Source organism: Macaca mulatta, chromosome 15 (genome assembly GCF_049350105.2).
Source record: "Macaca mulatta isolate MMU2019108-1 chromosome 15, T2T-MMU8v2.0, whole genome shotgun sequence".
Classification (NCBI taxonomy): Eukaryota; Metazoa; Chordata; class Mammalia; order Primates; family Cercopithecidae; genus Macaca; species Macaca mulatta.
Genome location: NC_133420.1, coordinates 126811447 through 127058854, shown reverse-complemented (window position 1 = coordinate 127058854; position 247408 = coordinate 126811447). Strand labels below are relative to the sequence as shown.

At 44.6% G+C, this 247408-nt stretch overlaps 3 protein-coding genes and 2 long non-coding RNA genes across 39 annotated transcripts; 3 read left to right on the top strand and 2 right to left on the bottom strand.

The window, feature by feature from the left end:
• Positions 1–26307: 26307 nt before the first annotated feature.
• Positions 26308–67438, top strand: HABP4 (hyaluronan binding protein 4). The gene is made up of 8 exons (XM_015118113.3): positions 26308–26782; positions 32841–33003; positions 40833–40994; positions 41206–41274; positions 46756–46839; positions 60414–60585; positions 64029–64214; positions 65932–67438. The coding sequence occupies exons 1-8, from the start codon at positions 26431–26433 to the stop codon at positions 65986–65988; spliced, it is 1245 nt and encodes a 414-aa protein (XP_014973599.3). The 5' UTR covers positions 26308–26430; the 3' UTR covers positions 65989–67438.
• CDC14B (cell division cycle 14B) lies at positions 56134–198109 on the bottom strand. Of its 31 annotated transcripts, XR_013404994.1 has the most exons (16): positions 197749–198109; positions 154311–154432; positions 141901–141991; positions 141281–141356; positions 139180–139272; positions 128575–128651; positions 119083–119149; positions 116336–116398; positions 111716–111803; positions 111189–111419; positions 100005–100143; positions 99679–99838; positions 98933–99030; positions 93020–93163; positions 86733–86849; positions 77183–80791 (listed from the first exon to the last, which is right to left on the bottom strand). XR_013404994.1 is itself a non-coding variant. In XM_077966510.1 (15 exons), exons 4-14 carry the CDS (start codon positions 141320–141322, stop codon positions 93049–93051), a joined length of 1173 nt encoding a protein of 390 aa, XP_077822636.1. In that variant the 5' UTR covers positions 141323–141356; positions 141901–141991; positions 154311–154432; positions 197749–198109; the 3' UTR covers positions 77183–80791; positions 93020–93048. The 31 variants fall into 31 exon arrangements, 22 of the variants coding, with proteins under 22 accessions (XP_028691219.1, XP_077822628.1, XP_014973606.1 ...); XR_001440211.3 differs by lacking the exon at positions 154311–154432 and having other exon boundaries at positions 197749–198060; XR_013404990.1 differs by lacking the exons at positions 154311–154432; positions 197749–198109 and adding an exon at positions 143271–143801 and having other exon boundaries at positions 141901–142020.
• Positions 198110–223263: 25154 nt separating this feature from the next.
• On the bottom strand, positions 223264–237877 carry PRXL2C (peroxiredoxin like 2C). 4 transcript variants are annotated; one of them, XM_015118123.3, is made up of 7 exons: positions 237650–237877; positions 237272–237340; positions 234482–234535; positions 234215–234320; positions 227954–228085; positions 224022–224103; positions 223264–223614 (listed from the first exon to the last, which is right to left on the bottom strand). In XM_015118123.3, exons 1-7 carry the CDS (start codon positions 237839–237841, stop codon positions 223611–223613), a joined length of 639 nt encoding a protein of 212 aa, XP_014973609.1. In that variant the 5' UTR covers positions 237842–237877; the 3' UTR covers positions 223264–223610. The 4 variants fall into 4 exon arrangements, with proteins under 4 accessions (XP_014973609.1, XP_001106503.1, XP_014973610.1 ...); XM_001106503.5 differs by lacking the exon at positions 224022–224103; XM_015118124.3 differs by lacking the exons at positions 224022–224103; positions 227954–228085.
• Positions 237878–238073: 196 nt separating this feature from the next.
• On the top strand, positions 238074–240554 carry LOC106993846 (uncharacterized). 2 transcript variants are annotated; one of them, XR_013404987.1, is made up of 2 exons: positions 238074–238213; positions 240373–240554. It is a non-coding gene; the product is annotated as an uncharacterized LOC106993846 (long non-coding RNA). The 2 variants fall into 2 exon arrangements; XR_001440212.3 differs by having other exon boundaries at positions 238082–238213; positions 240347–240554.
• Positions 240555–245164: 4610 nt separating this feature from the next.
• On the top strand, positions 245165–246978 carry LOC144334796 (uncharacterized). The gene is made up of 2 exons (XR_013404986.1): positions 245165–246146; positions 246241–246978. It is a non-coding gene; the product is annotated as an uncharacterized LOC144334796 (long non-coding RNA).
• Positions 246979–247408: the final 430 nt, after the last annotated feature.

Genomic DNA, 247408 nt, shown 5'->3' with positions numbered 1-247408 from the left:
CACCGTGTTACCCAGGATGGTCTTGATCTCCTGACCTTGTGATCCGCCCATCTTGGCCTCCCAAAGTGCTGGGATTACAGGCGTGAGCCACCGCGCTCGGCCCATTTTTCTTTTTTATTTTTTTGAGAGGGAGTCTAGCTGTGTCGCCCAGGTTGGAGTGCCGTGGCTGGATGTCAGCTCACTGCTGCCTCTGCCTCCTGAGGTGAAACTACTCTCCAGCCTTAGCCTCCCAAATAGCTGGGACTACAGGCATGTGCCACCACACCCAGCTAAGTTTTGTATTTTTAGTACAGATGAGGTTTCACCATGTTGGCCAGGATGGTTTCCAACTCCTGGGCTCAAGTGATCCTTCCGCCTTGGCCTCCCAAAGTGCTGGCATTACAGGCGTGAGCCACGGTGCCCGGCCCCAGCATTTGGTTTTATTGATGAGAGATACAATGCAATCTCAAGTGAGGACCAAGTGATCTTCCCACCTCAGCCTCCTGAGCAGCTAGAACTATAGCCATGCATGACCACACCTGGCTCATTTTTTATAGAGATGGGTCCCACTATGTTACCCAGGCTGGTCTCCACCTCTTGGCCTCAAGCAATCCTCCTCCCTCAGCCTCCCAAAGCACTGGATTATAGGCAGTCCTCAACCTAATTTTTATCTCTCCCCCACTCAACTAGGACTAAACGATACCTTCCTAGCAGCTTGCTTTACATCAGCTAACATCCCATTGGCCAAACAAGCCACGTGGCTCAGCCCAAGACTGGAGAATTATGCCCTGATGTTATGTGGAAGGACACTGCAAAGTTATTTGGCTGAGGGTGTGCATACAAGGGAGGGTGAATAATTGGGCCATGAACACCCTCACAGTGTGGGTGTGTGGATGCCCTCCTGTGGTGCCAGGCTGTTAACTCCAGTACCACATGTTGAAGAGATGCTGAAAGACATGTTCTCCAGGGCACAGGTTTGCAACCCCTGTTGGGAACCGGCCACACAGCAGGTGAGCAGCGGTAAAGAAAAGAAGCGTAACTGCCTGAGCTCTGCCTCCTGTGAGACCAGCGGTGGCTTTAGATTCTCATGGGAGCACAAACCCTGCTGTGAACTGCGCAGGTGAGGGATCTGGGATCTGGGTTGCACGCTGCTTTTGAGAATCTAAGCCTGGTGATTTGAAATGGGACAGTTTCACCCCGAAACCATTCCCTTTGCCCTCTCCATCTGTGGAAAAATTGTCTTCCACAATTCGAGTCCCTGGCGCCAAAAAGGTTGAGGACCGCTGTTCCAAGGCACAGTTGCAAGTTTGCACAGGCCCTGCTATGTGACTGAGTCCCACAAAAGTCATATTGTAACCAGAGGACTACAACATCACACCAACTTTAAACATGGGGCCCACATGAACCTCACGGGAAAGATAATCTCCCCTCATGGGAGCACAGAAAATGCTTCTTGGCTGACAGATGACTGACTATAGACAAATCATTTTTAGCTGCTTAACCGCATCAGGGAGAACCTACCAAACCTTCAATCTGAGATCACCACATTCCTAGTAATATAGGGACTATGGGCCTCCAGAATTGTCAGTGAGACAGCTTGGGAATGACAGTCCGATTCAGAAGGCCATCCCAAGGACTTGCCTTGAAACTATCTTTCCATAGCAAGTGTATATATATAATTTTTTTAATTTAAGAGATGAGGACTCACTATGTTACCCAGGCTTGAGTGCAGTGGCTATTCACAGGCACATCATAGCTCACTGCAGCTTCAAACTTCTGGCCTTAAGCGATCCTCCTGCCTCGATCCTCCTGCCTCAGCCTCCTAAGTTGCTGGGACTCCATGGAGCGTAACCACAAGCACAATGTTTTTACTTAAAGCATAAGTTACACATCAATACAAAATAGTAAATAGTAAATAGTTTTGCAAACCTTACACAAGATTGAGAAAGTTTCTGTCACTCCTACAAATGAATTCTACTGTTACTGCCCACTTCTGGAATTGCTTCTGGTGACACAGGTGGTGATTTGGAGGACTGACCCATCCTCTAAACTCTCCTTGACACCCCCACTGTCATCAAGGATCTGGAGGTTTGACAGTTTGACGCTTCTGTAGTCTTGAAAGTGACTGAGTGGGCCAGACGCAGTGGCTCTTGCCTGTAATACCAGCACTTTGGGACACCAAGGCAGGCTGATCACTTGAGGTCAGGAGTTCAAGACCAGCCTGACCAAGATGGAGAAACCCCATCTCTACTAAAAATACAAAAATCAGCCAGGCGTGGTGGCGCACACCTGTAGTTTCAGCTATGTGGGAGGCTGAAGGAGAAGAATCTCTTGAACCCAGGAGGCAGAGGTTGCAGTGAGTGGAGATTGCACCACTGCACTCCAGCCTGGGCAACAGAGTGAGACTCTGTTTCAAAAAGAAAGAAAAGAAAAGAGAAAAAAGTAACTGAGTGACTGTGAGGTACTAATGTTGGTTCTCTTATGCTCCACAAAAACATCAGTTTCATTATCTTAGACCCACAATGATCCGTTGTCAGCCGAATATGGAATCAACTTTAAAATGATCTGTGGCTCTACCGGGTAAATTACACGAATTTGACTTGTTAGAATAAAACCCAAAGTAGATTTAAATGAAGCAGTTTAATCAGGGCAGCTGATTCCTAATACTTCCAAGAAGCACCTATATCTCGTAGGAGGTCGTTGAACTGACTCTTGGGACAGTTTCCCGTTTTATCACACTTAGGATCCATGGGTGTCTCGAGCGGCCTCGTTGTGAGCTTGTACCAAAGGTAGACAGTACGTTTTGATCCCAGGGAGACTTTCCGTTGTGGTGTTTCATCATGTTTATTGCCATTTAATTAAGGTAAGTAAGGACGTATACATATTTAGTTTAAATTCTACTCCTCCTCACTTCTATGTGTCAGAGTTCAACTTTGGAGAGTGGGCTGTCAGTACAATTATTGTTGTTTTTCTGATATTCTGTCTTTCACTTTTTACTCTGAATTTATTTGGGGCTTACAGAAAAGTAGCAAAAATAGTAAAATTTTCACGTATACCTCACTCAACTTCCCCTAAGGCTAACATCTTATATTACCACAACCATGTATCAAAACCAGGAAATTAGCATGTGTACAATACTATTTATTAAACTACACTCCTTGTTCTATTTTGATCTTTTTTTTTTTTTTTCCCCACTAATGTCTTTTTTTCTGTTCCAAGATCCTGTCTGGATCTTACATAGCATTTAGGGATTATTTGTCCTTAGTCCCCTGCAGTGAGTAACATTTCTTCAGTGGCTCAGTGGCTCCTTGTTTTTCCTTTTTTTTGAGTCAAAGTCTCGCTCTGTCACCCAGGCTGGGGTGCAATGGCGCGATCTCGGCTCACTGCAACCTCTGCCTCCCGGGTTCAAGCGATTCTCCTGCCTCAGCCTCCTGAGTAGCTGGGATTACAGGCGCCCATCACCACGCTCAGCTAATTTTTTGTATTTTTAGTAGAGACGCGGTTTCACTATATTGGCCAGGCTGGTCTCGAACTGCTGACCTTGTGATCTGCCTCAGCCTCCCAAAGTGCTGGGATTACAGGCGTGAGCCACCACACCCGGCCCCTTGTTTTTCATAATTCTGAATTGCTCAGAATTATGAAATTGGCCAGGCGCGGTGGCTCACACCTGTAATCCCAGCACTTTGGGAGGCCGAGGTGGGCGGATCACGAGGTCAGGAGATCGAGACCATCCTGGCTAATACGGCGAAACCCCGTCTCTACTAAAAATACAAAAAATTAGCCAGGTGTGGTGGCGGGTGCCTATAGTACCAGCTACTCGGGAGGCTGAGGCAGGAGAATGGCGTGAACCCGGGAGGCAGAGCTTGCAGTGAGCCAAGATCGCGCCACTGCACTCCAGCCTGGGTGACAGAGCGAGACTCCATCTCAAAAAAAAAAAAAAAAGAAAAGAAATTGGTGAGAACTGATCTGAATTGATTAGAATTGATCAATTGAGGAGAATTGATCAGCTACTTTGTTGAACATTCCTCAGCTTAGATTTGTGATAGGCTTCTTTTACTTAGCATGTTTTCAAAGTTTTTCCATGTTGTATTGTAAATCATTCTTCATTCCATTCTACGGAGAAATAATATTTCATTGTATCGCTATACTATATTTTGCTTGTCTATTCATCAGTTGATGGATATTTAAGTTGCTCCCACTCTTTGGCTATTATGAAGAGTGGTGCTGTGAATGTTCGTGTGTCCGTTTTTATGTCGATTTTTTTTTTTAATTTTTATTTTTGGTTATACCTAGGTGTGGAATTGCTGGGTCATAGGGCAGCCGTGGGTTTAACATTTTGGGGATCCGACTAACTTTTCCAAAGCAGCGGCACCACGTTACGTTCCTGCCAGCACTGTATGAGGCTTCCAGTTTCTTCCCATCCTTGCCAGTACTTGCTGTGTGTCTGATGATAGCCATCGTAACGGGTGTGATGCCCCTTTTTTGAGACAGGGTCTCACTCTGTTGCCCAGGCTGGAGTGCAGTGGTGCAATGATGGCTCACTGCAGCCTCAACCTCCCGGGCACAAGCGATGCTATCACCTTCACCTTCCAAATAGCTGGGACTACAAGTGCACAACACTACGCCCGGCTAAGTTTTGCATCTTTTTTGATACAGACATGGTCTCGCCTTGTGGCTCAGGCTGGTCTCAAACTCCTCGGCTCAAGCAATCCACCCACCTCAGCCTCCCAAACTGCTGGGATTATAGGCATGATCCACCGTGCCAAGCTGTCTCTTAATTTTTTTTTTAAGAATTCTATATATTTGAGAATATTGCCCTTTTGTCTGTAGTATATGTTGTGAATATTTTCTCCCAAGCTGTCGTCAGTTGTCTTTTAACTTCATTCATAACATTTTTATCACACGACTTTATTTAAAAATTTATCAGACCAGGCGCGGTGGCTCACGCCTGTAATCCCAGCACTTCGGGAGGCCGAGAGGCCGATCATGAGGTCAGGAGATGGAAACCATCCTGGCTAACATGGTGAAACCCCGTCTCTACTAAAAATAGAAAAAAAAATTAGCCGGGCATGGTGGTGGCACCTGTAGTCCCAGCTAGTCAGGAGGCTGAGGCAGGAGAATGGCGTGAACCCTGGAGGCAGAGCTTGCAGTGAGCCCAGATTGCGCCACTGCACTCCAGCCTGGGTGACAGAGCGAGACTCCGTCTCAAAAAAAAAAAAAAATCTGCAGTAAGCCTGCTGAATATTCACAGTTCCCTTCAATTTTCAGTTCATTGTGATATATCTTTGTTTATCTCATGATAAGCAGGCCATTAAGTGGCATATGCTCACTGCAGTGCTAATGGATCCACTCTTTCAATACATGATCAAGATCTTCATTTTCAGCTTTGCAGTATTTTTCTATTTTCCATGAACTTCTGTTCATCACTTTTAGCACAGAAGTTCAACAGTTTATCCATCCATGTCTTCAAGTCGCATATGGTGGTCATTCCCACACCACACTGTTCTGTAAGGCATTTCACACTTCCACCACCATCCAGTTTTTCCAACAGCATGACTTTCTGTGCTATAGATAAACTTAAGTGCTTCTTTTTTTTCTTATCACTGTTACCCATAGGGGTATCTTTTTGGCATTTCCAACAATGTCTTTAAACACAGAGCACAGAATAAGAAAAAAAAAAAGAAAACCACAGTGAGTAATGCACATAGGTCTTGGCCCCATATGGGGCATTGTGGGGAACCTACCATTGGTTGGTTCCCCTGCATATGTGCCATTTTATTACCCTTTACAGGCACGCTTGTTGGGGGGGTAATCTGGGCATGCACAGAAAAGATATACCACAGTTGAAAGGGGCTGGGAGGGTCTTTTTTCTGTTGGGGATGCTGAATAAACCAGGTTGTGCACCTGCATTTTGACTGCAACCCATCACATGAGGTCAGGTGTGGAATGTTCCATTTACTACGTCATGCCAGCACTCAAGAAGTTTCAGATTTTGGAGCATTTTCAAGTTGGATTTTCAGGTTAGGGATGCTCAACCTGTAATTGATTTCTGTCATCTAATCATATTAGTTAATACCTCCAATACAATGTTGAAAAGTAGTGGATAGTGAACATCCTTGCCTTATTTCCAATGCTAGAATTCCCTATAGTGTATTCCCATTAAATAAGAAACTAATTTTAGGAATAAGGCATATACATTCAATTATGTTAAGAATGTATTTTTTGGCCGGGCGCGGTGGCTCAAGCCTGTAATCCCAGCACTTTGGGAGGCCGAGACGGGCGGATCACGAGGTCAGGAGATCGAGACCATCCTGGCTAACACGGTGAAACCCCGTCTCTACTAAAAAATACAAAAAAATAGCCGGGCGAGGTGGCGGGTGCCTGTAGTCCCAGCTACTTGGGAGGCTGAGGCAGGAGAATGGTGTGAACCCGGGAGGCGGAGCTTGCAGTGAGCTGAGATCCGGCCACTGCACTCCAGCCTGGGCGACAGAGCGAGACTCCGTCTCAAAAAAAAAAAAAAAAAAAAAAAAGAATGTATTTTTTAATTCCTGTCTTCCTGAGTGCTTTGTGATGAATATATGTGATATATGTGGATTTTTGACAGAGTCTTGCCCTGTTGCTGAGGCTGGAGTGCAGTGGCGCAATCTCGGCTCACTGAAAGCTCCACCTCATGGATTCATGCCATTCTCCCGCCTCAGCCTCCTGGGTAGCTGGGACTACAGGCAGGCCACCACGCTCGGCTAAATTTTTGTATTTTTAGTAGAAATGGGGTTTTGTATTTTTAGTAGAGACGGGGTTTCACCTTGTTAGCCAGGATGGTCTCAATCTCCTGACCTTGTGATGTGCCCCCCTCGGCCTGCCAAAGTGCTGAGATTACAGGTGTGAGCCACCGTACCCAGCCTATATAATTTTTAAAAAGCAATATGGGCAAAAGAATAAGGCCTAGAGGGGACACACACACGTACTCACACAAAAGGGTAGTCTCTAATTGGTAGGTGTCTACTACATAGGGTCTATGGTTCAATCTGTCCCCTTTGATATAAATTAGCATGCCAAGATACAGTTTGAGTCAGCCAGTTCTCAAGAATTACATTTTTGGCCGGGCGCGGTGGCTCACGCCTGTAATCCCAGCACTTTGGGAGGCCGAGGCGGGCGGATCACAAGGTCAGGAGATCGAGACCACGGTGAAACCCCGTCTCTACTAAAAATACAAAAAATTAGCCGGGCGCGGTTGTGGGCGCCTGTAGTCCCAGCTACTCGGGAGGCTGAGGCAGGAGAATGGCGTGAACCCGGGAGGCGGAGCTTGCAGTGAGCCGAGATCGCGCCACTGCACTCCAGCCTGGGCGACAGAGCGAGACTCCGTCTCAAAAAAAAAAAAAAAAAAAGAATTACATTTTTATCTGAGGTACATTTTAGAAATGATGCATCATTAGATACAAATGCAAATTTTTTTTTTTTTTTTTGATGGACTCTTGCTCTGTCACCCAAGCTGAAATGCAAGGTATGACCTTGGCTCACTGCCTCCTGAATTGAAGCCATTCTTCTGCCTCAGCCTCCCGAGTAGCCGGGATTACAGGTGTGCACCACCACATCCAGCTAATATTTTGTGTTTTTAGTAGAGATAGGGCTTCACCATGTTGGCCAGGCTGGTCTTGAACTCCTGACCTTAAGAGATCTTCCCCCCTTGGCCTCCAAAAATGCTGGGATTACAGGAGTGAGCCACTGTGCCAGGCCAAGATGAGCACGTATTTTATGTGCATACTATTCACCATCCCCCCACCTCCATGGAAAGCTTGTCTGGGAGTTTAGATAAAGATGGTTCCAGAGCTCTTGCTGAATTCCTGGCTCTACCAGGTGCTCAAAAGTTAATGACTGACTATTATTTTGATATAATCATAACCCTTCATGATGGTTTTCAGGTGTTCAAAGCACTTCTCTGTATTTTCTTATTCGACCCTCACAACATCGCTTATCAGGCTGACTTAGCAGAGTATCTGCATTTTATAGCTAAAGAGAAAAATACCAAAGAGATTAACTGGCTTTGCTAAGGCCATATGGCTCACATGGGGTAGGGCTAAGACTGGCACAAGTCCACTCTTCTTTGCTTTATGCCATAGTGCTTATCAGAGCCTGAATTTTCCTTAAGATGTGTTTTAATGATATGTCCCGTCACAGTGTTTGATAAATGGTAACATCAATAGCAGAGATATTATGTAGGCAAAAACAATTTTGGAATTGCATTTTTAAGTGCTCACTCAGCCTTAAGAGGGTAATTATATAATGAATTTAGAAAAGCCAGCCACTTTTGAAGACTTCCTATGATGGCAGAAATGATCTTGGATGCTAAGCAAAATAATCAAGTATACTGTATTGCTCAGCATTTCTGTTTAGTTGGAAGCAAGAGTTTTCACATATTTCACCCCCTATTCATTCAACAAATATTTATTAAGTGGCAGTTGCATGTCAGTCTCTGTTCTCTGCACTGGAAATACAGCAGTGAGCAAGAGTCCCTGCCCCCAGGAAGCTCAAACTCTTGTAGAGGGGACCAGAAAACAAACAAATGGACACACACAGTGGACAATGTTATGGAGGAAGAAAAGGTGGAAAATGGGGCAGAGAGGCTGGTCCGAAGCTGGGTGTGGTGGGGTGCGCCTATGGTCCCAGCTACTAGGGAGGCTGAGGCAGGAAGATTCTTTGAGCCCTGGAGTTTGGGGCTGCAGATTGTGCCACTGCACTCCAGGCTGGGCAACAGAGCAAGAACCCATCTTTTTTTTTTTTTTTTTTTTTTTTTTTTTTTTGAGACGGAGTCTCGCTCTGTCGCCCAGGCTGGAGTGCAGTGGCCGGATCTCAGCTCACTGCAAGCTCCGCCTCCCGGGTTCCCGCCATTCTCCTGCCTCAGCCTCCCGAGTAACTGGGACTACAGGCGCCTGCCACCTCGCCCGGCTAGTTTTTTTTTTTGTATTTTTTAGTAGAGACGGGGTTTCACCGTGTTAGCCAGAATGGTCTCGATCTCCTGACCTCGTGATCCACCCATCTTGGCCTCCCAAAGTGCTGGGATTACAGGCTTGAGCCACCGCGCCCGGCCTTTTTTTTTTTTTTGAGATGGAGTCTCGCTCTGTTGCCCAGGCTGGAGTGCAGTGGCGTGATCTTGGCTCACTGCAACCTCCGTCTCCTGGGTTTAAGCAGTTCTCTGCCTCAGCCTCCCAAGTAGCTGGGATTATAGGCAAGTGCCACCACACCCGGCTAATTTTTATATTTTTAGTAGAGACGGGGTTTCAACCACCTTGACCAGGCTGGTCTTGAACTCCTGACTTCGTGATCCACCCGCCTCAGCCTCCCTAAGTTCTGGGATTACAGGAGTGAGCCACTATGCCCAACCAAACCCATGTCTGAAAGAAAGAAAGAAAGAAAGAAAGAAAGAAAGAAAGAAAGAGAGAGAGAGAGAGAGAGAGAGAGAGAGAGAGAGGGAGGGAGGGAGGGAGGGAGGGAGGGAGGGAGGGAGGGCAAAGCAAAGCAAAGCTGGTCAGGGAAGTTCTCTTTGATTAGGAGACATCTGAGCAGGGACTTAAAAGAATTTAGGGAGTGAGCCATATTAGGGAAACTTGGCTCCAAGCAGAGCAGACAGCAAGTAGAAACATCCTTTAATAGTAGAAAGGCCCTGGGACAGGAGAAAAAATTCTCTCATTGTCTCTCTCTCTTTCTCTCTTTTTTTAAAGAGGCAGGGTTTTGCTCTGTCACCCAGGCTAGAAAGGAGGGGCATGATCACAGCTCACTGTAAATTTGAATTAGGCTCAGGCAATCCTCCCATCTCAGCCTCCGAAGTACCTAGAACTACAGGCATGCCTCACCACACCTGGCTAATTTTTAAATTTTTTGTAGAGATAGGGTCTCACTGTGTTGCCCAGGCTGGTCTCGAACTCCTGGCCTGAAGCAATCCACCCACCTCAGCCTTCCAAAGTACTGGGATTATAGGTGTGGGTTTCATTCTTAGAAGTGTAGAAAGTAGCCGGGCATGGTGGCAGGTGCCTGTAACCCCAGCTACTCAGGAGGCTGAGACAGGAGAACCACCTGAACCGGGAGGCGGAGGTTGCAGTGAGCGGAGATCGTGCCATTGCACTCCAGCCTGGGCATCAACAGCAAAACTCCACCTCAAAAAAAAAAAAAAATGTAGAAGACAAATTCTCTCATTCCCCAGTGATCCAGAGGAGGGCCAATAACTCTCAACTTTCCCCCCAATATTAGAGTTAGTGAGAAGAATGTCTTGTATTTACGTGATTACTTTTATTTAAAATAATATCTCTACGTGGCTCACGCCTGTAATCCCAGCACTTTGGGAGGCCGAGGCGAACGGATCACGAGGTCAGGAGATCGAGACCATCCTGGCTAACACGGTGAAACCCCATCTCTACTAAAAATACAAAAAATTACCCAGGTGTGGTGGCGGGCGCCTGTAGTCCCTGCTACCCGGGAGGCTGAGGCAGGAGAATGGCGTGAACCCGGGAGGCGGAGCTTGCAGTGAGCCGAGATTGCGCCACTGCCCTCCAGCCTGGGTGACAGAGTGAGACTCTGTCTCAAAAAATAATAATAATAAAATAAAATCATATTTCTAATAGATAGTAAAAGCTAATATGCCTCTGTTACCTAAAGTATGTCAAATATTTTTGAGAATGAAATATTGATCTTTTTATTTATTTATTTATTTATTTATTCTACTTACCATTGTGTCTTCACCATGCAGACAATTTTGTCTTTCTTCAATAAATTGAATTTTTACCTAAAGGGCTTACTTAAGCTACACATCATGAAGCGCTTGAAAAATTTATTTGGCCAGGGAAGAACAACCAGAAGAGATGCCTTTCTAGCTGGACATTTGTTGAACTGAACTGCCTTCTGTGTCACAGAAAGCACACTTCTTGCTCAGGATGCTCATCTCCCATCCTCTTGGATTTTTCCCTATACTACGGAAATATCCAGAATATTGGGTATCTTCGTGTTACTGACTTCCCAGCTTAAGGATTTCTAAGGCCGAAACTCAGTGACTTAAAACAACCACCATTTCATTTTCTTATGATTCTGTGGGTTGACTGAACTCAACTAGGCAATTCTGCTGGTCTTGTTTTGTATGTCTCTCGCAGTTGCAGTCAGATGGCCAACGGGGCTAAAGTGATCTGGGAGTTTGCCAGTAATAAAGGAATGGCTAAGTCTTTCTCCTTCCCCATGTAGTTTTAGGGTTTCTCCTCTCCAAGTGGCCTTTCCACGTGGCTGCTTGGACTTCCTTACAGAATGGCAGCTGGGTCCAAGGAGAATCCCAAGAAAAAGAAAGCAGAGGCTGCCATTTCTTTTAAATGCTAGGTCCGGAACTGGCACAGCGTCATTCCCACTACATTCTATTAGGTAGCACAGGTCACAGCCAGTCCAGATTCAGTGAAGGAGGTGACTGCACAAACACACGAGAACTGGGAGGCACACCTCGTTGTGAGCCATCTCTGCAGAACAGTCCTAACACCTCATTTGCATTATCTTTATGTATGTTTACTTTTGTTGGATAATCACACGGAAAGGCCACAGGACATGCCGGTACGAAGTATTAGGCAGAGTAAAAGGAAGGACTAACACTTTCTGGTGGGGGAACGAACCACCTTGAAGTAAAAGTGGCTTCCAAGCTTCCTCTTGAATGGCGAATAGTCTCCCTGAGGAGCTCAGGGAGGGTAAATCAAGCAGAGGAAACGGATCAAGCAGAGGAAACGGCATACGTGAGGTCACTGAGGCATGAAAGAGCCAGGGATGTTTGCAGAACACAGTCCTTTAAGGATCATGTGAGAGGGTGGAGAAGGTGGTGGAAAAAACTGGAGAGGAAAGCTGTCATATGATTACGAAAGTATAGCTAGGCATGGGGATACATGCCCGTGGTCCCAGCTACTCGAGAAGCTGAGATTGCTTGAGCCTAGGAGTTTAAGGCCAGCCTGGGCAACATAGCAAGACTCTGTATGGAAAAAAAAAAAAGAGAGAGAAGAGAGAAAAAGAGAGAGAGAGAGAGAATGCATGCATGAATGAAAACACGGAAAAAAACAAAAGAGAAAAAAGATAAAGGTTCTATATCTGAAAATGAGTTAGCCAAGCTCGAGGTGAAGGGCACAGTCCTTCAGACTGCCAAGTCTGCCTAAGACTGCAGACAACAGCCACGGTGAGTCAGAGCAGATAGATGCCACAAGGCTGTCCTCAAGTCAGACACCAGCTGCAAGTTCGGGGGCTCCCTGGGCCACCCTCATTCAGACCAGCTAGCTGCAAATTAGGGTTCCCATGACCACCCTCAGGTTTGATAATTCACTAGAATGACTCACAGAACTCAGGAAAGTGTTATACTTATGGTTATAGCTTTATTATAGTGGAAGGCTACAACTCAGAAGCAGCCAAAGGAAGAGACAAGTGAAAACCGTAGTGGATCCCCATGTGCAGCGCTCCTGTCCTCAGGAATGGCCACCGGCCTGGTGTCCACGTGTGGCAATGCACCGAGGACTGCCAGCCCAGGAAGCTGAGCCTCTGGTGTCCTCGTGCTTACGGGGACTTGATCACACTGTTTGCGTGGCTGACCTTTTTAGTCTCCGTCCCCCTGGAGGTCGCGACTGTTAGGGCATGTCCCAAAGCCCCCACCAGAAATCACATGATTAGGGTTGTCTGATTGCAAAAGCTCTCCACACAAATAAATAAATAGAAGGCGGGACATTCCAGGGACCCCAAAGTCACCTCCCAGTAGCCACACACACAAAGACTAGGCCTCTCTTCGTGGGAAGTGAACTGTGCGCCGCACAGCACCCTGCTGCATTGTGAATACAGGTTAGGAGTGCGGGCTTTGGAGTGTGTCTGGGTTTGCCTGCCCTGTGTGTTCGCTAGTCGCTGTGAGGCCTGGTTCTCCTCTTCTTCAGGACACTTGGTGGGACTGTGTTTTGCACACCCTTTGAAGACAGGTGTGGTCTCGTGACATGCCTCCGCTGAGCAGCAGAGCTTCGGGACTCAATGCTAGATTCACCACAGGCCCTTTCCTCTACCTCAGGGAGCGGAGAGGGTGTTGAGATGAAGGCTCCACCAGCCTAGACCCCTGAGTCACCGCAGGGAACATGTGCCCACCCCAACCCTTGCCAGACTTGCTGCCTGCGTGAGAAATAAACTTTGTTGTGTGAAACTGCTGAGATGTCGGATGTTCTTTGCCACAGAATATCTCTTTTTTTTTTTTTTCCAGACAGAGTCTTGCTCTCTTGCCAGGCTGGAGTGCAGTGGCGTGATCTTGGCTCACTGCAACCTCCATCTCCTGGGTTCAAACCACTCTCCTGCCTCAGCCTCCTGAGTAGCTGGGACTACAGGTGCATGCCACCACGTCAGGCTAATTTTTGTATTTTTAGTAGAGACAGGGTTTCACCATGTTGGCCGGGATGGTCTTGATCTCTTGACTTTGTGATTCGCCTGCCTTGGCCTCCCCTTGGCTGGGATAACAGGCGTGAGCCACCGCGCCCGCCCGGCCCATCGAATATCTTAGTCTAGCCTGATGTTACATCACAGGTGACCTGGGGCAAGTTCTTCAGCTCCCCTGCGCCTCAGTTTTCTCACCTGTACAATGGGGACAATAGTGCCGACCTCTCAAGACTCTGGTGAGAAGAACTGAGTTACGCACTGTGTCAGTTTGCTTGGGCTGCCATAACAAAGGCCCATAGGCTGGGGGGCTTAACCGTGGGAAATTTACTTCCTCACAGTTCTGGAGGCTGGAAGTCCCAGATCAAGGTGTTGGCAGGGCTGGATTCTTCTGAGGCCTCTCTCCTGGGCTTGCTGCTGGCTGTCGTCTCCCTCTGTCTTCACAGAACCTTCGCTTTATGCATGTCTGGGCCCTACTCTCCGTTTATAAGGACAACAGCCATATAGGATTAGGGTTCATCCTGATGACCTCATTTTAACTTAATTTCCTCGAAAGACCCCATCTCCACATATAGTCACATTTCAAGGTACTGGGGGTCAGGATTTCAACATACGAATTTTAGGGGGGTCGAATTCAGCCCATAACACACATAGAAAACATTTACAGTGGAACAGCACGTGGTGCATCATGAATATTCAATCAGATTAGTTATTATTATTACTATCATTATACTTTATATACACTGACAAGAAAATATAGCCAAGATAGTGTTACCTGAAGAAGGGTGCTGAACAATATATTTGCCATTATCTCTTTTTAATTATTAATAAGCAAATAAAGAATCATGTATACTTAAGGACAAAAAATTATTTAAAATATGCCAATCTGGGCTGGGCGTGATGGCTCATGCCTGTAATCCCAGCACTTTGGGAGGCCAAGGCTGGTGGATCACCTGAGGTCAGGAGTTCAAGACCAGCCTGGCCAACATGGTGAAACCCCGTCTCTACTAAAAATTAGCTGGCTCCTGTGTAACTGGGATTTCAGGTGCATGCCACCATACCCAGCTAATTTTTGTATTTTAGTAGAGCCTGATGTTGTCTAGCCTGATGTCACATCATGGGTGACCTTGGGCAAGTTCTTCTGCTCCCCAGTCTGAAAAGGCTACATATTGTACCAGCCAACTCCATGACATTCTGGAAGGATATGTCCAGATGTAAAACTAAGGAGACAGTAAAAAGATCAGTGGTTGCCAGAGGCTGATGGAGAGGGTGGGATGAAGAGGTGGAGCCCAGAGGATACTTAGGGCAGCGGCCCTGCTCTGTGTGATAGTGTAATGGTGAATACATGTCATTATACATTTGTCCAAACACACAGAATGTGCATCCCCACGAGTGAGCCCTAGTGCCAACTACGGACTCTGGGTGAGAACAATGCATGGATGTGGGCTCAGTGATGGTAACACGTACACCATTCTGGTGGGGGACGTTGGCAGTGGGGAGGCTGTGAATGGAAGCAGGGGGCCTGTGGGGCTCTGTACTTTCTGTTCAATGTTGCTGTGCATATGAAATCACTCTAAAAGTAGTCTATTACAGTTTTTTAAAATGCAGAACAAGTAATATGCTAAACCGTTAATAATGATGGGGGTGGGTATATTACAAGGATATTTGGTTACACATTTTGATAACATTTGAATTTCTTTTTACGTGTGTGTGTGCCTATGTAAATTTGTAATCAGAAAAAAAAATGTGTAAGAAAACAAAAGGGTGGTCAGCTCCTGGGGATCAATAATCAAACACAAGGGCGGTTGGTCCGCATCCTGTACTTCTGCCCATGAAAGGCCTAACTCTCAGCTGATGCTCCATAAAAGTCGGCAACATCCTCACTGCTTGCTAATCTCTCAGCTGGGTCATGGCTCCGAAAGATGCTGGGAGGCAAGGGCTCATCCCCTCAGAGGCAACCTCTGCCCGCTCATTAGCAAGACCTGGCTGGTATTGAGAACTCCAAAGGACAGAGGGGCAAAGACTTGGGAGGGGGCTCTGTATGTGTGAAGAAGTGTTCAGATGTTTGTGGGAAGGGACCCTGAAGGAAGGACCACCAGGACTAGAACAGACAGGGAGGGGCTTTCATAGGGGACTTCAGGGACCACAGCACATGGTGAGGCCTTTTAAGCCAATGTAGAAGATAGCAAGTCTACTGGGTCTTTCCCCCATAGACTATATATGGTGGATTTGTTTGTTTGTTTGTTTGTTTTGTTTTGAGACAAGAGTCTCACTCTGTTGCCCAGGCTGGAGTGCAGTGGTGCAATTTCAGCTCACTGCAACCTCCACCTCCCGGGTTCAAGTGATTCTTGTGCCTCAGCCTCCCGAGTAGCTGGGATTACAGGCACATGCCACCACGCCCAGCTAATTTTTTGTATTTTTAGTAGAGACCGGGGTTTCACTATGTTGGCCAAGATGGTCTTGAACTCCTGACCTCAGGCAATCCACCCACCTCGGCCTCCCAAAGTGCTGGGATTATAGGCGCGAGCCACCGTGCCTGGCCTATATATGTTTTAAAACATGGCAGTGGCTTTGACTTGGACTTGGAAAATCTGAGGTCAATTTCCAGCTTTACTAATTGCTACTTCTGTGACCTCAGACAAATCATGTAGGTGTCTGACCATACGTTTCCTTGTGTATAAAATGGTGATCATGACACTAGTCTTCCAGGATCTTTGTAAGGATTTCCTGGCATAATGTGAGTGCTCACTTGATTAATGGATTAAGATATGTCTTCAAGAAGTGAACACCAATAGGCTGAACTGAGGAATTTGTAGGTAGGAACTGGGGTGGGGGTGAGCAGGAAAAAGAAGCCTTATACAGAGAAGGGGCCTTCTACACATATTTTGTGTGTGTGTGTGTGAAATGGAGTTGTTGCCCAGGTTGGAGTGTAATGGCGTGATCTCAGCTCACTGCAACCTCTGCCTCCTGGGTTCAAGCAACTGTCCTGCCTCAGCCTCCCGAGTAGCTGGGATTATAGATGCCTGGACCACGCCTGAGTAATTTTTGTATTTTTAGTAGAGACGGGGTGTCACCATGTTGCCCAGGCTGGTCTTGAACTCCTGATCTCAGGTGATCCGCCCACCTCAGCCTCCCAAAGTGCTGAGTTTATAGGCATGAGCCACCACTGCACCTGGCCAACAGCTTTTAGTTCCGTTTACAAACATCTATAAATATTATGTCTAATACGATAATATAATTTTTAAAATATTCCTGAGGGGAATAAACTAATCTAAGAGTAAAAATTCAGCTCCTCAGGTATTAAATAAACCTGAAGGAGTTGAAAGAGCTCTGATGGTCCTGGGTGTGGCTGGGTAGGGGTGTGTTACACTGGGAGAGGCTCAATTGGTTAAGAGCCTGGGCTTCGATGACCATTCAGAGATAGGAAGTGAATCCTTGAGCCTATAATGACTTCTTTTTATTTTGTTTTGAGACAAAGTCTCACTCTGTCACCCAGGCTGGAGTGCAGTGGTACAATCATGGCTCACTGCAGCCTCAATCTCCTGGACTCAAGCAATCCTCCCACCTCAGCCTCCTGAGTAGCTGGGACTACAGGTATGTCCCACAATGCCCTGCTAATTTTTTTTTGTTTGTTTTTTGAGACAGAGTTTTGCTCTTGTTGCCCAGGCTGCAGTGCAATGGCACAATCTCGGCTCACCACAACCTCCACCTCCTGGGTTCAAGCGATTCTCCTGCCTCAGCCTCCCAAGTAGCTGTGATTACAGGCATGCGCCACCACACCCAGATAATTTTGTATTTTTAGTAGAGATGGAGTCTCTCCATGTTGGTCAGGCTGGTCTTGAACTCCTGACCTCAGGTGATCTACCCACCTCAGCCTCCCACAGTGTTGGGATTACAGGCGTGAGCCACCGCGGCCGGCCTCCCTGCTAATTTTTTTTTTTTTTTTGTAGACACAAAGTCTCCCAATGTTGCCCAGGCGGGTCTCAAACTCATAGGCTCAAGTGATCCTCCTGCCTTAGTCTCCCAAAGTGTTGGGATTACAGGCATGAGCCACTGTGCCTGGCCTAAAGACTTCTTTTTTTTTTTGAGACAGAGTCTCGCTCTGCCGCCCAGGCTGGAGTGCAGTGGCCGGATCTCAGCTCACTGCAAGCTCCGCCTCCCGGGTTCACGCCATTCTCCTGCCTCAGCCTCCCGAGTAGTTGGGACTACAGGCGCCCGCCACCTCGCCCGGCTAGTTTTTTGTATTTTTTAGTAGAGACGGGGTTTCACTGTGTTAGCCAGGATGGTCTCGATCTCCTGACCTCGTGATCCGCCCGTCTCGGCCTCCCAAAGTGTTGGGATTACAGGCATGAGCCACTGTGCCTGGCCTAAAGACTTCTTAAACAGACATTTTTTCCTAGTAGCTACAGTGATTCTTAAGAAAGCAACTGTGGTCAACTCTAAACAAAGCCCTTGGATATCTCTAACTAATCCAGGCCACTGCTGATTTCCACATTTTCTCCAGTCAAATTTATCCCAGGACTTACTCTGATTGATTAACCCAAGAATGGGATGCAAATCTCTTCATGTCCCTCTCCTCAATTTAAAATTTTTGTATAATAATCATTCAAGTGTGAGAATACATACGCCTACAGTCACTCATAGCAACATTGTTGAGAATGGTGAAAAATGGGAAACACCAACATGTCCACTACTAGGAAACTAGTTAAGTACATTAGAGTATGCAAGTTATTAAGGTATTGCCTGGCAGCTCCAAACTCACCCTTTATTGCCTGCACTGTGAAAAATGTATCTGGCTGGGCCTTTCGAATTGTTTTCCTTTGCCAGAAGCTGGATGTTAAGCCCCGTCAGTAGAGGGAGCTAGAGGGACGGTGGAAGAGAAAGAATACTTCTTTTCTGAGATCTGGGGTAGCTTGCTTGCCAGGCTCCTGCAGAGCACAGTTTTTTTCTCACTACCTGGCCCCAGGTGGTTTTTTCTCTACGGTATGCTAGGCTTCTACTTTTCCCAGTTTTCAATTTAAGCAGTAGTGGCAGGATAACCAGGAGCCCCAGAACACACGGGGCCTGTGCACCAGCCAAGGGACCTCCGTCCCTATATGGTAGTCAGGCTATCTTTTTCAATTATATGCCTGGGTCCTGGGCTGAACACATTAAATGGACCAGCTGCTGGATAAGGCCAAATGGCCTCAGTCACAAAGGACAATTGGGTGTCTATCCAGATGATACTGACAGAACTAATTTCTGACCGTGTATCTTTACTTTAGCTCCATGCTTCTAAAATTTTACCGTATACAGGAATCTCCTACACATGTTGTAAAGTGTAGATTCTAATTCAGTAGCTTTGGGATAGGCCTGAAATTGTGCATTTCTAAAAAATTCTCAGATGTGGAAGCCGCTGGTCCACAGACCATCCTTAAAGAAGTGAGGTGTTAGCTTATTTTTGAACACACTTCTGAAGTGTAGTCTAAATAGGAGAACAGCCCTGTTTCAACATCTTAGCCCAATGTTAGCACAGACACAGTATAACTTTCACTCTGCAAAATGACGTTTTGTGTCTGTGTATACCAGTTGCCCCCACTAGGGCCTCAGTAAGCATATCCTCAAATCATTTCTTTTTCTTTTTCTTTTTCTTTTTTTTTTTTTAATTAAGACGGGGTCTCACTCTGTCACCCAGGCTGGAATGCAGTGATGTGAACATGGTTCACTGAAGCCTCTGCCTCCTGAGTCCAGGTGATCCTCTCATCTCTCAGTCTCCCAAGTAGCTGGGACCACAGGAGCATGCCACCATGCCTGGCTAACTCTTAAATTTTTGGTAGAGACAGGGTCCCACTATGTTGCTCAGGCTGGTCTTGAAATCATTTCTATTAGTGATCTAGCTGTGGATTTACACGCAATTCCCCTTTAGAGAGATTTTTTTTTTTAGATGGAGTTTGACTCTTGTCACCCAGGCTGTAGTGCAAAGGTGAAATCTTGGCTCACTGCAACCTCTGCCTCTTGGGTTCAAGCAATTCTCCTGTCTCAGCCTCTCAAGTAGCTGGGATTACAGGAGTGCACCACCACACCTGGCTAATTTTTGTATTTTTAGTAGAGATGGGGTTTCACCATGTTGGCCAGGCTGGTCTTGAACTTCTGACCTCAAATGACCCACCCGCCTTGCCCTCCCAAAGTGCTGAGATTACAGGCTTAGCCACTGTGCCTGGTTCCCTTTAGAGTGATTCTAAGAACTAGTGCTTTATATACACAGTGATGTCTGCCTCCTGCTTGCATAGGTCTTTTTATTTTTTTTGAGACGGAGTCTTGCTCTGTCGCCCAGGCTGGAGTGCAGTGGCACGATCTCGGCTCACTGCAAGCTCCGCCTCCCGGGTTCACGCCATTCTCCTGCCTCAGCCTCCCGAGTAGCTGGGACTACAGGCCCTGCCACCTCGCCCGGCTAATTTTTTTTGTATTTTTAGTAGAGACGGGGTTTCACCGTGTTAGCCAGGGTGGTCTCGATCTCCCGATCTCGCGATCCACCCGGCTCGGCCTCCCAAAGTGCTGGGATGACAGGTGTGAGACACCGCGCCCGGCGGCTTGCATAGGTCTTTAAGGAGAGAGACTAGTCCTACTAACACCCCATGTTTTAGCTCGATGCTTAGCAGTAGAGCATGATGGTTAGACGTGTTCATGAGCTCAACTCTTCCACTTGCTGAGGCATTCATCTCAGTGTACCGTGGGACTGCAAAAACATCCACCTCATCAGGTTGTTGTAAGAATTAAATGAGGCCGGGCGCGGTGGCTCACATCTGCAAATGTGTCATATAATGAATCTTTCAGAAAAAAACAGTATCACATCTATTTGTCTTGTAATATGCATTTATCAGCTTCTCATCTATTAATTAATTTGCTGCATTTTTACTTTTTTTTTTTTTTTTGAGACAGAGTCTCACTGTGTTGCCCAGGCTAGAGTATAGTGGTATGATCATGGCTCACTGCAGTCTCAACCTCCCTGACTCGAGCGATCCTCTGATCTCAGCCTCCCGAGTAGCTGGGACCGCAGGTGTACACCACCACAGCTGGCTAATTTTTAAATTTTTTGTGGAGATGGGGTCTCATCGTGTTGCCCCGCTGGTCTTTAAACTCCTGGGCTCACGTGATCCTCACGCCTTGGCTTCCAAGAGTGCTGAGATTAAAGTAAAAATGTGGCCACCACACCCAGCCACATTTTTTTTTTTTTTTTTTTTTTGAGACGGAGTCTCGCTCTGTCGCCCAGGCTGGAGTGCAGTGGCCGGATCTCAGCTCACTGCAAGCTCCGCCTCCCGGGTTTACGCCATTCTCCTGCCTCAGCCTCCCAAGTAGCTGGGACTACAGGCGCCGCCACCTCGCCCGGCTAGTTTTTTGTATTTTTTAGTAGAGACGGGGTTTCACCGTGTTAGCCAGGATGGTCTCGATCTCCTTACCTCGTGATCCGCCCGTCTCGGCCTCCCAAAGTGCTGGGATTACAGGCTTGAGCCACCGCGCCCGGCCCCAGCCACATTTTTACTTTATTTTTAACACATGTAAAATTACTTGTCATAAGTACCTGTGTATAAACAAGAAATTCATTCACCAAACAACAAATATTTCCTGCATAAAAGGTGTCTTTCTAGGCACTGAAGATGAAACCAGAGAGAAGGGAAGGAAGGGATTCAGAAATGAATTAGACACTATTTCTAACCTTAGGGAGGAGAAATAAGGACAAAGAACTATAACACAGGCCAATGATCCAGTACGACAAGAGGCACAGCAATACCACGTTCACACTCATCATCACATGCGAGGAATTCTGTTTGCTACCTGCCAAGCATCTATTCCTATCTGCTGGTTTAGAAACCTTATTTTCCTCAGGGAACCACCCCCTCAACTCTCAGTTCCAGTGGTTCAGGGGTTGCTGACTTCAATCAGAATCTAGCTTGGGCTGGTAATCAAGCCTGGATGATCAGAGAATTAAATGCCCTTCAGTACAACAACTGGGTTCAGTGGTGTATGCATGACCCAAGACATAGGCCTATGATTCAATTCTGGGACTTCTGTGCATGCACTAAAGTCAAGTCCGCTGGGCACAGTGGCTCACGCCTGTAATCCCAGCAATTTGGGAGGCTGAGGCAGGTGGATCATCTGAGGTCAGGAGTTTGAGACCAGCCTGATCAACATGGTGAAACCCTGTCTCTAGTGAAAATACAAAAATTAGCTGGGTGTGGTGGTGCACACCTGTGATCCCAGCTACTGGGGAGAATGAGGCAGGATAATCACTTGAACCTGGGAGGTGGAGGTTAAAGTGAGCCAAGATTGCGCCACTGCACTCCAGCCATGGCAATAGAGCAAGACTCCATCTCAATAAATGAATAAAGTCAAGTTGGCTGGGCACGGTGGATCATGGCTGTAATCCCAACTCTTTGAGAAGCCAAGGCAGGCAAATTGCCTGAGCTCAGGAGTTCCAGGCTGGTCGGGAATTTCTGGAGTGAGCCACCGTTCCTGGTGGATTTTTTTTTTTTTAATTGAACCAACAAAGTCCTTGGTTTCACTTATTCCAGATGGGTTTTCACTTATTCCAGATGGGTTTTCTGTTGCTCACAACTTGAATGATCTAGAATAAATGAGGAAATAAAACGTTCTAAATCCCCAATTATTTATTTGGCCTTGATTAAAGTTACAACTAGAGCTCAAACTTTTAATAGTAGGAACTTGAGAGAATAACATTTTCTATTGGCACAATTGCTTTGAGGATACAAAGCACTAAGCTATCCAGTAACATCTTGTCATAAGAAAGCAAGTTGGAAAGACATTCAATGACACCGAGAATACAAATAATATTAGCAGATGGGGGAAATTATTTCCTGATTTAAACATTGTGTATCTGATCATTGTGAATGGATTTCCGCTTGCTAGAAGTTCTCCTGGTGCATCCTGATTGTTAACTAATGGTTTATGGTTCTACAACTCCTGACTTGGAGCCTATGTACTTGCTACTTGCTTTATTCATTTGTTGCGGGAAACTGAATTTGAACTCACTTATCACTCTTGGAATAGTGAAACCAGAAACTATTATGTAACTTCATTGATCCTGTCATAATTGACTCAACTGGCATAAAAGATCAGATCCTCTTAGAGTTAGGAAAACCACTTTTGTTCTTGCATACATTATGCAAGTAGAAACAATTATAAAATAGTGAGATTTATTTTCACCTTTTTCAATTGACTTCTTTGGTCTTGTCTTCCATTTAACTATATGACGAATGCAAGACGGGTTATGATCATCCTAACTTGAGAGACAAGAAAAAGGTAAGGAGAGAGAGAGACAGCAGGAATCCAGTGGCAAAACAGAGCAGATGGAATGCAGTGCTTTGGTAATTAACAAGAACTCACATCCTCGCCAGCCTGACCTGGCCTCTCCGCCTTGGCTCTCACCCAGGTGTTGCTCCCTGCATGTAATTGAAAGTAATGAAGCTACATGTGTCTAAACTCTCAATTAATTGTTCTGTGAATTCCAAGTCAATCTGGAAGATGTTAGTGTATTTTATTATTCCTAATGGGACTCCTCTATTAAGTAATTCAAGGTAATTTACATCTTGTATACAGTTAAGTGTCACTGCATTTCCATTGGTGGTAATAAATAACCACTGGAATATATATAATAACCATGAAGGGCTGGTAGTATTATTCAGCATCCACACTTCACTGCTTTTTTGATGTGCTTTGTTTTTCTATGCTATACGGATGTGTGTTTTTGTTTGGTATTATGATTACTAAAGGCTGTTTTCGTATATCAGATTATGAGAAAGATCAGTCTATTAGACTGACCACATTAAACACAATGTGTGAACAACTTATGCTAATGTGGTAGAGTTGTATTTTAGGAATGCATTTAAGGATGCAATCTCCCAGAAGAAAATAATGGTCAGTAAAAAATATGAGGCTGCTTAATGTTACTCTCAGTAAATTGTGCAGTAGTCAATAGCCCCATAAGAAACTCATGGCCATGGCCGGGGCACGGTGGCTCACACCTGTAATCCCAGCACTCTGGGAGGCCAAGGTGGATGGATCACGTGAGTTTGAGACCAGCCTGACCAACATGGTGAAACCCTGTCTCTACTAAACACACACACACACACACACACACGCAAAAGAAAGAAACTTATGGCCAGCTAATACCAGGTAGAGATTACTCATCTTTATTTCAGTGGTTCTGAAGATGTTCTGAATCCTGAAGCAACATGAGTTGGCTGTCTTACAACTGTTTGGGGCATTTGTGACTTGGAAATGAGGCGGCAGTGCTCACAGGGCATGCTTTAAGAACTTACAGTGGCTGGTTATGCTGGAAGGAAGATAAGAAGAAAACGGGGGAGCAGGCTAACTCCAGATGCCCAGTGGGAAGACGACAGGCCCTTCTCTCACATGGCCATGATTCCTTGGTTTTGTGGTTTGGTGAGCAGTTTAAAGATACCAAAGATAACTTTAGCTTGAAGCAGGGCTTCTCAAAGTGTGGTCTCTGGTGCGTGGAGTGATTCTGGTTCATTGAGATAAATTTACTATTTTTACAAAAAAAATTTACTATTTTTACTAAATTTTACACGAAATGTACTATTTTTACAATTTTAAAGTGTATAACTCAGTGACATTTACTAAATTTACAATTTTGTGCAACCACCTCCACTATCTTGTCCCAGAACACTTCATCGCCCCACAGGAAACTCCCAGGCCCATTAAGCAGTTACTTTCCAACACTCCCGACCCCCACGCCTGGCAACCACCAATCTGCTTTCTGTCTCTATAGATTCTGGACATTTCACATAAATGGAATCATACAACGTGTGGCCCTTATTGTCCGTCTTTCACTTAGCACTACGTTTTCAAGGTTCATCCATGTTGTAACAAGTATCAATACCTTTTTATGACCAAATAATACTTTTTTGTACCACATTTTATTTATCCATTCATCGGGTGACATATATTTTAGTTGTTTCTGCCTTTTGGCTATTGTGAGTAGTGCTGCTGTGAATATGTATATACAAGTTTTAGTTTGAACACTTGCTTTTAATTCTTTTGGGTAGAAAGTATAGGCATTAATCTTTGCTCACTCAAAAGGAGGTGACCAAATATCTTAAATTCTTCAATCATTCAACAAATATTTACTGAAAACCTACTCTATAGCCGTCTAGAACTCCAAGCACTGGGAATAATACATACTGCAATGAATAAGACAGGCATCATCCCTGTCCTCCTTGGGAATAACACAGAATTCAGTAAGTGAGTAAAACACAGACTTTGCCGCGTTTAGGATTAGGAATTCCTTTTCTATTTGCTATTAAAGGAAAGTAAAAGCTGGTCACAGAGCACCTGGCAAGATGCTCTAACTGGATGCTTTCAGATGAAACAAACACAACTAAGCGCAATCAATCTGTTATCTTACATCATAAGCCTCAAGCGGGGAGGTTCCCAAGTGGGTCCAGTTGGCAGCTTAACATCATCAAGGATCTAGGCTTTCTCCATCCTGCTCTGCCATCCTCATGGCCACACTAAGGAACAGCCAACCTCAGGCATCATATCTTCTTATGGAACAAGGACCAGGGAACGGAAGTGGGGCAGATCCCTTCTCAATCCCTTCTTAGGTGCAAGAAAAACTTCCCCAGAATACTTCTCCTCAGATCTGTTCTGGCTGATTTGCCCCACAGCCTATTCCTAAGCCAATTATTGGCAAGGAATTGGAATCAGGTGCAGTGAATTATAATCAAGTTGGAGGCTGGAAGGGGCCTGCTTCCCCTGGGGAATATGATGCCGGAACATAATACAGGCTCTGGAAAAATGTAAGAGGGAAAGAATGGCTGTAGGATAGGCAGCCAAGCGTAGCTCCACTGGTGCCTATGCAAGATTTCCTGGAGGAAGTCCAGTCCAGCGTTCTCTAAGCTCCAGGCCTCAACTGAACATCTCAAAAGAAAACAAATATCCAAACCTCAACGTGTCCAAAACTGAATTCATGATTCTCGTTAAAGTAGTGTCTTCCAGTGGTGACTAATACTACCATTCAGATGCTGGAGCCAGGAAAATAAGAGTCACCATATCTTCTTCTTCATCACCACATCTAGCACATCACCAAGTCTTTGAACCCATCTACTCTCTTCACCGCCACCGCCACCATCCTAATCCCAGTCATTATCAGCTCTTCCCTCGAGCTTCGCAACAGTCACGTTTGGCTTCCCAGCATGCATTTGTATTTCCCTCCAAACTATTAGTTCACAGTGCAGGTAGGGTGGCCTTTTCAAACCCAAATCCGCTCATGCTCAAAACTTGCTTCCCACGGCTCTTAGAGACCACTTTGAGCTTGAACAGACTGTGCACATCCCACCTCAAGACTGCTGCACTTGCTGTTCCTCCTCCGACCCCTTGTCACCCCCCTCCCTCGGCTTAACTGTCACTTCCCAATTAGGTCAGGTCCCTTTGCTGCAGCCCGTGGAGAGCTCTGCGCCTGTCCTTCAGGGCACTTTTTCTCCATCCACAGACTCAGATCTGTGACAACACGGAGCTAGTATTTCCTACAACATCACGCCTGGCACACGGTAAGTGCGCAATATGCAGCTGTTGCACGGCTAAATGTATACATAAGCTTCAAAGCAGAGTGGCCGAGAGCAAATACAGACGCAGTCACGGGAGAAGGCACACACCGCCGAGACACCACCGCCACTCCGCGCCGCCTGGACCAGCCAGTAGCTCCGCCCCTGGGCCCCGCCCCTCCCTGCTGAGCGGAGGGGGCGGGGCTCAGAGGTCGCGTGACGTGACAGCAGCCGGTCGGTGATTGGGTCTCCAGGCGCGCCGTCTCGGGAAGGGGGCGTGCCCGCGCGCGCTGATTGGCTGCCTGGCGCGGTGGGGCGGACGGCGGCGGCGGCGCCGCGGGGGCGGGCGGCGGGAGGGGCCGGACCGGGTAGGGCCCGGAGGGCGGCGGCGGCGGCGGAGCGGGCGGCATGGGTCCTCGCCGCCGGCTTCGCTGAGACGCGCTCGCGTGGGCTGCCCTCCCGGGCCCGCAGTGGTCGCGGCGGCATGAAGGGCGCCCTGGGGAGCCCCGTGGCCGCCGCCGGCGCCGCGATGCAGGAGAGTTTCGGCTGCGTGGTGGCCAACCGCTTCCATCAGCTGCTGGACGACGAGTCGGACCCGTTCGACATCCTGCGCGAGGCCGAGCGCCGGCGCCAGCAGCAGCTGCAGCGCAAGAGGCGCGACGAGGCGGCGGCGGCGGCGGCCCGGGCCGGTCCCCGCGGCGGCAGGAGCCCGGCCGGGGCCTCGGGCCCCAGAGCCGGCGCGGGCGGCCGGAGGGAGTCGCAGAAGGAGCGCAAGAGCCTCCCGGCGCCCGTCGCTCAGCGGCCCGACAGCCCCGGGGGCGGCCTGCAGGCGCCGGGTACGCGGGGACGGCGGGGGTAGCGGGCCACGGCTCGCCCTGCGGAGAGACTGGGGTCCCGGGGGCCGGCTCCAGGAGGGGGGACCCGGGAGGAGCCGGGAGAGTTGAGGGTCCCGGTGGCCGCCGAAGGTAGGAGGAGCGGGGCGGGGGTCACACCCCTTCCAACCCTCGCCGGCCGCGTGCGGGGCCCCGGGGGAAACGCTGGCTTGGGGGCCCCCGAACCCTGGCTCGGAGCCGCTACGGCAAGTTGGACGAAGTTGAGGGAGGTTGCCGGGGTGGCGTGTGGGGGCGAACGCTGAGGTCGCTACTCCGGGACTCCCGCATCCAGACCTGGCGGGGACCTTCTCCAGCCTCCAGCCCCGCCTCTGCGGGAGTGAGGTCGGAGCCACCCGAGAGCGCGGTGGGGAGGAGGAGGGCGCCCGGTCCCGGTCCCGGAGGCCTCTGTGATGCGGGCGGCCTGGGCGACCGCGGGGCGGCCTGTGACGTCGGGGCCCGGGCGCGGGTCCTCGGCGCTGTCCGGCCTGGCGCCTTCGCCCCTTCCCCGTCCGGTAGCTTCCAGCAGGCAGCGGGCATCGTATTTCAGTACTTCTTGTGGTGCTGATGGGATGTGCAACTTATAAATAGCTCCAGGCTGCTTTAAGAAAAGCGTTTTTAACCTTTCCAGCCAGAATATCCGGAGTTCCCCACTCCCTGTTTAGCAAGAAAAGCCAGTGCGCAGCGTGGTGTCCTGCTGCCTGCGGACGGGGAGGGAGTTCGTGCTCTCACCTGAACTGCGTCAGTGGCGGAGCCAGCAACGCTCCACCTGTGCTTCCTCTGTTTTCTTGAAATGAGGCAGCGGTCCCAAGGTTTGCAGAGCGTTAGGAGTGAGATGTGTAGATTGACCATTCCTGCCAACGCTTGGCGGAGTGTGCAGCGTGGCTTGCTGGTTTGTTCCTTGCTTGATAAAAATTGTGCATCGCAGCCCTGAGGAAACGTCTCAGGTTTCAGTATTGGGGCTTTGATGCGCAGCTGGGTAATGTTTACCTTTGTTTGTGAAAAGTTAAATCCAGAGTCATCACTTGTGAGAATCAAGTCACTACAATAAAGATGTTGAAAATGATTTAAAAAAAAAAAAAAGTTATTGACTATCTCACGAGCCTTTGATAGGCCAGTAAATTTCTGAGCAGATTATCTAAACAGACTGGAGATACATTGTGCATTTTATATCCTGTTTTTTATGTTTTTCTCTTAAATTTATTTACATGAATATAATAAAAGAATTGAGGAAGGCTAAGCTTTTCTTCACCCTTTATTTTTTCACAAATGAAAATGCTGGGCGCGGTGGCTCACGCCTGTAATCCCAGCACTTTGGGAGGCCAAGATGGGCGGACCGCGAGGTCAGGAGATCGAGACTATCCTGGCTAACACGGTGAAACCCCGTCTCTACTAAAAATACAAAAAGTTAGCCGGGCGCGGTGGCAGGCACCTGTAGTACCAGCTACTCGGGAGGCTAAGGCAGGAGAATGGCATGAACCCGGGAGGCAGAGCTTGCAGTGAGTCGAAATCGCACCTCTGCACTCCAGCCTGGCGATAGAGCGAGACTCCGTCTCAAAAAAAAAAAAAAAAAAAAAAAGAAAATACGTATTCTGTTCTTCAGAAAAACGTGAGACGAGTTAGTGCTGTTAATACATTGATTTTTAGCCTTTTAAAAATTGTCATGCATTTTTGTATTAAAAATTTTAAGCAATTCCAAAATGTATGAGGTTAAGTGAAAATCCTCTTATTTTTCCTACTGTTAACACTTTGCATTTATATACATAAATGCACAGAGCTATTTCTTTTCTTTCTAAACTTAAGTGATATAAACTGGGTTGCAACCTGTTTCCTGCACTTAATGTTGTCACGTAGTACACTTATAACTTTTTTTTCTGTCAGTTGTTCAGTCTAAGTGATCTGGCTTTTGAAATCAAAGGTATTTAGTTGATTTTGTAGTTAGAATGGAAATTTTATCATTCAAGTTCTTTTTCAAGTATGTGTTATTTCAGGAGCAAACAGCTCATTAATTTCCATTTATGTAGTTACTGTACTAAATTTATCTATAATGGGTGTCAAAGAGCTATTCTCTCAAGGTTTTATAGCCCTAGTTGATATGAAGCACTGTACTTTTCTAACATTCAAAATTTTTGATTTAGTTAGAATGTTGTAAGTGAATGCTTAGCATAGACAAAAATAAAACATGTTTGACATATCATAGAAATGTTAATCCTGAAAGAATGTGGAAGTCACAAGCTTTTCCTATGGAAAAGGGTTGTTTTTTTGTTTGTTTTGTTTTTTTTTCTTGAGACAGAGTCTTGCTCTGTCGCCCAGGCTGGAGTGCAGTGGCATGATCTTGACTCACTGCAACCACCTCTTGGGTTCAAGCGATTCTCCTGCCTCAGCCTCCTGAGCAGCTGGGACTGCAGGCGCGCGCCACCATGCCCAGCTAATTTTTGTATATTTTTTACTAGAGGCAGGGGTTCACCATGTTGGCCAGGATGGTCTCGATCTCTTGACCTCATGATCTGCCTGCCTTGGCCTCCCAAAGTGCTGGGATGTGAGCCACCGTGCCTGGCCTAATTTTTTGTATTTTTAGTAGAGATGGGGTTTCACCATGTTGTCCAGGCTGGTCTTAAACTCCTGACTTCAGGTGATCCGCCTGTCTAAGCCTCCCAACGTGCAGGTGTGAGCCACGATGCCCGACCAAAAATGTAGATTTTTTAATGTCTATCTGTCTAGCAATATATATAAACCCTTGGGTGAGCCTTGCTCAATAAGTTCATTCTTTTTTTTTTTTTTTTTTTTTTTTTAAGACGGAGTCTGGCTCTGTTGCCCAGGCTGGAGTACAGTGGCCGGATCTCAGCTCACTGCAAGCTCTGCCTCCCGGGTTTATGCCATTCTCCTACCTCAGCCTCCCGAGTAGCTGGGATTACAGACACCCGCCACCTCGCCTGGCTAGTTTTTTGTATTTTTTAGTAGAGACGGGGTTTCACCATGTTAGACAGGATGGTCTCGATCTCCTGACCTCGTGATCCGCCCGTCTCGGCCTCCCAAAGTGCTGGGATTACAGGCGTGAGCCACCACACCTGGCCTAATAAGTTCATTCTTAAAGTCATGAGAGGCTGTTTCAGTCATGAGAGGCTGTTTCAGTTTTGGTTTTTCTAGCCTTTCAGAATTATGTGCTTTGAAACAGCTCAACTTTATTTTGTGGGAAATCTTACTGTAAATTTTATTGTATTCTGTTTCTTTACCTGGGCTTGGTTTAGATGGTGATGAATGCATGTGCCAGCCTTTTCTTGGCGAGGTTAGTGAAATGCAGTGCTTGCATTCTCCACTTGGAGCTGCTGATCCAGCACCGAAAAGCCCGATTCGTGGCAGTGTTGATCTTTTAGTACTAAATTGTGGGGAAAAAATTGGATGCTGATTATCTTTGTTTTGGGAGGGTTGGGAGGGAGAATGGAGATGTTTGCCCAAAACTGATAATTATTCTAATTATCTTTGTTTTGGGGGGCTTGAGAGGGAAAATGAAATGTTTGCTTGATATTGATAATTATTCTAATAAGTAGCCCATTGTACTTAACAGTTTTCAGTTTATACTGTTCGAAAAGGCTTTAATATGGTGTACAGTAAATGTCCTATTTTAAGTTTGATGAATTGCAAATTTAATTGACACAATTAAAAAGTAACTTGGAGGAAGCAGAAAGGTGGGATAAGCACCTATAAGTAGTTCTGTAGTCGAGTGGAGATAGTAAAAGATGTTTTTAAAACTATGGGTTGGAAATAGGAAATCTGAAACTATGTTAACTCTTTTTACACTGACGTAAAAGTATGGAAAAGTTTTGTTACTGCTGACAAATTTTCTGATGACTGTTATGTCATGATCTATTATAATTTTCAGCTTGTTGGATAATTAACTTTCATAGTGGCTTTTTCTACCTTACGTTGTGAACGCCTTTTCCCGTTCTGAACTCTTTTTTATTTTTGTTTTTTTGAGACAGGGTCTCCCTCTGTCCCCCAGGCTGGAGTGCAGTGGCACGATCTGGGCTTACTGCAGGCTCCACCTCCGGAGTTCAGCCATTCTTCTGCCTCAGCCTCCTGAGTAGCTGGGACTACAGGCACCTGCCACCATGCCCAGCTAATTTTTTGTATTTTTAATAGAGACAGGGTTTCACCACATTAGCCAGGATGGTCTCAATCTCCTGACCTGTAATCCCAGCTCTTTGGGAGGCTGAGGCGGGCGGATCACAAGGTCAGGAGATCGAGACCATCCTGGCTAACCCAGTGAAACCCCATCTCTACTAAAAATACAAAAAATTAGCTGGGCGTGGTGGCGGGCACCTGTAGTCCTAGCTACTTGGGAGGTTGCGCCACTGCACTCTAGACTGGGAGACAGAGCGAGACTCCGTCTCAAAAAAAAAAAAAAAATATATATATATATATACACACACACACACACATATATATATCCATTAATTTGAATAAATGTCATATTTTATAGCCATACAACTAATGTGGAGAGTAATTTGTTCCAAGAAAAATTGAAGCTACTTTAGTAAAAGTTGCACATAGTGAGAGGAGATCTTTTAAATGTATACAAAAAAAGATAGACTGTTTTTGAAGAGTAAAGACGTGACAAAGATCCACAATGTATTTACCAAGTATTAGATGGCTTCAAACATAGACTTTGCCTAAGATGTTTAAAGCGTTAAAATTAAAGAGGAGTAAAGCAAGGTGACAGTATAGAGGAAAAGACCAGAGTCTCGGCCGGGCGCGGTGGCTCTTGCCTGTAATCCTGGCACTTTGGGAAGCCGAAGAGGACGGATCACCTGAGGTCGGGAGTTAGAGACCAGCCTGACTAACATGGAGAAACCTTGTTTCTACTAAAAATACATTAGCTGGGCATGGTGGCGCATGCCTGTGATCCCAGCTAATCTCTACCCGGGAGGTGGAGGTTGCGGTGGGCCAAGATTGGGCCATTGCGCTCCAACCTGGGCAACAAGAGTGAAACTCAGTCTCAAAAAAAAAAAAACCCCAAGAATAAAACCAGAGTCTCTGGTCCCAGCCCAGTGTCCAAGTGCTGGACTCTGAGTGGACAAAGAGATGCCCTCAGGTACTGACTGACTCTTGGGCAAGTTGCCAACCAGCAGTGTTTGGTTCATATTCAGTAAGTTATCATTGCAAGTCTATATATCTCATAGAATAGCAGGAAAATCTGTTTTCAAAGTAAAAATATAAGCACTATAAACTTTAAAAGCAAAAACCTTGGCCGGGTGTGGTGGCTCACGCCTGTAATCCCAGAGCTTCAGGAGGCTGAGGTGGGTGAACTGCTTGAAGCTAGGAGTTCGAGACCAACCTGGCCAACATGGTGAAACCCTGTCCCTACTAAAAATGCAAAAATTAGCTGGGCATGGTGGCGCATGCCTGTAATCCCAGCATCTTGGGAGGCTGAGACACGAGAATTGCCTGAGCCCAGGAGGCGGAGGTTGCAGTGAGCCGAGATTGCACACTGCACTGCACTCCGGGCTGGGTGACAGAGCGAGACTTATTTTAAGTATGTTAATAAATAAATAAATAAAATAGAAAATAAAAACCTTAGTAGCCAGTGATAAGCCATAGTTGCCATGTAATGTGCAGTTGGGATTCTGAAAGCATAGTCTGAAATACAGGGTATTCTTTCATTTTCTCGATAGGGCTTACACACTGTGTTTTTGTAAGACTGCTTTTGTCAACTGTAGCTTTTTTAGTAAAATATACCCATGGCTGTCACAGTTATTGGGAGGCCTGTAATTATAGGTGAGCTTAGTTTGTCATATGCTTTCTAGGATATAGGGAAAGCGTGCTTTAATAGTAACATTCTATTAAAAAGTCGTAGACTGTGGGCAGTTGTAGCATCAGCAACTTTTTTCTTTGAGGTTTTCTAAACTTCCTGAATTTTCCTATGACGTTGATTTCTAGAAAAATGAAATTTACAAGTACTGTAAAGTTGAATACTGTGCTGTTGCAGATGCTGTGTTCCAACTCTGCTTTGATTTTCTGTTGGTAGGTCAGAAGCGGACTCCTAGAAGAGGGGAGCAGCAAGGATGGAATGACAGCCGTGGGCCAGAGGGGATGCTTGAAAGAGCTGAGCGGAGACCCTACAGGGAGTACCGACCCTATGAGACCGAGAGGCAGGCGGACTTCACAGCTGAGAAGTTTCCAGATGAAAAGTACGTGCTGCAGTCCTTGGCAGGGCGGGTGGGGAACCAGAAAGGTGTTTAGAAAATGCTACTTTCTTTTTTTTTTTTTTTTTCTGAGACAGAGTTTCACCCTTGTCGCCTAGGCTGAAGTGCAATGGCGCAATCTCTGCTCACTGCAACGTCTGCTCCCAGGTTCAAGCGATTCTCCTGCCTCAGCCTCCTGAGTAGCTGGGATTACAGGCGCCCACCACCACGCCTGGCTAATTTTGTATTTTTAGTAGAGATGGGGTTTCTCCATATTGGTCAGGCTGGTCTTGAACTCCTAACCTCAGGTTCCGCCCGCCTTGGCCTTCCAAAGTGCTGGGATTACAGGAGTGGGCCACCATGCCTGGTCCAGAAAATGCTAGTTTCTACTGGCTACTGCTTTTTGTGTTATCAGTCCTGGGAATGTTTTACTAATTTATGTGCAATTCATATTACCTTAGATGATGAGAAGGATCTTCCTTTTTCCTTTACGCCTTGGTTCAGGAAATGATTTTACAATTAACAATGAATTGCTTATTGGTAACTGAAGAGCACTCTTAAAAAGAAATTACACAGGAGGGTGTTGAACTGGTAAAGTTTTGTTTTGAAGTTGTAGATTAGAGACACAATTTTGGGCTAGGGATATAATTATGGTTTTTGATTTCGCATTACCAATTTCGACTGCTCAATGGATTGAAGTCAGTTCCTAGCTCCACGGTCAGGTCAGTAGGCTGCCACGGTGAAATTTGAAGAAGACTCTGTTGTGATGTGTAATACCAGTTTCTGGCGGGCATGGCTGCTCTCGGAAGTCCCCTAACACGGACGGAAGTCGTGGGCTGGTGGAGTGTTGCGTGGCTGCTGAGTGATGCGGCAGTGTGGTGGCCGCCGCACTCCACCTGAACACGGGGAGGAGTTGTGTCTTATGCTTGGCACTAGCAGGGTGGGTACTTGCTGCTTAAAGCCTTTGTTTAATCATTTAACCTGTTTATGTTAAACAGAAACAACTAGTGAATCACATTTCAAGGAAAATTAAACAGGCTAAGGAAGGCTAGAATAGTGAACAGTGAAATGTCAAGGGAGCCATTTTTCCAAACTCTTTCTGCTTCTTGACTGCTAATTCCATTCCATTTAGGATTGTGGCTACAAGTTTTAACCAAAACATGTGGCTTTGTAAAACTATACTACAGGGCCTATTACAAACAAAACAAAACAACAGTCCAGCAGAGAGTAACTTAGCCTGGGTGGGCTGAGCAGGTGATGACTCACGCAGAACTGTTCACCTAGAAGTTACACATTCAAGACATTGAGATGGTCTGCAACCATGTTGGAGGGAGAAACTTACAGAAGGGCTTAATTTTGCCCCTTTTTTGGTGATTACTTCAGATCTGCTGTGTAGTAAGCACAGTCTACTTGCTTCTGCAAAGCTTCCGGGAGCAGAGCTGCTGATTTTCGGAAGCAGTTGGGTATTTATTTTCCCCTACTTCAGGGATTCTGTGGAAACGAAGAAATTATAGTTGACTTGCACAAACCCATGTTTCCCCCCTTTTTTCGTAGCAAGACTATGTAGTCTTTAAAAAGGATAAAATAGATCTTTATATGTGACATGAAAAGATAGCTATTAAGTGAAATAATACGTATATGGAAGAGTAAGGTGGGATATGGAATTATGGAGGGTTTTTTTTTTATTTAAATAAATTCAGAATTACAGAAGAGTTTTAAGAATTATACAAAGAATTTCCATCTGCCCTTCAAGACTCCCCACACACTATTTACCACATTTGCTTTATCATCCATGCCCCACCGCACCACACAGCCTTTTGAGAATACGGTGTAGGAATGTCTCCTTACTCCTAAATACTTTAAACGCATTTTCTTTTTTTTTTTTTTTGAGACGGAGTCTCGCTCTGTCGCCCAGCCCAGGCTGGAGTGCAGTGGTGCGATCTCGGCTCACTGCAAGCTCCGCCTCCCGGGTTCACGCCATTCTCCTGCCTCAGCCTCCCGAGTAGCTGGGACTACAGGCGCCCACAACCGCGCCCGGCTAATTTTTTGTAATTTTTAGTAGAGACGGGGTTTCACCGTGGTCTCGATCTCCTGACCTTGTGATCCGCCCGCCTCGGCCTCCCAAAGTGCTGGGATTACAGGCGTGAGCCACCGCGCCCGGCCTTTAAACGCATTTTCTAACAACATGATACAATTTTCAAACTCATTAAAATGAATACAATACTGTTATCTAATTGTCTAAATTACTAGTCTACAGACTTTACTCAGATTTTACCAATTGTCCCAGTGATGTAGAGAAAACATTTCTGGTTCAGGATCCACTCCAGGTAAATGCATCGTATTTAGTCATCTTTAATTACGAACAGCTCCTTAGCCTTCCTTGGTCTTTATGAATTTGGCATTTTGAAGAGCATGGGCCAGTTATTTTATAACATGTTTCAGATTTTGAGTTTTTCTGATGTCTCCTCATGGAACGAGATTGCGCACTTTTGGCAGGAATGCCACAGAAGTAACGTGTTCTCAGTGCGTCACAGTACAGATATGTAGGGAATTTTCATTTTCGAGGAAATTTGAATCTTGATATCAGAAAACATTTTCTTAGTTTCTTAAATAATACTCTTAATAAATAAAACATAGAAAGTTTTATGTCTGACAAACTCACAAGCAAAAGAAGGAAAATAACATTCGAGCCAAGCATCCTGCTTTATACAAAAACCCTGTGATTCACTGTCTTACAACAATCCTAGCAAGTAGACATGACACTTGTTTCACATGTGGGAAGCCTGGAGCCTGTGGAGTTACGGATGAGGAGTTCAGTTTGGATACCAAGTTTCATTTTGAAAACATAAAAAGTTCTGGAGAAGGATGGTGATGATAGTTGCACAACAATGTGAATGTACTTAATGCCACAGAACTGAACACTTAAAAATGATTAAAATGGTAAATGTTATGGTATGTATATTTTACCACAATTTGTTTAAAGCTTGTTAATAATGGGGGGAGGGTCAACATCTGAGGGATTTTTTTTTTCAGAACAGGAATTGATTTTAAATGACCAGTAAACTACAGACAGGAAGAGCCAGAATTCATCTAGACAGAGGCAGACTAATCTCCTAACAGTCTGTGTTCTAAGAGTTCAGTTAAGTTCATTTGGAGCCTAAGGAAAAATTCCTACTGCTATTAAAAAGAGTAGTTTACTGCCGGAATATGTGCTCCACATGATATAGCAGATCTCGGGGGCGGAGACATGCCCGTTAATCCCAGCACCGCTTATGACGTTGCTTCCTTGGGAAGAAAACACGCGCTCTGCCTAGGCAGAACAGAAGTCCATGTCAGCTGGCTGTGACAAGACTACTGCACACATTGCTGAAACTCTGGGTCTGTTTCCTCACTGAAAAATGGAGAGGGCTGATTTTAGATAATCTTTCGAGATTATGAAGATTCTATAATTCTGTCCAATAAACGTGTAGGTATCAAACTCAAGGTGACACCCTTTTTCACTCTCAGATAAGCAAATATCAAATTGTAATTCAGCATATTCAAGCTTGGGGAAAGTGCTCTAAGAGACGCTGTCGGTGATGCGGTGGCTCACGCCTGTAATCCTAGCACTTTGGGTAGGCTGAGGCAGGGAGAACACCTGAGGTCAGGAGTTCAAGACCAGCCTGGCCAACATAGTGAAACCCTGCCTCTATTAAAAATTCAAAAATTAAGGCCGGGCGCGGTGGCTCAAGCCTGTAATCCCAGCACTTTGGGAGGCCGAGGCGGGTGGATCACGAGGTCAGGAGATCGAGACTATCCTGGCTAACACGGTGAAACCCCGTCTCTACTAAAAATACAAAAAACTAGCCGGGCGTGGTGGCGGGCGCCTGTAGTCTCAGCTACTTGGGAGGCTGAGGCGGGAGAATGGCGTGAACCCGGGAGGCGGAGCTTGCAGTGAGCGGAGATCACGCCACTGCACTCCAGCCTGGGAGACACAGCGAGACTCCGTCTCAAAAAAAAAAAAAAAAAAATTCAAAAATTAGTGGGGTGCGCCTGTAATCCCAGTTACTCGGGAGGCTGAGGCAGGAGAATCGCTTGAACCCAGGAGGCAGAGGTTGCAGTGAACTGAGATCACACCACTGCACTCTAGCCTGTGTGACATAGCGAGATTCTGTCTCAAAAAAAAAAAAAAGAATTTATAGGTTGCGCACAGTGGCTTACACCTGAAATCCCAGCACTTTGGGAGACAGAGGCAGGCAGATCACCTGTGCTCAGGAATTCGATTCCAGCCTGGCCAACATGGTGAAACCATGTCTCTACTAAAAATACAAAATTAACTGGGTGTGGTAGCACACGCCTATAATCCCAGCTAGTCTGGAGGCTGAGGCAGGAGAATTGCTTAAACCCAGGAAGTGGAGGTTGCAGTGAGCCAAGATTACGCCATGTCACTCCAACCTGTGTGACAGGCGAGACTCTGTCTCTAAAAAAAAAAAAAAAAAAAAGTTTACTGTTGGCTGGGCACAGTGGCTCATACCCATAATCCTAGCACTTGGGAGGCCTAAGCAGGCGGATCTCTTGAACCCAGTAATTTTAGACCAGCCTGGGTGACATGGTGAAACCTGCATCTCTACAAAACGTACAAAAATTAGCTGAGTGTGGTGGCACACGCCTGTAGTCTCAGCTGCTTGGGGACTGACCTGGGAAGATTGAGCCCTGGAGGTCAAGGCTGCAGTGAGCAGTGATTGGGCCACTGTACTCCAGCTTGGACAACAGGGTGAGATACTGTCTTTAAAAAAAAAAAAAGAAAAAAAATTACTGTTACTTTTCTCTTGTTTGTTTTAGAGCCATACTTCAGATTTCTTTTTTTGAGGCAGGGTGTTGCTCTGTTTCCCAGGCTGGAGTGCAGTGGCAGGATCTCAGCTCACTGCACTCCTGGGCTCAAGTAATACTCCCACCTCAGCCTCCTGAGTAGCTGAGATTACAGGCATGCACCACCATGGCTGGCTAATTTTTACATTTTTTAGCAGAGATGGGGTTTTGCCGTGTTGCCCAAGGTGGTCTGGAACTCCTGGGCCCAAGTGATCCAACTGCGTTGGCCTCCCGAAGTGCTGGGATTACAGTCGTGAGCCACCACTCCCAGCCTGCTTTAGATTTTCTTTTTTTTCTGTTTTTTTTTTTTTTTTTTTTTAAGACAAGGTCTCGCTTTGTCGCCCGGGCTGGAGTGCAGTGGCGCCATCTCAGCTCACTGCAACCTCCGCCTCCCGGGTTCAAGCGATTCTCCTGCTGCAGCCCCCCAACTAGCTGGGATTACAGGTGTCCGCCACCAAGTCTGGCTAATTTTTGTATTTTTAGTAGAGTTGGGGTCTCACCATATTGGCCAGGCTGGTCTCAAACTCCTGACCTCAAGTGATCTGCCCGTCTTTGGCCTCCCAAAGTGCTGGGATTATAGGCGTGAGCCAACAGGCGTGAACCACCAAGACCAGCCTGCTTTAAATATTTGCTATAGTTTAGAATCAAGAGTCAGGTTTTGCAAAGATTTCTATTTTTGGTTAGAGGAGGTGGGAGACAGAAAAGCCAACTTGGAGAATGTGTTGAGGTTGGTGTTTCTTATAAGAGACTGGTATAACATTAATGATCAGTACTTCTGTATTTCTTTATTTTTTGAGTGAGGAAGATTGTGAGTTTTGTATTTTTTTTACCCACTATTGTGTAGCGGCTTTTTCCCCCCCCCCCCCAGATGGAGTCTTGCTCTGTCGCCCAGCCTGGAGTGCAGTGGTGCGATCTCGGCTCACTGCAAGCTCCGCCTCCCAGGTTCACGCCATTCTGCCTCAGCCTCCCAAGGAGCTGGGACTACAGGCGCCCGCCACCACGTGCGGCTAATTTTTTGTATTTTTAGTAGAAACGGGGTTTCACCGTGTTGGCCAGGATGGTCTCAATCTGCTGACCTCATGATCCACCTGCCTCGGCCTTCCAAAGTGCTGGGATTACAGGCGTGAGCCACTGCGCCTGGCCTAGCGGCTTCTTAATGTAACACTTTAGCCATAAAAGTAGGTTGTAACATACCTCTAGTGCTGGTGTTCGAGCCACTAATGCCACTAGGTTTCTTGATGCCAGGACGTCTATTAAATAAGTAATTTCTTGTGATTTTAAATGTTTTTAAAAGCCTTGCCAAATTAGAAAACATTTCTCTTATTAAACCAGTGTTACAATGGTGAAAAAGAGCTTAGAGCTTAGTGAAGGAGAGACGAGTCCTCAGAAAGAGTGATGGTGACCAGCAACGGTGCAGGGAGGAGTGGGTGAGCAATCAGGTCCTGGCTCCAGGCTCTGATGTGGCAGAGGAAGAAGAGGGAGGGGTGGCTTGGACTCTTGCTCATGTTGTGAGTTGGGGGTCACAGGAGGAATAAGGGCTCCATGTTGGGCATGTGTGTGCCTGACATGGGGATGTCCAGGTGGAGATGTCTAGGAAGTAACTGGCTTCATGTCCTGCAATCAGATGAGAGACACAGGGCCAGTTAGCATTAGCATGGAGGCCAGGTGATGTGGCGTGAGCCGAGATCCTGCCTCAAAGAAAGAAATGTAAAGTAGGGTTCTCATAAAACAGACAAAAGGAAAGTGGGAGGCCAACAAGGATGAGGACAGATGGGTATCCGTGTAGAGCACCAAGACAAATGGTTAGGCACGAGAGGCAGGCGGAGAGCTTTTCTGTTCTCTGCATCTTGAATTGGCTGCCTCTGAGAAGGGGGATTGCGTGGCTGAGGAACAGTGTGGGTTTTGTACCATGTTTGGGTATTACCTATTCTAAAAATAATTTTCTAAGGGCAGGCAGAAAACAGAAGCCAGAAAAGTCAGGAAGATTGGTGGCCAGCAGCGTCACATGACACTGGGGTCAAATCACACGAAGACAAAAGTTGCTCTTGGGCTTAACAAAGTGGTCTTCAGCTGCCCTTCGCCGTTTTTCCGGAGTGAGGAGGTGGGAGGCAGGTTGAGGCTTTCACAGTTCCAGTACCGGCTGGTTGTGTGTTTAGGAGGGAGATTTGGGAAGGGGCATAATTTGAAGTTTAACCATTTTTCTTATACAAAACATTCCAAATTTAACTTAAAGATTTAGTATTAGGACAGGAATGGACTTTAGAGTTTATTTGTCTAACATCCTTATTTTTTTTTGTTTTTTGTTTTTTTTTTTTTTTTGAGACGGAGTCTCGCTCTGCCGCCCAGGCTGGAGTGCAGTGGCCGCATCTCAGCTCACTGCAAGCTCCGCCTCCCGGGTCTATGCCATTCTCCTGCCTCAGCCTCCCAAGTAGCTGGGACTACAGGCGCCCGCCACCGCGCCCGGCTAGTTTTTTGTATTTTTTAGTAGAGACGGGGTTTCACCGTATTTAGCCAGGCTGGTCTCGATCTCCTGACCTTGTGATCCGCCCGTCTCGGCCTCCCAAAGTGCTGGGATTACAGGCTTGAGCCACCGCGCCCGGCCTAACATCCTTATTTTTTGAGTAAGGAAACTAGATCCAGAGAAAGGAATGCCCCACTCGGATTAGTACTGGGGCCTGTCTAGCACCTGCCTCTCATGGGCTGGCCTAACCACTTAGCCTACTCTGTGCTTCCGTTTCCTCCTCTGTAGGCAATAATTGTATATGAAAGATTTGTCTGCGAGCATCCGGTTACTATATGTAAAGTGCTCAGAACAATGCCGGTATATAGTCTACAGTGTGTGCTCACTAAAGGTTCCCTATCAATTTATGATTCGAGCCACCATTCTTTCCAGTCTATTATAACCGTGATTTTCTTTTAGAATTTTCTTTCCGGAGGAGACTTAGACCTTTAATTTACCAGTTTTTATTATATCCATTTCTTCCTAGACCAGGTGATAGGTTTGATCGAGACAGACCGCTGAGAGGACGTGGAGGCCCGAGAGGGGGCATGCGCGGCAGAGGCAGAGGTGGCCCCGGCAACAGAGTTTTTGACGCTTTTGACCAGAGAGGAAAGCGAGAATTTGAAAGATACAGTGGGAATGACAAAATGTAAGTGACTTTGTAAATGCTGTTTTCACTTGAAGATGTTGGCAGCACATGGTATGAATCTATTCTGCGTTAATATTCAGTTAACTTTCTCGTACTGTGCTGTTATTCCTGTGAGAAGCTGATCCTGGGATTTTCATGAACCACTCTTTCTGATGTGGAGATCGACCGGAGACCAGCTTCTGGTTTACGGGACTTTTCTTTCTTTCCGTAGAGCAGTCAGAACTGAAGACAACATGGGTGGATGTGGAGTTCGAACCTGGGGATCAGGCAAAGATACCAGGTATGGTGTAAGTGTGTGCCCTCTGAGAACCCGCAGTTCAGTGGAAATCTCTGCATCTTTGCTTTTCTTGAAAATGATGTCTTCCGTGTTGTGCTTTATTCCTCTGTGCCCCTAACTAGAGACTGACTTTAGGCTTTTGTTTAGTGAGGTAACTTTTTAAAACAGGTTTGCTATGTTGCAGTTAGATTTAAACTGCTTTTAAAATTCTGTAGCCAAACATATTTGTGACAGATGACCATGTATTTGCTGATGCCTCAAACATACGGCACTGTACATTTGCACATGCCTCAAAATACTTTTTGTTGGCTGCACACGGTGGCTCACGCCTGTAATCCCAGTTCTTTGGGAGGCAAAGGCGGGTGGATCACTTGAGGTTGGGCGTTTGAGACCAGCCTGGAGAACGTGGTGAAACCCCATTTCTACTAAAAATACAAAAACTAGCTGAGCATGGTGGTGGGTGCCTGTAGTCCCAGCTACCCAGGAGGCTGAGGTGGGAGAGTTGCTTCTGGGAGGCGGAGGTTGCAGTGCGCCGAGATGGCACCACTGCTTTCCAGCCCCGATGACGGAGCGAGACTCAGCATCTCAAAAAAACAAAAAAAAGGTTTTTTGTTTTGTTTAATTTTATTATTTTTTTAAATAGAGACAGGATCTCACTATGTTGCCCACGCTGGTCTGGAACTCCTGGGCTCAGTCCTCCTGCCTCAGCCTCCCAAAGTGCTAGGATTACAGGCATGAGCCACCACATCCGGCCTGAAATGCTTTTTAAATTCCTGGATATTCTATATGTTTTTACCTTTCAAAGTTCATGTGGATCCTTGACACATCTTCATTTTATAAAATCATTTGTAGATTGAAGCTTAGTGACAGGTTTCACCTGAGGCTCAAGTTGGACATTTCTCTGAGGCTTCATGGTGCCTTCGATGTGTGCCAGTCCTGCTAGTTCGAGTGGATACATGGTTCTGCTCTGTTTTATTTCACAGCTGGAGGGATGATGCCTTCCTGGTATCTGCAGAAGAAGAGGTAGGGCACGCGGCAGGCAGGGCAGTGTGAGCAGTGCTACAGGGCAGGCTGCCCGCTAGCGCAAAGGCTTGAGGGGATCCAGGCTTCCACTTTTCAGGCTTCCACTTGGAAGAATATAATCTTTTTTTTGAGACGGAGTCTTGCTCTGTCACCCAGGCTGGAGTGCAATGGCGTGATCTCGGCTCACTGCAACCTCCACCGCCCAGGTTCAAGCAATTCTCCTGCCTCAGCCTCCCAGGGAGCTGGGACTACAGGTGCATGCCACCATGCCCGGCTAATTTTTGTGTTTTTAGTAAAGAGTGGGTTTCACAACATTGGTCAGGCTGGTCTCGAACTCCTGACCTCAGGTAATCCGCCCGCCTTGGCCTCCCAGAGTGCTGGGATTACAGGCGTGAACCACCATGCCTGGCCAGAATATAAGCTTTTTACATGAACTTATTTTTCTTAAATTGTTGTCCTTAAAGACAAATGTATAAACTAATACCAAATGTAACAATGTTAGATTTACTACCATTGCTCATTTGTGTTCTCCTTGAAAAGAAGAGAAACTTGTTGAGTGTTTCTCTATCTGGGGTTCTGCAGGATCTTGATGACAGATCTTTTCATTTTGTTTTATTTTACTTTGATAATATATTTTAAAAAGTAATATAGGCACCACCTTCTTTCTTTTTCTTTTTCTTTTTTTTTTTTTTTTGAGATGGAGTCTCGCTCTGTCGCCCAGGCTGGAGTGCAGTGGCCGGATCTCCGCTCACTGCAAGCTCCGCCTCCTGGGTTTACGCCATTCTCCTGCCTCGGCCTCCCAAATAGCTGGGACTACAGGCGCCCGCCACCTCACCTGGCCAACTTTTTGTATATTTTAGTAGAGACGGGGTTTCACCGGGTTGGCCAGGATGGTCTCGATCTCCTGACCTCGTGATCCGCCCGTCTCGGCCTCCCAAAGTGCTGGGATTACAGGCTTGAGCCACCGCGCCCGGCTTTTTTTTTTTTTTTTGAGACAGAGTCTCATTCTGTCACCCAGGCTGGAGTGCAGTGGTGTGATCTCGGCTCACTGCAACTTCCACCTCCCAGGTTCAAGCAATTCTCCTGCCTTAGCTTCCCGAATAGCTGGGATTATAGGTGCCCGCCACTACGCCTGGTTACTTTTTGTATTTTTAGTAGAGATGCAGTTTCACCATGTTGGCCAGGCTGGTCTCAAACTCCTGACCTCAGGTGATCCACCTGCCTCGGCCTTCCAAAGTGCTGGGATTATAGGCATGAGCTACCATGCCTGGCTTGGGCACCTTCTTTCTTAATCATCAGATTTACCACCTTATCCAATACCACCACTTCATTTCCGTTTGCCTTTGAACTTAAAATCATTTTGGCTCTAAGTGGTTACTTATCCTGGAGCGCCAGCCTTGGCCTTGTAATGTTAAGAGGTGACCACTTGTGCCCCTGGCAGGCTGGCATGTCTCATTGTTAAAATGACATGTGCCCCATGGCACTCATTTTGGATTGGTTTGTGAGTTAGAAAGTCAAAGCTCTTTTTTTTTCCCCCCCTCTCTCTCAGACAGGGTCTGACTCTGTTGCCTATGCTGGAGGATGGTGGCTCAGTCTTGGCTTACCATAACCTTGAAACCCCAGGCTCAGTTGATTTCTTCCACCTCAGCTTCCCGAGTAGCTGGGACTACAGGCGCTTTTTTTTTTTTTTTGAGACAGAGTCTCACTCTGTTGCCCAGGATGGAGTGCAGTGGCATGATCTCGGCTCACTGCAACCTCTCCCTCCCGGGTTCAAGTGATTCTCCTGCCTCAGCTTCCCTAGTAGCTGGGACTACAGGTGCATGCAAATATACCCGGCTAATTTTTTTTTTTTTTTTGTATTTTTGGTAGAGATGGGCTTTCACCGTGTTAGCCAGGATGGTCTTAATCTCCTGACCTCATGATCCGCCTGCCTCAGCCTCCCAAAGTGCTGGGATTACAGACATGAGCCACCGCGCCCGGCCTTTTTTGTATTTTTAGTAGAGATGCAGGTCTGCCATGTTTCCCAGGCTGGTGTCAAACTTCTGGGCTCAAGCAGTTCACCTGCCTTGGCTCCCAAAGAGCTAAGACTACAGGCGTAAGCCACCACACCCAGCTAGTCAAAGCTCTTAGGTGGTTAGAATTTGTAATGGAAAGCTTTTCTTAGGATAAAACTAATTTCTTAATAAATAGAGATAAATTTTATTTATTTATACATTTACTTCGTACATTTCTTAATAAATGGAGTAAGAAATTTATTTCTTAATAAATCAGCTTGAGGTCATGAAAATGATGCAGTGCGAAGGAGTTATGTGCTACTTTAGATTAGTGAGAAGAAAGTGGAGGTGAGCCTGACACAGTAAGTAATGGTTTGTGGCTGGCAAAGCCCAAGTGCTTCGCCGTGTATTAAAGGTGTAAGGGCTTTGCGGTAGTTTAGTATTCCTATTTGAAGACACTGACAGCAATAACTGGGTTTAAGGACAAAATGCCTTCAAACTGGTATGACTGCGCCATTTCAGTAATAATGCTTTTCTTCAACAGTTTGACAGCGCTAAAATAGAATTTTTTCTATTTATCTGTGCTGGAATAGAATTTTTCCATCTGCAATAATTTAAAAAGTGTATCAGATATTATTGTTAAAATGGGAATAGACACCCATGAATGCAGTTTTCAGTAATGCTGCCTTTCAACTTTTATTGTGAAGAGCAAGACAGTTTTATTTGTTCTCAAAGCAACATTTGATGAAAATCTGTTTGTTGTCAGAGATTTGATTAAGTGTGAGGTCTGATTAAATTTGAACTAGGTAACAAAGCCTTGAAATGTGTAACATCATTTTATGGAACATACGTGCACAACTAGGGATTTTCTGCACCAGCACAACTGAAGTCAAAATATAGACATGGGCCTTGGGGTTATATCTTTCTTCTGATAAATCCAACATTGGTGATTTACCTTTTTTTTTTTTTGAGACAGAGTCTCACTCTGTTGCCAGGCTGGAGTGCAGTGGCACGATCTCAGCTCCCTGCAACCTCCGCCTCCCGGGTTCAAACGATTTTCCTGCCTCAGCCTCCCAAGTAGCTGGGACTACAGGCACGTGTTACCACGCCCAGCTAATTTTTGTATTTTTAGTAGAGATGGAGTTTCATCATGTTGGCCAGGATGGTCTCAATCCCCTGACCTCGTGATCTGCCCGCCTCGGCCTCCCAAAGTGCTGAGATTACAGGTATGAGCCACCGTGCCTGGCTGATTTACTTTCAACAAAATAGCAGAACCTGCCAAATTGAATTGTGGCTAATTTTGAAACTTAATTGTCTTTCAGTTTTGATCATAGGGTTCTATAAGAGCTGTAGGCACAATATTTTATATTCATTTATAAAATAATTTAGGTCATCATCGGGGGGGACATCTGTGATTTTTCTTTTCTGTAAAATCAGCTAATTGCTGAAGTTTAAGAAATACTCAGTTTTTTTGTGGTTCATGCCTGTAATCCTAGCACTTAGGGAGGCTGAGGCGGGTGGATCACTGGAGTCCAGGAGTTCAAAACCAGCCTGAGGAACAAAGTGAAATCCCATCTCTACAAAAAATACAAAAAATTAGCCAGACATGGTGGTGTGTGCCTGTAGTCCCAGCTACTCCAGAGGCTGAGGTGGGAAGTTCCCTTGAGCCCGGGAGGTCGAGAGCACAGTGAGCTGTGATGGTGCCACTGCACTCCTGCTACCATGCCTGGCTACTTTTTGTATTTTTAGTAGAGATGGGGTTTCACCATGTTGGCCAGGCTGGTGTCAAACTCCTGGCCTTAAGTGACCCACCCTCCTTGGCCTCCCAATGTGCTAGGATCCCAGGCGAGAGCCACCCTGCCGGCCTGGAACCTTCATTTTAAAAAATAAAAGTTAATTATTCAAGTTTTGTTTTAAAGAGTGAGTTTTTAAAAAATTGATTACAGAAGCTTGGAGTTGAGAATTTAATAATTATTTAAATTGTAAAAGTCTTTTCTGTTATTGTAGTTCAATTTATGGTTACTTTTTTTTTTTTTTAAAAACTTACTTTTAAAGCCCTCAATAGGCCAGGCACGGCGGCTCACACCTGTAATCCCAGCACTTTGGGAGGTCGAGGTGGGTGGATCACTTGAGGTCAGGAGTTTGAAACCAGCCTGGCCAACATGGCGAAACCCTGTCTCTACCAAAAACACACAAAAAAATTAGCTGGGCGTGGTGGTGGACACCTGTAATCCCAGCTACTCAGGAGACTGAGGGAGGAGAATCTCTTGAACCTGGGAGGGCGGTTGCAGTGAGCTGAGATTGTACCACTGCACTCCAGCCTAGGTGACAGAATGAGACTCAGTCTCAAACAAACAAACAAACAAACCAAACCAAAACAGAAAACAATGTTTTCTCCATCTTAAACATGCAGACGCATTGGTGTGAACGTATTTGTGTGACTAGAGAGGGTCTTTCTGTTTTTCAGTGACGTGGAGCCGACTGCACTGATGGAGGAACCCACAGTGGTGGAGGAGGCCCAGGGCGCCCCGGAAGAGGAGTCTCCAGCCAAGTAGGGCGTTTCATTCATTCCCTATTGTGGTGTTGGTTCTCTTCTTAATGATTTCCTTATTTTTTTTTGAGATGGAATCTCGCTCTGTCGCCCAGGCTGGAGTGCAATGGCACGATCTTGGCTCACTGCAACCTCCACTTCCTGGGTTCAAGCGATTCTCCTGTCTCAGCCTCCTGAGTAGTTGGGACTATAGGCGTGTGCCACCACACCCGGCTAATTTTTGCATTTTTAGTAGAAATGGGGTTTTACCATGTTGGCCAGGCTGGTCTCGAACTCCTGACCTCAAGTGATCCACCCTCTTCAACCTCCCAAAGTGCTGGGATTACAGGTGAGCCATCACACCTGGCCTTTCTTGATGATTTCTAAGAGCTCTTCACAGACTAGGAATCTCAACCCCTTATCCTATCACGGAGGGCTGACCTTAATGTATTAATGACTGGTGATCAAACTAATTAATAATTAGTTCAAATAACCTAATGAATATCAGTGATAATTGGTGAAAGTTAGGCGTTCTGTCCTCTGCCTACAAACTCTTTTCCAGCAGCTTGTTAAACTCCTTGACTTGGAGTAGCCTGACTCTCAGATGGACCTCTAGTGCCTTGTCCCCTCTGCGCTCTCCCAGTCCACCCTCCCTCTCTCTTCATTATGTAGCTTAGATCCTGGCTCACTGCAACCTCCGCCTCCCAGGTTCAAGCAATTCTTCTCCTCAGCCTCCTGAGTAGCTGGGATTACAGGCATGTGCCACCACGCCCAGCTAACTTTGTATTTTTAATAGAGATGGGGTTTCTCCATGTTGACCAGGCTGGTCTCGAACTCCCAACCTCTGGTGATCCGCCCATCTCAGCCTCCCAAAGTGCTGGGATTACAGGCATGAGCCACTGCGCCTGGCCTCCAAGTTCTTAAATACCCATGCACCTTCAACTCTTTGGCCCTTTGGACTTTCTGCTGTAACTTGCTAGCAAAGCCCCTCCTGGGTGACTCCACTATCTGCCTTCTCTCTGCGCGTTCCACAAGCTAAGCAATACAAGTCACATCGCGGGCCCGGTTAGAACCCCGTAAATTCCCGGTCACTGAGATTCTGAAGCCAGGCCTGGGCGATCCCGGTTCTTGGGTTCACTCTCCCACCTTCTCTAATGACTGTTTTAATTTCTCCTCAAAACCCTGGCACTGCCTCCCACTGTACCCTTCCCCCATCGTCCTCTTTCATTTTTTGGATGCAACGTTTCCTTCTATGTCACAGAGTGATTAGGAGCCATCAGGTGGGAACTTCCTCATCCTCCCACTCCCAAAGATACAAGACTGCTACACCTGCACACCTCCTGGGCTCCTTCCCTCATGGTAACCATCGGGGTGCCATCCCCCCCGACCTCTTCACGCTTCGGATCCTCTCTCCTACTGACTTCATGAAAACTTCACACTGTCAGTTAGCTCCTTCCTTTTTTGGTATATTCATCTCCTTCCTGACTAGTCTTCCAGTCAGCATCTAAACATGCTCAGTTTCTCCTGTGTAAGTGTCCTCTGGACCCCACATTCTCCGTCAGCCGCCTCTTTCAGAGTTGTGTGTGGCCTTCTTCACTTCCTCCCCTCCACTTCTTCCTCACTTTAGCCCAGGCCTGGCTTCTGTCCTCATTGCCCTTCTGAAACAGTCACCATGTCTCCGGATCTAATGGATGCTGCGGTCTGCGTCTTTCTTGACCTCTCAGAAGCATTTGACTTTATTGATTTCTTCGTAAACGTGCTCTCCTGTTGGTTTCTGTGATCACTCTGCTCTTCTGGTTTTCCTTCTGCCTCTCAGCATCTCCTTTGCAGGCTCATCCTTGTCTTTCTGGTTTTTTAAAACGTTAAGTCCTTCAGGGCCCTGCCTTAGGCCTTCTCTTTCTATAGAGTTTCTTTATAGGATCTTATGCACTTCTGTGGCTTAAATTGTCATTTACATGCTAACTCTGGAATATGTGTCTCTGGCTCCAACCTTCAACGTGGGCTCCAGGCCTGTGGGTCCATCTGCCTGCTGGACGCTTCCCCTGGGACATTCCAGATGCTGCTGTGCCCAGCCTGACCGAGACTGAGCTGACCGCCCCCCCATACCTCTGGTCCTCACTTGGTGTTTCCATCCAGCTGTACAAACCAGAAACCTACGAGTCATCCTTGGAACTTCTGTCTTCTTGACCCTCCTCTTTCCAAAACCCAGTCCTTCCCTCTGCTCTGGCGATTGTACCCCTAGAAACTGAGCATCACCGCTCACCAGCATCGTCTAAGCCATTGTTATCTGGACCACCGCTGGAGCCCCTCACAGGGCTCTCTGTATCCTCACCTTCTACGCCAAAGTGGTGTTCACACTGCATTCAGATTGTCATGCCCCCACCCCTTGCGTAAGACCCCCCGATGTCTTCCTGTCCTTTTTCTGTCCCCTGTCCTGACCTGCCGAGTCCTGTGTGGTCTGGCCCCTGCAAAACCCTCAAGTTCAGATATTCCTGTGCCTTCTCTAGGTTCACCATGAGGCCTTTATTTCATGTTCTCAAACATACTTTTATCCTGCCCCTGCCCTCACACTTGCCGTACAGCTTTCACAACTGTTGTTGCTTTGTTTTCCCAAACCCCCTTTACTCTTTACCTGTCTATCTCTTACTCATCCTTCAGCTGCCAAAAGGCAGGGTGTCTAGTGGTTAAAGGCACAGACATTGAACCGGTGTGATGAGTTGAAATCCCAGCTCTGCCCCTTACTAGTTGGGCAAGTTATTTAATTTCTCTTTTTCCGTGGCTCAGTTTTCTTCATCTGTAAAATGGGAATAATAACATCCCTACATTATAGGGTTCTTGTAAAGATTGTGTGTGCGTGTGTATGTGTGTGTGTGTGTCTCCGCGTCCTAGAGTGATGCCTGGCATGTAGCTAGTGCTTTATTAATATCATCTGCTGTTTTTATTGTTACTTATTGCAAGAGCGAAAGGCCACAGTGATTGATGATTGTGAAAGCTGTTAATTTATGATTCAAAACAATTTCAATGTATTATTCAAAACGAGAAATGTGTTTCATTAAAGAAATAGGATTGGCCGGGCGCGGTGGCTCAAGCCTGTAATCCCAGCACTTTGGGAGGCCGAGACGGGTGGATCACGAGGTCAGGAGATCGAGACCATCCTGGCTAACACGGTGAAACCCCGTCTCTACTAAAAATACAAAAAAACTAGCCGGGCGAGGTGGCGGGCGCCTGTAGTCCCAGCTACTCGGGAGGCTGAGGCAGGAGAATGGCGTAAACCCGGGAGGCGGAGCTTGCAGTGAGCTGAGATCCGGCCACTGCACTCCAGCCCGGTCTACAGAGCAAGACTCCGTCTCAAAAAAAAAAAAAAAAAAAGAAATAGGATTAACAGTTAATATGAATATTTAGACAGTGAGCTAACTAAGGAACTCGTTTAACAGTTCATATGAATGTTGAGAAAGTTAACTGGATACCTTCAGGAGAACATTATATCCTTTTTGAGCCAATAAACATTTATACAAATTCAGGTAATATAAGGCAGAATAATAGAGAGTAAATTATAGTATTGTTCTAATCTACAGAATTGATTGAGATACTCTAGCATTCATAATATTAGACAAAAATATTTAGTCACTCTGAAAGAAAATAAAGCTTGTTGACTTTCTGTCTGCAATATCCCAGGAGAGCCAGCTGGAAAATCTTTCTCTGTCTTTTCTGCTGACTGGGGGGAAAGTGAGCCTCTATTTGGGATTGCAAGTGCAGTGCAGGTGTTGGGTGACTGTGCGGAGACATTCTTTTTTCTGCATTGCCTTGTCAAATTTTAACATTATTACTAAAATTTCTAATAATACAGTTATAATTTTTTGAGACTCTAAAAGTTGGGCTGGTATCCGAGGAACACATTGAGTGACAGCGATGTTCTCTGGTCTCAGCCCTGTTTGAGTGTTGGTTTTGCACTCTGGCTTCTGGCATTTAGCCTGAATGTACGTTCAGTGTACCTCTCAGTTCTAGAACGTCTTGGTAGATGAATCTGATGGACTCTCACTTATGTTCAAACACACAACCTAAAGTGTACTTCCATTTTCCTCAAATAGGATGTATGTTACTGATAATTATATGTGCAGTGCCCTTCCATCCTTCCGTCTTCTTCCTTTCATTACAGAAGTACTAACTGTTCCTTGTCGCATGGTGTTCTAGTGTCCGACGATACCTGTGATGACTCCTTGTATTTTAAGAATAACTCTAACATTGACCAGGTGCGGTGGCTCACACCTGTAATCCCAGCACTTTGGGAGGCCGAGGCGGGCGGATCATGAGGTCAGGAGATTGAGACCATCCTGGCTAACACGGTGAAACCCCGTCTGTACTAAAAATAGAAAAAATTAGCTGGGCGTGGTGGCGGGCACCTGTAGTCCCAGCTACTTGGGAGGCTGAGGCAGTAGAATGGCATGAACTCAGAAGGTGGAGCTTGCAGTGAGCCAAGATGGTGCCACTGCACTCCAGCCTGGGCTACAGAGTGAGACTCCGTCTCAAAAAAAAAAAAAAAAAAGAAAAAGAATAACTCTAACATTTTTAGAGCATTTGCTGTGTGCCAAGAACTGCTGTAAATGCTTCCATGTCTTAATGCGTTCAGTTCTTTGCCACTCCATGAAGGAGGAGCTACTGTTATTCTGACACTGGGACAGAGGCTCAATACCTGTCACCTGGCTCACGTGCAGAGCCGGAATGTGAACCGGGCAGATGCATAGGCATTCGTGCTCCTCTAGCGAGTGGTAGGAACAGCAAAAAGTGCTGTTCAGAATACCTGCTGGGAACTCGGGAGAGGGGAAGGGAAGAGCTGCCGGGATCTCTGAGCGTTTCCCGACTCAGGAATATGGAGCATCACCTCCCATCCTTCCTGAAAAATACTTTGTTCAAAGAAACTGTGAGGAAGCAGTAATACAAACTATCTGCAACAAATTTTTTATTGTAATCAGTTTCCTAGCGTATTTGCTTAAACAATGAAGATTTTCTTACTTTTTAGGTTAAATTCACTTGTCCCAGTTAAATATCCAACTAGTAAAGCTTTATTTCTGGAACCTGCTTTCTGTGATTCACTGCACTCTTTCAGATATTCAGGTGAAAAGGTATTGCATGGATGGAAACGTGGACATTTGAATCGATGTTTTGTATCTTTCCTCTGTGCCTATCATGACTGTTTTCCATCTAGGTATATTTCTCTGCTCCCTTATTCCCTGCATCTCGGTGGAGCACAGAGGTTGAGTGTGGGCTTTGGAAACGCAATGACAGGATTGGAACTTGCCTCTTCTGTTTGTGTGCTTGCTATGTGGCCTCTCTCTGCCTCGGTATTCTTATCTGTAAAATGGGATATTAATTATATCTAACTATTGATGTCATGAAATAATTAATATAAAGCATTTTGAATAGCATCGGCACATGGTGAGTGTACAGTGTCAGCTAGTCTCATTCATTTCTAAATAAAGGGAACTGTGGTTAAAGCAGTGTGATTTCTATAGTTTCACATGTTGAGAAACAAATATATAACTATCAAATTTGTATATAGCATTATTCACATTACCATAGATTTGACCACCTTATATCCATAAGTCACTTTCATAGAAAATTCCCTCCCAAAAGTTTTGTATAATAAACCAAGGATTGTGAAGGTCTTCGAATTACTCAAAAATGGGGGTGTTAAAACAATAGCAGTTATGAGGCTCTTAGTTGTTAGAAATATACCCGCATGAGCCCTTCCTAGAATCGAAGGATACATCTCTTCCTGTTGAATATTTAGTCATTGCTAAAACTGCCAGTAAAACTGTACTCAGAACCAATCAAATGGGAAATGGGGTATGTGTCACAGGATTGTCACCATGTGTGTTTGCTCATAACTTTTAGTGGGTAGGAAATCAGGTTAAGGAGCCTGTCCTTGGTGATATTATGCTGCTTTCGATGTGGCTTGTTGAAACTGCAGCTGATAAGCAGGGAGGGATATGGGGCATCCATGCCTGTATTCTTGAATGAGGTGCATTCCAGTCAAGAGCTTCAGGCTGATACTGCTGAAGGAGGCTGTAACTTGTAACTAATCTGAATTTCACTATATGCTTTATGTGTCTACACACAATTTCAAGCTTGCATTTAATATATAACTTGTACTAGTTCTTTGTTTAGATATGATGTCCTTTAAAATAAGCGAAGTGTGTTAATAACAAGTACTTCTGTGGCCTTAATGTAAAATCTATTCTTTCTAGAATTGAATTTTCTGGAATTTATGAAGTTTTATTAGGTCATCTTAAGTATGAAAGAATTACCAAATTTATAGCATTCAGTTCTGTTGATTTTTAAAATTTTGTCAAACGTAGGTTAAAGAAGATTATGATTCCTTAATATTTATTTTTAGCTCTGTATTAAAAATTTATATTATGGAAAATTATACAAATTTAGTAGTATAAAGAACTTGTAAGTAAGTTGTTCAGCTTAAACTGTTACCAAACCACGGCCATCCCTGTTTCATGCATATTTCTGCTAACTTCTGCCTCCCCCAGGGTATCATCTGCCACTCATAAATGTTTCGCAGTGTTATACCTACTACTCTTTTTAAATAACATAACTGGAATACTATTACTCCATTAAAATTTTTTTAATATCCTTGATATCATTAATACCAAGACACTTCTTCAGTTTCCGATTGTCTCAAAACTTTTTTTAGAAAGATAATTCGTTTGAAACAATATTGAAATATACATGTCAATTGGTTAGTCTCTTGTCTGTTTTTAAAACAGCTTTGAGATATAGTTCACATCCAATAAATGGCACATATTTAGCATGTACAGTTTTACAAGCTCTGATATATGTGTACACTTGTGAAAGTATCACCATGGGCAAAATCATGAGCACAGCCATCGCCCCACAACATTTCCTAGCGTTCTTTTGTAGGCCCTCTCTCTCGCCCCATTTCCCCTCGGCAACCAGTGATCTACTTTCTGTCACTACAGATTTCTTTGCAGTTGCTATAATTTTATATGAATGGAATCATGCAGCTTGTGTTCTTTTTTGGTCTGTGTTCTTTTTCTGAGCATACTTACTGTGTGATTTGTATCAGTTCATTCCTTTTCATTGCGGAGTAGTAGTCTGGTAGTCTGTTACACAGGTAGACCACCATTTATCTGTTTACCTGGTGGTGATCATTGGGTGGTCTCCAGTTTTTGCTATAAAGCTGCTATGAACTTTTTTTCTTTGAGACAGAGTCTCACTCTGACCCCTGGCTGGAGTGCAGTGGTGCGATCTCGGCTCGCTGCAAGCTCTGCCTCCCAGGTTCAAGTGATTCTCCTGCCTCAGCCTCCCGAGTAGCTGGGATTACAGGCGCCCACCACTACACCCAGCTAATTTTTTGTATTTTTAGTAGAGACGGGGTTTCACCACGTTGGCCAGGCTGGTCTCGAACTCCTGACCTTGTGATTCGCCCTCCTCGCCCTCCCAAAGTGCTGGGATTACAGGCGTGAGCCACCGTGCCCGGCCTGAACATTTTAATATACAAGTGTTTATATGAATATACATTTCCATTTCTCCTGGGTAAATACCTAGGAGTGGAATGGTTGGACCAAATGGTATGCGTATATTTCACTTTGTAAGAAGCTGCTGAACTCTTTTCCAAAAGGGTTGTACTGTTGTTACTTTCTCACCAACAATAAGTGAGAGTTTACTTCTACATCCTTGCCAGTATGTGGTATGGTCAGTTTTTACAACTTCCAGTCATTTTAATAGGTACATAGCTCATTATGGGTTTTTGTTTTCATCATTTGTTTTTTTCTTTTTTTTTAGAGACAAGGTCTTGCTCTGTCACCCAGGCTAGAGTACAGTGGTGTGATCACAGCTCACTGTAACCTCGAATTCCTGGGCTCAAATGATCCTCCCATCTCAGCCTCCTGAGTAGCAAGCGCCACCATGCCCAGCTAATTTTTTACTTTTTTGTAGAGATGGGGTCTCGCTTTGGTACCCAGGCTAGTCTCCAACTCCTGGCCTCAAGTGCCGCCTCGGCCTCCTGGAGTGCTGAAATTACAGATGTGGGCCACTGTGTCTAGCCTCATTGTGGTTTTAATTTGCATTTCCCTAATGACTAACAATGTTGAACATTTTTTGCGTGGTATTTCCCGTCTGTATTTCTTCTTTAGTAAAGCTACTTTGATAAAGAACCACTGCCACCAGGTACTTGTTTCCAGGGCATTTGGGTGGACAGAGCTGGGAAACACACACACACACACATTAGAAGATAAAATATGAGTTCATTCAATATTTCCAATTCAAAGTTGCAATACGAGATTTTTACCTAGACTACTTGTTTCTCCTTTTCTTACATACTGAAAATTCTAGTTCTGAGTAACATTGTGCTTTTAATCATTCGTTGCACATAAAACAGTCACAGCATTACCAACACTACCTTCAGTAACACAGTTACTGAAAAGCTATGTCGAGGAGGGAGATGAGTAACCAAATTTGTATTTCAAAATCATTTGAAATAGTTTCTCTTGATGGTTATATCACCAGTTTCATAAACATTTAGGTTACTTTGATTCATTTTACTTTCAAATTTTAGAGATTGAATTTTAATTTAAATCTGTTTTATAATTATGTAAAATATTTACATGTTTCCAAAGTTCAGTCTGAAAAACATGATTTTTTTTTTTTTTCTTTTTGAAATGGAGTTTCACTCTTGCTCGGGCTGGAGTGCAATGGTGCAATCTCAGTTCACTGCAACCTCTGCCTCCCGGGTTCAAGCGATTCTCCTGCCTCAGCTTCCTGAGTAGCTGGGATTACAGGTGTCTGCCACCATGCCCAGCTAATTTTTGCATTTTTAGGAGAGACAGGATTTCACCATGTTGGCCAGGCCTGTGTCGAATTCCTCACCTCAAGTGATCAACTGGCCTCGGCCTCCCAAAGTGCTGGGATTACAGACATGAGCCACCATGCCCAACCAAAACATGATATTTTCAAATAGCTTTTATCCCTGTTCTTTTCCTGGCTTACATTCCAATTTAAAAAAAATGGCCCAGTGTGGTGGCTCATGCCTGTAATCCCAGCACTGTGGGAGGCCAAGGTGGGTGAATTGCTTGAGCTTAGTTTGAAACCAGCCTAGGCAACCGGTGAGACCCTCCCCCACCCCATCTCTACAAAAAATACAAAAATTAGCTGGGTATGGTGGTGCATGCCTGTAGTAGTCCCAGCTACTCTGAGGGCTGAAGTGAGAGGATCCCTTGAGCCCAGGAGGTGGAGGTTGCAGTGAGCAGAGATCACGCCACCGCACTCCAGCCTGGGTGACAGAGTGAGACCCTGTCTCAAAAACAAACAACAAAAAAACCCTCTCTATCTCCGTCTGTGCTATCCGTATGTATTTGTGTGGTCTCCAAGGTACCGCACACCCCTCCTTGCTTTTCTCATTCACTCTGGAAGGCGCTCCATGGCAGTGTATGGAGGTAGTCCTCATTCCTTTCTTAGCTGCTATACTAGAATTTTTCACCAAGTTCTTCTGGATCGGTTTGGGTGGCTCCATTGATTTGCTGTTCCGGCGTCTTAGTATCTTTCAATATTTTTGCCAATATCTATTTGAGATCTCTGTTTTGATATTGGTATTTTTCCAGTATTTTATTCTGAAAATTTCAAAACACAGCAAAGTTTAAAGAATTTTATAGCGAACATCTATACTTACCACTACCTAAATACTACCATTTATATCTTATATATTCATTTTATGTAAGTATTCATCATTAATCCACCATGTTTTTTGACACATTTCATAATAAATTGTAGACATCTATATACTTCCCCCTAAATAGTTCAACATGCATATCACTAAATAGAACTTAATATTTGTTTACAGTTTCTTCTTCTGATATAAAATGTATATACTGTGAAATGTATAAATCTTAAGTGTAATTCACTGTTTTGATAAATGCATGTACTTGTGGAATCCAAACTCCTGTCAATATACAGAACATTATCAATCACGCCAGAAAGTTCCTTCATATTCCTTCATGTTACTTTTTCTTTGATGTTTTTTCTGCCATCGGCCTGGTATTGTAAAGTCACTGCAAATTTGTCTCTTTGGATGCTCTGTGGTTAGGCTTCTCTACTGATTTTGCTTATATTTTTCATAACATTGATCTGTGTATTTCTATAACAGAACCTTAAATTACATCAGCTCTTCAGTGAAGATACAGATTTCATTCTCTCCCCACTCTCCACCTACTGTTTTTTTTTGTTTGGTTTTGGAGACAGAGTCTCGTTCTGTCACCCAGGCTGGAGTACAGTGGCGCCATCTCGGCTCACTGCAACCTCCGCCTCCCGGGTTCAAGTGATTCTCCTGCCTCAGCCTCCTGAGTAGCTGGGATTACAGGCATGCACCACCATGCCCAGCTAATTTTGTATTTTTAGTAGAGATGGGGTTTCTACATGTTAGGCTGGTCTCGAACACCTGACCTTGTGATCCACCCGCCTTGGCCTCCCAAAGTGTTGGGATTACAGGCGTAAGCCACCGCGCCTGGCCTGTTTTTTTCCTTTAAACACCTTCGAGATATAATTACCATATTATAGCACTCAAATCTCTAAGTATATAGGCCAGGTGCGGTTGTTCAGACCTGTAATCCCAACACTTCAGGAGGCAGAGGCAGGAGGATCACTTGAGGCCAGGAATTCAAGACCAGCCTGGACTACATGGCGAGACCCTGTCTCTACAAAATTGTAAAAATTAGCTGGGCCTGATGGCTTATGCCTGTGGTCCCATCTGCTCTCAGGAAGCTGAGGTGGGAGGATCCTTGGACTCAGGAGGTTGAAAGTACGGTGAGCCATCATCATGCCACTGCACTCCAGCCTGGCCAACAGAGTGAAACCCCGTCTCAGACAAATAAATGAATAAACGAATGAATGCATGGGTGAATGGTTTGGGGTATGTTACATTATTAATTTTTTTAAATTGCAGTAAAAATAAATAACATAAAAATTGCCATTTTTACTATTTTAACATATACAATTTAGTGGAAAATATACAGTTTAGTGGCCTCAGTAACATTCACATTGTGTGTAACCATCACCACCATCCATCTCTGGAACTTTTTTTTTTTTTGAGACAGAGTCTTGCTCTGTTGCCCAGGCTGGAGAGCAGTGGTTCGATCTAGGATCACTGCAGCCTCCACCTCCCAGGTTCAAGCGATTCTCCTGCCTCAGCCTCCTGAGTAGCTGAGACTACAGGCACCCACCACCACGCCCGGCTAATTTTTTTGGTATTTTTTAGTAGAGACAGGGTTTCATCATATTGGCCAGGCTGGTCTCAAACTCCTGACCTTGTGATCCGCCCGCCTCGGCCTCCCAAGTGCTGGGATTACAGGCGTGAGCCACCACGCCCGGCCTTGTAGAACTTTTTCATCACAAACAGAAACTCTATATCCATTCAGCACTAACTCCCCATTTCCCCTCAGCATGTAGTAACCTCTATTTTACTTGTACTTATGAATGTGCCTATTCTAGGTGCCTCATCTAAGTGGAATCGTTCAATGTTCCTTTTGTGCCTGGCTTATTTTAACTGTTAGCATCAGGTTTTCAGTTTCATCCGTGTTGTAGCATGTGCCAGTCTTCATTTCCTTTTTTTTTTTTTTTTTTTTTTGCGTATTTTTTGGTGATTTTCAAATCTACAATTTAATCCTTTTGAAGTGTACAATTCAGTGGCATTTAGTACATTCAGAGTGTTATGCAACCATCACCATGATCTGGCTCCAGAACGCTGTCATCATCCCAAAAGGAAACCTCGTGCCCATTCAGCATCACGCCCTATCCTCCCTCCCTGCAGCCCTGGCCGCCGCTCATCTGCTTCCTGTCTGTGAACCTGGCTCCTCTGAATAGTTCATGTAAATGGAATCATACACAGAAGTCTTTTCTGCCTGGCTTATTTCACTTGCATCATTTTTTCAAGGTTTGTTCAGGTTGTAATGTGTATTAATACTTTGTTTCTTTTTATTGCCAGATAATATTCCAAAAAGTCTGCCATATTTGGTTTATCCACTCATTAGTTAATAGACATTTAGGTTGTGTCCACTTTTTGGCTATTATGAATAGCGCTGCAGTGAACACTTGGGTTTAAGTTTGCATGTGGATGTATGTTTTCATTTCTCTTGGGTATAAACCTAGGAGTGAAATTTCTGGGTCAGAGGCTAACTCAGCTTAGATTTTTGAAGAACCACCAGACTGCTTTCCGAAGTGGCTACACCATTTCACATTCCCACTGGCAGTGTATGTGGGTTCCAGTTTCTCCATGTCCTCCCCAACGCTTGTCAAATGTCTTTTTGATTCTAACCATCCCACTGGGTGTGGAATGGTGCAGCTCTGTGGTTTTGACTTGTCTTTCTCTAATAGCTAATGATGTGCAACATCTTACTGCCTATTTGTATATCTTCTCTGGAAAAATGTTTATTCGGATCCTTGCCTTTTTTGAGGGGAGGGTGTTCATTTGTCTTAATTAAAGACAACTTGTATCTAGAATTCCTAAAGCATTCTTTTTTTTTTTTTTTTTAAAAGAGACAGTGTCTCACTGTGTTGCCTGGGCTGGAACACAGCGGCCATTCACACATGTGATCACAGCTCACTGCGCCTGGAACATCTGGCCTCAAGCAATCCTCCTACCTCAGCCCCCTGAGTAGCTAGGACTATGGGCATGAGCCACCACGCCTGGCTCTTCATAAAGGATTCTTTATGTATTCCAGATACAAGTCCCTTATGAGATATATCATTTGTAAATATTTTCTCCCATTTTGTGGACTGTCTTTTTACTTTCTCGATGGTGTCCTTTGTCGTATAAAAGTGTCTGCTGATGTTCGACGTATGTACTCTTGTTGCTTGTGCTTTTGGTGTCGTGGAAGAAACCATTGCAGAATCCAGGGTTAAGAAGGTTTCTGCCTAGGTTTTCTGCTAAGAGTTTTCTATTTTAGCTCTTGTATTTATGGTGTGAAGGAGGTCTAGCTTCTTTCTTTTGGTGTGGATATCCAGTTGTCCCAGCATCATTTGTTGAAAATACTTTTCATTCCCCATTGAATTGTCTTTGGCACCACGGTTGGAAAAAAAAATCAATGGACCATAAATGTGAGGGTTTATTTCTGGACTCTGAATTATTTTCTCTCGATCTATATTTCTGTCTTTTGTTTTCTTTTTAAAATTCATTAAAGAGGATATTTACAAAAGTATGCATTTATGAGCCACTGCTTTAAAACTTCTGTTTATGGTTTCCTGTATTTTATTTCAGCTCGTTTTCCATAATTACCTCGTTTTGTCTGTCATGGAGTGGTGAAGTGTAACGTTAATGTCATCAGGATGGTGATGTTCCCATTTTTCAAAGATTGCTTTGAACACAGATAGGAAGTATTTTCTGTTGGCAGTGATAACATAAAATGTTGAAAATGAAATATGGAAGTTTGTGAGTCAAAGATTTTCTTACCTTACTTGCATTTGAAATGCAGTACCACAAAAATATGCAGAATAAATGGTTATAACTTTTTCTTTAATAACGTAGACATTTTTATACCATCAAAAATTATTCTTTACGATTATACATCTCTTTATAGAATTCCTGAGTTGGAGGTAGAAGAAGAAACCCAAGTTCAAGAGATGACTTTAGATGAATGGAAAAATCTTCAAGAACAGACCAGACCAAAGCCTGAGTTTAACATCCGGAAACCAGAATCCACTGTTCCTTCCAAAGCAGTGGTGATTCACAAGTCAAAATATAGAGATGATGTAAGCATTACATTTCGTATGTAGAGGTAATATTTACTTTTACCTTATTGGAAGTGAAATGGACCTTTCCACTTCTATCTTGAAAATGAAACGTTAGTAATTGGCGCTTTTGTTTCTAATCAGAGATGATCTATGCCTAATTTTACTGTATCTTTATTGTTCATTAAGAAAAGGAATTGAAACTTGATGTATTGAGAGCAGCTCAGAGCAGTTAGAGGAACAGTGTGTCTTCTACTCCCCCTAGGGCTGTGCTGGGACTGTACACATACTGTGTGTTCCTTGTATTTCATTTTTCTCAAGCGAGAGTTACAGATTGTGTCTTGTACAGTTCAAAGTTATTCAAAGGATAACTACACTCTGTTTTCCCTGATCAGTTTACTTGACTTTCAACTCTGATTTTTGATGAGAGCGTTTCACTATGAGTAGTTGATGACGTTTTAAACTGTGGTTGAGGTTCCATGCTCTTCTGACGCCTTTCCCGTGTTGGCTCAGCAGCGATGCGCCCCTTGCCTAACTGCAGAGGTGGCGGGAAATGAGGCCCCGAACTGCCTGGCTGCTTGGTCAGGCGACAGCGGCCAGTGTGCTGCGGGGGTTGCAGGGAGCTCCTCCGTGTTGTGAGGCCTCATTGCTCACGGCTTCCATCCGGCTCTTCTCAGAAGCTTCAGTTTTGCAGGGAGAGGTGTCGGGGAAACATCCAGCAGCATGTGTTGATAGGGATGCCACTGGGTCATTGAGTCTCCTACTTAAGTTATTGAACTTAAGGCAAGGTCCACTGAAGCGTTCTCATTATGGGATTTGAATCTGGATCGTTCCGTTACAGCTTGATACCAGTCGCTGTGTCGAGGTGGGAGTGAGCGGGTTCTTCCTCTGTGGGGTATTAGTCATTGATTTTCATGTGGAATCTCAGGAATGTGATCCTGTTGTAGAGTTGTCATTTACACTTTGGTTAGTTTCATTTTCTGAGTGAATACTTTGATTAGGGGATCATTTAAGTTACAGGGTTCTTGGGAAGCCAAGGCAGGTGGATCACCTGAGGTTAGGAGTTTGAGACCCTCCTGGCCAACATGGTGAAACCCTGTCTCTACTTAAAATACAAAAAATAGCCGGGCGTGGTGGCGGGCGCCTGTAGTCCCAGCTACTCAGGAACGGTGTGAACCCGGGAGGCAGAGCTTGCAGTGAGCCCAGATCACGCCACTGCACTCCAGCCTGGGCGACAGAGTGAGACTCCATCTCAAAAAAAAAAAAAAAAAAAGATACAGGATTCTCTCCCATCCTCTTGTTTTGGTCAGTCCAAGCTGTAGGAGGCCTTACTAGTAAGTTTTGAGCTGTTCCACAAGAAATGGCTTTTTGTAGACATAGGTGGCCAGAGCTTTATTTCCTTGGCAATCTCCGGGAGGTGTTTTCTAATTCCATTAGCTAGCTGGGTTGGTTCTTTACCTGTCCACTTCCTTTGTTCTTTTTTGTTCTAGGCATTGTAAGTAAAATTTTCTCAAAAACAAATGTGCTGTCAGGATTGAAATGTGCAGCTGACATGTTAGGTAAAAATAGAAGCTGCTCTTTCTTAATCCACACCAGATTCGTCCTCCCTGGCTCCAGAGGTCTCCCAGAATATTTGAAGCAAGTGGGTTAGCTGAGTCATCGAGCTTGGTCTCAGTGAAGCACACATCTTGGTCCTTGTTAATCTTAAAGGATTGAAGCTTTTAGCTAGGAATTGTTCTTAAAGCAACACAAGCCTGATCTTGGGTTCATCAGTTTACTTTGTTCTGGACACGCGAAGAGACAAAAGCACTAGAATACCTAGCAAAGTTCGGACCTAGTCACAACCCGGTGTAAGGCACTGGGCAGTTAAAGCACTTTGGCCAGGGCCAGCTGGAGCTGCGAGTGGAGCCCAAGCCTTCGTATGTCCTTAGACTGTGTGTCCACTCCCTGCTCCACTCTCCCGAGGCCCTTCCTGCCCCTTCCTGCAGTGGGAGGCGGCTCAAAGCAGAGCCCCCAGGAGACCTTCCCAGGGCTTCCCTGCTGAGTGCCAAACGAGGCAAGAGTTGATGATTCTGCCTGTCACTATTTTTTGTGTGTTTCTTTTTACAGAGTGCCAGTGCTCCTGGATTGTTTTTCTTCACCTTTTTAGCACTAAGCATCCAACTACCTAAAGCCTCTGCTTTATTTTAACCTGAGACCTTAAAGGGGACACAAATGTTAAGCGTGAAGGCTGCCATGAGCCTATGGCCTAAAGGTGTGGATGTGCTTGTGGAAACTTGGTTCCATTTCCTGGTTGTAGTAATGTTTAATGTTGTGGCACTTTGGAGATTCTCATCTGAGATCACTGACATATTTTCTTTTCTGTAGGTTTTTATTTTACTTAAAGTGGGTTTTTTTGTGTGTGTGTGTTTGTGTGTGTGTTATCCATTATTATGAGTTGAAGCCAAATCAAATTTGGATCAGATTTAATTAATTAATATAGTTGTCACAAGATAGAGAATTTTAATGAAAGCAGTTCTTAAAAAGCAGCTTGACTTTGTGCAGTGTTGGTAGAACACTCAGGTAACCATCCTCTGTTGTTTTTATAAAATTTCTCTATTTTGAGTGAGAATTGTTTATTATAAATCATGTGATTTCTAGCACATGGTATTTAGAGCCAGCACCCATGCTGAAAGGGATTTCTCTATTAAATTCTGGGACGGAGATATTTCCTTATTTATCAAAGCATTTGTGAACAGATAAGACAGAAAATAAGCAAAAATGAAAACTTTTTTATCTCAGCAAAATAGATATAAAACATGTATATTGTTTGCTATTATTAGTCATGCCGAATCTTACATCTTAACCTGCTCAGGTGACAGAAATTTGATCCCACTTGAGGCCGGGCGCGGTGGCTCACGCCTGTAACCCCAGCACTTTGGGAGGCCGAGACGGGCGGATCACGAGGTCAGGAGATCGAGACCATCCTGGCTAACGCGGTGAAACCCCGTCTCTACTAAAAAATACAAAAAACTAGCCGGGCGCGGTGGCGGCGCCTGAAGTCCCAGCTACTCGGGAGGCTGAGGCAGGAGAATGGCGTGAACCCGGGAGGCGGAGCTTGCAGTGAGCTGAGATCCGGCCACTGCACTCCAGCCTGGGCGACAGAGCGAGACTCTGTCTCAAAAAAAAAAAAGAAATTTTGTCCCACTTGAAATCCTAAGTTCTAAGATGTTTGGATTAAGATTGTAATTGCAAGAATGTGGGACTGCAAACACACGGAACTCACTGTCTTGGAACTGGAACAGCAGGTGCCGTCCTCCTGTGTCCAGCTCTGCAGCCCAGGGCCAGAGACGCTTCCGGAGCGTGGCCCTGTCTAGCCCCTGACGGTGCTTTAGCTCCTGTGCAGCACATGGCAGCCACTAAGCCAGATGAGTGTGGGGATGGCTATGGACTTGTGCATGTTGGATGCTGTAACTGTGTTTCAGATGGTAAAAGATGACTATGAGGACGATTCCCATGTTTTCCGGAAACCCGCCAATGACATCACATCCCAGCTGGAGATTAATTTTGGCAACCTCCCTCGTCCCGGGCGCGGAGCCAGAGGAGGCACCCGGGGAGGCCGGGGAAGGATCAGGAGGGCAGAGAACTACGGACCCAGAGCAGAAGTGGTGGTAGGTGTCTGCATTATCAATCCCGAATGGTTTGCTGAAGGAAGTGAATCAGGACAGTGTCCCGGCCCAGGATGGTCTAGTTCAGAGGGTCATCGGCTTCTGCAGTGACTTTTCCTGTAGCTAGCGTGGGCCTGAGGTTGGGGATTTGGACGGTGTTGCAGCATCATGGACATCTTGGCTAGAGACCATTCTGGAGCCCTGGCTTCCAGGGTCTGCTGTGAGGGCACTCCCGGGATCCGAGAAAAACTCCCTCTCATCTGCATTAGACAAGATCCCCAGGCTTGGGACTGAACTGGAGCACCTGACATCTTGCTTACTGTGGCCTGATTGTATACCTTGGGCTCAAGTGATGCTGTCAGAGTGAACAGAATCCTTCCTAAGATCTCAAGCCCTTTGTGAGGGGACCTTCCTCAACCCCTCCCCAGCTCACTGGCCTCACACCGTCCTCAGCCAAGGCTGCCTGCTTCTAGCTCTCGACACAGCATGCCCCTTACCCCTGGCCTCTGCCTGCGGCCTCCGTTCATCCTTCCAACCTCACTTCCTCACAGGTTTCTTTGATCACATCTCCTAGACCGGTCAAGGTCTCGGAGCAAAGGAGTTTCTTTTCATTGAAGCCTGATCTCCGTGTGTGACTGTATTCCCACTGGTGTGGCTATTAGTCAGCGGCTGCTTTTGCTCATTATCAGTTTATGCAGTGCCATGCAGTGCCTGGCATGCAGTAGGTGCTTCCTAATGTGCTAGTGACACTTGTTCATCGGAAGTCAGCCCTGAGGCCCTGTGGCACAGACCCCTTGTCTGTGGCTGGTCTTGGCAGTGCTCCTCTGGCTGCCCAGTTCCCTCGCTCTAGGGAGCAGCCCCTGGAAGCGGTATCTGTGGTTTGGTTTTGCTTAAGCAGGAGCAAAAACACAATTTTTGGGGGGTGGGGGTGGGGGTGTATTTGGGGCCAGGCTGGAAACAGGGTCTATTCTGAGATAGGAAGCACATCCTCACGCCTCTCCTGTCGCGGACTCTGGCCCCTGCAGCACTCCGGGGCGTGTGCTGGGAACCGCTCTGAGACCCAGCGCCACCCGCCTCTTCACTGGCATCTGTCCCCACCTCCACAAGCTGTGTACCCCCCACCTCAGAAGAGCCCTCAGGGCCACCCCTGCCCCCATCAGGCCACACTGTTTCCCAGTCCGGGTCCTTGTTCCCTTTGCTTATCCATTGAGGTTCATCCCAGGGAGAACCTTCTCTTCCCACAAAACCTTGCCTGACCTTGGCGTCCACTTCGCCATCAAATTGCACTGGACGGCCCTCCTGTGGCCCCTCCCTCCCAGGACGTGTTAGTGAAGCTCCTGACTCGATGGTCCGTTTCTCCAGAGCCATGAGCTCCCCGAGGACAGGCACTGTCTGTGCCCCTCCTCCTCCCTCCAGTGCCTGGCACGCAGTAACCGTTCCATTTACTCGATGCAGGACGTGCCCGTGCAGAGCCCCCCAGTAAGAGCTTGCAGGACATAGGAAGGGAGGCAGCTCCTTTTTCGAGGAGACCAGAGGCCTGTGTGGGAGGGGAGCTGTGCTTTCCTGGGTTAGCAGTGACCTGTGTCTCTCCCCTTCCCACTGTGGATCCTGCCTCTAATGCAGGCCCCTCAGCGTTGGTGCCAGGCCCTTGTTATCCCACTGGGACCCTGGGAATGGATGAAGGGGCAGTGGATTTCAAAGCATGTCTTTTCTTCTTTAGATGCAAGATGTCGCCCCCAACCCGGATGACCCTGAAGACTTCCCTGCGTTGTCTTGAAAGCGCCCGTATCGCGGCACCGCGGAGCTGCACCCGTGGAGACTTTTCCAGCTGGGCCGAGAGAGTCAGAGTCTGAGAACAATAGATGTTGCTTTTCCCATGTTGTGTGAATTTGTCGCACTTTTTCGGGCTGGGCTGTTAGAGGGGCTTCTCCAGAGGCTTGAGAGCAGGCCCTTTCCCCAGCAGGTGAAGAATGGTGACTGTGTTTACTGAAGGAATTTCAGATGAAGTCCAGGAATAATGTTTACACTGTGCACATAAGAGATAGTATAGACCCCTCGGCGCGAGCGCGGAGGCAAAGGAGGTCGGCAGACAGACTCTGTGCAGACTCTTAGGAAGCCGTAGATTCCCGGAGGCTGTGCCTTTAGCGTTAGAGGAAACACATAGGACCGGAACTGTTCATGGAAAGCAGTCACAGCTGAGATTTCAGAGACCAAGAAATTAAACTACAATTGTACTTACTGTTTACTGGTAAATGTTATCTACTCTCCTGGGATATTTTCCTTTCTGGTTTTCACTTAACCAGTCATTTAAAAATCGCTATCGTGTAGCCACTGGCCACCACTCTGTGACACAGAATCCGAGAACGTGTTGATTTTTCATTGTGATTTAAACTACCTCCTGGTTTCTGTGTGTGCGCACACACAGCTAGTGTTTGGGTGGTTTCTAGGAAGAAGATTAAGTCTATGACTTTAAAAACCATGTTATTCAACCTGCCAGTCAAATGGAAAGGGATCGTGGCAAAAGCAAATATCGCATCCTTTTCTTCCGCAGAAGCAGAGTCAGGTCGGCAGCTGTGTGCAAAGGCCTCCGCCTTCGGCTCGGGCACTGTTGTAGATAACTGGTATTTATTAAGCACTGTGAGCAGTTTTCCTCAGTCCTGGCCCCAGTCCTAGAGCTCCTCTTTATGACTTTTGGTGAAAGTTTGGGGTTGGGGGTACACCTCAGAGGTTCAGTAGTTCACCCACCTGAAGTCCCACGCTGAACAGAGCTGGACCCAGAGCCACACGCCCAAAAGCACACACTGTGCTGGGGAGGAAGGAGGCCTAGGAGGGCCTGCAGGTCCAGGCAGCTGTAGAGCTGCTAGAAGCTGGGGTGTTGCTCTCCCTGCTTTCTCATAGACACCACAGGTACTGTCTGCCTGTTGTCACACAGTTCATATGCTTGCTTGAGATGGAATCTGAACCTCGGTCCCAGGATCTGTGCTTTTTCTCACTTTGCGACACTATCTAAGGTGGCTTTGAACTGGAAGCCAAGTGCAAATAAAGGTTGGTATTCACTCCTGACTTTGTGTAGAGAAAACAGTCCTTTGGTTACTCTCAGGCCACAGCAGTCAGTCAGGATTTTGTTGAGTAATCAAAGCTGAATCCGTACACGGTAGGGTCAGTTAAGGATGTTTGCTTTGGGTGACAGCCTACTTTTGGTCTCTTATTAAATTATTATCTGAGTACTAAGGTTTATCAACTGTTTTCTTCCTTTTCCTGGAAAAGGCAATGGATGCAAGCGCCCTGATTTCCAAAATCTGAACCTAGCTGGTACAACATCAGGGCTGGGTCATGACTCAGTGGCTTTGAAGCTGTCACACTGTCATTTTGCCTAACCGTGGCTTTGAAGATTAGCCAGAGCTCGCTTTGAAGAAACTTTCCGTCAGTGTTGTGAATACTACTTGAAAAGCCCATAGCATTTGGTTTAATGTTGCAGTTGCAAAAACACTGACAGTTCCTATCGAATAGAGCTGTTGAGTCATGTGACTGAAGACGGTTTTGGGGAACCCGGTGCATGTTCTGAACCTGTAATGGGCAGTGTTTGCTCACCAGGGCTAGCTCTTGCTGACTTGGTCCTGTGCCCGGATGTAGGGGTTTTGTTTGCGCTCTTTCTGGATTGTGCCAGGTTGTACATAGCCCCAGGTGCCCCAGAGAAGCCAGGGCAGACAGAAGCGAAGGGCAGGGGGTGTAACCGGCATGCCGTAGGCACAGTCAGATGGGCAGGGGGTGTCACCAGCATGCCGTAGGCACAGTCAGATGGGCAGGGGGTGTCAGCAGCATGCCGTAGGCACAGTCAGATGGGCAGGGGGTGTCAGCAGCATGCCGTAGGCACAGTCAGATGGGCAGGGGGTGTCAGCAGCATGCCGTAGGCACAGTCAGATGGGCAGGGGGTGTCAGCAGCATGCCGTAGGCACAGTCAGATGGGCAGGGGGTGTCACCAGCATGCCGTAGGCACAGTCAGATGGGCAGGGGGTGTCACCAGCATGCCGTAGGCACAGTCAGATGGGCAGGGGGTGTCACCAGCATGCCGTAGGCACAGTCAGATGCAGAGGTGGCAGGACCTTTTGGACCACAGTGCCGCGGCAGACCCCTCCGTCAGAGGAGCTTGTGACGTGGGCGTGGACATGTCCTGGGGCAGCGCACCCTGGGCACCACGTTTCTGGCGACTTAGACTCAAGCAGATTAACCCCATGAAGGACGCCCATGAGGGTTGTCGTCCCCAAGTCTTCTGAAAAGTGGAGGTCAAGCAAGTTTGAGTTGGTTAGCCAGGCCCAGGCCGGACTGGATCATGTCTGAACCAGGAGTTGACTGCTGGGCCTCAGGGGTGTCTGAGTTGTGCCGCCAGGGCAGCTCCTGAAGACTTAGCTCAGGGGGAGGTCCTGGAGCTGCTGCGCACAGCCTGGCACCAGGCCGGGAAAGCCGCCCCGCAGTAACTGGGCTGAGGAACCAGATCCTCTAGAGATGGGGGTGCTTGGCTGGGCGGGTAGGTCACGCCTGTAATCCCAGCACTTTGGGAGGCCAAGGCAGGCAGATCACTTGAGGTCAGGAGTTCAAGACCAGGCTGGCCAACATGGTGAAACCCCGTCTCTACTAAAAATACAGAAATTAGCCGGGCGTGGTGGCGGGTGCCTGTAATCCCAGCTCCTCAGGAGGCTGAGGCAGGAGAATTGCTTGAACCCGGGAGATGGAGGTTGCAGTGAGCCGAGATCGTGCCACTGCACTCCAGTGTGGGCAACAAGAGTGAGACTCTGTCTTTGGAAGAAAAAAAAAAATAAAAAGGGAGGTGCTGCCCGAGAGGGAGGGGATCAGTACTCGACTTGGGATGAAAGCCTAAGCTGCCTGTCTGACAAGTCTGGGAAGAGGCAGCTGGACACACTGCTGCCAGTTGGGAATGCCTCCGAAGTCAGATTTGGATGCTTTGAACAAGAGCCCGCTAGCCTAATGTTGCTCATGAGCCTTTGGCATTTTCATTCCACGCAAGGCGGGCCCCTCTGAGCCAGCCACCCTCCTTCCCTGTGCTGGTCAGACCAGACCATCTCCTTCCGTTATCAGCAAGTCCACGCCATCCCAGTGCACGCGAGCTTCATGGGAAAGACGTTGCCATCCTCTGAAACTGCACTGCACGGTGCTGGCAGGTGCTTTGGAGCAGCTGGGCCTGTGTCTCCGAAGCTGGGAAAGGCAGCACGGGAGCTGCCTGTGCCCGCCCTGTTCTCAGCAGCACTGGGCCTGTCTGCCCTCCACGCTGCGGCCTCTGCTGTAGATGCGGAACATAGATTTGCTCGTTTCCTTTGGCTGCTGCTGTCTCCTCTCCGCCTTCTGCAAGGATCATGGCCCATGTGAACAGCTTCCCTGAACCCCCCGGACACTCATGGGTGCTTCAGACAACCTGGGGTGGGCTGAGGGCATGGGAGGCTTTGGCCTGGCTGTGTCCCACAGGGGCCTGTGTTGTGGAGGATGAGGAGGTGTGGAGAAGGGAACGAGGAAGGAAAAACACAGGAATATTTTAAAACCTTGTTATTATCAAATAGGATACAGATAAAAGTCCAAAACTAGATTGGGCATGGTGGCCCACGCCTGGAATACTTTGGGAGGCTGAGGTGGAAGGATTGCTTGAGGCCAGGAGTTCAAGACCAGCCTGAGCAACACAGTAAGACCGTGTCTCTACCATAAATTTTAAAATTAGGTGGGTGGCACACACCTGTAGTCATAGCTACTCTGGGAAGGGGCCGAGAAGGTGAGGCAGGAGGATGGCTTGAGCCCAGGAGTTTGAGGCTACAGTGAGCTACGATCATGCCACTGCACTCCAGCCTGGGAGACAGAGAAAAACCTCATCTCTTAAAGTGCAGAACTGCCTTGTAACCATGTTTTCCTCCAAAGCCTGGTCACGTGGGCCATGCTGATCACCACTTCATCCCACCACCTCATCGCTGTCCCCAGTCACTTCCCCCCCACGACCCCAGGTGCTCCCCTCCACGCCAGTGCTGCCTTTTGAAAGAAAAGTCTTCTGAAGGATGCTCCTCCACCCACCCGCTTTCCCCCGGCACCTACAGCAAAGCCTGGTGACCGAACCCACCCGCTTTCTCCCGGCACCTACGACAAAGCCTGGTGACCGAACCCACCCGCTTTCCCCCGGCACCTACAGCAAAGCCTGGTGACCGAACCCACCCGCTTTCCCGCGGCACCTACGGCAAAGCCTGGTTACCAAACCCACCCGCTTTCCCCCGGCACCTACCGCAAAGCCTGGTTACCAAACCCACCCGCTCCCCCCCAGCACCTACGGCAAAGCCTGGTGACCGAACCCACCCGCTTTCCCGCGGCACCTACAGCAAAGCCTGGTTACCAAACCCACCCGCTCCCCCCCAGCACCTACGGCAAAGCCTGGTGACCGAACCCACCCGCTCCCCCCCAGCACCTACCGCAAAGCCTGGTGACCGAACCCACCCGCTTTCCCCCGGCACCTACAGCAAAGCCTGGTGACCGAACCCACCCGCTTTCCCCCGGCACCTACAGCAAAGCCTGGTGACCGAACCCACCCGCTTTCCCGCGGCACCTACCGCAAAGCCTGGTGACCGAACCCACCCGCTTTCCCGCGGCACCTACGACAAAGCCTGGTGACCGAACCCACCCGCTCCCCCCCAGCACCTACCGCAAAGCCTGGTGACCGAACCCACCCGCTTTCCCCCGGCACCTACAGCAAAGCCTGGTTACCAAACCCACCCGCTTTCTCCCGGCACCTATGGCAAAGCCTGGTTACCAAACCCACCCGCTTTCCCCCAGCACCTACGGCAAAGCCTGGTTACCAAACCCACCCGCTTTCCCCCGGCACCTACAGCAAAGCCTGGTTACCAAACCCACCCGCTTTCTCCCGGCACCTATGGCAAAGCCTGGTTACCGAAGGGGCAGAGCATTTGCTTGACAGCCTGGGAGTTCTGTCTTGTCATGCCTTGTCATTTTATAGTCAGGCAAGGACGCTGTCTTCCTTGCTGCCTGGCTACTATTTAGGGCAGGTAGAAGCTGAAACGAGATTCAGTCCCTGAGCCCCACGTCCTTTCTACACACTCCTGAAATTTCCAGTGAAAGGACCAGTCCCTTGGGCAAAGCTGTTAGGAGAGGGGACAGGAAAAGGGACGCCTGTACCTCAGCAGGGGATGAAAGGAGATGTGGAGTGTTTGCCGTGTGCCTCTGTGCTCAGTCACTTTCCGAGCCATGTGGAGATGGCCATGGTGCCTAGCAGGGTACTGCACACCACAGCAGTGCAGAGGGGCCCCCCTCAGGTATTCTCCATGCAAACGGGATGGGACTAAAACTTGGCTCCTTAGGCCTAAGGGCCTAGCGGCTCCTGCCTGCTTTGCCCAGTCCAGCTTTTCTGCACATCTCCTGTTGCTCCTGGAAAGCCTCTGCCTGGGCCACAAAGTTTCCTTGGACTCCAGATGACAAGAATTTCTCTAACCAGATTGCAAAAGGTTCTCGCACCCCTCACAGCTACACCTGGGCCAATCAGGCCTCTGTGGGGAGCAGCAGGGAACCACTGCCGTCTGAGCACTGTTTCTTTCTTCCTTTCCTTCCCTTCCTTTTCTTTTTTCTTTTTTTTTTTTTTGAGACGGAGTCTTGCTGTGTCGCCCAGGCTAGAGTGCAGTGGCCGGATCTCAGCTTACTGCAAGCTCTGCCTCCCAGGTTCATGCCATTCTCCTGCCTCAGTCTCCCAAGTAGCTGGGACTACAGGTGCCCACCACCTCGCCCGGCTAGTTTTTTTTGTATTTTTTTTTAGTAGAGACGGGGTTTCACCGTGTTAGCCAGGATGGTCTCGATCTCCTGACCTTGTGATCCGCCCGTCTCGGCCTCCCAAAGTGCTGGGATTACAGGCTTGAGCCACTGCGCCCGGCCCCTTCCTTCCTTCCTTTTCTTTCTTTCTCTTTCCCTTCCTCCCTCCCAGGTTCACGTCACTGTCCTGCCTCAGCCTCCCAAGTAGCTGGGACTACAGGCGCCTGCCACCTCGCCCGGCTAATTGTTTGTATTTTTAGTAGAGACGGGGTTTCACTGTGTTAGCCAGAATGGTCTCAATCTCCTGACCTCATGTTCCACCTGCCTCAGCCTCCCAAAGTGCTGGGATTATAGGCGTGAGCCACCGCACCCGGCCTGAGCAGTGTTTCTTTACAAACCTGTGCCCAATCCCAGAGGGCGGAATTAGATAACTCTGGGAGCTCAAAGCCATTTGTAAGGTAAGGAGTGCCTGTCGTGTGGCATCAACTTGTACGTAAACCCCACAGGGCTTCTGAGAGTCTCAAATGTTCTCAGACACTGAGGTAGGGTAAGACGTTTCTCCTCAAGAACCACCACCGTGCAAAGGGACTGACGGCACCTCCAGCAAGGCTGCCCTATCTGGGCACCCGTGTTGTGTGCTGCCCACCCCCCAGGAGCTGACTCACATTGACTTCAGTGTGCCTGGCACTCAAGTTGTGCGATGAACAACCTGCACAACTGTCCTGGCGGCCCACATGGATACCGGCCACTGGTCTTGCGGCAGAGCAACAGTGAGGAAAACAAAAGTATCCGAGGCAAGTTCTAAGTGAACTGACCACAACTTGCATGTTTTGCTGGTGAGAGGATGGAGGTGGAGCCAGCGGTGATGCTGGGGAAGTTTTCAGGAAGAGGGAAGGTGGATAGAAAGAAAGCAGGAGACATGGGAACGCCATGTGGCCTTTGAGGGACATGCTTGGGGAAGCGGGTCACTGTGACCAAGGTAGAAAGATGCCCCGGGAATTTTTACGGAGGCTCCCTGGCAGGGTGAGGCTGCGGGGGTGCTGCTGATTGATGAATAGACCCTGCCTTCACTGCACACCTCCAGGGGCGCCCTCCACACAGCATCTGTACACACAGCACACCTGGGGTGTGTGGCCACAGCCAGCAAGCCAGTAAGTTGACCTGTCCATGCAGCCTTCAAACATTTGGTGCGAACTTTTCTGGGGAGATGGAGGGGCCTCAGCGTCCATCAGACCATCTCACAGGGGCTCCCAGCCTAAGAACGTGTCAGCAGCACGGCCCTCTGCGCCTGGAATGGGCCTGCTACCAAACCAGGGCGGGTGTCAGCCTGGCCATTCCCAACTCATTCACGCCCGGGCCCACCTACAGGAAGGCCCTGGGCTGATGGCTCAACACCCAGCGGAAGAACGAGGCAGACACACCTGCTGCGAGGCCTCAATTGCACCGGAGAGAACTTGCGGTGGGCCACGGGCGTGTCCAGGAGAGCCCTTCCCCGCAGGTCTAGTCCCTGTGGATCCCCAGCCAGATGAGAAGCCGGTCTAGAAAGGTGACAGCCTGGGACAGCCAACCATCGCTGGAAAAGGGAGGAGACGGACGGGGCTGTACTCACCACCGCCACAGGGCCTGCCTCCGGGCTTGAGTTTGTGTGGACGGCAAGGGCTTGTTTCGCTGGCCTCTAACTCTCAACCGCAAGGCGAACTTGGGTTGGGGCCCAGAACGGCCGCGAGCCGTCACCCTCCAGCCTGGCCAGTGAGTGCTGAGCGGACACAGCGGCGGCTCGAGGACGTGCCACCCGCGGGGCTGCCAGGGCGCTCCGTGCGTCTCGCTCCCGCTGGGTCCCGGCTGACCCCGCACTGCAGGCGCAGGCACCGGGGACCCCGCAGGCTCCACGGCCCCGGCCACCCTGAAGTCCCCGCTGGAGGAGGCGCGGCGGACCCGCTCCGGGGACCCCGTCTCTCCGAGAAGCCCCTTCCTCTGCCCTCCGGCCCCAGAGACAGCAGCGTGGCGGCTTCTCTGTCCCGTGTGCTGCGCAGGACAAGCGGCCCGGGAGGAGGGAGCCGTTCCCGGCGGGGGGCAGCAGCAGCCCGGGCCGGGGACACGCGTGGGGCCCGGACCGTCCGCTGGCACCGAGTCGGCGGGTGCGGGGACCCCAGACACGCCGCGTTCCCCGGAGTCCCGCGCCCGGGAGAGCGGCCCCGCCTGAAAAGACATCTTGGTTAATACAGAGACACGCCCAGGGCCAGGAGAAGCCACTGTCCTCCCAGTCCCACCGCTACAAAGCCCGCGGCCGCCCTCCCGCGCCAAGTCCTTCCCCCTTTAGAAACAGACGTGGCCCCGCAGAGCCCCCGCGGCCGGCCGGGGCCCCTCACCCGGGATTTCGGTGTGGACAGAGCACGCTCGTCCCGAAGGCGGCAAAGCCAGGCAGACCGGCTGCCAGAGTCAGGCGGGGTTAGAGGCGGGAGGCCCCCCACTCCCACGCGGGCCAGGGACCCCCGAGGTGCTGGGAAGGAACCCAGGAGGCTTTGCTCGGGGGGACCCATTTCTCCCCCAGTAAACGGATAGGGACCGTGAGGCGCGGACGGAAGGGCAGGCTGTGCCAACCGCTTGGAAGATAAAAATGCCCCAAATCAATGTGGAAAAGCTGAAGCCAGGACGACACGCAGGACAGTGAGCGCGACCCACGGCGCTGAGGCCCGCGTCCTGCTCTTAACTAACAGCTCACCGGCGTCACAACAGCGGCTAACGGGAGAGGAGCGGGCAGCGGCGACTGTGCATTTTCACTTCTCCTGGACAACATTTTTGTTATCAGGCACAACATATATGGCTCTTAGCGTGTGCCAGACACTTGTTCTCAGCTATGAAAAATATTAACTACTCATTTCATCCTCACACAACCCTGTAAGATGGATATTGCCATCCCCACTTCAGAGAAGGAACGGGTTTAGGGAGCCGAAATCACTCCGCCCAAATCGAAGTGGCAGCGCTCAGGTTTGCCAACAGCCTGGGCCCAGAATGCACGCTCTCAACAGTTCTACCGACGCTGCTTTTTCACAGTGTGCAGCAAGAGCTTTAACATCTTACAAATTTTTGACCCAGAAATCCCCTCTGTAAGAATTTATCCTAAGGAAATAGCCAGCACCGCCCAGGAAGAATTTCTGTAGAACAGGGATGCGGTGCGTGGCCGACAGCCGGGAATGCGTGACAGCTAGTCAGGGCACACTGCAGAGGAGCTAAAGGTCGTGTTCTTGGAGAATTCCTCCCTAGCTGCTCCTTTCCAATGCGCCCACAGCTGCATTAGACACACGGAGGAGGGAGACAGCAGAGTGGGTGTCACACTCCCCCAGCTAAGGCACAGCCATGTACTTCTGTTAAATCAAATGCTAGGCGCTCACTAGTCCAACTGAAACACTGAACCAAGTGAGGCTCGGCCAGTAGATCAAGGGTCCCCAAGGCCGCAGAAGTGGCGGAGCTGGGGCAAGACACGCCCAGTGGGACTTTCTCTTTCCACAGCAACTTGCATTTCAGTCCATTGAGAGGCCGCAGACAGGGGCCCTTGAATCTCCTCTCCCATGACCCAGGTTTGCCTTTGAACAACGATTCTCGAGACTTACCTTCAATGCGTGGGTCCCCGCTTCAAGGCAAAACAGTTTACGTGACCTCTTTTTAAATGTTTACACCATTACCCATGCATAAAATTATGCTGCAGGTACCAAAAATATCAGAAACTGAGGGACCGTAATCTGCTATCATTCTTTCCCCAATTCTCTAGAGAAAATGACCTAAAATATATGACAAAGTAGTGAATTTAAAGACATGCCCCGACACTGTTTTAAGCAATTTCCAATTGTTATTTTAACTCCCATACTAACTGCAAAGGTAGGAATTCTTTTCATTTCCATTTCACTTACGCAATGGAAGCAGAGGGGATCGGCACATCCCACACATGATGGCTGGGCTCCGGTCAGATTGGCTGTAGATGACAGGGAAGGAGATAAGTCTCTTAAGGACCTGGGGTCCCCGCAGCCTGCTGCTTCCCCCCGACAGGCCTGGAAGACAAAGCCCCCCAGGAGGAACAGGCATGCCTCGTGGCTTCCTCTCAAGCACTGCCTCCAAGCCAGCCCCTTGGCAGCACTCAGGGACTTCCCGGAGCAGTGTGGTGGCGCCAGCTGCCTGAGCTCTAGTGGCCTCAGGGGAAGCCGTGGAGGGGCAGGGAGAGGCCACAGCTCCCACAGAGCCAGCGTCTGCAAATGCACAGTCTGGAGGGTCATGTGTGGTGGGGAGTCGGGAGAGGGGTGAGAAGGCCAGTCTCTGGTTTTTTACTTTGGACACTTGTATCCCAGTGTGAATTCAAGCACAGCTCCTTGGGAGAACTGGATAGAACTCAACAGAACACAGGGTCTTGAGTCTCAGCAGTGAGTTGTGTGTGAGGTATGGACAATGGGCCCTTGGGGTCCTGCCCGGCACCAGAGGCAGGGCAAGTAGAGAGCGGGGGGCTGGCATCTGGGGTTGGACCGCAAGCTGGGGAGGGTGCTGGGGCCGGTGCTGCCTGACCTTGGCAGGCAAAATGCCCTGCAGGATCCCAAGGGCCTGACTTGAGTCTTATCCTCAGAGGTCTCCAGAAAGTCAAAGCTTTGTGTCCTGTGAGCTGGTGCCAGGGTGTGAGGAATGGCCTGGCAGCAGGAGCGCCTCCAGTTCACCACCTTACCTACAGAAGGGGGCTGGACTAACTTCCAGATTCAAACGCTAAAGCTCTAACCCCAGCCCCTTGAGATGTGGCTCTATGTGGACACGGGGCCTTTAACAAGGTGGTCAAGTTACAATGAGGCCATCAGTGGGCCCCAATCCAATCTGACTGGTGTCCTCTTGAGAGGGGAGTGGAGGGGAAGAGGCACCAGGGCCCCGCAGGCACTGAAGAGAGGCCCTGCAAGGAGGCAGTGCCTGCAAGCCCAGGAGAGAGGCCGCTGGAGAAACCAAGCCCACCCACAGCTTGATCGTGGACATGCAGCCTCCAGAACTGTGAGGAAACGAACTTCTATGTCAGCCATCCAGTCTGGGCGGCCGTCCTAGAAGACTTACACAGATGCCGGGTTACCTCTGCTTTATGTTCTAACCCACTGCCTACCAGAATTCAAAATGCCTGGTAAGTAACACAGTGAACAAAAAGGCTGTTGGGTTAATACTTTTAATTACATGATTGTAATTATACAATTTCCACTATTCGATATTTTGTATAAAACCAGTTACAACTCACAAGATTTTCCAATGTGACAATATGTATCAAACTACACACATATGCAAAGTTTACAGGCCATTAGGAAGCTTTATCTTAAAAATACCTTCAGGAAAATAAACATTCATTCAACCAGTTCTCTTGGCTTTAAAAAATATGATTAGAAATATACACTGTAAAAAAAAATCAAGACAATGATTGATCACTACTGATCAGTTACATTTTAAAACTTTTAATAATCTGTACATGAGTGCAGGTTAGATAAAAGTCTGCAAATTATTAATAGAAAACTGCAGTACTATCATTGGATGAACATGTCTGCTGACAATTCTACCAGGTAATTAAGGAGGTAATTTCCTACACAGTATAGGTGAATTGTCCAGTCTTTAAGCACATCTGGGGTCATCTCCGCTCAATGACGTGGAGAATACCCTGATGTCGGGAAACGGAAGGGCAGCAGCCTCTCCAGGGCAGTTTCAGCGGGAGAGAACATTTCAAGGAACAATAAAATAGGTTTTAAAAGTTGCTTTTGATGAGCACTGCTTTCCAGAATGCAATAATGATTCTTTTTTTTAATGTAGAAACAGAAGCCATGTTAAGAACAGACATCCAATGAGTGCACTGCCTCTGTGGCTCGGACGGTGACGGGGAAAGGGAATGCCTCAGGACAGTGGGCACACTGGCCGCATGACAATGCTTGGGAACTCCTCTAAAACTTGCCTAGGCCCAAGAGAGAGGTAGCAATCACCCTGTGAGAGGGCTGGAGGGGAGGGGAGGAAGGAGGTAGGGGGCAGGCTAGGGGCATCAAGCTCAGAACGGGGGAGTTCTGGAGGCCGGCAGGGCTCTGCTGGGAAGCACTGGCCACGCCAGGCCATTCTGCTCTCGCGAGGCGCCGCTCCCCACCAAGTTCTATAAAAAGCCAAGTCCGTCCGTACTTCTAGGAACCCAGTTTTGCAGATGCTCTTCCTCCGGACCATCCCTGACTCTTGATAATTTTGAGTCCCCAGAAAGCTTCAAGGGCACCTAAAAATATGCACTTCTAATTTTAATTCCATTGCAAACTGTCCCGGTGTACTTTCAGGGCTATTTAAGGCTCTTAAGTTAAGGGAATCTCTCCATCAGACAGACACAGTTTCATGTTCCATAGCAACAAGGTCTTCTGTAACAAGGACTCTAAGTCAGAACCCCAGAAGATTCTGGGTGTTTGTGGTTTCATTTGGGGAAGAGGGGAAGCATCCACTCTCATTCATAGCAGGAAGAACTTTCCATCCCTCAGACCGACACTTCCTGGATTCTAGAGACGGTCCCCATAAGTGTAACACTGTTGCTATGCACAGCTTCCCAAGTCATTTGGTTATTACAAGGAATGCTTCTTCACCAAATCACAAGTTTTCTATGACTAATTTCAGTGAACCAGTTAAATAGAAGGATTTTTAGAAAGAGCCACAGTGATAGCAATTATAGGTGGAAACCTGAGCAGGCAACATGAAGAGGCAGTTTATAAAATGAAGAAGGAATGCGGTTCCGCGGACACCCTTCCTTTTCTTGGACGAAACACCAGGAGGCGTGTCCGCCGTGAGGGAGGCAGTACTCACAAGAGCTGCGGCGCCTACATTTACTTGTTCTGACGGGACGAAAAGCCAAACTAAGAAGGGATCAGATGGAAGCGCGATTTTCACAACTACCTGGATTATTATTTATGGAACGGATGGCCTTAAAAAGGGTAAGGGGAAGAAGAGGTGCCCTGAGAATTCAATGCTTTATGCATGGCACAGTTTGAATATTTATATTGTCTCAGCTCAAAACAGCAAAAGGAATGTACCTCCTCCCACCCACATCTTACTGAAGAGTGGTCTTCCCACAGCCAAGTGGGTCTTTGTGCCTATTCATTTCCAGGGACAGAAAGCCACTGTTTTTCTGTGATCCAGTCCCCAGTGTTTAAAAGCTGGCGTGACCCCACCCCATAGTGCCTGGCAGGGAGAGTCGCTTGTTTGGCTGAGAACACGGCATCTTCCGTCTCTCCTGATGCCGGTTGTTTTCACACTTTCTTCCAAGAAAGTGCACCAAAATGGAGGCACTGCCTTTCAATTCCTTTCTGCATTAAAGACTTTAACTTGTTTCTTCCAACTGCTTTAATTTCTTGAAGTTTTGTGAAAAAGGCAGCTTCGTAAAATGGAGTTGCCTACTAGACCTGGCGCACGCCTTGTGGCTTAGGAGAGCGTTTGCTTCTTACCGCTGTCAACATCTCGGCCCTCCATGCTCCCAGCACAGGCAAAAATGGGTTAACAATCATTAAACCACCCACTGCTTGTGGAAGGAACTGAGGTGAGTACTAAATATTCTTTTATTTTGCCCCCCTGCTTTTTTTTTTTTAAGCAGCAAATCAATTCTGTTTCTGTGACTGCTTCATGGCGCTGACTCTGCTGTGTTCCAGTAGGGTGGGGGAGAAGGCGCTCTGCAGAGTTACTGGTTGTGTTCCCTAACCAAAGGCAACAGTGAGATCCAGAAGCAGATCATCGTCACTGAGATCGCAGGCCGCGTCAATGGCCTTAGGCTGATCTCATAAGGAAAAAAAAAAAAAAAAAAAATCCAATGTTACAGAGAAGGACTCTAAAAAAGCGGTAACTTTTTAAGCCGACATTATTTGGGATTGCTGTTTCCAAGGGGAATAACTGACAGTGTGTTTCCTCCATGCAAGGAAGGAAATATGATTTTAATTTGTATGACTGACAACCAAACAATGGGCAACGTCCCAGTTCTTCAGTCCCTAAAGGACAGAAAAAGCAATGACTTGCAACATCTTCCAACTCTGAAGTCAGTTTCTCCTCCTGAGTCTTCTAAAACTACCATTAATATTCTCTTGCAAGTTTTAGGTTACCAAGGTACCACCTGGTCTTACAACATGCAACAGTATTTAAATGTGGTTTTCACAGATTCTTGTTAATAAAGCACTCTTTGGTGGAAGACAAGCAGCTTGGGTACTTAACAGAGTTAACATTACAACAGTATTACAAATAGGTGAAGATGATTAAGCCAAATAGTATCAAATTACAGAAAGTACCATCTCAGTAATGCCTTTTGTATCTTTATAAATTTTGACACAGGGTCACAAGGTGAACAGAAAATAAATACATAAAAAACCTCCATCAGATCCTCAACTCTTCTGAAGGCCAGCAACTACAATGATTGCCATCACAGAGACACACGTGCACCACAGAGCAACCCGCTCCCTGGGAACCAGAGGGCTTGGGTATTTACACCTGAGACTAAATTTACAACAGCATTTTTGTCATTCAGCCTGAGAGCTGGGCCCTTCTCTGAGTCATTCACTTGCACCCAAACTCAAAGTTCATTATTGAAACTCCAGCGGACACTTTCTCCATTGATCAACTTCTTAGGTGGAAAGCAACTAAGGCTTTTGCAATTTTGTTTTGTTTTCAAATTGTGCTAATTTCTGTTGCAGTTTTCAGTTCCTAGAGTCTTCCTTCAGCTCTGGTCACAGGTTTTTACTTAACGCAAGACTGTTTTAGTCCTTGAAATGGAGAGACTACGGGGAAAAAAAAAGGATTTTTACCATGAAGTTTACACAGCGTCCAGAGGCAGTTATCAAAGACAAGGAGGGCAACATAATAAAAGTGCTGACATGCTAAAAAGTATACGCTTGCTGTGAGTTTCTAATGACAAATACTTTGGAGAAGACAACACAATATCAACCACAAAGGAAAGACAAATAGGAGAAAGGCAGGGCAGAAAAAGGTTCAGTTCTGCAAAAAATAGAAATTTAAAAAAACCAATACAAGTAAATAAAAATCATAAAAGACGGACGGGCAGAGAGGCAGCAGGGCCAGGAAAGTACCATGATGCCGCCAGGGGCACGTGCTGCAAAGCACTCGTTCTCCTTCCTTCCCTCTGAGGAACCAGGCTGTGGGAGGAGCAGGCAGAATGAAAAGACAGAGAACTGTTACTGGGTTATTTCAAAAGCCAGAATTTGGTCACAGAAAAAGCTCTGGCACCTAAGCGGTTTCCAGCGCCGCCAAGCACAGGAGACACCCCACGGGCTACCTGCCTCCGCACTCCATGATTCTCCTCCTGCCTCTCTTCTCTCCTTCCCCAGTTTATGACGCTACACTTTCAGGTCCATAACAACTTTCAGAAAACGAAACCAAAAGAAGAGTCAGAAAAACCACTTCCAATCTGGAGGGGCCCCTCGCCCGATGCTGCTGCTGCGCTCTTCAAGGAGGAGCGTTTGAATCGATTGTTTCATTTTCAGAGATCCCAACAGAGCACTGAGCCAAAAGATCCAGGTCAGCTGGTGAGACAAGTGGGAAGATATCTGGAATTTCAAAGGATCACTAATATTTTAAAAGACTGGAGAGAAACAGCATTTTACCAAGAAACATTTAGAGACAACCTTCTGGGACTCCTCTCCTGATGGACTTTGGAGACAACGGCAGTAGCCAAAAGTTAACGCCCAGAAGCAATGGAACAGGCACCCAGATCTGAGGCTCTGAGGGTCAAGAGGCAGTGGCAAGTGTGACACGGGCCAAGACACCCGAGAACACTGAAGAAGTCAGAGGTCCTAGATGCAGCTGCTCCCAACTGAAGGGCTCCTGAAAACATTCGTGGTTTTAGAGGCTAAGGAAAGAGGCCGGGCGCGATGCCTCACACCTGTAATCCCAGGACTTTGAGAGGCCGAGGCAGGTGGATCGCCTGAGGTTAGGAGTTCAAGACCAGCCTGGCCAACATGGTGAAACCTCATCTCTACTAAAAATACAGAAAGAAAATTTTTAGCCAGGCGTGGTAGTGCACGCCTGTATTCCCTCCTCAGCTATGCAGGAGGCTGAGGCAGGAGAATCGCTTGAACCTGCGAGGTGGAGGTTGTAGTGAGCTGAGATCGCACCATGGCACTCCAGCCTGGGTGACAGAGAGAGACTCTGTCTCATTTAAAAAAAAAAAAAAAAAAAAAAAAAAAAAGAGGCTAAGGAAAGAAGCTGAGCATTTCTCTCCCCACCCCCCGCAACATGAAGAATTAGGTACAGAGCACCCCAAAGTCCGGACCTTAGGTTTGGTTTGGCAGCTGCAGCAGAAAGTGATGGCTCCCAGTGATGCAACTCAAGAGTTAAAGTAACTTGTACATGACGGTTTCTTAGAAAATGAATGAGGTTATCATTTTAAAAAAAGAGCCTGCCCAAAAGAAACTGCATAAGCTAACAAACACGCACCGGCGGAAGGGCTGCGTGAAGACATGAGTGAATTCGAGCAAATGAGGTGGCTGCAGGCTCTCACTCGGAGCACGATGAAATTTCCAAGACTGTTCTAAGACAGCTCTTCACAGAGGTCACATGAGAACACTGAAAACAGGCCAATTCAATGGAGCCAATTATTCACTGGATTTATTAATTCTTAAAAGAGAAAGGTTAGCATGGATTTGTAGCTCTACCAGGAAGTGGGAAGTGGAGAAGCTCACTCGCTCCCTCTCCAGACTCGGGGAAGGGAATGAGAAGGTGCCACAGAGAGCCCTGGCAGGACCGAGGGCCACACAGGCTGTCTGGCGGCCGTCCCAGACCTGTGGCCACATGAAATTTAGGTTTCGATGGGGCACAGCCTCAAGTGGATACACGAGGGGATAGTCACCTTCTGTGAGAAACTGCGGCACCTTTTCCCAAAGACAAATAGTGAAGACATCACTCCTATTTTTTCAGCTGCTGCAAGTAATTGCTCTTTTGAGGTTTTTGAAAAAGTTCCCCAAAGCTGAAGAGCCTCTCAGTAAACCCAAAAATCAAAAGCGCCAATTAAGTGCAAAGCGAGTTTGGGTGGAGTCTTCATCCTGGATGCCAAGGAACATGAAAAGGGGAGGTCAAGTTCCTATGAGCCACAGAGATGATGACAAGCCAGCAGGAACTGGCAACCCTGGTGCCTTGCAGCTTGTAGGGATGAAAGGACCCCAAAAGGGTGCTCTATTTTTTTTTCTACTGCTGTTTAAAGATTTCACTCAAAAATTTATTCAAATTTAGCTCATACTATTGTGCCCAGAATCAGACCATGCACCAACATACTAACTCCCTCATTACCCTCCAACCAGAAATGAATACGATTCAGTAGGATATTATGAACAATATTCAGTAGGATAAAAGCTCCAGGCTACAGCTTGGCTGACTCCAATTCTTAAAAACTATACATAATTTATTTGCTTTTCTTTTGTAAGCTGCAGGTGGATAACAGGTAAGGTGATGTGCACACAGGCCGAAGCCCCAAAAGAGGCACAAAGAAAGAACCCGCTTAGAGGAAGGTGAGCCCCAGTTAATCCTCACTGTTAGGCTCCTTTTGCTCTCCACATCATCTCTGAAAGTCCATCCTGGAATTTAAAGGAAGTCTTTTTGGTTTTCAGAACTATCCAAAATTCCTGGAAACTGCTTTGGGCCATTTCAACATTCAGTCCAGATCACTGGCTCTGAAATCTCCCTTAGGACCCTCATATCATCCCTGCCAGGGGCCTCAGGCAGATGCTTGCTGCAACCAGGAACCACTTCTCCAGAGAGGCAGGAGTTCCGGTCACCAGACTGACATGGAAACGCAACAAGACCTAGATAGAAAAACAGAGGCAAGGCCAGCCCTTCCTCCTCAAAGGAAGACGGTATGACCTGGCAAGCACCGGCCAGGCTCCCGGACTCTACTCCTCTGTAACCTAAAAAGCATAATCTAAAAAAGCAAACAGCAGAATTAAATGTGCAAGACACACCAGGCTGTAATAAAAACCTGAGCGGCCAGGCGCGGTGGCTCATGCCTGTAATCCCAGTGCTTTGGGAGGCTGAGGCAGGTGGATCATTTGAGATCAGGAGTTTGAGATCAGCCTGGCCAAAATGGTGAAACCCCATCTCTACTAAAAATACAAAAATTAGCCAGGTGTGGTGGTACATGCCACCCACAAGTAGTAATCCTAGCTACTTGGGAGGATGAGGCAGGAGAATGGTTTGAACCCGGAAGGCGAAGGTTGTAGTGAGCCGAGATAACACTATTGCACTCCGGCCTGGGCAATTCCATGTCAAAGAGAGAAAAACAAAAAGCCTGAGTACTCATGCACTCATACCTAAAAAGGATACACCCCTTCAAGACATGTCAAAATTAACTAATTAACTGTCATCAACAATAGGCTTTTTATTTGATTTTTTTTTTTGAGACGGAGTCTTGCTCTGTCACCCAGGCTGGGGTTCAATGGCGTAATCTCGGCTCATGTAAGCTCTGCCTCCGAAGTTCAAGTGATTCTCCAGCCTCAGCCTCCTGAGTAGCTGGGATTACAGGCACCCGCCACTGCACCCAGCTAATTTTTGTATTTTTAGTAGAGACGAGGTTTCACCATCTTGGCCAGGCTGGTCTTGAACTCCTGACCTCATGATCTACCTGCCTTGGCCTCCCGAAGTGCTGGGATTACAGGCATGAGCCACTGCACCTGGCCTGAATTAACAGTTTGGCTCACCTAAAAGTATCAGTTGAAACACTCCCATTTCCCTTCATTTATTGTAAAAAAATTGGAAAATAAGATGATAAAAAAGAAAAAAAAATCCCAACTGTCCCACCAACCAGAACTTTTATTAGTATCATAGCATATTTTCCTTTGTCTTATTTCTATACATATATAGACACTTATTCATCTATAAATACAGATGTATTGTAGGTATATAAATATTTACACATCTCTGTATTTCTATACTACATAGTATACTTACACTTACAAAATTACAGTCATACTTCAGATTTTTTTTTTTTTTTTTGAGACAGAGTCTCGCTCTTTCACCCAGGCTGGAGTGCAGTGGCGCGATCTCGGCTCACTGCAACCTCCGCCTCCCATGTTTAAGCAATTCTCCTGCCTCAGCCTCCCGAGTAGCTGGGACCACACGTGCCCGCCACCACGCCCGGCTAATTTTTGTATTTTTAGTAGAGATGAGGTTTCACCATGTTGGCCAGGCTGGTCTCAAACTCCTGACCTCAAGTGATCCACCCACCTCGGCTTCCCAAAGTGCTGGGATTACAGGCGTGAGGCACTGCGCCCGGCCCATACTTCAGAATTGTTATGCATGGCTCTTTTCACTCATTGCTTCGTGCACTAAACTGTATGACTCCCAATTCATTTGGCATAATGTAACAATCTTGAGCCCACTTCCTGTTTCTCACTGTTAGAGATAACACTCCGCCGCTGTTCCAATGTACCTAAATCTTTGACCTTTGGTCAGCATTTCTCTAATATTCTTCTCAAGTAGAATCAAAGAGTAAAGAAATAGGAATATTTGGTACATTTCTAATGAAAAATTTTAAATCCTAGAATCATAAGTCAGTGCCTGACAGTCCTCAAATCCTCATGCCGGGGCACTGCTGCGTCCTCATGTGAGTGTAAGTGTGCAGTAAGGTTGTGCAAAACAGACAGTGACGAGGAAACACGGCAGAGCTGAACGAGTCCTCCAAATGCGAAGCACACAGAGCTCCCAGCTCTGCCAAGGGTCCCTCGGGAGACTGGCTGCTTTGCACTGGGGACTAATTTTACACTGATAAGGCCCTGAGGCCCAAAGCCTCAGATACACAGGGCAGGGAAGCCGAAGAGAAGCGGGGCACATGTGCAGGACATTTTAAAGTCTGGTTCTGATTATCTTCAGGTCACTCACGTCTGTTAGAAGAGATCGTTTTTACCAGGAGAACAGAAACAGGACTGCATGGGCGGCCAACACCAGGCAAAGATGAAAAGATGCCCTCTTCTACTCCTGAGCCCTCTATCCCCACTTCCACTCCTGGGCTATCTATTCTCTCTTCAGATGGGATCTGTTATCAGAATACTTTAAAAATGGCATGTCTACTTCATGAGAAATACCCAAAGACAACAGAGTCACCGACGTGGTCACAGAACACGTTGGTTTTGCGAAATTTTGCCTCCACTTACTGAAGACAGTGCTGACAGTGAAAGAACTAGTGCCTCCCGTGTGGGCTGTGGCCAAGAGGACAAAGAGTCACTAGGCAGAGAAGGATCCTCAGACTCTCTAGAGTTACCTCATGTAACTCACTCACACTCATTTCAGCTAATCGTCCAGCAGTGATGCTGTGTCATGTCCACCATCACACTCATTTCAGCTAATCGTCCAGCAACGATGCTGTGTCATGTCCACCATCACACTCATTTCAGCTAATCGTCCAGCAATGATGCTGTGTCTGATATGCACTAGAATGATGTCCTCCAAGTCCTGACAGCCAGCTCTGGAAATTCTTAATTTAAAAACTTTCCCATATCACGACCCAGACACCATATTTCCAGTGTCGAGAATTACTTCTGAAATACAAAACGAAAGCCTACATTAAAATGGTCCAGATTTTCTTAGATAATGAACAAGTAACACACAGACTCTACTTTCTCCTAATTTCATGTCAATCTTCAGAGGTAGGGCCCAAATATTAAACTGGAAAGCCAATGCTTGCAACTTTTCAGAAGAGTAGGATTCTTTTCTCACCTTTTAACACTGCTTTTCCTTGAAGCAGATCTGGTGGTTCTTTTAGTAATGCCTGCACTGCCAGAAATGTTAGGTTCAGATGTTTTACAGCTCTGAACACTGGATTGAAGAATTACTCTGAAAATAGTTGGAAAAAAATAAGATTACATTCACTGAAACCATTTGCAAATACTTGACAGAGGAAAGTATTTTTGCACTTTAGTGCAAATTATCTTGAGAATTGAGAGGATTTTCCATCAACACATTTACCAAAAAAAGGTGAACACATTTTTACATCAAGGCCTTTTAAAATGAAGCGTCTCATTTCTCTTTGAAGGCTACACAAAGATAACCGGAGGGCTTTGCTTCTGGAAGGTGAATGACTTGGCATTTTAAGCAATTCCCACACCAAAGAAATTCACCAGCCAAACAAATCTTTCTGCCCAACAAAAGCAAAAGTAGCTTCTCAGACTTTCAGTCATGAAACAAGACACCATTAAGAAGCCCAAATTCTAAAGAATAGGAACATAAAGTCAGGAAATAACTATACAATATTTACTCTTCAAAGCTGTAAGTATGGGTAATAATCCACTAAATCAATACTAATTTTATGTAACATTTCAAAATTTTAGAAAGTGTTTAAGCAAAATATGAGTTTCGTCTGGATTATAACACTTACTAAATCTCCAAGTGCCACTATAATGAAAGTGAAAACACTTAAATTTTGAAAAGCTTGCCTTAATTAAACTCTAAAAAGCTTGAGAAACTGGTGCCTATGAGAGTAGACTGCCCAGGAGGAAGTACACGATGAATCAGAAAAGAACACCCTGAGATAAAGGCCACATGGAATGTCCTTTTAGAGGCAGATGGTCCTCTGACTTTTTTTTCTTTAAATTGTCATAGGGAAAATAGCAGAAGACATCAAAAGATTTTATATGCAATTCTTTTCTTTTCTTTTTTTTTTTTTTGAGACAGAGTCTTGCTCTGTTGTCCAGGCTGGAGTGCAGTGGTGTAATCTCGGCTCACTGCAACCTCCACCTCCCAGGTTCAAACGATCCTCCTGCCTCAGCCTCCTGAGTAGCTGGGACCATGGGCGCCCACAACCTCACCTGGCTAATTTTTGTATTTTTAGTAAAGATGAGGTTTTGCCATGTTGGCCAAGCTGGTCTCGAACTCCTGACCTCAGGTGATCTGCCCACCTCAGCCTCCCAAAGTGCTGGGATTACAGGTGTGAGCCACCACGCCAGGCCTATATGCAACTTTTTTCTTCAAGAGATAATCAATGACAAACTAAACACATACACACACATTTATAGATACCAACTTTTAATTTTCTGAAAGAGAAAACACTGACTTAAGCTTTATTCTCTCCTATTCAAAACATAAAGGTGAGAAAGCCAGTAACAACTTATGAGAACCCAGCTCAAAAGAGTAAAAAGGAACCATTACCAATCAGTGGGCATCCCACCTCATAGGCCTCAGCTACCACCATGCTGGCTAATATACCAAAGACAGGGCCTTAAAATATGCTAAGATTAATACATTTCTACAACCTTAGCATCACCCAAACCAAAGCATATCCAACACTTAGTGAAATGCTAAACGTCTCATCACTGAAAAAGCAACAAGAGGCTGGGCATGGTGGCTCACGCCTGTAATCCTAGCACTTTGAGAGGCCAAGGCGGGTGGATCACAAGGTCAGGAGTTCAAGACCAGCCTGGCCAAGATGGTGAAACCCTGTCTCTACTAAAAATACAAAAATCAGCCGGGTGTGGTGGCAGGTGCCTATAATCCCAGCTACTCAGGTGGCTGAGGCAGGAGAACTGCTTGAACGCGGGCGGCACAGGTGGCAGTGAGCCAAGATTGCACCACTGTACTCCAGCCTGGGCCAAAGAGCGAGACTCCATCTCAAAAAAGAAAAAAAGCAACCAGAGCAGAACCTGGAGCTTGTCTGGGCCAGCGGTCCAAGCCTTCTGGGGAGAAGGCGGGGCAGTTTTCCCCACTGTTTCACTTTACTCATGCCGGATTTCTGACGGACCCTTGAAACTAGCTTTCTGTCTCACAGAGGGATGTGAATCCTGGATAAATCAGCCAATGTTTGGTTCAGAAATTCTCCTAGAGTGTGATCATCTGATACGTTGCATGTTCTAACACAACAGACAAAGGCGCTGGGTGTGGTGGCTTATGCCTATAATTCCAGCACTTTGGGAGACCAAGGCAGGAGGATCACTTGAGGCCAAAAGTTCGAGACCAGCCTGGTCATTTTAAGCAATTCCTACACCAAAGAAATCCTCCAGCCAAACAAATCTTTGTGTTCAAAAGTAAAAGTAGCTTCTCAGATTTTCAGCCATGAAACAAGACACCATTAAGAAGCCCAAATTCTTAAACATAGTGAGACGTCCTCTCTACAAAATAATAATAATAATAATTAGCTGGGCGTGGTGGGGCGTGCCTATGGTTCCAGCTACTTGGGAGGTTGAGGTAGGAGGATCACCTTGACCTTGACCTCTCAGGGTCAAGACTGTAGTGAGCCATGTTTGTGTCACCGATCTCCAGCCCGGGTGATTGAGACTCTGTATTTAAAAAAAAAAAAAAAAAAAAGAGTGTATGTGAAGACTTAATTGTAGGATTAAAGGCAACTATTACCCTGGCTTGTGAATTCTACTTCTAAAAACAAAGGATTATTTTTAAATTCTTTTTTTTCTTTTTTTTTTTAAGAGACAGGGTCTCACTCTGTTGCCCAGGCTGGAGTGCAGTGACGCAATCATAGCTCACTGCAGCCTCAAATCCTGGACTCAACTGATCCTCCCACCTCAGCCTCCAGAGTAGCTGGGACTACAGGTACATGTCGCCACACCCAGCTAACTTTTTTAGTTTTCATTTTATAGAGATGGAGGTCTCGCTATGTGACCCATGCTGGTCTCAAAATCCTGGCCTCCGTGATTCTCTTGCCTCGACCTTCCAAAGTGTTGAGATTTGTAGGTATGAATCAGCCTGCCCATCCCTAAAAATTATTTGTTTATATAAAGTGAAGGGAAAATATTTATTCATCTCTGCTAAAAATCTGAATATAGAATTTTGCATGAAACAAAACAAACCGCTGCTGCTTCACTGCTACTTCCCAAGCCCAGGCCAGCACTGGCACTGCCACAGCTCTCACGCTCCCCTGGGCCGCTGCCTCATGCACGGGGAAAACGAGACTCCTGTTGGCTCTTTTTTGAAATACAACACCTACTTCTCAAATTATTTGAGGCCATGGTTGGCCAAAAGTACAGACAACAATCACACTGCAAAATAATTAATCTGAGGAAAACACAAGAGCTGATACACTGCCTGCTTAGGAAATCTGAATCCTGATTTCTCAAATTAACTAAGACTGAAGTGTTGAAATGGCATTCAAAACAAGACACTACGGCTCAATCGTGCAGCCATTCTTAGGCTGCTGGAAAACATCTTTTAAAAAGTATTTATTTCTCTATAAAATTAGTGTAAAGTGAACTAATATAATAACAATATTAAACAGCTAGTAATTTCTGTGGAACTTTAAAACCAAGAGAATGATAGAACTTGAGTGTGCTAATCATACCAGGGAAGATTCCAGTTATTTGCACTGACAACACAGTATTTATCCTAACTGCAGGTTACGCACTGATGAAGTCGGGGTGGGGGTAGAACTCCACTGAGCTATCACCAGTGACAGTGCACACCACCTGACAGGCACCAGAGGGTGACGCGTTGCCTCTGCCACAGAGAACCCGGGCACTCGCTGCCTTCTGCCTCCCAACCCAGGCCAGGCATGGCTTTGCAGAGCAGCATGCAGCAGATGCAATTTCTTCCTTCCCATCTCCCCTGACAAAATCCTCTGTCCTACCTACCTCTTGCCTGTACTGCAGTTCACCACCTTCTCTGCAGCATCCTTGGAGCCTCGGTACTCTGAGACTTCAGATACAGTGAAATCTGCAACCCGAGGAACACAGCCAAGCCAAAAACTAAAAAGCCAGGTCTGGAACATAAATGTCCAATTCCAAGAAAACAATCCATCAGGACAACTATGCACTATGTACTGGCTGTCCACTCCGGACACTACAAGAGCATGCACAAAGGTGACCCTGAGGCCCTGCTGCCTTCAGACAAGCCTTTCCCACTATCTCCGGGTCTGACTCAGGAGCCTGAAGTGTTGTTATGGCCTAATTCTCCAGGCATGCCGCATAACGGGAGCTTTTCACTGGAAACAACTGATCAAACGATGCCATGCCACCTGCGTCCGCTGCCAGCAGAGGTGGGTGGTGCTGATGGTGGATGGTGGCACTCAGGAGTCACCAACTTACAAATGAAACCCTTTGGAAAGAAAGTCATGGGGTGCTACAAAGATGATACTGATTAACACCACTGTAACTGTCACAAGTTTTTTTTTTTTTTTTTTTTTTTTGAGACACAGTCTTGCTCTGCCGCCCAGGCTGGAGTGCAGTGGCGTGATCTTGGCTCACTGCAAGCTCTGCCTCCCGGGTTCACGCCATTCTCCTGCCTCAGCCTCCCGAGTAGCTGGGACTACAGGCGCCCGCCACCTCGCCCGGCTAGTTTTTTTGTATTTTTTAGTAGAGACGGGGTTTCACTGTGTCAGCCAGGATGGTCTCGATCTCCTGACCTCGTGATCCGCCCGTCTCGGCCTCCCAAAGTGCTGGGATTACAGGCTTGAGCCACCGCGCCCGGCCTGTCACAAGTTTTTTGCTTCTGAAAATTCCAAATAATTAGTCAGGCTAAACTGAATACTCTGCTTGGGTCTAGAAATACCACGGCAAACGTCATTAACAACAATAACAGGAGGTATAGTTTACATGGAATACTGAAAGCAAAGAGCCTGATAGAGACCGTTTTTAAACTTACCCTGGGAATGATCATTCAACCACAAAGTGCCTAAGTATTATTAGCAACTGTTCCACCCATTCGGAACATCTCTGCCACTTGCAACAGTTTGAGAAGAATAAATCTAAGTAGTGCATGATGCTTTTGAGTCAGAATATGTGGCAATCAAAGCTGACTAAGAGAAGTAAAGGAGAAAACACCCAAAAGGTTGATCTATCTCAGAAATACAGCAGGTCTGAATGCGCGACAATAAGCTTTTATTTGTAAGATATTCAAGAAAATGCCATCAATAGGAGCAAGTTAAGCAGGTTTTGCCTAATTCTGAAGAGTGAAATCAGCTTGATTTTTAAATCTTTCTCAGCTATGTGAAAATACTCAATGAAACCACAAAGTACCAGAGTTGGTTGCAATGGAATTTTTCTTTGGAAGAGATCTTGCAAGGAACTTTTGCATTCTTTCATAACTTCCAAGTCCAAGAGGAGAAAAGAGAAGAAATTCTTAAAATATGAGTTAAGGGGAAAGCTTGAGAGAAGGAAGAATGCAGCTCAGACACAGGAGGGTGGCGGTGGACCCCGTGACGCAGGACATACCCGCCTTCTGGGGGTCTTCAACAGGTTGCTCCCCAAGTGGGCCTCTTGCACATTCTTCTGCAGAAATAAAGCCTCTTCGCTGTTAAGGTCTTCATTTCAAAGATAAAAGATCTCAAGAGAATACAAATTTGCTGCTATCAGCCTAATAAAGGCATTCTGGCTATGTTTGGGCAAGGAGAAAAGCGGGAGCAATGACCGTCATATGGGAATGCACCAACTTCAACAGGCGGCCTCAGCTCCGACCTCCTACCTTCATTTAGTATCAAGTGCTACACACTGTACTTACTGTATTCCCTAAAGGGGAGGAGGAAAATGAGACAGAGCAGGACATTCTGCACACTAGAGAGAAGACTTATGAGAGAGCTGCTGTACAACGGCAGATTTCGAGGCTACAAAATCACATATTTAATGAAAGTAGATCAGTGGGGAAAATGCTTCCTTGCTAGATTGGGAAGGACATACTCAAGACACAGAAACAACTAGAGGAAAACTGTATAGCCAACCAACAAAAATAAAACCACCCCAATTATCCCAAGCTAACTAACTACTTTTGATAGGGAAGAAAACCTGTTTCAGTGTCTTCATTTATCAACTGCTATTTTGAAATATCTGTTAAGGATAAGCATAACTTTAAAACAAGATATGTTACTTTTAATATCCTTTCTATAGAGGAACAGTGAAGCCCACCTTCCCTCCCCACCACCATCCCATTAATTGAAAAGATTCAGAAAAAGAACCTTTGAAAATAGGCAAACCAACAAAGCTAGGAGCTGACAAGGAGAAAAACATGCATTGTGGGAACCACACTAGGCACCAGAAGTAAGCAACGGCAGAGAAACAGAACGGGACACTTACAGCAGCTATCTGTCAGGGGGTCCTGATGGCTACTGTGTTCTGAAACCATCGAGACAGAATAGCAGGATGGGAAGAATGTAGTCACAAACAATCCACCAGATGACAACACTACACAGTGCAGAGGTCAGCACAGCTAGGGGACATCTGGAAAGGGGTGAAGGGGAAAGAACAGATGTTCAAATTGGGAAGCCAAAATAAATTACGCAATCATCAATCAATCAATCAATCAATCAAGCCATATGTAATTTTAGACACCCTAAAAGCCCAAGACAGCAACAGGGATACAAAGGGGCGGTCCACAAGGATGGAGTTTTGCCATTTTATGTTGGAGAACAAAATGCTGTGTTTAAACAGGTTTGATACTTGGGGACTCAGTCACTAGTTACATAACTACCCCATGGTAATTTAACTTTATGATACTGAAATCAGTCATAGATAAATGATTGAGGTTCTTCAAAAAGCACAAGATGTGCACACACAGAAAACTAAACCAAACCATAATGGGCAAAGGAGGCAAAACCAGATAACCAAAACCGAACAAACAAAAAACACAAAACCCCAGACCAGTTAACAAAATCACAGGAGGCACAACTAAAAATGAACGTAACACAGCAGAACTGATCTCATTTCAATGGAATCACTAACTCCTGAGTCATCCAGGAAGCTAAGGGAATGGCACATTTTTATAATACGGTTCACATTTAACCAAGGGCAGCACAAAATGAGCAAAATTTCACTGAAGTATGCATACTATAGATTTTTCTTAGTTGTTTTCTGCACTCACTTTCTTCATACTAGTTGGCTTTCAGCTTGGGGTTTTTTATTTTTTAATTATTATAATTTTTTGAGATGGAATCTTGCTCTGTCACCCAGCCTGGAGTACAATAGTGTGATTTTGGCTTACTGCAAACTCCGCCTCCCAGGTTCAAGCAAATTCTCCCACTGCAGCCTCCTGAGTAGCTGGGATTAGAGGTGTGCACCACCACGCCCAGCTAAGTATTGTATTTTTAGTATGGGGTTTCAACACGTTGGCCAGCTGGTCTCAAACTCCTGACCTCAGGTGATCCACCTGCCTCGGCATCCCAAAATGCTGGGATTACAGGCATGAGCCACTGCACCTGGCCTCTTTTTCATTTTTAAGAAATGGGTCGGCCGGGCGCGGTGGCTCATGCCTCTAAGCCCAGCACTTTGGGAGGCCAAGGCAGGCGGATTACCCGAGGTCAGGAGTTCGAGACCAGCCTGTCCAACATGGTGAAACGCCTTCTCTACTAAAAAAAATTACAAAAATTAGCCAGGTGTAGTGGCATACGCCTGTAATCCCAGCTACTTGGGAGGCTAGGGCAGGAGAACTGCTTGAGCTCGGGAGGCGAAGATTGCAGTGAGCCGAGATCATGCCACTGCACTCCAGCCTGGCCGACAGAGCAAGACTCTGTCTCAAAAAAAAAAAAAAAAAAAAAGAAAGAAACAGAAGGTACTGCTCTGCTGCCCAGGCTGGAGTGCAGTGGCGTTATCATAGTTCACTGTAATCTCCAACTCCTAGGTGCAAACAATCCTCCGACATCAGCCTCCTGAGTAGCAGCTGAGACTACCTGTTCATGCCACCATGCCCAGTTAGTTTTTTGTTGTTGTTGTTGTTGTTTAATTTTTTTGTAGAAACAGAGTCTCACTATGTTGGCCAGGCTGGTCTCCAACTCCTGGGCTCAAGTGATCCTCCTGCCCTTGAACTCTCAAAGTGCTGGGATTACAGGCATGAGCCACTGTGTCCAGCCTCAGCTTGGTGTTTCTCAATCCATTGACCTGGGTTCTAGCAGCAAGGAAGGAAACCTCCTCCCGTTTAGAAGGGCAGAAGCTCCTTCCAGTGACTGCACTTCCACATGGTTACCTGGATACATCTGTGACCAAATACTAGAGCCGCTACTGAGCATGTGCCACGTGCGTGGTACTGCTGATCAATTTGGAAGCGACTGATTTGGCTTATCATGTCATTTTTATTGTTGACCTCATCACTGTCATCATTAAAAATTCCATGTCAGGCCAGGTGCAGTGGCTCACGCCTATAATCCCAACACTTTGGGAAGCTGAGGCGGAGCAGATCACGAGGTCAGGAGTTCGAGACCAGCCTGGCCAACATGGTGAAACCCCATCTCTACTAAAAATACAAAAATTAGCGATACGTGATGGTGGGCGCCTGTAATCCCAGCTACTCAGGAGGCTGAGGCAAGATAATCACTTGAACCCGGAAGGCGGAGGCTACACTGAGCCAAGATTACGCCATTGCACTTCAGCCTGGGTGACAAAGCAAGACTCTGTCTCGGAAAAAAAAAAAAAACGTACATGCCAGGCATCTTATATTGTAGAAAGGGATTAGACTAAAGGGTGAACTCGAAATACAAGCTAACCTCACCCCACAAGTTATACCTACACCATCTTATTTAATCTTCCCACACAAAAAAAACAAGCCTACTAATATATATATTAAGATCACAGGGGTGAACATTTAAACGGAATGAATAAATGGCCTGAGAGCACTAGAAAACTCTCTACCCATCCCAGGCTTCACTTTCAGTTCCTTAAAGGCAGAACAGCCTGAATGTCCAGGTGTCAGCATTATAGATGGTTATTTGTTCCTCTAGTAAACCTCATGGCTAAAGAATTACTTTCCATTGCTAACACACACACCCATCTCCAAACCTGCCAAAACCATCAGTATGCAGAACGACAGGCCTCATGGCTCAAGTTATGAAATCTACCAAATCCATTTTAGCACAGACAATATACTTGTCATCACGTCCTGAAGATCAGCTCAATGTCAATGGTGCCACGTGGTTTACTGTCATCACTGTAGTCAGGATTAGACAGGCTGAGCAAATGGCCATTTTACAATTGATAAAAAACTTAAACTCTCCCCCAAAACTGACCATTTATAAAAGAGAAACCGGCCAGGCGCTGGTGGCTCATGCCTGTAATCCTAGCACTTTGGGAGGCTGAGGCGGGTGGATCACTTGAGGTCAGGATTTCGAGACAAGCCTGGCCAACATGGTGAAACCTTGCCTCTACTAAAAATACAAAAAATTAGCTGGGTGTGGTGGTGCACACCTGTAATCCCAGATACTCGGGAGGCTGAGGCAGGAGGATCATTGGAACCCGGGAGGCGGAGTTTGCAGTGAGTCGAGGGCATACCACTGCACTCCAGCCTGGCCAACAGAGCAAGACTCCGTCTTAAAAAAAAAAAAGAGAGAGAGAAACCAATCATTGGAATAATATTTTATGTACTACAACTTTCTCCTAAGAGTGACTAGTACTTGTGTATTTCTCACTAACTTTCTTTCTTGCACGTACTGTATTTTCATAAGGCTAAGTGCCAATGTTAAAGCAAAATAACTTGCTCACAGAAATCAATGAGTCAAAATTGGGATGAAGAAATTGATTTTGTATTTTTCAACCCAAGCCATTGTTGAACACAGTCCCTCAGGGACTTCTATTCCTAAAATAACTACAAAGACACAAGAGGGAAAGAAAGAAACCTTCGACTCATCTTTTCTAGGGCCAAAAAGCTGCAAATAATAGCAGAGAGGGTTTGAAAAAGCAGAGAAGGGATACGCAAAATGTTGTAACGGAGGAGGAAGGAGATTTGCTGAGACTCATCAAAAATCCCCCGGGGTTTATACACATAACTCAGAGCTTAGAAAAACTAGCATTTTGCTTTCTTCTTTGAAAGTGTGGCCTAAAACTTTGTTATTTGTGTTATGTGGGGCTATTTTTATATATTGTTTTTAGGATATTAACAAAAGGAATCCTGAGCTCACTGCAGCCTCAGACTCCTGGGCTAAGTGGTCCTCTCGCCTCAGCCTCCCGCATAGCCTGGTCTACAGGTGCACACCGCCATGCCCAGCTAGATTTGAACTCATGTTAATCAGGGTAGCAGATTTAGAGGGTGACTAAAGGAAACTGCCTATTTAACAAAAACTTTTGACTAAGCAGGATTTGTATCCCCTGACTCTCAACTTGACTTTTGAACAGCAGGCAACAAAATATTAAAAAATAAACGATGATGCTGATTCTGAAAAACAAAACAAAAAAACCTGGACACAGCTAAAATCAACCCACAAAAGCATCAGTTTCCTAGGGCTTGCAATTCAATGTGTGGTCCCTGGACCAGCAGCCTCTGCTAGAAATGTGAAATCTTGGGCCTTGCCCCCACCCCACTAATCATAACCCATATTTCAACAAGTGCCGGGTGCCTCATGCACACTTAAGTCAGAGGAGCACTGCTCGAGGGCACTGCCTGCCTCCGCCACATCCAGAGTTAGTATCTGGATGATTACCTGGAGCCACCACAATACTGCCAAAGAAAAACCATGAAGGCCTTAGATGAAGACTTTTAATAAGGAAATTAAAAACAAAATGACATTCAGAGTTAAATAAATTATACAAAAGGCAACATTTTCTTTGTTTGTTTTTCGGTTTGTTCTCACTCTGTCGCCCAGGCTGGACTGCAATGGCGCAATCTCAGCTCACTGCAATCTCCGCCTCCCAGATTCAAGCGATCCTCCTGCCTCAGCCTCCCGAGTAGCTGGGATTATAGGCACCCACCATCATGCCCGGCTAATTTTTGTATTTTTGTAGAGACAGGCTATCACCATGTTGCCCAGGCTGGTCTTGACCTCCTGATCTCAGGTGACTCGCCCACCTTGGTCTCCCATAGTGCTGGGATTACAGGTGTGAACCACCATGCCTGGCCAAAGGCACCATTTTTAAAGCAGTCTAATTGACTACAGTACCACTAAGCTGCAAAAGAAATCTTCATAAATGCCTGTCATCACAATGGATGCCCTACATGCATTCACGTCACACTGCATACTGCAAGGGCATCACAATGGATGCCCTACATCACATAACACTGCATACTGCAAAACTCAACTCTTTGCATTGGGTCTTTGAAGAACCTCCCAGAGGAGCAGCCCACAATGACACATGCCTTACATGTGATTCTACTTCAGGATTTTTATGACGAGATACTAGTGAGGAATTACCTTCAGTTAAAAAGAAAACCTGTTCTCTGCCAATACAAATGGTTTATTATATCATACTTCCTTACCATATTACAAGATGCTTACTGAATAAATGATCTATGTCCATCACACTCCCTTCCCCCAAAAAAGAAGGTTGGAAATCTGGTGCCCCACACTGAAAAAGGAAGTAACTAGAAGGAAGAAATCCAGTGGCAAACAGGTGGGACCATCTACTGAAGAGCAGCCTATAAAAAAGACCACGCTCATGCAGTTTGCTTCTGCGTATTCTTCTAATAATCTTGGACGCTCCATCAGGTTCCATCCCAACTAACACACGTTCACGAGAATGTACACACGGACACACATACACTCAGTAACTGCAACACTTACTATTCTCAGGCTAAATCTTCCTCTATAATTAGAAAATCATTCCCCAAAGAAACAAACAAAAAACCCAAAATATAGTTTAGACCAGTTCACTGTTGCCCCAAAAACAACGTAATGTCATTAAGCCGTCATGTCACGCTGATCAAAACAAATGATCTGCTACGTGGCGAATGTAAAGAAATAGACTAGTTTATAACTATGGACAGGTCTGGCATCCTGGGCTTTCCATCTGCTGTTGAGCTCTGGAGGGTGCCCCGTGCTGATTATTCATGGAGAAAAAGTATCCCTGATGTCGCCTTCCCACCCATAAAGGCTCATGAGGACCAAGGTAAACAAGGGCCAGCTGAGAGATTCCAAGGCCAGCACCCCTAGGTTTTAAATAACATAGGCAAACATTTCAAAGTGGCATCATGGGCTTGCAACTATGGAGAAAAATGTACAGGAAAAACCCTCACCAAGGACCCCACACACAAAATAAAGAAACATCAACCACAACAAAGGAACCCAGACTCACGTGAGAGGAATAGCGTTTGTTTTTGATTGTCTTCTGCTTTTCAGGGCCCGAAGTCTATCACCTTGTGTCACTCCATTGATTTCGTCGTCGTCACTGTACTGTGTAAGTAAAAAAAGCACTGAGCTAATGGTTTAAATTGCACTTATTAATGCAGTAAAGCAGAGCAGCAATTTATCCACATAAACACAGACAGTCCACGTTTCTGCAAACTCTAAAATATTTTTCCCTTTCACAATCAAGCTACAGATCACATTTTAAGACAGCCAAAGTCGACTTTCAGAGACAGCCCAGCACTCATTATAGAACGTATCAACAGTGAAGACGGTTAATGGGCTTTCACGTTTGAAAACATTCTTTTTAAAATCTCACAGTGTACTTACTACCACTTAATGTGGTACTGCTGCCCCCTAAGCCCTTGATTTGCTAAAAGCTCTCCATTTGAGACTGATTGCCTTTCTAAATCGGCTGTTGTGAAATGGCAAAAAGGGGTGAGGGGCAGGGGTAGATCTGGCTAAAGAGCTCACTTCACAACCTTTTACGCACCTGCCGAGTTACAGTTTTATGGACGCACAACCTCGTTTCCACTATTTTGGGTAAAAAGTGCCTAGAGAGGGTTATAAATATAAAAAACTGACAATCATCCAAGAACTGCTTTATTATTTTACCTACAGATTTCTCCATGCCCTGACAAGGTTTCAACAGCAGTTAAAGCAGTAACAACATCTCAACAGAAACAGCTTCATTACCGGTTCGGGTTCTTGCTGGTCTTGATTCTCGACCCCATTTATGGAAATGTCATCAACGCCAGAGAGAAGTTTGGAGAAGGCTGCTCTGTGTTGTCCATTCTCCTGCCCCTTTAACTTCCGACGAAAATAGTCCCCTTCCAGCCACAGGCTTGTTTGCTTCCTAGAGCATTTAAATATCATCAAAATAGAGCTTTCCAGAAAGACACATGAACAACTTCTTCCTACCAGACTATCCGTTGTTACTGGAAACTAAGGGAAATTCCAGTCCCCATCAGATTCCAACCCCACTTGTTCCCTTGGAACTATAGACGTACGCTATTACTTACATCACCAAAAACTGCTGCTGAGGCCCAATCACCGAGCCAGGTCTGCAGATCCTGACCCACGCAATGGTCTCGGCTGCTGTCATCCTGTAATGCTTCATGATGTAGCATGCTATCAGAGTGCCCGTGCGACCAAGGCCAGCTAGGAAAAGAAAGCAGCACAGAAATGAAACTTGGGCTCATGTGCTCCAGGATTTTGTCGGGCAGGTAGAATTTTTGTAAAAGGCTTCTCATGACTCTGCTTCTCTCAACAGCAGTTCTCAAGGCTGGCTACACTCTGGAATCACCTAGGGAGGTTTTTAAATACTGATGCCTGGTCTCATGCCCAGAATGTATTTATTATTTGTTTCATTTAATTATTTATTTTTGAGATGGAGTCTCGCTCTGTCGCCCAGCAGGCTGGAGAGAAATGACGTGATCTCGGCTCACTGCAACCTTCACCTCCCAGGCTCAAGCAATTCCTCTACCTCAACCTCCCAAGTAGCTAGGATTACAGGTGTGTGCCACCACACCTGGCTAATGTCTGTATTTTCAGTAGAGACAGGGTTTCACCATGTTGGCCAGGCTGGTCTCAAACTCACCTCACCTCGGGTGATCCGCCCACCTCGGCCTCCTAAAATGCTGGGATTATAGGCTTGAGCCACCACGCCTGGCTTTACGCCCAGAATTTAGATTTAACTGGTGTGCAGCATAGCTTGGACAAAGAGATTCCTAAAATCTTCCAGATGATTCTATGTGTAGCCGAGGTGGAGAATCACTTTCTAAGCAATCATTCTAGTAAGTGCAGTGTCTTCTGCCCTGGGCATTTTAGAAAAATGGTACCACCATCTTTGAAAAAACAAAGGCTTGCAATTTTGCACTTACTCCCACATCCAATTATATTTTCTAGTTTGTTATATTTTCACTCAGATTTTTTTAAACCTCTATTGGTGCTGGCCTGTCTTATCTACACTATTATTACCTCCAGTGATGGTTAATTTTATGTGTCAATCCGGAATGAATCTTTGGAGATTAACATTTAAGTTGGTGAGCTTTCAGTAAGCACAGTTCCCTCCATAATGTGGATGGGCCCCATCCAATCACCTGAAAACCTGGGCAGAACAAAAACACTGACTTTCCTGAGCAAGAGACTGCCTTTGGCTTTCATCTGTCCCATCAGCTCTCCTGTGTTTCCAGGCTGCTGGCCCACACTGCATATTTTGGACTCACCAGAATCTATACTTGCATAAGCCAATTCCTTTTAATAAATCTCCTACATATAAAAAAAAATCCTACTGGCTTTGTTTTTCTGGAGAACTCTAAATAAAACAGATTTGGATTATGAGGTGGGTGTCACTGTAACAACTAAATAGAAATGGAGAAGTGGCTTTGTGGGTGACAACCTTGGATATTTAGCAGAGGAGATTTATAAGGAAAGTGTTGAAGATACAACCTGATTTCTCCTTAACTGGTTACAGTAAAATGCAAAAGGAAAAAGACAAATTAAAGAAGAAATTGTTAAGCAACAGGGAATCAGGAACTAGAGTCAGAAAATTCTCAGGCTATCCATATTGCAAAAAATAAGAGTGTTACAGAGAGAAAAATCAAGGGTGTGGATGAACATTCCCCTCTAAAGAGATTCCCAGGACTTAATCAGCCCTCTCAGCAGAAGCCAGGAAGAGAGATGGGATTATACCAGTAGAGACACTGGCAACTTGCAGTAAAGGGGATGGACATGGAATAAAACAAAGTAAGGCTTTTGGACTTCTGAAAGCAGAGCTACCTGGATGCAAACATTCTTTGTTCTTCAAGAAAAGGAAGGATGATCCCAAGCGCAATTTAGAGACCCCCAGTGCTGCCACTGCCACCAAGACACAGAGTATATAAGCTCAGGGCAAGCCTGTCTACTCCTTGATTTCACAGGGTAGGGCCACCTCTGATAGTTACAGCGAACCCAGCTGCCTCTGACCACAGCCCTCAGGGGCAAAGCCACCACCCTAGAGGGTGAAGAGGGCGTGGAGGGCACAGCGTGGAGCCAAAGAGGATGATCCTCTAGGCTTAAGATATAATGGGATTTGCCTGGCTAGATTTTGGACTTGTCTAGAAGCACTTTCTTCTGGTTTCTCCCTTTTGGAATGGGAATATCTATCCAGTGCCTATACCATCACAGCTGGGAGGAATTACCATCACAGCTGGGAGGAATTACGTCTCAGGATGGATCATACCTCAAGTCTCCCCTATACTTGAGTTGAATGCTATTTAGATGAGACTCTGAACTTGGAGTTGATGCCAGAATGAGTTGAGATGTTCAGAGCTGTTGAGATGGGGGTGAATGTATTTTTGAAGTGAAGGGACATAAATTTGAGGGGGGTCAGAGGGCAGAATATAATGAAGCGAATTGTGTCTCCCCTAATCTTAATCCGTATGTTGTTCTAACTCCCAGTACAACTATTTGGAGATAAGGCCTTTATGGAAGTAAATAAGGTCACAGAGTGGGGCCCTAATCCAATAGGACTGGGGTACTCCTAAGAAAAGAAAGAGATGAGCCAGGCCCGGTGGCTCGAGCCTGTAATCCCAGCACTTTGGGAGGCCAAGGAGGGCGGATCATGAGGTCCGGAGATTGAGACCATCCTGGCTAACACAGTGAAACCCCGTCTCTACTAAAATTAGCCGGGTGTGGTGGTGGGAGCCTCTAGTCCCAGTTACTCGGGAGGCTGAGGCAGGAGAAAGGCATGAACCCAGGAGGCAGAGCTTGCCGTGAGCCGAGATTGCACCACTGCACTCCAGCCTGGGCAACAGAGTGAGACTCTGTCTCAAAAAAAAAAAAAAAAAAAAAAAAGAAAGAAAAAGAAACAGACGGCAGGAGTTAAGTGCAAACAGAGGACAAACCATGAGAAGACTCAGAGACAACAGCCATCCGCAAGCCGAGGAGAGAGGCCTTCCCAGAAAACATCCCTGCCAGTGCCTTGACCTTGGACTTCCAGCCCCCAGAACTGTGAGAGAATTAACTTCTGGTGTTTAAGCCACCCAGCCGGTGATATGCCCCAGCAGACTAATACACCTCTTAATGACTCTCAATTTTCACCGTACAGCCCAATTTTCATACTGTCATCATTTTTCCTCCCTAAACAAAGATGCAATCATACAAGAGCCTCTCTAGGCTTTTAGTTGGTCATCATTCTATTTCAGGGTATCTCAACCTCAGCAGTACTGACATTTGAGGCTGGACAATTATTTATAGTGAGGGGCTGTCCTGTACACTGTAGGATGTTTAGCAGCATCCCTGATCTCTACCTACCGGATGCCAGTAGTACCCAACCCTCAAAAAAGGTCTCCGCATATTGTCAAACATCGGGTGTGTGATGGGGTTGGGATGCAAAAGGACCCTGGTGAAGAATAACTTCAACTGCTTTTTATAATTAAAAAATGAAATAAGTAATGCTGAATTTTGTTTTAATTATGTTTAAAAATTGGAGTAAAATATACATAACATAAAATTTACCATTTTTCTTCATGTATCATTTTCCTGATTTCATTTAGTTGTCTGAATTCTCTTTTCACTCACTGAACATGTTTAAGACAGTTATTTTAAATTCTGTATCAGTTAATTCAGAAACTTACATTTCCTTACTGTCAGTTTCTGACTATCAATTTAACCACTTTTTATGTGTCCAGTTCAGTAGCATTAAGTGCATTCACATTGTTGTACAAACATTACCACCATCCATCTTCAGAACATATTTCATCTTGCAAAACGGAAACTCTGGACCCATTAAACAATAACTACCAATCCCTGCCTCCCCTCAGGCCCTGGCAACCACCATTCTACTTTCTCTTACCCCGAGTATCACATACAAGTGGATTCATACAGTATCTGCCCTCTTCTGACTAGCAGACCTAAGTTGGCCTATTATCTTTAAGGTTCGGCCATGTTGCAGTACATGTGTCAGAATTTTCTTCATTTCTAAGGATGCAAAATATTCTGCTGTATGATATAGAACATTTTCTCTTTTTTTTTGAGACGGAGTCTCGCTCTGTCGCCCAGGCTGGAGTGCAGTGGCCGGATCTCAGCTCACTGCAAGCTCCGCCTCCCGGGTTTATGCCATTCTCCTGCCTCAGCCTCCCCAGTAGTTGGGACTACAGGCGCCCGCCACCACGCCCGGCTAGTTTTTTGTATTTTTTTTTAGTAGAGACAGGGTTTCACTGCGTTAGTCAGGATGGTCTTGAACTCCTGACCTAGTGATCCGCCCGTCTTGGCCTCGCAAAGTGCTGGGATTACAGGCTTGAGCCACCGCGCCCGGCCGATATAGCACATTTTCTTTAGCCATTTCTTTAGCCTTCCTCTGATGGAAACCTGGATTGCTTCCACCTTTTGGCTATTAAGAGTAATGCTGCTGGCTGGGTGCGGTGGCTCACACCTGTAATCCCAGAACTGTGGGAGGCTGAGTTGGGTGGACTGCTTGAGGTCAGGAGTTTGAGACCAGACTGGCCAACATGGTGAGACCCTGTCTCTACTAAAAATACAAAAACTAGTTGGATGTGGTGGTGCGTGCCTGTCATCCCAGCTACTGTGGAGGCTGAGGCAGGAGAATCACTTGAACCCAGGAGGCGGAGGCTGCAGTGAGCCGAGATTGCACTATTGCACTCTAGCCTGGGAAATAAGAGTGAAAATCCATCTCAAAAAAAAAAAGGAAGAAGAAGGAAAGAAGAGGAAGAGGAAGAGGAGGAGGAGAAGAGGAGGAAGAGGAAGAGGAAGGAAGAAGGAGGAAGAAGAAGGAAGAAGGAAGAAGGAAGAAGGAAGGAGGAGGAGGAAGGAGGAAGGAGGAGGAGGAAGGAGGAGAAGGAGAAGAAGGAGAAGAAGGAGAAGAAGGAGAAGAAGGAGGAGAAGGAGGAGGAGAAGGAGAAGAAGGAGGAGAAGGAGGAGAAGGAGGAGAAGGAGGAGAAGAAGGAGGAGGAGGAGAAGGAGGAGAAGGAGGAGGAGGAGAAGAAGAAGAAGAAGAAGAAGAAGAAGGAAGAAGGAAGAAGGAGAAGAAGGAAGAAGGAAGAAGGAAGAAGGAGAAGAAGGAAGAAGGAGAAGAAGAAGGAAGAAGGAGAAGAAGAAGGAAGAAGGAGAAGAAGGAAGAAGGAGAAGAAGGAAGAAGGAGAAGAAGAAGGAAGAAGGAGAAGAAGAAGGAAGAAGGAGAAGAAGGAAGAAGGAGAAGAAGGAAGAAGGAGAAGAAGGAAGAAGGAGAAGAAGAAGGAGAAGAAGAAGGAGAAGAAGGAGGAAGAAGGAGAAGAAGGAGGAAGAAGGAGAAGAAGGAGAAGAAGGAGAAGAAGGAGAAGAAGGAAGAAGGAAGAAGGAAGAAGGAAGAAGGAAGAAGAAGAAGAAGAAGAAGAAGAGGAAGAATGCTGTTATAAACATGGGTGTAAAAATATCTGTTCATATCCCTGCTGTCAATTGTTTCTGGGCATATAACCACCTATGCTGAATGACATTAATTTTTTCAGGAACTGCCACACCATTTTCCATAGCAGCTGTATTGTTTTATATTCCCACTAGCAGTACACAAGGCTTCTAATTTCTTCATATCCTCACTAACACTTGTAATTTTCTGGTGGTGATATTTTTGTTCTTTTAGATCATAGCCATCCCAATGGGTGTAAAGTGGTATCTCATTGTGGTTGTGATTTGACTTTCCCTACAAGTCAAAAATGCTAAGAATTTTGCATGTGCTTACTGGTCTTTTATATCTTTGGAGAAATGTGTATTCAAGTCCTTTTCCCATTTATGAACTGGGTTTTGTTGCAGTTTTTAAGAGTTTTCTCTGTATCTTCTGGATGTTAATCCCTCATCAGATGTGATCTGCAAATATTTTCTCCCAATCCATGGGCTACCTTGTTACTCTGCTGATAGTACACTTTGGTGCACAAAAGTTTTAAATTTTATATAGTCCAATTTGGCTGTTCTTTTATTGTCAGTGCCTTTGGTGTCATATTACTGCCAAATCTAATATCATGAAGTTTTCACCCTCTTTTTCTTCTAAGACTTTTATAGTTTTAGGTCCTATATTTAGGTCCTTGATCCACTTTGAGTTAATTTTTGTACATGGTATTATTTTTTACATGTGGATATCAGCTTTTCCCGGCACCATTTGTTGAAAAGACTGTCCTTTCTCCATTGAGTGGTGTCTGTATCCTTCTTGAATGTCATTTGACCATATACACAAGGATTTATTTCTGAGCTCTCTATTCTATCTCACTGGTCTTTATATCTGTCTTTATGCCGGTACCACACAATCTTGATTGATGTAGCTTTGCACCAAGCTTTTTTTTTTTTTTTTTTTTTGAGACAGGGTCTCACTATGTCGCCCAGGCTGGAGTGCAATCGCGCAATCATGGCTCACTGCAGCCTCAACCTCCCAGGTTCAAGGGATCCTCCCATCTCAGCTTCCCAAGTAGCTGGGACTACGGGGTACACACCACCATGCCCAGTTAATTTTTGTATTTTTTAGTAGAGATGGGGTTTTGCCATGTTGTCCAGGGTGGTCTTAAACTCCTGGGCTCAAGTAATCCTTCTGCCTCAGCCTCCCCAAGTACTGGGATTACAGGTGTTAAGCTACCATGCCCAACCTGTATGATGAAGTTTTGAAACCAGAAAGTGAGTCCTCCAACCTTTTTATTCCTTTTCAAGATTGTTTTGGCCATTTGGCATCCCTTGAGATTCCCAAATGAATTTCAGAATCATTTTTCCATTTTTGCAAGCAATGTTGGAATTTTGACAGGCTTGCATTGAATCTGTCTATCTCTTTGGGCAATACTGACATGTTAACAATATTAAGTCACCCAGTGGACAAATGTGATGTTATTACATTTAATTATATCTTCTTTAATTTTTCTCAAAAATGTTTTAAACAAATCCTTGGTTTAATTCCCCAATATTTGATTCTTCTTGATGCTATTACAAATGAAACTGTACTCTTAGTTTCTTTTTTAGATTTTTATTGTCAGGGCTTAGAAACAAGGGATTTTTGCTTGTTGATTTTATATGCTGCCACTTCTTTGCTGCACTCATTTATTAGTTCTAGCAGAGGCTTGGTGGGGTGTGTGTGTAATCTTGAGGGTTTTTCCTTTTTTTTTTTTGGAGACAAGAGTCTTGCTCTGTCCCCCAGGCTGGAGTGCAGTTGCACAATCTTGGCTCACTGCAACCTCCATCTCCCAGATTCAAGCAATTCCCCTGCCTTAGCCTCCAAAGTAGCTGGGACTACAGGCACATGCACCTCGCCCAGCTTTTTTTTTTTTTTTTGTATTTTAGTGGAGGTGGGGTTTCACCGTGTTGTCCAGGCTGGTCTCGAACTCCTGAGCTCAGGCAATCCACCAGCCTTGGCCTCCCAAAGTGCTAGGATTACAGCCATGAGCCACTGCACCTGGCCCAGGGTTTTCTATAATACATACAAGTCATCTCATCTGCAAACAGATAATTTTACTTCCCTCTGTTCAATTTCAATGTTGTTTTTTTTTTTTTTTTCTTACTTGCTTTGGCTAGAACTTCCATTACCGTATTAAACAGATGCCACAAAACCAAGCATCCTTGTCGTCTTCATGGGCTCAGAGGAAAAGCTTTCAGTCTTTCACCACTGAGTATGATGTTAGCTGTGGGCTTTTCACATATGGTTCTTATGTTGAAGTAATCTCCTTCTATACCTAGTTTGCACTGTGTTTTTTATCACAAAAGGGTATTGACTTTTGTCAGATGCTTTTGTGCATTGAGATGATCGTGTGGTTTTTGTCCTTAATGTGGTATATTACACTGATTGATTTTCATATGTTGAACCACTCTTGTAATCATGGGATAAATCCTACTTGGTCATGGTACACAACCCTTTTAAATATGCTGCTGAATTCCATTGGCTAGTATTTTGTTCAAGGTTTTTGCATCGACGTTCGTAAGGGATACTGGCCTATAGTTATCTTGCAGTGTCTTTCTGTTTTGGGTATCAGGGTAATGCTGGCCTTATTGAGTTAGAAAGTGTTCTTTTTCCCCCACATTTTTGGAAGAGTTTGAGAAGGACTGGTTTTAGTCTTTTAAGTGTTTGGTAGAATTTACTGGTGATGCTATCATGTCCAGGGCTTTGCTTTCTCAGGAGGTTTTGGAATACTTAATCTCCTTACTAGTTAGGGGTCTGTTCAGATTTTATGATTTAGTTCTGGTATTTTGTTTTTCTAGAAATTTGTCCATTTCATGTAGATTATCCAATTTGTTGTCCTATAATACTGAACATTTTTACACTACTGATCAGTTTTATTTCCACAGTATCAGTAGTAACGCCATTTTCATTTCTAATTTTAGCAATTTGAATCTTCTTCCTTTTATACTTCATCATTCTAGCTAAAGGTTTATCATTTTTGTTATTCTTCTTAAAGAACCAACCCTTGGTTTTGTTGATTTTCTCTACTGGTTTTCTACTCTCTGTTTTACAAATTACAGTAATATAGTACTTGCAATTTTTGTATACAATAATACTATTTTGTATACAATGATACTACTTGCAAACTACAAATTATTTTACAAATTACAATAATTTACATATTATAATATTTGCAAGTTACAATAATTACAAGTTACAGTAATAATATTTTACAAATTATCGGCCGGGCGCGGTGGCTCAAGCCTGTAATCCCAGCACTTTGGGAGGCCGAGACGGGCGGATCACGAGGTCAGGAGAACGAGACCATCCTGGCTAACATGGTGAAACGCCGTCTCTACTAAAACATACAAAAAACTAGCCGGGCGAGGTGGCGGGCGCCTGTAGTCCCAGCTACGCGGGAGGCTGAGCCAGGAGAATGGCGTGAACCTGGGAGGCGGAGCTTGCAGTGAGCTGAGATCCGGCCACTGCACTCTAGCCTGGGTGACAAAGCAAGACTCCGTCTCAAAAAAAAACAAAAAAACAAAAAAAACAAAAAAAAACAAATTATCTTGTTACAATAATATTAGCTTTTATAGTGGTCCCTGTATTTGCCTTTATCAGAAATCTTTATTTCCTTTTCTCCAATGGCTGTGCGTTACTGTCTAGTGTGCTTTCATCTCAACCTATAAGACTCCCTTTAGTATTTCTTGCAGGTCAGATCTAGGGATGAAAAACTCTCGCTTAAGTGTTTGGTAGAATTTACTGGTGATGTTACTATGTCCAAGGTTTTGCTTTCTCAGGAGGTTTTTGATTACTTAATCTCCTTACTAGTTAGGGGTTTATTCAGATTTTCTATTTGTTTTTTGCGAGTTACAATAATTACAAGTCACAGTAATAATATTTTACAAATTACCTTGCTACGATAATACTAGCTTTTATAATGGTCCATGTATTTGCCTTTATCAGAAAGGCAAATTGATTGCCTGGGCACTGTCTTAATTTCTCCACTATTTTTGAAGGAGTTTTGCCAGATGTAGAATTCTTAACAGGTTTTCCCCCCACTTATGCATTTTGAATATATCAACCCACTGCCTTCTAGCCTCCAATGTTCCTGATGAGAGATCTGCTGACAATTTCAGTGGATGTATCCCCTGTATGTGGCAGGTCACTTCTCTCCTGCTGCTTTCAAGAGTGTCTCTGTCGTTACAGCGCGATTATAATGCATGTTCACATGGGCCTCTGAGTTTATCCTGCTTGGAGTGTGTTGAGTTTCTTGGATATTCTTGCATATATCACATTTGGGGAGTTTTCAGTCAAATCATCTGTCTGCTCCTTTATTTCTCTTCTCCTTCTGGAACTCCCACAATCTGTATCTTGGTCTACTTGGGTATGTCTCAGAGGTCCCTTAGATTCTGTTTAGTTTCCATAAAGACAGGCTCTTACAGTTTATGCTAGTCATTGATGTATCCTAGAACTTAACTATATAGTATGCACCCAATAAATATTTGATGAATAAATAAATGCATTTCAATGTGATGTCTTTATCTTATGCTCTTTATTCCTCCTGTTCCTCAGACTTGCTAGTTTTTTTAATGGTTCTAGCTTCACACTCACTGATTCTTCTGCCTGCTCAAATATGCTTCTGAATCCCTCCAGTGAATTTTTCATCTCAGTTATAGTACATTTCATTTCCAGAATTTCTTTTTGGTGTTCTTTTTATAACTGGTTATTAACATTTTGTTAATAGATTGTTTCCTTGACTTTTCCCACATTTTCTTTTAACTCTTGGGTATCTTTAAGATGGTTATTTAAAAATTTTTGCCTACCAAGTCCACAATCTGATCTTTCTCAGGGACAGCTTCTGTGAATTTATTTCTTCTTCTTTTTTTTGTTCTATCGCCCAGGCTAGAGTGCAGTAGCACAATCTCGGCTCACTGCAACCTCTGCCTTCCGGGTTGAAGTGATTTTTGTGCCTCATCCTCCCAATTAGCTGGGCTTACAGGTATCCGTCACCACATCCAGCTAATTTCTTTGTATTTTTAGTAGAGATGGGGTTTCACCATGTTGGTCAGGCTGGTCTCAAACTCCTGACCTCAGGCGATCCACCCAACTTGGCCTCCCAAAGTGTTGGGATTATAGGAGTGAGCCACCGTGCCCGGCCTGGATGTATTTCTTCCCTTTGTGTAGGCTATACTTCCCTGTTTCTTTGTATACCTTATGATTTTTCAATAAAAACGGAAATGTGATGTTTTGTCATTATATTTTAAACTACAAATACAGCAGTAACTCTGGAGATCAGTCTCCCCCTTTCCCCAAGGCTTGCTGAGCTTTTTATCCAATATTGGATTTTTTTAAACAAAACTATACTCCTTGTTTCTTAATTAACTAACAAAGAGAGTTAAATAAATCCCACTACCTTCATACCATGTATTATTGTATAGTCATTCATTTCTTCGAAAAATATCTATTAAGTGCCAGGCACTGTTATAATTGCTGAAAACAGAGCAACTTGTTAAGAATAGTTTCCATAAAGACAGGCTCTTACAGTTTACGCTAGTCATTGATGTATCCTAGAACTTAACTATATAGTATGCACCCAATAAATATTTGATGAATAAATAAATGCATTTCAATGTGATGTCTTTGTAGAATTACTTATGAAAATAAGTTACTATACTTTTCATATTAAATCAAAGGTTTAATGGCACTCTAAAAATAAAGGCAGTTTCGTGTTCTGACACATAAACTAAATGAATATGGTCTGTTTCTACACATTCATATACTCATACCGTATACTATTATTTAACCACCCCTGGAAACGTACCTTTACAATGTACTGCAATGGCACCCTCAGCATTTTCACAGATATCCAGGAATTCTTTGACAATGGCATCAGTAGGAGTGCTGCCATCCGCAAAGAAAAGATCATGGTGATCGAAGCCAGCATCCGTAAAGCGTTTGGCATCATACATCCTTTTATTCAGACGAATAATGGTAGTAACACTGTGATTCTTAAAATATTGAATATAAGTCTCGGGAGAATGTTGGTGGTAACCTACATAAAGAAATGCACCAGATCTTGTAAAACACATAAAGAAAATAATGGCTAATAGTTTCACCTGTAATTGAGCGGACACAGTATCTGGACTGGGAATTAAATACCAAATTGATTATAACTGTAAAAAAACAAAACAAAAAGAAAGTTAAAATCCAGTCAGAATGATGTACTGAAATGACCAAGTATGCTTAAATAATTAACCCTTGGTCAAGCTTGGTGTAACTCTTTCAAAAGAAAATACAGGACAGATACTTTCAATAACAAAATGAGATTGATGCCATAATTTCACATACCACTTTCAAGTCTGGCTCTTGAATGAGGTCCACAGAAGGCAATAAATCGGTCTGGTATTATCCAATTTAAATCTCCATTTTCTGCTTTCTGTAAGGGGAAGACCAGCACAATTCATTTTTAAACGTAATCTCCCCACAACCTCTCTACTCAAGCCCAAGTCTCTGAAGTACTTCAACTCATCTGCTTTAGCGGAAAAGCTGTTTACAAATTGCCATGAGACACGAATCTCAATTTGCCCTGCTACTGGACATATATCCTGGTCCTAATCACCTTCTTTTAACAGTGTTTCATTGCTAGGGTATCAGCCCTTGGAATACAGAGCTGACTGCTGTCATACAAATACACTATTTGGCTATTTTATCTGAATCGATTCTCATTTCATTGCTGCTAATTAATAAGCAAGCAAGCAAACTTTTCCAGTATAAGGAATCTGGGAACTTCCCTGTTTTCCTGAATGACTAACTGGTTTCCAACATGAGTAATCTTGACTCCACAAACAAAGGATTTTTGAAAGACTACTTAGGTTTCTGGCTTCCCAATATTTACTTACTTACCTACTTACAGAGACTGTCTTTCCACTATTTTCCTAGCTATTTAATAAGGTAACCAATTTAAAAAGTTCATTTGTTCGTGATCAGTCTGACCAACTGGAGAAATCCTGTCTCTACTAAAACTACAATATCAGCTGGGCATGGTGGCGCATGCCTGTAATCCCAGTTACTTGGGAGGCTAAGGCAGGAGACTTGCTTGAACCCAGGAGGCAGAAGTTGTGGTGAGCCGAGATGGTGCCATTGCACTCCAGCCTGGGCAACAAGAGCGAAACTCCGTCTCAAAAAATAAAAATAATAAAAATAATAAATAAATTCACTAAACCCACCAGGAAACTCAAAATTACAACTACACCGAGATCACAGTATGTCCCTACAAAAAAACAAATATAAACTGATATATAAGACATGTTACTTCCTGTTATTAGGTCCTTTGGATTGAGTTACCATTACTATTATAACACAGATATAGTTCAAATTGAACAATAATAGAAACTTCTCTCTGAATGAAACGGACAAGAGATACTTAAGCAGGAAGTAGAAGACGCTTTATGGTGGAGAAGGAGACAACTCGTGATTAAAAACAACAGATAAATTAGCTTTGCAATTGGGGTGTTTCTACATGTACCTAAAAATGAGTTAAGTAATAGAGTTTCTTGAATATCTTCAGGGACCAGGCAGGTAACCCCACACCAGCTTACTGGACTTAATGATCAACATGGGGAATCAGTCAGCCCATGTTCCATAATACAAAGGTCTAAGCAGCCGGGTGCAGTGGCGTGCACCTGTAGTCCTAGCTACTTGGGAGGCTGAGGCAGAAGGATCACTTAAGCCTAGGAATTTGAGTCCAGCCTGGGCAACATAGTGAGACCCTATCTCTTAAAAAAAAAAAGAAAAGAAAAGGTCAAAGCAGGAATGAGGGCAGCTGTTGCCAGATATTCCAATTTTAAAGTGAAATCAGAAATCCGGACTTTTAAATAAGAAACTCGTGATCAGTTGTTGGCAACAACTAGATTTCACTGAATTGCTGATGCCATTAATTAAGATACATCCTGAATTCGGAGGAGCTGAAACAGGAAAAAATGGGCATTGTAGAATCAATGAAAGACACTATCCCCAATTTCTAAATACACTATAATAACTGAACAAAACTGGTGTATGGGAACCTGAACAGTTCCCTGTGTTACCACACAGCTTCATGGAGGTGAAGACATCTGTGGCGTGTCCCTGCTACCCCCCAGCCCGGACCCTCCAATCTCTACAGTAGTGACAGGGGAGTTACTTAGTGCCTATATTATTCATTAACAGCATACAAAGGCATCACTGCAAAAGGAACAAATACCAACTAGTGTTTTTAGCAGTTTTGCTTACCTAGACAAAGTAACTTGTTTCAAATTTTAAAGGACAACCACAAAAAAGGTGTTACTAATTTAGCTACATTCTGTAAGTTTCAGGTGCTAGTTAAACATACATTGCACTTTAGAAATGGACTGCTATCAGAAGTAAAGACAGGGTTGGCCCTAATGAATCCTACAATGTATTCTTACATCTTTGGTACATCACAGTAACAACTGAGTGTCACTATTACCTGAAACTGAAAAAATAGTTCAGTTATACATAAGAGTTTGAAATCATATTTACTTCAGACATTGTGAAAAAGAGTTCTCTGAGGATTCAAGATGCTGCTACATGAAGTGCTGCTGTTTGAGGAATCGCCTCCCCATTGCTGGGGAGCAAGTCTGCTCAGGGTAACTACAGCAGGCTAAGACGACAGGAGGCTACAACTGCTCTGGGCTGAACAGGCCTTTAGCACAGTATCTTACTCATTCCCTATTTGGAGGATGAAGCTGTAGAATCAAATTACTTATTCTTTTAAAAATACATATATATGTTAAAAAACATAGAACACACCTGTGGTTTTGCCTGGCTTATCTCTCCCTGGCCCTGTCCTATCTTTTTAAGAAATTTTGTGTGGTTGGGTACGGTGGCTCACATTTGTAATCCCAGCACTTTGGGAGACCGAGGCAAGTAGATCCCTCGAGCGCAGGAGTTTGTGACCAGCCTGGGAAACGTGGCGAAATCCCATCTCTACGAAAAATTTAAAAATTAGCTGGGCATGGTGGCGTGTGCCTGTAGTCCCCGCTACTGGGAGGCTGAGGTGAGAGGATCACTTGACCCCAGAAGGTTGAGACTGCAGTGAGCCAAGATTGCACCACTGCACTCTAGCCTGGGCAGCAGAGTGAGACCCTGTCTCTGAAAAAGAAAGAAAGAAAAATAAAATAAAATAAAAATAAAATAAATCTTTTAGAAAACAAATTTTTTTTGGTCCGGCTGGTTTGATGGCGCTGACCCCGTGTCCCAGGCTCCTGGGATGGCCAGAGAACTAAGGCTGGCCGGAGTATTCCTTAGCCCTGCCCTGCCAAAGAACACAGGCTGCTGCAGAGATGGGCACACGCTGGAAGTCAGGTCAGTGAGAGGCATTCCTGGGCCTTCTAATGGAGCTAAGATTACACTTTTCTGATCATTTTGCCAAACTGGCAGATCAAAGGTGCTGGTGGCCATCTGTCCACTGCTGGAGAGGCTGGCCTGAGAATAAAACTAGCTTCAAGTCCAATTTCTGATCAAGTGTCTGAGCACCTGAAGGGGTATGCTAGAAGCCAAACCTGTTTCTGGACTTTTAATTATGTAATCCAGTAAATTTTTCCCCGTTTTTTGAGACAGAATCTCGTTCTGTCACCCAGGCTAGAGTGCAGTGAGATAATCTCGGCTCACAGCAACCTCTGCCTCCAGGGTTCAAGTGATTCTCTTGCCTCAGCCTCCTGAGTAGCTGGGACCACAGGCACACACCACCACGCCTGGCTAACTTTTTGTATTTTAGAGATGGGGGTTTCACCATGTTGCCCAGGCTGGTCTCGAACTCCTGAGCTCAGGCAATCCGCCCACCTAGGCCTCCCAAAATGCTAGGATTACAGGCATGAGCCACTGTGCCTGGCAAATTTTTCCTTTTTAATTTAAGTTATTTGTGTTTACTTTCTGTAACTTGCAACCAGAAGCATCCTGACAAAAAGAAGGTATGGTAAAGACAAAGATATTTTCCAGAGATAATTAGGTGTATAATGACTATTCATCTCATCATATTCTACGCTAAGGGTTTTAAAAGCATCTCAGTCACTGTGCGACAGTCATCAATACTAAAATACATTTAAACTGAACAGTATAAAGAACATACAGCGGCACACTCATTCACTCTGGAATTGTGCATCAAATGCAGAAATTCCCACCGAGAATTGGGACTGGAGAAATAGCGATAAGAAGATGAAGACTTGACTTTTTTTCACTCTATACACATCTAAAACAAAACAAGAATATTGCTTCTGTAAGTGAAACGGGTGATTAAGAAAGCTAAAAACAGGGTTGTGCACAGTGGCACATGTCTGTAATCCTAGCACTTTGGGAGGCCAAGGTGGGAGAAGTGCTTGAGGCCAGGAGTTCGAGTCTAGTACAGGCAACAAAGTGAAACCCCATCTCTACAAAAATAAAAATAAAAAAATTAGCCAGGCATGGTGGTACGTACCTGTGATTCCAGCTACTTGGGAGGCTGAAGAAAGAGGATCATTTAAGCCCAGAAGTTCAAGGCTGCAGGGAGCCATGCAGTGAGCCATGCACATCACTGCACTTCAGCCTAGGTAACAGAGCGAGACTTGGTCTCTCTCTCTCTTTTTTCAATTTTAAGAAAGAAAAATTAAAAACAGGCAGAGAAATTTTGGTCAGAGTACAAACCATAAGAGGATGAGTAAACTCTGGAGATCTAATGTGTGTACTGTATGCCTGACATCTGCTAGAGTACCTCTCAGGTATTCTCATCCCACACACCAAAAGACTAAATTATGTGAGGTGATGAATATGCTAATTAGCTTGATTAGGTAATCATTTCATGGTGATACATATATCAAAACATTACTTTGTACATCTTAAGTATATGTAAGTTTTATTTGTCAATTATTCCCCTCAATAAAGCTGGGGGGGGGGGGAGGCGGGAAAGAGTTGAAAACATGATCCTTGAAGACTTACTTCATAGTGTTCATATTCATCAAGGTTAAATGAGTTGAAATTAAGGAAGCCATACTGCATTGCCTAAAATCCAAAAGAAAGCTTTTAAGAACAAGGATGCAAGTAAGAAAACAGTTTCCTATCCAATTTCAGAATACTAAATATCAGGGGGCCCCCCCAAGAAAGTATTGTCATAATCAGATTACTTTCCCTTGAACAGCTTTCAAAGGAAGTGGGAGGCATCTTCTAAATGCTGCTTTTATATGGCAATTAGTTATAACTATATATAATGAGTTTGTTGTGTTTTGTTTGGATTTTGTGAGATGTGCTTTTTTTACTTTCATTCGCCAATCACCCTATCCATGCATTGTTAAGTAATCATGCCCTGAAAGTAATCCTCTTCTCTTACCAGATCACCACCACCCTTGGTTGAAAATTCAGAAGTTTAGGATTCAAATATAATACACAACCCAATGGTCTCTACATCAATAAGAAAGAGGAGAGAATCCATGGGCTAGTTTATCCCAAACAAAGCCCTCATACTTCATCCATATCTTCATTTTCAACTTCTGAACAGTCTTTAATCAATGTTCCCTAAACTAAACACAGCTCTGACATCAACACTAAAATAAAAAATTTTGAGGAAAAAAGTTATTCTTTCCATAGGAATAAAACAAAACATTTTCTGTCCTATCCTATAGCTTCACTCTGTGTGACAGCACGCAGAGTATGCTAACCAAAATAAGCAGACTGTCTATTTTCTGAGACAAGGACAAACAGAGCTGGCGGCCTCTGAGAAATGTCCTCCCAGCTTGCTGATCACTGAGACAAACAGCAGGGAAGCAAGAACTCTTGATCCACAAGGTATTCTTGGTTCAAAGAGGGGGCTTTTGTACACCCAGTTTTCAAAATGTAAACTACTGAAATGCAAATGTAAAATAAGAAGGCGAGAATACCAACTAAAAGGGTCTTCATCTAATAGAGTTATTTTAACACTAATCCCAAGACTAAGTCAATCACAAAATTTATTTCCTTGACTTCAATATATTTCATGATTTTGGACTACAGCTATTCCTGATAGAATGAAACAATAAAAAAGTAGTTTATAAGGAATTCCTATTTTCCTTTGAATTTCACGAGGTGATCTTATTGGAAGTGGATCACGCTGAAAACATAATTACATTGATGCATGTTTCTTCATATATGCAATATTCAAAGTCAGTCACAAATAAAAAATGTTGACACTGAAAATCAGAAGCTAGTGACCCTTAAATAAAACTAAATATAGTGGTTGGGTGCAGTGGTGCACGCCTATAATCCTAGTACTCTGGGAGGCCAGGGTGAGTGGATCACTTGAGCTCAGGAGTTCGAGACCAGCCTAGGCAACATAGTGATACTTCGTCTCCACAAAAAAAAAACAAAAATTAGCCAAGCATCACAGAAAAAATAAAAATAATTTAAAAAACCCAAAATATAGTAGGAAAAGGGCAATCTTTGACCTATCATACCAGCTAATTGACTTCGGGTGCAATACCCAATTAAAAAAAAAAAAGCCAAAACATAACAATAGAAGCTGCGATATGGTGTTATAATAATAGATCATTTCCAAAGCCCTCAAAGCTTTGCTTTTCTCTTTTTAAAGGTGAGTGTACCTACCTGCACGAGCCCACCTGGCAGGGGCTGCAACTGCAACCAGAAGGTACCATTTACCCCTGTTGCCCTTTGGTCTCCACATTTCCACTAGTGGCCCATACCTGCCCACACTGAGGGCCCATGGAGCCGCCTCAGAGCCCATGGCAACTACCCCAATCAGCTCCATACCCCACAGGCACTGGATTCAAATCCAAACAAATTATGTTCCCATACCTCACTGATTGATACAGGAAAAAAGTATACTATTTCTGAATTTGTATGCTGATTAGTCCTCTCGTTTTAAGACATGTCGGTCACAGTTCCCAGCAAGCCACCATGTTTCATTATACAAGAAAGTAAACCTGGGTTCCTTTTGGCTCTAAAAGCACAAGTTACAGAAAACTTGAGATGCTGTCAAAGGCTTATTTGATCTATGGGCTACTGATTTACCATTCTAGTTTCTTGTGCTGTCCTGACATTAATACCAGGACTTGCTGCACTGTGTAACCCCCGGGGACCCTGTTCACGTAGAACGTGATGGGCATGTCCCCTAGAATCGACACAGCGGCCCTGGTCATAACCCCAAGAAATCACTTGGAAATAGTTTGACAAAGCAGCCGTGACCCACTTAGTTTCATCGAAAACCGTATAACAAACTAAATGAGGCATTCAAATTCTGTTGAACTAGAAACTGAACGCCTGGGGAAACAAAAAGGAAGTGTTTGACAGTGACTGGGTTACGTCTGTGGTAATCGTATTGGCGGGAATCAGGTATGTAGAATACACAAATCAAAGAGAAATTACCAGTAAACCAGTCATCCTTACTTTTGTTCTTTTAGATCACAATATACTCAAAACCAATTCTGGATCTAGAACCTAGTTGTATAACTCTTATTTTCCCTGTTTCTTAAGTGACTTTTCCCCCAACTCATACACAGAAGCACTCAGAAATTCAGAATAAACCGTTTCCTGGTTTGGTCTCATTCTGACATTAGTTGGGAAATGCGTACACCTCTGTCACCATATACATCTTGGAAGAAACGCTAACAAAAAGATCTCGGGAAGAAGGCCTAGTCTTCTTGGACCACATGTTAGTTCCTCAACACAACACTGGGTGCATCCTACATGTCACTTACCTTCTTTACTGCATGAAAACAGTCAAGAAGTGTAATGTAGAAATTGCAACTTCCATAGGCAGCATCTCTGAAACCCAAAAGTAATAAAATATAGATCAGTTACTTTTCTGCAATTACACTTACCTAAGACAAAGCTGACTAGAATTTAAAATCAAAAGTATACTCAGAACCATTATCAAGAAGAAAAAAATCTTGTCTTTTGACTTTTTAAATAAAAGATAAATCAATTACAAATTTCACTGCAGTTTCTACCTATTCCAATAGGTACTGTTTCATGGGCCTGGATCAATAATGACCACTTTCTAAATTTCAAATGTTCTCTCTGGATTATTTTTGGCTCTAATAGCTGAGCTACCTTCTTGAATTCAACAAATCAATACCTATCTCTCCCCCTAAAAGGGCAAAGCATTTGAATTTTTTCTTTAAACTGGAAAATACCATACGAAAATCTTACTGGGAAAGACTGCTTTTTGATCCTGTAATAAACATATGTGTGTATGTGTGTCTAAGTATACGTGCGCATCTGTGTGTGTGTGTCTCCAACCAAGTATGACAGAAATATTGAGAAATCAAGGTCATATTTAAAACACTAGGTAGAAGGTCATAAGCATTTTGTTCCTATCATTATACTAAAGACTTTTACCCACGTAACTCGATAACTTCCGGGTTTTTTAACTTTTTCATAGAGATAACGTCTTGCCCTGTTGCCCAGGTTGGGGTACAGTGGTGTAATCATAGCTCACTGCAGCCTCAAACTCCTGGGTTTAAGTGATCCTCCCACCTCAGCCTCCCCAGTAGCAAGGACCACAGGCATGTACCATTGCATCTAGTTAACTTTTTTCTTCCTTTTTTTTTTTTTTTTTTTTTTTTAAAGGTAGAGAGGGAGTCTCATTATGATACCCAGGCTGGTCTTAAACTTCTGGCCTATGCCGGGCATGGTGACTCACGCCTGTAATCCCAGCACTTTGAGAGGCCAAGGCAGGTGGATCACGAAGTCAGGAGTTCAAGACCAGCCTGGCCAAGATGGTGAAACCCTGTCTCTACTAAAAATATAAAAATTAGCCAGGCATGGTGGCGGGTGCCTGTAATCCCAGCTACTCGGGAGGATAAGGCAGAGAACTGCTTGAACCCAGGAGATGGAGGCTGCAGCGAGCCGAAATCACGCCATTGCACTCCATCCTGGGTGACAGAGTGAGACTCTATCTCAAAAACAAACCAAAAAAAACTGGCCAAGTGTGGTGGCTCACGCCTGTAATCCCAGCACTTTGGGAGGCCGAGGCAGGCGGATCACGAGGTCAGGAGATCAAGACCATCCTGGCTAACACGGTGAAACCCTGTCTCTATTAAAGATACAAAAAATGAGCTGGGCGTGGTGGTGGGCGCCTGTAATCGCAGCTACTTGGGAGGCTGAGGCAGGAGAATGGCGGGAACCCGGAGGCGGAGCTTGCAGTGAGCGGAGCTTGCGCCATTGCACTCCAGCCTGGGCGACAAAGCAAGACTCCATCTTAAAACAAAAAACAAAAAACAAAACTCCTCGCCTCAAGCAGTCCTCTCACCTTTTCGGCCTCCCGAAGTGTTGAGATGACAGGTGTACACTGCTGTGCCCTGCCTTCTTCCTGATTCTTAAAGGACAGTAGTAAGACCAATGAAACCACAGGAACTAACAAGTCAACTACCTTCCACAGGATCACTCTAGTTTTGGGAAAGTTCTTATATTACTTTACAGACAACTCCATCCACCTAAACACTGCATCAACACATAGCAGTAATCTTACTATATGAATCTCTTAATATCAAGTAAGGTTTTACCCAGAGAAATAACGCACCCCTGACCCCTACCTGCTTCTCCTTTTTGGCTACCTTGAGCCATTACAAGATGAAATTTTCTGGAATTAGGCAACATAAAAATTAATTTAATTATGATTAAGCTAGGCGTGCAGAAAAACTGTGCCTGTCTGAATGGTACTCATTTGCTTCTGGGGAAACAGGGTTGCTGGTGGAGCCATCACTAATTCCCCACCTTATCTGGGCCTTCACACTGTAATACTTCTTACTGTGAGGCAGTTACATACATATATGTAAAACCTTACTGCTGCACACTTAAGATTAGTGTTTTTGAGGCCGGACACGGTGGCTCACGCCTGTAATCCCAGCACTTTGGGAGGCCGAGGCAGGTGGATCATGAGGTCAAGAGATTGAGATCATCCTGGCCAACATGGTGAAACCCTGTCTCTACTAAAAATATAAAAATTAGCTGGGTGTGGTGGCGCACACCTGTAGTCCCAGCTACTTGGGAAGCTAAGATAGGAGAATCACTTGAACCCGGGAGGCGGAGGTTGCAGTGAGCCAAGATCGCGCCACTGCACTCCAGCCCGGTGACAGAGGGAGACTCCTATCTCAAAAAAAAAAAAAAAATATTAGTTTTTGTTAAAAACTGTGAAGTTATACATTAACTTAAAAGGGGAAAAATAAATATTCAACAAATGTTAGAATAAAAATTAAACCACATTTTAAACTTTTAATTCTTGCTCAAACCTTAAGGGCCAAGAATACAGCAATGAGGGAAAGAAAAGGCATCCTTTTCAGCTAAAATCGTCTTCAATGTTACTGACTGAGCTGCTTAGAATTACTGAGCTATGGCCGGGCGCGGTGGCTCACGCCTGTAATCCCAGCACTTTATGAGGCTGAGACGGGTGGATCACGAGGTCAGGAGATGGAGACCATCCTGGCTAACACGGTGAAACCCCGTCTCTACTAAAAATACAAAAAATTAGCCGGGCGTGGTGGCAGGCGCCTGTAGTCCCAGCTACTCGGGAGGCTGAGGCAGGAAAATGACGTGAACCCGGGAGGCGGAGTTTGCAGTGAGCCGAGATCACACCACTGCACTCCAGCCTGGATGACAGAGCGAGACTCCATTTCAAAAAAAAAAAAAGAATTACTGAGCTATGAGAACCTTCATGAGGACAGAATGCAGGGTCTTGTTTTGTTTTCTTTTTTTGAGACAGGGTCTCCTCTGTTGCCCAGGCTGGAGGGCAGTGGTGCAATCATGGCTCACTGCAGCCTTGACCTCCAGGGCTAAAGCGATCCTCCCACCTCAGCCTCTGGAGTAGCTGGGACCACAGGTGCACACCACCATGCCTGGCTAAGTTTTTATGTTTTTTGGTAAAGTTGGGGTTTCACCATGTTGCCCAGGCTGGTCTTGAACTCCTGAGCTCAAGCAATCTGCCTGTCTCAGCCTCCCAAAGTGCTGGGATTACAGGTGTGAGCCACTGCGTTCTGCCGACACAAGGTCTTAGAACACACCATTTTTGTTCTATAAGGTTCTGAATTGAAAATTTTCTTCTACATCCTAGAAAAGGTCTTTATCTAACTTAAAAGACCATGACTTTCCCAACACCTTATTGGCAATATTCAGAAAGAAAAAAAAACAAAAGGACTTGCAGTGGTGGTCCCCAGGCCAGCAGCACCAGGACCACCCCACCCATCAGAAATGCAAATTCTCAGGGCCACCTCACATCTACCGAATCAAAGTTCTCGGGGTAGGACCAGGTAATTTGTGTCTTAACAGGCCCTCTAGATGTCTGTGATTGTGTTTAAGTTTATGAACCACTGACCTACAAATCAACACAAATCCTGGTTTTGTAGAAATAGGGTGTTCATGGAATAAAGAACCCATTTAGGTAGAGAAACTAAGGCAGGAAAATGGAGTAGTTTAGCCTAAATCAAATCAAAATTACCAACGGAAATGGGGTAAACCCTCAAGTTGGATGCCAATGATTTTAACCATGTCTCCTCTGTGAAGGACTGATTATCTTCTTTTACTTTTGAGACAGAGTCTCCCTCTGGAGTGAGTGCAGTGGTGTGATCTTGGCTCACTGCAAGCTCCGTCTCTCGGGTTGACACCATTCTCCTGCCTCAGCCTCCCAAGTAACTGGAATTACAGGAGCCGCCACCACACGCAGCTAATTCTTTTGTATTTTTAGTAGAGACGGGGTTTTACCTTGTTAGCCAGGATGGCCTCTATCTCCTGATCTTATGACTCACCCACCTTGGCCTCCCAAAGAGCTGGGATTACAGGCTTGAGCCACCGTGCCCGGCCTGATTATCTTCTCAACCTACTGATAATTATTTTCCAATCAAGTTAAAGGCGTGTTGATTCAGCCTCTGTGACATTTTGACAGATTTCTTCAACGCTTTCTCTTTTCTTTTTTCTTTTCTTTTTTTTTTTTTTGGAGAACCTACTGTGGGGCACAGCCCCACTCCAATCTGTGATGATTTCACAAGCTTTCATCTGGGCCCTGCTGAAGTCCTGCCTCATACATCATAGAATCTGAATATACGACAAGAATCTTTGTTCACTCAAGTTTATTTCATTAGCACCTCCAATTTTAGACACACCCACATCACATCTTCCTCCCACCGAGCATTCAGTCTTCTTCCAATAGGCAGAACAGCAACTCTGAGGCTCGGTTTATAAGCCTTGGAGAGTGGGGAGGGATCCTTGTCACCAAGATCATTTAACAAATTTGGAAAACACATAAGAATCAATAAAGGCGCACTGCTTGGAAACTGCACAACAATGTCAAATACTAGTTTTAAAGAATGGCAACTTTCATAACAGCTCGTATTCACCACAGCCAAAAACTGCAAATGACCCAAATATCCATCAAAAGGACAACAGGCAAATAAATGGTGGTATATTCATAGACTGGAATGCCACAAAAGCAAAAAAAAGGATGAGCTACTGATACCTGCCACAACACAGGTAGATCTCATAGACATTACATATGTGAAATCCAGTTGCCAGCTCCCCAAAATGCATACCAGTTATCTGAAGTTCAAAAGCAAGCAAAACTGATAGTGATAGAAGTCAGAGCAATGATTAGCTGGGGGTGATGACTGACTGGAAAGGGGTAGGAGGGAATCTTCCAGAAGACAGATAATTTTTTTTTTTTTTTTGGGACGGAGTTTCGCTCTTGTCGCCCAGGCTGGAGTGCAATGACACGATCTCAGCTCACTGCAATCTCTGCATCCCAGGTTCAAGTGATTCTTGTGCCTCAGCCTCCCAAGTAGCTGGGATTTGAATACAGGTGTGCGCCACCATGCCCTGCTAATTTTTGTATTTTTAGTAGAGACAGGGTCTCACCACATTGGCCAGGCTGGTCTCGAACTCCTGACTTCAGGTGATCCGCCTGTCTCAGCTTCCCAAAGTGCTGGAATTACAGGTGTGAAACACTGCACCCAGCCAAGACAGTGATTTTTTTAAAATGTAGGTAAATGGCCAGGCATGGTAGCTCACGCCTGTAATCCCAGCACTTTGGGAAGCTGAGGCAGGAGGATCACGAGGTCAGAAGATGGAGACCATCCCGGCTAACACGGTGAAACCCCGTCTCTACTAAAACTACAGAAAATTAGCCAGGCATGGTGGCAGGTACCGGTAATCCCAGCTACTCAGGAGGCTGAGGCAGAAGAACTGCTTGAACCTGGGAGGAGGAGGCTGCAGTGAGCCAAGACCACACCAATGCACTCCAGCCTGGGGTGACAGAGGGAGAGTCTGTCTCAAAAAAAAAAAAAAAAAAGACACAGTCTTGTTCTGTTGTGCAGGCTGAGTGCAGTGGCATAATCAAAGCCCACTGAAGCCTCCTAGGCTTGAGGGATCCTCCTGCCTTAGTCTCCCAAGTAGCTATGACTACAGAAACATGCTACCATGCCCAGCTAATTTTTTCCCCCCAAAGAGAAACGGTCTTGCTATGCTGCCCAGGCTGGTCTTCCAACTCCTGGCCTCAAGCCATCCTCCCGCCTCAGCTTTCCAAAGTGGTGGAATTATAGGCATGAGCCGCCATGCCCAGCCTATACTATGTGTTTTATATGCAGGATGTCACTTCATCCTCACAACCCCCTCAGGGAGATTTTATTATTGTTTCTGTTTAAAGACTAGGAGACCAAGGCTCAAATCTGTAAAAGACCACAGAGATATCAGTAGCAGAGGTGACAGCAAAACTCCCATCTGATGTCAAGTCAAGCTATTAACAAAAACACAATACTACCTCTCGAGAAAACAGGAAGCAGAGGCAAGCCCCCTCACACAAAAACTCTAAGAAGCAGAGATAATACCAGAGAACAGAAACACACACTGTTCATAACAATGATCCTATGACATTTTAAAAAAATTAAACTATATTTTATACTATTTAATCATGCAGACCAGACACAGAGAAATATTTAATATAACTCAGTAAGAAATCATATATACACAAGCACTTTAAAACTCCGAGGCTCACCCCTGTATTCCCAGCACTTTGGGAGGCCAAGGTGGGCGGATCACTTGAGGCCAGGGGTTTGAGACCAGCCTGGGCAACATAGTGAAACCCTGTCTCTACCAAAAATACAAAAATTAGCCGGGCGTGGTGGCGCCTGCTCTAGAAGCTGAGGCATGAGAATTGCTTGAACCTGGGAGGCAGAGGTTGCAGTGAGCCGACATTGTGCCACTGCACTCCAGCCTGTGCGACAGAGCAAGATTTCGTCTCAAAAAAAAATAAATAAATAAAAGAGAATTTGATCTAAGTTGAATTAAATCTAATTAAATAAAACATTGCTATGTAACATAAAATAACTTATTTACTATAAATGAATGCCATTCTTGCACAATGTCTTATTAGCAATACTTTGTTGGTTACATTTATTCTATGTACTTGAAGTGGCAAGATACAAAGAATATAATGTCATTTCTATCAAAATATTATCAGGCTTTATTAATTCTGATTGGACTACTTTCTAATTGATAAGTTCTATAGAACACTATGTAAGGAAGCACTAAATTTAAAAACTTTAAGTCAATCATAGGTTGACACTTTTGTAAAATAAATATGAAATGCATTAGTACTGTACTATTACATACCCAGTAACGCAGTAATCTTATTTTTGTGAATAAATTACTAGAAAAATGAAAGTTAAAAAAAAAAAATACAAGTCCAAATTTCTTCTACTATTTGATTCTACAGACATAAAATTGCTCTATTCAATAACCTATAAATGCTTCTAAAATCTTACTCTCAACTTCTGTATTTATCTCATCACAGACCAGCACCAGTTCACAGGCCACACTTAAGGATCACGAGGTCAAGAAATCAAGACCATGCTGGCCAACATGGTGAAACTCTTTTCTCTACTAAAAATACAAAAATTAGCCAGGCGTGGTGGCAGGCACCTGTAGTCCCAGCTACTGGGGAGGCCGAGGCAGAAGAATCACTTGAACCTGGGAGACGGAGGTTGCAGTGAGCTCAGATCACACCACTGCACTCCAGCTTGGTGACAGAGCAAGACTCCATCTCAAAAAAAAAAAAAAAAAAAAAAACTGTCTAGATAAATCAAATACCTAGTATCTATGATAGAAGAGATTCAAATTTCACAAACCTGAATGGTTTCTAGTTGAGTCTTGTCTTTTGGAGAATTACTGACTGATGCTTCTGAGACCACAAGGAACTAACTTCATTTCTCAGTGCCAAACTTCAATAATTTGAAACATAGCAAGGCAGTAAGCAATGCTTATTCTGTTTTTGGCACCTGTATTTAAATTAACTCAAAACGTCTTTTTTCACATCAACAGTGCCACACTGTGTGAAATGTGTGAGCATGTTCCTATTTCAGGACCTTGTGCTGTAAATGTAAGAGTGGCACTGCAAAGGATTATCATTATAAAGAAGAGTTCTACAGAACAAATGTCACTACATCAGGAGATGACCAAGGTGCCTGTGACTCAAGACCAAAAATACAAGCATTTCTTTTAAAGGAAGAATGTGGTTGCTGTTATGTTATAGGTTGAGAAGAAGAATTTTCCAGCTTAGAAAATAATCTTTATCTCCCCGCTTCTCTTCCTACCCACCTCAAATAAAAGAATACTTAAGATGAGCCATGACCTAGCAGAAAGGGATGATACTGGGTTCAAGCCAATTCTAATTTGCTAAATCACCGATCTTCACAATCTTTCATGCAGTGTATTCCTGAAGTCTTCGGACTGCCCTGAGAAATTGTGATTTCATGGAGTAAGTCCACAGGCGGGCCTATAAAGTTATCTGAAAAGGAGATTCTGCCAATAATTCCAAGTACCTATGCCAAAGCTCATCTAAAATGAAGTCAGATTCACAAACTTCCTTTTTTACAGTCAGGGCCATACATTTAAAATCAGGCATTTGTGGTATATGTAACAGTCCTAATACGATAAACTAATGAACTAATTAGTTTGAACAATGAACTAATAAGCAGTAGTTATTAGTTCATTGTACAAGCAGTGAACTAATTTGTGAATGGAAGAACAAGCAGTTTCGAAAATATCAAAGTCTTCAATGAGTAAAATTATTTCACACATTTATTACCCATTAAGTACCTACCATACAAGTATTTACATTATAGAGCTATGTCAAGTATTTTGATAAACAAGCAGAAAAATTTTTACAACTTAATTTGATTTAAGCACCAGTCTTCTCGAAATATCTTCAACACAATCGCATGCTAAGCTTGAGATGAGGATGTCATCCATTCCTGTAGACATCACTATCTACCACCTCTGGGACGCAGGGACTTGACTGGTTTTTCTGGAAGTGGTACTGCATTAGCAACCTTACTGGCTGTCTCTACTGTGTCCCCAGAAAAAAAGGGGTTCATTTTGGTCCCAGAAAGTAACTACTGATTATTGGAAACATTTCTTCACTTCTCAGGAACCACACTCTTCAGTGGGAGTTTTGAGTACCACAGCCCAGGATTCTCATCTGAGTACAAAGCCTAGGTTTTGGGATTTTGTTTTTGTTTTTTTTTTTGAGACAAGTTATCTCTCTATTGCCCAGGCTTGAGTGCTGTGGTGTGACCATAGCTCACTCACTGCACCCTCGAACTCCTGGGCTCAAACAATCCTCCAGCCTCAGCCTCCCAAGTAGCTGGGACTACAGGCACACGCAACCATGCCTGGCTAATTTTTTTTTTTTTTTTTTTTTTTAAATTTTTTTGTAGAGATGGGGCCTGTCTTTGTGGCCGAGGTTGGTCTGGAACTCCTGGACTCAGGTAATCATTCCACTCTGGCATCCCAATATGCTGGGATTACAGGCATGAGCCACTGTGCCCAGCCAAAGCTTAGTTTTCATCAACGGCAGTGGTTCTCAATGTAGGGAGATTTTGCTCTCCATCCCCCAAGGCCACTTACAGGAATAAATGGCAACGTCTGCAGACATTCTGAGTTTTGACAATTAGAGTGGGTGTGGGGATTTTACCAGCATCTAGTGGGCAGAAGCCATGGACGCCATTCAACATCATACGATGCACAAGATAGCCCCCACGACAAAAGGTGAGCAGTGTCACTGTGGAAACACCCAGATCTGTGGTGTTATTTGTGCTCCTCCTAAAATGACTATTTACCAGATCTTCTTTTTTCAGAAACAACTATCAAGATACTTCTTGCAAGGATCTGATTACCTGAATCTACCACATCACTCTTATATTTACCTGAAAGGAATATAGGATGTCTCTCCAAAGATTAATATTCTATATGCTTCTTCTGGAGTTCTCCCCAAATATATAACCTATGTTTGGAAAAAAGAAGAAAAAGGCAATTTATTTCTAAGTGAAGGTACAGTGCTGTCACTGTGAAGTCAATTTTGTCCAATTTCCAACCAACTGAGCCGGGTTCTCCAGCCTTCCCCAGGAGCCCAGGAATCACCCAGAATCCTGTCCACAGGTTTCTTTTTTGTTTAAATCCTCCATTGCTGGTTTCTGTTGTTTGCAGCATGAGCCCTGACCAACAACTCTTCACAGCAACCTTTTGTGGTAAGACGCACGGTATTTTAAAAACAGATTTTCCGAATCAAGATGTTAGACCGATCCCATGCTTTTACCTCCCCTCCTTCCTGCAAGTGCACTGAAATGACAGCTCAGCAGCGTGTAGGAGATGGGGGCAGGGTTAGAATGGGGGGAAGTGGAAAGAGACACAAAAGCAGAACACAGACGTGATTAACTCTGTCCATGGAGGTGTAAGGGCTTGCAATACTGAACGAGTTGATTATCCAACTGCCCTTGCTTTTGACGCTCATTGACTTCTTTTGTCCTTAGAAGTATGCTATGCTTTGACTTTAATCTGGGAGAATACCTCAAGTATATTCTTCAGCATTTGAGGTCTATAGTTGGTATTCCTTGCATTTCCAAACATTCCTTTTTTCCCCTTGACCTTTATTATTTGACTACTACATGTAGGATTTTTGGTCTGTAGTCATTTCCTCTCGATAGTTTCTAGATAATGTTCCCATGTCTTCTCACTTCTAGTGTTACAGAAGTATTTTACTGGTCTAAGTATCTCTGACTGCTCCTTACAAGTAACCTGTTTGTTCTAGAAATGTGGAGTTTGAGACTTTCACCACCATCTCTCTAAATAAGTCCTCTCCCTACCCCCTGTTATATTTGCCTGGGACTTCAGAATCTTCCTGCAGGGCCCTTTCAACTAATGTATGGAAGGTTGGAGTTTGGGGGGGTTGTGGTGGGGAGGAGACACAACATTAAATCTGGCACTTATATTATCACCAAAATTAGGTTGAACTCCAAAGATTACTTTGGGGAAATAGATTTTAAATTTCACTAACAAAAAAAAGAAATCACTAAAAAAAAGGTTAATTGCAAACTTTTTTATCTCCATTATTTAACATGATACATGTGACCTGTTTCCACAACCAAATGGGAAGCATTCTGAAGTTGGGACTCATGTCTCACGGCTTCATTACACACCAATCTGATTCACTGATTTACTTAGCTGAACCCAAATCTACTTACAATAGTTAGGAACATTTTAAATATTTAATAAAAGTTGGTATCAATGGGAAAGTATCACTGGACTAAGAGAAATTTTTCAAAACTCAAAGATCCAGCAAGGATCTTAAAAACTGAGAAACAGACATATCCTAAAACTAGTCATAAGCACTGACTCAGCTTTCAAAGGGCATTTCACCAATTTTCTGACTCAAGACTCATAAACGGAAAATTTTCCCAATGACTAGTCTGTTTCTGTTTTTTTTTTTTTTTTCGAGATGGGGTTTCACTCTTGTTGACTAGGCTGGAGTGCAGTGGCGCGATCTCAGCTCACTGCAACCTCCGCCTCCCAGGTTCAAGCAATTCTCCTGCCTCAGCCTCCCGAGTAGCTGGAACAATAGGCGTGCACCACCACGCCTGGCCAGTTTTTTGTATTTTTAGTAGAGATGGGGTTTCACTATGTTTGCCAGGCTGGTCTCAAACTCCTGACCTCAGGTGATCCGCCCACCTTGGCCTCCCAAAGTACTGGGATTATAGACATGAGCCACCATGCCCGGCCTACACACAGATCTTCTAAGCATCAGCTTGTAAGTCATGAAAAGTAATATATTTTAAAAATCCAGCTTGTTTTTTCCAAATTCCCTTATTCCCTTCCAGTCTCCAATGCATCTATGCCTATTCTAACACTTACCAGATAACATCAGTAAAGTCTTTCATTTTCTCCATTCTAAGACTTCCTAGCAGATTAAAAAAAAAAACAAAAAAAAACACAAAACTTAAAACCGGCCAGGTGTGGTGGCTCATGCCTGTAATCCCAGGACTTAGGGAGGCCATCGTGGGCAGATCACGAGGTCAGGAGATGGAGACCATCCTGGCTAACACAGTGAAATCCTGTCTCTACTAAAAATACAGAATATTACCCGGGCACAGTGGCAGGCGCCTGTAACCCCAGCTACTCAGGAGGCTGAGGCAGGAGAATCGCTTGAACCCAGGAGGCAGGGGCTGCCGTGAGCCAAGATTGTGCCACTGCACTCCAGCCTCAGGGACAGAACAAGAGTCCATCTCAAAAAACAAAAACAAAAAAACAAAATCCTAAAATCAAAAAACAAAACCAAATAAAAAAACACCTCGAAGCCAGTAAGAATGAGAATAGGGTTTGATTCATTTGTGTATTAAAATGAAATCTAGAGACCCGTTTAGGAATTTCTCTAAATTTCTAAGGCCTTTTCTCAAATTTTATACAAATTTTTCCTTAAGCACCAGTTTAAGATAATTTTTCCTACTTGCAATTGCTGTTCTTTGGGTTCTTTAATTAGTAAAACTGCAATGGTATTACTTTCTCCTAACTTTCAAAACAAAAATAGTCTCTAATACATTAAGGACTGTGGTTTAGCCTTGGAACACTAGTTTGATTCAAAGAACCGCAAGAACAATGTAACATTTTTTCCTGTGGGGGAAAAAACCCTAAATTCCTGATGATGAACTTTAAAAGACTGTAATTTAAAAATCCAGTTGGGGAATGCCTGCACATAAAAAATAATGTCAAGCATAATTAGATAAACTGAAGGAAGTTTACAGATGCAGAATAATTCCACTTATGTAACTATCGAAGACATATTTGCCAATCTGTAACTTTTACCTTCTTTTCTTTTTTGGCCAGGCATGAAGGAAGTAACTTTTACTTTTACACCTACTCATCTTGCCGATTCAAAAGGCCTTCCCAAATGAAATCATTCTAAATTTGTGACTAAAGAAGAATCCTGTAAATGACTCCTACATTAACACAAATTCTCAGATTAGTAAACTCTAAATGGATGCAACTTATGATCTATCACCGTGCTTCTGGCAGTCTGGACACTTGGCGTTTCTCAAATTCTTTTGATATATTTTCATGAGAAGCAATATATATAGAATGCCCACTCTAATTCCACAGTGCTGGTTAAGAACAGGAAACAACAAATGATGACCGAGAGAGCTGCTGACCAGTTGTGATCGCCAGCTTCCCAGACAACCCCAGAGAATCTCATCTGCTGGCATGTCCACCCTTGTGCGGTCCCCTCCCACAGCGAACGGGGTGTCCCGTGTAACGAACAGGATACTGTAGTAATAGGGTGTGGTTTCGGAGACCAGATCATAAAAGAGGCAGCTACTGTCTTGCTTTCTCTTAGAACCCTCGCTCTGGGTACAGCAAGCTGTTATTTTGGGAGCATACTCAAGCAGTCCACGTGGTATGGAAGAGAGGCCGCCTGCCAGCAACTGGCACTAACCTGCCAGGTATGTGACTGAGCCCCCTTAGAGGTGGACCCTCCAGGTGAGTGCAGCCCAGACACGGCCCAGAACCAGACCAGACCCATCCAAGTTAAGCAACTCCCAGATGCCTAACTCACAGACATGGTCTGAGACAATGTGTACTGTCGTTTTAAGTCACAACGTTTTGCGGTAATTCGCTGGGCAGCAATAGTGTGCAGCAGCACACTCAGTGAGTAAGGAAATGGCCATTTCCATTTGTTAAAAGTGAATAAACAAATACATGAGGCGTAAGCACAGAGACTCAGCTTAGGAAGCATCAGTAATACCTTGTTTCTCTAGGATAAAGACTCTTTGAACGAGCAAATATCACACACACACACACACACACACACACACACACACACACAAATACTATGGTTGAAAATGCTTGAGACTGGTGTGGTTTTCAAAGTCATGGTACAAAGTTCTTTTTTTGCTGAACAATACCTCAGCCATTCCCAGGACTTCCCACCACCCCCGTTTTCTAGAATCACCATCTGCACTGCACGCCCGAGTCCCTGTGAGGACGCTGGACCCCTTGATTACTGACATACGTTTCAAAACCTGGGAGGTACTGAACTAGCAGTGATGGAAGAACAAGCAACTGAGGCAAAAGGATCCCAACTGCATTACTTCTCCTTTCAGTGTTTCAATGCTGACAGGACAAATCACGGAAACCCAATTAGACATGTGCTTCCTATTTCTACTAGTATGTGCAGGATTCTGAAGCTTTATTTATATACTTAGAGAGCCTCGGTACAATTTACAACCCAAACGTCACACAAGTCAGTGCATCCCAGAGCTGAGAGCCACAAAGGATATTGAAATTCCAGCAACAAATGTGGCAGCCTGAGTAACCAGGAAATCCTGGAGAGATGTCACAATGTTTCCAGCACTTCAAGACTCTTGTGACTATTTTCATGTCAGCCAGATGATACAGTCTTTCCTATGCCAAGAATTTGATTGATCATAAAAAAAAAAAAATCATTCTCTCCAGATTAACAAAAAATGCTTGCAAATCAATGCAAGTTGAAGACAGGCTCACACATTCAACTGCTCAATAAAAAAGGTGAGCAGGGGAAAGAACACAGAGAATAAAAAAGTAAATAAAAGAAAATCACTTTCATAGCTCCTGCACAAAACTGGTTAAGAAAAAAACTGTCGTTAAAAAAAAAAAACCTCGGATGAACTTACATATCAATAGTTTTAACTTTTAAAATTACTTTTACTTATATATATATACGGTAGGTTAGCATAATGATGCTCAATTTCGACAAAATGAAACTGGAAGTTCAGAGTAGCAAACACGTATCTACCAACTCTGCTAATAAAAATAGTGAATTGGCCCTGGGTATTAGTACACATTTGAGTGGTAGGGACATTTTTTAAAGACAAAGTAAATAATCTTGATTTTTTTAAAAAATGAAATTTCCTAATTTTTAACCATAGAGTAAAACAATCCACAACTATTTATAATGCTCTGTGAGTTTCATAAAACTGGCAGGCTACAACTTTCCAGACCTTGGCATCAACTGCTTATCCAAGATCACACTGCCTATTATTGCTGGAAGAGGGCCTGCTCCTCGGGCTTTACTATGGACAGGAACTCATCCTATCCAGAACAAGGGCCGGAACAAGGACAGGACCCAGAATTCCAGAAAGCTTAACGGATCTGCAGTCAAGGATCTGAAGCCGTCAGAAAGCCTTTTCTCCTCACTTCTTCCCCAAGTTAACAGCACCCAGCGAGCACCACAGGCAGTGCAAACGCCTGTCAGGAGCCCTCGGGTGGCAAGGGAAGTCAAACTGTGATGCAGTGTGAGCAGGGCAGCCAGCTGCCTCCCACGGGGCCGGTTCCCAAGGCAACACCAGCTTCCCACTGAGGGCCTGTGCCCTCCCTTTGCTCAGCCCAGTTCGCCTTACACTAGCTGGGGCCTGGCTACTACTGACAGTTGCCTCGTGCTATTTGCCCTGCCTTTCACAGACGCCCAGGAAGGGTGTCATGACCTCATTCTGTCCTCCAGCCTCTGCTGTCCCATCTGGGCAGCTGTTTGTTGAACTGGATTCTTAGCCAAGGCGTCTGGATCCTCATTCTCTGCTCCCTTGTCTTAACTTCCCAACTGATCCCTTCCTCCTGCAGGCAGCTTAACCCAGCACTGGCTATTCTGAGTCCAAGAAAAATCATTTAAAAAGTGGGACCACAGATTCAAAAGATCATCATTAAATAACAAAGTCCTTGAGCTCTTATCATAACCATAGAGGCAATCTCAAATTTACTGCAATTTAGAATTCTACTCACAGATTGCTGAGTTACTATATTCTTAAATTTAATTTAGTATCATCATTTTCAACACAAATGCTTACAAGGTAAGCCATTCTTACAGCTATACGAACTGCTTAAACATAAAAAATAATAATATGCAGTGATAAATTCTGAACAGGGAACCTACATGTTACAATTAGCTCCACCAAAGTAATCTATTAAACATTAGAGGAAAGCAAATTTGTAAGCTATGTGCCAAAAGTTTGCTTGTGTCATTTATTTTATACACAAAATGCTTGGCATTTATTTTACACACAGAAAGATGTTAGAAATGGTGGTTAATTTCCCAGGCTAGCCCTCAAAAGTACATTTAACCCATAGAAGAGATGAATACCATGTATCTTCAGAAAACCTAACTGCTGTGGCAGGAAGATGTAACCAAAGTTGAAAGACAAATACCATTATGTTCTCACTCACATGGAGGAGCTAAGTAAGTTGATTTTATGGAGGCCAAGAGCAAAATAAGAATTACCAGAGGCTGGGAAGGGCATTGTGTGGTCAGGGGGAGTGAAGAGAGGTTGGTTCGTTGGTACAAATGTACAGTTAAAAGAAACAAGTTCTAGTGTTAGCACAGTAGTGTGACTATAGTTTACAATAACTTACTGTGTATTTCGAAACAGGAAGATTTAAAATGCTCTCAACACAAAGAAATGACAAATGTTTGAGGTGATGGATACCACAACTGCCCTAATTTTGCTGTCACACATTATATGCATTTATCAAACTATCACATGTACCCCATAAATATGTACAATTATGTATCAATAAAAAAGTTTAAAATTGTATGTAAACATAAAACATATATGTACACAACACCCATCTGTACATATACACACACGTGCACATGTCCTATTTCTATAAATATAAAAGCTTCTTTTTAAAAGATTTTTCTACATTTCTCAAAAGTACAAATATGGATTTTGTGTATGACATTTTTACAACAAAATTAACAAAACAAAATTTCCAACTTTTCTTTCCAAAAGGATCTTTTTTATTATGAATTTGTTTTGAAAAGCACTTAAAAATTTCCCCTTAAAATTTCACCTTTACTTTGAAATGACAGGTTAAGTATCATTACCCCACAATCTGGCTAGGTCACAACCACTGGCTTAAACAGGGCAGCAAACTTATTTTTAAAACAATATAGTATGTTTACCTTTTTGTGAATAAACAAACAAAAGCTCAAGTCATCTTTCATATTTTTCAGCTCTTACAGTGGTGCAGAAGATTTTTAGCTTCTAATTTGTCACCTAAGAGTCTACCATTCAGATAGCTGAACGGGAAAGTCATTTACCGGGCCACATGAAGAGCAGTACTTCGAAACACAATAAAGACAAGAGTTCTCAACTCGCTCTTCTCACTTCTTGTAACACACACGTGACGCCTGACCGTCTGTCAAAAGGACTGACTGTGGGCATGTCAATTCATATTTTACACATTTGTGAAGCCTCACCTCTTCTGTTTTTAAGATAAAAAATAAATATAACACTTTATTTCCATGCCATAAAGGATTATCTCACACTCTCTGCCCATCCCACATTAGGTCTTTCTGTGTACACAAGCATGACGGAAACATGGTTCCTTTCAGAAGCCCTGAATTTAAAAAGGACTGATAAAAATAAACAGTCAGTCTATTTGGAATATTTCCTTCCTAAAGATTCCTCCTCCAGATTTTTTTGGTTTTGTTTTAACATTACCATGCCAAGTCAAACACTCTCCAAAATTCCCGACAACTCCAGAAAACGTTAGCAAGGATGCGGATCGATCTATAGGGAACTGTCACTCATCTCTACAAATCTTTAACCAGAGGATTTAATACATTTTAACCAGATCAAAGCTTCACTTGCTTTGATGTTTTATCTTTTGAGGTGTCCATATTTTCTCTTGACACTGCTTTTCTACTATGAATACATTTCCTTTTCTTGGAAGTTTTTCTCCTGCTTCCCTGCCTATCAACACTACAGTTCCCAATTCCTATTTTAGCAGCCAGCTATGGTTGCAAAGGCTTCTGTCACAGCCAAGAGCTATAATCCTCCTGCCAAGCTAGCTCCTCACTGGGTAGAGTAATAAATGCGAGTGAAGATCCAAATTTGCTTACCTGGCACTTCCCTAACCAATCAAATCAATACTAACCTGAAGGTGTGAAATTCTGGAAGGATTTCTAAACCTATGTTAACTATAGAAAAATAAGCTTCTGTGGGCCAAAATACAACCATAAACAAAGTCAAAAGGCCAACATAAAACTGGAAACAAATACGCCAAAAAAATTTCAGTAAGTACGTCAAGGGGTTGTGGTTTGTTCACTAGTAGTTTAAAAACAACAGCAACAAGACTTAAAAAGAGTGCGTTCTTATTTATAAACATAAACTTATCACATGTTCTGTTTCTGTTTTTAAGACCACCCTGACTGAGTTGCCACCATGCCCACCGCCACCTTCAGAGGGGTTCTTCACACTGCAGTCCCTGTGCCTGGCTCCTCAAGACGCTACCATCTCAGGGACATCTCATCTGACCAGAGACAGTGACTGACCCAGAAGTAGCCCGGCCTGGCCCCTCTGCTTTGGAGTTCCGCTCAGGAGCACTTAGATGGAACTTCAGCCATCCAGACTTTGTCTAGAGCAGTGTAAAGGCAAGACACACAAAGAAGGGAGGGAACTTTTTCTGTCACAACAAGGACCCTTCTCCAGGGTTCCCTTTAATATTTCATGAATCTCAAGAATTCTGGCTGAATCCCTTTTTCTATAAAGCTGTCATGATTTATTTTAATCTAGGAGGCTCCTCTCCCCACTGACTGGCCAAGTAATAAGACCAAATGTCCCAGTTAAAACACCCACTTCTCCATACTCTCTTTCTTTCTTGGGGTGACACACAGACTTTCTTTCTTTTCTTTCTTTCTTTTTCTTTTTTTTTGAGATGGGGTCTCATTCTGTTGCCCAGGCTGGAGCGCAGTGGTGCGATCTCGGCTCACTGCAACCTCTGCCGCCCACGTTCAAGCCATTCTCCTGCCTCATCCTCCCGAGTCGCTGGGGCTACAGGCGCTGCCGCCACGCCCGCCAAACTACTAAAGCTTTCTTTTTTTCAGGCTTTTGCTGCAAGCACAAGAAACACCAAGAGAGGCTGGGAAAGGAAAACACCAATACATCTGGGTACGCTTATGAAACCAAATTTTAATAGACAGAATCTATAACCTATGTTTCATACTTTCAGGGATGATAATAAATTTTGAAGTTTTCTCAGAAACTGTTTTTTTTTTTTTTTTTGGAGACAAAGTCTCGCTCACTGTCACCCAGGCTGGAGTGCAGTGGCACAATCTCAGCTCAGGGCAATTTCCAACTCCCGGATTCAAGGGATTCTCCTGCCTCAGCCTCCTGAGCAGCTGGGACTACAGGCGTGCGCCACCACACCCAGCTAATTTTTGTATTTTTAGTAGAGACAGGATTTCACCGTGTTGGGCAGGCTGATCTCGTACCCTGACCTCAAGCGATCTGCCTGCCTCGGCCTCCCAATCAGAAGCATTTAATTCAACTACTTTTGTAAGCATAAATAAGAACACAAAACAAAGACCTTAATCACTGCTGTTAATGATATACCTTAAACATAAAAAGGAAAATTATTAAATCTTGAGGTACAATTTCAACTAGTATCACCAACTTTTGGACTAGTCTTTGTAAATTCCAGATTAGCAAACTGTACTCCAGAAAATAATTTTAAAAGGGTCCGGTAAGGCATGCCAGAGATAAGGAGCAAGCTAGAAGTACAGAAGAAAGAACTTAAAGAGCTCCAAAAGCAACCCTTTTTTTCAAGTCTAGGAGAGAGTAACTATTCCACTGATGGTGGGGTGGGGGCAGAAGAAATATCCCCTGGCCACTCCCCACTGAACAGAGTGGCTGGCTTTCCTACCACCAAACACATGGGGGTACTGCCCTGGAGGAACTCTAAGTTGGCTCTGGAAAATGGCAGCTTTCAGGGCCCCTGCAGATGAATCCACTGGGTGCCAAACAAAATATGACTCTTCAAAAAACAAATCGTTTCCATCACAGTTACAAATAAATGAAATTCACAACTCTTATGTAAATACTGCTATTCCAAGCACGTTTCCAATGATCCAAATGGAGCACCTGATGGCATGTGTATGTAATCCATGCGGTATGTAACCCATCTTCCGACAACACTGACATCCCATGGCCTCCTGCTAGATGTTTTGATGAGAAAGGAGATGACCTTAATTAGGGGAAAAATGCCTAGATTCAAATTTTATAAAGCACTCAAGTGATGTGCTTTAATTTTCTTAAAAATGTTTAGAAAATTAATAGTGGGGTCCTGACCCCAGTAAGATGATTTTACAACTCACTAAATGGATCACAAGTGAATAGAAATGCTTTGCAGCACGATTTTCCACACTTAAGTGCCATATAACATAAACCTTGGCCAAAGTAGTTGGTCACTTTTTTAAAAAATATAGACTTTTTTCCCCGAGCAGTTTTAGGTTCACAGCAAAACTAAGTGGAAGGTACAGGAGATCTCTCATCTACCCGCTCCTTCCACATAAGCACAGCTTCCTTGAGTTGGTCAATTTTTTAAAAGCAATACATGTTCTTGCTGGAGAGAAATCAAGACATTATCTTGATTTCAAAATTCTGACTGCAAATGTCAAGAAGCACTGTTGTGTGCATTTTTATGAATACATTAGGAAAACAAATACTTACCATGTAGCATCCAACAAGGAAGGCAGCATTTGCTTGTTTTCTCTGATCAGAGCCAGTAAAATGAACAATTTTCTTCCTTAACATTGTAATGGACTGCATAAAAATAAATAGCTGTTAGCATTTTCTTTTTAATTTCAAGTCTTCCACAATTTCATTTTGTGATGAAGATTAATTCCAAATCCCACAATGTATAACCATTCGCATTATTAGCAAGACCTTTGAAAAGATGAAGATTGATACCCACAAATACCATATACCTTCCCATAAAAAGGCACATTCTGGGATGAGAATGGACATACAATTAGAGAAGAGGGGAGGAGACATGAATGGACATATGCTTAAAGCACGGGCTGCCTCTAAAAGAACAAAGCAAGAGTGATAGAAAAGACAACCTTTCCTTCTGTTTGGTTTTTAAAGAAATTTAAAAAGTTAAAATAAAAAGGTCTACAGAATTGTCTACAGTGTTATAAGCCAGGGCAGTGAATAACCAGGGGAGGCGTGTGCAGAGACAGGAACTGGAAGACAGCATGGAGGGCTGCTGTGAGGCGCCGCCAGTGCACTGCTCCTGACCTGGTGATCAAGATAATCATCTATGTATATTCCATTTGTGAAAGTTTACCGAGCTCTACATCCATGATGTGTATATATTTCTATTTATATGTTAAAATTTTTCTGGCAGGTGCAGTGGCTCACGCCTATAATCCCAGTACTTGGGGAGGCTGAGGCGGACAGATCACGAGGTCTGGAGTTCGAGACCAGCCTGACCAACATGGTGACACTCCATCTCTACTAAAAATACAAATATTAGCTGGGCGTGGTGGCGCAGCACGCGCCTGCAATCCCAGCTACTCAGGAGGCTGAGGCAGGAGAATCCTTTGAACCAGGGAGGTGGAAGTTACAGTGAGCCCAGAATGATCCATTGCGCTCCAGCCTGGGCAACAAGAGCGAAACTCTGTCTCAGGAAAGAAAAAAAAAAAAAAAAAAGAAAAGGAAGAAGAAAAAATAGACTGAAACATTTTTGGTTGACCCAAAGACTAAAAGTCCACAGATGGTTGAGTACAGGAAAAAAAAAAAAAAAATTTCCAAAATTAAAGCAAAGGAACAAATGCTGGGGGAAGAGAGAATTATTTTTAGCTTCCTAGCCCTGCATGAAACAAAAGACCTGCTACTGGCAACTGGAAAAAGGAGGGGGAACTCAAATGCACAAGGCCATAAATAGTTATACTCCTATTTAAGAAAGGCAAAAAAGAAGAGTCTCCAGCTTTGTAGCAATATGTAGTGAACAGAGCTTTGATGGTCAAAGAAAAACATCTGCCTTACCCATAAATTTTTAATTAAAGCATGTTAAAATTCTAATTAAAAATAAATTTTATTTCCTCTCTGTACTCCATTAAAGTTTTTTTTAAGTGCTTGTCCCACAAAGCAGTATTTTCTAGTTGAGAATTTACAGTGACTGATTTGGAACTGCTAGTAAGCAGTACATACATAACTTCCTACCGTGCATGGCCAACAATTCAGTGTTTTACATACACAAATGTGGTCCAAGTTCAAACCAATACAAATATACTTGCATAACTCTCAGTGATACAGCCTTAATGACGTACTATTTGCCCTAGATTCTCATGCCCCTTAATTGTATGTATGAAGGATTATGTAGTACAACATCACGGCAGTTTCAAAATAGGAGAGAAAGTAAGATGAGTTCATCTTTCTTGTTAGTTTGCTATCACTCCCCATCAAAATGAAGGCAGAAAGAACAACAGCCAGAGCAAGGGAAGAGTTTCTCTTGTTAGGTTTCAGTTCCATTAGGTCAGACAATACACGGTTCACTTAATTAACTGATTCCCACTTTGGCTTTTCAAGTATTTGGGCATCACTAACTCAAACTAGAACCAAATGACTCAAACTGTCCATTCAAAATTCTAGAAAACAAATATATACACTGTGACCTTATACAATAAAAAACCATATGCATGTCCCAAACACCAGCGCAGTGAGAAACATGGCATTTCGTTTTTAAAAAGAGATGTTTTCCTTACCTTCGTCCCCCATCTCAAGCTAACAATGATTACTTAAGTCAAATCTTAAATAAAGACTTTACCTTTAATTTCTTATTTATCTTGCAACAATATCTGTAAACCATTGCCAGATTGAGTGGTCCAAAATCTGCGTAGAAGCTTTAAAAATGAAAAATAAAAATGTGATGTACATTCTAGATGCTCTGAATATAAATGCCTTTTTTGGGTCTATAAGATCAAATTAAGATGAGAAAGCATATACCAAATAGTTATGGGCCAATACAACTTAAAGGTACTGTTTTACTAGTGGAAGACTATTCTAGTAAATAATGCCTATTCAAAAATACCACAAGTGCTACAACGCCTATATGTAACCTCAATGAACATGAACATACCTTCTAAATTAAAAAGGGTGTTTTTCCACACACATTTCCAAGGGCAAAACCACAGTATCTTACTTAGTACACATTTATATCTCATTGTAGTGTAAATATTAGATTAGGAAATCTAAAAGTTTAAATTTAGGGAGGTTTTTTATTTTTACTCTAAAGGTTTATGTTATTACTACAGGTGAAAAACAAGTATCCTGTAATTAGCAACCAACAGATTTATAATTTTCCCAGGCTGTCCCATTTATAACCATACCTTTAGATTCTTCAAAAAAAAAAAAAAAAGTTACAATCTTTGAAAGAGCAATACTTACTTCTCATATTCAAGTTCATTATCTATGCTGAAATAATGTACATTTGATGCACTCTTTGGTCTGCTGTAGAGAATGGCAAAACAAAGGCGATCTGAAATGGAAAAATTGCAATGTTCCTTCCTGCAGGTTACAAAAAACGTTTCATATATCATGACACAACTCTTTTCAGATGAAGTCCATTTTTCATTTTATTTCATGCACGTTTCAGATGGTAGGAGTGGTAATGGGTAATTACAAAATATTCTGGCTATTTGGGTGGGTAATAATCAATGAGCACATTTTTAAAAGAGAAACTGCCTTTAACCGTAAGTTTCAAAAGTGGTGATTTTCATGTAGTGACATGATTTCTAAACAAACCTATTTTTGTAAAAGTTTAGCTCGCCTGGATTAAGACATTTCAGCAAATTGCAGCATGCATATGATGGCTAGCATCAACCTTCTAAGTTTCTAGATGAATTTCACTACGTTTTTCAAGACATCCTAAAAAGTCATTTCAGTAAGAAACTATTTTTTTTTTCTTAAAGAGAAAGAATGCTTTCAAAATTGCTTCAAAATTATCACTTACAGCTATAGAACAAACCATATGTTTCTCCAACTGTTCTCAGGGATCACTTCTTTCTAACTTGGAATCACTACTTCGGTATTTTTACAATTAGACAAATTACCATTAAAACAGAAGCAATGAGAGGTTTCTGCACGATGGGTCTGAGATGAATCTGTGTTGCATAAAAGCAGTTAGGCTGCTGTGAGGTTAGCAAGAATGGTAATGAGTAGTAAGGCTCAGGAGGCTCCACCCTTATTCCTTGCCTAAAAATCCTCGGGTGAAATAAAATCATCCACAATATCTAATAGTAATACTAGTGGTGCTAAGAAAATACACTCACAACGTGGCAAAATCAAGTACAGCCTTTAAAACATATATACTTTCAGCAGAGCCAGCTGGCACCCTTTCCCCAAATGGTAAACTTTTTTTTTTTTGGATCTGCAATTCAACTCATGCAACTGCTGCGTTTATTTCCTTGTAAACTCCTCAGCTAAAATTTCTTGCAACCACAAACACTCAAACGGGTGACAGGGCTTAATCCTTTCCAACCACAAGGACCTTTGATCCCTGTGACAGAGTCCAAGGATCTCGCTCCCGCGGGTGGGGAGGTGCAGCTCACCTACTAGGCTCAGATGCAGGCACGCTAGGGTCACAGCCGCCCACGAGCGCTGAAGCCCAGAGCCTGAGGACAAGTGCCGAGGCCACCCACGCGCAGGAGACAGAGGCGGCCGGGGCCCAGACTAGGGGCACCTCCCGGCCAGCGCCGCCCGCCCCGTCCCAGCGCGGGTGCCTGAGTCCCCGGGAAGCCCCCGCCCTCCCGGCTCACCTTTGATCACCTCGGCCACCAGAGCGGCCCCCGCGCCCTCCCGGCTCATGACTCCAAAGCATCTGGAAGGCGGGGCAGAGGCAAGGACGGCCAGCCGCCGAGAGGGGAGGCGCCGCGACCACACCCCCGAAGTTTAAAAAACAAAGTTTAAAGGGCCGCGCGGGGCAGCGGGCGCAGCGACACCCCTCGGCGGCCCAACGGCCGGACGCGACAGCGCAACCCCGGAAGTCCCCCACTCCTGGAAACAGCCCGGTGGGCGACGAGGGCGCGGGGAGGGACAGCACCCCGCCCCACCTCCTACTTTCTTCCCCCGGCCCCCGCCCCGCCGCTTCGCCGCCCGCCTTCCCTCCCCAGCGGGGAACGCGGGGCGGCCTGTGCCTGCCAGGGCTCGAGTCCCAAACACCCCGCAGACGGGACGTGGGTCAGACGCCAGCAGGCCTGCCCGGGAAGCGTCTGGGAAAGCTCCTTAGCGATTAAAGGACTTCGTGCAAAAGGGCTCGGTCCCAGACCAGGGACAGACCCGAGGGTGACGCCGGCCGGGGCGGGGGCCTCCTGGCTCCTCCCACGCCGCAGTCCTGCCGCCAGGAGGTGCTGCAGCCGAGCCAGGCCCGGGCCCCTGCAGGGCGCTCTCCCGGAGCAGGGCCCAGCGCACCCTCGCTCCGCCAAGACCCGCCAAGTGACCCAGCAGGGCCGGGTCTGATGGAAAACAGGCATCTTCAAAATCGTGCAAGATTTCCTGAGATCAGCTGCCTCAGAGAAAACGCTCTTCTTTTAATTGTGCAAGATTTAAAGGCAACCCTCTGGTCATGCGTTCCTTTAAAGGGACGGTTTGGAATGGTTTAAAGACAGAAATGTTGACGCCCGTTTTAAACAACCATTTAAAATGATTGTAGAGATAGAGAGTAGAAGGATGGTTATCGGAGGCTGGGAAAGGTAGTGTGGGGGTAATGGGCACACACACAAAAAAAAAACAGTACAAATGAATAAGACCTAGCATTTCACAGCACAACAGGGTGTGGGTGACTATAGTCCACAATAGCTTAATTGTACATTTAAAAATAACTAAGAGTACAATTGGAGTGTCTGTAACACAAAAAAATGCTTGAGGGGATGGATACCCCATTCTCCATGATGCGATTATTGTGCATTGCCTGCCTGTATCAAAACATCTCATGCACCCCATAAATATATACACCTACTTGTACCCACAAAAATTAAACATTAAATAAAATATATTCTAAACCTGTGTTTGTATTTTAATCTCAAGTGAAAAAAATTGAAATCCAGCATAAGCATGATCCCAGTTGTTACAGATACCAAGGTGCTGGGACTGGGGTTCATTTTCATTCCCTCCTGTGTTTTCCCAAGTTTTCTGTAGGAAAGTGTTACTTTATACATACTTTTGCCTCAAAAGTAAACCTGCATACCTCCTAATCTTATTCTACAATTCCAGATCGATCAAAGACTTCTTAAAATATATTTTTAAACCCATGAATTCTTTTTTATACTCTCCAACTGGGGAAGACCTTGCTAAATGATACAAAATCTAAAAGCCACAAACACATTTTTAAGCAGTTTTCACAGCAAAAGACACATAAACGAAATCAAGAGATAAACTGGAAAAATATTTTAAATTCATCTCGAGAAGATACCTAACTTCAGTTTTACGTTATCACAAAAGAAATGCAAAGTTCCACTATGAGGTACTACTTTTTCCTCAGACGGGCAAAACTCAAGAGAGTTGGGTAAGGTGCTGCGGCGTGTCGGGAGGTCGAGGGCACTCACACGCATCGCCTGTGGGTGGGAATACAAACTAAGCCACCTCCATGGAGCCAACAAATGGGAAGTTCGGCAGAAATGTTAAAGACTGAAAACTGAAAACTAGCCAGACGTGGCGGCTCACGCCTGTAATCACAGCATTTTGGGAGGCCAAGGCGGATGGATCATCTGAGGTTAGGCATTCGAGCCCAGCCTGGTCAACATGGTGAAACTCCGCCTCTACTAAAAATACAAAAAATTAGCCAGTCGTGTTGGTGCACGCCTGTCATCCCAGCTACTTGGGAGGCTGAGACTGGCGAACCGCTTGAACCCGGGAGGTGGAGGTTGCAGTGAGCCAAGATCACGCTTTTGCACTCCAGCCTGGGCAACAAGAACGAAATTCCGTCTCAAAAGAAAAAAAAAAAGAAAACTGAAAACTAAAGATAGCCAAGATGGACTGTTAAGTACTACCACTTCTATGTGTGAGTTTAAATCCTACATACACATGTATACGATTATAGATGAAATCATGGGTAGCAAATAGGGAATGTTAAGAGAGATTTATGCCTTTTTACAGCTTTTGCATTGTACCATGTATTACCTATTCAAAATCACACCGCTTTTAAAAAGTCAACTTGCAGGCTAACAGTGTTTTTCCAAAGCTGACTCTTGATCAAGATAGGAAGCATCTAATGAGCACAGTAGGAGGCAACCTGGAAAATATCCTTTGCGCGCATTTAAACAAGGGAACTGGTTAGTAACATGTTTTGGTTTCTACCTATCTCTTGCAATTCCAGTTTCTTTCAAAAAGCCCAATTTAAACTAGAAAAGTAGCTAGATAGAAAAGGGAAGAAATTTTCCCTCCCAGCCCAAACCTTAAGTTCAATTCCCTAAGGAGTATTTTATGTATTACAGGCAGGGGAAAATCACTTATTTCTGATGTGCAATTATCTCTACATAATGCCAATATTTTATTGTTAGAGTAACACACCAATAAAGTACTACAGAAACTACGGTGCTGGGTTGAGGGTCATTTATTAGGACCTGGAACCAGAAACAGGGCTTTTTTTTTTTTTTTTTTTTTTTTTTTTTTTGACGGAGTCTCGCTCTGTCGCCCAGGCTGGAGTGCAGTGGTGCAATCTTGGCTCACTGCAACCTCCACCTCCCAGGCTCAAGCGATTCTCCTGCCTCAGCCTCCCAAGTAGCTGGGATTACAGTCGCATGCCACCACTCCCAGCTAATTTTTAGTAGAGGTGTCAAACTCCCGACCTCAAGTGATCCATCCGCTTTGGCCTCCTAAAGTGCTGGAATTATAGACATGAGTCACCGTGCCCAGCCGAAATAGGGCTCTTTACAAAGTTTTGCTTAAAGCTTGACGATTAACTTTATAATCCTGTTAAAAATCCATGTATCCCCCCATTGATGTTTCTGTTGTCAGAAACAGAAAGCAGCAGTCATCTTTTTGCCTATACGTCCCTGTCGCACCACATCATCATTCCTGCTTCTTTGACTAATATGATATGGGAGAAGGAAACAAAATCTCATGATTTAAAAATGTTAGTAAAAATATTTAGGCCGGACGCGGTGGCTCAAGCCTGTAATCCCAGCACTTTGGGAGGCCGAGACGGGTGGATCACGAGGTCAGGAGATCGAGACCATCCTGGCTAACACGGTGAAACCCCGTCTCTACTAAAAATACAAAAAATTAGCCGGGCGTGGTGGCGGGCGCCTGTAGTCCCAGCTTTACGGGAGGCTGAGGCGGGAGAATGGCGTGAACCCGGGAGGCAGAGCTTGCAGTGAGTCAAGATCGTGCCTCTGCACTCCAGCCTGGGCAACAGAGCGAGACTTCATCTCAAAAAAAAAAAAAAAAAAAAAAAACTTAAAATCCATCCTTGGGCCTAATGTGTCTGTAGGTTTGATTTGACTTTTGGGCTTCCAGGTTGACTGCCTTTTCCTTTAGCAACTATCTGTTAAATTTGAAATGAAAAACATTTTCCTGGATAACAGCTATAGGTGTTTGGGGATAATTAACCATAAAACAGAGAAATATGTAGGAGTTGGTGGGAATTATAATAAAGTATGTGCTTGTTAATAGGAAAGATTTAAAGAGCCCTATTTGGACCTAGAGACACAGTGGACTTTCTCCACTTTGTATTTCCCCCTTGACCTGGGTGGACGGCCTTCACAGGTCCTGGCAGAGCCAATGGAGAAACGGACAGCTTCCCTACAGCTGGGGGAAGTCAGCCTCTGCTGAGTTACCACAGACAGGCAGAAAGGAGATTTGACATGCTAGGGAGCAGGAGAGAACAGGCTCCACCTGAATACAGACTGCCCCTCAGAGACAGGACCACAGACATTAGGCTGTCATCTGTATTAGTCGCTTGTTTTTTGAGGGAAGGAAAGAACATGGGGAGCAGAGGAACAAATGTTCATGAAAGTACTGATTAACACAGCAGCAGCAGCGGCATTACCCACTCAAATGACAATGATAACCAACGATGATGGAGAGTTCAGATGATGGAGAGTTCAGAGCCACGTATTGTATTCAGCTCATTATACCCCGTGAGGTTAGTACTACCAGGGTCAACTAGCCCTAAGGAGGTGGAGTGACTAACCTGCACAAGGTCACAAAGCTTGCTGGGAAGTGGCAGAATTGGGATCTGAACACAGGCTATTGGATCTGAAGCATAAGATTAAGTCCTAGCCTCAAAGACTCACCCAAATGTAAGTCAACAGTAACTAAAACAATAGGATTTTAGCACAGCAATGTACAATCTGGACCCAGACATATATGAACACTTATAAGAAAACTGATTATTTCAATTCAGTAACAAAGAAGGCCTTATCCAATATGGGGCAGGTGTTTACACGTATGAAAAGAAAATGAGATGCTAATATCACATATTTATAAAACACACCACAGAGGAAATAATTTTGAAAAAGCTATCAGATAACTATAAAATTAAAATGGATTTTTTTTTGGGGGGACGGAGTCTCCCTCTGTTGCCAGGCTGGAGTGCAGTAGCGCAATCTCGGCTCACTGCAACCTCCGCTTCCTGGGTTCAAGCGATTCTCCTGCCTCAGCCTCCCTAGTACAAGCGCCTGCCACCGCGCCCGGCTAATTTTGTGTTTTTAGTACAGACTGGGTTTCATCATGTTGGCCAGGATGATCTCAATCTCCTGACCTCGTGATCCGCCCACCTCGGCCTCCCAAAGTGCTGGGATTACAGGTGTGAGCCACCGTGCCCAGGCTATAATGAATTATTTTATTTTATTTTTCTTCTGGTTCCCAAGTTTTATTCACGAACTCATACAAAATATTCCAGATAAATGAATTTTAATCCTCATCTTCCTCCTCTTATTTGTCCTGGCTAATTCGGAAGTAACGTAATTCATAACAATGAATAATTTTATAATTTAACACGCAGGACTTTAAAGTGTGACACAAAACAAGTCACAAAGGGAAAAACCAGGAGAGCCTTGGGGGAAAACACCTATAATAAAAGTTAATTATCACAACAGATAAAATGTCTCTCCAAAGCAGTATCACCATCTGTGATATTATAATTATATACCTATTGGTTTTGATCCACAGATCCTAGCTCCCAACTCCCGTAACTTTTGTTACAATATCTTGTTATATGCTGGGTGCTGTGGACCTCAGAAAGCCAGCCTTGGGAAACAGAATCTCTCTGACCGTTTCCTGCTCTCCTCTCCCCAGCCCAAGGCAGGGCTCTAATATGATTGTGAGCTGTAAGACCCTCATTCCACAAAGCATCCCGTCCCATCCCCTGGAGGAAGGCATGCTGCCCTGAGAGGCTGGAAGAATCTGAACAGACAGGCCTTGCTGCATGTAGATTATACCCTTTTTGTCCAATCAAATTTCAACACAGTTGCCCATCCTTCAATCATGGACAAGCAACGAAATCTCCACTAAAGGCCCAAAGGACAGGGTTCACAGGACTTCTGGAGAGCTGAACCATGGAGGCTGACAGAAAGGTGAGTGAGAACTCATCCACATGCCCGGAGGGTGGTGTACCCCAGCTCCACGGGGTCAGAAGCTCCTGCACTTGGGACCCTTCCAGACCTCACCTGGTGCATCTCTTCCTATGGTTGTTTATCTGTATCCTTTAAAATAGCCTTCATAATAAACTAGTAAGCGAGTTTCCCTGATTCCTCCAGCAAATTAATTGAACCCAAAGAGGGGATCCCGGGAACCCCAACTTGAAGCCAGTCAGTCAGAAGTTGCTGAGGCCCAGACTTGTGACTTGTGGGAAGAAGGGGGTAGTTTTGGGGACTGAACCCTCAACCTGTGAGATCTGATGCTATCTCCAGGTAGATGGTGTCAAAATTGAACGGGAGGACACCCAACTGGTGTCTGCCACAGAAATCCACACATATTACAGAGGTATTTTGTGCTGATAATTGCTGTGTTGGTGTGACAGCAGAAAAACAGTTTGAGTTTTTCCCTAACACAACCCAAGAGAAAAAAATCTAGAAAGGCTATGAACACTCAATTCAGAAAAGAAATACAAACGGTCAACAGCATATGAAAAGAAAATTAATCTTATTCAACGTAGAAAGAAAAAAAAAGCCTATCAACATGAACAGATTACAGAAAAAAGTCACATGATTATCTCATTAAATACAGAAAAGGAAGTCATTAAAATCAACACTCATTTCCAATTAAGTCTTTGAACAATGGAGCTAAAAGAGAACTTCCTTAAGCTGATAAAGATTGTTGCAACAGCAAATACCACACTTCATACCTTAACTTTAGAAGCATCCCTATAAAATAAAAAGCAAGAAAAATTTCCCACTATCATTACCTCTGTTTAACAATGTAATAACTGGAAGTGCTAGCTGACATCAAGATACAAAAAGGAAATCAGAGAAAACTGGAAAGGAAGAATCAAAACTGTCCTTATTTGCAGGCGATTGTCTATCTAAAAAATACAGACAAGAAGCTGGGCGCAGTGGTTCACGCCTGTAATCCCAGCACTTTGGGAGGCCGAGGCGGGTGGATCACCTGAGGTCAGGAGTTCGAGACCAGCCCTATCAAAATGGTGAAACCCTGTCTCTACTAAAAATACAAAAAATTAACTAGGTGTGGGTGGCCCGCACCTGCAATCCCAGCTACTTAGGAGGCTGAGGCAGGAGAATCGCTTGAACCTGGCAAGCGGAGGTTGCCATGAGACCAGATCGTGCCACTGCACTCCAGCCTGGGTGACAGAGTAAGACTCTGTCTCAAGAAAAAAAAAAAAAAAAAACAGATGAGAATCGGCAAACTACTCAAATAAATAAAATAATAAAGTTTTGCAATGTTTCTGAATACAAAAACCAACAGCTTTTCTATCTACTTGTAATAAGCAATTATGAAATGTAATAGAGAAAAAAAGATGTGCATATCCCTTATGGATAACTGGAGAAATAAAGTAGGTTTATCAACAGGAAGACTCAATATCATAAAGATGGTCATTTCCCTCAAAAGAAATGCAATTCTGATCAAAATCTCAACAGGTCTTTTCATGAAACCTGACATGCTAATACATGTAAATTGCATGCTAATGTATGGATTAAATGTAATAAATTTACATGTTACATGTAATAAATTACATTAAATATGACATGTTAATACATATAAATTAATCCAGAAGATCACAGGGCCAAGAAGAACCAAAAACATTTTGAAAAAGAATAAGAAGGCCGGGCGCTGTGACTCACGCCTGTAATCCCAGCACTTTGGAAGGCCAAGGTGGGCGGATCACGAGGTCAGGAGATCAAGACCATCCTGGCTAACAAAGTGAAACCCGGTCTCTACTAAAAATACAAAAACTTAGCTGGGCATGCTGGTGGGCGCCTGTAGTCGCAGCTACTTGGGAGGCTAAGGCAGGAGAATGGCGTGAACCTGGGAGGCGGAGCTTGCAGTGAGCCGAGATTGTGCCGCTGCACTCCAGCCTGGGCGACAGAGTGAGACTCTGTCTCAAAAAAAAAAAAAAAAAAAAAAAAAGAACAAGAAGGGGGCTCTTGCTCTACCATATATTAAAACTTACGGCCGGGCGCGGTGGCTCAAGCCTGTAATCCCAGCACTTTGGGAGGCCGAGACGGGTGGATCACGAGGTCAGGAGATCGAGACCATCCTGGATAACACGGTGAAACCCCGTCTCTACTAAGAAATACAAAAAACTAGCCGGGCGAGGTGGCGGCGCCTGTAGTCCCAGCTACTCGGGAGGCTGAGGCCGGAGAATGGCGTGAACCCGGGAGGCGGAGCTTGCAGTGAGCTGAGATCCGGCCACTGCACTCCAGCCTGGGTGACAGAGCAAGACTCCATCTCAAAAAATAAATAAATAAATAAATAAATAAAACTTACAAGAATTTAAGCAGTACTGGCACAGTGTACTACTGGCACAGATATAACAGGCAAAGATGAGAGCCACATATACATGGAAACATCACATGTGACATTAGGGGCATTACACATCGATGGATGAAGAATACTCAGTACACGTGAGACAACTGGTGTCCGTGTTGTTGGGGGTGGGGGAGGGAAAAAATTTGATCCCTATCTCATACCATACACCACTACCCACCAAAGGCAAAAAAAATACCTCAAGTGGATTAAAAACCTAGATATGAAAGTTGTATAAGAATATATGGGAAAATAACTCAGTGAAACAGGGATGGATTTCTTTTTTACTCAAAACAAAAAACACCCAAACTGTAAAGTAATAGATTGAGAAACTTGATTACATAAAGATTTAGTGTTTCAATACAAAAATTAGCTGGGAGCTGGCACCACTGCACTCCAGCCTGTGCAACAAGAGCGAAACTCCGTCACACACACACACACACACACACACACACACACACACACACACACAAAGATTTAATATTTCTGTTCAACACAGGAGCCCAGAAACAAAATTTAAAAACATAACTCACAGACTAGGAGAAGAACATACAATGTATAAAACTAAGAAAGTGTCAGTATTTAGAATTTACAAAGCACCATACATCAAAGAGGAAAAAGCTAACACCCCAGTCAATACCGTGAGCAGAGAGTGAAATAAGAAATGCACGAGATGAAGAAGGCTAACTATCCTTTCTGCTCCTTTTTCAGACTGACCGAACCTACAATTAGTATGGTTCTGGTTCTATACCCTGTGATGAATTGAGTTCATTCGTCAGAATAAGCTGTGACAACAAATAACCCTGAAATCTTAGGGATGTGATTTATAACGGATGTTTACTTCTTGCCGGTGCTACATGTTCCCCGCAGATAAGAGGGTGGAGGAGGCACTATTCTACACAGTCACCCGTGGATCCGGGGTGTCGAAGGCTCTACCCCGTTTGCAGACGCACTGTCTGGAATTTGTCCTTGTGGTTGTCCGACGTGCCAGTGACTGCTTGCGCAAGTAATTCCAGTTGCCTTTGGATCTAAATGCCCACACAGATAAACCAAGCGTGGTAATTTTAATCTTTGTCTGCTTAACTCCTGTGTTTCTCAATCAGCTGGTCTGGAACTAAGGTAGAAAAAAGTAATCTTATCTACAGAAGCCCTAGACATCTCCCCCAACATTATGTTAGTCTCCATACTCATTTGCGTCTCTGAAATACTTTATAAATGAGTTTTTTTTTTTAAGGGCGGCACTAGAAGAACTATGTAAGTTTTCATACTTTCCAAATCACTACACCAAGAGAGAAAATGAAACTGAGAAAATGTTAGCAAGGCACCCAAGAACAAGAAGAAATATTATGGCAAACAAACCCGAATAAGATGGTGGGAATCAGTCCAAACATACAAGCTATCATTTTACAATGCAAAACAAAATTCACCTGTTAAAAGACAAGATTTTCAAAATGAGTTTAAAAAATTCAAGCTAAGCTGGGCTCACATAATCCCAGCATTTTGGGAGGCCGAGACAAGAGGATCCCCTGAATCTGAACAAGAAAGTGAGATACCATCTCTACCAAAAACAAACCAAAAAACCCCAAAAAGTCCTCAGGCTATATGTTTAATAAAGGCAATAAAAACAAAGCCTTACAGAAGAAATTGAAATGAAAGGATAGACAAAGGTATGCTATACAGTTGCTAGGAAAAAAGAAAGCAGCAATATTAACATCAGATAAAACAGATTTCAGAGGCCAGGCTCGGTGGCTCACGCCTGTAATCCCAGCACTTTGGGAGGCCGAGGTGGGTGGATCACCTGAGGTCAAGAGTTTGAGACCAGCCTGGCCAACATGGTGAACCGTCATCTAAATACTAAAAACACAAAAATTAGCTGGGCATGGTGGCGGGCACCTGTAATCCCAGCTACTTGGGAGGTTGAGGCAGAAGAATTGCTTGAACCCAGGAGGCGGAGGCTGCAGTCAGCTGAGATAGCGCCACTGCACTCCAGCCTGTGCAATAGAGCAAAAACTCCGTCTCAAAAAAAAAAAAAAGGAATTCACAATGAAAAGCAATTAAAAGACAAAGGTGTTTAATGTTTAAAGATATATAATCACCAGGCGTGGTGGCTCATGCCTGTAATCCCAGCACTTTAGGAAGCTGAGGTAGGTGGATCACTTGTGGTCAGGAGTTCGAGATCAGCCTGGCCAACATCACGAAACCCCTTCTCTACTAAAAATACAAAAATTAGCTGGGCATGGTGGCGGGGAATACCTGTAATCCCAGATACTCAGGAAGCTGAGGCAGGAGAATTGCTTGAACCCGGGAGGCAGAGACTGAAGTGAGCTGAGATCAAGCCACTGCACTCCAAACAGGGCGACAGAGCGAGACTCCATCTCAAAAAAAAAGAAAAAAAGAAAGATATAATTTACCAAAAGATTATAACCATCACACATAACGACAGATTTTAAATCTATCAAGCAAAAACAAGTGAAAATAGGAGTAATTAGTACATCCATAATCATAGAAGACTAAACACACTTCAAAAAAATGAAATAAGTAATTAGTGGCATGACCCAGTAGATAGAACTGTTTTCAACATAGAACACATAAACTTTTCAAATAGGGTATTCAGTTGTCATGTGTTAGGTCACGAGGAAATCTCAACAAATTCTGGAAAGCAGAAACCATACACAAGGGCCATGTTCAATGACTACAATACAATAACAGAAATGTTTTGGCGGGGCACGGTGGCTCACGCTTGTAATCCCAACACTTTGGGAGGCTGAGGTGGGTGGATCACTAGAGGTCAGGAGTTCGAGACCAGCCTGGCCAACATGGTAAAACCCAGTCTCTACTAAAAATACAAAATTGGCTGGTGTGGTGGCGTGTACCTGTAATCCCAGTTTCTCAGGAGGCTGAGGCAGGAGAATTGCTTGAACCTGGGAGGTGTAAGTTGCGGTGAGCAAAGATCGCACCACTGCACTCCAGCCTGGGTGACAGAGCGAGACTCCATCTCCAAAAAAAAAAAAAAAAAAAAAAAAAGTTTAGAGGAGAAGATCATAAAAAATCTATCAATCTATCAATATGGAAACATTTAAAACCCATTTCTAAATAACCTTGCAATAATGGGGCATTCAAAGAAAATTCAACACAAATTACTTGAAGAGTAATGTCAGTAAGAATTCTTATTTAAATCTACGGAACGTAGGCAAACAAAAATCTGAGGAAAACTATTTGTCTAAAAATGTCTCCCTCTATCACACCATTTACAAAAAAATTAATTATTTCTGGATTAAAAAGTTGAACATAATAGTTCTGGCTCTCCACATCCCAGACCACAGTGGGACTGCTTGTGCTGACTGCTTCAGGGTTAAGTGAACAGAGGTGAGAATGCTACTCCCAGGCCAGACCACTAATCCATGGTGCAAAACCCCACAGAACTCTCCCTCTATCCTGCAGCATTTAAGATGACAGCGGCAGTACAACCGTTTTAGAAAGCTGACAGTATTTACATACAACAAATAAATAGAGCACATCTTCTGACTCAGTAATTCCAGCTCTAGATTTTCTAGATTTACATACAACAGAAATTCATACACATGTTCACCAAGAAAGGTATTTTTTAAAAGCTCCTAGAATCATTATTTATAATAGGCAAACACTGAAAACAACCCAAATGACTAGAAACAATAGAATCGAATGCTGGGTGCTTCCTTATAGTAGAATATTACATGGCAATTAGCGTGCCTGAGCTACAGCCACACACATCACAACCAATGCACACAAACATTTAGTGAAAAGCTGGAAGAAAAAAAGTAAATACAGTATGATTCCATTCATATAGATTTCAAAACCAGACAAATCTATGGCAATACAAATCAGGGTAGTGTTTGTCCTTGAAGGGGGTGGTCACCAGGAAATGACACAGAGGGTGGTTCCTGACGTGTGATGATACTTTCGTTTCTGAGACAGAGCCTACCTCTGTCACCTGGACTGGAGGGCAGTGATGCAATCACAGTTCACTGCAACCTCTGCCTCCCAGGCTCAAGCAATGCTCTCACCTCAACCTCCCAAGTAGCTGGAACCACAAACACGTACCACTACACCTGGCTAATTTTGTATTTTTTGTAGAGGTGGGTTTCACCATGTTGCCCAGGCTGGTCTTGAACTCCTGGGCTCAAGGGATCCTCCCACCTCAGCCTCCTGAGTAGTAGGGACTACAGGCATGCGTGCCACCACACCTGGTTAATTTTTGTCTCCCTGTATTGCCCAGACTGGTCTTGAACTCCTGGGCTCAAGCAATCCTCCTGCCTCGGCCCCTGAAAGTGCTGAGATGACAGGTGTGAGCCATCGTGCCAGGCCTATGGTGATGTCCTGTTTCTCCATCCATCTGCTACTTACTTACCCAGGACGTTCACAAGGTGTTTACAGAGCTGTGCACATTTCTGTGTGTGTATGTATCACACATTACAGATATATCTACATATATGTATTATAAAATAAATATGACTTCATTTACATTACGCTCAATAAAAAGTTACAGATGAAGTAGCCATGCTCCACCAGCCTGGTTTGCGGGAGTAATAGTTCTTACCTAACCAGTGATGGACATGTGTCATGAGCAAAAAAAATCTTTGCTTGTCACATGCCACTAAGACTTTGGGGCTGCCATCACAACATAGCCTAGCCTAGCCTAACTGATACACGGTTTAAAACTTAGACACAAAAAGGAAAAGTTATTAAGAAAAAAGACTGTTAAATGTACAGAACACACTATAAGCATATTTTTAAAGAAAACGGTGGGAGAAAAGTGTGATACTGGAGCCAACCTGAAAAACTCCAACAGTCAAAGAAAGAACAATATGAGCAACAAAATAAGTATACAATATTGGGTTTTAATCCAAAGTGTAAAATAATATGCATGAATCCATACTGCCATAAGTGATTGAGTAAATAAATGCAGAGGAGACAAATCTTCCTCATAGAACAATTCCAAATTATACATACGTAGCTACTTCTCTCCAAGAAGTGATGCTTAACCCCTCTGCCCCTTTGAGTGTGGACTGGACTTAGGTGACTTGTTTCGAAGAATACAGTGTGGAAAGGGAAAAACAGTAACTTTACAGAAGAGAAACTTAGCTAACACGATTTTAACCAAATGACTGTGACTAACCCGTGATGTCATGTGGATTTCATGTACCTCTGACAAGATGTGATAGAAGGGCACTTTACCTTCTGTGGTACTCATGCCAAAAATCCAGTCTAGTCATGAGGAAAACAAGCAGACATACCCAATTTGAGGGACATTCTACAAAATACCTGACCCGTTCTCCTCAAAACTGTCAAGATGATGAAAAACAAGGAAAGGCTGACAAACTTTCACAGACCTTAGGTGGCTAGGCAGATGACAGCTAAACGCAATGTGGATTGAAATTCAGAATAGAGAAAGGTTCATGGGAAAGCTGGTGAAATCCCAATAAAGTCTACAGTATACTTAATATTAATATATCGGTATTGGTTTCTTTTTTTTTTGAGACGGAGTCTAACTCTGTTGCCCAGGCTGGAGTGCAGTGGTGCCATCTCGGCTCACTGCAACCTCTGCTTCCCGGGTTCCAGTGATTCTCCTGCCTCAGCCTCCCAAGTAGCTGGGATTACAGGCATGCGCCACCATGCCTGGCTAATTTTTGTATTTTTAGTAGAGACAGGGTTTCACCATGTTGGCCATGCTGGTCTCGGACCCCTGACCTCAGGTGATCCGCCTGCCTTGGCCTCCCAAAGTGCTGGAATTATAGGCGTGAGCCACCGTGCCCAGCCCAGTGCTGGTTTCTTAAAGCGCCACAGTAATGTAAGATGATGTTATGGACTGAATTGTGCGCCTAAAATTCTTATGCCGAGGCCCTGACCCCCAATGTGACTACTGGGAATAGGGCCTTTAAGGAGGAAATCAAGGTCAAACAAGGTCATACAGGTGGGACTGACAGCCTTATAAGAAGAGAGATACGGGCCGGGCGCGGTGGCTCACGAGGTCAGGAGATCGAGACCATCCTGGCTAAGATGGTGAAACCCCATCTCTTACAAAAATGAGCCAGGCGTGGTGGTGGGCACCTGCAGTCCCAGCTACTTGGGAGGCTGAGGCAGAAGAATGGCGTGAACCCGGGAGGCGGAGCTTGCAGTGAGCCGAGATCGCACCACTGCACTCCAGCCTGGGGGACAGAGTGAGACTTCGTCTCAAAAAAAAAAGAGAGAGAGAGAGAGATACCAGAGCACTCTCTCCCACTGAATGCACAGAAGAAAGGCCATGTGGAGGTACAGGGAGAAGGCGGTAGTCTGCAAGCCAAGGAGAGAGTCCTCAGGAGAAGCCAATCCTGCTGGCTCCTTGTTCTTGGACGTCCTAAGCTCCAGAACTGTGACAAAATGCGTTTGTTGTCTACGCCACGCAGACTATGCATAGTATATTCTGTCACAGCAGCCCTAGATGATGAAGACAGATGACAACACTAGAGAAAAGTGAAACTGCATGAGGCGGACACAGGAATGCTCTACTATTCTTATAACTTTTCTGTAACTCTAAAAGCTTTTTTGTTTTTTTTAAAGCAATTGACTAGGAGAAACTATTTGTAGCTTCCATAACAAGGAATAGATATAAATATAAAACTATTTCTATAAAAATCTTAAAATTATACACAGTGCAATGAAAATAATCATATATTAAAAAGGCAAACCAGAAAATACAGATGACCAAAAACCATGTGACATATTTGGCCTGATTAGTAATGAGAAAAATGAAAATTATAAAATAATGAAATTTCATTTCATGTCATCCAGTTGGGAAAAAACTAAAATATTGATAGCAATCCTAGGCAAAGGTTGTGGGAAGATTGCTACATTTTTCTTTGAGATCTTCCCTCTTTTTTTTGCCCAGGCTGGAGCGCAATGGCCTGATTTCAGCTCACCGCAACCTCCGCCTCCCGGGTTCAAGCGATTCTCCTGCTTCAGCCTCCTGAGTAGCTAGGATTACAGGCATGCACCACCACGCCTGGCTAATTTTGTATTTTTAGTAGAGATGCGGTTTCTCCATGTTGGTCAGGCTAGTCTTGAATTTCCAACCTCAGGTGATCCGCCCACCTCAGCCTCCCCAAGTGCTGGGATTACAGGCGCGCGCCACTGTGCCTGGCTAGACTGACACTTTTTTACAAAGACGGTGAGGCTGTAAATAGATGGGGGCGTTCTGGAGGGCAATCTGGCAGAATCTGTTATGCCTGTTAACTGGTAACCCAGCCAATCCCTCTCTTGAAATCGACCTGAGACAAATCCTGGCATAGGAGTACTAAGAAGCAATTGACAGGTGTTCACTCTAGCAGTGTCTGCAGTAAGACTAAATGGAAATAACTGTCATTAATAGGGCAATAATTAAACTATGGCAGTCATACTATCACTTAAAGTTAATAAAGTAGATCAATATGTAATCTTTCCACAGTCATACAAGGATCAACTAAGTATTTAAAAAACCTAATTGCATGATATATGTAAACAAAATAAATCAAAACTAAGCCTTATTTCTAAGGTAAATTTATATGTATAAAAATAAACAGATTTAAGCTCGGCACGGTGGCTCATGCCTGTTATCCTAACACTTTGGGAGGCAGAGGTAGGAGGATCACAAGGCCCAGAGTTCAAGATCAGCCTGATCAAGATAGTGAAACCCCATCTTCTACTAAAAATACAAAAATTAGCCAGGCGTGGTGGCACATGCCTGTAATCCCAGCTACTCAGGAGGCTGAGGCAGGAGAATCACTGGAACCCGGGAGGCGGAGGTTGAGGTGAGCTGAGACTGCACCACTGCACTCCAACCTGGGCAACAAGAGGGAGACTCCGTCTCAAAAACGAAAAAAATAAATAACAGATTTGTATCCACTGAAGGACAAGAAGAAAATAAATAAATAAACAATCTTCTAAAATAAAGATAAACAGAGGGCCAGACACAGTGGCTCACACCTATAGTTCCAGCTACTTGGGAGGCTGAGGCAGGAGGATCACTTGAGCCCAGGAGGTTGAGGTCACAGCATGTTATGATTGCAGCACTGCACTCGAGCCTGGGCGATAGAGACCTCATCCCTAAAAAAATTAAATTAATCAAAAAATAAACAGAAAGGCAACAGAAAAATGCCCCCACCGAAGAATTACAGTGGTTACCAAGGAGATGGAACTGGGATTTGGGGGCAGGGAAGGAAGCTTTCACTTTTTGAGTATTACGTGGGTTTGAACGTGTTGGTGTTAGTTCATAAGTGAAAATATATTCCTCTGGGGAGTGAGGGAAGGATGAGGAGGAAGCCTTTCACCTTTCACAGTTATGTCCCCCTCAACCTTAGTGTCCTCTGCATCCCTGTTCAGTGTGGTCAAACAACCGCTATTTCCTGCCAGGACAAGATCCACCCTCCCAGCACAGACACAAGGTTAAACACAGCATCGGTAGCTAGCACTCTGAAATGGAAAGATGCGATAACAACTCCAGCCAGTTGCCTTTCATCATCATCCTTCCTTATCTTAGTTATCCCCTGCAGCCCTGGCTGGAGACACAAAGCTGACTCCCAGTGCGCTTCCCGGGGAGAACAGAGGGACAGCTCCATCAGCAAGCTCTCTGCTTCTCCTTCTGTTTTCCGACAAGGGGCCCTGAAACATAAGTCACTGGAAAAAACCTCTCCAGTCCCCATCCCACATGCTGTCCGTCAATATGACACTGTAAAAAGTAAAGTAGAGGTTCCTCTTCAAAGACTTTCCTCCCCGTCTAATTAGGAATAGTAACTTCTCCTAGAAGCAAAATTTATCCAAAGACCTGTGCTAACATTCTTAAATATCTGCTAGCCGTAATAAAAAAATCAATATACTTTATGTGTTTAGCTCCCACAATTTAGCCTAAGTATTTGCCCTGGCATGCTTATACTGGTCCAAGCATTAGGTCACAGCCTGTTCCCCTTCCTTATTTAAAAGTGTTTTTACCTTTCTCAGCATTCCACAAGTTACTTCCTTCTTCCTTTGTTCCACTCTACCTTTGCCTCTTTTAAAAAGTTCTAAGTTGCTAGCCAATCGGGACAAATACGGAATGTAAGGTACGGCTCCAGCCAATGGAAACCGGACACAGCAGCAGGGTGGGTCCGTCAGGTTATAAATGACCCTGTCTTCTTTGTTGGGTGTACTCTCGTGGCAAAACTGCTGGTGAGTGTACCCTTTCTGCAGTAAAAATGGCCTTGCTAAAATAAATTAATGTTCAAGTGCTACTTCTTTATGGCACCAAGGAACAAACATTTCAAACAACACAAAAGCAAAATTAAGAGTTCAAGACCTTAGTTTCCTTTGTCACTGGATGCTGTGTAATTAAACTATCATCTGAGACTTTCACCAGATTTACTAATTAAATTGATCAGGAGAGAGTATGGACTATCCAGATGAATTCTGCTTACTAATTTTATATAATGTGCCTGGGTTGTTAATTAATTTAACTTCAGAGACAAGGATAAAACATATATGATTGGTTTAAGCTACACCAGGGAGTCGATCAGGCGGATCTGGCGGCAGCTGCTCAAATGAGAAACTTACGCTCCAGAGATGGATGGCCATTATTAAGGCAGGAAGTCACATTCCAGAAGTAATACAGTAGCTCTTCTGTTATCCATACCTCTGGAAAATTTATAATTCAAATACTGGGCACCAAAAATATTTTTATTGGTAAAATCAGTGGTGTGTTCATCAGAATAATCCCTGTTAGAAAGGGGCTCTCATTGGTGAAATGAGTGACCGTCCACATATGCAAATTTGCATAAAATATTTTACAGATACACCCCACATTTGCATGAACAGATTAGAGGAATCTAACGAGACTGTTCTTCAGGGATAGTGTTTGATACTTCAGTCTGGATGCATAAACCAGCACCACCATCCAGCTACCGGTTGTGAGTATTGATTTATTTTTGAGACAGAGTCTTGCTCTGTAGCTCAGGCTGGAGTGCAGTGGTGTGATCTGGGCTTACTGCAACCTCCACCTTCCGGGTTCAAGTGATTCTCCTGCCTCAGTCTCAAGAGTAGCTGGGACTACAGGTACGCACCACTACGCCTAATTTTTGTATTTTTAGTAGAGACAGGGTTTCACCATATTGGCCAGGCTGGTCTGGAAATCCTGACCTCAAGTGATCTGCCTGCCTCAGCCTCCCAAAGTGCTGGGACTACATGCGTGAGCCACCAAGACTGGCCTGATTGTGAGGATTTCTGATTGACTGGGATGAACTATAAGCATGACAAATCCTGTACCTGTGCTTCAAGTAAGCTTTTCATAAAAGGAGGGGTCAGAGTACCTACAAAATGCAACAGTTAAGCTTTCAGGACAGGACGCATCATCTGTTTTGTGCCTGCTTGCTAATAAATACACATTTAATAAATGACTGTTGAGTGGCAGACTTTTTCATCTGAGGCCAGCTTTTATTATAACTTGGTAGCAGTGTTGTGCGGGAGCAGCTAAACTCCATCTACCTCAAGTCTTTTTGGTTGTGACTGTAACCTGTCAAAAAGTCCTACGGGGTACGACCAGATTGGCTCAGGTCAGTTTCCAGCAGTATGGTACAAAGAATTAGATTATATATGGTATCACTAACATGCCCTAAAACATTTGGATCATGGTCAAGAAAGTCAGGCTCCTGACCCAGAGAGGAGAAGGCACAGAGGAATAAAGCATTCACTTTCAGCAGACAGACATTCTTCTAGGATCATAAGCCAGGTTACATTCTAATTTTTCCATCTAAATAAGCATTTCAAAGGGGAAAAAAGATAAGCAAGTGTCTATATCATTTCAAATTTCTTGGCAGTTAATAAAACAGACTATTTTATTTATTTATTTTTTGCGACAGAGTCCCACTTTGTCGTCCAGGGTGCAGTGCAGTGGCACAATCTTGGCTTACTACAACCTCTGCCTCCCAGGTTCAAGCAGTTCTCCTGCCTCAGTCTCCCAAGTAGCTGGGATTACAGGTGCGTGCCGCAATGCCTTGCTAATTTTTTTGTCTTTTTAGTAGAGACAGTGTTTCACCATGTTGGTCAGGCTGGTCTCGAACTCCTGACCTCAGGTGATCCACCTGCCTTGGCCTCCCAAAGTGCTGGGATTACAGGCATGAGCCACCACGCCCAGCCAAGACTTACTTCAGTGCATATTTTGAATATATAATTGCTTTATCAGAAGCAAAATATTATTCATAATATTTTATCTCCAATGATATTTCAAATCCTTCTTAACATTATTTAGGACATGCACCATTCTAGGCCACTCAACATAGTAAGTAATTCTTTCTTTAGAAAACAACTTCTCGGCCGGGTGCGGTGGCTCAAGCCTGTAATCTCAGCACTTTGGGAGGCCGAGACGGGCGGATCACGAGGTCAGGAGATCGAGACCATCCTGGGTAACACAGTGAAACCCCGTCTCTACTAAAAAAAAATACAAAAACTTAGCCGGGCGAGGTGGCAGGCGCCTGTAGTCCCAGCTACTCGGGAGGCTGAGGCAGGAGAATGGCGGGAACCCGGGAGGCGGAGCTTGCAGTGAGCTGAGATCGCGCCACTGCACTCCAGCCTGGGTGACAGAGGGAGACTCCGTCTCAAAAAAAAAAAAAAAAAAAAAAAAAAGAAAACGACTTCTCAGAGAGATTTAAAAAGCATTATCATGCCAATTGCACTATTGTTGTATTTTTAAAGAAAATGGTGCAGAAGGGATTAAGGCACTTTTTTTTTTTTTTAAACTTTAAGTTCTGGGATACATGTGCAGAACGTGCAGGTTTGTTACATAGGTATACATGTGCCATGGTGGTTTGCTGCACCCATCAACCCGTCATGTAGGTTTTAAGCCCCACATGCGTTAGGTATCTGTCCTAATGCTCTCCCTCTCCTTGCCCCCGACCCCCGCGACAGGCACCAGTGAGTGACGTTCCCCTCCCTGCGTCCCTGTGTTCTCATTGTAAGGTACACATTAAAGTTTTTAAAATGGGAACCAGGGCAAAAGTTTTGAATACATTTCACTAAAGCAGATATAGGAATGGCCTATAAGCCCATGAAAAAAAAGCATTCAACATCAGGGAAATGCAAATTAAAACCACAATGAAATACCACTTCACACCCATTAAAATGGCTAAAATTAGAATGACACCACCAATTGCTGGAGCAGATGTAGCACAATCAGAACTCACACACTGCTAATGGGAAAGTAAACCGGTATGAAGACACTGGCAAAATTGAGCAGTTTCTTACAAAGTTACTTAGGCTTTCCCTACGACCCAGACATTCTACTCCTAAGTATATACCTAAGGCAGATTAGTATGTGTGTCGACAAAAAGATTTGCAGATGAGTATTTGCAGCAGTTTTATAAAAGCTAAAAACTGAAAGCAACCCAAATGTACATCAATAAGACAATGGAGAGACCACATATACTCATGCAAGGGAACACCGCTCCGCAGTAACAAAGAAGTGAAGTACTGACACACAGAACACGCTGTGTCCCTGAAACGCTATGCTCAGCAAAAGGAGACAGACACAAGAGTTTATGTTTTATGATTCCATATGCATCAAGTTCAAGAGCAGGTAAAACTAAGCGATAGTGACAGAAATCAGACAGCAGATGCTCGGGGTAGGGGGATGACAGGAAACACGCAGGAAACTTTAGTGTAGTTGTTCACTTGCTAAAATTCAAACCACACATAAATCCATGCATTTTACTGTATGCAAATTACACTTGATTTTTTTTAAAAGCTGGGGTGGGAGGAGGGAAGGCCACCCAAAAACTCTTAACTGAAACAGATCCATGAAAAGGCTACAGAATTAATGAAGTATTCTGTAAAGAATATAATTGAGAATGATCTTGACCTTAGTATCTGTTAGAGACTGCTGACAGTACATGACACTGCAACTTTAAAAGACCTAGCAGAAAAGATAAGTGTGGTTAAGCAGAAAAATTCTTTCAAAGATTCTTGAAATAGTATTTGTATCCTTCTTCAGTCTGCAAAAGACTGTTCACTGAAATAATTTTATTTTACAGACAGGGTCACCTGTCACCCAGGATGTTGTGCAGTAGTACAATCACAACCCACTGCAGCTTTGACCTCCTGGACTCAGGCGATCCTCCCACCTCAGCCTTCTGTGTAGCTGGGACCACAGGTGTGCACCACCACACTCAGCTCATTTTTAAATTTTTTTTTGTAGAGATAGGGTCTTGCCATGTTGCCCAGGATGGGCTCAAGCAAGCTTATGGCCTCAGCCTCCCAAAGTGCTGGGATTATAGGTCTGAGCCACCATGCCCAGCCCATATTTTAAAATTTTTTAAAGGTAGCTCTTCAGGTCCTAAAATTGTCACAAAGGAAAATTCATGGAAATAGGGCCTAAATTATCTTTAATAGATTATCTGCCATTCTCTATATTCTATCAACCCCGTTACTTTAAAAATAAAAATAAAAATAAAAATAAACCGGATTTAAAATGAGAAAACAGGCCAGGTGCAGTGGCTCACGCCTGTAATCCCAGCACTTTGGGAGGCTGAGGTGGGCAGATCACTTTCAAGACCAGCCTGGCCAACTCGGCGAAACCCTGTCTCTACTAAAAATATAAAAATTAACTGGGCGTGGTGGCGTGTGCCTGTAATCCCAGCTACTCAGGAGGCTGAGGCAGGAGAATCGCTTGAATCCAGGAAGCGGAGGCTGCAGTGAGACGAGATTGTACCACTGCACTCTAGCCTAAGCAACAGAGTGAGACTCCGTCTCAAAAAAAAGAGAGAAAACAGTGACTAGGTCAAGCTCTTTCACCACCTAGATCATCATCTAAAACAACTTTCTGCAAGAGGGGAAAAGTCTCTACCTGCTCTGTCCAGGACAGGAGCCACTGCCACATGTGGGTAGTGGTCACTGCAACGGGCAGCACAGATGGAGGAAATACACCCAGCAGTTTCTCATCTGTAGCCTCTGACAAGGGGGATCCTGACAGACAAAAGGCCTCCATGGAGGCAAGGAGCAAATAGTGTTCCTTCTGCCTTGAGGGCCTTTGCTGCCAAGAGCCTTGATCCCAGCACCAGGCATCAGAGCACCCCCGGGCAGATACGCTTGGCCCTGTACTGCTGAGTTCACACCAGGCACTCAGCTGATGCCTGTTTCATAAACAAGTGAATATGAACACAGAGGCAGGGCTCTGTAGAGTACATCTTAGTCTAGGCACTTTACACATGTGATCTCCTTCACCTTTCACCAGTCTGATGATCTAGGTCTGAGCACCCTAATGTTATGAATGGAAGAGGCAGCACCAAGGGAGAGTAAGTAGCCTGCACAGGGCTTGTGACCACAGAGTGATATATGAACATAGGTAGCCAATGCATTCTGAACCAACAAATATGAAGGAGCACATGTATCAACAATTGCCCTAGAGCTATTTCTTTAAAGGGTACCAACTCCCCACCCCACCCCCACAATTACTCATTATTATATCATAGTGTTATTTCAAGGAAAAGCCTACGGAAAAATAATTAAGTGACTCAGGTAAGTGACTTCCAGACTGCCTACTTTATACGATATGGCTTTTAAGATTTAATTTTTTCTTTTCCAGAAAGGAAAACCAGAAAAACCCTGAAACTCACATCATAGAAAGGTTCACTTCCCTTCAAAGCTTTGCTTCTTGTGGGGGCTGCCATACTACAAAAGAAACACTCTGGGGGTCCTGGGGAAGGGGCAGGAAGCAGCAGAACTGTGTGGAAACGCAGGAGGAGTGGGCTGTTCACTGGAAGCCCCCTATAAACCCACGCAGGGCTTTCAGCAAAGGAGTGTGCTGCCTTTACTTCCAAGCCAGCTTTTACAACAACACATTTGCACAGCAGTAACATTCAGCTCTCTGCAGCAGCCCACTGCAGTGCACAGCCTGTCAGCAGCTCCACCGGAAGCCAAAGGATTTTAAGAGAAATTTCCTTATACTTTGATGTTCAGGGCAAAAAGCTCACTAAGTTTCCCAAATTGACATTAAAATTTTGAGTTAGTTTTATCCAGAATGGGAAATGTACTTAAATTTATAGGGCTTTTCTTGTTGTTTCTGAGATAGGGCTCATCCTGTCACCCAGGCTGGAGTGCAGTGGCATAATCAAGGCTCACTGCAGCCTCCACCTCCTGGGCTCAAGCAATGCTCCCGCCTGAGCCTCCGAAGTCCCTGGGACCACAGGGACACACCACCACACCCGGCTAAGTTTTGTATTTTTGGCTAAGACAAGGTCTTGCTATGTTAACCATACTGGTCTTGGACTCCTGGACTCAAGTGACCGTCCCAAAATGTTGGGGTTACAGGCGTGAGCCCCTGCACCCAGCCAAATTTGTAGTTTTTAAAACACTGCCTTTTCTTACATGAAAAGGGCGGTTTCAGAAGAAGTCAGTAAAAATCTGGGAATTTTAATGTCAATACTGAATTATATTTATCTATTTTATAACAAAGTGATGTTTAGCTTGTAACTATGAAATAGATTTAAATTTTGTAGTATCACTTGGATAGTTATAATAGACAAAACACCACTAGAAAGCAGGAATTAAATATTTCTGTAGAACGAAATTCATAAAGTATTAAACATTTTGATTAAAAGTACCCTGGTGGCCAGGTGCAGTGGCTCATGCTGTAATCCTAGTACTTTGGAAGGCCGAGGCGGATGAATTGCCTGAGCTCAGGAGTTCAAGACCAGCTTGGGCAACACAGTGAAACCCCACCTCTACTAAAATACAAAAAAATTAGTTAGGCATGGTGGCATGCACCTGTAATCCCAGCTACTTGGAAGGCGGAGGCAGGAGAATTGCTTGAATCTGGGAAGTGGAGGTTGCAGTGAGCTGAGATTGCGCCATTGCACTCCAGCCTGGGCAACAAAGTGAGACTCCGTCTGAAAAAAAAAGAAAAATTACGCCTAGTAAGTATATTTGGTTTTTTGTTTAATTTGAATGAATATGCAAGCATTCTGTTATGCTTAATCACACAGCCTAAATTGTCCTAAACAATTCTACTTTCATATTTCCATTCCATTCCTAAAAGTAACCTTTTCATTTGTCAGGTGTATGTACTTATTTGCTTAAGGTACAAGTAAAATATTCTTTGAAATCTGGAGTCTTGATCTTCAGGAGCCTAATGTAATTCAGGAAAGAAAAGCTACGCAAATAGAACATTAAGATTAGTGTGCAAATAGAAATAGATGTAACACTGAGCTTTGAAAACCAGTAAGTTTTTAGGCCAGGCACGGGGGCTCATGCCTGTAATCCCAGCACTTTGGGAGGCCGAGGCAGGTGGATCACAAGGTAGGAGATCGAGACCATCCTGGTTAACGCGGTGAAACCCCGTCTCTACTAAAAAAATACAAAAAAATTAGCTGAGTGTAGTGGCGGGCACCTGTAGTCCCAGCTACTCGGGAGGCTGAGGCAGGAGAATGGCATGAACCCGGGAGGCGGAACTTGCAGTGAGCCAAGACTGCACCACTGCACCCCAGCCTGGGCAACAGAGCGAGACTCTGTCTCAAAAAATAAATAAATAAATAAGTTTTTAAATTGCAGTCAATAGCAACATAAAATTTACCATCTTAGCCATTTTAAGAGCACAGGATAATAATGTTAACTTGTAAGTACACTGCTGTGCAATACATCTCTAAAAGTTGTTCACCTTGCTAAACTGAAACTCTATATCCACTGAACAGAACTCCTCTTTTCCCCATCCCCCAAAGCTCCTGGAAAGCACCATTCTACTTTCTGTCTCTAGGAGTCTCACTAATTTAGATACCCCATATACATGGAATCATGCAGTATTTGTCTTTTTGTGACGAGCTTAACGAACGTAGCATAATGTCCTGAAGCTTCATCCATGTTGTAGCATGTGACAGGATTTCTTTCTTTTTTAAAGCTGGATAATATTCCACTGTTACATACACACCACATTTTCTTTTTCCATCCATCTGTTGATAAACACTGAGGTGGCTTCCACCTCTTGGCTCTTGTGAAAAATGCTGAACTAGACTGGACATAAGTGTGAAAGTACCACTGGGCGATCCTGTTTTCAATTCTTTTGGTGTTATAAACAGCAGCAGGATTGCTGGATAATTTTTAGTTTTCTGAGGAACCTCTATACTATTTTCCATAGCAACTGCACCATTTTACATTCCCATGAACAGTGTACAAGACTTCCAATTTCTCCACATCCTCGCCAACATTTATTTCCTGTTTTTTTTTTTTTTCCTTTGACAGCAGCCATCCTAAAAGGTGTAGTTTTGATTTGCATTTCTCTAAAGATTAGTGTCAGTGAGCACCTTTTTTCTTTTTTAGAGATGGGGTCTCTTTTGCCCAGCCTGGCCTCAAAATCCTGGGCTCAACTGGTCCTCCCACCTCAGCCTCCCAAGTAGCTGGGCCTACATACAGGTGCATGCCACAGCTCTGGCTGTGGAGCGGTTTTCATATGCTCGTTGGTCAGCTGTGTATCTTCTTTAGAAAACTGTTGATTCAAGTCCTTTGCCTATTTTTTAATTGGTTTGTTTGGTTTGCTAAGTTGCAGAAGTTGTGTGTATACTCTCTACATTAGCCCCTTGTGCTATCTCCTTATCAGAGATATGGTTTGCTTCCATTATAGGCTGTCTTTTCACTCAGCTGTTTTCTTTGCTGAGCAGAAGTTTCAAAGTTTGAGGTAATCCCACTTGTCTATTTCTGTTTATGCTGCCTGTGCTTTTGGTATCATATCCAATAAATTATTCCCAAACCCAATGTCATGAGGCATTTTCCTATGCTTTTGTCTAAGACTTTTATAGTGTCTGGTCTTATGTTTAGGTCTTTAAGATACTTTGCATTAATTTTTGTATATAGGGTAAGGTAAGAGTCCAACCTCATTCTCTTGCAGGTGGATATCCAGTTTTCCCAAACCATTTATTGAAGACACAAATTCTTGGCATCTTTGCCAAAGATCATTTAACCATATATATAAGGGTTTATTTCTGGGCTGTTTATTCTATTCCGTTGGTCTGTCCTCATGCCAGTATCATACTGCTTTGATTACTGTGAGTTTGTAATATATTCTGAAATCAGGAATTTAAGCCTCTAGCTTCCCGCCCCCTCCCCCCTCTTCAACGTTGTTTTGGCTATTCAATGTCCTTTGGGGTTCCATATAAATTTTAGGATTATTTTTCTATTTCTGCACAAAATGCCATTAGGATTCTGATAGGGACTGCATTCAATCTGCAGATAGCTTTAGGTGGTTATTAACATCTTAAGAATATTAAGTCTTCCAATTCACAAGCAACAAGATGTCTTTCCATTTATTTGTGTCTTTAATTTCTTTCAGCAATGTAAAACCTTAAGGGTTTTTTTGTTTTCTAAGATAGGGTCTCACTCTCTTGCCCAGGCTGGAGTACAGTGGAACAATCACAGCTCACTGCAGCCTTGACTTCCCCGGCTCAAGCGATCCCGCCTCATCAGTCTCCAACGTTGCTGGGACTACTGGCACATGCCACCACAGCCAGCTAATTGTTACATTGTTTGTAGAGACGGGGTCTTACTATGTTGCCCAGGCTGGTATTGAATTCCTGGACTCAAGTGATCCACCTGCCTCTGTGTGGAAGAGTGCTGGGATTACCGGTGTGAACCACCACACTCAGCCAAACCTTCAGTTTTTAAAAAGCTGTTTTGCTTCTCGAGCAAATTCCTATGTACTTATCGAGCAAAGAAATCTATTTACTGAAATATGTTCACCATCAGCTTTGTTAACTTACCTTTCAAATACAGGTTGCCGGCCGGGTACAGTAGCTCACACCTGAATCCCAGCAATTTGGGAGGCCGAGGTGGGTGGATCACGAGATCAGGATTTCAAGACCAGCCTGGTCAACATAGTGAAACCCCATTGCTACTAAAAATACAAAAATTAGTCGGCATGGTGGCAGGTGCCTGTAGTCCCAGCTACTTAGGAGGCTGAAGCTGGAGAATCACTTGAACCTGGGAGGTGGAGGTTGCAGTGAGCCCAGATCACGCCACTGCACTCCAGCTTGGGCAACAGAGTGAGACTTTGTCTCAAAAACAAAAAACAAACCAAAAAAAACCAACCAAAAACAAAAACAAAAAAACAGGCGCTAAACAAGAATATTAATAAAGTCTTATTTATAAGGGCTATAATAAGATAAAATACCTACAAGATCAGAAAGGTTAATTCCTATAATTTTATTAAATAAAAAAACAAGGCCATTTGGTATTCACCTACAATGTAAATGTAGCATTATGGAGGTTACAATAACTCCTCAGTCTTTAATTTCCAAACACTGAGGAGTCAAAGTTAAATAAAATTAAAATGTTTGCTGTAAGAGTTAACTGTTCAGAAAATGGTTCGTACGTGAAATAAAATAGAATATAAAAATCCCATTTGTAGTTCCTAAATATCTAAGAAAAAGTTTAACATGTAATATGCAAGACAGGTATGAAATTTTAATATATTACTGAGGGACCCAAAAGAAGACTTCAGCAGTCAAAAAGCCATACCATGGCCGGGTGTGGTGGCTCATGCCTGTAATCCCAGCACTTTGGGAGGCCGAGGCAGGCGGATCACAAGGTCAAGAGATAGAGACCATCCTGGCCAAGATGGTGAAACCCCATCTCTACTAAAAATACAAAAATTAGCTGGGCGTAGTGGCGTGCGCCTGTAGTCCCAGCTGGTCGGGAGACTGAGGCAGGAGAATTTCTTGAACCCAGGAAGAGGCTGCAGTGAGCTGAGATGGCACTACTGCACTCCAGCCCAGGCGACAGAGCAAGACGTGGTCTCAAAAAAAAAAAAAAAAAAAAAAAAAGGCAAGCCATACCATGTTTGTGAACACACAAGCCATTATAAATATTTTTTTCTGCCTAGGCTAATTCATGTAAATAATTAACAGGATTTTGTGTTTCTTCATGGAAGACAAGTGGATCCTAAAGTTCATATGGAAGAATAAGCAAGAACAAACAAGAAGAGTTTGAGAGAAAGCTGGGGGGAAAAAAACTCTAAAAAGTGCTAGCACACCTGGATGTGTAAAGATACTGAAAGGCCTCTGTTACTAAAACAGAGTTGCTGGCATCCGACAGACATACACAAAAAAGAGAAGTCAAGAGAAGTCCTAAGATAGACCTGAACACATTCAGGAATGTAAAAAATGATAAAGATGATAAACTAGATGTCAAGTAAATAAATGGTATCAGGTAGCAATCTGAAAAGATAAATAAAGTAACTCTATGACCTCACAGCTGAGTACACTTAAAATGAAGAAAACATTTAGATGTAAGAAAATAAAAACAAAAAATCTATAAGAAAACATAAGATTTCCACTACTAGACAAGATAGAGCGACAGGAACCAGATTTACTATTCCTCCGGAAAAAGCAACTTAAATTATAAAAAACAAAATACATTATATGTTTTTCAAGACTGGATATCAAGCAACGAAGGACACAGGCAATCCCTGAGACACAGGAAACAAAAAGGTGAGCCCTGCAACTGCCTCAGCTTACCGCTGCTGCACGGAGAGTAAACTGAGGCAGAACCTGGCAGATGCCCTGAATTAAGGACATGGAGCTGAGTCCAGGGAAAATCAAGGCAGCAAGAGCTCCCAGGACAGAGTAACCAAAGAGAAGAAAGCTGCACAGAATAGAGAACCCTAGAGATTTGCAAGGGGTCCAAAGTATCCAACAGAATTCAAGAGAACATAGAATATGCAAGTGAGAAAACTACTAAAGACCCAGAAGAGGGTGGGCGCAGTGGTGCACACCTGTAATCTCAGCACTTTGGGAGGCCAAGGCAGGTGGATCACTTGAGTCCAGGAGTTTAAGACCCGCCTAGGCAACATGTAAAAATCCCTTCTTTACTGAAAACATAAAAATTGGCACTGTGTGGTGATGCATGCCTGTAATCCCAGCTACTCAGGAGGCTGAGGAACGAGAATCACTTGAACCTGGGAGGCAGAGGTTGCAGTGAGCCGAGATTGCGCCACTGCACTCCAGCCTGGGCAACAGAGCAAGGCTATCTCAAAAAAACAAAACAAAACAAAACAAAACAAAAAACCCAGGAGAGAATCATCTGAAAGAATTACAGCAGAATCATACAGGCTCTGATAAGCGCTTGTTCTCAGCACTCCTAAGTCATCATGGGGCACTGGATGGAGTGCTCAGGAAATAAATAATAATTAGCCCTTGGCCAGGCGCGGTGGCTCACGCCTGTAATCCCAGCACTTTGGGAGTCTGCGGTGGACGGATCACGAGGTCAAGAGACACAGACCATCCTGGCCAAGATGGTGAAACCCCGTCTCTACTAAAATACAAAAACTAGCTGGGTGTGGTGGTGGGCACCTGTAGTCCCAGCTACTCAGGAGGCTGAAGCAGAAGAAATGCTTGAACCCGGGAGGCGGAGGTTGCAGTGAGCTGAGATCACACCACTGCACTCCAGCCTGGAGGGAGAGTGAGACTCCGTCTCAAAAGAAAAAAAAAAAAGAAAGATTAGCCCTCAGCTAAGCATTGGTCCAGGTCTGCCTAACAAATCACAAAAGCAAGATCTAAAAGTATCAGACTGTTTAAGTAACTTAACTACGTCTCTGAACAAAGTTCAAGATTTATAACAATACAAAAATATTTAACACCCATGAAGTAAAATTCAGCATCCAATCCAAGATTGCCAGGCATACAAAGAAGCAGAAAAGCATGACCCGTAAAGAAGAAAATAATCAACCAAAACAGACACAGAACTGATACACAGTTGGAATTAGCAGAGAAACACACTAAAAGTTACTGTAACTTATTCCATATATTCAGTAAGATAGGCATCTACCTATACACGCCCACATAAAAACTTGCATGTGAATGTTCATAACAGCACTAGTCATAATAGCCTAAACGGAGAAACAGCTTGAATGTTCATCAACTGATAAACAAAATATGATACCATCATACAATGCAGTATTCAGCCATAAAACGGAGTAAGTACTAATACATACTACCAAATAGGTGGACCTCACAAACATGCTGTGTGAAAAGAAACCAGGAACAGAAGAACACAAATAGTAAGATCTCATTTATATGAAATATTCAAAATAGGAAACATGTAGTGAGAGAAAGTAGGTTTGTAGTTGCACCTAGCTGGGAGAGGCGAGGGGAAGGGAACAGCTGCTACTGGGTATAAGCATTTTTCAGGGGATAATGAAAATACATTAAAATCAGATCATGGTAACAGGTACACAACTCTACAAATATTCTATTATTTGAAAAAGCTTTAAAAATATTTAAAATTAAATAACATTTGAATACTCTGTAAAATATAACTTTCAACAAACACACCATTGAAATATACATTTTAAGTTGGTGAACTGCATGGTATATGAATTAGAGCTGCTATTAAAAAAAAGAAAAAAGGCTGGGCATGGTGGCTCATGCCTGTAATCTCAGCACTGGGAGGCTGAGGGGGGCAGATCATGAGGTCAGGAGTTTGAGACTGGCCTGGCCAACATGGTGAAATCCTGTCTCTACTAAAAATACAAAAATTATCTGGGCATGGTGGTGCAGACCTGTAGTTCCAGCTACTCAGGAGGCTGGACAGGAGAACTGCTTGAATCCAGGAGGCGGACGTCATAGTCAGCCGAGATTGCGCTATGACACTACAGCTTGCTGGGAGACAGAGCAAGACTCCATCTCAAAAAAAAAAAAAAAAAAAGACATGAAAGATATAAAAATGGCCCAAACTGAACTTTTCTGAAAATAAAAACTACAATTATGAGATGAAAAATACACTGGATAGGACTAATGGCAGATAAGACATAAGAAAAGATTTGTGAACTTAAAGGCACAGCATTAGAAACTATACAAATGAAAAGAGAGGGGAAAACAATACAAAAAAGTGAAGGCCAGGCATAGTGGCTCACTCCTATAATCCCAGCATTTTAGGAGGCCAAGGAGGGAGGATTGCTTGAGCCCAGGGGTTGGAGACCAGCCTGGACAAGATGGTGAAATCCTGTCTCTACCAAAAAATACAAAAATTAGCCAAGAGTGGTGGTGTGTGCCTGTAGTCCCAGCTACAGGAGGCTGAGGTGGGAGGATCACTACTTGAATCCAGGAGGTCAAGGCTGCAGTGGGCTATGATCATACCACTACACTCCCGCCTGGACAACGGAGGGAGACCTTCCTTATCTTTAAAAAAAAAAAAAAAAAAAAAAAAAGCATAAGAGTGAGCTGTACAATAACGTAAAAATGGTCTAATAAGCAGATATTTGTATGTTAAGGAGAAGGAGGCAGAAAAAATATTTACATAAATAATGGCTGAGAGCTTTCTAAACTGATGAATTCTGTAAGCACACAGATCCAAGAAGTTCAACCAATCTCAAGCACATGAAACATAAAGAAAACCACACCAATGCACATCACAAACTGCTCAAAGCCAACAAGAGAAAATCTTAAAAGCAGTCAGAGAAAAAAAAAATATTACACACAGGGAAACAAAGAAGGCTATCAGATTTATTGTTGCTACCAATTCAAGCGACAAGATAGGAGAGGACCAGGTGCAGTGGCTCATGCCTGTCATCCCAGTTCTTTGGGAGGCCGCGGCAGGTGGATCACCTGAGGTCAAGAGTTCGAGATGAGCCTGGCCAACATGGTGAAACCGTCTCTACTAAAAACACAAAAATTAGCTGAGCGTGGTGGCACATGCCTGTGACCCCAGCTACTCAGGAGGCTGAGGCAGGAGAATCGTCTGAACCCAGGAGGCAGAGGTTGCAGTGAGCCGAGATTGTGTCATTGCACTCCAGCCAAGGTAACAAAGAAAGACCTTGTTTGGAAAGAAAACAAACAAACAAACAAAAAAAACAGGAGAGAAACATCTTTAAAGTATTGAAAGAAAAAAAATGAAAAATGTCAACCTAGAGTTCACCACTAAACAAAAATCTTCAACAACAAAGGCACAATGAAGACATTTTTAGATGTTCAGAAGGAAACAGTTCATCACTAGCAGATCTACACCCTAAAAAATGTTAAAAGACGTCTTCCAGGTAGAAGGAAAATGCCAGCTGGAAATCTGTATTTATACCATGGAATGAATGGCCCTAGAAATGCTAACTACTACGTGGACAAATGTTTAAGTATTGTCCTCATTTAAAAGACGATTATTTTGACAAAAGTAATTAACAAAAGTAACAGATTTATGATATATGTAAAAGTAAAATTCATGAGGACAATAGTGTGAAGGCTAGGATGGGAGAAATGGAAGAAAACATAGAGGAACTCCTCAATAAATCTGTTGAGTACAATTATGGCTTAAAATCCAGAAGCCGTAACAGAAAAGAGTAACAGAGTCAGCTATAAACTTTGTGTGGCAAACACGAAGCACTAACCAAGTATAAGCAAATCAAAAGGTAAACGACAAAAAGAAAATACATTTGTAATTCATCACAGATAATAACATAAAAATTGGAAACAGCCAATAGCCCAACAGAACAATGCACAAAGAATATTTATGGCCAGTTTTCAGAAACTCAATCTATACTCAAAAGAGAAATACAAATGAAAATACAAATGAAATACAAATGAGACTCTAATTTTCTACCTATTAGATTGACAAAAATCTAAAAGTTTGGTAACACACTTTGTGAAGTTTTTTTTTGAGATGGAGTCTCATTATGTCGCCCAGGCTGGAGTGCAGTGGCACGATCTTGGCTCACCGCAACCTCTGCCGCCTGAGTTCAAGCAATTCTCCTGCCTCAGCCTCCTGAGTAGTGGGGATTACAAGCACCTGCCACTGCGCCCAGCTAATTTTTATATTTTTTAGTAGAGATGGGGTTTCACCATCTTGGCCAGGCTGGTTTTGAACTTCTGACCTTGTGATCCACCTGCCTGGGCCTCCCAAAGTGCTGGGATTACAGGTGTGAGCCACTGCATCTGGCCTATTTGTGACGTTATTAAAAAAAAAAAGTACTCTCATACATTGCTAGTGGGACTGTAAATTGGTAGATCTTCCATCAAAATTACAAATACATATACCTCTAACTCAGCAGTGCACTTTTGGAATGCCACTCTGATACACATCTGTATATATGTGAAATGACATATAGGTACCAGATTATTAAATACAGCATTTTCATACCTAAAGACAGAAAACAATCCACATGAGCATCAACAAGGGATTGCTTAAAGATCTTTTGTATATTATAAAGTGAAATTCTATGTAGGTACAAAAATAATGAGAAAATTCTGTGAAATAAAGTTGAAATCTTTCCAAGATGTATCATATTCCATCAAATCTAAAATGTACTTTTCTCACATTTGAATATCTCTGAAATTATGCCATATCTTATAACCAGTAACTTACAATTATAATTGGCAGCATTTCTCCTTTCTTAGAAGTACTTAAAGCTGGGTGTGGGGGCTCACGCCTATAATCCCAGCACTTTCGGAGGCCAAGGTGGGCGGATCACCTGAGGTCAGGAGTTCAAGACCAGCCTGGCCAACATGGTGAAACCCTATCTCTACTAAAAATACAAAAAATTAGCCAGGCATCGTGGTGGGTGCCTGTAATCCCAGCTACTCGAGAAGCTGAGGCAGAAGAATCACTTGAACCAGGAGGCGGAGGTTGTGGTGAGCCGAGATCACGCCATTGCACTCCAATCTGGGCAACAAGAGTGAAACTCCGTCTCAAAAAAAAAAAAAAAGTAAGCAAAAATAATAGTAACATTATATTGGATTTTGGAATCAATGAATTATGACATCATCAGTTGAGAACAGTAAGTGCAGAGCCATGTGGAGCACAAGCTATCTCTCAATTCGAAGAGAATCTGTTTAATGCAATGTAGTGTCCTGGACTGTATCCAGGAGCAGAAAAAAGATATTGATGAAAAACCTGGGGAAATCCAAATAAAATCTAGAGTTTAGCTAATAATTCACAATGATGTTAGCTTCTTAGTTGTGACAAATACACTATGGCAACATAAGATGTTTTCATTTCAGGAAACTGGGTGAGCTCTCTGTATTATTTCTGTAACTTTTCTTCTCTTTTTTTTGAGACGGAATCTCTCTCTGTCACCAGGCTGGAGTGCAGTGGTGCGATCGCAGCTTATTACAACTTCCACCTCCCAGGTTCAAGCGATTCTCCTGCCTCACCCTCCGAAGTAGCTGGGACTACAGGCGCGCACCACCACACCCAGCTAATTTTTGTATTTTTAGGAGACACAGGGTTTCACCATGTTGACCAGGATGCTCTCAATTTCTTGACCTTGTGATCCATCCACCTTGGCCTCCCAAAGTGCTGGGATTACAGGCATGAGCCACCGTACCCGGCCATTATTTCTAAATGTAACTTTTCTATAAATCTAAATTTATCCCAAAATAAAAAGGGTAAAATAATAATTTTTTAAAGAATCTTGGCTGAGCATGGTGGCTCACACCTGTAATCCCAGCACTTTGGTAGGCTGAGGTGGGAGAACCACTTGAGGCCAGAAGTTTGAGACCAGCCTGCACAATATAACAAGAGCCCATCTCTACTACAAAAAAAAAAAATTATCTATTTTATGCAAATACATTAAAAAAAAAAAAAAACTCTGGAGGGAAATGAAAACTTAAAATCTGTGAGGGATAGCAGGAGTGAGAAGAACTGGACGGATGAGGACAAGGAGGGGCTGATGAGAGGCTGTTCACTTTATACTTATTCTCAGAACCATGTGAATTTATTTACCTACCAAAATATCAAGTGTAAAAAGTTATTAAAAGGTATCTTATGAGGGAGATTAATGGGATAAGGAGAGAGTATTCTAAACAGAGCTTATGTTTTTGTTTTTGTTTTTTGAGATGGGGTCTTACTCTGTTGTACAGGCTGGAGCGCAATGGTGCGATCTTGGCTCACTGCAACCTCCGCCTCCCAAGCTCGAGCGATTCTCCCGCCTCAGCCTCCCGAGTAGCTGGGATTACAGGTGTGCACCACCAAGCCCGGCTAATTTTTGTATTTTTAGTAGAGACAGGGTTTTACCATATTGGCCAGGCTGGTCTTAAACTCCTGACCTCAAGTGATCCACCTACCTCAGCTTCCCAAATTGCTGGGATTACAGGCATGAGGCACCGCACCCGGCCTAGCGCTTGTGTTTATAACCTATAAACTGTAACAGCAAGCCATGGCTTGGCTAGGGATGGTGTCCACAACTCCTAAAATTTTCTACCCAATGTTATGCAAATGAATTTATGTACATTTTGCTCAGTAGAGGACACACAAGGAAATAGATTATTATGCAACCATATAATGGAACAGTATGCATCCACTAAAAAAAGATATCCATGTTTAGAAGTGTTTATGACAATAAAATATTCCACTACATTATATGAAATAGGAAAAAAGTAATGATATAATAGTACTTGGAATATTTATCTTGTTGATGTGAAAGTGTATGCGACAGAGCAAGACTTTTCAAAAAAAAAAGTAAGTGTATTTCTCTATACACATAGCTGTGTATCTAAACATGCTCCGAACAATCTAAAAACCTAACTGTGGGGTCAGGTGCAGTGGCTCACAACCTGTAATCCCAGCACTTTGTGAGGCCAAGGCAGGCAGATCACGAGGTAGAGAAATTGAGACCATCCTGGCCAACATGGTGAAACCCCGTCTCTACTAAAAATACAAAAATTAGCTGGGCGTGGTGGTGCATACCTGTAGTCCCAACTACTCAGGAGGCTGAGGCAGGAGAATTGCTTGAACCCGGGAGACAGAGGGTGCAGTGAGCCGAGATTGCACCACTGCACTCCAGCCTGGGCGACAGAGAGAGACTCCATCTCAAAAAAAAAAACTTACAAAAGAGCTGGGCATGGCACACCTGTAAACCCAGCACTTTGGGAGGCCAAGGCAGCAGATCACTTGAGGTCAGGAGTTTGAGACCAGCCTGGGCAACATGGTGAAACCCCACCTACTAAAACTACAAAAATTAGCTGGGTGTGGTGGCGGGTGCCTGTAGTCCCAGTTACTTGGGAGGCTGAGGCAGGAGAATCACTTAAACCCCCGAGCCGAGATCGCGCCATTGCACTCCAGCCTGGGTGACAGAGCAAGACACTGTCTCAAAAAAAAAAAAAAAAAATTGGGAGGCTGAGGCAGGCGGATCACTAGGTCAGGAGATTGAGATAATTCCAGCTAACACTGTGAAATCCAGGCCGGGCGCGGTGGCTCAAGCCTGTAATCCCAGCACTTTGGGAGGCTGAGGCGGGTGGATCACGAGGTCAGGAGATCGAGACCATCCTGGCTAACATGGTGAAACCCCGTCTCTACTAAAAATACAAAAAACTAGCCGGGCGTGGTGGCGGGCGCCTGTAATCCCAGCTACTTGGGAGGCTGAGGCAGGAGAATGGCGGGAACCCGGGAGGCGGAGCTTGCAGTGAGCCGAGATCACGCCACTGCACTCCAGCCTGGAAGACACAGCGAGACTCCGTCTCAAAAAAAAAAAAAAAAAAAAAAAAAAACACTGTGAAATCCCGTCTCCACTAAAAATACAAAAAATTAGCTGGGTATGGTGGCGGGCACCTGTAGTCCCAGCTGCTTGGGAGGCTGAGGCAGGAGAATGACATGAACCCAGGAGGCGGAGCTTGCAGTGAGCCGGGATCGCGCCACTGCACTTAAACCTGGGTGACAGAGCGAGACTCAGTCGCAAAAAGAAAAGAAAAAAAAAAAAAACCTAACTGTGGTAGTCATTAGTGCTGTTCACCAAATATTTCTGGCTCCCTACCTAACAGGCACATTGCCTGTTGGGTGGAGCCATTTGATTACTTCTGGCCAGTGAGCTATGAGTGGAAAAAGGCATCTAAATGTTAATTCCAGACCTTCCACAGCTCTTTTCCCTCTGCACAGGGACCGGTAATACTGAGAAGATGCTGCTCCTCAGCCCATGTTCCCCAAGCAGTCACAACAAGCACAGTTCCCTGCTGAAGCACAGCACCTCTGCAAAAAACAAGAATTACATCTGTATTTTCAGCTGCTGAGATCTGGGGGTCTTATTTTTTATTAACACATATAGTAGTCCGTTTTCACATTGCTGATAAGGACATACCCAAGACTGGGTAATTTACAAAAGAAAGAGGTTTAATAGACTCAGAGTTCCGCGTGGCTGGAAAGCCTCAGGATCGTGGCAGAATGTCTCACATAGCAGCAGACAAGGGAAGAGAACTTGTGCAGGGAAACTCCCCTTTATAAAGCCATCAGATCTCATGAGACTTATTCACTATCGTGAGAACGGCACAGGAAAGATTCAATGACCTGCCCCCATGATTCAATGACCTCCCACCGGGGTCCCTCCCAGTACCCGTGGGAATCGTGGGAGCTACAATTCATGAGATTTGGGTGGGGACAAAGCCAAACTATATCACCACACAACCGAGTCTAACCTAACTACTGGAGTTAGCTATTTTATGCTATCAGGATCACTGATGATTTTTTTTTTCCTCTCTGCGTTCTTTTTTTAAAAGTAATGAGCACCTATATCATAGAAACTTTATTTGTGGGCTAGGGAGAGACACAGGTTTAGCATGAGCCTTAGCACCGAAGAGACACTGACTACACCAAGGCTATTATCACCACATCTCAACTTAGAGCAGCTTGAAACCATCAGCCTCCAGCCAGCTACTGGATGGAAACCAGCAGCTTAACCATCCGTTAAGATCGTCCATCTCCCTTTGTTCCAACTCTGTGCTCACTGAGTAACCCTAAGAGCAGTGAAAAAGCCAAGATGCAGAACAATGAGAATTATGTGCTGTAATTTGAGGAGATGGAAACATACACACACACACACACACACACACACACACACACACACACACATACACACACATACACACGTACACACGTAAATACACAGAACATCTCTGGTAAGACACACAAGACGTTAGTAATATTGACAGATTATGGGGAGGGAAAACAGGAAAGTGCCTTAGTCTATGTTGTTTACTCTTTTGTAAATCTTTTGAATTTTAAACTACATGCATACATTACCTACTAAAAAAATAAAATGAAATGAAAAACTTAGAAAAAGAAAGCAACTCTAGGTGAAGAGGTATAGTGCTGTCTAGTTGGTCACGTCTGAAAAATACAGGAAGCTGAACCAAGGGCCAGGCGTAGGCCAATGATAAATGCGTCATGAAACTAGAAACCTGGTTGCACCACAAGTGCAGGCTTAAAAGGGAGGAAGACCGGCACTACTTAGTCAAACACGTTCTAAATGCTGCCCACGGACATTCGAGAAACTGCAGAAAAATTATTTCTAAAATTATTATGCTTCCAATGTCAAGGCTTTTATTATTGAATCTTGATCCCATGTGAAAGTTGAGCATGTTAAATTCCACTTCTTACAAGATTAGCAGTATGACTTATTTTTCCCCTTCACTAGAACAGACTGAATTATCTCTAAAGAAAAAATGAAAAGGCACTGCACAAGATTTTAATAGCGAGGAAAGCATCCAAAAAGGTACTGATAGTAAACAGCACCGAGTGATATCACGTGGTAACCTGTGATCTCCCTACTGCCTAGCTTCGTGTAAGCATGTGACACACAGATTAGAAACCCTGAAACAATTAAACCAGTAGATCCACCTTGAAACATTCCCAGGAGTACCTAAGTATTTGTTATCTGCCCTTGTTCGAAATAAAAGACTTAAAGTGGTCGAATTTACAGGCACACACTCTGTCTAGCTGAGGACGAGGAGTTCCTGGAAATGGAACTTGAACGGAATCCGCAGTCTCTGTGGAGATCCTTTCCTGGCATGCTACACTGGCAATGGCTCAGCTTTTCCAGTCGCTCCGCATTCACTGAAGTCAGGACCTGTCACTGGCCATAATTCTAGTCACACAACTGTTAGTCAAACCTCCAAGTACGGTGATGTTTATAAAGCCTTTCATAAAAATCACACAACTTCCAACAGTCCTTAATTGCATACTTATCTTTACCTGGTTTCCTTAAACATTTCCTTGAAAAGGCCTCGTGAAGCTTGCATTTATTTATTATTATTATTATTACTATTATTTTGAGACAGAGTTTCACTGTTGTTGCCCGGGCTGGAGTGCAATGGTGCAAACTCAGCTCACCGCAACCTCAGCTCACTGCAACCTCTGCCTCCCGGGTTCAAGCGATTCTCCTGCCTCAGCCTCCCAAGTAGCTGGGATTATAGGCGCGTGCCACCATGCCCGGCTACTTTTTTTGTATTTTAGTAGAGATGGGGTTTCACCATGTTGGCCGGGCTGGTCTCGAACTCCTGACCTCAGGTGATCCACCCACCTCTGCCTCCCAAAGTGCTAGGATTACAGGTGTGAGCCCCCGTGCTCGGCCGAGGCTTGCATTTTAAACAGTCAGTTTAGTACTCACCTTTCCATTGCTTCTAACAAATCCGCCCTGTCACATGCATATGCTTTCTCAACATTCACTGTCAAAAATGCCCTACCAGGACACAACATAGTGACAGTAACACATCCAATTTAGGGATAATGGTTGAGAGGGAACCAGCTAAGAACTTACAATAATAGCACTAAGAGCACAGAGGAAAAAAATAACAATAACGTAATGGAATGCAGCAGGTGCTGTTAAGAACCAGTCATATCTCCTCCCCACTTGCAGCACAATTTCCAATTGCACCAGTATTTCTTTCAGGGCTTCCTCTGGCCTAAAGAGTCCATTTTGCCTCCTGTCACAGGACTTGAAAATGATCACTCCCCACTCCCCAGCCAAGCCTCAAGCAGGGGTAAGTGACTGGCATATAAATATCCCACACCCTCAACCCTCAGTGAGGATAACTCTGCAGCATGTCTCCTATACTGGCTCCCAGGATTCCCCTGCAGCCTCTAACTCCATTCCCACAGTAGTCACCTGCCTGATAATGAGCCATTTGTGGCTAGCCTTTCCTTACCATCTCACTTCCCCACTCCCCTGTGAGTGCTTCCTGGGATCACTCCCCAAGGAAGTACTTGCACTGGACCCTTGACTCAGCATCTGTTCTGGGGAACACAAAGCAAGACACTGACTGCAGACATATATGTGCCTACTTAGTTTCAGTAAAATATTTCAAGGGCCAGGGGCGGTGGCTCACGCCTGTCATCTCAGCACTTCGGGAGGCTGAGGCAGGAGAATCGTTTGAACCCGGGAGGCAGAGGTTGCAGTGAGGCGAGATTGAGCCACTGCACTCCAGCCTGCGCAACAAGAGCGAAACTTTGCCTCAAAAAGAATTTTTTTTCAAAAACAAATAGTTACAACAAAGCAGCACTGCTTGTGTTACGTTCAATGGGATGTGTAACAGGTACCCAAAAAATCAGCTTTTTCTAAAAAATAGCTTTTATACCATTAAAGGACAAAACTTAATATTTACATTCATAAGTCTCCATATTAAAATAATATTTGTTACCCGGGCATGGTGGCTCATGCCTGTAATCCCAGCACTTTGGGAGGCTGAGGTGGGCAGAGGTCAAAAGTTCAAGACCTGCCTGGTCTACATGGCAAAACCCCATTTCAACTAAAAATACAAAAATAAGCCAGTGTGGTGACATGTGGTAATCCCAGCTACTCAGGAGGCTGAGGCAGGAGAATCGCTTGAACCCGGGAGGCGGAGGTTGCAGTGAGCCAAGATCACACAACTGTACTCTAGCCTGGGCAACAGAGCAAGACTCCATCTCAAAAAAAAAAAAAAAAAAAAGAATATTATTTGTTCTCTGAAATCATTTTAAACCAAGAGTTCCAGCCAGGTGCAGTGCTCATGCTTGTAATCCCAGCACTTTGGGAAGCCTGGGCAGGAGGATAGCTTGAGCCCAGGAGTTCTAGACCACCTGGGCAACGGAGTGAGACCTCATCTCTACTAAAAGTTATTTTGGGCCGGGCGCAGTGGATCATGCCTGTAATCCCAGCACTGCTCTGGCTAACATGGTGAAACCCCATCTCTACTAAAAAATACAAAAAAATTAGCAGGCGTGGTGGCGGTTGCCTGTAGTCCCAGATACTTGGGAGGCTGAGGCAGAAGAATGGCGTGAACCCGGGAGGTGGAGCTTGCAGTGAACCAAGATCGCACCACTGCACTCCAGCCTGGGAGACAGAGCGAGGCTCTGTCTCAGGGGGAAAAAAAAAAAGTTTTTTTGTGTGCTTGTTTTTTTTTTTTATTTTTTGGAGATGGAGTTTCGCACTTGTTACCTAGGCTAGAGTGCTATGGCATGATCTCGGCTCACCGCAACCTCTACCTCCCAGGTTCAAGTGATTCTCCTGCCTCAGCCTCCCAAGGAGCTGGGATTACAGGAACATGCCACCACGCCCAGCTAATTTTGTATTTTTAGTAGAGACGGGGTGTCTCCAGTCTGTTGGTCAGACTGGTCTCGAACTCTCGACCTCAGATGATTTGCCCGCCTCAGCCTCCCAAAGTGCTGGGATTACAAGCGTGAGCCACCGTGTCCTGCCTACTAAAAATTTTTTTTTTAATTAGCTGGGCAGGTTGGCGTGCACCTGTAGTCTCAGCTACTCAGGAGGATCACAAGTACAGGAAATGGAGGCTGCTATGACTGTGTCACTGCATGCCAGCCTGGCCAAGACAGGAAGACTGTGTCTCAAAAAAAAAAAAAAAAAAAAAAAAATTTAAATAAGAATTCTTAATCCAGAGCTTTGATTAAAAAAAAAAAAAAAGATCTGAGTTTATTGGGAATTACTGGTTAGCTTTCAGAATATCCCACATATCTTTATTTTCAGAACTCCCAAAACTCTCATATTAAGAAAAAATTCTGTTAGCACTGTGGCAGGAAATGGTTGTCTTCTGAATCTATAAATTTAAGCTCTAAAAATCTGATCAATGCTACCTGAAAAGGCCCCCATGGATAAGGGATGCTTTGAGGTCCTCTTCCTGCCTTCCTCAGTAAGACAGATTTCATTAAATTTTTTTTTTTTTTTCATTTTGGAGCAAAGCTGTTCCTTACTTCAGGTTTAATGTGATATCTTAATGCTTGTTAGTGGCAGAATACAAGAGCAATGTGGGATGGATCTGGGGAAGCTGGAAAAGAATCTTTCCCTCATGCTGGAGTAGAGTCCATTCCCACTCCCAGCTATCACCCACCACACAACTGCCACCACAGGGGCAATGGCGCTGTCGAGAAGCAGAAAGCACTCTTACGTTGCTGTGATCCAGAACGGTTCCTTCTGGTTGTGGAGGGGAAAATATGAGAATCTTTAAAACCTAGTTCAAACCTCCTTTCCAAGGATCCCATTCATTCAGAGGCACCCATCTTGTTTGACTCTCTCTGACTTTTACGGATAAGGTCTTCCATGCAAACCAGCTGGCGGCACCAGGCTATACCTTGCCTGACCCAGTCTGCGTGCTAGTGTCAATTCCCAGACGTCAGTGGTCCAGTCTGAAATCTCTACCACATCTTTTTCAGCAGCTGTTGCAAGGATGAGACTATCAAACGCACTCAAACGTATCTGGATTGAATTAGTGCTGTACGCCCTTTCAGTTACAGTAGTTTAAAATTAGAATATATTAATAGTGGAGTTAAAATCCCAGCCTCGCCGGGCGCGGTGGCTCAAGCCTGTAATCCCAGCACTTTGGGAGGCCGAGGCGGGTGGATCACGAAGTCAGGAGATCGAGACCATCCTGGCTAACATGGTGAAACCCCGTCTCTACTAAAAATACAAAAAACTAGCGGGGCGAGGTGGCGGCGCCTGTAGTCCCAGCTACTTGGGAGGCTGAGGCGGGAGAATGGCGGGAACCCGGGAGGCGGAGCTTGCAGTGAGCCGAGATCACGCCACTGCACTCCAGCCTGGGAGACACAGCGAGACTCCGTCTCAAAAAAAAAAAAAAAAAAAAAATCCCAGCCTCAGTTGTGTTTGTTAGCTAAACTCAAAGCTTTTTTGACAGTTCATTGTCAGAAAAGAGATACATGTTAAGATGCTTCACTTTCACATATTAGCTGCTTCCAACAAGCTACCTAATGACAGTATTACAATAATAAATTCCAAGAGCAAACTGAGAACAACTCCCCAAAATTTAAGACCGACATTCAAATTCTATTATACATTCATGTCAAAGCAGTTCTTCCCCAGCACCCATAAATGAATGGAAAATTAGAATGCTTTTCAGTTCAAGTCACACAATTAAATCTAGTTCCCGAAATATTTAGCAATCTTTATCTTTAGTGCCTTCAATTTAAGAAGCAATACTCATCTTAAAGGTGCTCTGTAATTACTTCTTACCGAGAATAAACAAGAAATCTTATTTTAAATTATATCCTCTGGGATAGCTAGAGATCCAAATTAGAGACGTAGAATTAATTGAAATGTAGACCTTTTCCTTTAGATATATTTTAGTAGAGACAGGGCTTTCAGTGAATTATTAACATATACTTATAGATGATCAGTTACATACCAAAATGACCCTTTTCCCTATTGTTTCTTTTAAAGGTTAAAACACACACACACACACACACACACACACACACAAAGAAAAGACACACCATAAGGCAGATTATTTTCACCAGATATTGGAAAACTTATTCGTTCATATATATATTTTTGAGATGGAGTCTCACTCTTTCACCCAGGCAGGAGTGCAGGGTGCAATCCCTGCTCAGTGCAACCTCTGGTTCAAGCGATTCTCCTGCCTCAGCTTCCTGAGTAGCTGAGATTACAGGTGCATGCCAACATGCCTGGCTAATTTTGTACTTTTAGTAGAGACGGGGCATCACCATGTTTGCAAGGCTGGCCTTGAACTCCTGACCTACAGTAATCCGCCCGCCATGGCCTCCCCAAAGTGCTGGGATTACAGACATGAGCCACTGCGCCCAGTCCAAATTATTCATTTTGTATAGGAATGATCGAGTGACATTTCCAACACACAATTCTTTCAAACTGATGCTATTTAAATGAAGAAAAGAGCAAAACTACATAATGACTAATTCTTTCATTACCTGTCTTCATTGAGATGATGATTTAAGAGTGTATTCTTTCTCAGTCTTCAGGGAAAGGGGGCATGTATAAATCTTCACATCCCTTCCCCTCCGTTCTTTAGTAACACTTGGCCCAATTCAAGTAGTTGCTCAATAAATACTTGTTGAATGGATACATTAATTAATTCTATAGCACCATTCACATAAATACAAATAATGAGCAAAACCCAAAGAATGATTCAGCTGACATGGTCCTAAAATTGAGAGAAGGCTTTGCAGAATTCAGAATCTGTAATGATAGTATTGCATTATGGATTGGATATAAAAAGATCAACGTCATAAACCACAAAGCAGTGCCAAGAAAGTAATTTTACTTTCAAATGAGAACTTGAAAGAACAATAAATATCACAGACATCAGGAACAAGATGTTTTTATTTTGTAAAAAGTACACTGCCAACCAAATTTTAATAGTATAAAACTGAACTACCTGAGAAATGAAGTTGATATGTGATCTTATGCAACTAGAATTAATTTATCCAGCCTAGCTTCTTCAGCTTTTCAGACTCAAAGACAATGAATAGGACCAAATTTGTGAACCAACTGGTGAATGAAGCATTCTCTAAGAGAACTGCTCCTCTAGAATATAAACAATGCTGAGATTAAAGAAACTGTATAAAAGACCAAGAGATTAAAGTTAGAATTGTTTTAAATCGGAAAGATATATAGATACATACACACACACACACACACACACACACACACACGCCCACGCCCATTCAGATTTGTTTTGTGCTTACTGCCCATATCTGAGGCATTTGAAAGTCAAAGTGAATAAGAATACTTTTTTATGTATTTATTTATTTTTTTTTTTTGAGATGGAGTCTCACTCTGTTGCCCAGGTTGGAGTGCAGTGGCGCAATCTCGGCTCACTGCAAGCTCTGCCTCCCAGGTTCAGACCATTCTCCAGCCTCAGCCTCCCAAGTAGCTGGGACTACAGGCGCTTGCCACCACGGCCGGCTACTTTTTTGTATTTTTAGTAGAGATGGGGTTTCACCATGTTAGCCAGGATGGTCTCGATCTCCTGACTTTGTGATCCACCCGCCTCAGCCTCCCAAAGTGCTGGGATTATAGGCATGAGCCACCACACCCAGCAAGAATACTTTGTAAATTAAAAAAAGAATACAGAAGCACTACCCTGTTCCCCTAGTTAGCATTTCATGACATTTCCCTCTTGCCAAACTCAGTAAATAGGATATAAATCTATTAGTCAAATAAATGTCTAGAAAGAACTAAATGACCGCAAAAAAAAAAAAAATCAGGAGTAGCTGTTATAGTTATAACAACTCACTGTGAGTACCCTTTCCACAAGAGCCTACAAAAGTGAGATCCAATTTAAAAAGAAAAATTGAATATTACCAAAAAATATCTACCACCCAAAACTTGGTATTCATATTAATCCAATAAAATATCACAGAAACTACTTTCAGTATTAACCATCACAGAAACCAACAAAACCTTTCATATAAAGACAGATTTCCACTTAAGTCATAAACATGCCAACGCTGCTCTACAGTTCCAGAAAACTGACCTGCTGCCTAAGATTAAGACAAGCAAACAGGAAAGCACGGAACCAAGAACGACAACTAACAGATGAAATTCTACAGTTTAAAGTAATATAAAAGAACTGCAAAGTAGTCAATGATCTGAATACCTTTGTTGGAGCAGTATCCATGAAAAGCTATAGAAAAAAAAAAAGAGAGAAAAGGGCGTAAAACTTTCATATAAACTAGAGAGTCCAGATGAGATGTACACATTCCAGTTCAATATCCTTGAGTTTAGGAAGGTTACCATCAATTTTGGAAAATGTTTTCAAAAGTAATCCCTGCCTAATATGGAAGTCAATTCTTCTTATAACGCTAGAAATCAAATGACTCACTTTGGAAGCTAAAAATGAAACAGTGGAAAGAAACAATATTTGAAGATTGGTTAGTTCCTGCGAACCAGTCTGTTTGTCTCTAATACAATCTCTTCCACATTTGTCCTCAACAACCCCGCACCTACTTCCCTCATTCATAAAGGCGCCTGATCTAAAGGAGGCATGGCTTTGACATGTTCAAATAGGCTATGTTTTCATGTCAACTTACAAATCCTTATAACAATTTTAATGTGAAGGATTTACTTAGGTAATAAAAATATTCAGAAGCTAAGATGGGAAGGAAAACAAAACATACTGGCTACTAAAATTCACTTTTCCCAGGGTAATAAAAAATAGATTTAAAGATCTAATTTCTTCTTTATATCCTACTCCCAACCTTTCCAAATAAGTTGTGTCTCTGCGACACATTAAGCATGGAAACGTCCTTTGAAAGGCAATTTGTTTTACAAACAAACAAACAAACAAAGGCCCTGTCTGCCAATAATATGCACCATCAGTTTCAAATCTTTTGGATAATTGTCTGTGAAACACTATTTTAAAACATATACAAGAACAGCATTTTTTAAATTAACCACTCTGAAAATTTATATTCTATCAGTAAATAATTTCATATATTGTTTTATTTTCTATCTCAGGCTCTCCCATGGTAGAGGGGACTCCCATCTTTAAGAAGACCTCCCCAACAATAAACTTAGCTGCAATTTAATCTTAGGCAATATAAGTCTTCAGGAGAAGGAAAATACATAACAATAGCCTCAAGAATGAAGTAACAGCTTTGGTTTATTCCTCCTCTTATAGGGCATCTTTCTCAAGAGAAACTGTAACGTTTCTCCCAAGGCAGAAAAGATGATCACCACGGCGCCAAACCTCCTCCGCTGCCCTGACAAGTATGGAGCCAGCCTCGTCTGGAGCTTTTCTGCCCTGAGCTCGCTCTCAGAAGCAGAGACAGGAACACATTGCATTTCCACTGTGCTGATTCACTGGACCTTTTGTGCAAGTACACAGGAATGTTTGCTTCTTAGTTTGAAACCCTTCCAGGCGTGATGACTGTGCCTCAGCCTGCCCTTTGTCCTCGCGGCTGCTGTCACGCATGTGACAGGAGAGAACACTGATGCAGCCCTGGCCATCAATGGGCATCAAACCAAGCACTTCACAAGCATCCCCTTCACTTCATTCTCACAACAAATCTGTGGCCCATGAGAGCATCGAGCCTCCAAAAGGCTCCTGATAACCCGCCTGTGCTCAACCCTGGGATGGGGCAGAGACCAGGTTTCCACGGTGTCCTCGTGTCTAGCAGCTAGCGTAGTTGGCCTCATAGAATTGGCTCTTCAAAAACTCTTTGAGTAAAGTTTTTCTTCCCTAAAGATTTCAATCACAATATGCGACATGGTTACTCTATATGCTAGTTCTCCCTCAGACCCTCCCAGTGTTGTTTTCCCAATTAACACAGGAAACATAAACTGCATGAGAGCAGGGACTATCTCTAGCAGTGCTCTATTTTTAGCATTTGAAGGGGGAAGAAAGCTTGGCAGAGTAGGTATTCATTTGCACAAATTCATTATGCATTTGTTGAATGAATAAAATATCTGGAAAACGGGCTGTTAATGACAGTCAATTTGGAAAACAGCATGACCTGCAGAAGACCTGAATGATGTACTTGTTTTGCTCCTTTTCCTAAAATTCAGTAGGTAATGATTCATCTCCTAGCCTAAGTAGCACGGGACTAACTAGGGGATGTCCAATAAATCATTTATGTACAACTCTGTGAAGCAGCTTTCTCTGCTGGCAACAGTAAAAGTCAGGTAGCCATGGCTTTGCCAGAAAGAAACTACATCAATGTGGCCCAATTTTATCTCGGGCCCTTTGGCTTCTTCACAGGGGAGAGTGGAGGGTTTTGATCTCTTGAAATTCTTTCCCCTATAAAGCAAAACATCTGTCCTATCAATTCAGTGATTCCCACAGACTATCTCAGAAACTTCCAAGAAATGTCACTTGTGTGCGCCAATGCCCTTCTTCCATCCTAAATATCCACAGTGTGGTTTCAGTCCAGCTCTTCCTAACCCTAACAGAAACCAGGGACATTCCTTCTCATTCAAAAGCACAGAGCAATTACCATTTGCACTGACTGGCAACTCCCTGGCATCAGTGCCATTTCTGCAACACAATTATTCCACCTGCCCTTCATGTCTGCGCCCAGCTACTCCGTATGTCCACTTAAGTACGGAGTGACATTTGAAACTGTCAAATCGTTGCCTGCACGTGGTGTTGGAGTGCCTAAGGATTAGAGTTAAAGCAGATGACTAACATGAGTATCAGAAGTGAAGACGCTGAAGAATTAAGCAAGCACAGAAATCAAGAAAACAAATTCACATTACAGACACATTTAAGTGTAAGTAGAGAACCAAGACACAGGCAAGAAGAAAAACGCACACTACACACTATGACGGGCTTCGATTCCTGAAACCGAATAATCTACTATAACCCAAAACTCTTGAAGAAAAAGCAATTTTTCTCCTTGACTCAGTGTTCTACATAACAGCATTCCTTTTCTATCAAGAAAAATATACTTCCATCACTGCAATGAATATGCATAACTATTTTACATAGTAGGCATGCAATAAATACTTCTTGAATTAATGAATAAATTTTCCCTGTCTAATGTCTGCTGTGAATTTTAAAGATCCTAAAAAGGAGGGAGGGAGGAGACAACACCGTATTTGTTTATTTGATGAGTATCCAATATATCACCATTAATCAGTGCTTTAAAATGACAATCTTGACCTCAATTAGTGTTTCTCCAATAAAATTATTTGCTGTGATAATACAGACAGTCTTTAAAAGTTAGATCATGGCAGACCCAGTAGCTATTACTAATATTCTTTTTTTCTTTTTGAGACACAGTTTTGCTCTTGTCGCCCAGGAGGGAGTACAGTGGCACGATCGCGGCTCACTGCAACCTCCGCCTCCTGGGTTCAAGCAATTATCCTGCCTCAGCCTCCCAAGTAGTTGGGATTACAGGCATCCGCCACCAGCCCCAGCTGATTTTTGTATTTTCAGTAGAGACAGGGTTTCACCATCTTGGCCAGGCCGGTTTCGAACTCCTGACCTCAGGTGATCCACCCACCTTGGCCTCCCAAAGTGCTGGGATTACAGGCGTGAGTCACCACACCGGCACCAATATTCTTTACTAATCCGAATTTTTCTTTTCTTTCTTTCCTTTTTTTTTTTGTTGAGACAGGGTTTCACTATGTCTCTTTTGCCCAGGGTAGAGTGCTGTGGAACGAACACAGCTCATTGCAGCCTTGACCTCCCAGGCTCAAGTGATTCTCCCACCTCAGCCTCCGGAGTAGGGGTTTTGCCATGTCGGCCAGGCTGGTCTTGAACTCCTGGGCTCAAGCGATCTGCCCACCTGGGCTTCCCAAAGTGCTGGGATTACAGGCGTGAGCTACTGCTCCCAGTCTAATCAGAAATTTAAAAAATAAAAATAGTAAAATAAATTGAAGTGCTGCACCAACTATTACATCTTATAAATTATCAAACATAGATATATGCAATACTGTTAGAGTCTTTCAATTTTTTTTTCCTGTGGAAAGGAAAAAGTACACTGCCATGAATGGAGGTCCCTATTTAAGGGATGGGAAAATAGAGATAAAGATTCAGACCTCTGGGCCGGGAGCAGTGGCTCACACCTGTAATCCCAGCACTTTGGGAGGCCAAGGCGGGCAGATCTCAAGGTCAGGAGATTGAGACCACGGTGAAACCCTGTCTCTACTAAAAATACAAAAAATTAGCTGGGCGTGGTGGCGGGCACCTGTAGTCCCAGCTACTTGGGAGGCTGAGGCAGGAGAATGGCGTGAACCCGGGAGGCAGAGCTTGCAGTGAGCCAAGATCACACCACTGCACTCCAGCCTGGGCAACAGAGCCAGACTCCGTCTCAAAAAAAAAAAAAAAAAAAAAAAAAGTTTCAGACATCTGACATTAAGGAGGTTCATAGAAAAATCTAGTATTTTTTCCTTGAAAACCCTCCTCAACCTCCCCACTTCCTCCAGTTTCCTAGACTGGTAACAGCTCATTCTGATCTGTACTCAGCATCTTTTTAGCATTAACGCTTACAGTTTACACTGCCTGTTTTGTTTTGTTTTGCATTGTTTTTGAGGTGTAGTTTCACTCTGTCACCCAGGCTGGAGTGCAGTGGCGCAATCTCAGCTCACTGCAACCTCCACCTCCCTGGTTCAAGAGATTCTCCTGACTCAGCCTCCCAAGTAGCTGGGACTACAGACGCATGCCACCATGCCCAGTTAATTTTTGTATTTTTAGTAGAGAAGGGGTTTCACCATGTTGGCCAGGCTGGTCTCGAACTCCTGACCTCAGGTGATCCACCTGCCTCAGCCTCCCCAAGTGCTGGGATTACAGACATGAGCCACTGCGCCCGGCCTACATTGTCTTTATGACCTTTTGTTTTCATGGTAGACTGAAACTGAACTAGCAGTACAGCTCAAGTAAAAAAATTCATGTCATTGCACATGGCAAGAGGTGAATGAATGGCTCGGTGAGAGGTGGATGGGATTGGAATGAGAATTAAACCCCTTAGTCTGCTCCTAGTAAGAGTAAATGCCCAGTATAGGGGTGTGGGTGGCTAGATACTAAACAATAGTGATATATAACAAATGACAACAGGAAAAAAAATAGGCATTAAGCATCCTATATTAAATACACACACATGAAGTATCCTGGGATCTATGGGAATTCAATTTACAGATTAAATAGGCTGCAATAAAAATGTCAAGGGGCTAAGTTAAAAAATGATGTATTGAAGGGCAGGGTGGACAGAAGTGACAACATGCATTAATTTTTACAAACCTACTCCACTGTGAAAGAATCTTGTCAATCCAATAATAAGTGTTGGCAAGGATGTGGAATAATTGGTACACTGCTTACAGGAACGCTGGTGGTGTAGCCACTCTGCAAAAAGAGTCTGACGGTTCCTTAAAACATTAAACATGGAGATACCATGTGATCCTGCCATTCTGCTCCTGGGTGTTATACTGAAAACATGTCCATGCAACAACGTGTATATGAATGCTCACAGCAGCATTATTCCTAATAGTCAAAAAGTCCACTGAGGAATGGATAAAGTCCATATGTACTCTGGCCTGACATTTTCACTTCTAGAAATACATTCTATAGATACAGTCACACATATAGACAGACACATACATTGATGCTACTGCAGACATTTGCAATAGGGACTGGAAAACTCCCAAATAACCATCTATTTATTACTACTAAATAAATCATGATTTGGCCATACATGGCAGCCATCAAAAGATAATCAGCCGGGCACAGTGGTTCACGCCTATAACCTCAGCACTTTGGGAGGTCGAGGCTGGAGAGGATCACAAAGTCAGGAGTTCAAGACCAGTCTGGCCAACATAGTGAAACCCCATCTCTACTAAAAATACAAAAATTAGCTGGACATGGGCATGCACCTGTAGTTCCAAATACTCAGCAGGCTGAGGCAGAACTGCTTGAACCTGGGAGGCAGAGGGTGTGATGAGCCCAGATAGCGCCACTGCACTCCAACCTGGGCAACGGAGCGAGACTCCGTCTCAAAAAAAAGAGAACTAATCTTGCTGATAAGGCACAATTTCCAGAAACTTGAATGTGCACAGAAAACTGAAGGAGGAAAAACATTACCAAGGGAGGGAGATTCCATAAAACTCATTTGATAGGCCAGGTGAAAGTTCACACCTGTAATCCCAGCACCTTGGGAGGCCGAGGCGGGCGGATCACAAGGTCAGGAGTTCAAGACTAGCCTGGCCAATATGGTGAAACCCCGTCTCTACTAAAAATGCAAAAATTAGCCAGGCGTGGTGGCAGGCACCTGTATTCCCAGCTACTTGAGAGACTGACGCAGGAGAATTCCTTGAACCCAGGAGGCAGAGCCGAGACTGAGCCACTGCACACCAGCCTGGGAAACAGAGCAAGACTCCGTCTAAAAAAAAAAAAAGAAAAAACTCATTTGACAATGTTTGACTTTTTAGAAGTGTGCATGCACTGCTTTTTAAATTAAGAAAACAATAATAGAGGGAAAAACACATTGGGAAGGAAAGGACCAGTTGCCATTTGCTGAGGACAGGCCTCAAGCCTTCCCCCAAAAGCCCTATAAAAAGTAATCTAAACTCTGTATCTGAAGATACTTTAATTGGCCTTGTATATCACACTGCAGACTATCACTGAGGACTATCACTGTGACCTAGAGAAGTCACAGGGAAAGGTGACTATAACCTTTACTCCCCTGGAGCTCCGTTACATTAAAGCTGGACTCTTCCATTATTAGGGCTTGCAATCTGATAGGAATTTTTTTTTTTTTTTTTTTAGCAGCAGCAAGATTTATTGTGAAGAGTGAAAGAACAAAGCTTCCACAGCGTGGAAGGGGACCCAAGAGGGTTGCCCGTCCTCTGATAGCATTTTTATTTCATATAATGCACCTCTCCTCAGTATTCTGCTTGGTTATATTTTTCTGAAGTTAATCAATTGGTGACTGCCTGACAAAGGCTAGCCACATCATATTTGATCTCCATCAAGGAGAAATATTTACTCCAATGACTTTGCCGTCACAAACCTTCTGATTGAAAACCTAAATGTTCATCAACAGGGACTGTCTAAATAGGTTAAAAAAAATTTAAATCTACATATACATTTAAATCCATACGTACTCGTTAATGGTTTCATTCATAAAACCGTATGTACGTTGGCCTAAGCGGTAATTAAAATCAAGCCAGTCTTGTATGCACCAACTCAGAACAATCATTCTAATAAGAAACACTACGAAAATGGAACAATGTGCAACACAACATGTTGTGTGCTACTCGCACGTGTATGGTAAAGAATATATAGCATATATAGATGCATGCACAGTCTATTTCTGGAAGGCTTCACAAGAAACTGGGAAGAGTAGTTGCCTCTAGAGAAGGACACTTGGAGGCTGTGAGACCAACTTTTCTGTAAGTACTCCTGTGCACCTTTAGAATTGGAGTTCTGCACCATGCACATGCATTAATTGTCTTAAAATTAAATTCCATTCAACACAGATCCTTTGAAGAGGTATAAATAATAACGGGCAGAAACTACGTGTAGGCCCACCCGCTCCCAGCCCCACCCGTCCTCGGTGAGGCCTTCTTCTGGGAAGTGCACAACGTTGGAGGGACCTGGCTTCTCAGCCTCAGCAGGCTTCACCTCCCGCACACCCCCCCCCCCGTAGCTATCGGCGGGGGGGACTGGGTACTCAGGGCAACCCCTTCCTCTGCCCGCTCTGGTTCCCAAGGGCCATCCACGAAAGCCGAGAAAACCTGCTCTGCTCTCAGCTTCATTTCAAAAGGACCTTAGTTTCCAGAGTGTCTATGAACCTAGAATATTATTTCTCCTAAACGTCTGTTTGTCTCAACACTTCAACTTAATGTTCTCGCCACTCCAGCTTACCTGGTTTATCAAAGGCTAGGGGCGGGAAACAGTTCTAATTAACGCCACGCACCGAGGTTGGCACATTCCCCGCCACTGAAAACAGACTGCCAATTCCCTCAAAACCGTGGACAGCTCTGCTGTTTACACAGCGTTGGCACATACATCATCACATTTAATGCCTTTACACGCGTCACTGTCAATCCCAGCAAACCTAACAGCTGCCAAATTGGATATATGAGTCTCCAAGAACGGTCGAATCAGCACTAACAGAACAGTTATCGAAGGGCTGCTTGGCTACCTGCTCTGGCTGGCTGGGATTTCTCAAAAGTGACAACCCGGGCATTCATCTTGCCGGCTGGCTCAAATGCCATCAACGTGACACCTTCCTTCTCGAGGCCCCGGCGGGGAGCAGACCCCTGGAGACGGAGGCGCGCGGGGGCGCGCTAGGGGGCGGGGCGCGGGAGGCCCGGGAGCGGGGCTCGGGCTTCCGCGCCGGACCGGCAACGCGGCGCCCCCAAGGTCCCAAGGCTACGGAGCAGCGGGGGTTTGGCCAACGCCAAAAAGGGGCAGCTCCCGTGCCAGGCGCGGTCAGCGCGCTCGGGGAATCCTCTGGGGCTGATTGAGAGGTTGTGACTCGCCCGAGGGCCAACCGGACTCGCAACCCCTGGAGGCGGAATCCACAGGAACTCAGAAGCAGCCCGCGGGGAGGAGCGGCAGGTTCGAGACGCCAGGCTGACGCCTGTAACTTAGAAAGGTGACCCTCGGTCCATCTTGCCGGTGGAGGAGGGTGCACCGGCTAAAGTTATAGCTCGCAGCCCACGCAGCTAGAAACTCGGGGCGGGGGGCGCTCCCCAGGAGCCAGGCTCCCAAAGGGGGTGTGGCGGCCGGGGCGTTTAAGGGGGTGGGGGCGAAAGTGTTTCGGCCCGGCCCCGGAGGCCCCGGGCAGCCCGGAGGGGTGGGCCAGGGCCCCGCGCCGGGTGCGGCCGTCCGGGGCCCTCCGCGCGCCCGCCGGCCGGCTCACCGGTGATGTCCAGGTACACGTCGTCCTGGGAGTCCCGGCGGCGCAGGTCCTGCTGCGTGGAGCTGCGGATCTTCTTCACTCCCGGCGAGGTCGACGAGCAGCGCCGCGAGCAGGGGGGCGCGGCGGCCCAGCTCGACCGCCGCTCGCTTTTCCGCTTCATGGAGGCGGCCGCGGCCCGTCAGGGGGCCACGACCATGGCCCCGCGCGCCCGCGCGCCCGCCGAGGCTCCCGCCAGCCCCGCGCGGGCGCTCGGGGCGGCGGGCGCAGAGCGGCGCTGCGGGGACGGCGGGCGCCGGCGGAGCCCGGCGGGAGGCGGTCGCGCAGGAGCCGGAGGAGGAGCCCGGCCCACAGCGCCTGCCCCGCTCCCTCCCGCGGCCGCCGCGGGACCCGCGCCGCAGCCCTCTCTACAGCGCCTCCTGCCGCGGCCGGCGCCCCCAGCCCGCCCCCAGGTGCCCGCAGCCTGCTGGCGCGGCCGAGGCGACTGGGCTGCCGCTGGCGGCTGGGGCTGCCCGGGGTAACCGTGCGTGCCCACCGCGGCCGCGAGCGCTGCTGCGTAGGCGCCGGGGCACAGCCGGACGCGGCTCGTGGGGACCCCAGGAGGGCTGTTCCGTGGCGCTTCATTCACAAAAAAGGGCCCACAACCCTCCTCGGGGCCCGCAGACTGAGGCCTTTCATTGGCCAGCGCGGCGTGACGTCACGGAGACGGGGCCTTTCTACAGGCAGGTACTCGGTGACGCCATAAAGAAAACTCTGAGGGCTTCCGCCAATCAGAGATAAAGTGTGCTAGCGACCTTCGCCAGCCCCCCAACTTCTGTTTCTTCAGTGTGCTCCGGGTGCCAGCACCCCACATCCCAACTTCCTTTAGTGAGTCACCAAACATTTACACAGCCCCACCCTAGTAACTTAACTCCAGGTCTTTGGCATGTATATATCTTAAAGCATTTCTTGAATTTCCTTGTAATTCGCGCCAAGAGAAAGGGACTTTTGCCATGGCTGCCTGCTTGGGAGAGTATGGCCTGAGTACATTACCTGCAGCTGTATACATTTAAAGTAGACTTAATTGCAGAACTTTAGTAGAACTATTTAAACAACTACGCTCTATTTATCGACCTATGTTCAAAGAGGCCAAGCAAGGGCTTCTTAAGGACCCGATAAAACTTCCGTGGAACCACAATATACCGTGGTGGTTTGCACCTCAGTTTCTCATCTCGGAATCCAGCACCCACATTAATTCAGTAATTTTATACACTCATTGCTGTGTATACCGAGGTGTCGACACGTCCGATTATATCGTGAAGGATTGACGCAAGGGGCAAATTTAGTCCTTGAATTTTTTATCTGTCACACTGTAGGGTCATATCCTCTTCTTTTTCTACTGGATTAAAATAATGCCCTATCTTCCTGGAACTTAACCAAAAACTGTCATTTTGGAGGGCCTTTAAACAAACGTCCATGGTAGCATCTAAAAGGGTGAGAAGATTGGAAAGCAGTGTTAAGATTTCATGGCCCCCAATTTTACATCTGCAAGCTGTCCCTATTTTTCACCAGCACTTGAACGTTTTATCCTGCAGTTCCGCAGTTAACTGCCAGCCTGGGGAAAAGAAAGATGAATTTGAGTCAGTCCCCTTGGAAGCCTCTCAGAAATGCAAATTTTCATAGAGCACCTCAGGAAGGGGCTCTTTGACTTCAATTGTTGTGGGCTTTTGCCTTAAGCACTGCTAAATAAGGAAGTAGGGGGGTTGTGTCTGAAGCTAGAGATGAGCAGCTCCGTAAGCACTTTTTCTTAAGGTTGATTCTCCTATTCATTCCTCCTCTGTTTCCCCTAAGGACATCAGTGAAGGCCTTAAATTTAAAAAGGTCTACATGTTTGTCTGTAGGGGCGGCCAAGAAAGCTAGAGAGTGAGAGGCTGTCTTAAGAGAGCAGAAACGGTAGGTCACAGCCCTTTGTTTTGACGTGGAGGAAGAGGAGGAGACCTTTCAGACTGGCCCAGGGGCTCAGCCTTGGAAAGCCACCCAGTTTCCCAGACTACCAGGGATTTTAAAGGAGTGGGTCTTGTTTTGAATAGATATTACAAGGGAGTGGTCCGTGTGGCTCCCTAGAAGTACAGAAAAACAAATATCTCCATGACATTCTGGTCTTTTGAGAGTAAGTTGTTTAAATGTCGGGAATTTGGGAGGCAGAGGTTGCAGTGAGCCGAGATTGTGCCACTGCACTCCAGCTTGGGTGACAGAGCTAAACTCCGTCTCAAAAAAAAAAAAGTGTCATAAATACAGATAATTATATCATTTTAAATATTTTCATACTTTGCAAGTATATAATTTTATGCTTTGTATAGTATGAACAGACAAAGTATAGGACTTTGTAATTATGCAGAAGTATCTTTCCTTCTTGTGAATAGGAAGTCTGTGTGCTGAGTATACACATTAAAGTTTTAAACCCTATTTATCTTTTGTTTTTAGGTCATGTTTAGATAGAGGCAGAAAAGTGCTGTTTCCTAGCTGATACTTGTTTTGTGTGTGTGGCTCTGCTCTTGAACAGTTTGACTCCTCCCCCTCTTGATAAGTTGATCCCTGGGCTCTGAGAATTTGGCCACAGGAAATGTATTTTAGTTTGCTTCCCTGATTAGTTGGTTGTTCATTGCTTGACAACTCATCATAGAATTTTAGAGCTTGAAAGCTCCTTAGACAATATTTGGTCGAAGGCTATCCTTTCACAGTGAGGACATGGGGACCCAGATGAGTGGCTAGAGTGGGAACCAAAACTCTCTAGAATCTGGGTTGTCTTTTCCTGAACTGCTGAGCTTAGGGAACAGATGCATCTGGTTGATTCTCAACATTATGGCAGCACAATGAAAAGAAAAAAAGGAGGGACTCTCTAAAATATTCCTCTTTCCTAGGTAAATTCACCCTGAAATGAAAACAATTGTGGAACATTTTCTTATATGTATATTCCAGATAGATCATATTCTGAAAATGTGAAATGTTACACTAAAATCAGTAGCAACTGGTTGATAGATAGGTGATGTGAATTTCAAATAATGTAAGTTTCAGAATCTGTGAATTACAGTTTTAATTATGTGAAGATAAATAATTTGTACAAAGTCAATTTCCATAAGTTGGTTAATTTCATAAAAGGTTAAATTTGATAAATATGGTACGTTCCATAAAAAGTTAAATTTCCATAAAACTAGAGGGCTTAGGTGTCAGTCGTATGGGAAAATGGGCACACACTGAAGTCTTCACTCTCATGTATAAAAAGAGTTGTTTTGGGCCAGGTGCCGTATCTCACACCTGTAATCCCAGCACTTTGGGAGGCCAAGGCAGGCAGATCACCTGAGGTCAGGAGTTCGAGACCAGCCTGCTCAACGGGGAAATCCCGTCTCTATTAAAAATACAAAAATAAGCCAGTCATGGTGATGCGTGCCTATAATCCCAGTTACTTGGGAGGCTGAGGCAGGAGAATTGCTCCAACCTGGGAGGTGGAGCTTGCAGTGAGCCAAGATCGTGCCACTGCCCTCCAGCCTGGGTGACAGAGTGAGACTCCGGCTCAAAAAAAAGAAAAAGAGTTGGTTTTGTTTCATTGGATATCCTGGCAATCCCAACATTAATCTGAAGTCTGCCATGTTCATGCCCCTTAAGATGAAAATCTTTTAGAACCATAAAAATGGAAGGAATGAATGTTTGTTGAGCTACCACCAAATACTGGACACTGCTAGGGGCTTCATTCTCATGCCCTGTTGCGTGGTATTCTCATTTGAGAGGTCATGGCAGTTATCCTAGGTCACTAAATCAGTTTGGTTTGGAAACCCAGGATACAGAACCACATGTGGCTCAAGTACTGAGGGGCTGGCATCATTTTTCACTGACAAGAGCAGGGTCTAAAGGGATCCTCCTTGCAGGTGGGTTTCTGAAATTAAATAATAAGTATAGTTGTGTAAAATGTCAGCAATTTGGATGAACTTCTTTGGACCTCAGACCACACCGTAGTATTGTAGATTTTTTTATTTTTTTATTCTTATTTTTATTTATTTATTTTTGAGACGGAGTCTCGCTCTGTCACCCAGGCTGGAGTGCTGTGGCCGGATCTCAGCTCACTGCAAGCTCCGCCTCCCGGGTTCCCGCCATTCTCCTGCCTCAGCCTCCCGAGTAGCCGGGACTACAGGCGCCCGCCACCTCGCCCGGCTAGTTTTTTTTTTTTTTTTTTTTGTATTTTTTAGTAGAGACGGGGTTTCACCGTGTTAGCCAGGATGGTCTCGATCTCCTGACCTCGTGATCCGCCCGTCTCGGCCTCCCAAAGTGCTGGGATTAGTATTGTAGATTTTTAAAACAATATTTCTGCTGTTAATTTGTTTTTTGGTTATATACACTCCTGCTAAAAATAACTACAATCATGCATGTCTTAACGAAGGGAATGCTTCTAAGAGATGTGTCACTAGATTATTTCATCGTTGTGCAAATATCATAGAGTACTTACACAAACCTACATGGTCTGGCCTACTACACACCTAGGCTGTACGCGAGAGCCTACTGCTCCTAGGCTGCAAACAGGTACAGCATGTTACTGTACTGAATACTGTAGGTGACTGTAACAGTGGTTAAGTATTCATGTATCTAAACATCATCTAAACATAGAAAAGTTACAGCAAAACTATGGTATTAAAACCTTATGGGATCATTGTCCTGTGTGTGGTCTGTTGAACAAAACATCGTTATGTGGTACATGACTGTAAATAAAATAAATAATAATAATGAAACCCCAGGGGGCAGGGGTAGGGGACGATGAGAATTCTGGTTATTTTAAGTCTTGTGTTCAGAGTATGATCGAAGTAGCCTTCACCTGAAAGCCAAAGAGGCCTGAGCCTCAAGGGACTGAATGATACCCAAATATCCCTCTAGCATTACTGTTTTTTGTTTTTTTTTTTTAGAGGGAGTCTGGCTCTGTCCCTCAGGCTGGAGTGCAGTGGCACGATCTCAGCTCAGGAGTGAGCACCACACCTGGCTTGCGTTACCTTTTGAAAGACGCTGATAAATGAGCCGGGCGTGGTGGCATGTGACTGTAGTCCCAGCTACTCCGGAGGCCGAGACAGGAGAATCGCTTGAACCCGGGAGGCAGAGGTTGGAGTGAGCAGAGATCGCGCCATTGCACTCCAGCGAGATCCTGTGTCAAAAAAAAAAAAAGAAAAGAAAAACAAAGATGCTGACGTGCATTCTACATACTGTCAGGTAGTCAGTATGTCTCTAGAGTTGAATTTAATAATATGGGAGAAATGGGAAACAACACTCCACAAGTTCATGCTCTCTTGGCTAAATGTTTCCACCGGTGCTACTGAATGCTGTCTCCTCTCTATTCACCCTCATCACTATTCGCTTCTCTTTTTTTTTTTTTTTTTTTTTTGTGTGTGTGTGTGTGAGGGAGTCTGGCTCTGTCGCCCAGGCTGGAGTGCAGTGGTGAGATCTCGGCTCACTGCAAGCTCCACCTCCCGGGTTCCCGCCATTCTCCTGCCTCAGTCTCCCGAGTGGCTGGGACTGCAGGCGCCGCCACCACGTCCGGCTAATTTTTTGTGTTTTTAGTAGAGACCGGATTTCACCGTGTTAGCCAGGATGGTCTTGATCTCCTGACCTTGTGATCCGCCTGTCTCGGCCTCCCAAAGTGCTGGGATTACAGGCTGAGCCACCACGCCCGGACTTCACTTCTTAAATCTAGGTCTTATTTTGTAATTTTACTTCAAAGATTTGTGCATAAGGAATTTTTTTCTCTTTGGTTTTGTCCCACAATAATACATGAACACGTGATTATATTTTTTAAAAATTTAAGTAAAAAACAAATACATATATTTATTTATTTTAAAAGTTCTCCTTTACCTTCCCACCCCAATCCTCCTATGCTCATAGATAACTGCTGCTAATGATCTGTGTTTACACAAAAACACAGATTTTGGGGCGGGGCACGGTGGCTCTCGCCTGTAATCCCAGCACTTTGGGAGGCCGAGGTGGGCGGATCACTTGAGGTCGGGAATTTGAGACCAGCCTGACCAACATGGTGAAACCCCGTCTTTATTAAAAATACAAAAATTATCCAGGCATGGTTGTGGGTGCCTGTAATCCTAACTACTCGGGAGGCCGAAGCAGGAGAATCTATTGAACCCGGAGGCAGAGGTTGCAGTGAGCCAAGATCGCCTCAGTGCATTACAGCCTGGGCGACAGAGCAAGACTCTATCTCAAAAAAAAAAACCGAAAAAACAAAAAACAAACAAACAAAAAAACAGATTTTTAAAAATAAAATGCTTCATACTTGGCATATTGTTCTATGCTTTTTGTCACATAATACTGCATTTTTTTCCAGATTTGTTAATATCGAATCTTGAAATTTTTCCTTTTCAGTCCTTTTGACCAGCCTCATTCATGCTAATGGCTGCATAGTTTTCCCTTGTATCTTTTCCATCCTTTCTTTTCCTATGGATGGATGGATGGTTAGGTTGCATGGGGAATGGAAGGAAAAGTGCTGTTATGTACAGTGCTGCAATGAATACCCTAACATATGGCAATCCACAGGAGGTGGAATTGCTGAATCAAATATACTCACTTTTTAATTTTTCATTGATACCAACAATATTTAAGGATAGCGGAGCTGGCTGGGTGCAGTGGCTCACACCTGTAATCCCAGCACTTTGGGAAGCCAAAGTGGGAGGATGGGTTGAGCCCAGGAGTCCCAGACCAGCCTGGGCAAAATAGGAAGACCTTGACTCAACAAAAAATTTAAAAATTAGCTGGGCATGGCCGTGTGCACCTGTAGTCCCAGCTCCCCGGGCGGCTGAGGTAGGAAAATAGCTTGGGGCCTGGAGGTCGAGACTGTGGTGAGCTGTAATTACCCCACTGCATTCCAGAGCAAGACCCTATCTCAGAACAAAATAAAATAAAAAGGAATCCCGTTTTCCCACATCCTTAAAATCACTGGATACAACAAATATTTTTTAAGTTTTAAGAATTAAAAATTCTCACTATTAGTTTCATTGTATTTTCCTGATCACTAGTGAAGTTGAGCATGTTATAAAGTTCTCATTAGATGTTTGCAGTATTTTTTCTAAGAATTTTTTATTCCTGCCCTTTGCCTATTTTGTATTTGCTTTCTTTTTTTCAAGTTTTTTCTCCAACTCCCGACCTCAGGTGATCTGCCCGCCTCAGCCTCCCAAAGTGCTGGGATTATAGGCGTGAACCACGGCGCCCAGCTGTATTTGATTTCATTTTTGTAGATATATGGCAGCTTTTTATATATTATGGATATCACCCCTTCACCCTTTGCAGATAATGCCCGCATATCTACTCTTTGTCTTGCTGCTCTATTCACATTGGTTTACAGAAGTTTTATGGTTTTGTTTTGCTTTGCTTTGCTTTTTTGAGGCAGGGTCTTGCTCTGTCACCCAGGCTGAAGTGCAGTGGTACAATCATGGTTCACTGCAGCCTGGACCTCCCGGGCTCAAGTGGCCCTCCTGCCTCAGCCTCCCGAGTAGCTGGGACTATAGGCCCATGCCACCACACCCAGCTATTTTTTTTATTTTAATTTTTTGTAGAGATGAGGTTTCACTATATTGCCCAGGCTGGACTTGAACTCCTGAGCTCAGGCAGTCCTCCCTTGGCCTCCCAAAGTACTAGGATTACAGGCATGAGCAACCGAGCCTGGCCAGTTTTATCTATTTTAATGTCAAATACATTTTACCAATTTTTGAGGCTTCTAGGAATGATACGTATTTTATTTTAATATTTTTATTTTCCAACAGTACTCAAAATATGGCTATCACCACCTTATGTCAAACTTTGCCTCATTAGAATGAGTCACCACGATATTATGTTTCCTGGATGGTGCAGTGGTGGCTCACGCCTGTAGTTCCAACACTCGGGGAGGCCGAGGAGGGTGGATCGCTTGAGGTCAGGAGTTCGGACCAGCCTGGGCAACATGGTGAAACCCCTTCTCTACAAAAAATACAAAAATTATCCAGGCGTGGTGGTGCGTGCCTATAGTCCCAGTGACTCGAGAGGCTGAGGCAGGAGAATCGCTTGAACCTGGGAGGTGGAGGTTGTAGTGAGCTGAGATCGCACCACTGTACTCCAGCCTGGGGAACAGAGCGAGACGCAGTCTAAAAGGAAAAAAAAGAGAGAGGTATGATGCTTCCTGATGCAAGGCAACATGATGTACCCTGGATTACCTATGAAGTAGTATTCTATCCAAAAATGTTTATCCTGAATTGAATCAAGCCTTGAGATCTAACTTCGGTTTACAGGAAATACAGGGGGTGGAAGAACACGTTAAATGACTCATAAGGAAACAATCTGACAAATCTTGAATGTGGGATTTTCTATAAACTGTCTCTTCAACAAGTAAATGTCATGGAAAAAAATTTGTCCAAGTGGGTGAGGGGACTTGTGATAGATTAAAAGAAGCCAGGTGCGGTGGCTCACGCCTGTAATCCCAGCAAGCCGGGCGCAGTGGCTCACACCTGTAATCCCAGCACTTTGGGAGGCTGAGGCGGGCGGATCACCTGAGGTTGGGAGTTCAAGACCAGCCTGACCAACATGGTGAAACCCCATCTCTACTAAAAATACAAAAATTAGCCATGTGTGGTGGCCAGCACCTGTAGTCCCAGCTACACGGGAAGCTGAGGCAGGAGAATTGCTTGAACCTGGGAGGCGGAGGTTGCAGTGAGTCGAGATCGTGCCACTGCACTCCAGCCTGGGCGACAGAGTGAGACTCCGTCTCAAAAAAAAAAAAAAAAAAGTTTTTTTTTTTTTTTGAGACGGAGTCTCACTCTGTCGCCCAGGCTGGAGTGCAGTGGCCGGATCTCAGCTCACTGCAAGCCCCGCCTCCCGGGTTCACGCCATTCTCCTGCCTCAGCCTCCCGAGTAGCTGGGAGTACAGGCGCCCGCCACCTCGCCCGGCTAATTTTTTTTGTATTTTAGTAGAGACGGGGTTTCACCGTGTTAGCCAGGATGGTCTCGATCTCCTGAACTCGTGATCCACCCGTCTCGGCCTCCCAAAGTGCTGGGATTACAGGCTTGAGCCACCGCGCCCGGCCAAAAAAAAAAAAGAATCTTAAAGAGGTATAACAGGTTGGGTGCAGGGGCTCACGCCTGTAATCCCAGCACTTTGAGAGGCCGAGGCTGTGAATCACTTGAGGCCAAGAGTTTCTGGCCAACATGGTGAAAACCCATCTTTACTAAAATTACAAAAATTCGGCCAGACACAGTGGCTCACGCCACGCCTGTAATCCCAACACTGTGAGAGGTCAAGGCGGGCAGATCATGAGGGCAGGAGTTCGAGACCAGCCTGGCCAATATGATGAAATCCCGTCTCTACTAAAGATACAAAAAATTAGCCGGACGTGGTGGCGTGTGCCTGTAATTCCATCTACTTGGGAGGCTGAGTCAGGAGACTCGCTTGAACGCGGGAGTTGGAGGTTGCAGTAAGCCGAGATCACGCCACTGCACTCTAGCCTAGGTGACAGAGCAAGACTCCATCTCAAAAAAAAAAAAAAAAAAAAAAAAATGGAGGTATAATTGACATACAAAAGCAAAGATCTTCAGTGTTAGTGCAATGAGTTTTAAAATTATATACACCTGTATAATCACGGTCCAAAAAGAAGATATAGGAGCAACAGGCCTTTTAAAAAAAAGCCATCCATGCAAAGCTAAGGATGGTTTCCTGGTCAGCCCTCTCTCCTGACTATCTCCTGCTGCATCCTCTCCTCTTGTTGCTCTCACGCTGCTCTCCATCTCTGTCACATCTCTCCATCTCTGTCACATCTCTCCATCTCTCTCACGTCTCTCCATTTCTCTCGCATCTCTCCAACTCTCTCGCATATTTCCATCTCTCTCACCGCTCTCCATCTCTCTTGCCGCTCTCCATCTCTCTGGCATCTCTCCATCTGTCTTATGTCTCTCCATCTCTCACCGCTGTCCATCTCTGACACCTCTTTGGCACCAGACCTCTCCGGAAACACCTCTGGCTTGCTTACTCTGACCGAGTTGGACAGGCTCTGCTGGCTGGAGTCTTGGTCCTCTTCTTCAGATAGAACTTGGCTGTTCTCTCTTGGGCTCTGCAACATTTGCTACAGATCCAAGTTGTCCCTGCCTTTGGCCCCCGCTGCCAGGCTCACCCCCCAGGTCTCCTCCCTCAGGGGAATGGGAAAGGCAGCAGAGAGCCTGCTTCACAGCTATAATCAATGGAGATCATCAGGTAATCTGAGGTAGCTAACAGCCTCCTTTATCCTCTCTACACGGTTTTCTTTCCAATCATTTCAGGACAAGAAAGACATCCTTGTCTGACTCTCCCCTTATCCACACAATTAGAAGTAAATTAAAGGCATCAATTTCAAGTCACTTCTGTAGTTGTGGAAGGGTAAAAGCAATATATTCTTTATCTCCTGTTGTGGCTGGAAAGAAAATTTCTTGCAATGACTTTTCTGGTTTTGGAAGAGAACCAGCAACCAATTCTAATATATTGGGTCATTTTTCTTTTTGTTACAAATTCTTCCGTATGTGACAAAATCCTAGCGTGCTGGGTTCCCACTCTCAACTAAAGTTCTCCTTAGGAAAAAGGAGATCAGGAATGACCAAAATGCACAGATCTATAGTTTTAAATTCTCATATGGTGGGACATTTTTCTCTATTCAGGTGATTGTTTTTCTCTCTTCAGTGATACCAGAGCATACATTTGGGCAGATTAGGTTGGATTCTCTATTAATTTCCTCTTTCCATTTTTAAATGCAGATTCAAGTGAGCAGTGAATTATTTTATCCAAAGTTAGGGGCTATATAAAATTTAAAAAGTGAAGAAGGCTGAAATGGCCCCTTATTTAGGCAGTCATCTTTTAGAAATAGAAGCAAATGAATATTTAACAATATTTAAAGAAAGGCAATTTGTTTTCACATTTAATATATTAATTATTTTAGTTTGTGCATTATTAAATATTACATACCTTTTGGGAGGTTGAGGTTGGAAGATCATTTGAGCCCAGGAATTTGAGACCAACCTGGGCAACACAGCAAAACCCCATCTCTACAAAAAAATTTTAAAAATTAGCCCAGCGTGGTGGTGTCCACCTGTAGTCTCAGCTCCTCAGGAGGCTGACGTGGGAGGAACGCTTCAGCCCTGGAGGTTGAGGCTGCAGTGAGCCACGATCACCCCACTGCACCCCAGCCTGGGCCACAGAGTGAGACTCTCTCTATCGGGAGGCCGAGGTGGGCAGACCACCTGAGATCAGGAGTTCAAGACCAGCCTGGCCAACATGGGGAAAACCCATCTCTATTAAAAATACAAAATTAGCTGAACCCAGGAGGCGGAGGTTCCATTGAGTCAAGATCACACCACTGCACTCCGGCCTGGGTGATAGAGCGAGACTGTGTCTCAAAAAAGAAAAAAAAAAATGCTGAGTGTGGTAGTGCACACCTATAGTCCCAGCAGCTTGGTAGGCTGACGTGGGAAGATTGCTTGTGCCCAGAAGTTCAAGGCTGCAGTTCAGAAGGCTTGAGCCTTCAGATTGCTTGAGTCTGGAAGTTTAAGACTGTGATTGTGTCACTTCACTCTGTCCTGGGCAACAGAGGGAGACCCCTGTCTTTAAAATAAATAAGTAAATGAATAAATAAACATTATATGAAAAAGTCATGCATCTGACTTAAATCTAGCTGCCAAAATAACATTAAAATATATTTAGGGCCAGGTGCAGTGGCTCACGCCTGTAATCCCAGCACTTTGGGAGGCCGAAGCTGGCAGATCATGAAGTCAGGAGATCCAGACCATCCTGGCTAACACGGTGAAACTCCCTCTCTACGAAAAATACAAAAAATTAGCCGGGCGTGGTGCTGGGTGTGTGTAGATCCAGCTACTCAGGAGGCTGAGGCAGGAGAATGGCATGAACCCGGGAGGTGAAGCTTGCAGTGAGCCAAAATTGCACCACTGCACTCCAGCCTGGGCAACAGAGGGAGACTCTGTCTCAAAAACAAAAACAAAACAAAACAAACAAAAAACATATTTAGAAAATCAAAGTGGGCCGGGCGTGGTGGCTCATGCCTGTAATCACAGCACTTTGGGAGGCTGAGGCAGGCGTATTACCTGAGGTCAGAAGTTCGAGACCAGCCTGGCCAACATGGTGAAACTCTGTTGCTACTAAAAATACAAAAATTAGCTGGGTGTGGTGGCAGGTACCTGTAATTCCAGCTACTCAAGAGGCTGAGGCAGGAGAATCGCTTGAACCCTGGAGGCGGAGGTTGCAGTGAGCCAAGATCGTTCCACTGCACTCCAACCTGGGCAATAGAGTGAAACTGTCTCAAACAAACAAACAAGAAAATTAAAGTACAGAATTTGGGAATCAGATTTGTCCTTTGCCCAGCATGTCTGGCTCTGGGACCTGCTCTGCAGTAAACTTTCCAAGTGGCAAACCTAATTGTATCATTTTATCAATTAAAATTCCCCATCCCATTTAGGGAATGTCTCCTTCTACTGGATTTTCTCTTCTGAACCATCCTACACATTTTTATGGGAGTGATTTTTTTGTTTTTATTAGTTAGAAAAATTTCAAACCTGACTGGGCACGGTGGCTCACGCCTGTAATCCCAGCACTTTGGGAGGCCAAGGCGGGTAGATAACTTGAGGTCAGGAGTTCAAGACCAGCCTGGCCAACATGGTGAAACCCCATCTCTACTAAAAATACAAAAATTAGCTGGACGTGGTGATGCACGCCTGTAATCCCAGCTACTCAGGAGACTGAAGCAGGAGAATCCCTTGAACCCTGGAGGTAGAGGTTGTAGTGAGCCAAGATCATTGCACTGCACTCCAGCCTGGGCAATAGAGCAAGAGTCCATCGCAAAAAAAAAAAAAAAACGAAAAGAAAAAGAAAAATTTCAAACCTATGGGAAAGTTAATTTAGGGAAAATTTTAAATATCTGAACCATCAGAGTGTGTTGCAGACATCATGACTTGCATATCCCATGAACAGGTGACTCTCTCTTACATAATCCTAATGTAATTGTCAAATTCAGAAAACTTCATTTGATTACAGTATAGTTTAGTCCATCTTCATATTTCACCAATTGTCCTAAAAGTGTCCTGGATAGCATTTTTTTCTTCATCAGATAGTAATCCTAAACCTCCTATGGATTAGCCTCAGGACATATACTTTTGCAGTTCTTTGTGACAGTATATCTTTGTTAGATCAGAGTAGGAGGCCAGGACAACAGTTTGTTTGTCCTATTCTGAGTAATACATGGACTTCGATCACTAGATTCATTAAAGTGGTATCTGCCATGTTTATCCACTGTAAATGTATAATTTTTCTCTTTTTTTTTTTTTTTTGAGACGGAGTCTCGCTCTGTCTCCCGGGCTGGAGTTGCAGTGGCCGGATCTCAGCTCACTGCAAGCTCCGCCTCCCGGGTTCACGCCATTCTCCTGCCTCAGCCTCCCGAGTAGCTGGGACTACAGGCGCCGCCACCTCGCCCGGCTAGTTTTTTGTATTTTTTAGTAGAGACGGGGTTTCACCATGTTCACCAGGTTGGTCTCGATCTCCTGACCTCGTGATCCGCCCGTCTCGGCCTCCCAAAGTGCTGGGATTACAGGCTTGAGCCACCGCGCCCGGCCCTCTCTTTATTATTAATAAATAATTTGTGGGGAGATACTTTAAGACCACAAACTTCCATATATTGATTTAGTATACATTGATAATTCTGAATCAGTTGTAATTTTCTAATTACCAGTCTACAACTCTTAACTGTTACTGTATAGAAAGATCTGGGCCAGGCACAGGGGCTTATGCCTTTAATCCCAGCTCTTTGGACGGCTGAGGCAGAAGGATCTCTGGAGCCCAGGAGTTTGAGACCAGCCCGGGCAACAGAGAAAGATAGTGTCTCTACAAAAGTAAATAATTTAGCCAGGTGTGGTGGTGCACACCTGTGGTCACAGCTACTCAGGAGGCTGAGGTGAGAGGATTGCCTGAGCCCAGGAGTTTGAGGCTGCAGTGAGCTATGATTGCACCACTGCACTCCAGCCTGGGCAACAAAGCAGCATCCTATCTAAAAAAATAAAAATAAAATAGTCTGGATGCAGTGGCTCATGCCTGTAATCCCAGCATTTTGGGAGCCTGAGGCAGGCAGATCACTTGAGGTCAGGAGTTCGACAACAGCCTGGCCAACATGGTGAAATGCCATCTCTACTAAAAATACAAATATTAGCCAGGCATGGTGGCAGGTGCCTGTAATCTCAGCTACCCCAGAGGCTGAGGCAGGAGAATCGCTTGAACCTGGGAGGCGGAGGTTGCAGTGAGTGATGGAGTGAGACTCTCTCCAAAAAAATAAATAGATAAATAAATTTAAAAAGAGTAGAATAAAATAAATAGAAAGTTCTTTCTGTTTTCCCTCTTTCATGTATGTGGATACATATACGTATATGAAGGTGGACGGATGAGTGAATTAAAGATTATTTAATTCTTGTTTTATGCTATGGGTTATCATCTTTTTTTTTTTTTTTCAGATGGAGACGGAGTCTTGCCCAGTCACCCAGGCTGGAGTGCAGTGGCACAATCTCGGCTCACTGCAAGCTCCGCCTCCCGGGTTCACGCCATTCTCTTGCGGGACTACAGACATCCGCCACCACGCCTGGCTAATTTTTTTTTTTTTTTTTTTTTTTGTATTTTTAGTAAGACGGGGTTTCACCTTGTTAGCCAGGATGGTCTCGATCTCCTGACCTCGTGATCCACCTGCCTCGGCCTCCCAAAGTGCTGGGATTACAGGCATGAGCCACCACGCCGGGCGGGTTATCATCTCTTATTGTCGTTATTTCAATGCTCAAATTGTCCCCGGTTTGACTAGTGGGTACCGCTCATACTGGCTTCTGTGCCCTTTTAACATGTCCCATCATTTTTTTTTTTTAATGCTTTTTTACTTTCTAATACAAGATGTTCCGGGTTTAATTGGTCCTTACCTGCCCCAGTGCTGGAACCAGCCATTTCTCCAGGAAGGTGGAGCTCCTCTCAGTGGGCGATGGTGTTGAGGAGGCATCAAGGCCACTATGGCCTGGCATCAGCACCAGCACCTCCTCCTGTGGGTCCTCCACTTGCCCTCCTCTGCGCTTCAGCCATGCACCCCCCCAGCTTGAGCACCTGAACATGCCATGCTCCTTCCTATGCTGCTTTCGCTCATGCCCTGGCCTCTGCCTGAGGCTGCTGCCACTCCTCCTCTGGGGTGGCTGGCTCTTACTCGTTTCCCCACTATTCAAATATTCATTTAAGTGCAGTCTTCCCTGACCACCTCAGAACACCACACTGAGCTGTGCTCCTGGCAACTCTAACTTCCTAACTCCTCTCAGATATGCAGAAAAATGGCATCTCATTGATTTGATCGACATTTTCCTCATGACCAGTGTGAGTGAATACATCTTCTTTTGTTTGTGGGAAATAGAGAATAATACATTCTAGATAACATGACAACTGGGATTATAAAGAAATGAGGTTGGCTGGGCGCAGTGCCTCACTCCTGTAATCCCAGCACTTTGGGAGGCCAAGGTGGGAGGATCGCTTAAACCTTTGAGTTCCAGAGCAGCCTGGGCAACATAGTGAAACCCTGTCTCTACGAAAAATACAAAAAATTATCTGGGTGTGGTATTGCACACCTGTAGTCCCAGCCACTCAGAAAGCTGAGGTAGGAGGATCACCTGAACCCGGGAGGCAGAGGTTGCAGTGAGCAGAGATGGCACTACTTCTCTCCAGCCTGAGTGACAGAGTGAGACCCTGTCTTAAAAAAAAAAAAAGAAAAGAAAAAGAAATGAGCTTGATCTTTGTGGCCCTACATTTTAGTTGAATCTTCTATGAACAGTTAGTACCAAATAATGTAGAGAAGGTTATAGGGCAATGACGCTTTAGGATTTTTATTACTGATAAAAGTAACTATTTACTTATTAAATAGATAGTACATCCACATGGTTCAGAATTTTGAAAGTGGAAAACAATATGGTAAAGAAGCTCATCCCATTGGTATCTCCAAATCTCCCAGTTGCCTTCCTTATAGGTAAACAACGTTTGCAATTGTTTACATATTGAGATATAGTTTATGTGTATACAAGCATATATACATATTTTAATTCCCTGAATGTGGCTCATTTTTCTATCTTAACATGACCTAAGAAAACATTCATGCAGAATTACCTTGATAGTTTTTCATGAAGCTATGTATGTTTGATTACATTGCAGCCCATGATTCTAAGTCAATACTAGAATATTTAGTTTCTCAACATTAGGAAAGTGAACACATTTTCTTCCTACAAAGATGGCAGAAAAACCTGTAATCCCAGCACTTTGGGAGGCCGAGACGGGCGGATCACAAGGTCAGGAGATCGAGACCATCCTGGCTAACATGGTGAAACCCCGTCTCTACTAAAAATACAAAAAACTAGCCGGGCGAGGTGGCGGGCGCCTGTAGTCCCAGCTACTCCGGAGGCTGAGGCAGGAGAATGGCGTGAACCCGGGAGGCGGAGCTTGCAGTGAGCTGAGATCCGGCCACTGCACTCCAGCCTGGGCGACAGAGCGAGACTCTGTCTCAAAAAAAAAAAAAAAAAAAAAAAGATGGCAGAAAGATGCTTAAGTTGTTTATCTGTGGTCACAGGTCTCTTTTTTTTTGTTTTTTTGAGATGGAGTCTCACTCTGTTGTCCAGGCGGGAGTGCAATGGCACGATCTCAGCTCACTGCAACCTCCACCTCTTGGGTTCAAGTGATTCTTCTGCCTCAGCCTCCCGAGTAGCTGAGACTACAAGCATGTGCCACCACGCCCAGCTAATTTTTTTTGTATTTTTAGCAGAGACAGGTTTTCACCATATTGGCCAGGCTGGTCTTGAACTCTTGACCTCGTGATCCGCCCGCCTTGGCCTCCCAAAGTGCTGGGATTACAGGCGTGAGCCACTGTGCTCGACTGGTCACAGGTCTCTCTACCAGAATGTCTCCAGTGCTGTATTTTACTTTCCTAATTATACAGCATTCATCATTTTTCCAATACATTTTGAAAGCATTTGCTTTTGTTTCACTTTCTTATTGTGTGGCAAATTATTAATTCACAGGAGGTCTTTGTACTTGCCAATGTAGACAAGAGCAACAAATATCAAAATCTGAGCTTTCAGTCTAGGAAAATGAAGTGGAAAACCCACTGGATTCAGCAAAAAGTAGGATGAATGTTATGCTTATGAGACATGGATATGCATTGCTTGGAAATATGAAGCTATTCCTTGTTTACATAAAGTCAGTAAATATGTTCACATTTGACTTACCTTTTTTGGAGGGGGATCATATATGGAGTGGTCTCACTCTGTCACCCAGGCTGGAGTGCAGTGGTGCCATCCCAGTTCACTGCAGCCTTGACTTCCAGAGCTCAAGTGATCCTCCCACCTCCACCTCCCGAGTAGCTGGGGCCACAGGTGCATGCCACCATGCCCGGCTATTTTTTGTTTTGTTTTGTTTTGTTTTGTTTTTTGAGATGGAATCTCACTCTGTCACCCAGGCTGGAGTGCAGTGGCACAATCTTGGCTCACTGTAACCTCCACCTGCTGGGTTCAAGTGATTCTCCTGCCTCAGCTTCCCAAGTAGCTGGGACTACAGGCGCCCACCACCACCCCTGGCTAATTTTTGTAGTTTCGTAGAGACAAGGTTTCGCCATGTTGGCCAGGCTGGTCTTGAACTCCTGACATCAGGTGATCCGCCCGCCTTGGCCTCCCAAAGTGCTGGGATGAGGTTTTTCCATGTTGCCCAAGCTAGTTTTGAACTCCTGGGTTCAAGAGATCCTCCTGCCCGGGCCTCCCAAATTGTTAGGACTACAGGCATGAGTCACCACACTCAGCCACATTTGGCATTTTAAATCCTTAGGCGTCAAAATCTGGAAAATGTTAGTGATTACAGGCTGCTCTTAGAGTGAAGTTAAATAACAGTGTTCTGTAATGATTTCTAAACAAACCTTAAAAACATTCTACTTGGCCAGGCGCGGTGGCTCAAGCCTGTAATCCCAGCACTTTGGGAGGCCGAGACGGGTGGATCACGAGGTCAGGAGATCGAGACCATCCTGGCTAACATGGTGAAACTCCATCTCTACTAAAAAAATACAAGAAACTAGCCGGGCGAGGTGGCGGGCGCCTGTAGTCCCAGCTACTCAGGAGGCTGAGGCAGGAGAATGGCGTAAACCCGGGAGGTGGAGCTTGCAGTGAGCTGAGATCCGGCCACTGCACCCCAGCCTGGGTGACAGAGCAAGACTCCGTCTCAAAAAAAAAAAAAAAAAAAAAAAAAACATTCTACTTACCTATTTTTAAAAATGGCATTGTAAGAAAATTGATATAATATTTAAAATCATTTTCTAGAAACGAGTTTTACTCCCATAAGAGCTTTGATCAAATACCTCATCATGATGAATAAGGCTAATTACACTTGTGGGCTTTGTGAGCTGCTTTAAAAAATTATATGCAAGCCTTCTTTGAACACTTCCATCCATGATTCCTCCAAGACCTTCAAATTTGCTGTGAGATTTACTGCACTATGCAAAGGACTGTTTATCATCCCTGACCTCTTCTGTTACTTACCCTGACATTCTTCCTGCCCTCCCCAAATAGCTCCTCAATGATTAAAGGCAGAAATTCTGCCTTATCTATCCTTTAAATCTCCCAGGGTACCAACACATACAGGCACTTGAAACCATCTTTTCCTTATCAGACCACATCACCTGTAGGGCAGCACTACAGCACAAATCTCAAACAAGAAACACTATTGGCTGGGCACGGTGGCTCATGTCTGTAATCCCAGCACTTTGGGAGTCCAAGGCGGGGGGATCACGAGATCAGGAGATTGAGACCATCCTGGCTAACACGGTGAAACCCTGTCTCTATCAAAAATACAAAAAATTAGCCGGGCGTAGTGTCACGTGCCTGTAGTCCCAGCTACTCAGGAGGCTGAGGCAGGAGAATGGCGTGAACGGGGGAGGTGGAGCTTGCAGTGAGCCGAGATCTCGCCCCTGCACTCCAGCCTGGGCGACAGAGCAAGACTCTGTCTCAAAAACAAAAACAAAAACAAAAAACCAAAAAGTTCCCCGTCTCAGGCACAGGTCTTAGGTCCTGCTTTACACTAGAGCCATAGTTTTCATTCTCTACTGTACCAGGCCTTTGAGTTGGCCAAGGAACAGCCTCCGGAGGCTGAGGCAGAAAAATGGCATAAACCCGGGAGGCGGAGCTTGCAGTGAGCTGAGATTGCGCCAGTGCACTCCAGCCTGGGCGACAGAGCGAGACTCTGTCTCAATAAATAAATAAATAAATAAATAAATAGAAATAAAAATAAAGAAAAATGTGGTGCACATTTATAAATACAGTTGACCCTTAAACAATGTTGGGGGTAGGGATGCCAATCCCCTATGCAGTCAAAAATCTGCATATAGCTTTGCGCCTCCCAAAATCTTAACTAGTAATAGTCTATTTTTGACTGGAAGCCTTACCAATAACATAAACTGTCAATAGCATATTTTATATGTTATATTTATTACATACTTATATTCTTACAATAAAGTAAGCTAGAGAAAAGAAAATGCTTTTATGAAAAATCACAAGGAAGAGAAAATCTATTTTCAGTTCATTAAGTGGAAGTAGAGCATCATAAAGGTCTTCATTTTCTTTTTTTTTCCCGTGACAGAGTCTTGCTCTGTCACCCAGGCTAGAGTGCAATGGCACGATCTCAGCTCACCGCAACCTCTGTCTCCCTGGTTCAAACCATTCTCTCTCCTCAGCTTCCCAAGCAGCTGGGATTGCAGGTGTGTGCCACCAAGCCCAGCTAATTTTTGTGTTCTTAGCAGAGACAGGGTTGTGCCATGTTGGCCAGGCTGGTCTCAAACTCCTGGCCTCAAGTGATCTGCCTGCCTCAGGCTTCCAAAGTGCTGGGATTACAGTCGTGAGCTGCCATGCCCCGCCGAGATTTTTTTTTCTTTGACTCATGTGTTATTTAGAAGTATGTTTTCAATCTCCAAGTATTTGGGGATTTTTCCAGTTACTGCTCTTGACTATAATTCCACTGTGGTCTGGGAGCAGGCATGCTATGAGTTCTATTATTTTTCATTTGTTAAGGTGTGTTTTAGGGTCCAGAATACAGTCTATCTTGGTGAATGTTGCATGTGAGCTTGAGAAGAACGTGTGCTATTCTGCTGTTGGATGAAGTAATGTGGAAATGTCAATTATAGTAATTTAGTGATGGTGCTGTCGAGATCAATTATGTGCTAACTGATGTTCTGCCTGCTGGACCTATCCATTTCTGATAGAGGGGTGTTGAAATCTCCACCTATAATAGTGGATTCATCCACTTCGCTTTGTGGTTCTATCAGGTTTTACTCTGTTGTCAGGAGCACACACATCGAGAATTATTATGTCTCCAGGAGGAACTGACCCCTGACCCCTTCATCATTATGTAATGGCTCCTTTCATCCCTCCTGATAACTTTCCTTGCTCTGAACTTAGCTTTGTCTGAGATCACTATAACTATTCCCACTTTCTTTTTTTTTTGAGACGGAGTCTGGCTCTGTCACCCAGCCTGGAGTGCAGTGGCCCGATCTCGGCTCACTGCAAGCTCCGCCTCCCGGGTTCACATCCTTCTCCTGCCTCAGCCTCCCGAGTAGCTGGGACTACAGGCGCCTGCCACCTCGCCCGGCTAATTTTTCGTATTTTTAGTAGAGATGGGGGTTTCACCATGTTACCCAGGATGGTCTCGATCTCCTGACCTCCTGATCCGCCCGCCTCGGCCTCCCAAAGTGCTGGGATTACAGGCGTGAGCCACCGCTTCCGGCCCCCACTTCTTTAGCGCATTAAATCTTTCTTCATTCATTTAGGTGTTTTTTTTGTTTTGTTTTGTTTTTTTGAGACAGAGTTTTGCTCTTGTTGCCTAGGCTGAAGTGCAATGGCGCAATCTCAGCTCACTGCAACCTCCGCCTCCCAGATTCAAATGATTCTCCTGCCTCAGCCTCCTGAGTAGTACCTGCCACCATGCCCAGCTAATTTTTTGTATTTGTAGTAGAAACAGGGTTTCACCATGTTAGCCAGGCTGGTCTTGAACTCCAGACCTCAAGTGATTCACCCACCTCGGCCTCCCAAAGTGCTGGGATTACAGGCGTGAGCCACCACGCCCGGCCTCCCATTCCCTTACTTTTAACCTTATGTGTGTATATTTAAAGTGGGTTTCTTATAGACAACATGCTGTTGGGTCTTGTTTTTTTGATCCACTCTGACAATCTTTTAATTGGCACATTTAGACCATTGACATTCAAAGTGATTATTGATATAGTTGGGTTTGTTACTGTTTTCTATTTGTTGCCCTTATTATTTGTTCCTAATTTGGCTTTTCATTCTTTTTCTCCCTTTTGTGGTTTTCACATTTTATGTGATTCCATTTCTCTCTCCCTCTTAGCATGTCAGTTATATTTATTTACTTTTAAAAAAATTTTTTTATTGGTTGCCCTAGAGTTTGCAATAGACATTTACAACGAATCCAATTCCATGTCACAGGTGGTGCAAACACCCTATAATAATAAAGTTTTTTAAAAATTTATTATTATTATTTATTTATTTATTTTTTTTTGAGACGGAGTCTCGCTTTGTCGCCCAGGCTGGAGTGCAGTGGTGCAATCTCGGCTCACTGCAAGCTCCGCCTCCCGGGTTCATGCCATTCTCCTGCCTTAGCCTCCCGAGTAGCTGGGACTACAGGTGCCCACCACCACGCCTGGCTAATTTTTTGTATTTTTAGTAGAGACGGGGTTTCACTGTGTTAGCCAGGATGATCTCGAACTCCTGACCTCGTGATCCGCCCGTCTCGGCCTCCCAAAGTGCTGGGATTACAGGCTTGAGCCACCGCGCCCGGCCAACAAAATATTTCTAATTCCCTCACCTTGTCTCTTGTATCTTTGCTGTCATTCATTTATATATAAGTGTGATTCATATGTAAGCGTATCTATCTATATGTAAATATACACACACATAAGCACACAAAAACACACATACATTGCTGGTATTATTATTTTGAACTGTTCTCTGTAAGATCAACTAAGAATAAGAAGAATAAGGCCAGGCGTGGTAGCTTACCCCTGTAATCCCAGCATTTTTGGAGGCTGAGGCGGGTGGATCACCTGAGGTCAGAAGTTTGAGACCAGCCTGGCAAACATGGTGAAACCCCGTCTCTACTAAAAATACAAAAATTAGCCAGGCTTGGTGGCAGGCGCCTGTAATCCCAGTTACTCGGGAGGTTGAGGCAGGAGAATCGCTTGAACCTGGGAGAAGGAGGTTGCAGTGAGCCGAGACTGCGCCATTGCACTCCAGCCTGGGCAACAAGAGGAAAACTCCGTTTCAAAAAAAAAAAAAAACCAAAAAAGAAAGAAAAAGAAAAGTATTTTAACTTCACTTACTTATTCTCCAGTGCCCTTCCTTTTTTTGGTTTTTTTTTTTTTTTTTGGGGGGGGGAGGGGGGACGGAGTCTCGCTCTGTCACCCAGACTGGAGTGCAGAGGCGCAATCTCGGCTCACTGCAAGCTCCGCCTCCTGGGTTCACGCCATTCTCCTGCCACAGCCTCCCGAGTAGCTGGGACTACTGGCGCCCGCCAGCACACCCGGCTAATTTTTTGTATTTTTAGTAGAGACGGGGTTTCACCGTGTTAGCCAGGGTGGTCTCGATATTCTGACCTCGTGATCCTCCCGCCTCGGCCTCCCAAAGTGCTGGGATTACAGGCGTGAGCCACTGCGCCCGGCCTGCCCTTCCTTTTTTTAATGTAGATCTGAGTTTCTGTTATCACTTTCCTTCTTTCTGAGAAACTTCTTTTAATATTTCTTGCATGACAGGTCTACTGGCGACAATGTCCCTCATTTTTTGTCTGAAGAATGTCTTTATCCTTCACTTTAGAAGGGTAATCTTTTTTCTTCTGTTAGAAAGTTATTGAAGGATAATTTTGCAGAGTACTGAATTCTAGGTTGGTGACTTTTTCCTCTTAATACTATTTCACTCCACTCTCTTCTTGCTTGCATGGTTTCTGAGGGGAAGTTGGACGTAATTCTTTTTGCTCTTCTATAGGTAAGGTAGTTTATTTCTCTCTGCCTTCTTTCAAGTTTTTTTTTTTTTTCAGTCTCACTCTGTCACTCAGGCTGGGAGTGCAATGGTGCAATCTTGGCTCACTGCAACCTCTGCCTCTGGGTTCAAGCGATTCTTGTGTCTCACCCTCAAGTAGCGGGGATTACAGGCACACTCCACCGTGCCCAACTAATTTTTGTATTTTTGGTAGAGACGGGTTTTCACCATGTTGGCCAAGATGGTCTTGAACTCCTGACCTCAGGTGATCTGTTCGCCCTGGCCTCCCGAAGTGCTGGAATTACAGGCACGCACCACCACACCCAGCTAATTTTTCTCCTTTAAAGCCTTTTGTACATTAATCATAGTTCTTAAAACAATTATTGGTCTGATTAATTCCAACATTCTGGCCATATCTGAATCTGGTTCTAGTGCTCATTCTATCTTTTCAAATTGTTTTTTGTCTTTTCATATGCCTTGTAATTCCTTCTTGGTAGGGGACATGATGTGCTGAGAAAGGAAAAATGACAGGTCTTCATTCTCATCTTCACCTGGAATAGGCGGAGGAGGAGGGGGGGGGAGGAAGAGGAGGAGGGGGAGAAGGAGGAGGAGCAGGAGGAGGAGGAGGGGGGGGAGGAGGAGGAGCAGGAGGAGGAGGGGTTGGTTTTGCTCTCAGGTGAGGCAGAGGCGGAAGAGGTGGCAGGGGAGGCAGGCACACTTGGTATAACTTTAATTGGAAAAAAATCTACATATAATTGGACCCATGTAGTCTGAACCTATGTTGCTCAAGGGTCAATTGTATATAATTTTTGCGTAAGCTTGTGATTCAGCAGTTTTAAGTCTAAAATCAGCAAAGGTCACCTTTAGTATAAAAAAAAGCACAAATAGTTTAAATGAGAAATTACATTTTTATTGAATAAAAGCATTATACAAACATGAAAATATATCCAAATATTTGAATACATTAGTTTTTTTTGTAACTTTATATGCTTCATATAAAAGTATTGAGTTCAAAGCAGTATTGTACTTGCTAATAATTACCAAAATTCTGATTTTGCTATACTTTTCATCAGGATTTCTGGGACACTTCCCAACTAAACATATTAAGATTCCAGAAAAATAGGCCAGGTGTGGTGGCTCATACCTGTATTCCCAGCACTCTGGGAGGCTGAGGCAGGCGGATCACCTGAGGTCGGGAGTTCGAGACCAGCCTGATCAACATGGAGAAACCCCATCTCTACTAAAAATACAGAATTAGCCAGGCGTGGTGGCGCATGCCTGTAATCCCAGCTACTCGGGAGGCTGAGGCAGGAGAATTGCTTGAACCCAGGAGGCAGAGGTTGCAGTGAGCCAAGATTGTGCCATTGCACTCCAGCCTGGGCAACAAGAGTGAAACTCCCATCTCAAAAACAAAAACAAACAAACAAAAAGCCTTATAGTTCCCTTTCAAAAAGCATACCGACCATATTTTAAATACATATCTTAAATATCTAAAACAAATTTTTTCTCATAGCTCCCCCAACCCCCCAAAATCCTAGTGAAATGGATAGCAAGTATGTAGTTTGAGAAGGTGCTGTGGACACTGGCTATATATCAGATGTTTGGATTGCCACACCTCCTCTGAGTAAAGCAGTTAGGATGGAAAAGTGGACTGCAGCTTACATCATTTGCACTTTTGTGAAGGTTGTTATGTAGGCATAAAACTGTTGTACAATGTTTAAAGACCTTTTCCTGGCCCTACGATATTAATCATGCTCATTATGTAACAGTTGGGAAATACAGAAACGTACAGAAAAGAAAATAATAACACTGTAATCTTTTTTTTTTTTTTTTTTTGAGACGGAGTCTCGCCCTGTAGCCCAGGCTGGAGTGCAGTGGCCGGATCTCAGCTCACTGCAAGCTCCGCCTCCCGGGTTCACGCCATTCTCCTGCCTCAGCCTCCCGAGTAGCGGGGACTATAGGCGCCCGCCACCTCGCCTGGCTAGTTTTTTGTATTTTTAAAGTAGAGACGGGGTTTCACCATGTTAGCCAGGATGGTCTCAATCTCCTGACCTCGTGATCCGCCCGTATCGGCCTCCCAAAGTGCTGGGATTACAGGCTTGAGCCACCGCGCCCGCCCGGCCAACACTGTAATCTTAACACAGAGATACCTACTGGCAACATTTCAGTGTTTATTGTCTTTTTCCTAAGCATACAAAAATACAAATATATACATATAAAAATGAAGTTACATTGTTGACAGAATTTGATATCTTGTCTTCTTCACTGAATACAATGGTCTTCTGCTGCTCTCCCGTCCCTTTATATATTCATCAGAATTTACATTGCCAAAAAAATCTTTCATTGACTGAATATACCATAATGTAAAATAATTTAAATATTTATGATTTTATAGGTTTTATAGGTTTAAAGTTATATTTTGTATATTCATTTTTGTTATTTTGTGTAAAATGTTAAAAGTTATAAAATGGAAGTATATATCACATTTTTGACAACTGATGCCTCCCAGCATGCAATTCAACTGGTTCAAGCCCCCTTTATGCTTCCCTAACTCCTCAAAGGCTGGGAAGGGACAGCAGGTTAGACACTGCACGAGGATGTTGAAGGTCACATTCCAGAAGGTCCAGCTGAAAGTGACTGATTGCATTTTAAGTCACACATGGATAACTGAAGGTCTGTTTGTAAAGTTCACATGCTGAACTCCTACAAGCTGTAAAACAGAGTTGATAGGTTTGTGATCCAACCTATTCCTATCTCGGTGTATAAAATGGATGTTGTTACCTAGAAGAGAATAAGAATAAAAGGCTGAGGCATAGTAAGTATTATTCATCAGATTTACTGCTTACTAAAATCAAGGAAGCTTTTCAACCTTTAATTAGTCCAAAGGGAAAAATTAATTACCTGGCATGCATTATATTCTCTATATAATGCCATAATAATTTTTAATCATGGTAATAAAGTATGACAAGGATTATGGTTAAATAAGAGCGATACTTGATGTTTTATAAGATCCAAGGGGAAAGATTTTTAAATTATAACCTTCTGTTAGGTTTTATTAAATATAATTAAATAAAATGTCCTGTCGGACGGGCAGAATACAGAACTCCCATAGATATCAAGCTGGAAAATCACATCTGTTTCTTAAATCTAATAACAGAATAAATATAATAAGGGAATAAATCACTCACTTCAAAAAATCCACTCCCAAATACTGATTTAACAGGCTATCTGTATTATAACCATAGCCCAAAAGAGGCTCCAAAATAAGGCCTGAAAAGACAGTCAGTTACAATACACTTAGATGTCCACAATCCTTACATCTGTTCAAATACAGATTTTATAATTTACAATCATCAATTTAAAATCAATCATTTAAAATCAAAATCTAGTTTGATTCTTTTTTTTTTTTTTTTTTTTTTTTTTTTTGAGACGGAGTCTTGCTCTGTCGCCCAGGCTGGGGTGCAGTGGCCGGATCTCAGCTCACTGCAACCTCCACCTCCCGGGTTTACGCCATTCTCCTGCCTCAGCCTCCTGAGTAGCTGGGACTACAGGCGCCCGCCACCTCGCCCGGCTAGTTTTTTTTTGTATTTTTTAGTAGAGATGGGGTTTCACCGTGTTAGCCAGGATGGTCTCGATATCCTGACCTCGTGATCCACCCGTCTCGGCCTCCCAAAGTGCTGGGATTACAGGCTTGAGCCACCGCGCCCGGCCTCTAGTTTGATTCTTGAACTCAAGACAAGAATTTTAACTTAAACCATTACATGTAAGTATCATATGAGGCATGTTTTCTCTCTTTTTTTTTTTTTTTTGAGATGGAGTCTAGCTCTGTCGCCCAGGCTGGAGTGCAGTGGCGTGATCTTGGCTCACTGCAGCCTCCGCCTCCTAGGTTCAAGTGATTCTCTTGCCTCAGCCTCCTGAGTAGCTGGGACTACAGGCATGCACCACCATACCCAGCTAATTTTTGTATTTTTAGTAGAGATGAGGTTTCACCAGGTTGGCCAGGATGGTTTTGATCTCTTGACCTTGTGATCCACCCACCTCAGCCTCCCAAAGTGCTGGGATTACAGGTGTGAGCCATTGCGCTGGGCCATGAGGCATGTTTTCTAAGCACAGCTGGCCTTCTGCATTCATGGGTTCTGCATCCTCATTTAACAAACCACGGATTGAAAATATTCAGGAAGGAAAGGATAGCTGCATATGTGCTGAATATGTACAGACATTTTTTTCCTGGTCATTATTCCCTAAATAGTACAGTACAACAACTATTTACATTGCATTTGGTATTATAAGTAAACTAGAAGGCCAGGCACGGTGGCTCAAGCCTGTAATCCCAGCACTTTGGGAGGCCGAGACGGGCGGATCACGAGGTCAGGAGATCGAGACCATCCTGGCTAACCCGGTGAAACCCTGTCTCTACTAAAAAATACAAAAAACTAGCCGAGTGAGGTGGCGGGCGCCTGTAGTCCCAGCTACTCGGGAGGCTGAGGCAGAAGAATGGCGTAAACCTGGGAGGCGGAGCTTGCAGTGAGCTGAGATCTGGCCACTGCACTCCAGCCTGGGGGACAGAGCGAGACTCCGTCTCAAAAAAAAAAAAAAAAAAAGTAAGCCAGAGATGATTTAAAGTGCAGGGGAGGACATGCATAGGCTAGATCCAAATACTGCAGCATTTTATATAAGACACTTGAGCATCTCAGATTCTGGGATCCACTGCAGGTCCAGGAACCAGTCCTCCATGGATGCTGAGGGATGAACTGTATGGTCCCAAGTTGGCACACAAATGATGCTCTCCATGTGCTCTTTATTTTTTACTTATTTATTTTTTGAGATGGTGTCTCGGTCTCTCGCCCAGGCTGGAGTGCAGTGGCATGATTTTGGCTCACTGCAACCTCCACCTCCCAGGTTCAAGTGATTCTCCTGCCTCAGCCTCACGAGTAGCTGGGACTACAGGTGCACGCCACCACTCCCGGCTAATTTTTTGTATTTTTAGTAGAGATGGGGTTTCACCATGTTAGTCAGGATTGTCTCAATCTCCTGACTTCGTGATCTGCCCGCTTCTGGCTCCCAAAGTGTTAGGATTACAGGCGTGAGCCACCGTGCCCGGCCCATGTACTCTTTATTCTTACACAACAGAAGATGTGGACAAATGATTCAGAGACATGGACATAAGGGGCCCAAAAACATCCCCTTTTGGGTCTGAGGATAGAAATAAGTTGTTCAGAAATTTGGCTAATGTCATTCTGGGCTAATGCATAGGATTCATTCTCATTAATCAGGGCTTCTTTTTATAACTAATCTAACGTTATAAACTCACGAGAGGGAGGGAAAGGGAGATTTTGGCTATAACGTTCCAGCTGCAAAAAGTCCAAAAGTCGTATTACTCAGTCAAAACCCTCCTTCTAAAAAATATGGTATTGGCTAGGTGTGGTGGCTCACACCTGTAATCCCAGCACTTTGGGAGGCAGAGGTGGGCAGATCACGAGGTCAAGTAATTGAGACTATTCTGGCCAACCTGGTGAAACCTCGCCTCTACTAAAAATACAAAAATTAGCTGGGTGTGGTGGTGGGCGCCTGTAGTCCCACCTACTCGGGAGGCTGAGGCAGGAAAATCGCTCGAACCTGGGAGGCACCCGTTTGTAGTGAACCGAGATCGCACCACTGCACTCCAGCCTGGTGACAGAGCGAGGCTCCATCTCAAAAAAAAAAAACGTATTTATGAAAATAAATATTACTTTTATAACTCTTAATAAGCTATGCTCATTAAGATGGACAGTTTTAAAGAGGAAGAAAAAGCAAAAAGATGATCTTACAATATAGTGATTTAGGCTTTTGGACCCTGTCTGATATGGGTGTTTGTTCCTTGCTGCAATGCTGGAACACAGTAGAGATCTAATCAGTTACAATACACTTAGATGTCCACAATCCTTACATCTGTTCAAATACATCTGTTCAAACACTTAGCAGAGACAAGCCAAAGCAATCTCAGGTGGTCCACACCCATCAATAAAGTTGTTAACAGTGTGTGGCTTATAGTTGGACCTCAATCCCATTCTTTTTTTTTTTTTTTTTTGAGAGGGAGTTTCCTTCTTGTCACCCAGGCTGGAGTGCAGTGGTACAATCTCGGCTCACTGCAACCTCCGCCTCCCAGGTTCAAGTGATTCTCCTGCTTTAGCCTCTCAAGTAGCTGGGATGACAAGCATGCACCACCATGCCCGGTAATTTTTTGTAGTTATAGTAGAGATGGGGTTTCACCAAGTTAGCCAGGCTGGTCTCGAACTCCTGGCCTCAAGTGATCCACCCGCCTCGGCCTCCCAAAGTGCTGGGATTACAGGTGTGAGCCACCGTGCCCGGCCTCAATGGGATGAGCTGTCCCTAGCACTGACTTACTTGCTGACACTGAGTAAGTCTCCTCGTTTTGTTAGGTATAAATAACTACATGGATTCTTTTCTTGACAAAAAAAGCGTGTGACGATTTTCCCCTATTCGGAAATGGTCATCTCCACTGAACATTCCTAAATAGGGGAGTGTCAAGGCCATATACAGATCACCAACCCACAGGTGACTGTGGGGAATCATCCAGGCACAGGATGATGGACACGCTCATCAAATGCATAAATATCAAAATACACGGAAGCCTTTGAAAACAAAAGAGGCCCCTCTACAAAAGCACAGCATCCTGATTGTAATACCAAGATGTCCATTTGTACAGGGTATCTGCTTTATGAAGAAAATGGTGGCCTCTGGGCTGGGCACGGTGGCTCACGCCTGTAATCCCAGCACTTTGGGAGGCAGAGGTGGGCAAATCACAAGGTCAGGAGATCGAGACCATCCTGGCTAACATGGTGAAACCCCATCTCTACTAAAAATACAAAAAATTAGCTGGGTGTGATGGCGGCGCCTGTAATCCCAGCTACTCGGGAGGCTGAGGCAGGAGAATGGTGTGAACCTGGGAGGCGGAGCTTGCAGTGAGCTCAGATCGCGCCACTGCACTTCAGCCTGGTGACAGAGCGAGACTCCGTCTCAAAAAAAAAAAAAAAGAAAAAAAAAGAAAAGAAAATGGCGGCCTCTGAACTTGTAAAAGGAACAAGACGTCCACTGCCGACCCTGGGCTTTGAACGCTTACCTGGACCTAAAATGAGGATTCCACCTTGCTGAGCTGGGTCTCCTTGAAAATCAAAGAGCGGGCCAGTCACTGCCCGCCACAGGCTCTGAAGGCTTCCTGAGAGTAGATTTGATTTTACGTGCGGGCTCTGTCCTGAAATGTTGAAAACTGTCTTTAGACGTCATTTTATATTCAATTTGATATTAAGAAGATAATGTATTTCTAGAAAACATTATCTTTCTTCCTTCAAAGAATGGTTTCTCAACCTTTTACTATCAACATTTTGGCTCAGATCATTCTTTGTCCTGTGCGACACAGGGTGTTTTGCAACATCCTTGCCTTCTATACCCACTAAATACCAGTGGCACCATTTACCAAGTTGTAAAAACCAAAAACGGCCGGGCGCGGTGGCTCACGCCTGTAATCCCAGCACTTTGGGAGGCCGAGGCGGGCGGATCACGAGGTCAGGAGATCGAGACCATCCTGGCTAACACGGTGAAACCCCATCTCTACTAAAAATATAAAAAATTAGCCAGGCAGCCGGGCGCGGTGGCTCAAGCCTGTAATCCCAGCACTTTGGGAGGCCGAGACGGGTGGATCACGAGGTCAGGAGATCGAGACCATCCTGGCTAACACGGTGAAACCCCGTCTCCACTAAAAAATACAAAAAACTAGCCGGGCGAGGTGGCGGGCGCCTGTAGTCCCAGCTACTCGGGAGGCTGAGGCAGGAGAATGGCGGGAACCCGGGAGGCGGAGCTTGCAGTGAGCCGAGATCTGGTCACTGCGCTCCAGCCTGGGCGACAGAGCAAGACTCCGTCTCAATAAAAAAAAAAAAAGAAAAAAAAAAAAAATTAGCCAGGCATGGTGGCGGGCGCCTGTAGTCCCAGCTACTTGGAGGCTGAGGCAGGAGAATGGCGTGAACCCAGGAGGTGGAGCTTGCAGTGAGCTGAGATGGTGCCACTGCACTCCAGCCTGGGCGACAAAGCGAGACTCCGTCTCAAAAAAAAAAAAAAAAAAAACCAAAAACGTCTTCAGACAATGCCAGATGTCTCCCAGGGGAGAGAGGAGTAAATGTCCCAGGTAAGAACTACTGCTTTAAAGGAAAACGTGATGACAGACTCACATCATTTTCCGCCAAAGAAAAATGTCAACTATAGACTTCTCAAATTAGCAGTGCTTTCCATTTTAATTCCCCGTTTATACTCTCTTTAGTCTCTCACTTATTAATAGGCAGCTACAATCCTTTTCAAGAGACATTGTGACACAGACTGTTACGTGTTGGTCAAAACATGTTTCCTCTTTCTGGGCTCACAGCTAAAGTATATTTTCCAGTCTTGGTTGCAGTTAGGCAAGGTATGTGACTACGTTACAAACAATGAGTGAAATGATCTGTGCTGCTTCCAGACCAAGCTCCTCCCACAAGTGATTCTCATGTTCCTTCTACATTCTTGGAAGGCTTGGGTTGAATATGGCAAAGCACAAGATGGAAGGTGCCTGGATCCTGGAACTGCTGCTCAAGAGGAAAAGCATCCAAATAGAAAACCCGTTCTTGAAATTTAAGATAAAAAGAAATAACCTCCTACCATGTCATGCTACTGAGACATGGAGGTTTAGCTGTAACAACAGCCACTGCAGCTACCTCTTCACTTCTCCTTGGCTGTCAGTTTTCTATTTCTGTTCTCACAGTGGCTGATACTTAATTTTCACTTCGTCTGAGCAAAGAAACTCAGTCTCTTTACTCTCCTTGTAATTAATTTTTCTCCTATCCCTGCCTTTATGTCTGTCTTTTAGCTTTTTATTTTAATGACTATGCAGCCTTTGGCCTGCCTCATTTCCTAAGATTTCCAAATATCTATTATTTCCCTTCATCTCTTCAACTCTTTGATTTCTTTCATGTTTACATTATAATGAGCATTTATCTTACCAAGAAACAAATACAGGCTCACTAGCATAGAGACTTGAGTAAAAGATTAAGTTTTACTTTGTTTTTTAAGAGACAGGATCATGCTCTGTTGCTCAGTCTGGAGTGCAGTGGCACCATCATAGCTCACTGCAGCCTCCAACTCCTGGGCTCAGGTGATCCTCCCCCTTCGGCTTCCTAAGTAGCTGTGACCACTGACTGGTTCATGCCACCAATCCTGGCTAATTTTTAAATTTTTTTTTGTAGAGATGGGGGTCTCACTTTGTTGACCAGGCTGGTCTCAAATTCCTGGCCTCAGGAGATCCTCCCACCTCTGCCTCCCAAAGTGCTGGGATTACAAGTGTGAGCCACTGTGCCTGGCCTTGAATTTTACTATCTTATAGGATTCTATATGTGAAATAAATGTTCAGAAATCCAAACTCTCTCCTTATTTTTTAAACTTCAAAAAAATTGTTTGAGACAGGGCCTCAATCGTTACCCAGACTGGAGTGCAGTGGCACAATCACGGCTCACTGCAGCCTCAACCTCCCAGACTGCAATCAATTCTCCCGCCTCAGCCTCCCACATAGCAGGGAGTAGAGGCACGCACCACCCACACAGAAGGGAGTACAGGCACGCACCACCCACACAGAAGGGAGTACAGGCACGCACCACGCCCAGCTAATTTTTGTATTTTTTTGTAGAGACAGGGTTTTACCATGTTGCCCAGACTGGTCTTGAACTCCTACACTCAAGAAGTCCTCCCACCTCGGCCTCCCAAAGTGCTGGGAATGCAGGTGTGAGCCACCGCGCCCGGCCCAAACTCTCTTCTTATGTTCAAAGAAGGGGTCAGTTAATATTTCAGAAATTTTAGAAATTCAACTTGAGATTCCATAGCTTAGAACTAAGTAATCTTTGTTGTCAAGCACAATCTAGTTTTGCCAGTTTTAATTTAATTCTTATGTGTCAAACTTCGTTTTTCAGTCTTCTATAAACCCAGTACTCCTTGTATGTAATGGCTTCATTTTCTTATTCTTCGTCTTTATAAAATAGGTACCATTAGTTTTAAATTATAATTGTGGGCCGGGCGCGGTGGCTCACGCCTGTAATCCCAGCACTTTGGAAGGCCAAGGCGGGCGGATCACAAGGTCAGGAGATCGAGACCATGGTGAAACCCCGTCTCTACTAAAAATAGAAAAAAAATTAGCCGGGCGCAGTGGCGGGCGCCTGTAGTCCCAGCTACTCGGGAGGCTGAGGCCGGAGAATGGCGTGAACCCGGGAGGCGGAGCTTGCAGTGAGCCGAGATTGCGCCACTGCACTCCAGCCTGGGCCACAGAGCGAGACTCCGTCTCAAAAAAAAAAAAAAAAAAAAAAAATTATAATTGTGTATTTTTAGTGCCTTAGTTTTTCAAGTAAGACTATTCTGAGACTGACTTTGAGATTTATGCTTTGTTTTTTTAGGGAGAAACTTTAAAAAAATCATTTTATGAGAACCTAATATTTTGTTTGGCAATGCAGTCCTTTAACACAGGTCGAAGTAGAGAAGATTTGAATACGCCCTCTCTTATAATTATAAGCATATATTCCACTTAGTATTCATCTATTTACTCTGCAATTCCATATCTTTACTGTGGCAATGAATAGTGAGGTGCTACTAAAGTGAAACTCACAGTTTATATCTAAAGTGCTAAATTTTTTTTTTTTTTTTTTTTTTTTTTTTGAGGCGGAGTCTCGCTCTGCCGCCCAGGTTGGAGTATAGTGGCCGGATCTCAGCTCACTGCAAGCTCCGCCTCCCAGGTTTACGCCATTCTCCTGCCTCAGTCTCCCGAGTAGCTGGGACTACAGGCGCCCGCCACCTCGCCCGGCTAGTTTTTTGTATTTTTAGTAGAGACGGGGTTTCACCATGTTAGCCAGGATGGTCTCGATCTCCTGATCTCGTGATCCGCCCGTCTCAGCCTCCCAAAGTGCTGGGATTACAGGCTTGAGCCACCGCGCCCAGCCTAAATTTTTTTTTTGAGACAGAGTCTCACTCTTGTTGCCCAGGCTGGAGTGCAATGGCACAATCTCTGCTCACCGCAACTTCTGCCTTCCAGGGTCAAGCAATTCTCCTGCCTTAGTCTCCCAAGTAGCTGGGATTACAAATGTGTACCACCACACCTGGCTAATTTTGTATTTTTAGTAGAGATGGGGTTTCTCCATGTTGGTCAGGCTGGTCACGAACTCCCGACCTCAGGTGATCCGCCCGCCTTGGCCTCCCAAAGTCCTGGGATTACAGGCGTGAGCCACTGCGCCCAGCCCTAAAGTGCTAAATAATTAAACAGACCTTCCACATGCTGAGACTCTATTACAGCACATAAAAACTGTGTACCAAAAAGCAAGGTTCACAGTCTGTACTGCTGATTTCCTACACTAAAGAGAGAGAAACAAGCAGACTCTGTGTTTATGCTGGATCATCATGAGTTCTGATCAAGTTTAGGTCTTTTTCTTTAAACACATCAATAAATGAGCCGGGTGTGGTGGTTCATGCCTGTAACCCCAGCACTTTGGGAGGCCGAGGGGGGTGGATCACCTGAGGTCGGGAGTTTGAGACCAGCCTGACCAACATGGAGAAACCCCATCTCTACTAAAAATACAAAATTAGTAGGGCATGGTCGCGCATGCCTGTAATCCCAGGTACTCAGGAGGCTGGCGCAGGAGAATCGCTTGAACCCGGGAGGCAGACGTTGCAGTGAGCCGAGATCATACCACTGCACTCCAGCCTGGGCAATAAGAGTGAAACTCTGTCTCATAAAACAAAAAAAAAAAACAAAAAAAACAAACAAAAAACATCAATAAAGGTATCATGCACCTCTGCCTCACAAACAGCTCCCAGACCCATCTCCTCCTCTCTATCCCCTCTTGAGGCCTTGCCATTTCTTTCTAGCTTATATCTACCCTACAACCCTGTCACGAATATCACTGGCTCTGGTTTGGCCAGCACTAATCCCTGCTCCACATGGGTTATATGACTGTCTCACTTCTCTGCTTCAAACACTTGTATAATTCCCCAGCTGCTTCAGAATAAATCCAAACTCCTTGGCACATTACCCCAGGTTCAACATAAACTGGCTATAACTTATCCCTTGGCTCACACCAATTCCCCTAGCTGGGTCTTACACTCTGGCCAGAGGGAGGGACCTGTATTTTTCTGAAGGAGTCACATTTTCTCATGCCTTTGTGCTTTTGCACATGCTACTTTCTGTCTAGAGTGCCCTTCCCCACCCTCACTTCACCCAGCTAACTCCTTTTACAGTGAGCTGAGACCATCTCCTCTGAGAAGCCCGCCCAGATCCTTCTCCACTTAAATTGCTGACAAAGGTATTTCAAGTCAGGAATGCCTCCCTCCATCACTGGCCCTTAGATGGCATTGTGATTAGCTGTTTGTGTCTCTCTCCCAGAGTAGATGATGAGTCTGCATGCTATGTATTTTACCACTGTCCTCCTGGGAGCATCCAACACAGTGGGTATCAGACAAGACGTCAATAATATTTATTCAAAATGATTGATTTCTGTTTGAGTTGAGTTCTCTTATCTGGCATTTCAGAAACACACATAACAAGTGCAACCCAAGTTCTCTTATCTGGCATTTCAGAAACACACATAACCAGTGCAACTCAAGTTTTCTAAGCTCTATTAATTACAAGGAACTGTGGCAAGGGCAGAGAACACAGATAATGTAAGGATGAATAAACATGAAACTCTTCAACTAACTATACTCTCTGGTCCCCTTAAATGCAATAATAGAGCATATAATGAAGTGTACACGCGCACGATCTTTATGAAAATCATTTCTGTTTTCACAAAAATGGAACCACATTGAAAACACTTCTGCAGCTTATTTCCATTGAACAGTGCTTTGCTAACAGCCTTCCATGTCATTACACCCAGAAAATGAATCTTCTGGAGCCTGGTGTATCTGGACCACTTATTAGAATAATAAAAAGCGGCCCAAGGCCGGGCTTAGTGGCTCACGCCTGTAATCCCAGCACTTTGGGAGGCCGAGGCAGGTCAGGAGATCGAGACCAGCCTGGCAAATATGGTGAAACCCTGTCTCTACTAAAAATACAAAAAATTAGCCAGGCATACTGGCAGGCGCCTGTAATCCCAGCTACTCAGGAGGCCGAGGCAGGAGAATCATTTGAACCCGGGAGGTGGAGGTTGCAGTGAGCCGAGATTGCGCCACTGCACTCCAACCCGGGCAACAGAGAGAGACTCCATCTTTAAAAAAAAAAAAAAAAAAAAAAAGGCCTGATTTATGAATTGACCATGTTTCCCTATGCATATATACACAAATATGAAAATACACCACCAGTGTTTTCTATTTGAGACATGTTATGTCTTACCTGAGGAGGCAATTTCTTCACCTCTTTTCATTCCCAATCTTTTATAAATTTCTCTCTCAGGATCGACATAGATTTCATGAGAATATCCAGTCAGTCTGCAAAAAGGCTGAAAAGAGAATGGTTGGAATTTTTATAAGAACAAATGAGAGAAAAGTAACGATACTCTAACTTCAGCCAATTTAGCCTACATTTAGTGGTTTAAATAATGTAATTTTTATGTCGGAAAAAGATTTTATTCTTTAGTCTCCCAATGTACTAGATATTTACCTCAATATGATGGTAGGATGACTGTCCAATCACTATAAGGGTGACATTTGCTTCCTTGGGAGGAAAAAAATGACATTATATATCATTAGAAATTATGCACGTTTTATACAATATCCCTTAACCCAACTCTTCTGTTTCATTCTAATGCCACCTATAGGCTTCTAGAGGAATGGAATAAACAGCAAAATTGTGTGAGTTAATGCAAAGATACGTATGGTAAAATATTAATTCAGATGTTTCTTTTGCTAAGTAGGAATTTCAAGACTTACATGTAAGACCTAAAACTATAAAACTACTAGAAGAAAACTACAAAACTGCCACATGACATGGGTATAAACAATCATTTCTAGAATATGACCTCAAAAATACAGAAAACAAAGCAAAAATTGACAAATGGGACTATATCAAACTAAAAAGCTTCTGCACAGCCAAGGAAATAGTCAACAGAGAAGAGACAACTCACAGATTGAGAGAAAATATCTGCAAACTATACATCTGATAAGGGGCAAATTTCCAAAGTGTAAAAGAAACTCAAACAACTTTGCAAGAAAACAACATAGCCTGATTAAAAAATGGACAAAGGGCTGAGCATGGTGGCTCACGCCTGTAATCCCAGCACTTTGGGAGGTCAAGGCAGGTGGATCACCTGAAGTCAGGAGATCGAGACCAGCCTGACCAACATGGTGAAACCCTGTCTCTACTAAAAATACAAAAATTAGCTGGGTGTGGTGGCACGTGCCTGTAATCCCAGCTACTCTAGAGGCTGAGGCAGGAGAATCACTTGACCCTAGGAGGCGAAGGCTGCAGCAAGCCAAGATTGGGCCACTGCTCTCCAGCCTGGGGGGCTGAGTGAGACTCCGCCTCAAAAAAAAAGAAAAAAAAAGGACAAAGGATATGAATAGCTCTCAAAAGACATACAAATGGCCAAGAGATATATGAAAAGATGCTCAAAATCACTACTCATCAGGGAAATACAAATTCAAAGTACAATGAGATATAACCTCACACTTGTTAAACGGCTATCAATAAGATGCAAGATAAGTGTTTGGTGAGGATGTGGAGAAAAAGGAACTTTTGTACGCTGTTGTTAGGAATGTAAATTAGTACAGCCATTATGGAAAACAGTCTGGAAGTTACTAAAAAATCAAAAATAAACTATAATATGATTCAGCAATCCCACTACTGGGCATTTATCCAAAGGAAATGAAATCAGTATGTTGAAGAGGTATCTCCACTCCCATGTTTTATTACAGCATGATTCATAATAGCCAAGATACAGAAGCAACCTCAGTGTTCAACAATGGATAAATATAAAGAAAATGCGGTACAGGCTGGGCGCAGTGACTCACGCCTGTAATCCGAGCACTTTGGAAGGCCCAGACGGGTGGATGGGTCAGGAGTTCGAGACCAGTTTGACTGACATGGAGAAACCCCATCTCTACTAAAAATACAAAATTAGCGGGGCATGGAGGTGCATGCCTGTAATCCCAGTTACTCGGGAGGCTGAGGCAGGAGAACTGCTTGAACCCGGGAGGCGGAGGTTGCAGTGAGCCGAGATCGCGCCATTGCACTCCAGCCTGGGTGACAAGAGTGAAAACTCCGTCTCAAAAAAAAAAAAAAAAAAAGAAGAAGAAAAAGAAAATGCGGTATCACAATGTAATATTATTTAGTCATAAAAAAGACATTTTTCTGTTATTTGTGACAACAGTGGATGCACCTGGAGGACATCATGTAAGTGAAATAACCCAGGCACAGGAAGAAAAATACCGCATGATCTCACTTAGCTATGGAAACGAAAAAAGTAGAGTGGAATGATGGTTACCAGAGACTGGTTACTCAGGGATGAGGAGAAGGGAGATGATCCAAGGGTACCAAGTTTCAGTTAAACAAGAGGAATAACTTTTAGAGATCTGCTGCACAGCATGGTGACTAGTTAATAATGTATACTTCAAAATTGCTTAAAGACTAGTTTTTACACGTTGTCATCACAAAAAAAATAACTAAAATCACTATCTGACATGATGGGTATATTATCTCAATTTAATCATTCCACAAAAGTAAATGCCTATCAAAATATTACACTGCATCCCATAAACATATACAATTATATATGTCAATTTTTAAAAAGAGAATAAAAGGATACGCAGACGAACAGTCAAAACATTGTTTTCGAAATGATATAGTCAATAATTCTCTATATTCTCCCCAAAAACATACTTTTAAAACTAGGCACAGTTATTTAATCAGTTTTTTCACATCCTAATTGATAAGGCCTGCTGAAAAAACATCTGTTTTACAAAGGCTGCCCAATGCCTTCCCTCAAAAAGCTCACTTGGGCACGAACTTATCTGTGCCTGAAGAAAAACAAGTATGTGGCTATGCTAGGGAACATGGAACTTGCAGCCTATTAACATAAACATTTGCACCTTTACGATATATTAGTATTTTCCCATAATGAGCAGCTATTTGGAGTGCAACAAAATTAAAGGGAAGAAAATATCAACCATTTCCAGCATTTGTTTTAGGGCATTATCAGTCAACATTTGAGAACGGGCGCTAGGTTACCAGGCAACACCACAATTGTTAGTACGTTCACCACCAGGCAGCACCCAGTGAGTTACGACAGAAATAGATCTCTGACGTCTCTCTTCCTTTGGAGGGGCGAGGGTGGAGAGAGGTGCGGGGAGGGGCAATACGGGTTGCAAGTGCGTGCTGGAGCCGCGTCCTCCCCCGCCCCGCTCGCAAGGTCTGCAGAAGCCTGCACTGGGCCGCCCACGCTCAGAAACTCACTTGTAAGAAACTCTTGGGGATTTTGGCCAGATCCTCTACGTATTCCTTGCAGATGTAACACAGGAAATGCTGAAAGCCAATTGGGCAGAAAGGGCAAGTTAGGAACGCAGCACCCGCGCGCCCCGAAAGAGCCCGGTACTTCGCTGTGCGTGACGCGACTAAAGGCGGCGCCCGCGGGGCCGGGACAGGCTGCCCGGACGCCCGGCGCGTGGGAAGCGGGCCTCGCCCTCGTCGTGCCCCGCCCTAGTTGGGAAGCGGCCGCGACTGGGGAGGCTGCCTTCCCGTTTCCGTCCTAAGAAGCAGGAGGAGCAGCTCGCATCCCGCAGCCTGCCCGGGATCCCGGGCCGCGCCTCCCTCCCAGCCGCGCCACCCGCTCACCCGCACGAACACCACCACGGCGCGGCGCTCCCGGAACAGCGCGCCGAAAGGTACCCGCTGCCCGCGGGCGTCCAGCACCGGCAGCTCGGCCACGGCGGCCGCCAGGGGCTGCCCACGGTCGGGGCCGCTCGGGGCCGGGACCGGGGCGGTGCCGCCGCTAACCTGCCGCGTGACCGGGGCGGGCGCGGCCATGACGCGGGGCGGCCAAGGGCCTGGGTCCGCTCTGCCAGCGCGGGGCGGGGCGGGGCGCGCAGAGGCGGGGCACGGGGGGAGGGGCGTGCAGAGGCGGGGCGCGCAGGGGCGGGGCGCGAGGGGCGGGGCGCGAGGGGCGGGGGGCGGGGGGCTGGGGGCGGGACCTGGCAAGCCACGGTTTCCGCCGCGCTGCGCGGGCCTGGGAGCTGCCGGAGTGAACCCCGCGGGCGGTTCTGACTCTGCTGTCAGGGTAGGGGACAGAGAGAGAACGTAAGGTCCGTCCAGGGCGAGCAAACGTTATTAAGGAAGAAAGCCGCCCGCGCCCTCCGTAGCCACCTGAGCGGAGGTTCTCACCTATTCGAGAACTAATGGGTATGTGTGAAAAGGTGGGCTAGGGCTGGGCCCACCTTTTGTAGACACACAGGCCGGACCTGTAATCCTAGCGACTTGGGAGGCCGAGGCGGGAAGATAATTTGAGGGCAGGAGTTCAAGACCAGTCTGGGTAGGTAACAGAGGGCAACACCATCTTCGTTTTTTAAAAAAATAAATAATAAAAATAAAAATAAGGTGAGCTGGGAGGGATGAGGATGATGAAGTTAGATGGCTTAGCAGCTGTTTTGTAGAAATCACACACTGCCAATTCAGTTTCTCCTGGGGTGGGTAGGCAGGCATAGGGAAATCTGGGGATCTCAGCCTTTGTGAGACCAAACTGGCCCTGGATTTAGAGGTTTGTCTTTCTCGGGTTTCTCATGGGTGCTAACCGTGTGTCCGAGATTTCCAGAGCAGGACCAGGTAACATTCAGGCTCTTTTGTCTTCATAAGTTTACTCACCCTTGTGTACGGATTTGGAGTTCAGAAAGTACATCCTTTATCTATGGTCTTTGTTGAGTTGAAGAATATTTCCGGGGCGGAGCACTAGGCAGGTCTATGTGACTGATGTGACTCTGCCACAAAGCGCAGGAAGGGCTGATGCTGCATCCTCTGGCTTTCACCTGTGTGAAGATTGTATACTTTATTGAGCACACATTAAGTGCTCTGTTTGAGAAGCTCTGCAGTGTGTTTAGAAAATTTTAAGCATGGGTATGTTTCTAAGTCAAGATAGTTTCTTTCTGAGACAGGGTGTCGCTCTGTTGCCCAGGCTGGAGTGCATTGGCACAATCATGGCTCACTGCAGCCTCCACCTCCTGGGCTCAAGCAGTCCTCCTGCCTCAGCCTCCCAAGTAGCTGTGATCACAGGCATGTACCCCCATGCCTGGCCAATTTTTTTTAGATTTGATTTTGTAGAGCCAAGGGTCTCTCTATGTTGCCCAGGCTGGTTTTGAACTCCTGGGCTCAAGCAATCTTCTTGCTTTGGCCTCCCAAAGTCCTGGGGTTACAGGCGTGAGCCACTGGGCCTGGTGAGGAGCTTTATGAGTTTTTGGAAATAAATGCATGACCAGAGTGCAGGCTGATGAATAGCACTCGCAACAGGCAGTTTGCCAGATGTCACCAAATTTATTGTAAGCAGTGTTTTGATAAGCAGAAATTGATATACAGGTAAGAATGGTGGTATTTTGGCAGATCTAGTTAATAACTGATATCAACGAATGAAGTTTTCTTTCACATACTGCTTTTGGTGTCATATTTCATGTGAAATAAATGACAGGTTAGACAATTTCATTTTCAAATCCAAAGAGCCACATGACTTAGTTTTTGCAGAGTGATGAACTCAGATATCATCAAAACATAGTTTTGTAGGAGGAACAGTAGCCATGCAGAAATGCAGAAATTAGAAGGTATTGTCTAGGGAGCATCAGTACCTGACACTTACCAACTTACTGCTTCTCAGCTCCAAATTAACTCTTCACTATGTGCTCTGTGACAACGGACAGATTTCCTCTAAGCATCTAACCTTTGTAATGAGCAATATATTAAGCATTTTTAATAGACAATGTTGGCAGGACATTGCAGGAGGAAGGGGATTTCAAATAGTCCCCTGAGGGTAGTGGGTGGAGCTCTGCCTCTGGCGCTTTACCAGGATACGCACTTCCTTGGCAACACTGCAACTATTGGCTGTTCTAGCAATAACCTAGCACCTCACTTGATATGAAAACTGGAACTCGAAAGCCCTCCTAACTCCACTAGCAGCCCAATTCCTCACCTGCGCCCCCAATTCTTCACCTGTTCCCATCGAGCCACCGCTCTCTGTAGAGCCGTTGGCCAACCTGTACCCATCACCATTCCCTCTGCACTCACGCCACTGCTTGCTGATGACCTATGTCCTGCCTGCATTCTGGTGGGTTCCTTCCTGCCTTCCCCTTGACTGCACACCAGATCCAGCCTGGGCAAGCCATCAAACTTCTACACAGTAGCTATCCAGTAGGCTGACCTATACCTGCTCGCGTCAGATCTGAAACCCAGATTTGGGGAAGGGGTCCCTTTCAAGTTTATCTTCTTTATTTGTCCTTAGCCATAGGTTCCTTATATTTTCTAGACATACTTTAATCAGATTTGTTGTTTTTTCAGAGATGGGGTCTCACTATGTTTTCCAGGCTGGAGTCCAGTGGCTATTCACAGGTGCTATGATTATAGCACACTACAGTGTCATACTCCTGGCCTCAAGCAATCCTCCTGCCTGAGCCTCTTGAGTAGCTGAGACTACAGGTGCATGCCGCCATGCCTGGCTGATCAGAGTTTACTCATTCATTATATTAAACTTTACCTGTTTAACCTACAGTGTGGTTTCAGTCTCATTATTGGACCCAGACTAATACAGTACCTTTAGATACTATGATTAAAGAAAAGTAAATGTAAACTATTACCGTTTCCATTCTGTTATTATTTAGGAATGACCTACTAATATTTGTTATAATTTGACATAATATTTCATATGTCCATGGTTTAAAAGAAATCAAAGAACACACACTGAAAAATACAGAGGCAGCACCACATGAGTGTAGAGTTGCCAGTGTAGCTACTGTGTTGCCCAAGAAAGCCTCCTCCAGAATATCTTCTGACAAGTTCAACTAGAGATTCAACTACCAAGAATACAGCTCTGAGGGGACAACACCAACTTTTTCTTAATTTGTTAATTTTAAAAAATCTTTCTCCCTTTTGTGGTAAAATATAAATGACATAAAATTTCCCACTTTAACCACTTTTAAATGTATAATTCATTGGCATTAAGTACATTCACACTGTTGTGCAGCCTGCACCATCATCCATCTCCAGAACTTTTATATCATCTTGAACTGTAATTCCATAACCATTAAACACTAACTCCCCATTCCCTGCTTTCCCTAGCCCCTGGCAACCACCATTCTACTTTTTATCTCTATGCGTTTGATTACTGTAGTTATCTTGTATAACTGGAATCAAACAGCATTTGTCCATTTGTGATTAACTTACTTCACTTGGCACAATGTCTTCAAGGTTCATCCTTGTTGCAGCATGTGACAGGATTTCCTTCCTGTTTAAGCCTGAATAATATTCCATTGAATGTATCTACCGCATTTTCTTTATCCATTCATCTTTTTTTTTTTTTTTTTTTTTTTTTTTTTTTTTTTTTTTGAGACGGAGTCTCACGCTGTTGCCCAGGCTGGAGTGCAGTGGCGCGATCTCGGCTCACTGCAAGCTCCGCCTCCCGGGTTCCCGCCATTCTCCTGCCTCAGCCTCCTGAGTAGCTGGGACTACAGGCGCCCACCACCGCGCCCGGCTAATTTTTTTTTGTATTTTTAGCAGAGACGGGGTTTCACTGTGGTCTCGATCTCCTGACCTTGTGATCCGCCTCCCAAAGTGCTGGGATTACAGGCTTGAGCCACCGCGCCCGGCCATCCATTCATCTGTTGATGGACATGTGGGTTGTGTCCATCCTTTGGCTATTATGAATAAAGCTACTGTGTATGTGGGTGCACAATTCATTAATCTTTTTTTTTTTTTTTTTGAGACGGAGTCTCACTCTGTCCCCAGGCTGGACTGCAGTGGTGCGATCTCTGCTCACTGCAAGCACCGCCTCCCAGGTTCGCGCCATTCTCCAGCCTCAGCCTCCCGAGTAGCTGGGACTACAGGCACCTGCCAACACGCCCGGCTAATTTTTTGTATTTTTAGTGGAGACAGGGTTTCACTGTGTTAGCGAGGATGGTCTCAATCTCCTGACCTCGTGATCCACCTGCCTCGGCCTCCCAAAGTGCTGGGATTACAGGTGTGAGCCACTGTGCCTGGTCTCATTAATTTTTTGAGTGTTGTATTAGGGGTCCCCAGAAGAGAACCAGACCATATAGATCTATTGGATCTCTCTAGAGATCTATATATAGATATCTATAGATATAGATCTATATATCTGTGTATGTATATCTCTGTGTATGTATATATCTCTATATAAAGAGACATTATATATGTATTTAAAATGGAGAGAGAGAGTGTGTGAATTTTATTTATTTATTTATTATTTGAAACGGAGTTTCACTCTCGTTGCCCGGGATGGGGTACAATAGCGCGATCTCAGATCACTGCAACCTCCGCCTCCTGGGTTCAAGTGATTCTTCTACCTCAGCCTCCTGAGTAGCTGGGATTACAGACGTGTGCCACCACACCCGGCTAATTTTGTATTTTTCGTAGAGACAGGGTTTCTCTATGTTGGTCAGGCTGATCTCAAACTCCTGACCCCAGGTGATCCATCCATCTCGGCCTCCCAAAGTGCTGGGATTACAGGTGTGAGCCACCGTGTCCAGCCAAGAGTAAATTTGTTTTAAGAAACTTAGTAGTGATTGTGGGGGCTGGTACATCTGAAATGTGTAGGGCAGGTGACCAGGCTGGAAATGAAGGTAAGAATTGACGTTGCAGTCTTGAGTCCTAATTTTGCACAGCAAGAGGCTGGAAACATCTTGTAGTTTTGAGAAATGCTTCTTTTTCAGGAAACCTGTCTTTGCTTAAGCCTTCTCTGACTGGATGAAACTCATCCACATTATGGAGGGTAATCTGCTTTACTCAAAGTCTACTGATTTCAATGTCAATCACATCTAAAAAATACCTTTATAACAACACTTAGATTGGTGTTTAACAAAACGACTGGGTATCATGTCCTAGTCAAGCTGACACATAAAATTAATCACCAGTCCATCTCTGGTCAACCTGGCACCCATACACATCTCCTTAAAACCATACTTAATCTCCATATAAAGATAATAACAAAGTCATACGTCTGCCTAACAGGATACAACTATCTGGAATAGAACTGAAAATGCAATGGCTGGGCGCAGTGGCTCACACCTGTCATCGCAGCACTTTGGGAGGCTGAGGTGGGTGGATCACCTGAGGGCAGGAGTTCGAGACCAACCTGGCCAAGATGGTAAAACCCTGTTCTGTACTAAAAATACAAAAATTAGCTGGCTGTGGTGGCAGGTGCCTGTAATCTCAGCTACTTGGGAGGCTGACGAAGAAGAACTGCTTAAACCCAGGAGGTGGAGGTTGCAGTGAGCCGAGATGGTGCCACTGCACTCCAGCCTGGGCAACAGAGCGAGACTCTGTCTCAAAAAATATAACTGAAAATGCATTAACTTTTCCCCAGAAAAGGATGCAAAATCCTTGGGCGATGTTCACTCTTCTTAATATCCTGTAACTTAAATACTATGATAAAAGTTAAGAGTATTTAAATATTGTAGTGAAAAGTTAATACATCCTACGGTATATAAGGGGATAAAAGAAGACAGAAAAGATTTTACGCGCACACACACAACATATTCATAAGAAAATAAATATTCACAGCAACTACCATTCTCATTTAAACAACTGGTCACGTGTTTATTATACCTGATATTTATAAATACCTTCTGTTACCCATTCCATATTCCCTTGTCCACAGCAAGCACTTGAGCTGGTTGTGTGGTTTTTTTGCCTGGTGGGATGACCCAAACCTTCGTTCCTGAAGGGGCTGCGCCATTCACAGTCCTGCCTGCATTGGGTTGTAGTTGTCCATTGACTTTAATTAGAAGGTGTATTAATTCTAAGAGACGCCCCAGTGGATGTCCTGCATCCCAGACATATTTTTCCTTACCTCTATCGTGAAGTCCAGTGACCCTTCGTAATTAGGAAAAAAGTCATCCCAGGCAGTCGAGTGACTCCCTTCTTTACCTGCTGACTCAGAGGCATGCAAAGCCTGCAATGGCTGGGTGTTTGTCTTGTCATCCAGTTCAATGAAGTCATTGTTGTGTGACCTGGTGGAAGCATTCCTCCCCTCAGAACTAAGACTGGTGTGGCTCGCCAGGCTGAACGATCTGTGGTCCTCCTCACCCACCGCTGGAAATGCTGAGGCGGAGGTGTGTGCAGGGCTGACGCCCGGGAAGGCTGTGATCCTCCTGAGAAGGTAGATGGGAAGACAGGAGCTGAAGTACTGGGCTTCAGAGGGAGTGAGAGTTGGTGCCTGCCCAGTTACATATGCTCTGACAGGAGTATTCCAGAATATCCCAGGAATATTCTGGGACTTTGGAGACCACACTAGAGGAGTGAGGCCTTGCCAGGCGAGGCAGAATCTTTAGGGAGCATGGCCGCTGCTGTTAGTTACTGAGAGTGAGCTGGGTCTTTTAGTCTTGGGAGGACTTTCTTCCTAATAGCAAGCCGGAGAAGGGATGCGGCAACCTCTCTTTGCCCTCCTTTCTTGGGGCTGGACATAGGGGTAGAGGTGTCCCCCAAGAAGTTCCTTGGTGGTGGGGGTAAAGATGGTCCCTTCTGAGACCAGAGGCCTCCTTGTGGTCAAGTGTGAGCTGACAGTGAGAAAACCGACCTATACACCAGATTAACTGAGTCGTGACAGCCTCAACATTTATTTTCCCTTTCCTTTTCTCAAGGATTTTAGTAAATCCCCATTTGTACGTCTCAGCTCAGTTTCAGCTGTGTCACTGGGTTTTGTAAGAAACCATAGACCTTTCTGTGCATGAGTGGAGGAACAGCACCTTCTTGTGGTCAGCATGAAGGTGGCAGTATTAAACATTTATTTTTAGTTATTTATTTATTTTTGTGAGATGGAGTCTGGCTCTTGTTGCCCAGGCTGGAGTGCAGTGGTGTGATATCAGCTCACTGCAACCTCCGCCTCCCGGGTCTCCTGCCTCAGCCTCCTGAGTAGCTGGGATTACAGGTGCCCGCCACCATGCCCGGCTAATTTTTTAATTTTTTTTTTTTTTTTTTTTTTTTTTTTTTTTTTGAGACAGAGTCTCGCTCTGTCGCCCAGGCTGGAGTGCAGTGGCCGGATCTCAGCTCACTGCAAGCTCCGCCTCCTGGGTTCACGCCATTCTCCTGCCTCAGCCTCCCGAGTAGCTGGGACTACAGGCACCCGCCACCTCGCCCGGCTAGTTTTTTTGTATTTTTTAGTAGAGACGGGGTTTCACCGGGTTAGCCAGGATGGTCTCGATCTCCTGACCTCGTGATCCGCCCGTCTCAGCCTCCCAAAGTGCTGGGATTACAGGCTTGAGCCACCGCGCCCGGCCCCGGCCTAATTTTTTAATTTTTAGTAGAGACGGGGTTTCACCATGTTGATCAGGCTGGTTTCAAACTCCTGACTTCATGATCCGCCTGCCTCGGCCTCCCAAAGTGCTGGGATTATAGGCATGAGGTACCACGTCCAGCCCAACATTTATTAAAGAAGGTATCATTGCCTTGTGGAGCTGTATAAGACTGGAAGTTTATACAAGGGCTATGGTGTCCAACTTGGCCTGCTGGAAGTAGTAACCACAGACTCTAAGTGGAGAAGTTGGGGCCCATCAGCGGGCATTTGAATCTCCGGAATCCACCCATCGCAATGTCAGGGCCCTCTTTTGCATACCTGAGTGAGAGAAAAAGGTATGTTCCAATTTGAACTCTGATTCTCCACAGAAAAGGCAGCTGGAGCTGGGGTCGTCGTCCCATCCAGCACATCCAGGTGGCCACCGGGATTCCCTGCGAGAGTCAAAACTCCCTGCAACGTGGGACACTGAAGGCCAAAGGGCTCCCTCTGGCCTCTGAAGAGAACAACTGGGGGCCAAACTGAAAGCTTTGTGGGGACCCAGACGTCAGTGTAAAATCAGCTCTAATTTATGGGGTGCCCCAGCACACTGGGCTCCTCAGAAAATCCCTGCTACTTTTGCTTTATTTGTTGCTGTGATGGATGACTAAGGTTTGAAGGAGGAAGAAGAACCATCAGGTAAGTAAAGCACAGTTGAACTGTGAGAGGGAACTGAGGGCCTCAACTTCACCTGGAGAAAATATCCCAAACAAAGCAAAAGCAGCTTGAGATGGGATGTTGTGAGCGGAGCAATAAAAGAGACAATGGAAACAAACATTTCCCTCCGTCGGTATGGTCAGCCAGCAGGGCTCACAGACGCTGGGCTGCCAGTCGTGGGCACCCCTGCTGTGGTGCACCCCCAGGAAGCCCAAGAAGCTGAGGGGCCAAGGTCATTCACTCAGCCTTTTAAAGATCTTGCCTTCAGGCAGAGCACAGGAGCAGTGGGTAGTGTATGAGTGACACCAGACACTGCATGTAACAAGGAATAAAGGGAGGGTAAACACTTCTGCCATCTGTCTCTTCCTATGTTCCAATTCCATCCTGACTCCTTGTTCTGGAGTGGTGTCTGAGGCTCTCAAGGCACACTCCGACCATGTGCTCTTCCAAGGAATGCCTGTCCAAACGGCTCACTCCTGCCCTGGCCATTCAACAAAACCAGTCCTGCTGCCCCGGCTAGGGACTGAGCTGGATTCAAAGGGAGCCCTGTGTCAAGTGATTCTGAGGGGGACAACACTCTCTGCTCTGCTTGGGGATAAACCTCTGCTCCATAAGAGCGCTTTGCCTGGGAGGCCAGAAAATGGAGCCAATCCCATCTCCTAGAACTCTTGGGAAGTATAGGTTCTATTTCTGGCAAGCACAGGTTCTCCCAGAAAGGGCAGGTCATGGGTCAAACCATGATGGTTCACGTTTCCCGTGATGGCTCCTGAATATCTTCACAAAGTACTAATCTGAGTGACTGCTGAGTTATTTGATTGAACGAACTTTTTTTTGTTTGTTTGTTTTGAGATGGAGTCTCACTCTATTGCCCAGGCTGGAGTGCAGTGACATGATCTCAGCTCACTGCAACCTCTGCCTCCCAGGTTCAAGTGATTCTCCTGCCTCAGCCTCCCCAGTAGCTGGGATTACGGGTGCACACCACCACATCCAGCTAATTTTTGTATTTTTAGTAAAGACAGGGTTTCACCTTGTTGGCCAGGCTGGCCTTGAATTCTTGACCTCAAGTGATCCATTTGCCTCAGCCTCCCAAAGTGTTGGGATTACAGGTGTGAGCCACTGCACCTGGCTCCAGATGTTTTTCAGTAGGTGAGGGTTAAGTGAACTTGGTACCCTTACACCATGGAATACTACTCTGCAATAAAAAAGAACAAAACAAACTACTGACACACACAACAACCAGGATGAAGCTCCTGAAAATTATGCCAAGTGAAAAAAATTATTTCTGAAGGCTACATGTTGTATGATTCCACTTTGTCATTCTTCAACTGACAAAATTATGGAAATGAAGAATGGATTAGTGGTAAAGAAGGGGGTGGAGGTGGGAGGGAAGTGGCTGTGGC

Excerpts from the sequence above, each read along its gene's own strand:
- CDC14B (XM_015118114.3), bottom strand. The coding sequence starts at position 197,908 with ATGAAGCGGAAAAGCGAGCGGCGGTCGAGCTGGGCCGCCGCGCCCCCC. Across the intron at positions 100,144-111,188 it reads CATTGCAGTACATTGTAAAG|CTGGCCTTGGTCGCACGGGC; the intron begins GTACGTTTCCAG and ends TTCTTTTCCTAG. Across the intron at positions 86,555-86,732 it reads AGGAAAAGCAGTGTTAAAAG|AAGTAATTCTCGACACTGGA; the intron begins GTGAGAAAAGAA and ends TTTGTATTTCAG.
- PRXL2C (XM_001106503.5), bottom strand. The coding sequence starts at position 237,841 with ATGGCCGCGCCCGCCCCGGTCACGCGGCAGGTTAGCGGCGGCACCGCC. Across the intron at positions 228,086-234,214 it reads TGAAGAAATTGCCTCCTCAG|GACAGAGCCCGCACGTAAAA; the intron begins GTAAGACATAAC and ends TCAACATTTCAG. Across the intron at positions 223,615-227,953 it reads AATCCTCATTTTAGGTCCAG|GTAACAACATCCATTTTATA; the intron begins GTAAGCGTTCAA and ends ATTCTCTTCTAG.
- HABP4 (XM_015118113.3), top strand. The coding sequence starts at position 26,431 with ATGAAGGGCGCCCTGGGGAGCCCCGTGGCCGCCGCCGGCGCCGCGATG. Across the intron at positions 41,275-46,755 it reads GGATCAGGCAAAGATACCAG|TGACGTGGAGCCGACTGCAC; the intron begins GTATGGTGTAAG and ends TCTGTTTTTCAG. Across the intron at positions 60,586-64,028 it reads AGTCAAAATATAGAGATGAT|ATGGTAAAAGATGACTATGA; the intron begins GTAAGCATTACA and ends ACTGTGTTTCAG.